Source organism: Bubalus kerabau, chromosome 9 (genome assembly GCF_029407905.1).
Source record: "Bubalus kerabau isolate K-KA32 ecotype Philippines breed swamp buffalo chromosome 9, PCC_UOA_SB_1v2, whole genome shotgun sequence".
In the NCBI taxonomy this organism is placed as follows: Eukaryota; Metazoa; Chordata; class Mammalia; order Artiodactyla; family Bovidae; genus Bubalus; species Bubalus kerabau.
In genome coordinates, this window is record NC_073632.1 from 104,453,189 (window position 1) to 104,715,476 (window position 262,288).

At 49.1% G+C, this 262,288-nt stretch overlaps 3 protein-coding genes across 3 annotated transcripts; 2 read left to right on the forward strand and 1 right to left on the reverse strand.

The window, feature by feature from the left end:
- Positions 1 to 576: 576 nt before the first annotated feature.
- On the forward strand, positions 577 to 103,153 carry IGF2R (insulin like growth factor 2 receptor). Its single transcript, XM_055536142.1, has 48 exons — positions 577 to 943; positions 19,253 to 19,392; positions 28,835 to 28,953; positions 30,491 to 30,589; positions 36,403 to 36,535; positions 36,981 to 37,110; positions 38,929 to 39,034; positions 42,467 to 42,629; positions 42,780 to 42,954; positions 43,817 to 43,920; positions 49,627 to 49,791; positions 52,246 to 52,386; positions 53,952 to 54,095; positions 55,176 to 55,313; positions 56,126 to 56,270; positions 56,744 to 56,921; positions 57,580 to 57,695; positions 58,126 to 58,294; positions 59,816 to 59,995; positions 63,038 to 63,139; positions 64,409 to 64,510; positions 67,101 to 67,296; positions 70,207 to 70,377; positions 71,141 to 71,284; positions 71,367 to 71,542; positions 71,795 to 71,882; positions 72,360 to 72,575; positions 73,338 to 73,468; positions 73,718 to 73,815; positions 77,039 to 77,175; positions 78,233 to 78,423; positions 80,056 to 80,182; positions 80,851 to 80,970; positions 81,248 to 81,504; positions 81,769 to 81,987; positions 84,568 to 84,717; positions 87,152 to 87,313; positions 88,443 to 88,650; positions 88,929 to 89,075; positions 90,268 to 90,502; positions 91,399 to 91,535; positions 93,691 to 93,805; positions 94,969 to 95,115; positions 95,507 to 95,694; positions 98,859 to 99,045; positions 99,511 to 99,663; positions 100,617 to 100,686; positions 101,345 to 103,153. The coding sequence occupies exons 1-48, from the start codon at positions 777 to 779 to the stop codon at positions 101,750 to 101,752; spliced, it is 7,494 nt and encodes a 2,497-aa protein (XP_055392117.1). The 5' UTR covers positions 577 to 776; the 3' UTR covers positions 101,753 to 103,153.
- Positions 103,154 to 111,873: 8,720 nt separating this feature from the next.
- Positions 111,874 to 148,705, forward strand: LOC129619492 (solute carrier family 22 member 1). The gene is made up of 11 exons (XM_055534712.1): positions 111,874 to 112,269; positions 118,822 to 118,925; positions 121,635 to 121,789; positions 124,772 to 124,940; positions 125,429 to 125,543; positions 125,791 to 125,897; positions 130,057 to 130,271; positions 134,722 to 134,830; positions 144,206 to 144,318; positions 146,064 to 146,163; positions 148,597 to 148,705. Exons 1-11 carry the CDS (start codon positions 111,874 to 111,876, stop codon positions 148,703 to 148,705), a joined length of 1,692 nt encoding a protein of 563 aa, XP_055390687.1.
- Positions 148,706 to 171,180: 22,475 nt separating this feature from the next.
- Positions 171,181 to 201,500, reverse strand: LOC129619493 (solute carrier family 22 member 2). Its single transcript, XM_055534713.1, has 11 exons — positions 201,105 to 201,500; positions 198,981 to 199,084; positions 193,686 to 193,840; positions 191,253 to 191,421; positions 188,960 to 189,074; positions 187,314 to 187,420; positions 185,077 to 185,291; positions 184,154 to 184,262; positions 183,109 to 183,221; positions 179,183 to 179,282; positions 171,181 to 171,247 (listed from the first exon to the last, which is right to left on the reverse strand). Exons 1-11 carry the CDS (start codon positions 201,498 to 201,500, stop codon positions 171,181 to 171,183), a joined length of 1,650 nt encoding a protein of 549 aa, XP_055390688.1.
- Between the last annotated feature and the right edge of the window lie 60,788 nt (positions 201,501 to 262,288).

A 262,288-nucleotide genomic window follows, 5' to 3' on the forward strand; every position in this document is an offset into this window, starting at 1 on the left:
CGCTCAAGAGTCACCCTTTTACCTCCTTTATGTTTCAAGTTCCTATATCTGGGCTGCCTTCCTTATTGGAGGAAGCCCACGCTTGGGAAATCACATTGCCACAGAAGGTTTGTGAGAGACTCTGGTGGGTGTGTAACGGTGGGAACACCGCGGTGCAGGGCTCAGCGATCGAACCCCCGGAGGGCAAGAAAAGTGGGTTCCCATTCATTAAGGGATCGAATGTATGGTAACAGGGCTGCGCGGCGGCCTTTACAGCACTTAGGTTCTAAACCTCATTTTCCCTCTCCCTGTCGGTCGAGGGTGGGAACATGGGAGTCCAGGTTGGGCAGCACCTCCATCTCCCGAGAGCGCCCCCGGGGGAGACACGGAGGCGGGGGTCCCGCGGGGTAGCGGGGGGCACCGCAGGCCTGGGTGGAGGGGGGGGGGTTCCCGCACCTGCGCGCGCGCGCGACGTGCCGCTTCCGGCCGCGCGCGGGGCCGCGCTCACGTGACCGGGCCTGGGCGGAGCCGGGCGGGCGGGGATCACCTGAACAAGCCTGTCACGTGAGCGGGGCGGGGCGGGGGCGGGACCGGGGCGGTCACGTGACAGGCCCCGGGGCCGCCGCCGAGCCCAGAAGAGCCGCGCGCCCCTCGAGCTCCCCCGGCTCGTCCCTGGCTTCTCGCGCTCCTGTCCGTCTCCGCCTGCCGCCCTGGCTGCACACCCGTGTCCCGGACGCCGCCCCTGGCCGCCGCGCGCCGCTCGCCCGGCTCCGGACGCGCAGCCCGGGCCCGGCGCGATGGAGGCGGCCGCCGGCCGGAGCTCGCACCTGGGGCCCGCGCCCGCCGGGCGCCCGCCGCGGTGCCCGCTCCTGCTGCAGCTGCAGCTCCTGCTGCTGCTGCTGCCGCCGGGCTGGGTTCCCGGGGCCGCGGGCACCCAGGGCGGCGAGTTCCCAGAGCTGTGCAGGTGGGTGGCTCGCCGGGGCACGGGCTTCGGTCGCGGTGCCCCAGCGCGCAGCGGGCGGGATGGGGGTGCAGGGGGCGCCCCCGGGGGAGGGCCCGGGGTCCCCGAGTCTTCTCCTTGTGTCTGCCTGTCCCCGATGGAAAGTTGCCGCCGTGCCGGCGAAGGATAAGAGACCCGGGGGTGATCGGTGCCCACGGGCAGGGGGTGGGGGGCGCTTGGCCCGTGCTGGCCCGGGGTCCGCCGTCTGGCCACTTGTGGCTGTCACCAAGTCCGGGGCGGGTTTGCGTGAGTGCGAGCGGCCGGGTGACACCCCGCGGGCGCCCTCACGCCCAGCGGTGCGCCTGCGAAAAAGTTGGGAGGACGCAGGAATCCCCGGCTTCGCTTTGTTCCCACTCCACGTTTCCCCCAAAGTTCTACCAGCGGGGCTTCAGATGCGCCCCTTAAGGTGGACAGACTCATCCGTAGGAACGGCCGTGGAGTTGGGGGGGGGGGTGGTTGGTTTCATTTGCTGATTGATTTCCTCAATGTGGGTTTTCCATTTTTAAAGTAGCTTTTTCTGCAGAAGTTGACTTTTTTTTTTTTAATCGGGAGAATGGAGGGTGGTCATCCAGTATTGGCTTTCGAGACTTCACCCTTCACTTCTGCGAGCTGAACTTCCTGTCTCGTTGTTCACATGATGTCATTGTCTCCGGGTGGATTATTCTAGTGGAGTCTTTTGCTTTGGGAACCATGATTGTATAATCGTTGGTCCCAGTGAGGACTGTTAAGTGTCCTGCCATGGCCGGGAGTCCCGGGGTTGGAGAACTGCCGATTCCATGTATTTTTCTAACCAACCTTCTCTGGACTGTTTAGGATGATGGAAAATACAGCTTTTAATTAATTTTTTAAAGCTTGGTGAAAAAGGGGTGAAAAGTTCTGAAAGAGTCGTGGACAAACAAGTCAGCAGTTATCCCTGGCGCTAGCAAGTCACCTCTCAGAATGAAGCCAAGTTTAGCCCACTTGGACCTGAATTTTGAGCTTACGGTGAGGTGTATGGGGTCTTCCTTTGCCTTAGAGATGGTCTTATTACCCCCGAATTGAGAACTTTCAGAAATTATTACTCTGAGGAGAGTGAGGCTGAATGCACAGTGGAAGCGGAAAGGCCCATATTCTTTGTCCTTTTTTGGAAAGGTATTGGGGGCCCGAGGGAGAGTTAACTGCACATTAGTTTGTAGGCCAGTTAACTACCCTAAGATACATAGTTACTCATAGAAGCCCCCTGTACAGTGAAAAGCTAGTCGCTGACCCAAGGTCAGGCTGTGACTGATCTTTAAAGGAGGACGTTTTTGGGGGTAGTGGCTGCTGTAACCATATGCATCCATGAGAAATTAGCTCAGCTTGGCCTAGTGGTGTTGGTCTTGGATGCTGGCAGATGGAATTGATTTCTTAATAAAGTTGCCCTCAAGGGCAGACCCCTACTCTGGAGCTGCTGCAGGAGACTCTTGCTTTTGCTTTAGGGTAGTCATCTCAGCGCCTGGACCGTGGTTCACAAACTCATCTCCAGATGGAACTTGGCCTCTTGGTCCAGTAGAAAATGGCCGTTGTATCTTGAAATGCCTCTCCTCACGGTCACACGTGGGCCTGACTTAGCAAGTGCTTGACAGTGTCCTGAGGGGACTTGCATTTTTTTAGCATGTGCCTTCTGTGGTCTTCAGACAGGTCCTTTCTGCCAGGCTTCTGAGGACTGCAGCCCCAGCTGGGTTGCAGCTGGGTGGGCTTCGGCATGTTTCTTTCCCGTTACTGCTCTGTGGTTTCACATTCAGACTTCTCTAGAGCCGCGTTTAACAGTCTCTACTTCAGACCCACTCCCTGAAATTTGAAATTTGTTTTGTTTGTTCCCGTTTCAAATGCATACCTTGGCTTAAATACTGAAAACATTTTTTCCCCCCTCTAGGAAAGGGGTTTAAAAAAAAAATCTGTTTTCTTGAATGAAGTCAGACTGCCTAAAAGTTCCTTCACTGTAGCACATATTTGAATGGGAATGTGGGCTGATCATGTCTTTAAGTCCACTTTGAAAAATTCTACCGAGTAGCCCCAAAGCAGGCTGTTTTCTGCGGCCTTTTCTTCCAGCTCTGGGCGTCTGTCCGTAAATAGCTGCCCAGGCCTCACCGTGAGTGTGAAGAGCAGACTTCTGCTCTTGGTGTTTGCGCTGCTTGTCAGTGGCAGCGGTCCCCACGGACACAGGGGCACATTCCAAACGTCTGCAAATTGGTTGCTGGTAACGAGGAACACGTTTTTCCATGGAAGACTCTCCCGGTTCCTGGTGGTTTGGTGCCTGGTGCAGTCCGCAGCTCCCCTCTCGCAGGTTTGGGGTGCCTAGACACCTTCCGGTGGCCGCGAGAACCCTGGCAGGCAGGTCTCACAGTCCCTGGAAAGGGGGGTTGATTCTGGGGCAGCGGCCTCTCCTCCCAAGTCTAGCTTTCTAGATCCTGGGAGGGTACCTTTCGCCTATGGCCCCTTAAGACCAACAGGAGGGAAGTTGGGGCCCGTTTCAGGGAGGCCTGCAGGGCACGCATGTGGCCCAGACCCCTCTTGGGGTGAGCGTGGTGGGCAGGGGTAGTCCCCAAGTGGCTCGTTAGCAGAAGGGATGAAGCAGCAGCTTTATCGTCTTTAGCCGGGTGCTGCAGAGCAGGGATGACGACGGCCAGTTGCCCAGAGTGTATCTGCTCTCCCGGCACTTTGAGCGCGTGTCCTTTGGAGAGCCTCAGTCGTGCATTCTTGAAGCTTCGTGAGGATGGATGCACCTGGCGAGTCCTGCGCTGTGGAAGAAGTCAGAGGTTTTAATCCCTTGGCTGTTTCTTGGAAGGTGGTGTGTGGTGGAAAGAAAGCATTGGAATCCAGAGGCCACCGTGGCCGCGGTGGGTCTGGCAGGCATGGCGGGGCTGGGGCATGGAGTGCTGAGCTGTGTGGGATGTGCAGAGGTTGGGGGGCAGGGTCTGTGGGGACAGGAGGTCAGGGGGCAGAGACCAGAGGCTGTGCGGAGTCACCCGAAGAGACCAGAAGGCCCTCCGCTTGTCCACAGCTTCACCCTCTTCTGTACGCGATACACTTTGTAAAAGGCCGTTCTACACGTGCGTGGTAATGAGTGACTTTCTACCCTTTATTTTGGTGTTAACGACATTCTTAATGAGTGAAGGCTTAACAGTTTATACGAGTTATAAAATAATGCTTTGGGCTGTCTTGATTTAAGTAGTTAAGTATCTTAAAGTGTATTTAGAACAAGCTTTCCCCCAATTGTTTCTGTATAAACGCTGCAACTTTTTTTTTTTTTATATTGAGGACAAGAGAGTAATGAAGCCAGCTGGGAGTTGAGGTTGGTTTAGTTGATGTCTCTAAGGAGACATTTTTTTCCCTGCGATTTTTCCGAAGGAACAGTGCTTATATGCCTAATTTGGGCCACATGTTGAACCTGGATCACATCCACTTGTGTGTATATGTTTCTTGCAACAATAAGTGTGTGTGTAGCCCAAGATTATTAACTGTGGGTAGACACATGCTTTAATTCTTTAAATTCTTTAATTCTTGTCAGGACCATCATCCTGACAAGAGTCCCAGGGAATGAACTCCTGATTGGGCTTCATATCTTTTATCAGTGTTTCACAGAGGGAGTTTTAAAAGATGGGGTTGAGTGAAATCATTTAGATGTCTCATCTTTATTTCGATCTTGGCATGTATAACTGTGCTGTGCTGGGAAAAGAGAATTCACAACGGTCGCAGAACTGGGACCGATGGAAGAAAGTAACTCATTACTTTGCAGATACTGTTCTTTTTCTCCTTTTTTTTCCCGCCCTTTTTTATTATCCCAGCCAGGAGCCCTTTTGGCAGTGACCCCACTGGTCATGGAGGTGGAGGTAGCTGAGATCGGATATACCTGTGAGTCCTTTGTATTTTCCGCATAGCTGACTCATGACCAGTGAGGGACAGAGGCCTGAATTCTTGTTAATGGTGTCTCCTCACCTTTAATCCTGGCAAGGTGACAAAGGACTCATTTATTCTCCAAGTGATCCATTGACATTTCTTAAGTAGGGGGAAAACTGGGAGGGGTTAGAGCTGGAGACACCACCCTCTGGACAGCACTGGATCCAGAGAACTGGTGGCCACCACTGCTCCCCTTTTGCTAATTTTATTTTATTAAACTTTTGAATTTCTTTTGTTAATTTTAAGTAATGTGTAATCTAAGTTTTGATTTTTTTTTTTTTGACCCAAGACTAATCTAGATGTTACTAGTTTTTTGGGCTGTTACAAACAAAGCTGTTGTAAATATTCATGTACAAGATGTTGTGTGGACACACGCTGTATTTTTGGATAGATACCTAGGAGTGAGATTGTTCAGTGGCTGGAGAGTGAGGGTTGATTTTATGGGAGCTGCAAACTGACTTCTGAAGGGATTGTCCATGTTGCATCTCCGTCGTCGGTGTGAGAGTTCCGGTGTTTCTACATCCTTGTCAGCACTTGATCTTGTCAGTCTTTTTAATTTTAGCCATCCTAGTGGGGTTGTAGTGGTATCTCAGTATGGTTTTAATTTTCACATCCCTGCTGACTCATGACATTGAACATCTTTTCTTGTATTATTTGAATGCCTCATGAGGTTGAACATCTTTCATGTGCTTATTAACCACTTGAGTATCTTTTGTTGTGATTCTCAAAAAAATCTCTTGCCCCTCATCCCTGAACACACTTTTTGGGGGTCATCTTTTTGTGTTTCAAGAGTTCTTTATGTTTTTGGAGTCAGGTCCTTCCTCAGGTCTGTACAGTGTGTATTTTCCCCACAGTCTTTGGATTGCTTTTTTTTTTTTTTCCATTAATATGTCCTTTGAAAAATAGGTATTTCTTAATTTTGATGAACTTCAGTTTACATTTTTTTTTTCTTTTCTTTTTAAATCAGGCTTTTTGTAGCCTATGAAATCTTTGTACGGAGGTTTCTTAGCCTTAACACATTTGACATGTGGCCTGAATAAATATTTGTTGTGGGGTCTGTCCTTTGCATTGTGGGATGTTAAGAGCACCCCATCTTCCCAGGTGGCTCAGTGGTAAAGAATCTGTCCGCCAATGCAGGAGATGTGGGTTCAATCCCTGGGTTAGGAAGATCCCCTGGAGAAGGAAATGGCAACCCACTTCAGTATTCTTTCCTGGAAAATTCCATGGACAGTGGAACCTGGTGGGCTACAGTCTGTGGGGCGACAAGGAGTCCGACACGACTGAGCACCCACATACACATTTCCTGATGTTTTATATAGGAAGCTGGCGACTGAGTTTTTAAGTGAGTTCAGGCTGCAGCTTTCTTTGCTGTATTATTCTTGGATGAGTTCAGTATCAAGAATGTTTTGCTTTGTGGGAAGAGCCAGTTAGTTTTTAGTATATTGTATGATATGAAATAGTTTTTGTATAGGATGGACAATTTCTGTTCCTTAAATTTTGGTAGAACTCAGTGGTAAAACTGTCTGGGCCTTGTGCCTTTGTGGAGATAGAATGTAGTGGAAGAGGAGTTTTGATTACTGTTTCAGTTTTGTCTATTTACTCAGATTCTATATTTTTTCTTGAGCAAGTTTTGATAATCTGTATTTTTCTAGGAAATTGTCATTTTAATTATGTATCCACATATAAATATGTAGCATTTACTCTTATGCTTTTGGAAATACCTTTTGACTCTGTAGGTAAATTTAAAAAATTCCTGATGTTAATTTATGTATTTTTCCCTTTAATTAGGTTTACTAAAGATTTTTCTAGTCTTTTTAGTCTTTTCAAAACAACTAGTATTTATTTTACCATCTTTGTCACCATTAATTTTTTATTTATGCTCTCTGTTGTTAACTTTAAAAAATTTCTTTAAAATTTTTTTCTAATTTTTCTTAAAAAAATTTTTTTTTCTTAAAGAAATTTCTTTTAGTGCAGTAGAGTTGATTTACAATATTATGTCAATTTCTGCTGCACAACAAGGTGCTTCAGTTATACCTGCATGTTCTTTTTCATCTTCTTTTCCATTTGGTTTATCACAGGATATTAACTATAAAAGTTTCCTGTGCTGTACACTAGGATTTTGTTGTTTATCCTCGTTTTTTTCCTAATTTAAATTGAAAGCTTAGATCTTTTAAATCAGCTTGAGTGACTAAACTATGAATTTAAAGCTGTGGGTTTCTTTGTCTGAGTACTATGCTACTTACGGGTTTTGATACATAGATTTTTCATCCTTCAGTTCTAAATATTTTCTTCTTGTACCCAAAAATGCTATTTGAACTTCTTGGATCCACCAGTTTTTAAAAATTTTTCATTCTCTAGGTAAATAGAATTTTCCCCTCATGTGGGCAGTAAAAATGTGAAATTGTGGCCTAGAACCTCGTTGAGTTGCGTGTTCTGTGTGTTTGGGAAAAAAAGTTTCTCTCTTTGGGTCAAAGTTTCCTATTGTGCTGTTTAGCCTCTCTTTATCATAGCGTCCTGCTCGGTTTGTCCTTTATACTTTGTATCTGACTACCACTATGGGCAGGGTTCCAGAAGAATGGCTTCTGTCCTCTTTCTCAGCCTAGCAGTTCTCCTGTTGTTTGTAAGCTCTTCAACTTTTTTCTGTTTCTTAGAAACATTCCAGCAGGGTCTAGAGTTGATGTATACTCACAGCTGCCTCTTCATGGTTGCCACAACTTCCCTCATCCCTTGGAAGACGTAAAGCGCTCCTCGGATTGCTCTATGAATTGCTCTTTCCTTGGGCCCAGTGTCTTTGTTGGCATTTGTCATCCCATTTTCATGGTGTGGGTGCCCTTGCGACGGCTGGTGCCTCTTGATTGTGCTCTTCGCATGGAGCCTCCGCTGGGACGCTTGTGGCCTCTTTTTGCGCAGCTGTGCAGGATGGAGCTGGGAGCAGTTGTTGAAGCTTGGCTGCAAGTTGCTGGGGGGAGGCCGGGGGATGGGCAGGGCGTTCCTCTGGCTGGTGTGTCCCTGTGGCTGGTCTTAGGTGCTTTTCCATTCTCCTAAACATCACTCCCAGCCCTGTTCCTGCTCGGAGACAGCTGCTGGGCCCTCGTTGATGGCCGCTGGCAGAGGACAGTGTGTTCTGCCTGTAGCTGGAGTCCGCAGAGCTGGATTTCTGAGTTGGCGGTGGCCAGTCACCTCTTTCCTCTACGTCTCAGTTTCTTCCTCAGGAGGGCTGGAAGTGGAGTTTTGGAAGTCACTGTCCTGCTTTCGAATGTGGACTCTTTCTCCTCTTTACTAGTTGGAAAGCCTCACGGGCCAGTTAACTGGCCTGCTGAGATTTTGATTTTCTTCTGTGTCAAATCAGGGTGCTAATCACGTTTTCAGGGTGGTGTGAGAACCAGAGTGTGTCCAAGTGCCTAGCTATCCTTTGTGGTCATAAATGGTGGTGGTGGCGGTGATTGCTTTCTTTCTGCAAGTTAGGGCTCTATGCGCCAGGTCAGTGATATTTTTAGCTGGTTCCTCTGCACCTCCCTGGTTCTCTTAGTGTCTAGGGGCTTTTTGCGTCAACACGAGGGTGTTTCTTCTTCATCCATCCTATACATTGGCACTCCATGGGAGAGTTCTTTTGAGAAAGAAGTGTTTCCATCATTTAAAGTTTTAAAACCACGGGGCTGTGTGATTCTCAGGGTCTAGTTTGCATCCAGGCTTCTGCGGTTCTGAGGCTCCATTCTTCAGGATTCCTCCAGCTCCCGAGTAGCAGAAAGCCCAGCTCGAGTTTGCTTACACAAGGAGGAGCTTGCTGATAGGAGGTGTGGGGTTGGGGCGGGTGCCAGGTACCATATGTCGGGTGGCCCCGGGCCCTTTCCTGCCTTTTTCTTGGCATTGTCCTCCTTCCTGTGGTGGCCGCATTAGTCCACCACCCCGGGGGAGTGGGGGAGTGCAGAGCCTCCTGATTTTGTTTTTTGGTAGAAGGTCCTGAAGCCCCCGAGGGCTTCTGCATGGGCGTCAGTGCTCTGGAGGGGCTCAGTCCCATCTCCCTGGAGGCGGGTGGGTCTTGGATTCCAGGGTGTCTGCTGTAGGTGGGGACTGGGCGCAAGAATGCAGGCCAGCGGGAAGCGTTGTGAGAGCCCTTCGCCAGCTTCATGGTGCCACATGACTTAAGAACCAGCTGCCACAGGCGGAGTTTTGAGGTGCCTGGAGTGGTGCGTCACGCCTATTTCTGTCCTCGTGGTAACCAGCGCGGGGGGCCGGCCTGTGTGCATCCTCCAAGGCTGGGGTGGGTGGAGGGGAAGATCCCAGCCCCTCTGGGTTCTGCAAGCATGAAGCTTGCCCTTCAGATGGGCCAGAGACCTTGGGTGGGATTTTTATGTTGTTGCTTTAAGATCCTTCCATGAATCTCTGGAGGGTGGCTTCCCCCTCCAGGGCGAGGGGGTGGGTACAATTTTGCACATGTCACTCTTCACTTTAGGGCTCAGAGATGTAAGAAATCTGAGGTCATGAAAGTTACCAATTCGAGTTTTGTTTTGGGGTAGAGGGAGTAGGGAAAGATGAAGGAACGTGGAGACAGTGAAGCCTGGCCTTTGCCAGAGGGTAGCCAGGGAGCTCTTTTAAATCAGAGCCTATGTGCTTTAAGGGGATGGGAGCCCACTCCAGCATTCCTGCGTACAGAATCCCATGGACAGAGGAGCCTGGCGGGCTACAATCCGTGGGGTCATGTGCAGTTCTTCCCACGTACGTGTGTGCAGGAATAAACACATGGTGTGCACGTGGAGAGCTCGTCCAGGAGACCGGCCACCGGATGTTGACTTGTAACATTAGTTTGTCGCCATCTGGGTGACTCGCTCTAGTCAAAAGCCAGTTAGACATCTTTAAAACACTTGTTTGGTACTGAAAGCCTCTCCCCAGCACCCCGGCCTGCAAACAGAAACCCCAAACCACGAGCATGGACGTGCTGAAGGGTGGCTTCTTAGAAATGACGAGGATGTGTCCCCGCTGAGTCACCCCCCGTGTCCTCCGAGGCCCCTCCGCCTGCCATCTGCCGGAGGAGTGTCACTCACCACAAACAAAGCAAGAAACCCGTGTGGCTCACTCTCCCCACTTTTGAGTGTCCATCCTTCGGCGGAGGCCGGGTGAGTTAGCTGCTTGGGTGAGTGAGCGAGCCTAGGGAGAGACGTATGGGGCGGGGCTGTTGTATGGAGGGTGCTGGGTCCGCAGGCCTGTCTGTGGTGGGGGCGGGGGGGGGCTTTTGCTTTTTTTTTAGGAAGCGAGGGGGGTCACCTGCACATCTGACTCGGGGAAGGGTGTGCTAGGCAGAGGGATCACATTATCAAGTGTTCCAGCCAGGATGCTGGCTGACACGGCTGGCAAGTGGCAGAGGGGCCGTCGTGCAGCAAGAGCAAGAAAGAGGGTGGGAGACGGGAATTTTCGGAGAGGGTTGGCTGGGGCCATGTCCCATAGGCCATCAAGAGTGACTCTAGAAGAGAGTGTGTAGGTGTGTTTAACTGAATCCCTTTGCCATGCAGCAGAAATGGGTACAATGTTGTAAATCAGCTCCATTTCAATAAAAAATATTAAAAAAAAAAAAGAAGAATGACTCTGGATTTTATTCTGAGGGACGCGGGATCCTGGGAGGATTTTGAGCCCAGGAGTGACCTCGGGGGGGGACGGCCTGCGGGGGATTTTTGCTGGACCAGGTAAGTGGTTATAACAGATTGGCCCAGGGTCGTGGTGCAGAGTGGTCTGATTCTGGGGACTTTGAAAGTGGAGCTGGTGGACTCTGCCTCGGGCTGGATGTGGGATGGGGTGGGGTGGGGGGAGAGGGACTGAGCTGAAAGGATGGAGGGGCTGTTCTCAGAGGGGGTGGGGGTGGGGAAGCAGGGGCCGCTTGGACAGCGTGGGTGGAGGCTGTGACAGGGTTGGGGGTCATTCCGAGGAAGTGCCCTGTGGGGCTGGGGGGCCGGTGGGGCCGCAGTCCTTTCAGGTGGTGTGAAGGTGGCACTGACGTGGCCCTGCGCTTCCTGTTCAGCAGCGGGTGGTAGGGTTTCTGAGTCGTGTGACCCCAGCATCTTCAAAGCAGAGACTGTTCTCCTGCGGCAGCCTCCCTTTGTGAAGAACTCACCCTGGGTAGTGGCCCCATCACCATCCGAACTAACCGGCTGAGCTGACTGCCCGGAAAGTAGGAAGGTGGGGGGCTCCCCTGGTGGCTCCGTGGTAAAGAATCCACCTCCCAAGGCAGGAGACATGGGTTTGAGCCCCGATCCAGGCTGATCCCACGTGCAGAGGAGGAGCTAAGCCCATGCCCCCATCACTACTGAGTCTGTGCTCTGGAGCCTGGGAGCTGCAACTCCTGAAGCATGAGCACCCTAAAACCTGTGCTCTGCAAGCAGAGAACTTTTGCAGCGCAGCAAAGAGGAAACCCTGCTTGCCGCAACTAGAGAAAAGTCTGCACAGCAATGAACCTGGCACAACCCCCCCCCCCCCCAAAAAAAAACAAAGTTAGGAAGGCAGACTTTTTCTCTTGTCCTAGCGGCTTTGGAAGCAGGGTACTGGGTCCATGAGAGTTTGGGGGACATTGGTGATGGTCTCTGAGGGGACTGAGCCTTAAAGTTTGATCTCTACGCCATGGGCCGAGTTGATGTAAAAGGCAGTTGAATTCTGACATCCATGTGATGATTAAGGAGGAGGTTCAGCCTGTAATTCAAGCCTTCATTTTGCATTTGAGGAACAAAGGAAGAAAGCACCCAGATTGTAAAAGGGGCCTCACGGAGCAGGGTTGAAACCCTGGCTTGCGTCCTGGGGCTGTAGAGTCACTGGGAGCAAAAACGCAGCAAGTGCAGCAGTGGGCGCACCGGCCGGCCCTTGGAGGAAGATCTCGGGTGTGGAGGGCCGTGGCCGCCAGGTTCCTGGAAGCAGAGCGTGTCTGTCCTTTTCCCCAAGTTTCCGATCCATCAGGCCTTTGTTCTGGTGGCAGCTGGTGGCTGCGTGGTGCGGGTTTGGGTGGGCCCGAGTGCCTGTCCTGTTCTGAGAGATCGCAGGAGGCAGCTGGCGTGCATGTGTCTGGGTGTGTGTTCTGAGCAGCCCCCCACTCTCTGTCTTGAGCTTCATCAGCTCCGTGGAGCTGGCCCCCAAACCAGGCTCCCACCTCAATCCTGGCAGTGTCGTTAGGTGACCGTCCTTTCAAAAGGACTTAACCAGGCCAACTCAGTTTTTAACCCGTCTTTGAGTCCTGCTGGTGATCCAGATGAGAGCTTAGGTGACAGTGCCTCAACAGCTCCACGTTTCCAGCCTTGTTTTCCTGGTGGTGGCTGTGGGGTGGACGACTCTTGGCGACTGGAAGGTGAGGCTCTGAGTGCTTAAGTGTGTCCCCCAAGGCTGGGTCAGGGGGTGGGATTCAGGCCCACGGGTGGTACCTCGTGGCTTGCCTTGGCTTCTCGGGACCTCTCCCAGACACTCAGGGTGCTGGTGTTAGAGCCGTGCCTGCCGACCCCCTGGCGCCTCCACTTTCATGCCGACCGGAGTCTCTCCTCCAGCCTGATCGCTCTCCAGACCACTGGCTTCCTGCTCCCAGACCCTGTGTCACTACAGGGAAAACCAGAAATTAATGTCTGGCATTTCCTTGCCTTTTTTTTTTTTGCTGGCCTCGTATCTTTATCCACAGCTTTGTGGGTTTGTTAGAATAGGAAGTGAAGTACTTCCTATATAAGTTTTGGCCACAATGCTCTATCAAACTCTTGTGTCCCCCCTGCGCCTGCAGATCAGGGTGTGTATTCCTTGTGCCAAATCAGATTCTTCTCTCGTCGTGTCAGAAGCAGAGAGTTATTGACAACAGGGGGTTACATTATGCTCTTGACATTTCTGCTGCAAATGTGCGTTTGGAAACCCTGCCTTCCTTTCCCCCTGCCACCCCTCCCTTCTCCCCGCCATCCTCCCCCTTTGCTATTTTAGGACACCGTTCCAGATTTTCGAGGGTCGGTGGTCTGGAGGGATGAGCTGAGAAACTCTCTGATAATGATAAGAGGCAGTGGTGAGCCAAATGTTCCCTGAGTGTTTTGTTAGAGCCCTTGGATGTAGGCCAGAAGCAGAGAAATCTTTTCTTTTTTTTTTTTTGCTGTTCAGGTTGGAAAGACTTTGCATTCCCCTCGTCCCCCAGATTTGGTATTGGCTGCTCACTCTAGATTTAAAATAACAGTCCTCTAGCCAGTGACCATGTTATGTGAATTTACTTGTATACCACCAACTTTTTCTTTTAAGGAAACCAAATTATAGATTCACACGTGCTTGTTAATTTTACTGCTGGTTCCATTGTACTTCTAATCTGCTTTATATACTGATGATTGTAGGCCAGTCATCAAATGTTTCATGGCCACATGACCATTATTACCATAACCCCAGGACTTGTGGCAGTGAGGGAACTAAGATCTCTAAAGAACATGGACGAATGAAGGTTCATGGAGCTGCTTTGTGTTAGAGGGGAAGGGACTCAGTTTTCTGAGATTTGTTTTTTTTTTTCCTTTAAGGTGTTGGGCATTCCAAACATTTTATAATTAAACTGTATGTACTTTGTTTTATCTATTTTTTAAAATTTTTACCTATTTTTGGCTCTGCTGGGTCTTGGTTGCTTTGAGCAGGTTTTTCTCCAGTTGCCATGAGCTGGGGCTGCTCATTGCGGGGGCTTCTCTTGTGGCGAAGCGTGGGCTCTAGAGGCAGGGGCTTCAGGAGTTGCAGCTCACGGGTGTAGTTGCTGCTCCTCAGCATGTGGAATCTTCCTGGACTAGGAATCGAACTCACGTCTCCTGCCTTGGCAGGCGAATTCTTATCCACAGCATTATCAGGGAAGTCCTAGACTTCAGTTTGGATGTTAGCTGTTTTAAGAATTAGAAAGAACCCCACATTGTATTTGCAGAGTGTTGCACTTCTGCAGGTATTCAGTGATGATGTGTACGAAAGCTTGAGCGGTGTCCTGTTAAGACACCAGTGTCAAATAGCTGAGAGGAGTCATCCAGTTGTGGCCGTCTGGCTTTTTCTTTTGCTTTCTCTCTTTTGCATGGACGTTGGCACCATGTTTGGTAGAGACGGCTCTCTGTTTCTCTTCGTGAACCTTTCTGATCTCCAGGCAGTTGGGATGGCCAGTTAGATCGGCTTCTTCCTTGCTGCCTCTGATTCACTCCCGTGCTGACCGGGTCGGGCTGTCAGTGTGGCATTTGCTGGAGGCAGTATTGGGAAGGTAGGAACGCCTTGCCGTCTCCGTTGGTTGATGGTCTGCTCGTTGTGTGCTTCCTTCTAATTGGTGATCTTCTAATTGGTTGCGTGCCAGCACTTTTCAGGATATTATGAAATGTAAACCAAATGAGATTAAAATGGAACCTCCCGGCCTCGGAACAGACGCAGACTGACTGCTGTCTGTCGTCCAAGGTGGTTTTGGCAGAGGCCGTGGGATCACGGTCAAGGGCAGATGGTCTCAAGCTTTCTTGAACTGAGGGACCATGGCCTGTGTCCTCAGTTTATCTGATGAGATGAATCGTCCACCCCCAGGGCCTATCTCAGCCACAGAATTCAGTTTGAGACCCAGGTTTGAGATTCCCTGGAGAAGGGAAAGGCTACCTTCTCTAGTATTCCTGCCTGGAGAAGCCCGTGGATAGAGGTTCCTGGCGGGCTACAGTCCATGGGGCTACAGTCCATGGGGTTTGCAAAGAGCTGGACACAACTGAGCAACTAACAGTGAGCTCAGAAAAGTGTTTTTTTTTGATCAGCATGATGTGGGGTGGCCTGGATCTTCACAGAAGTCTTCACCAACAGCTTCTCCCCAGGGGCCGCATTCAGGTGCATTCAGTCACTCTGGAAATCGGCACTTGGGGTCTGCCATTTCAGGGGCACCTATTGCGACAAGACTGAAGCTCCTACAGTCTCCTGGAATGCTTTTCTACCTTCACTGTTGTACTTAAAAGTAAATATCTTCTGAAAAGTTAAAAAAAAAAAAACTTGTACAGTGCCTGGGTGGCCTGCTGTACAAACGTCAGGACCCGGGGTCCACTGGCCGGTTTCCTTCCCAGCCTGCCAGCATATGTTGATTCTGTCCATGTATATGTCACTATGTCATTCTGGGACGGAGGACACTCCTGTCCTGAGTCATGGGGCAGTGGGGGATACCAGGCACATAAGATCTACCAGTGGGTGGTGGGAAATGCCAGGAGGGTTGGTGTCAGAGCTGAGGATAACAGCAGGGGCCAGCCCATGTGGTCCAGAGGGCATTGCGTGCAGACCTGTGTGTCTAATTGCCAGGTTTGCCTCGAAGTGAACTTGGGAGTTTTCAAGAGCGGGAGGGGGACATTGGCTGATGATGTTTCATACTCTGGAGAAAGAGGTAGCATGGCAAAGATTTTGCTTGCGTGTGCTACTTTTCAAAGCCAGGATTCTTGTCCAGGTGGTTTTGTGTCCAGAAGAGCACTGCTAACTGAGGTTAGGCTGTCTCCTCGCAGGATTGGAACTGATTCTAAGACCCCAAAGTGGGCGGGGCCTCTGGGTGCTGGTTCCCAAAGACCAGGCACTTCCTGGGGCTCTCCTGCTCCATCTCCTCGAGTCCTGTTCCTCACAGATGAGAGGGGGGACAGCTTAGAACCACGGTGTCTCATAGAAGTCTTGGCCTGATAGGAGAGTCAAGAGTTCTGTGAAGATGCCCACTGGGCTTTTACACCATCTGCATGCTAGTCCATGTTTGTAAAGCAAATATATTTCAAACATGCGTGTGTGTGTGTCTGAATAAAGACCATTTCCACCCAACTTGGAGATATTTTCTTCCATGGTTTGTTCCCTGCTAAAAGTTTAAAATTTTAATATTATAGCTCATTTTTCTCTTTGGTCTGACACGTTAGACTCATTTTTTCCTGTTAGTTTTTTTTTTTTCCCCTTCTTTATTTATGTAAGCCCCAAAAGCTTAGTGTATAGACTTTTCTGGGAATCTCAGCTGAATGGTCTCAGTTGCTTGGCTCTTAAATAAATCTTACTGTTGTGTTTCCTCATTTTGGCTGTACGTGTTCACCTCATGTAGAGAATTTTCTAGTGGAAAACTTTTGGACGAAATATTAATATTCCTCTAACATTTCATTAAATTTTATTTAGTCTATGTGCTTTTATTGTTTCTGAAGCCATTCTCTCATTCTCAAATACGATCAGAGTGCTTTAAAACTTCAGCATAAATTTAAAGAATGATTTCGGCCTCGGCCATTCTGGTAGTTTGCCTTTCAATCTTGGCAAGGAGGCTAGGATTATCTAGTGCCAAACGCGTAGTTCTCTCAAGTGCTAACGGATATTTATTTGACTTTCACATTTAGGGAAATCATCTTTAAAACGTGTTTATTAAGGATGATAATTTAATCTAACTGAGGGGCACAGCAGTTGACGCTGTAGGTTTTGGAATATGCTTTGTGAGTTTTCAGATTGATGATTTCAACTGAACAATCATTGCTAGCTCCTAACGACAAGGCATTGGGCGTGGTGTCTGTTTTAAAGCAGAGACGTGTCTGTTGGAATCGGACCCTCTCAAGCGCTGACTGAGGCCTCTTTACCCAAGAGCTGCAGTTTAGGTTTGTGAGTCGCTGCCTTGTGTTGGTGGTTCAGGCAAACCCTCGAAGACACCCGGCACTCGAGTACTTTCACAGCACCCTCCCCCCTTACTCCCATAACCACTTATCATTTTGATTAAGCTTGACAGAACGCAAATATGAAATACAAGTAGAGAAAAGAAATAACGATTGACTCGGGCAGCGTCTTTCTAGGAACTCTGATTGCCAGATCGTCAGGACAGCGCCCCCCCCATTTTCTCTCTCCTCTCTTTTCTGCTCCACTCACATATGCTGTTTACATCTGCCTTATTTAACTATCACCTCTGCAAAAATGGTAGTGGGTTTCTGTTTTAAGAAAAGCATAGTGTTTTCAGTCACCATGTGCATTTCTTTAGAGTTGATTGCTACCAGTTCACTCATTCTAAAATACCTTCACACACCTCTCATGTTGCGGAACGTTTTAATGATGCCAGTGCTTTAAATTTGGTGTCTGCTATCCTGGAAAAACTTAGGGGCCCTGAGTAAGAGATTCACAATTTGCCTTAATTTAACTATTTAATAGAAAAGTCTCCTAATACTCTGCACATAAAAACACTAGCTTAAAATTTTAAGGGAAGATCCGTAGTGTGGATCTTTGAGCAGCCTGTTTTTGCTTCAAGTTCAGAATCAAAACTGCTTTCTTTAATCTGTCTGACCCAGTGTTCCCATCTCCTGGATCTCATCTGCTGCTTGCTCTCTCCACCTCGCTCCAGCCACAGGGCCCTTCCTTCCCTTCCCTCCGTGTGCTGTTTATTCCTGCCATAGGACCTCGGAATGACTGGTCAGTCTGGTGGAAGATCCTTCGCACCACGTCTTCCTCTGGGTTGCGCATTTTGTCATTCAAGTCTTAGCCTGAGTTTGATCTCAGTTACTCTTCTGGATTCCAATCACATTTCTGTTACTTTGTTACTGTTTTGTGTTACAAGGTGGAATTCTCCTGTGTGTTCGCTTACCTGTTTATTTTCTGTCCTCCCCTGGAATATACACTCCAAGAGGGCAGGGTGTTTTTGGAATGATCACTGCTTGATCATTTCTGTACTCCGCACTAAGTACTTAAGACTTATTTGTGAAGTGAAAGAAGAAAGGTTATGAAGGTCAAAAGAAACAGGCCTGGATAGATGACTTGCTGGCGCCTGGTATTACTTAGGTCATTTTTTTGGGCCATGGAACTCTGGACTTGGGGAGGTAAAAGGTGTTACTGGTATGAAGGCTGAGTTTATAGTGGTAACTGCATCTGAGTCCAGTGTCATCCCAAGGCTGGCGCTTGCCAAAGCACTGCAGCCTGTTTTTCAGGTTTCTTGAAGTTCAGTGACTGTCAGAACTCCCAGTGGAGCATTCACAGTCCTGACTGAGTGCTGACATGTGCCCAGGTCCTTGGTTTCTTGGCAGATGGCGTTGATCGGTCCCCAGATCTGGGTTCAGGAGCACACTTGGCTCCTTGTCTGCCAGTAACTTTCCTGTTGGGGTTCCTCATTGCTGGACGGGGCTCTTGGGGAGACTGCCTGTCAGCAAGGAACGGTGTGTTGCCTGGGGTTTGTGCCGAGTCAGCGCTCTGACACCCAGTGGAAAGGGAGCCCGAAAAGTGGACTGGTCCTATGGGGGCTGTATTTTCCCATCAAGCTGGTGCTGCCCACGGTGAGCTCCTGACACATGTGGTTTCCAGGCTTAGCAACCTCAAGGTCTCACACTCGGTTCCTCCACAGTTCCAGGATAGGAATTCTGATTTATCTCCTGTCCTTTCGACAATACCGTTGCATTCATGTACCTTTTGCATTTTGTGAGGAACTTTTTATTTGCTCTCGTTTCCTATCTACCCTTGTTGAGGAAATTTTTACAAAATTGACACAGCATTCTCCCTGGGAAGAGTGGAGAATTGAGAATCCTTCTTACGAGAGAACTGGCAAACATTATCGTTGACCCTTGAACGACACCCCACCCTGGCCTCCCCACCCCTGCTGAAAATCCCCATCCAGCTTTACAGTTCACGCTCTGCATCCACAGTTTGCATCTGTGTGCTCAGCCAACCATGACTTGTGTCGTTTGGTATATGGCAGTACAGTACTTCATGAAAAAAATTGCTGTATAAGAGGACCCATGCAGTTCAAATCCATGTTGTTTAAGGGTCAGCTGTATTTTGTCCCAAGTATGCTGATCGGTTCATGGACAGTTACTCAGTATCTACTTTGCCAGAGGTTTGAACAGCAAGTTTCAATGCATATAAAATACTTCATGTAGTGAATCAATCAAAAGTTAATTTTGTCTGATTTTGGATCCGTTGTCTGATGGCACAGCTTCATCTTGTCACTTCGGGTCTGAACTATTAAAGGTAAAACCAGAACCAGAACTATCTCACATGCCGTAACTAGTTTTTGAATAAGATAAACAAAATTAAAAACAAACATTTGGCTTTGCAGCATTCCACGGTGATTGGAAAGGTCACTGCCTTAAAACTCAACATAATTCTTGAGCAATTACCTAAATATCTGAGTTGGTATTCTTAAATTAATGGTAGAATTTTAAGTATTTTAATGCTTAGGGAGTCTTGAGGCTGCTTCAGAGCGGATTGAACCAGATCGAGGTGGTATTTAGTGGTTTCTGCCCTGGCTTCTATTCAACTTAACATAGTTTGACTTTAGTATTTTTGGCTAATGAAAGTGTATCTTCTAGGTTATGGAAGTCTTAAGCTTGAAAGTGGCTTGAATATGAAACTAGAGAGAAGTTTTAATTATTGGCAGATCAGTGACAGTGACAAATTGCTTTTCTTCCTTTCTAGTTATACGTGGGAAGCAGTGGATACCAAAAATAACATGCTTTATAAAATCAACATCTGTGGAAATATGGGTGTTGCCCAGTGTGGACCATCAAGTGCTGTCTGTATGCATGACTTGAAGACAGACAGCTTTCATTCTGTGGGTAAGTAAAACTGCCATTAGCTTCCTACACGTGCGGGATCCTGATTTTGCAAAAATGACTCTATGTATGTCAGCTGTCTCTTTAATTATATAAGCTGATGATCCATAATATGTAGTTTATGTTTTATAGGTGTTCCAAGTGGTAGCAATGTAAAGGTCTGCTCTGAGACAGCGTTAGGTTCCTCCCGTCCAGAGGATGCTGTGCAGTCAGTCGTTACGAAGATTGATGCGCCTTTGTGTTTATTGCTACAGAAGGATGTTTCCTATATGGCTCTGCCTTCTCCCGTTTTTTCTTAAACCCTGTCTTTCCTTTTCTCTCTCTTTCACCCCCATTTCCTCTGGCGCCCAACTCCCTTCCCGCTTGTATCTTTCTGCTTTCTGCTGTGGTGGTTTGAGTCTTAGGCAGTATTTATTCACGTGGGGTCATAGATGGTCCCTGGCTTTGGGCTCCCCCTAAAAATTAAATGGTCCTAAGGGCTTCCTCCCAGAGGAAGAAGCACAGACCTCTTTCCTAGGGCTCATTTCATTTGCCCAGCGGCCCTGGTGGTGGTTTTTTTTTTTTTTTTTTTTTTTTCCGGTTGAGATCCCTTTCCTTTGGGAGGATAATGGATCCACGTGGTTGATGGCCCTGCCACATTACATGGAGCGTGAAAGGGGCAGATGTGTAAAGAGACGTGGGGCGGATGTGAAAGCAGGAGGTGTCATCCTCGGGGGTGGTGGCATGGGTGTCCGTGGTGACCTGCGACCCGGACGTTTTCAGGGGTGAGGTCTGACGGTGTGGGTCGGGGCGAAGTGGACACGGCATATGACTGGTGATGATGGGGTGGTGCCAGGGAGAGGAGACTCGGTTTTGGAGTTGGGAGGGGTGGGTTCCTTTGGTAGCTCCATCTGTCATCTTGAACGCAAATTCCTAAGCACACTTGAAAGGGCTTTTTAGAAAGTAATGTTTAGAAAAAGAAGAGTGAGGTCTGGGAGGTCTGCTGGTCCAGCTCCAGTGTCTGCCTGGCTTCCCTCTCCCCCGACATGGAGACAGTCTAGACCGGGAACAGTGGTCAGAGGGATTTGGGGCCCAGGATAGAGATCTGAGAAAGCACCAGCTCGTTCTGAACTCCTGGGCCAAATTTTACTATTTTGTGATATACCTAAAAAATTTGTGGGACTTCCCTGGTGGTCCAGTGGTTAAGAGTCCTCACTCCCAATGCAGGGGTCCTGGGTTCAATCCCCTGGCCAGGAAACTAGAGCCTGCATGCCTCAGCAAAGAGGCAAGTTTGCATGCTACAATTAAGACCCAGGGCAGCCAAATTAAAAAAAAAAAGAGCGCAAATGAGATCATCAGTTTCTTAATTTGAACAGTTCAGGGAGAGAGGCCCCAAGTGGGCCTGTTGGCTGGTGTTACTTAGGTTTTCAGGAAGAGGAAAAGTAGTTTTCCTCTTGATTTTACTATAACACGGGCTATAGTATTTTTGGCTAGTGAAAGTGTGCTTCTGGCTTGTGGCAGTGGATGGGCACCAGACACACACAAGTCGCTAGCAGGAGGATTTGTGAAATTGGCACAAAGTTTGAGAATGACCAAGTTAGATAGGCTTTGAAAGCCCAGGCAGGAGAGTTGGTCTTTTCTGGGGCAGATAGTGGATCCGTTATAAATTCTTTGTGACGGTAATTGGGGGAGGTGATCTGATAAAATGTGTTTTTAGAAAGCTGGGCCTGGTGGACTAGGAGAGGTTGGTTGAAAGGGAGAGTTAAAAAAGATGAGTTGTTACCGGTTGACAATGATATAAAACAGCTGTTTCTAATCTCGTTTTCCTCCCAGACACACATGACATACTTCTCCCGGGGCCTCAGACCCCCCGGGGGAGAGAATGGCATGCTGGATGACGTGTGCTTTCAGCACTGGCCGTTACTGCCCTGTCCTTCAACTCAGGAAAGCACACGCGTGTGAGCGAGCGAGAGCGACGTTAACATGAGCACAGGTCGTCTTGAATCAGATCTCATTTTGCTCATCTGTGTTATACAGTCGAAATAACTAAATTTGTTCTTGAAAATTTAGTTTTATAGCTAATCACTAAACTTGGTGTGCACTTACATGCCAGGTGTTCTAAGTAAAAAGTATCTCATTTAATTCATTCATCAACTTCTGAAGTAGACGATCTCATTTCCCTCATTTTATAAGGGAGAAAGCTGAAACACTGCATGGATAAGCAGCTCGCCAGAGGTTGTGTGGTTGTGGATTTGAATGCTGACAGGCCAGCTGTGGAGCCTGTGGACTTGCTTGGCTTCTTGCTCTGCGATCACAGCGTCCCATCAGACAGTTATAGCGCTAATACGGGAACTATGGTGGGTAACCTGAACTCCTGGCTCTTAGAGGGCAGCTGGACACTAACACCAGTTTGCTAGAAAGGGAAGACAAACATGGATTTTGGAAAATAGCCGCAAAGACTGGAGCTCCCAACAGATCAGAGAGAAGAGCTAGTTTAGCAACAGATCCGAACACATGAGAACTGAATGTATAACCTGAAATTTGGATATAATTAAGCTATATATCTCCTAGGAAGCAATACTAGACATATCCTTTGTATTGTGTTACAGAGATTATGGATTAATTAAGATTAAAAGTAAAAAGACAATAGAACATTGGGGGGGGGAACCTAGTAAAATAGAAATATAATCTGAAGGAGGTAGGAATTTCTCTTAATAAATGATAAGAAAAACAATGTAGGAGCAAAATGGCACAGTCTCTAAGAACAGGCAATTCACAAAAGAAGAAATCCAGATGGTCAATTCAGCTTCATTAGTAAGCCAGGCATAAATGCAAATCAAAGCAATAATGAAATCTAGTTTTCCTTCAGTCACATTGGCAGAACTTTAAATGGTTGAATCATGGAATGCTGGCAGGCAGCCTAGAAACGGGCACATCCATATATTACTATAGGAAGATGATTGTCTCTAACCCTTGTGGGAAGATAATTGTTGATGTGAGTTTTATAGTGCCCATAGTTTTTGTACTTACAAACAAATATTAAAACCTCAACTTTGGTCTAAATAATATTACATTATTTTTGATTAAAAAAATCCTGTATTAGTTCTTCCTTAGGCCAGTGATACTGTTACATATATAAATCTAGCAGAGTTTAGCAGTCATTTTTATGGGGTCAGTGAACAACCATTTGTTTCCATTTACAACCTAGTTGAATCATCTTCATCACATTTTACAATGATTTATGCATTTTATACATTTGATTTCTGTTTAAAGTACATCAGATAATCTGATCTGACGATAAAAGTTTAAGGATTAACAATAATTCTTATAAATTTAATAGTTTAAATGTAGAAATATGATAAACTTGAAATTCTCTTAGCTGTTCTAATATTGCCACAGTTCTGAATCAGTTGCTTAGTTTATAACCTCTGAATTCGATGTAACATTAAACATCACAAGTATATAAAAGTACTGAATATGTTCACATTCCTCCTAACAGCTTTAATATTAATACCATGATTTTCATTTAATTAATCTTTCTGGAGGTTGAAAATTATGTATGCACTTCATGAAGGCTATTATAGCCCCTTTCACCAAGGTAACAGACCCACTGTTAAGTGAGGTTACTCACCACCCAAGCCTGGGATTCTGACTGGCTTCTTATAGGTGATCTGGGGGTAGGACAGAGTGTGAAATTCAGTTGCAGTTGCTGGTCACGTGACTTCATTTACTCCAAGCAGACTGACTCCTAACTTAAGGTTCTACTTAATGATTCCTGTGTGCATTCACAGAAATCTACAGCAGCAATCCAGGTTGATCACTCGATTTACTTTCATGTCTCTTAACATGTGAAAATACCATTTCTTCTTGTGCCTTGTATCTTTCATTTTCAAAAATGATATAATTCTGTTAGATATATAAGATGATACCTGGTTGCCTTCTAGGTGTAACTCATATTTTTATCTCATTTAGAGTCTCCTGATAGTCTAGAATTATCTGTTACATTTAAAAACTTAGATTCCTGTAACGGCTGTTGTACATAGACTTTTGTACAAAAAAAATTCCCCGTAGCATTGAAAATTGTGGCAAATATGCTGAAACAGCCTAACCATGGGATAGTTCAGTACATTGTAGTATATTCTGATTTACTTGGTTAAATCATAACATATATATATAAATTTTTTTTTAAAAACAGCTAACACTTAATACTCATTTATTGATTTGTAACAAATATTTGAATGAATCAGTCACCAAAACAGACAAAAACCCCTTTTCTCACGGACCTTACATTCTAGTGGAGAAGGAGGCACACAAGAAAGAAAGACAGTGGCTAAGTGGGATATTAAGACGTGATGAATGCTGTAGAAAAGACAGGGGAAAGGCGGGAGCGCCAGGGGGCCTTGGGAGTGTGTGTTCAGGAATATTCAGCAGGGTGGGTGTTGCTGAGAAAGTGACATTTGAGCAAAGACTTGAAACTGAAAGCAGCGAATCACATGGCTCCGGGGTTTGGGGGCGGCCAGTGCGGGGGGCGGGGGTCAAGGCGAGAGGGAGGGAGGGTCTGAACGGGCAGGAGCCAGAGTAGAAATCTCTTTTTGGAGTGTTCATAGAAAGAGGAGCGGAAAGGTGAGGCAGGAGGCGGAGGCGAGAGCTGGGCAGGGGGTTCTCTTTTTGGTGAAGAACACGCGAAACAGTACACGTCGAAAGACACGATACAACAGAGCGGGGTGTGTTCCGCGAGGGGGCGGCCTGGCCGGAGCACGTCGGAGAGGGCTAGCGGCCCGGCTGGCAGGCCCTGAGCAAGGTGCTGAGAAGGCCCGGCGCCCGCAGGCTGGGCCCCGTGGCCGCCGGCGGAGGCGCGGTCGCCAGGCGGGGCAGCCTCAGCGAGGTCGGGTTGCGAGCTCGGCCGGGCTCGGCCGCGGGCGCCGAGGGCGGCAGGCGAGGCCCGGCCGGCCTGGCACGCGGCCTGGTCGGGCGGACTCTGGTGAGCGCGGCCGAGCGCGCAGGGTCTGCAGGACCCGGCGCGGCCTGGCCGGCGGCGCGTGGCCGGGGCTGGCAGGCGCGGGCGAGCGCTGCCGGACGGGCGCCCTGGCGCGCAGGGTCGAGAGGACCCGGCGCGGCCCGGGCTGCAGAGCGTGGCTGGGTCTGACGGGCTCGGGCGAGCGTGGCCTGGCGGGAGCCCTGGCGTGCAGGGTCGGGAGGACCTCGCGGGGCCTGGCCGGTAGCGTGTGGCCGGGTCTGGCGGGTCCGGGTGAGCGTGGCCTGGTCTGGCGGGCCCGGGCGAGCGCGGCCTGGAGGGCCCGGCCTGGAGAGCGCTGTCTGGAGGGCCCAGCGCGTGGTCTGGCGGACCCGGCGCGGTCTGGCGGCCCCGGCCTGGAGACCGCGATCGGGTGGACCCGCCACTGCCTGGCGGGCTCGGCAAGTGCGGTTTGGTCTGGCGGGCCCAGGCGAGCGCGGCTCGGTCTGGGGGGCTCGGCCTGGAGGCTGCGGTCGGACAGGTCTGGCAGGCCCTGGACGCGCGACCTGGTCTGGAGGACCCGGCCTGGAGAGCGCGGCCTGGAGGACCCGGCGCGGTCTAGTCTGGTGGGGTCTCGCCAGTGCTGTCTGGTCTGGTGGGCCCGGGTGAGCTCGGCCTGGTCTGGCGGACCCGGCCTGGAGAGCGCCGTCTGGAGGACCCTGCGCGGCCTGGCGGGCCCTGGAGAGCGCGGCCTGGTGGGCCCGGGGCGCAGGGTCTGAAGGACCCGGCGCGGCCTGGCCTGGAGAGCTCGGCCTGGTCTGGCGGACCCGGCCTGGAGAGCGCCGTCTGGTGGGCCTGGCGCGCGTGGCCTCGTGTGGAGGACCCGGCCTGGAGACCGTGGTCTGGAGGACCTGGAGCGCACGGTCTGGCGCGGTCCGGAGGACCCGGCGCGATCTGGTGGGCCTGGTGAGTGCGAGCTGGTCTGGCGGGCCCAGCGCGTGCGGCCTGGTCTGGTGGACCCGGCCTGGAGAGCGTGGTCTGGAGGACCCGGCGCGCGCGGTCTGGCGGGCCTGGCGCGGTCCGGCTGGCCGAGCGCGCGGTCTGGAGGACCCAGCGCGGTCTGGCGGACCCGGCCTGGAGAGCGCGGTCTGGAGGACCCGGCGCGGCCTGGCGGGCCTGGGCGGACGCGGCCTGGTCTGGCGGGCCCTGCCGGGAGACCGCGGTCTGGCCGGCACGGCGCGCGCAGCCCGGTCTGGAGGACCCGGCCTGGAGAGCGCGGCCTGGAGGACCCGGCGCGGTCTGGTCTGCTGGGGCCCCGCCAGTGTGGTCTGGTCTGGCGCGCCCGGCCTGGAGAGCGTGGTCTGGCGGGCCCGGCGCGCGGTCTGGAGGACCCGGCGCGATCTGGCGGGCCCGGCGAGCGCGGCCCAGCCCATTTGGCGCCGTCCTCGGGAGCTGGCCGTGGGCCTGGCGTGCTGGCCACCGCCCCGCAGTCCTCGCCCGGCCTTCGTCCGGGGAGGACGGCCAGGCTGGCCGGGGTGCCGCGGGAGTCTGCCGCGGGGGCGCTGCCGCGGTGCACCGCGGCCTCTTGCCGAGTGCCGGGGTGGGCAGTCGGTCCTGGCCAGTAGGCGGAGGAGCGGGCTGCAGGCAGGCTGGACGGGCGGGCGGGCGCGGTGCCGATGGGGCCTGACGCTGAGGGACGCCGCTGTCCCCAGCGCCGCGGCCGCGGAGCTCGGCCGGTCTGTCTCGGCTCAAGGCCAGGGCCTGTCTGGTCTGCGCGCAGGGCGAGCCCAGCAGTTATGAGGCGCCCCCGGGAGCTCTGGGCATAGGGCCGGATGGGGCCGCCGCGTTGGGGGGGACAGAGGCGCGGGGGGAGGGTCTTTAAGGTTGGGGGGCTCCCCCCGCCCCCTGCCACGGCCCTGAAGCGCCCCCTTCTGGCGGCTGTGCGCACCGCCTCCCACTGGCCGAGCCCGCCCACCCCCCTCCCCCGCCACCTCCTGCGCCCCGAGTCTCCTGGAGCGCGGCGCTGCTGGGGCGCGGGAGGCCCCGCCCCGTCACCAGCTTCCCTGGCCACGCCCACAGTGGGTGGAGCCGCGGGGCGCTGTCCGTGGTCCCGGAGCCTCCTCCGCAGGCCTCTGAGGCTGTTGGGTCGCGAGAGAAAAAAAAATTTTTTTCAGAGCGACCTCCTGGAGTTTTAGGCGCGGAAGAACGATCCTGGCAAACCTTTGCCGCGGTTTAGACAGGCAAGGCAGAGAACCGCTGTACTGTTAAGTCTGGTTCTTTGGGGCCTGAAAGCCATTATTATCTCCTCTCCATTGGCGTCTTAAGATTTTTACCCCTTCCCCTCTTTTTCTGTTTTTTGTTTGTTTTTTTCTTCTCCCCCTGCTTAAAGATCTCCGGTGTAGGTATCAAAGTAGACCAGTTGTAATCCTGAGGTCATGACACTCACTCATCATTAGTCTGTGAGCTAATCTTTTTTTTCCGTTGTGTTTTTTAAATTAGTTGTTTTGGATAATGCAATGAAACCCTTCTTTCACAAAATCTAGGACCTTGAGAATAACCACTCTCTCTCCATGCTCCTGTCTCTCTTCACTGGAGGTAATCATTTGCCCACATCCTGTATACCAACATTTCCTTTTTTTCTCTCTTACTCTAGTCAGAGTCTGTCTGGCTGTATATGGTGTTTTTAACTTAATAAAAAGTGTATATCATGCAATGTGTAGTTTTGGAGGAGCTTAAGTGGTAACAGCATATTGCTAAAAAAACAGCTGTATTGTTGTCTTTCCCTGATTTATTCCTCTGACACCTATGTTGTAGTATTGTGTAGGTCTAGCAGGGTTAATTTATCCACGCTTCTTTTGATGGGCATTTGAGTTGTTTCCAGGTTTTCACTAGTGTGAAGAACACGAGATATTCTTTTACATGTTTCTTGTTATATATATATATCTTTATTTGTGGCTTTTGTTTCTGTATTTACCTAAGAGTTGACTAGCTAAGGCATAGGGTATGTGAATGTTCAGTGGTAGGACTCAGTGCCATGCCAACTTATGTACTGGTTAAACCAGTTCATACTTCCACCTGCAACACAGGAGAGCTCTGGGCTGTCTCTTCTTCAACATTTGGTACTTAATTTTTGTCCATATAATGGCTGGGTTTGGTATGCCATGTGGTCTTGATCACCAGTGATGTTGAACATCTCTTTGTATTTATGAAGATGTTTTTCTTCTGTCTGATCATGTCTTGCCCATTTCATATTAAGTTATCTATTGCATGTGATAAATTCTTTCCCTCTAGAAGCTTTAGAATTTTCTCTTTGCCTTTGATATCGAAATCGCCATACTATGACTTGGTGTGGGTTTTCCCCTTTTTCCTCTCAGCGTTTTCTCTCAGAGGTCATTCGTTTCCTTTTCTTTCCTAAAATTATAAAAAATGATTTTGTTTTTGTGTATGAGTATATATATTCTTGATGCTAGTTCTTTGCCAGCTCAATGTATTGGCTAGTTTATAATTTGTTTCTGTTTTCCTCAAGGTACTTTTTGATGAATGTAAACTTTTAAACTTAATAAAAAGTCAAGTTTAAAATTTTTTTGGTAGTTAGTTAATGCTTTTGAGTGTTCAATATTTTGCTGCATTAGAATTTAAAAGATAACTATGTATATATTTTATTAAGAGAATTTGGTTTCTCATGTTTACATCTTTTAATCCATTTAGAGTTCATTTTTGTATACAATGGTAAGTGGGGATTCAGTTATCTTTTTGCCAGTGCAGATTGCTATTTTGTTTCCAGTTTTATCTACTGAACAGTCTCTTTGCTCACTGACTTGATACCTTGTATATCAAAGTTTGACTCAAGAACCCTGATGTCTGTGCTCTCTGTTCTGGTGTCTTGATGTCTGTTCCAGTCTGTCTGTTCTTGTGCCAACTATCATCCCTGATACTATATAGATTTTTTTTATTATAATAATATCTCAGGCAAACTGAGAAGTGATCACCCCGATTTGTGGACTGTTCTAAAAATTTTTGTTTTTACAGTGTGTATGTATGAAGTTATAGAAGGATTTCATCAGCCACACTATATATTCTGATTTATGTTTTTGAAGATCAGACTGGTGCAAGATGGGTGGGAAAGGGAGGATGGTGAGGGACAAGACAGGAGTTGGAGGCAAGGGGTCCCATTAAGAGGCTGTAGCCAGAACACGGGTGCCAGTGGTTGCAGTCGTTGTAGAGATGGAGAGACGTGGATGGATTTGAGAAGAAGGTAGAAGTGCTGGAACTTGCCCATGTTGACAGATGAGAGAAAGATAGGACTTCGTGTCATTTTGTTTGGGGCTTGAACAGCAGGAGGTGGGGCGAGGATGGCATTCCTGAGACAGAGGATTCTTGGGACAGGGCACTTTGTAAGCTTATAAACTTTTCAGATGAACTACAGTGCCATTTTTAGTTTGCTCGTACTTGGAAATAGCTTTTGGTTAGGAATGTCTTCTAGCTTGTTCATGCTCTTTTCTCTCCGAATAGGTGACTCTCTTTTGAAAACCGCAAGCAGATCTCTTCTGGAATTTAACACAACAGTGGACTGTAAGCAGCAGAATCACAAAATTCAGAGTAGCATCACCTTCTTATGTGGGAAAACCTTGGTGAGTCCATGCGGAGTCACTTCATAATCTTTCTTTTAAAAACATTTGTCCCTGGGGCGTTCTTGCTGTACTGGTATTCTAAGACAAGTAAGTGAGTAAAATTAAAAACTCAAGCAAACAGATAAACAGAAACCCCAACCAAATGACCACCATCATTAAAAACCAATAAGTAAGCAAATCCTAAGCCTATAGTTACAATGTTTAAGTGAAACTTGACCCACATCCTGTGTACAAGGACAATGTAAAGATTAGTGTGTTTAAACTCAAAGCTCTGTTTAATGTTTATGTTGCAGGCATAATTTTTTTTTTCTTTCTGCATTTTCTTTTGATAGTTTTCAGGGCAGCGTGTTTGCTTCTTAAAGTGTTTTTTTTTTTTTCTCATTTACATTAAATTGGACAAACTGACATCTATCAAGAAGAAACCTTGGCCAGTGGGTAATGGGGTGCCCAACTTTCGGGGTATTACTAGTGTTGAAATGGAACATAATTGTTTAAAGCATGACGTTTGTCCTCACTCTCTGCGTATTGTATGTGATATTTTAGTTTCAGTCTTTACTGTTCAGAAAGGGACTCTCAGCAAATGATAGCTAGCTTTTAGGAAAAACGATGTGTGTACATGTTCTACGAGTGTTCTGTAATCAGAGTAAGAATCCAAGTGTTTAGAAAAATCGGAGAGAGGGAAGCTCACGTGGCTACCAGATTGCTTTAAAATATCATATTTAGAATTTGGTGCTCTGACTGTTGCATTTTTAAGCCCATCCTGTCTTGTGTGAAGAACTTGAAAAATAACTCAGTATTGTTAATTTTGGACCAGATTGTTGCACTCTTGTCCATGTTGAAACTTTGGGAAATAATCTGTTTGCAGTGGTATGAAATCTGGAGGTCTGAGTTACAGAGTAAGCTGTCGTTTGAATTTTAACTAACTTTTCTTGAGGAGTTCTGTGTTCATGCTAAAGAACCAGAATTTGCAGAGCTCCTTAGGCTTGCTCAGTGGAGTGTAGGGGTAAGTTCCCGCTGGGTCTTATCAACCAGCCACACCGTGGTCATCGCTGGTCCCCGTCTGTTAGAAGGGGCCCCCCTCCAGTGTGGGGGCGTTTAAGGAAGGCCGGTGTATGAGCTCGGTCAGGTCCAGATGGGCCTCCTCCGTCGGCTTCCAGGAAGCATGAGGTCACATTTTCTGGCTTTGGTTTTGCTGGCATTTGGTTCAGAGAACATTTGGAGTTTGAGAGTGGAAGGTCTGCAAGGATTACTTCCCATGAGCTTACTGTACTTGCATAGCTGGGGCAGTAGAACAGTTTTGGATCAGTTAGAGCCAAATTCCATCATGATTTTATGAAGCTTTTGTCTCAGAAGTTTTGAGTTTGGGAACTTCTCACTCGGCTGACCTTGTTAACTAAAACAGTTGTGTGTTAACTACCCCCCCGCCCACTGCTGCTAGTTTAAAATTTTTTGTTAGCCTTCATGGTTTCTAACTTTAGAAAAGGAGCACTTTATAATACGCAGTATGCTAACTTATTTTTACTTCTTTTAAAAATAGGGAACTCCCGAGTTTGTAACTGCAACAGATTGTGTGCATTACTTCGAGTGGAGGACTACTGCAGCCTGCAAGAAGGATATATTTAAAGCGAATAAAGAGGTAACAAGGGCCCTTCAGGGTTACATGCTTGTGAACTACATTCTGGGACCTTTAGTGTTTGAAGTGCAGACACATACCTTTTGAGGTAGAAGTCTCTTTTTGGTTTTCAAACTCCGTTTGAGCAGAGACCATATGATTTGGGCTTCCCTGATAGCTCAGATCTGCCTGCAATGCAGGAGATCTGGGTTCGATCCCTGGGTTGGGAAGAACTCCTAGAGAAGGAAACAGCAACCCACTGTAGTTATTCTTGCCTGAAGAATCCCATGGACAGAGGAGCCTGGCAGGCTACAGTCCTTGGGGTCACAAAGAGTCAGATGTAACTGAGCAGCTGACACACACACGCACATGCACACCGCATGATTTCCTTGATAATTTGTCCTGGATGGTTCTTACTTTTAGCACAGGGTGTTTTAACATACAGGATGGACTGGAAATGGAATGGCTCACTCGCGTAGAGCAAGTGATTTCCTGGTGTCTGATGCCATGCATCTCAAGAACTAAGTCTCGAGTTGACTTTGGGGTTTAGATCACCACATTGCCTGCAGAGACCATCTCCTTGGCCTGGGAGTGGCTTCTGAATGCATCTTGGATCCAGGTCAGGTGTGCCTGGCCCTTACATTCGTTGCCAGCTCACCTCAGAGGCCAGATGACTGTCACTACTTCCCTTGTTTCTCTGGTATCTGGCTCGTGTTCCTGGTGATCGATGAAGCACCATCCTCTCTAACCTATAGCCTCTGACTTTTCCCTGGCAGTGGAGGGGGCAGAGGGCCCTTTCCTCTGCAGTTGTAGCATCCTGGGATTTCAAGGTGGCTTTCCTGTGTTCACCCAGGCAATAGTCTTCCTGGGTTGAACATTCTCTTTTTTCTCTATTCGCTTTCTGTTCTGTAGAGTTGAGTTCAGAGACCCTCTTAGGAGCTAGGAACTGGGAGTGATCAGTTATGGGAGTAATCTGTCATTTATCTGATGGCCTAATACGTTGTCATTTAAGAAGGGCAAAAAGAGACGTTTGTATCTTTTTTTTTAAAAAGCCATGTTAAGTTACAAATACTGAGCTGTCACCGATTCTTCAGATGTGGCCATCTCTAAAAGAAAAGATAGTCGGAGTGCCTCCTGTGTATAAGGAACGTTCAATGGGAAGGAAGTTCAAACTGTGGAAGCAAAGAAGATCTAATGAAATAACACTAGTAGGAGATGGTGTCAGATTTAAACTTTGCATTTAACAACTTAGGTTAGACTCTGCCAATATTGCGTTAGCGGCAGGTAAAGCATACTTGAACCAGTGAGAAGTGCCTTCTGCTTTCCCAGGAGACCCCAGGCCCCATGGAGGTTCTCTTGGTCTCTGACTCTCCAAGCAATAGTTATTACCCCCGTTTTTCCTGTTCTAACCGAGTCTCTCTTTTACCTTGCTTTGCTGAACTGACAGTTGTCTCCCACCACCTAAAGAATAATTACTTCCCCAAAGAAAGAAATGGTGACTTGTTTTTGGTTTTCTTTGTGTTTGTAGGTCAAGAAGTCACAAACTGCATCCTGTGTTTGTGCAGCCTCAGACCTAAGATTGTTTTTTTACATTTTTATAGGATTGTTAAAAAAAAGCCGAGAATACACAGCAGAGACCTACGTCACTCATAAAGCCTAACATGTTTACAGAACGAGGGTGCTGACCCTGGACCTGAGTCGTTTTGGGGGGAGGAAATGGGGAGATTAGAGCCTATGTTTTTCTCAAAAGTTATGTTTAACTTCTCAGAAGCTGATCGAAAGATGCAGGGGGAATGTTGATTTGCTCCCAGTGACCTTTTCTTTGGGCCTGGTTGGCGGCAGGGCTTTTTATCTGTTGAGTTTTCCTCTCTGGAGGGGCTCAGCGTCAGGAATGTCATTACATTGTGAAAACGCTGTTGCGTTCAGGGAGCCCATAGACTGAAGGTGTGAAGGACATCTACTCTGCCTTAGGTATAGACGAGTAGAAAGAACACAAGACCCTGATGCTTTCCTAGCAGCTCAGTTGGTAAAGAGTCTACCTGCAACGTGGGAGACCCAGGTTTGATCCCAGGGTAGGGAAGATCCTCTGGAGAAGGGAATGGCTACCCACTCCAGTATCCTTGCCTGGAGAATCCCATGGGCAGAGGAGCCTGGGGGGTTCAGTTCACGCAGTCCATGGAATTGCAGAGAGTCAGATACGACCGAGCGACTGACACACACGAGAGCCTGATGGCTGCCGCAGGAGTGTTGCTCTCACCCCCTGCAAGTCGTAGGAAAGCATATTCCCTTTTTTTTGTCTTCAGTAGGATTTGATTTCATCATATAGACTATAATATAACTTCAAAAATTACATTAAATGTAGAAACACTCATCATTCCTCTTTAAAAAAAACAAAAACCTAGACTTGATTTAGTGGCCACGTGGTCTTGATCTCCACCCGTTCTTAGTGTCTCCTCATTGCTTCTGTTGTTTTGGCTTCATCAGATTTAGAATGGAGTGATGGGCAGAGAGCATGGGCCGGGGGTGGGCTCCAGAAAGTGCCGTCTAAACCCACCTGTGTCATGCTTTGCTCAGTGGATCCCGGTGGAGTCCTCTTAGATGGTAATTTCTTTACAAGATTGTGGACACACACCCCCTACCATTCCACCCCTAGGGAACACAGAAAACGCAGTCCTGGCAAGCATGTGGTCCTAGCGGAGTTGCATAAATATGGTTAATGTACAGATGTACACCGTTAACAAGGGTGACTCAGTGTGCTGTGTGTGGAGCTGGCAGAGACCCCCTTTGCCGGCCGCCGCATTCCCGGGGCTGATGAATGTCTCCATTGCTCGGCTCAGTGGAGCAGGAAGTGGGAGGACTCTCCCCAGGAGCCTTGCTTGTTTTTCCGACGCTCGCTCCAATTCTGGGGGGCGCAGCGTCGGGCGTGTCTCCTGTTCCTTCCTGGAGTTGAGACACGGCCAGCAGTTGCTTGTGGCCTTGAGCTGGGGGGGTCTACAGGCCTGGCTCATGGGGATCCATCTAGCCTTGGGGTGACACAGAGCTAGTTTGAGGCAGGTGGCCCCTCTCCCCGCCTGCCGGGTGCTGTCCTGCTTACTCTCTTAATCTCGTAACTGGAAAGTTGCTTCTTGTCTCCTGTCTCACCAGTCATCCCAATTCCATCCCCCTCCTCTGAGTTAACACATTTCTGTTGACTATATTACTCTGCTAGGGACTGGCAAGCTTTGAATTTGCAGGATCAAGGACGTGGGTTACTTCCACTGGAGCTTCGTCACGGTCTGCAGTCATCCCGCTCTTGCACTTCGATGGCCTTTCGGCAGGACGTGGTGCCAGGCGTGGCTTCTGGCCTCCTGCCCTCAACCCGCTCTGTGCCTGTGCCCGCCCTCCTTGGCTGGCATCGGGCTGTATGGTCAGTGTCGCAGGCAGCGGGAAGCTTTGCGCCAAGGGTCTGGTTGACATGAGTTTGGGTCCCCCTCCCCCACCCCCGCCGAGGGGGTGCGAGTCCTTGGGTTTAATCCAGTAGCTCTCTCTGAAGTCTCTGCAAACAGAACAGGGGAAGAGGGTTAGTGGGTCAGAGCATTCCTGCAGGGTTGATAGCATCTTTCCGAGAAACATTTAAAAGCTAAACATTAACATGAAGCAGTTAACCTTTGTAAATGAACCTGCCTGTGAATAGCTTTAGTTTTCCAAACGAACAGTTTAAGGAAAATTACCCAGTGGAAATGATGAAACAGACTATCGATCCTTTGAAATGATTTGCAGAGAACATGAGATTTTAGAATATTTCTTGGCTAAGGCAATTAAAGTGATGTGGTGTATTACTTTGCAGCTGAGATTTGGGGGCTGTTTTACATAAACTTGGTGACCAGGCATTTACTTAGGGGCACACCTGTGGGTTTGGCCGCTTTGCCTTCAGAGTTTGGTGGAGCTTGGAAAGCACAGGGTCTTGCCCGCTGTAATGGGTTTCATGTGTAACCTTCCCCCGGACCCCTTTTTCCTCCCCGCCACCAGTTTTATTGAGGTGTAATTCACAAATAAAATTGCACATATTTGAAGTGTACAATGCAGGGGTTTGGTTTAGTTCTTGATTTTTTAAAAACAGAGGCCATTCTTTTATAGAGATGAGAGAGTACGTGTGAGTTAGAATCCAGTAGGGCTTCCCTGGTGACTCAGATGGTAAAGAATCTACCTGCCAATGCAGAAGACCTGGGTTCAATCCCTGGGTCAGGATTATCCCTTAGAGAAGGGCATGGCAACCCACTCCAGTATTCTTTTCCTGGAGAACCCTGTGGACAGAGGAGCCTGGTGAGATACAGTCCCTGGGGTGGCAGAGTCAGAGGTGACTGAACGTCTAACACACACTCACAAGCGTGGGCCAGATGCCCAGAGGAGGAACTTCAGGCTCCAAGCCATGTCCTGAGCCTTGATTGGGGCCACAGCAGTGACAAAGCCCCCCTGTCCTCAGGAGCTCACTTGCACGTTAGCAGGTGGAGGTGTCTGGTGACAGACACCAGTGCAATGAAGAAAAAGGGTAGAGGAGGCGCAGAGAGAGCTGGAGATGTTGAAAAGGCCACGCCAAGCAGGTGACGCTTCCCCCGGGGCCTGAGCAAGGTGAGAGGGGATACCAGGGACTATTCCAGGCAGAGGCAGCGTCACTTCCCTGGGCTGAAGTGCCCCTCGAGGCCAGTGTGACTGTGTGGAGTGGTCCCCAGGGTCGGAGACAATGGAGAAGCTGGGATCGCACCCTCATGGTGATGGGAAGCAGCTGCTGGTGGATTTTGAGCAGGAGTGGTGTAACTCAAGGGAATTTTACATTAAAAAAAAAAAGTTTTTTCTTTTTAAACTCTTTTATATTGAAGAATAGCTGACTAAGGGACTCAGCCATATATATATACCTGTACCCATTCTCCCCCAAACTCCCCTCCCCTGGTGGATTTTGAGCAGGAGTGATGTGACTCGAGGGAATTTTGTTTTATTTAAAAAAAAAATTTTTTTTTTTAGTTTCTCCTTTTTAAACTTTTTATTTTATATTGAGGAATAGCTGATCAACATCACTGTGATGGTTTCAGTGAATAGCGAAGGGACTCAGGCATATATACACAGGTACCCATTCTCCCCCAAACTCCCCTCCCATCCAGGCAGCCACAGGACGTTGAGCCGAGTTCCCCGTGCTGTACAGCAGGTCCTTGTTGTTGGTCCACTTTAAATTCAGCAGGGTGTAAGTGTCGATCTCAAACTCCCTCACCCTCCCTCCCTCCGTCCTTCCCGGCAACCGTAAGTTCATTGTCTTAAGTCTGTGAGTCTGTTTTGTAAGTCACCTGAGCTGCATCGTGTCTTTTTAGATTCTGCACATCAGGCATGTCATACAATATTTCTCCTCTGTCTGACTTAACTTCACTCGGTATGTGACAATCTCTTGTGACTTGGTGGAACTGTTAAAGGGTTGATCTGGTGGTTGTAGAGATGTTGGCTCAGAGTCGGGTACATGGAAGCTGGAACCTAGAGGCCCCCTTAAAAGAGATCATTGCAGGCAGGAGAGGACTTGCTGCCAGGGTGATGTGAGGTGGTTGCTAAGGGAGGGTAGGGACAGGGAGCCGTGAGTGAGGACCCTGGTGGGAACGGACCGTGTGGCAGGGAGGGAAGGAGCAGGCAGGAGATGCTCACGGGAGCAGCCAGAGCCCTGCAGGCCTTGATTATGCCGTCCTCGGGGGCCTCATTGGAGACCCTGAGGCATGGAGCCCGGTGTCATGTGGCGGAGGTCACAGGCTTCGCCTCACCCCTGCTCCCCCCGCACCCCAAGGCATGTGTGGAAGCCCCTCCTTCTCCCTTCTCTCTCCCAGGTGCCCTGTTACGCTTTCGACAGAGAGCTCAAGAAGCACGATTTAAACCCACTGATCAAGACCAGTGGTGCTTACTTGGTGGACGACTCTGACCCAGACACATCTCTGTTCATCAATGTCTGCAGGGACATAGGTCTGCGTCTGAGGGCGTCGGGTGTGGGAGTGGGGGAAAGATTTTTTCGGAGGCTTCAGTGCCTTTGCCCTGGCACCGTAGGGTTCCCGTGGCTCCGGGAGGAAGGGGTACATCCCTTAGCCACCAGCCACGTCCCGTGTCCCTGCTTCCCAGCCGCTCCTGCGGACCAGGGGCAGCGCCAGCATTCCAGTGTTGCATCCTCGCTTCCCAGCTGCCCGGCCGGGCAGAGAGCTCATCCCGTTGTCCACTTTCAGAGTGGGCCTTGGCTTGCCCACAGTCTTGGGATGGGATCCTACTTGTCCTTGTTTCCAAATTTCGATTACCTTATATTGGAGACTTTAATAAAATTTGACAGTTTTTACAAGAGCCCCTGGACCCAAGGTTTGAGTGTGATTGCTGCGCCCAGCGCGTGGTCTGATGCAGTGTCACATGTTACCTCTTCCAGAAGTGCTCCGGGCCTCGAGTCCGCAAGTGCGCGTGTGTCCCACCGGCGCGGCCGCCTGCCTGGTGAGAGGGGACCGCGCGTTCGACGTGGGCCGGCCCCAGGAGGGGCTGAAGCTCGTGAACAATGACAGGTCAGTCTGCTGCTGGCAGGGGCAGTCCTCAGCAAGAGCCTGGCTTTTTCAGGGAAGCTGCAAGAATACCCCTTTTCAGCAGGGCTTGAGAAAGGCCTTGCCAAGTGACTACGGCTTCACACGTGCTTGTAAACTTCCTGGTCGTTGCTTGAGTCGCACATTCTTGGTGACTTTCTAATCATTTCTTTCTTAGAGCAGGAACACGTTTATCGCGATGCAGCCCGCATCCATCCATATGGTTTCCATTTTATGAGCTTGCCACTACCTTATGGTGTGTTTGAGTGTCTTCCCTGCTTCATCACCCCTGACATTGGTTTTATGTCCATAGTTTTATCTCTTCTTTAAAAAAAAACAGTCCTGGAGGGCAAGCGGCAGGAGGGCCACTTTGCCGTTGTTCTTCTGGGTACAGTTTGTTTCCCGACTGGGGTCCGGTGGGCCCCCTAGCCCGCCGTGGGCCCCCTAGCTTCCGGCAGGGGTGGTTCATTTTCTCTTAAGGAGCCCTGCTGTTGACAGACGCTCTCCTCCTGACTTGTGTTTGCCCCTGGCTCGGCAGAGAGCTTGGTCTCTCCGGTGGGTCCCACGTGACCACGTCCTGAACTTGGAGCGAGGATTTTTATCCACTCTCTGTTCCCGGGGCCCTTTGGTAGATGTCTCGTTGCACCTGCTCCCGTCTGGAACTCGTGGTGTGTCAGCGTGTGCAATTATAGACTGCACTCTGTCCCCAGAAAACACTGGCACGTGACCTAAATTGAAGCATGCTAGGAGATTCCCACGTGTGCTTGCGTGTTCGCCTGCCAGGGCCGCCCAAGCAAAGGGCTGCAGGATGCCCAGGCAGCTCCTCTAGCTCCCTCTCAGCTCTGGAGGCCGAGATGTCTGCGGGGGGCATGGTGAGGGGCTCCTCCTGAGACCCTTGGTCTCAGCTTGTGGACGGCTGCCTCCTCCCCATGTCCCTTCATGGTCTTCCGCCTGTGTGTCTGTGTCCTGAGCCCCTGTCCTTATAAGGACAGCTTTCCTGTCTCAGGGGCCCACTCCAGCGACCTCATCTTCATCCTCTCCTCCAAGGCCCCCCGTGTCCAAATACAGTCACGTTGGGGGTGCTGGGCATCGGGGCTTCCGCTTGTGAAATTTGCGGGGGCAGAGTTCAGCCTCTCGCCCTGTCTTCAAGTGATAAACGGGCTCTTCTTCCTGCTGGCAGGAGCTGGAGAGGACTCTGGAGAGCATGGGCATGGAGCGAAAGCCCGAGGTCACCTTCAGAGACCAGGAAGGTCGTCTGTTTTTGGTGCCTCCGTGGCCACAGCCTATAGCAAGGCCAGCACCCCACGGGCATTTCCACGGTCTGTCTGCCTGCCAGTGGGAGGCCATGTGGCCAGTGCTCTGGGCGGTCATCAGGTTTAAAAAAGAAAGTCCTCGGTTTGCACTGAAAAGTTGTCATTTAGAGAGGAAGTGGTCGTGCAGCCTCGTGGGCTGAAACGCACTTGGCCAGCTGGGCTGTGTTTGTTTTGTTTTGTTAGATGGTTTATGATTTTGTTCCTTGTCCTCCCGACAGCTTTTCTAAGAACTTAAGTTTACATGGTGATTATTTGACTTTTTTTTTGGTTTTGTTTGTTTTTTGAGAAAGTACAGCAGTCATTGAAGTTCACTTAAATTTTATGTCCCCCAAATGAAAATAAACGCGACTGAGTCTGTCCTGTGGTTTCTTTTATGTCTGTGACCTGCATCTGTTCTCCTCTCGCCTGAATGAGGGTGCTGAGGGCAGAATGAGGGCTGTGATGTCTGCGTTGCTCACCCCCACTCTCTCCCCGACGTGTGCATCTCCAGGCTCGTCCTGAGTTACGTGAAGGAAGGGGCCGGCCAGCCAGACTTCTGCGATGGCCACAGCCCGGCAGTGACCATCACGTTCGTGTGCCCGTCGGAGCGCAGAGAGGTGAGTGGCTTGACCTGAGCTCTGCACCCCAGTGGCATTCAGCAGTCCCGCATCTGGGGGTCCTCGTGCAGAAGATGAGCCACCGTGGACGTGGAAGCCGAGCAGGCCCGGGCTGGACCCGGCTGTGTGCTGAACGTGCCTGGCTGGCTGTGTGCTCTTTCGCAACCAGCCCGAGGGGCCTCCATCTACACCCACAGGATTGTGTTTTCGTTCAAGGGTCGCGCGGGATGACATCCAGTGGTTCAGGGACAGATTTTTTTTTAAAAAGAACTTCACAGTGAGGCGGATGTCAGTAAATATTTGGAAAAAAAAAAAAAAATGTACATATGACCCTGAACCTGTGGATTTCACGTGTCTGTTGACTGCTTCGGGTGAGGCAAGGTAAAAACGGCTAAGTGGTTTTTAGGAGCATAGTAAGAAGCGAGTTGTGCAGATGGCGTGTAGGCCTGGCAGACAGCGCTCTGGGGTTCCGGGGGTGGATACCGGTGTAGGGGAAACGAGGGCCCGAAGGGAGATTCCTGCAGCCTCAAGAGAAGCGCGTTGGCCCCCTCACCTGCCTCCTGCCCCCTGCCCATGGGCAGATTGATGTCTCGCTGTTTACTCAAATTCCAGTGCCCGCTGTAAACTCCTTGAGGGTAGGGCCTTTCATCTGCTGTGTCCTTGGGCCCCGGGCCAGCGCAGTCCCTCAGGTCCTCTGCTGCTTAAGTGTCTTTGCAGATGGCAGTGCTGCTGAAGGGAGGCGTCCCCAGGGAGGAAGGGTAGGGCTTTCCTCCAATTTATTTCTGCCTGTCCTCCCCGCAGAATGAAGTAGGAGGAACGGAATTCTTTTGCCAAAGAATGTCCTCCCCCAAACAAACGTGGAATTTGCTCTGCTTTCTGGCTGGCAGCTGGCCGTTTTGTGTGTGTGTGTGTGTGTGTGTGTGTGTTGCGGGTGGGGTGGTAGTGGAGAATGAGACTACAGTGTGGGTCCAGCCAGACTTCCGGGGCTTCGTGGTGTCGACTCAGCCAAGACCCGGCGGGCCAGTAACCGACACTGGTCCTGAATGTGATCGTGAGGAGTGTCGTTTATACTCTTTTTTTGCATGTATTTGTGTATTTCTTCTTTCCATCCTACAAGTGGGAATCAGAATCAGGGAGATGTTCTAAGGCGGCCATGGTCTCGGTGTTTCCCCCTCTCATCGGTGCCGCGTCCAGCGAGCCTCAGTCCACACTCTCACGAGGGAGACGGTGGGGAGTGCCCCTCCACGCGAGGCGGTCGAGGCCCGTGTGTCCTCCGTGGAGCTTACGAGATTCTGTGTCCAGCCTGACTGTCGCCTGGACAGAGCTTGGGTGACTTAGGCCCGGGGCCCTTAATACTTAGAAGGTTTATTGAAGCATTTTCACCGGCTCATTAAATGCTTTTAGGAGCTGGAACTTTAGTAAAACGTTCACCTTGTCACATAAATCTCTTTTAGAAAGCTTTACTTGAATTTACATACTGTAAAAATTTGCCCAGCCTAAGTGCAGTTTAATGGTTATTAGTGCACTAACCGAATTGCACAATTATCGCCTCAGAACTTTTCCATCACCCAGGGAAGCCTCGTGCCCAGCCACCATCACCCCTTGCTCACCCAGCCTTGGCCGCCGCCGCGAGCCCCCCCCCCCCCCACCCCAGCCCCTTGGCCTCTGCCTTTCCCGACCTCCCACGTACATGGAGTCACACCCCACACGGCCTTGGGCATCCGGCTGCTCTTGCTCAGCTCTCGATCCACATCTCTGTTTGTTTGTCAGGCTGCCCTCAGCCAAGGGGTTAGTTAGGGCATCGATTTCCTGAGTAAGCGGTCGGGGCTGGACTTGGACCTCTGCAGCTTGCTGGCCACGTGATGGTGAAACTGGCACTGGGCCTCATGCCTGGCACGCAGCAGGTGTTCAGTAAGCGTTGGCAGCGTGACATGCCCAGAGGCAGCACGGCTGCCCCTGATGCCGGGGCCGGGGAGAGGACCGCTTCCCCAGGGACGTCAGAAGGGTGGCACCGCGCCTTGTTCACAGTGACTTACTGCTCAGCACCTTCCCAGAGGATGGGTTTGTAGTGGGGGGTGACAGCCTGGCCCCACCCAGGAGCAAAACTGATCTGAGTACAAGTGAAGCCTGCCCAAGACCCTGTGGACATTCCTAGGAAGGGGCTAGGGACCATCTCCCCTGTGGACATTCATGAGAGGGGCTAGGGATCATCTCTCCCATAGACATTCATAAGAGAGGGCTGGGGACCATCTCTCCCGTGGACATTCATAAGAGGGGGCTAGGGACCATCTCCCCTGTGGACATTCATAAGAGGGGGCTAGGGACCATCTCCTCCATGGACATTCATAAGATGGGGCTAGGGACCATCTCTCCCGTGGACATTCATAAGAGGGGGCTAGGGACCATCTCCCCTGTGGACATTCATGAGAGGGGGCTAGGAACCATCTCTCCCATGGACATTCATAAGATGGGGCTAGGGACCATCTCTCCCATGGACATTCATAAGAGGAGGGGCTAGGGACCATCTCCTCCATGGACATTCATAAGATAGGGCTAGGGACCATCTCTCCCGTGGACATTCATAAAAGGAGGGGCTAGGGACCATCTCCTCCATGGACATTCATAAGATAGGGCTAGGGACCATCTCTCCCGTGGACATTCATAAGAGAGGGCTAGGGACCATCTCTCCCGTGGACATTCATAAGAGGGGGCTAGGGACCATCTCCCCTGTGGACATTCCTTGGAGGGGTCTAAGGACTGTCTACCCCGTGGACATTCCTTGGAGGGGTCTAGGGACCGTCTTCCCTATGGACATTCCTAGGAGGGTCTAGGGACCGTCTTCCCTATGGACATTCCTAGGAGGGGCTAGGGACCATCTACCCCATGGACATTCCTAGGAGGGTCTAGGGACCGTCTACCCCATGGACATTCCTAGGAGGGTCTAGGGACCGTCTTTCCTATGGACATTCCTAGGAGGGGCTAGGGACCGTCTACCCCATGGACGTTCCTGGGAGAGGCTAGGGCCTGTCTCCCCAGGTGCGCACAGATGCAGTGATTTCCACCCCCCTGGTTGGGGGCGGGGGGGTCCATCTGGCATCTGTGACAGAAAGGAGTGAACAGACCACAGGCCCTTCACACATTGTGACTGCTCGCCAGGGGCGTGGTGGGGCAGGGGAGACCGCATTCAGGGCGGGCTCCCAGGCTGAAGTTTGCATGTGACTCTGAAAGGGACCAGAAGAGCTTCGAGGAAGCAGAATTGTCACGAGTCAAATCATCACAATCCGTTAAGGGCCATGGCGGTACTAGAAAGAGAACAATGTTAAAACCCAGCAGCACACCCTTGAGCTTTTCCGGAAGCAGAGAAACTCTGTCTGCATTTGAGCCGTGTGAATAAAACGAATCTTTCTCCCTTTTTCTCCGGGTTTGCGGCAGGGCACCATTCCCAAGCTCACAGCTAAATCCAACTGCCGCTTTGAGATCGAGTGGGTCACCGAGTACGCCTGCCACAGGGATTACCTGGAAAGCCGGAGCTGCTCCCTGAGCAGCACGCAGCATGACGTGGCCGTCGACCTCCAGCCGCTGAGCCGGGTGGAAGGTGAGTGGGGGGCCCTGGGGGCCGGGAGGGGGCCCAGGCCGAGCACCCCCTGCCCCGGGGCGGGCGCTGCAGGTCAGACGGGAGGACGCTGTGGCTCTCCAGGCCTGTGCGCTTCGCGAAGCCCCTTCTCGTGTGTCCCCCTTTCCTTAGCCTCAGACTCCTTGTTCTACACCTCGGAGGCGGACGAGTATACATATTATTTGAGCATCTGCGGAGGAAGCCAAGCGCCTATCTGTAATAAGAAAGATGCTGCGGTGTGCCAAGTGAAAAAGGCAGATTCCACTCAAGTCAAAGTGGCCGGGAGACCCCAGAACCTGACCCTCCGGTGTGTACGGCCCCCGCGTGACTCTCAAGGGTGTCCTGCATGTCCCTGTGAAGCCTAACACGCTCCCCTGCCAGCTGCCTGCTTCCATTTTCCACAGGGAAGTCACCTAAGCGCAGGGAAGTCAGCTAAGCTGGCCTTTTTTTTCCTGCTTGAGTCAGGCAAGTGCCGTTTGTCGCTGACCCAGGTGGAAGTTTTTCCTGGCTATACAGCACAAGTGCTTCTGTTAGTACGGTTTGTTTTATAATCTGTTGTCTGTAGGGAACTGTACGTAGCAAGGTTACTTGATAAGTTGATATGGCTTTTGTGTTTTACAACTTACGTTTCTTAGAAGTTTTGGTTTTTCTCGGGCGGTTTGAGAAATCTGAAACACCACTGGCATCACATCCAAGAGTTGAACAAGCAGGAGAATGCTTCAGGACAGTTCTCCTGACCCCTGAAATCAGGAGTTAGCTTCACAAAAGCTTTTATCAAAGCGTTAGTTCTCTGGAATTGTCATCTGGGGTCCCTCTGTCAGACTTCCTGTGGCAGTTGCTGGTCGAGCAGTGTCTTCTTGGGCATAAATTATTTTGTACAGAACCCCAAAAGGAGAGCAGAAGAGTCCCCATGTTCCCAGTAGAAGCTTTCACGCTTTCATCCAGCCAGTTATCACTCTGAAGTGAGAGGGTGACAAGCGCATCCATTTGGAGCTCTTTTCCTCTGGACGGTCCTGCCCCAGACGGCGGGAGCGTGTCCCCAGCTAAACGTTTGCGTCTGTGCTGGTCTGTGGGTGGTATGCAAAAGTTTTAATGTAGAAATGCTTAGACATTCAAGTTTCTTTCTTGGTTCTACCAAACGTGTGTGCGTGTATGTTACAAAAACCTAGGTACTCGGATGGAGACCTCACCTTGATCTATTTCGGGGGTGAAGAGTGCAGCTCCGGCTTCCAGCGCATGAGTGTCATCAACTTCGAGTGCAATCAGACAGCAGGTGAGTGCGCTTGGAGACCGTGGCGGCTCTGTGTCGGTGGGCCAGGTTCGTGGAAGCAGAGGGCTGGGGGGATGGTCAGGCCTTCTCCTGCAGACGGGGCCCCACAAGGCCCCCTCTGTGGTAGTGGGCAGGAGGACCCCCCCACCCACCCCGCCAACGGTGGACACACATCCTGTTTCCATTTTCTGTTTGTTCTGGGAGTGGGCCCGGCACTCGTCTCGCCGGGAAAGCCTTTCTGTCCCGCGTTCAGCTCTCGCTGGGGTGTGGACGGAGTCTGAAGGCTGGGCTGCTCACCACCTTCTGGGGGTTTGTCACCCAACAGCTCTGCTTTCAGGAAACGAGTTTCTAGGTGAACATTTCTGCAGTTGGTTGCCCTGCTATAGAAGTTGGATTCTGGGGATTGTAAGAGGCCACAGGGCATCTTTAAGTGGAGTGGAGGGCTTCCCTGGGGGCTCAGATAGTAAAGAATCAGCCTGCGATGCAGGAGACCTGGGTTTGATTCCCTAGGTTGGGAAGATCCCTTGTAGGAGGGAATGACAACCCACTCCGGTATTCTTGCCTGGAGAATCCCATGGACAGAGGAGCCTGCTGGGCTACAGTCCATGGGGTCCACGACTGAGCAACTGACACCCTGAGACTTTCTAAGCGACTGAGAAGCTTCCCCGAGGCCACCGTGGCACTGCCGTTTCTGTTCCCGCTCCAGCGATCCTCCATGCAGTTGGGGTCTGTTGAGAGGTGATGGGGTTCTCACCCTCATCAGAGCGCTATCCCCTCCGAGGCCCCCCAAACAGTGACCCCCCCCGCTTCTCTGCATGCTGGCCGGGCCTCAGCCCAGAGCTGCAGCCTGGGAACCACCCGAGTCCGGCCCTATCCGCATAACCGGCCAGCTCGCCCCATCCCTCCACCCTGAGGGGCCCCTGGTTCCTCCCTCTGTTTGTTTTGTACGTTCCCATGGAAGAGCTTTAACCTTCTGGTCCCGGGGCAGGTTCCTACATGATTTACCAGGGGTCTGGGAGAGGCAGCCGTGCGTGATGGGAGCCGAGCTTTACAGGCAGGTGTCTGAAGGTGAACGCGGGCAGGAGAGGGGGTGACTTGCCCCCGGGGTGCAAGCAGAGACTCACCTGGCAAGAAGCAGGTGGGAGGGCGTCAGGGCGCCCCTCGGTTCCCACTGCCCTCCGCCTCCATCCCCGTGGTTCACGGCCCCGCTTGTGGTCCGTCAGCCCCCCACGCCCCCCACGCGCGTCCTGGTCTTCACGTTGGAGTCCTATTCTCAGTTGATTCATCGAACACGTTTTATGGATTCCTGTCTGCGAGGCCTGGGGACGCCTTGATGGCTGAGAGCTCTCTGGGTGTGTGCAGAGCAGAGGCAGGGGAGAAGGGTGCTGGGCACCACAGTTCAGGGTGGTGCGGGCGGGGTCAGGGCGTCCGGCAAGGTCTGTCGCTGGGGGCCTGTGTCAGGAGGAAGGCCCCCAGGTCAGTGGGCTGGTGTCTGGGTCTCCCCTGAGGACTAGGAGGTGCTGTGTGGGTGAGGCCTTCCGGACAGTGCAGGGGTGAGCCAGGCTCCAAAGACGGGGGCCACGAGGCTGACACTCGTAGCAGGAGGAGAAGCTCATGCAGAGGTGGGCATCAGGGTCGCCACGAGCAGGTCAGAGCTGAAGGCTCCACCCCTGGCTAAAGAGAGTGTGGGGAGCACTGTGGGGATCTCATGTCCTGCGGAGGGTCTGGACTCTGTCCGGAAACCAGTGTGCAGGGGCTGGGTGGTGGTGGTGGTGGTGGTGGGGGGAGGTGGGACACACATCTGGCTTGGGTGCGGCCTCTGGATCTGTCTCCCTCCTGCTGGAAGGCCCCGCGGCCCTCCCCGGATTCTCCATCCCTCTGCCGTCATCCCCAGCTCCTCTGGGCCCTCAGGAGGCCCTCTGCGAAGTCCACCCTTTCCTTTCTGCCTGGACTCCCCGGGAAAGGCAGCCTCCTCCTCGCCCCAGTCCCCCGCCCAGACCCTCGGGCGGCCTGCCCCCACCCCGGCCGGGTGGGCGGCTCTGCTGCGGGCGCCCTGTGTGGGCCAGGGCCCCCTCCGCCCGGTCGCTGCCGCCTCCGGCCGCGCTCCGTCTGCGCTTTTTATTAATGACTTGGCCGAGGTGGTCGGGAATGCGCTGATCTCATCTGGGCACGTTGGGAGGATCGAATGATCACCCCCGAAGACCGCAGGAGGATGTTGAGGAGGGCCTCTGGTCAGGGACTCCCAGGAAAGACCCGGGAGTCGTGCCAGAAAGCTAGAGAGCCCAAGTGGGCTGGAGACTGGAAAAACGATTAGAGGTCATTTTTTTTCCCCCCTTTTTGTTAGGAAAGTTTTCGAATCTTTAAGTAGAAGGAACGTTAAGATGAAAACTTACATGCCTACCCCTCAGGCTAAATAGTCATTAATGTTTACCGAATTTGTTCCGCGTGTATACGCTCCATCACATCAGCGATGGATCGTAACGCTGCACCCCGACTCTGGGAGAGGGCATTCCTGCACGTAACCTTGGTGCCAAAGAGCTGCCAAGGTGAACGGCGATGCTCTAATCCTGAAGACACCTGTCTTCTAGGTTCATGCGACTGGTGACACAGAGACCCGACCTGGAGACTTTTAGATGTTTCTGTGGGAGACTCTGAGCCTCTTTCAGGCTGGAGTTGGATATGAAATATTTAAGGCTCCTTCCAGCTCTGTAATTTGGAGCTAACTATATGTAGTATATTGCTGCTGCTGCTGCTAAGTTGCTTCAGTTGTGTCCAACTCCATGCGACCCCATAGACGGCAGCCCACCAGGCTCCCCCGATTCTCCAAGCAAGAACACTGGAGTGGGTTGCCATTTCCTTCTCCAATGCATGAAACTGTGTGTAGTCTAAAATTATTTCATTGTTGCTTTATTTGAGTTTAAGTTTAGAGAACTTAGAGAAGAGAAGCCTTTAGTGGAGTCTGTGTTTATTGGATAAACGTAATAATGTATTTTTTGCATGTTTGAATGGGTGTTAATTGGCCACAGAGTCTTGTGAAGGGTGGTTTATAGTTCAACTTGGATTTCCAGGAATTATTTAGGCTTATGAGTTTAGGGTTTCCTGCTTTCCAAGACACAGAGGTGCATAAGTTTCTTTCTTTCATCCACGATGTATTTTCTTTCCCATTTGTTTCAATAACTTAACATCTCGTTTGATGTAATAGATCTTATTATTGGTGATCCTGCCAAATAAGGACATTAGACTATTTTGCGGGGAGGAATTACGTTAGCCTGGGCTAGTAAAACACCGTCCACAAATCCAGGTGACAGGTCATCACATCCAGGACTTCGTTTCTCTAGTCTCCATGCAGGTCTTGGGGGGCCTCCGCCCTGTGCGGTCGCTTGGAGACAAATACATTTCCCCCCTTGTATTGCTGCTGTCTGTGGACGTGGCCTCAGGACTCCACGTAGGATGGGAACTGCCGTTTTTTTTTTTTTTTTAATTTAATGGGCCAGAACTAAGAGACGGGACCCAACTTCAAAGGCAGGGAGGCAGGAAATGTTGTTGAGCTGTGTGCCCTGAGGGAAGGTTGAACCGGTCTGGTGAGTGGGACGGGGCAGAGGGGGGATGGGGCAGCCCCCCCATCCCCCCACGGAGGGAAGTGTCCGCTTTGCCTCCCGCTGGTCGTGGAGGCCACATACCCTGAGGCCACGTAAAGGGTGTGCTGGGAATGAACCTGTGCAGGTGGGACACCCGGGAAGCTTTCGGAATTGCGTGGAGAGCAATGATGGAGAGATTACAGAAAGTCACCGGTGATCCCACTGGTGGGTGGAAACCCATAGGAAAATAGCAGTCCTGGAGGCAAGGCCATTGTGTATTTAAAAAGCCACCTGGTCTGAATGAACGAGTCATTTATTTTAATTTTTTAAATTATCCGACTTGTTTGTAATAGCTGTATAAGGATTATAAGAATGAACCTAGTTTTATGTGTTTGAATCTAAAACCAACCAAACAAAGGCAATGTAGCTTGGTTGTGAGGAGTCTTAGTTTTCTATTCTCCAAAAGTTCTCCGAGGAGTTAAATAAGAATGCAGGTCAGAGGCAGGCAGGCCAGTGGTTATTTAAATTTTACTTAAAATGGACTCTCCCTGTGGATCATTAGGGCGTTTCAGATGCAAACCTAGCTCCTAAGGGAGGATGACCCTAGAAGCATTCACTGTACTATTGGTATTTAATCGTCTGTGAAGTTACCTGGTGAAAGAAAAACACTCCGGATGCCTCAGGTTTTCAGGAAACACAAATCTTTTCTGATTCGTGAAATACTGATCCAGCGGGGAGTAGTGCAAACCTTGTGGGTGGATTGGGGGTCGGGGGCGTTGAAGGGAGCTGGAGGAGCTTCACTGCTCCAGCATGGGGGGCACCGTTGTCCCAGCTGGAGAGGGTGGGCTCTGTGTTGTTGGTAAGGAGGCTGGGAACACCAGTTCTTAGGGAGAACAGCTTAGGGTACTAAAAAAAAAAAATTCTGAAAAACAGAAGAAAGAAAAAGCCCACAGAAGCGCAGGGAGGTACTACCGCTTTGTGGCTCTGAGTCTGGCTCTGGGGCCAGACCGTCTGGGTTTGATTTCTGGCTTTCTAGCTCTGGAGCCATAGGCAGACTACTCAGCCCTCCTAAATCTCCAGAACGGGGCTAAAACTGTCCCCATGCCGCAGGGGGTGAAGGATGAAATCCTCGAAAGGATGCGAAGCCCTTAACGCAGAGCACGTTGTTTGCCATCCAGCCCCGCGGAGAGCGCTGGGCTTAGCGCCCTGCCCACCTGGCTTGAGGTCCGTGTGCAACGAGCCGCTGTTGCCGGTGTTACAACTGCGATGTTTATATTATTAAAGGTTTAATAGAAGTTGTAATTGAAGCAGCGTTCACCCTTGGTGCAAAATATTATCTCCCTTTTCGTTAGAACATTGTTCTCTTCAGGGCACTGAACCTTAAGAAAGGCAAGTCGTGCAGGAGGTCCAGAGGAGGATTATTAAACCATCAAGGGTGGAAAACCGGCTGCCGTGCCAGTGGCGCGCTAGCTCGGAAAGGCAAGGGGATAGAATTTCTTGTTGGGGAAAAGTCAACAGGCTTTGCAGAATCCCAGGCTACGTGGACAGGGAAACTGGCTTGCAGGGAGGGCTGATGGATTGGAGGACAATGTTAGAGGCCCACGTGTGCGCCAGGATCTGGGACGCTGGCCCCTCTGGGAGTGAGGTTACTAGACCTGAGCGCCCTTCAGCTGTGGGTGGGGGGAGGCCCAGACCTCATCAGACCTTATCTCTCTTCTTTGCTCATTTCAGGGACGAGTCCCTGGGGACTTGTCCTGCTCACAAGCACATCGTTAAGACTCTGATGGTCCTGGAACCGGAGTTACTCCCTGGTCTGACTTAAAAGGGTGTTTATGAGCCTCTGGGAAGCTGACCGCAGGCCATGAGCTGCCTAGCACTGCCCAGGGGCTCACACCCATTGAAAACACCCTGCTGTCCTGTTGAGGGCATCCTCCCAAGATGAAAGGGGCACAGGGCTGACCGCAGGGGTTCTGCCTGAGATGCTCTGGCCTGGGAGCCCTCTGATCTCTGGGGCTGGAGCCCTGAGCTTGTTGGCCTGCACGGCTGCCCCAGGGGTCCCGTCCTGTGTGCCGCCGGGCGGTCCTGGCATCTCTCACGTCGTGGGCACTCTCTCCCTTTCTACCTGACGCAGGTAACAATGGCAGAGGGGCTCCTGTATTCACCGGGGAGGTGGACTGCACCTACTTCTTCACGTGGGACACGAAGTATGCCTGCGTGCACGAGAAGGAGGCCCTGCTGTGCGGCGTCTCCGACGGGAAACAGCGCTTCGACCTGTCGGCGCTGGCCCGGCACTCAGGTAGGCGGCCAGAGGTGCACGAGAACCTTCCCTCTCGCCTCCTTCCCCACCAGCATGGTTGGAAATGCTGTTACCGTTCTCTTTGTCAACTGATCGTATCCCAGCCCTTCCTCCCTTCTCACGGAGCAACATGAATTATCAGAGATGACACAGACTCAGGAGGTGAGATATCTGAATTTGAGGTCAGTGTTACTGTTCCCAGTTGGAGTGCCTTGGGCTCCTCTTATCATAGTTCAGTGAAAAAACGACCAAGTGCCTTCCATGTGCCAGGCCCTGTATTTTGTGATTAGAAACTTTTTTTTTTTAACTGTTGTTGCTGAGAAGGTAGATCTTAAAAATTCTCACCACACACATAGAAATTTGTAGTTCCTTGTGATGAATGTTTATCTACACTACAGAGGTGTTCATTTCACAGTGTGTATATATGTATCGAGTTGTGTTGTATACCTGTAGCCAGCATGTGCCTTCCCAGGTGGTGCTAGTGGTAAGGAATCCACCTGCCCATGCAGGAGACCTAAGAGACGTGGGTTCAATCCCTGGGTCGGGAAGGTCCCCCTGGAGAAGGGCATGACAACCCATCCCAGTATTCTTGCCTGGAGAATCCCCGTGGACAGAGGAGCCTGGCGGGCTGCAGTCCATGGGGGTGGCAAAGAGTCAGACACGACTGAGAGACTCAGCACAGCACAGCACAGGGCCGACGAGCTGCCTCTGTCACGTGGAATAGCACACACGACAGGCAGAGGGGCCTGAAGTCGCATAATCACCCGCTGCTATGGGAACGATGACTCATGTTTCTGAGCCCCCGCTGCTGAGGGCCGCTTCACGTTGGAAAGAGGATCCCTCCGTTGTGGGTGCCAGTCTGGGAACATGAGCCCCATCGCAGGTGCCCTCAGGTAGTGGGTTGCCCGGGGAGTTAACATCCCAGTGCTCTTGTGGTTTGGCACCTCTGAGCCACGGGCCTGGGGCCCTGGTTCCCTTCTGTGGGCTGGTGGAGAGGCTGGCCTTCTGTCTGCTCAGTGGGTAGGGCTCTCCACTCTGCTCAGACCGGGGTGCGAGGCCTCTGCTGCCACGTCCAGCTGTGTTGACTCGAGCAGCTTGCCCTCCTCCTCCTCCCCCGGTTTTTCCTTGCTGTAAACTGAGTGCTCCTTTCCAATCCCTCTCTTCACTTTGCTTTTTTTTTTTTTTTTTGGTAACGATCCCTCTGTCCAAGGCCCAGCCTAAGGTCTGTGAAGGATGCAGAGATGCATTCAAGATCAGCTGACTTTGGCCCCCCTCTCTGGTTCCATGAATAATCAGTCCTGAATATTCTTTGGAAGGACTGACGTTGAAACTGAAACTCCAATCCTTTGGCCACCTGATGCAAAGAACTGACTCATTGGAAAAGACCCTGATGCTGGGAAAGATAGACGGCAGGAGGGGAAGGGGACGACAGAGGATGAGATGGTTGGATGGCATCACTGACTCGATGGACATGAGTGTGAATAGGCTCTGGGAGTTGGTGATGGACAGGGAGGCCTGGCGTGCTGCAGTCCACGGGGTCGCAGAGTCGGACACGACTGAGCGACTGAACTGAACTGGTTCTGTGGGAGCAGGGTTTTTTTGTGTAGCGTTTGCACCTAGGTAATTAAGATGCTGTGAAGTGAGAGCTAAAATCCTTCCCTGATAGTTAGACGTCCTTCTGCGTGAAGGCCCCTCAGCGCTCCCACCGCAGCGTTCAGAACCTTTTGTCCTTGTTTAGCAAGTGGTGCTTCCAGGCTGCTGACGGCCCTGTGTAGTGAGTGGGTTGTGCTCCCGCTGATGAAGGGTTTTCGCTGTAAACCCCGGACTCCACTCTCCGTGTGTACGTCCGCCTTCCCTTCCGGTCCTCAGTGATGTCCGCGGGGGCCGTTTGGGGACGGTCTGCTTTTGACTTGCTCTCTGCTCTCAGCCCCTGCTGCTTCTACCTCTGTGGATGTTTTCTGTTCAAACACGACTGGGTCGTGAACGGTTTTGAGTTCAGGGACCACCCGTGTCTTGTTTATCTTCTGGGGGCCCCGAGTGCTAAGTCCCGGGCCGGGTCTGCCTTATCTGTGGTCTGGAGGCAGATGCGTCACCCGTGGCCCGCGCCTGCCAGGTCCCAGGGCTGGCGCCTGGCTCTGCTTTTCAGTTTTTTGATTTCAAACTCTGAGGCTTGGGAGAACTTTTGCTGTTTAATCCTCAGGCTGCCCCGGTAAGCCGCCTCTTCTGAGGAGCTGTTTGGGGCTGGTTTGTTACTGTCACGTTCAAAACAAGCCTGAGATTCCCGCCGCGTGTCTGTGCCTTCAGCCGGCTCAGGTCCAGAGATGTGAGAGCCTGTTGTTTAGTGACCACAGTCCTTTACCTTCCGCTTCATCACAGTCTATGGTGTGACTCACACAGAAAAGCAATCACTGCCTAGGGCTAGAAAAAGCTTTTTTTTTTTTTTTTCGGTTACAGAACTGGAACAAAATTGGGAAGCTATGGATGGCAGTCAGAGGGAAGCAGAAAAGAAGCATTTCTTCATTAACATCTGCCACAGGGTCCTGCAGACGGGCCAGGCACGGGGCTGCCCCGAAGACGCGGCCGTGTGTGCCGTTGGTGAGTGGTACCCTGCGGTGAGCCGTGCCTATGCGTGCAGGCGGAGCTGGGCTGCATCCAGGCTGGAGGGAATGAAGATGAGCTTCCTGTGGTTCATCACAGCCTCCTCTCTCTGGGTTCAGCGCATAAAGGATGGGCGGGAAAGGAGAGTTTAATGACTCAGATGTAGGGAACTGGGGCACTCGGGCGTCTTGAAGCAGACGGAAGCCTTCTGATGTGGGCTCCCTAGAGACAGGAAGAAGCATGTGGGAAAATCCTTGGTTATCGTTTCACCTTGTAACCCGAGGAAGAGAACTGCCAGTGCTTGTATAAAAAAACTGATTTTGATTTGTTAACGACCGTACTGCCTGGAATTGTTCAAGAATTATGGCTTCCGGGGAAGGGGACTCTCAGAATCTTGTATGAGAGAAGTGGACGGACCCTTTGAGTTCCTTTGGCTTTTAACTGTGTTGGCCTCAACTTCTCAATTGGATATTAAGTGTTTAAACATGTTACTTAAGTGTCACCTGGAAAGTGACAGGCAGAATAATTGGAATCTGTTTTGCAAGCATTAGATAAGCGATTGTGAATTGTTAACTTTTTAATTAATTTTTATTGGAGTACAGATGCTTTTTAGTTCCTTGCTGGCTTAGATGGTAAAGAATCTGCCTGCAATTCAGGAGACGTGGGTTCAATCTCTGGGTTGGGAAGATCCCCTGGAGAAGGGAAAGGCTACCCACTCGAGTATTCTGGCCTGGAGAATCCCATGGAAGAGGAACCTGGTGGGCTACAGTTCACGGGGTCACAAAGAGGCAGACACGACTGAACGACTCACACGCACAGTTGCTTTACAGTGTTGTTAGTTTGCTGAACAGCAAAGGCAATCAGCAATACGTATACATGTATCCCCTCTTTTTTGGATTTCCTTCCCATTTAGGTCACCACAGAGCAGCGAGTAGAGTTATAAGGGATTGTGAATTTAAATTTAAAATCCAGGTTGGATTTTAGGAATTATCCCAGGCTTCAGAATTGGTGGTGTGTCTTTTTAAGCAGGCGTGTCCCTGCCTTTATTTAAGGACTTGAGACAGAGTTTCATTGCTTTATCGTAAAAGTCATTGAACCGAGAATTGAGTGGTCACCTGCTTGGCCCCCTGAACAGATTTAGTTTCTACTTTGGTCACGGGACAAATGCTACCCCCTCGGTTTCAAATGACCTTGTGCCTCAGGGCAGCTGAGGCCCCCCTAGATGGGGGAACGTTGTTATTTTCTGGGATCTCGTGACAGGCATTTCTGCCTCTGTCTGCCTCCCCTGCCCTTGAAGGATGCTGTGAGTCACTCTCGCATTTTCCTCCTCCTCTGCCTGAAGGTGCCCGCGGGGTCCTCAGTGAGGCTGCCCCTGCTCGGTCAGATGTGTCACTCGCGTCTGTAGAGACCCACTGACAGTCCTGAGCAGGCTTGGCAGGCTGGGAGAGGGGCCAACGCACACCTGTGGGCCTCGGCTCCCTCTCGGTACCTCTTCGTCTGCGTTGTTAACCCCTTTTGATCATGTCTTATGTTTTGTTCCCCCTTTGCTTTCTCTTTTCTAGATAAGAATGGAAGTAAAAATCTGGGCAGATTTATTTCTTCTCCCACCAGAGAGAAAGGAAATATTCAGCTCTCTTACTCAGATGGTGATGAGTGCGGTGCTGGCCAGAAGATACTAACAAATGTAACACTCATGTGCAAACCAGGTACAAATGAAAGACAAAACCAGAAAGCGCGGGGTCTCCCGGGCTCCTGCCAGGGGCACCCGTGCATTCTCTGTTTCCCGTGTTTTTCCCCGGCCACCGCTGCGACAACGCGGTAGAGCACTGAAGTCCAGGAGCGTCACGGTGGCCCCGCTGGATTCTATCGCCCCCGCCCCAAACCAGCCCAGAGATGGAGAAACCATATGGTGTCCGAGGGGGTCATGTTGCAATTTTCCAGATGAGTTATGCTCTCGGCACGGCTTCCTCTTCCTTAGGCCTGGTGCCGGCCGATCGTGGGGCCCCCTGACTTCCTCCAGAGGGGGAACATCGCGAGCGGCTCAAAACATCGTCCGTGACCTTAGCGGGCACACAATAAATACTCCTCTTGATGTGCCTTTATTTATAGGTTCACATTGTTTTCCAGGGGTCAGGATCTATATATATATATATCTGCACATTTTTTATGTTTCTCAAAACATGGCATTCTGTGAATGCTCTTCTGTGTCTCACAGTCATTATTTATCATCTGTCGGGACTTCCTTGTTGCTGCTGGCTTGGTTTTACTATTTTTACTCATTTTTCTCTATTGTTGGATTAATAACATGTTTCCAGCATTAATTGTGCTGTGACATGTCCCCGCTGCCTCCTGTTGGAAGATTTCCTTTGGATAAATTCCCGGCTGTGAGTTAAGTTCAAGGACCGGGACAGTATTTTTTTTTTTAATTTTTTTTTTTTTTTAAGATTGTAAAATATACATAACATAAAGTTTACCATTATAAAGGAATTGTAAAATACACATAATCTGAAATTCACCCCTTTAACCGCAGTTCAGTGGCGTTAAAGCACTTTACGTTCACATTGTACGTTAAGTACGTTTACACCACCGTCCATCTGCAAAACTTTCTCGTTCTCCCAAGCTGAAGCTGTGTCCCCATTAAACACTAGTCCACCCCCACCCTTGTCCTGACTCTGTCGGTGTGACCACTCTAGCGACCTAAGATCAGTATTTATAGAGCTGGTTTGAGAACCATGGAAATTTCTCGAGACTGGATCAGTGACCAGTCTGTGTATACCCATCAACAGGTGATTTAGAAAGTGCCCCGGTGCTGACAACCTCCAGGGCTGACGGCTGCTTCTACGAGTTTGAGTGGCGCACGGCTGCGGCCTGTGTGCTCTCCAGGACCGAGGGGGACAACTGCACGGTCTTTGACTCCCAGGCAGGTGTGTGTCCGAGCGCCCTCTGGGGCAGCCTCTCCTGCAGCCGCTTCAGCTGGCTTTTGTTCGTTTTTTGGCTGCGCTGGATCTTCATTGCTACTTAGGCTCTTCTCTGGTTTCGGGCACCAGGGGCTACTCTCGAGTTGTGGTGTGGGGGCTTCTCATTGCCGTGGCTTCTCGTTGTGGAGCGTGGGCTTCGGTAGTTGTGGAGCACGGGCTTAGCTGTTATGCAGCAGCTGGGATCTTCCCAGATCAGGGATCAAACCCATGTCTCCTGCGTTAGCAGGCAGATCCTTAACCACTGAGCCATCAGAGAAAGCCTGTTTATTTTCTAACATTTTCTCTTTGAGTGTTTCAGGGTTGATAACCTGCTTCAGAATTTATAGTAATACTGTTTGACCAGAACTCTGAAAATCTGGTGTTTGAGGCTTACTTGAGATAATTAAAAAACCTCTCTGATTGTCATAGTTGAAGTGGGTTTGCTAATCATGAAACCCAAGGAACACAGGAAATAAATCATGTCTGGAAAGACGTTCCGAGTGCCTTTCTGGCCGTGAAACCCACTGTAGCCTTTTCAAGGTCGTTGTATTGTGGTTGTGGTCCCGCTTCCCACACACTGGTGGTTCATTCGGCCAGGAATTGTGGGCTCTGACTCGGGCGTTGGGTGAACACGGCAGGAAGGGATGAGTGAGGTGGTGGTGGTGGAGGAGGCCCGTCCCCGGGGCAAGGTCGGTGGCGTCTCCACGCTGTCGGGCCGGCCCAGCCTCTCCTGCACCCCATGGTCCGACCTGCCTGGGGTGCTTTCGGCTCTTCTTCAGGGTTTTCTTTCGACTTGACGCCTCTCACGAAGAAGGACGCCTACAAGGTCGAGACGGACAAGTATGAGTTCCACATCAACGTGTGCGGCCCAGTGTCTGTGGGCACCTGCCCGCCGGACTCAGGGGCCTGTCAGGTGTCCAGAAGGCAAGTGACCACTCTGCGATCCGGGTGTTCCCTTGGGTGTCCCGTGCGCGCGGACGTCCTCCTCCAGGACAGGTCTGCCGCCTGCCGACGTCCTTCCCCGACGAGCCTTTAAACCCCGGGAGGGCCTGGACTAAGGGCATATGGTTTCCAGAGGAGGGGCAGGACAGGAAGTGGGTGCGTGGGGTTGGGGAGGGGGGGGCCCTCGCTTCTGTGCAGTCAGCACTTCTCGGCTGCCTGGGGGGATCTATGCCCACACTTCTCCAAGTTCAGTGCAGCGTTAGCTCAGATGAAGGGAGCTGGGCCTTGAAGCCGTGGCGCTGACGGTGGATCCGGGTCTGGCGTGGGGGCGGGGTCGCCTTCCCACACCCACTGTGTGGAGATCCTCCCGCCCAGGTCCTGGCAACCCCCACGCTCCTCGTGTTGCCCAGCGCTGGTCCCGCTATCTTTTCTGAGAAACACTTGGCTTGTTTTAGTGATAGGAAGTCTTGGAACTTGGGACGCAGCAATGCTAAGCTTTCGTATTACGACGGGATGATCCAGCTGACCTACAGGGACGGCACACCCTACAATAACGAGAAGCGCACGCCAAGAGCCACGCTCATCACCTTCCTCTGTGACCGAGACGCTGGAGTGGGTTTCCCCGAATATCAGGTGGGAGCCATGGGTGCTCATGTGCGTCTGTGCGGCAACAGGGGCCAAGGAGGGGGAGAGAGGTTGTCAGTCTCGTAAAGGCGGGGGAAGAGAAGAAAGCGGGTGAAGGCGGGGCTCGTGACTTTTCTGGAGCGAGGGAAGCGAGGGAGGTTCTGCTGTAGGTGATACAGGAGCTGGGGCGGTCCCCGGGGAGAAGCTGTCACGTTGTCTGGCTTCCCGGGACTTATCCAGGAGCCTGTCATGGGCCCTTTATTTAGAAGCAGAGCCATTATTAGTCTGGTTTACTGGGCACATCCTCAGCTCCTTTGATGTTAATTAATCCTTTTAGATTTGCCAGGGGACACGGGCAGTGTGTATTTTCTGACCAACAGTGGGCCGTACCACCCTCAGTCACAGCCCTCCACACTGCTGGTTTGGGGTAGATACCACACAGAAGCATCAACAGCCCTGCCTTGTTCCCACGTAACAAGCTAGAGTTCCATCTTAACTCATTGCTGGGCAATCTTCCTTTTAATAGAACGAGAGGGGATGGACAAAGGAGATGAACTTGCCTCCGATTCTTACTGAGGAAAAAATGTCCCACCTTTTTCTAAATGCTGGCTTTGGGTAATGAGTCCCCTTCTCTGCCGTCCCTCCCATGTGTGTGTCCCGAGATTAGGAGGAAGATAACTCTACATACAACTTCCGGTGGTACACCAGTTACGCCTGCCCGGAGGAGCCGCTGGAGTGCGTCGTGACTGACCCCGTCACACTGGACCAGTACGACCTCTCCAGGTGAGGCAGGCCCGCCTGCCCTTGGCCTGGCCCCGTCCAGTTAGGGCCGAGGTCACTTAGGCCCTGCCGGTGGACATGCCCCTGAGACGGTGAGAGAGCGTGCAGGATCAGGGTGGGGAGCTCCAAGCTGCATGAATTCTAATGATCTGGGAGCCTGCGCAGGATCAGCCAGTGTTTGCCCAGCACAAACCTCCGTCTTCAGCTGCATCCTTCAGAGTGATGCCTGTCACTGCAGAGGTGTGGGGGTGGCCCCGGGTGTGCAGAGAGGTCTGTGTCTCGTGAGGCTAGAGAGGAGGCGCGGTGGGCCAGCCTCTGGGGGTTTGATAGGCAGTGTACCTTCCCTTCTTACTTCTCTAACCACTTAGAAATGAATCATCGGGCCGAAAGCTGTCGGCTGGAAAAAGCGTGCGTTTCCCCCTTGACCTTTCAGGCTAGCGAAATCCGAGGGCGGTCCTGGGGGAAACTGGTACTCTCTGGACAGCGGCGGGGCGCGCAACACGTGGCGGAAGTACTACATCAACGTGTGTCGCCCCCTGAACCCGGTGCCGGGCTGTGACCGCTACGCGTCGGCCTGTCAGATGAAGTACCAGGGCGAGCAGGTGAGGCGGCCCTCCCCGCCCTCCCAAGCCCGGGGCTTGGCAGTAGAGGGTGGGGGGGTCTGAGTGGGTCCGGCTCGCGCCGAGAAGCCCCTTGAGACAGATAAGGGGGTCTCGCTGCGAACTCACCTGCCCCACCCTCCCAGAGATGCAATCATACTTGAGTCGTTGCTCAGATTTAAAATGAAAAAAAAAAAAAAAACCCTGGGTGTGGGGAACCGCCTCTGCTCGCGGTTCTCAGCAGACAAAGTGACTCTGAACAGCAGACATTTATCAAGGAGAGTTTAAGCTTCCAAAAGCTCTTGCTTCTGGACTGATTAGAGGGGACGCCTGCTTGGCAGATCCAAGCGCCAGCTCTTCTTGCCCGGGTGCAGGCTGCACTCTGTCATTCGATGGAACGCAGTCACCACCAGAACCTCGGTAACGCTCCCCTGGGTGCCTTCTTGTACACAGCGCATCTTAAAATAAAGACGTCTGTGTGCTTCTTTAAAAATAGCATGTCGAGGATGTACTTTTCCTGGGGTCCGTTACACGGCAGCTCAGAGGTGTTTTCAGGGAAGCTGACGGGCGCACCCTGCTGGTTGAGTGGAGCGTGGTGGTGTGTTGGCGTGCACTTTGGCACGTGTGTACTCTGGGTTGGAGCAACGGCCTCCAAGGACAGTCCGCTCTCATTATTCATGGATTCTGTATTTGCAAGCTGTCTCCTCGCTACCATTCATTCGTGACCCCAAATCAGTGCCCGGGTGTTCTCACGGTCTGTCGTGGACATGTGCAGAGAGGCCTGGCATGGCTCTGCATTTTTGTCTCGGTTCTGCTACCCAGACGTCCAAACAACGGAGGCGAGAGGGGGCGGGCAGTGCGGTGGCCGGACACTCCTGGCTCCTGGCCACACGTGGACCGGGCTTGGTCCTTCCTCGAATGCCTGGGAGAGGAGTGGCCTTGGATGGGTTGCTTAACATGTCTGAACTGCGTTTTCACTTTTGTGAAATAAAAAGGACCTACCAGGGTTTTGAGGCGTCAGGATCGAAGGCTGTGGGAGATAAATGTCCGTAGAGATAAACGTCCCCCCTCCCTCGGTGTGCGGGGAGCGGATCGGTTCTAGGGTCCTGGCTGGTCCCCAGAACCCGAGGATGCGCCAGTCCGTGATGCGCAGTGTCGCGGTGTCTGCACGCGCCCTGGTGCACATCCAGCCCGTGGTTTCACAGCGTTTGACACCGTGTCAGTGCTGTGCTCGTAGACGTGGGTGGCTAATGTAAGTTTTGCTTTTTGGAGCTTTCTGGGATTTCTTTCCCCTGAGTGTTTTCCATCTGAAGTCGGTTGAACCTGCAGATGCAGAACCTGTGGGTTTCAAGGGCGGACTGTTTCCCCTCTGCAGAGGAGTGGTGGTTCGAATTCGCTAATCCAGCATCTGTGGCAAGTGTGTAGGACACACCTGCCGTGCATAACCAAACACCCACTGTGTCAGTAGCGAAGAACACAGTTGGTCTCTCCAGAGGGAAAGCTGACAGCCACATGTGTTCGCAGGGCTCCTACTCTGAGACCGTCTCCATCAGCAACCTGGGGGTGGCGAAGACGGGCCCCGTGGTGGAGGACAGCGGCAGCCTGCTCCTGGAGTATGTCAACGGCTCTGCCTGCACCACCAGCGACCAGAGGCGCACCACCTACACCACCAGGATCCACCTTGTCTGCTCCATCGGCAGCCTGGTGAGGGGGGCGGGGCAGCGCCGTGACCTCGCTTGATCGGGCTCCTCTATCTCTGCATGGGACGCGGGTTCTGCCTGCTTCTACTTCAGGTCCGCATGTGCTGCGGACTCGGGGAGGCCAGGGCCACGGCAGTGGTGCTTCTGCACCTGTCCTCCTGCAGTTTACTCCCAAGCCCTACGTGCTGGCTTGGGATGCGCACTGCAAGGTGTTCCCTTACCGTGAGCTTTCTCTCTTAGCCACACAGATGCCATCCTGCATGTGAGTTTCTGTGAGTTCTGGAGGGCCCCACAGTTCTGTGATCTGAGGGCCACACCCTATAGCAGAAGAGGTCTTAGAGATGGCTTGGTCCAAACACCATGGTTCACAGATGAGATGGAGGCCAGGCCCCGTGGGTGGACACCGACAGAATAATAACGAGCGGTCTGTTGGGAAAGCAGGAATGAAATCTCCAGGTTGGGAAATGGAGGAGGTGACAGAGACTGCAGGCGGGCCCGAGCTCCTTACCCAGGGCTGAGCAGAAGAGAAAACGCAACGTGAGAATGCTTTGGGGTCATTATATACAGTCTGCACTTTTCTCTTTTTTTAACTTTTTATTTTGTATTGTGGTTTAGCCGATTCACAGTGTTGTTGATGGTTTCAAGTGGACAGCAGAACGATTCAGCCATATAGGTCTGAGTGTCCACTCTCCTCTGAACTCCCCTCCCACCCAACATGGCCACTTACGGTTGAGCAGAGTCCCCTGTGCCACGCAGCGGGTCCTTGTTGGTTATCCATCTTAAATATAGGAGTGTGTGCGTGTCCCTTCAAACTCCCTAACTGTCCCTTCCCCCGATCCTTCCCGCCTGGGAAGCCTAAGTTCATTCTCTTAAGTCTGTGAGTCCATTTCTCTTTTGTAAATAACTTCATTTACTGTGTCATTTCGTTTTAGAGTCCGCATGTAAGGAGTGTCTCACAATATTTTTCTTTCTCTGTCTCACTTAACTTCACTCATTCCCTGCAGGTTTTTAAAAAGCAATGTGGTAGAAGATGTATCAGTATAACATAAGATTCACCATCTTAGCCATTTCTAGGTGTAGAGTTTAGTGGCATTAATGCTGTTACAGTGCTATGGACCCATCACTGGGTCCATTTCCACCATGTCCATTGTTATTCTAAACCTAATTGCTTTTTTTTTAACCTGGAGTTTTACATTTACAATTGCATCATGTGCTTTTTGAGAAGTCACCGAGCCCTTCGATGGACGTGCAGTGGGGATGATAGAGGTGCTTCGAAAGGGTTAGTCGCAGCGTCCTCCACTTTGGTGGACATGTTACTGGCCCAGTGAGTCCATTCCACCTAGCAGGCGGACTGCTCGGTCACTTCCATCCTAGTCATCTTACAGACGTCAAGTTCTCTCTGTCCTTTGCCAGCACACGATTTTTTTCCCAGGAGATCATGTCTTAAGAGCTTAAGAAAGTTGCCCTGATAAGGGGAGGAGAAGGCTGGCGGGCTGAGCTCGGCTTGTACAAGCAAAGCTTCGCATAGCTGAGCCATAAACACACACTGATAAGCCTGAGCTGGGCTTCCCGAGTTCTGCTCTCAGCACCAGGAAGGAATGCTGGCTGAGCAGCTGGGACCTCGCTGGCCGCCTCCGGGGCCCCTCCAAACCCCACCCTGGACCCCTCTCCCCCCTCTGCTGGGCCTCGTCCCCCTCCACTCCCCTCTCTGGAATGTCTTTGTGGTGGAGATACTGGACAGTTCTAGGAAGCCCTCTCAGACCCTTACTTTTTCAGCTTCCCTGTGTCATCCTATTTGGACGGTGTTTTTCAGTTTTCACAGCGATTTCACGTTGTTACTGTATCCATCAGCACCGGTCCACGGCCTGGTGCATTTCGTGGGCCCAGGCAACACGGAGCGAACAGAGAGCCACGTCTCCGGGGGTGCTGTGCTGCAGTCCCCCCGGGCTCTTCACAGCCACGTGGTAGGGCCGCAGGGACAGGCGTGTTTGCAGTTCACCGTGGGTGATGCCGCGGCGGAGAGGGTGGGGAGGCCTGGGGACCAGCGGCTGTGTCCCCTTCCCCCACACGTCTGGGCGGGTGGCTCAGCTCCTCCGTGACTCCCCTCCCTCCACCATGTCCTCACCTGTCAGGGAGCGTGGCGGAGATCCCCCCGCTGAGGCTGATCACACCCTGGGTGTCTGGCCAGCTGTGGAGACTGTGCCCGTGTGGGACCTGGTGCGGCTCATGTTCGAGCACACCTCACCCCGTCAGCCAGCCTTGCCTGGGTCCGCAGTGGTGTGGCCGTGCTCGTGTGCACCTGGCCCGTGGGCCCAGCTGTTCTGCGTCTGGGTGTAGTTGAGTTCAGTTCAGTCGCTCAGTTGTGTCCGACTCTTTGCGACCCCATGAACTGCAGCACGCCAGGCCTCTCTGTCCATCACCAACTCCCAGAGTTCACGCAAACTCATGTCCATTGAGTCAGTGATGCCATCTGACCATCTCATCCTCTGTTGTCCCCTTCTCCTCCTGCCTTCAATCTTTCCCAGCATCAGGGTCTTTTCAAATGAGTCAGCTCTTCGCATCAGGTGGCCAAAGTATTGGAGTTTCAGCTTCAACATCAGTCCTTCCAATTAACATTCAGGACTGATTTCCTTTAGGATGGACTGGTTGGATCTCCTTGCTGTCCAAGGGACTCTCAAGAGTCTTCTCCAACACCTTCAAAAGCATCAATTCTTCGACGCTCAGCTTTCTTTATAGTCCAACTCTGGGTGTAGAATGGTGTTCAAAAGCACAGTCTCAGACTCTGACCCAGATTTGGATCCCAGTTCTACCATTTACTCTTGGTGTGACCCCCCCCAGGTAGATTAACTGGCATCCACATGTAAGAGAGAACAGTCTCCTTAGTAGGAAGGATGACATCCTCATCAGATGAGGCAGGTTAACTCCTCACCTGCTCCGCCGTATGTTAATCCACCGACTTGAACTCTTATTATCCCACTAGTGTTCTGGTGGTTAGAGCGCGTTTCATGGCCTTGAGTTGACTTGTATCCCGGATTTGTCCTTTCAGCATACCCATCCCATATTTTCTCTCAACTGGGAGTGTGTGGTCAGCTTCCTGTGGAACACGGCGGCAGCCTGTCCTATCCGAGTCACCACCGACACAGACCAGGTATGGGTGGGGTCCTGGGCCCCACGACCGCCCTGCCCTGGCCCCGCTCTTCCGGCCCCGCCCCCTCCCTCCGGCCCCGCCCTGCGTCCCGGCCCCATCCCTCTCTCCAGCCTCTTAATCCCTGCCTGGACAGCAGGCGTTTGGAAGGGGTCCTGTGTTCCCCGCCCTCTGCCCTGGCTCACCTCCCGTCCTGGGATGAGAACCAGGACTTCCCTTCTGCTCCCCGGTTTCCCAGACCCCGCCCTCCTGCTCCCTCCCGCTGTCCCTCCGGCCTCACGGGGGGCCCTGGGGCGCTCTGCCACTGTGGGGACAGAGGCTTAATTTCACATCACGGCCACACCCAGGATGTGTCGGTGCCCTCTCGGCCGTAGGCCAGGGCCCGGGTGGCTAACGTGGCGCTCAAGGTTTTTGCGCTCTGACCCCAGCCACGCCCCTGCCTCTGCCCTGCTTGCTGTCTTCACCTCCCTTTTCAAGTCTCCTCCGAGTGGCAGAGATCCCCCAGAGGAGTGTACCCGGAGCATGCAGGTGGGAGCCCACGGGCCCCTGCCCACCGGCAGGGCTTTCTGAAGCCGCTGTGCTGGTCTTTGCGTAGGGTGGGCGGGGTGGAAAGAAGACACAGGGAGGGGGCTCACTGCGCCTCCTAGAATTGAGGAGAGACAGGGAGTTATTTGTGGATTTCTCATGGACCTGTCTCTGATTTGGGTCCTCCTGATAGCTCAGTTGGTAAAGAATCCGCTTGCAATGCAAGAGAGCCCTGGTTCGATTTCTGGGTTGGGAAGATCCCCTGGAGAAGGCATAGCATATTCCAGGGCTTCTCTGGTGGCTCAGATGGTAAAGAATCCGCCTGCAATGTGGGAGACCTGGGTTGGATCCCTGGGTCAGAAAGATCCCCTGGAGAAGGGAAAGGCTACACACTCCAGTATTCTGGCCTGGAGAATTCCATGGACTGTATAGTCCATGGGGTGGCAAAGAATTGGACACAACTGAGCGGCTTTCACTTCACTTACGGTTCCTCACTTTTCCTATGGGCTCAGCCGTGGTCTTGTTCCGGTGAATACAGCAGTCTCAGGGTTTCAGGGGAGGGCGGCACCGCTGAGCTGCCGTCCCACCTGGGGCGCCTCAGATGCGGCACTAAAAGGGGCCATGAGCTCGCCCGGGGCCGCTTCTCCGATGGGGTCAGTGCCAGGCAGGCATGGGCGATGCTCTGTCCCTGCCATGTCCTCCGGTACTGGGTTTGATTGTGCCTCTTCGCCCCTTTCATTCCCGCAGGCCTGCTCCATCAGGGACCCCAACAGCGGGTACGTGTTTGATCTGAACCCACTGAATGATTCCCGAGGACACGTGGTCTTGGGCATCGGGAAGACGTTTCTGGTAAGACTTGGCGGGGTGCACTCTGATTTGCCTTGGAAGGACGGGAGGAGGCGCAGAGCTCACCCTCATCCCATGACAGGGGAGGCAGGTGTCCTTAGGAGCCGCCCAGGGCACGCATGGCAGCCCTTGCCCAGGAGGAGGCAAGGAGTCCAAGTGTAAGGGGAGATGAGGTGAAACCCTTGCCCCTCCTGCTCTGCAGATGGGAACTAGGAACAGAAGATGGGCTGCTCCTGGTCCTGGCCCTGCATCTGGCGTGGTGGTCCCAGGCCAGCAGCATGCACATGGCCTGCGAACTTGTGGCCAGGGCAGCGTCTCAGGGGTGGGGCCCAGCAGGCTGGTTCTCATGCCCACTGGGGTTTCGAGTCCTTGGTCAAAAGGAAATGTTGATCATGTTTGCCTGTAAAAGGGAGATGAGCTGATGGCGTGCTCCAAAATCTTCAGACAGCCCCTCCTTTGTGGGCGGCCCTGGCAGTGTGTCTGGAATAGCGAAGAGGAGAAACTCCACTTAGTGTGTTCCGTTATAAACTAAGCACTGTTGGACAGAGAGAGGTTTTTAAAAATCTGTATTTTGGTTTAACTTTTCCTAGCAGAACCCACGTTGGAAGAAGAGAGTAACCTTTGAAGCGGGGATCTCATCCCAAAGGAAGCTGGGATGAGAATGTCATAAAACCAATACAGGGGGGGCATTGTAGGCACAGCGCATGTGGGAGGGCATGCAGGTTCCTCTGGAGCCTCGAGACCCCCGATGGGGCTTGTCACCGACACATGCGGGCTTGTCAGCCTGCAGCACAGTCCCTCCCTTTCCCACCCCCTCTCAGAAGTTGCTGCCCTAGAGTTTGGCTCGTAACAGGTTGTAATAGGTGACTGCAGTGTATTTGGCTGCCTGTGTGAGTGCGAGAGGCAGACAGGAACTTCAAGATCGAGCCCCTTAGGGGATTTGTCAGAAGAGGTAAGTCCCCTGGAGGACTTGCCCGAGGAGGTGAGCCCGGAAGAACATGCCAGAAAGGATGACGACCTCTGTAGGGGCCATGCTGGAAGAGGTGATCCCATGGAGAACCAGCCAGAAAGGCTCTTCTGTGCAGTGGCTGGGGGGCAGGAGGAGGTGACGGGTGCAGGGTCGCAGACAACAGGGACAGGCTCTGGATGACGGTAGTGGTGGGGTGACCAGGCTCCCGGGAGCCAGGGCGCTGGGCTTTGTGCTGCCAGCAGGGCCTCGGACAGCACCGCCCACCAGCCGACTACTTGGCGTTGCATCTTGGCACCTGGCCCTGCAGGGTGGGCCGCCACGTGTCCTCCTGCTGGCTGTGTGCTTCTGTGGCCGCGTGGCCCACGTGGCTGCAGGCCATCGGCCTGGGTGTGTTCTCCTGTGGCTGTTTCTTAGATAGGAAACTGATCTTAAGGAAAGACTCTTTGTGTACGGAGATCTTAACTTTGTGTACATTGTCCATAAACACTGACCGGTGATAGAGAAATCTGTCCGTGTCTCACACCCAAGAGCAAGTTACGCTTCATTCTGTCAACTGCTGGATTTAAGTGGAACGGTGTCAGTAGCTTCGAGAGACACAGGGCCAACACAGTACTGTAAAGCCATTATTCTCCAATTAAAAGTAAAAAAGAAATGCAGGGGTATCTACTTTTTCCAAATTTGGATGCATCTAATTACGTTTAGATTTGATTAACAATTCAGGTTTGGGGAGAAAAATCAAATTTTAATTAATTTTTTGACAATAATGAATCATTTCTAAAATGCCTACTAGTATATAACTGAATAATAGTCTTTATCTAGTGTAAATGGATAAATCATTACATAAAAGGGGACCGGATAAAAGGTTAAATAACGTGCAGTTTTCTGTGTCATATCTTATGAATATAAACTTAGAGCAAGAATTTTCAGGAACATTGTTAGATTAGTATTAAGCAGGTTAGGAATGTGTGGGAATCGATCATGTTGGCAAATCTTACCTGTACTTTTTCTAAATGAAACGAGTTGTGTGTATTATATAATACACACATGTGTATTCACATATACCTATAAAACACACATATGTGTATTCACATATATCACATTCATATGTGACTTCATAAAGCCATAGGGGAAAAAAAAAAAAAGCCATAGAAAGGTTTTTCCAGAATTTCAGAATATTTAAAACAGTTTTTCAGAACATAAAACAGGTTTTTACACAACAAAAACCTTTTATTTAAATAAAAACAACAGGGGTATCCCATTATATTTACTTTTTAATGTGACTTCAGCCATATGTGCTTTTCCTATTACAATAAAAAATACTGCAACATTCTGGCTATATGTATTGGCATATATTGTTGCATGCAGACTGTCTCATACATTTAAAGATACAGGGCTGTCTAAATAAACCATTAGAGGCAGTTTATGGGCATTGCTGTTTGGGCTTTGATTTTTGCCTTATATACTAGCTTTAGGATTTAATTGCCCAGACGTGGCAGGTTGGTCATTTGCGTGATATTGAAGAGTAGCAGCTGTTTGGCAGGGCAGGGTTTGTGTTGCGGGGTTGTGTCTGCGGCGGGTCACGCAGCCTGAGCTGGTGTGCGTTTCTCGCCCTCTGGCCTGCAGTTCAACGTGTGCGGTGAGATGCCCGCCTGTGGCACCCTGGATGGGAAACCAGCTTCCGGCTGCGAGGCAGAAGCCCAGATGGATGACGTGAAGACCCTGAAGCCGGGCAGGCTGGTGGGCCTGGAGAAGAGCCTGCAGCTGTCCACTGAGGGTTTTATAACCCTGAACTACACGGGGCTTCCTTCCCACCCCAACGGTGAGCTCAGATCCCTGTTGGTTTAACGACTCACCAGCGTCCTGGTGGTTTTGTGACCGTCGACCTTTCCAAGAGTAACGTGCGCGTCCGTAGACGCTCTGGGTCTAGCTGCCCTCTGGCCTCACGTGCATCGTGTGTGCCTGGCCTCCAGGGTGTTCTCCCAGCCCCTGAGTGCATTCTGCAGCCGGAGGGTCCCAGGCTGCTGGGTTCTGTTCACACTCGCAACCCCCAGCATCTTCTCCCAGCACCTCCAGCGGCTGCTCTGATAGGAAAGTGTTCACTCGGCCTCTTGTCCCCTGTTTTTCAGATATTGAAGTGATGGGTGAAGATAATAACAGTTTGGCCATCTTTATTGGGTTCTCATTTCTGTTCCTTCCTGCAGCTGTGACTGTAAGCAGAAAGTTGCCGCTTTGGCGTCGTCAGGTGTGACGCTGAGTGTGAGAGCCCTGGGGGACGGTGGTGGTGGACTAGCAGCTGCCATGCACGCATGCTGGCCGCTGCCTGCCGGTCCCACGTGGAGGTGCTGTGTGTGCTGAACTGCTTGGTTCTCCACCAACCCCAGGCCCCTCATTCTTGGCTTATGCGCTTCTTAACCACCTCCTGGCATCCCAGGTGATGAAGGCCCAGAAGGCCTCACGCCCTGGACAGAGAGCCAGTAGTGGGAGCCAGGTCTCTTGCTTCTAATCCTGGTTCTGCCGATGGACATTTATTCAGTGTTGCGGATCAGAGGCCCCCAGAGGTGCGCCCCCCCCCCCCCCCACACACACACACAGTCCAGGGCCACGCAGCTGGTGATGAGCACAGCTGAGGTCGGAACCCATGTGGTCTGACTTCTGGATCTGCACACTTCTCACCGCACTGAGGTGGGCTCAGGAAGGGGCATTCGTGTGATGTCTGGTGCCCAAAATAACAGGCTGTCTGAGTCCATGTCAGAGGGAGCCAGGATCCGGAAGGGAGTGGGGATGGCTCTGCCAGTCTGCGGTCATCAGCTCGTGCTATGCACCCTGCCTCAAGCTGACAGATCCATTAACACACCGGGAAGAGGACTGTAGGGTGTTGAAAGGCTGATTTCAGGATTCCTGGGAAGGGGGCTAAAAATCGGGGGTCTTCTTAACTTTGAGGACAGAAGACCTGGGTCTGGGGGCTGCTGTCGGGTCTGTGAAGGGTTGGCCTAGAAAGGGAATTGCTCTCATTATGCCTCATTTGTTGGGGAGGATTCGGACACAGACAGATGATTTTAGTCTGTTCGTAGAGCCCAGGGGGACGGGAATCCTTTGCTTTACAGATGTAAACTTCTTCACCTCTGGGTCCAAAGAGTCAGCTGCTCACTCACCTCAATATCCAAAAAGAAATGTGCTTCACTCTTGTTTTTTATTGATATTTTATTAAAAAAAATTTTTTTGGCCACCCTGTGTGGTACGTGGGGTTAGTTCCCCAATCAGGGATTGAATGCACGCCCCCTATGGTGGAAGCTCAGAATCTTAACCACTGGACCTTCAGAGAAGTCCCTTCTGTCTTGTTTATAATTCTCTTTGTTTCCAGTTCCAGAGTACTGTTTAAAAATGGAATAGATTAGGCATCTATGTATCCTTTTTTTTGTGTCCTAATTTGGAAAATGACCCCACTGTTTAATAATGAACTAGATTAGACATTTATGTGTATGTGTGTGTATATATACATATATATTTTTTACCCTAATTTGGAAAATGACCCTCTGTTTCTTGCGGGGTTATCAGTGTGGTCGTGTGGCTGACAGCCGCTGACATTTCTCTGCTGGGTTGGGATCCAGGCGCCAGCAGCCCCCCGGGGGTGCAGCGCACGTCTGACCTTAGAGCTGTGTTGCTCCAAGCTTGTCCCTCCCTCTCCCTCAGCTTCAGTGTCCTCCCGTGAAAACCAGGCATCTCTGGGGACCACTGCGGGACTCAGTAACATGGTAATGACTCCGGGGTTCTTCCCTCTGTGGAGCCTCTGCCCACATGGTCCCCTCCCCTCAGGAGCCTCCGTGTTGGCTGTGCCACCCCCGCTTCCTCCCTGCCCGCCTCCCCAGTAGTCTGTGCTCGGCTCCACAAGTCGAGTGATGTTTGAAGTGTTGGGTTGTATCACTCCTGGCTTAGACCACCCCCTCCTGGCTCAGGGTTCCCCGTGTGCCCAGAGCAGCAGCCAGGCCTGTCCAGTGGCCACGGGAGCCCTGCTGCTCCTTGCTCGGGCCCCTCTGACCTCCTGCTCCTCTACCAGGCAGACCCACCCTCCCCATCTGAGCCCTCGTCCTTGGTGTTTCCTGCTGCTCACTGCAGTCTCCGTTCTAGACAGCCAGGCGGTTCTTTTCTTCCCTTCTTCAGGGTTGGGGTCAGATGGCACCTTCCAGTGAGCCCAGCCATCGTGCCTTGTCTGCCCCACCCCTCCCCCCATCAAACCCTGGGGTTTCTCAGCCCCATCCTGCGGTGTCTTCCTGCATTTCCATCTGTCCTGCCGAGGCTGCATGAAGTCTGCTCACTGTCGGGGCGCTGAGCAGCCTTGAGGGTCAGCTCCCAGGAGAGCGAGTTTTTTTCTGTTTCTCTCACTCCTGTGTGTAGTATGAATGTAGTAAACATTGTTGAATAAACCCTTGAAGGAGAGTGATGGTTTTCTAGTGTTTGGGTGGATAAATGGATGTAGTACTCTCATCCTTCTTGGAATAGAAGAATGCCAAGACACCGTGCTCATGGTGTGAACCTTCCTTATGAGGGTCACTGTCCCAATGAGTGTGACCTCTTCTTAGCTTAGGTCCCTGGAACAGATTGGGTGCTGAGACACTGTCTTAGCAGATGAGCCTGGAGGCTCATGTCTGGGCACGCTGTCCCAGTGACCCACGTGTGTCTGGCAACGCTGTGGTCACTGCTATTTCTCAACAGTCTGGCCTTCTGTTCCCAGGGAGGGCTGATGCCTTCATCATCCGCTTCGTCTGCAATGACGACGTTTACCCAGGGACGCCCAAGTTCCTGCACCAGGACATCGACTCTAGCCTGGGGATCCGGGACACTTTCTTCGAGTTTGAAACCGCGCTGGCCTGTGTACCTTCTCCGGTAGATTGCCAAGTCACAGGTGAGACCGGTCGGAAGTGTGTGTGCGTGCCTGTGAGCATATGTGTGTGTATATGTGCATGTGTGCATGTGTTTTATTTTCAGGCAGCATGACATTTGTGTTACATGTTTCCCTTGAATGATGCTTAGAGTTGTAAAACTTCTCTTGAAGTGAATCTGGGTTCATGGTTTTGAGCTATCGTTTGGAATCAGAAGCTACTTACGAACAAAGAAGAAAACTAGGGGGGAAAAATCAAGTGCACTGTTGGAGCTCCTTACTGGAGGGAGAAGAGGATAAGAGGATAAAGCTCTGAAAGGGGTCCCCGATTCTGAGCTGGGTCCTCACTCTTTGTGGTGGCCCCCACCTCCTCAGCCGTGGTGCCCTGTTGTAACGGCTGGTTTTTTTGTTTGGTTGTTTGTTTCTGTGTTTGAATTAAAAGAAATTTTTAAAATTAGGAATCACTAAAGTTTTAATTAATTTTTTTTTACTTTTAAAAAAAAATTTGTCTGTGCCACATAGCGTGTGGGATCTTAGTTCCCTGCCCAGGGATCGAACTCTGCATTGGGAGCTCCAAGTCTCAACCACGGGCCCGCTGGGGAAGTCCCGTCATGGCAGTTTTGAGCATCAGGGCTGGTGCATGTTTCTGCAGGAGGTGCCTGTCGGCTTCCTGTGGGTCTGCTCATTTCTGTTACAAGTGTTAAGTTCCTGCGTCTTTAAGGGGTTGAAAGGTGGTGTCCAGAGCAACCAGGAGGGCAGGGCTCTGCAGCGCTCCCGTGTGTTTCAGACCCTGCCGGGAACGAGTATGATCTGAGTGGCCTGAGCAAAGCCAGGAAGCCGTGGACCGCGGTTGACACGTTCGATGAGGGGAAGAAGAGGACCTTCTACCTGAGCGTGTGCACGCCTCTCCCGTACATTCCCGGCTGCCACGGTGCGTGCCCTGCCCCGGACTCGAGTTCACCTGGCCTTCCTCCCCTCCTGCCACCTTCAACGCTGTCTCCTGGCCCTTGTAGGCACCGCTGTGGGGTCCTGCCTGGTGACAGAAGACAAGAAGTTGAACCTGGGCGTCGTGCAGATCAGTCCTCAGGTGGGCGCCAACGGGTCCTTGAGCCTCGTCTACGTCAACGGCGACAAGTGCAAGAACCAGCGTTTCTCCACCAGGATAAACCTCGAGTGTGCCCACACAACGGTGCGTGTCCATGCAACCTCCTTTCTGCCTCCCCCAGACTCCAGGCCTTGCCTCTGATGTTGAACTTGCCGGAGTGTTCGGGGGTTTTAGGCTGTTGATGGGATTGGACCAGAATGTCCTGGTCTGGTGTGTTTCCTGAAGGCTGTCCATGTACTTCTCTCATGGAGGCGAAGAGTCGGGTGTCCGTCCTGCTACCGTCTGACTCCCTTCTTAAGTGGATGAGCATGTGCTGAGCGCTAGTTTCCGTTGCAGGGCTCCCCGACCTTTCAGCTCCAGAACGACTGTGAGTATGTGTTTCTCTGGAGAACCGTGGAAGCCTGTCCCGTCGTGCGTGCGGAAGGTAAGACCTGGCCCCACCCACCTAAGTTGTGAAAGTGTGATGTGGGGCGTGCTCTGATAGCATCTTAGATGTGAAGACTTGGGCATGATTGCGAGACGCCTATGTATTTATTAGTGGATGGATAGCTTCTTGTCCTTGAATTTTCCATTCCACTCCATTGTTCCCTTCACCAGGGACATTTTCCTCCCCTGCTGGGTCGATGGGCTGTTGGCGTCTCACATTTGAGAGCGTGAACGTGAGGTTTGGTTTTAAGTGGATCTTCATTCCTCTGGTGACCTAAGCTTTTCTAGAAGACTGTGGGCAGTTTGTCTTAGGCATATAAGCCAGAAGGAGAGACGGTGGAAATGGTATTTAAGGCCTGTTTTAAGACAGTACTTAGCTGATTAAAGGTTGCAGAAGTTTTGCCTGAAGGGGTGTGTGTGTGTGTGTGTGTGTGTGTGTGTGTGTGATTGCCCTTCCCCTCTCATGTTCTTGAAGGAGACTACTGCCAGGTGAGAGACCCAAGGCACGGCAACCTGTATAACCTGATACCTCTTGGTCTGAACGACACCGTCGTGCGGGCCGGCGAATACACCTATTACTTCCGCGTCTGCGGAGAGCTGACATCCGGCGTCTGCCCAACCAGTGACAAGTCCAAGGTCATCTCATCATGCCAGGAAAAGCGGGGACCCCAGGGATTTCAAAAAGTGGCAGGTACTGTGGTTTTCTTCCTTCTCGTCTTGGAATTCCATATTTAAGTATGGAATTCCACATTTAAGATGATAGATTATATCTTGTGTTTTAAGATCTAAAGACGGTATCTTTCTTGAAAAAGAAGTACATCTGCTGTATCCTGGTAAAACAGTGTGTTAGCGATGTTTCTGGTTTCACTTGTTTTTTGTGAAACCACCCAGGACACACGCTGACGTGTGTCATTAAGAGCTTATTTCATCCTTACTTAGCAACACTAGTTAGTTCTCAGTTCATATTTCTTCTTTTTTATCCCAACTTTGGGACCCACTGGACTACTGGTAGGTGCTCTGAGTGGTACTTTGTAGAACAGAGACGAAGGGCACGTGTCTGGTACCAGGCTGGGCTGTGAAATTGGTAGGGCAGACTGTCGGTCCTCACGCTCTCTCAGCAGCTGGGCAGGTGGTGATGCACTTATGAATTTTTTACAAATCGTGAAGTAGCTGGCAGAGTGAGTCCGTGGGCCTCCCTGAGGAGCCGGCATCCTCTGAGCTCATCAGGTCGAGGAGTGTCTGCGTGGCATCTCTCTGTTGGTCTGTGGCCTGCGTGTCTGTTGGTCCAAAGGTCATGGCCTGGGGTGAGAGGAGGCCTGGTTCAAGGAGCTGGCGGGCCCGGCGTGCTCGGTCTTGTCGGGGTTTGTTCAGGGCGTGCGATGGGCCGCGTCTGTGCTGACCGGCCGTGGGCTTCCTGAGCCCATCCTCACATCCCTGGCTGCTTCTTCGGCAGGTCTGTTTAATCAGAAGCTGACCTACGAGAACGGGGTGCTGAAGATGAACTACACCGGGGGCGACACCTGCCACAAGGTGTACCAGCGCTCCACCACCATCTTTTTCTACTGTGACCGCAGCACACAGGCGGTGAGTGCACTCAGGGCGGGGACTTCGCCCTGGCTTTGCTGCCTTGTCTTTCATAAAACGAGCCTGCTCTTACCGTCTCATGCAACCTCCTGGCTAAACCTAGTTCAAGTGTGTGATTTACAGACCCGGTGTTCAAAACCTCGATCAGTTTTGTCTCGAGCTTAACGAGCAAGTCCGTCACTTCCGATGTGCGTCCTAAGCGCTGGCCACCCAGGGTTTCCCATTTCACGTCTCGTCTCCCCTTTGCAGCCCGTGTTTCTCCAGGAGACGTCCGATTGCTCCTACTTGTTTGAGTGGCGCACGCAGTATGCCTGCCCGCCCTACGACCTGACCGAGTGTTCGTTCAAGTAAGTCGATGGGGCGTTGACTCTCGGGGGGCAGTCAGGTTTACACGGTAATACTTTGCTTCAACAGTGGCCAGCGGGGACAGGGAACTAGATTAGGTGAGTACTCTAGCCTTTAGTTCTGCATATTAAACTCTTGGATCGCTCTTGGCTTAGGTACATTGCTTCTTGGGTTTTAGGTCCTCTGTTTTGTATTCTTTTGTTTTGTTGGAGTGTATCCTCCTGTACTGTGGAGAGGTTGGGTAGCAGAGAACCCATGCATTGTCGGAAAATGCCACTGACTTGCTCTCAGATCTGATTAGCTGGGACTAGGATTATGACAGAGTCAAATTAGGTTTCCTTCAGTTTTGAAGGCCTTGTCCCATTTCCAACAAGAACCATGCACATTTGGTGAAAAAGTTTGTTGCTCATCTTCTGTGAGTTTTTACTCCATTCTGGAATATTTTCTGAACTTTAAAAAAACTATCCTTTGGAAAGTTTTATTTTAAATTTCACACAAGTCCTTCTAATTATCTTTGAGGATACGAATTCTAATTTTTGTTTTCTTTTAAAAAAATCTCATCATGCTTTCCCTGAGTTATAATCCATTTTCTTTTAGCGGTTGCCTTACACATGTAATTTTGATTTAACAGGAAGCTAAAGTTGACCCATAGCTCTACCAACCCCTCCAACCATGAAATAATGGAGAATGTTTTACACCAAACACACTCTCCCAAACTCCACAGGATTGTGATCTAGTGTTTTAGTTCTGACTTATTTTTTTCCTTCTCACATAAGTTGTAAGTTGTGGTTTTAGAAAATACTCATTGGTTGTTTGACTATATAAATTTCTTCCTTTGCAAAGGAAAAGAAATATCTCTGTTTCTTTGGCTTACTCTTCCTTTTTGCATTGCACCCTTTCCTTTTGACCTAATTTTCATTCTCTAAGTACTCTGTTTGTATAATGCTACACAGCGCGCTTGTTTGCAGATTGCTTGCCTCTGGTCTCTGTTGGGGTAAGGAGTTTGTGCCAGGATGTCCCACTTGGGACTGGGAAGGAGCTAGTGTGTCTTCCGACGCTGGCTTCTCAGGCTGTTGGAGCTGGTCCTGGGGTCCAAGCCACACCGTAACAGTGCCTGGCGGTCCTGTACCAGTAGGGAGTGTGTGGCGTTAATCTTGGCCTTCATGTGAAAGGGCTCAGTTTTATCACCACTCACTTGGCACAGAAGCCCAGGTGAATGCTTCTGTGTGTGTGCACCAGCCCTCGGGAGGTGAGCCATCTCGGGTTGCTGTTAGAGAGTCTGGCCTTTCAGTCCTAGCTTCATTATCAGGTAGATAACCTGCCTTTTCTGTACATGTTCTCTTGGGTTTGTTCTGTGGTCTCAGTCTGTTTTGCTTACGCATGGCTTTGTTATTTATGTTGCTTGGAAGGTGGTACTTCCTAAAACTGAAGATGTATGCCTGTTACTCAGTTAGGAATATTTTCAGTGACTGTATTTTTGAAGGTTGCCTTTTGTTCTGGGCCTTTTATTAATCATATCTTAAACTTTGCTTGTTGTATGCACCGTATATTTTAAGTGTCTTTTTTATCTGTTTCTGTACTGCATTCTGTTTCCTTAGATCTATTTCCTGTTAACTGGTTCTCTCATCAGCTGATTCGATTTGCTCTTCCACCTGCTCGTTGTCTTTTTAATTTTCATGACTGAGTTCTGTTTGGTAGTCTTTCTCATTTCTTCCTCCATTTCATCATTTCTTCTCTCCACTCCACCCCCCTTTTATTATAGTTGCAATTTCTTCTTTTAGGTCTTTAACCATTTACAGTAAATCTCTATCCGTTATATGGAGTTCTCGAGGATCAGCTTCTGCAAATGTCTGTGTCTCCCACAGATGCCGGTATTAATGCCAGCCCCATCCCTTCACTCTCATCCCATCATTAAGTACCTAGAGTTCTGTCTTCCAGAAACAGTACCAACCCCCTCCGCCCCCGGTTTAGACCGTCCCCGTCTCCCCCTGCATGGGTGCAGCGGCCCCTCAGTGATCCCCTGGCCACGGTGGACTGGCCCTGCACAGGGGTTAGAAGTCTTATTAGACGAGATCAGGTGTGTGTTCAGGGTGGTATGGCCGTAGACCAGAGTGGTCCTGGGAGGTTGTAAGTCAGCCCAGGCTGATCTCGTCACGGCCCCGCGATGCAATGAAGCCCCCATGTCGTTTGGAGCTACCAGCTGAAGTTGTCTGGTGGGCTGGAACACCCCCTGCCCCGCTGCCAGCCTCAGCTCCCATTGTGCCATGGCTCCTGTCTGCTCTGCTCCGTCCACATGGGGCCCCGTGTTTTCCTGTGGACACCCTGGCGTTCTGTGCCCCAGGCCCCTGGTTCCCACTGCTCCCTCTGCCCGGTTCCCTGTGGGGCAGGCTCTTCTGCATCATCCTGAGCTTATTCAGAGATGGCCTTCTCAGAAAGGCCTTCTCTGGCCACTGTCTAAAAATCTCACTTCCTCTTTCCCCTCCCAAACTTCATATTCCTTTCCTGCCTTATTTTTTCTCTGTACTCTGATCACCATCTGTTCTACTGTACATTAAAAAAAAAAAATAACCCGTGGCCTCTCCAGACTTCATAGGATGGGCAATTTTTATCTGTTTCCATCAACACAACACCACCCGCCTTTGGCATGTAGTTTTTGAACGATTGGCTAATTCTGGTCTCCTCGGGTGAAGTGATGTCTCTGGCCATCCTGTGTCTCCACCTGACTTGGACCCCCTGGGCAGACTGTTTGTCTTTCTCAACCTTGACTCTGCACCCGGCAGAGGGCTGGCTCTCGGTACCTGTCTCTGTCTGGGGTTCGTGCAGAAAGTAAACTTTCTCCAAGGAGGTCAACGCCAGCCCAATTTACTTCGGGAACTGCTGGGGGCCTCGGGCTTGTACAGCAGGTGGCCTGACCGGGATGCCCTGGATGTTGCGTGTCTCAGCCGTCTGTGTACCCGTCTCCTAACTGCCCTGAGCAGGGCACGCACTTACACTTTGCTTTTTTCTGTTGTTGTTGAGTACATAATTTCGTTGCACCAAGGCTTGGCATTTCTTGAGCTCAGGCTGTGTTGTTACTGATTCCGCCTGGAGCTGGAGACCCCAGGGGTCAAGTCCAGCCTCTGGTAGGGTCTGGTGCCCTGGGGTGTCAGCCTTTCCAGCCGGGGTGCTCAAGACCAGATCAGAATCCAGCTGCACCTCACCATGGCGCTTTTTCTTTCCCTGCAGAAACGAGGCTGGGGAAACCTACGATCTCTCGTCTCTGTCGAGGTACAGCGACAACTGGGAGGCTGTCACGGGCACAGGGTCCACCGAGCACTATCTCATCAATGTGTGCAAGTCCCTGTCCCCGCAGGCTGGCTCAGGTGAGCGGGGGGCGTGGGGGCTCGTGGCTCGCGTAGGGAGTTTGTTGGGGGAGAGAGGGAGTCAGGACGGATTTTTCGAAGTCATGTCACTCTCTGACATGGGAGTCGGGACACATTAGCCCGGAAGTGGAAGGAGGACTTGCGGGTCTTGGTGACCAGGCCCTGGTGTGGTCCAGGGTAAGTCAGTGCTGAAGGCGTGCTGGGAGTGTGAGGACCTGTTTGAAGTGTCAAGAGACGGAGGTAGCGGGAGGTAATCACGGTGGTGGGTGGTTCTCAGCCAGGGCAGGAGATTGGAAGGCGGCGAATGGCCATGTGGCCACACACCCTCTGTATTTGCTGACAGTAAAGTGGGTGGGGGTCCTGGTACGATGCACCCAAACCCTTGGTGCCAGTGATGAGGCGAGAGCTGGTTGGACCCAGGGGCCAGGAGCAGCAACCTGGAGAGACCCTGATGCCCCCCTCGGCCTGCTGGGATCCTGAAGACGGAGCTTGTTCTGTCTCCCTGGCAGGTCTTTGCAGCCCCACTCACATCTTGAGTCATTTTTCTCTGCTGCATGCTGTGTGGCCGTGGCCCACTTCCCTTTGCTTTGTGTGCTGGCCAGCCTGGTGACCCCACACTCTCAGTCCATGAAGTGGGGCCTGTCGGTTCTTTCCCCGGGCAGGTGACTCGGACATTTCCAAGACTGGGGAGTTGGCGCAGTTCTTGGTGACTTCTGAAATAAAGATAGCACGTGAACACAGGCCATTCACAACATCCTCTGGGCTCAGTCTGGGTGTTCTCAGCTTCATCCCGTTTGGGGGTCAGAAAAACTGAGGCTGTCCTGTCCTGAATTCTCCTGACTCTCCACATCTACCCCTCCAGTCCATCTGCAGTAAACTGTTTCATGCCATGAGAGCTCGTGGCGTCATCAGCATCTGACTTAAATGATGGGAATCACTGGTATTTTGGAGTGATTGTTAGAGTCAAAGTGTCGCGTGCCAGACGTTAGGTGCCTTGTGAGTCCTAGTCTGGAAAGCGGCCGATGGTCGCTCTTAATCGTCTCTGTTTGTGCTGCAGATCCGTGCCCTCCGGAGGCGGCCGTGTGTCTTCTGGGCGGCCCCAAGCCCGTGAACCTGGGCAGGGTGCGGGACAGTCCTCAGTGGAGCCAGGGCTTGACCCTCCTGAAGTACGTTGACGGTGACTTGTGTCCAGACCAGATTCGGAAGAAGTCAACCACCATCCGCTTCACGTGCAGCGAGAGCCATGTGGTGAGTGACCTGGCTGTGTCCACCCTGGCGTGGGTCCTGAGTCAGCAGGACTGACATCTCACTTCCTTCGGGTGCGTGGTGAAGCCCTCAGGGTGACCTGGCCTAACAGGGGGCGCAGGCAGTGCGGCCTTGGGCCTGTGGTCCTGGGTGCCCACCCTGGCAATTCAACTTCCAGAGTTAGGGGCTCCCCTGGTGGCTTGGTGGTCGAGTATCTGCCTGCAATGTGGGAGCTGCAGGTTCAGTCCCAGGACTGGGAAGATCCCCTGGAGAAGGGAATGGCTACCCACTCCAGTATTCTCGCTTGGGGAATCCCGTGGACAGAGGAGCCTGGCGGGCTACAGTCTGAGGGGTTGCAAAGAGTCCGACATGACTGTGTGATTCATCGTTGTCAAAGTCTGACTCAGCCCCCTGGAGGCTGGAGAGAGAACTGCCGTTTGCCAGCCTGCCCTTCATCTTCGGGGTTAAAAACGGCAGGTCGGCAGACCTGGTTCCAAGCCAGCTCTCCCGCTTCCTGACCGTGCAGCCCAGTCCCTTCATCCCTCTCAGCTGGTCACCCGTTACCAACACGAGCTCCGGCGAGGTTAGAGAGGAGAGACCGGAGGCTCCGGGCCCCGTTGCTGGCTTAGTGGTTGGTGGAGAGCCGGAGTCTTGTCTCCTCTCTGGGCAGTCCCTTCCCCAGAGGGTTGGTCTGTGTAGTGTGGAGGTGGATGCAGAATTAATTGTCTTCCTGGACTGGTTTTTTTTTACCATGGGGACAACTCCATCTGGGACATGAAGGTGCTTTTGTGGGAGACGGTTGTGGCTACGGGCCGTGAGGACAGGCTGAGCTAGCCCACTCAGTGCCACCGTCCAGCTGTGTGTGGCGGTGGGGGAGCCCCAGGGAGAGCTGCCTGGGGGCCTGAGGCCTGCCCACCTGGACAGGGTGGATGCTGAGGTTCTCCTCTGGAGACTGTGCGGAGGCTGAGCCTGGACCCCCAAGCTGCTGGGGTGCAGACACTCTGGGCCCCCATAGACTCCCTGTGTGACTGAGCGGAGAGGCGCATGGCTGAGCAGGACAGTTGAGGGGCCCCTGGGGGCTCTGCATGCGGGTGCCCGGGTCTGGATTATCTGGGGAGAAGGGTCCTGCTGCCCCAGGCTGGCCCGAGCCACGTGGACGAGGCACGTCCGAAAGGCGGGGAGTCTCCTCGCCTGGGCAGTGCCGGCGTCGGTCAGTTCACAGCTGTTGCTAGTCCTCCTGGCGGCGCTTCCCCTTTTGTCCCCGTAACAAACTTCAGTTCCGGTTTTTAGAACATGACCGCGGGTTTCCTCATTCATGACTCATGGTGGCCCTCTGCTCATCCTTCGCCTGCCCCGTCCCCCGCACCCTGTCTCACCGCTTGGCTGCAGGGACACGCCCCTGGCCCCCGCGTGGATTCAGGCTTCGTCTCGTCCCGTGTGTGTCAGGGCCCTCGGGGTGTCTCGGGAGCAGACACTGACCCCTTGCTTTTTCTGAACCTGCCCCTGTCCCACGAAGACCCCTGGACGGATGAGTCACAGGCGGCGCAGGGGAGCTCCTGTTGATGGGGGTCAGCGCTGTTCCCACGTCCGCCCTGCGGCCTGTTGGCAGCCGTCTTTGTCTTTGCTCGTTTCTAGAACTCCAGGCCCATGTTCATCAGCGCGGTGGAGGACTGCGAATACACCTTCTCCTGGCCCACGGCCGCCGCCTGCCCGGTGAAGAGCAACGTGCACGACGACTGCCAGGTCACCAACCCCGCCACGGGTGAGTGAGGGGCCCCACTGGCCTCCCCCACCCCACCCCTGCCGTGAGGGACCCCGCCCCGCCCCACCCCTGCAGTGAGGGACCCGCCCCCCACCCCCCCAGCATGATGAGAGGCCCTGGGTGAGGTTGAGAAGCAGGCAGTGTCCTGTCTGGAGGGTGCACGTTGGCCTTTTGTGCCAGCTCTGTGGGCTGCTGTTGACTCGGGAGTCTCCTTCAGTGGAGGAGACGGCCAGTCCCCCTGAGACCTGTGCTCCCACTGCCCCTGTTTCTGGGGCTGTCGGTTCCTGGCTCTTCGCTTGTGGAGCTGGAGTTGATCTCCTGTTCCCTTTCAGGGTTAATCTGGGTGGGGTTGGTGGGACGCCCAGGGAACTGCCGAGTCTCAGCCCTGGGGACCTGAGAGGCCGCAGGGTGCTTCTCTGGCAGCGGGAAGTGCTGTCGGGGCCCCCCCAACTTTCCCCCACCCCGAATCACAGGGGCTGCTGAGGCCCAGCCCCAGGAGGACGCCCCACCTCCCCCCAGTACTCTCTAGCGGGTCAGGAAGGTTCTCAGGGACGAGCCGGTGAAAGGGGCAGATTCATCATGAGGAGTCCGGGGCCTCATGGCCCGTGGGATCCGTGTCTGAGAAGGCGGATGAGGGGTCACTGTGTCCCTCTGCCCACCCCGTGCAGGACACCTGTTTGACCTGAGCTCTCTGAGCGGCCGGGCCGGCTTCACCGCGGCCTACAGCGAGAAGGGGCTAGTCTACCTCAGCGTGTGCGGGGACAACGAGAACTGCGCCGCCGGCGTGGGTGAGTGCGGCCTGCCCTCCACGCCCCCCTCCAGTGAAGAGATCAGACGCCTTCATTGGCAGCAACCCTCTTGGGTCGGGGCGGGGGCTGTGAGGGGGTGATTTGTAACCATGGGGTGAAGTGTTAGACGTGTAGTATTTGCTGAAATCGGGTAGCACCGCCAGGAGTGCCAGCTGTGGCTTGCAGCGTCTGGGTCTGCAGGAAGTGCGTCATCAGGAAGCAAATGCTTTGGGTCCCTGACTGTGTGTCCTTCCCACCGGCTCTGTGCTGGGCACAGGGGCCTGCTTCGGGCAGACCAGGATCAGCGTGGGCAAGGCGAGCAAGAGGCTGACCTACGTGGACCAGGTCTTGCAACTGGTGTACGAGGGCGGCTCCCCTTGCCCCTCCAAGACCGGCCTGAGCTACAAGAGCGTCATCAGCTTCGTGTGCAGGCCTGAGGTCGGGCCCACCAACAGGCCCATGCTGATCTCCCTGGACAAGCGCACATGCACGCTTTTCTTCTCCTGGCACACGCCCCTGGCTTGCGAGCAGACGGTGAGTCCGGGGCGACCCAGCCCGCCCAGCCTAGGGGCCTCCCAGGGCACCCCCACTCGCTTCTCATCCACTCCCGTGGCCCCGATAACGCTTGGTTCAGAGTGCCCGGCGCTAAATAAAGCAAAGCACGTGGTGGGGGGTGGTGGTTGATCCACCTTTAGCGCATTTCTCATTCAGCCTAAATCCTTGCGGTGACCGCTGGTCAGTGGTCAGGAGCTCAGTTGCTGTAGATGCCAACGTAGAGGTGTGTTTCCTATCTGATAGACCGAGTGCTCCGTGAAGAACGGCAGCTCCCTCATCGACCTGTCCCCACTCATCCACCGCACCGGGGGTTACGAAGCATACGATGAGAGTGAAGACGACCGCTCCGACACCAGCCCCGACTTCTACATCAACATCTGCCAGCCGCTCAACCCCATGCACGGGGTGGCCTGCCCCGCCGGCACCGCCGTGTGCAAGGTTCCCGTGGACGGCCCCCCGATAGTGAGTGTGGGGCCCGAGGGCAGAGGTCGCCCCGCAGGGGTTTCAGCGGCCCCCCCAGCGTGTCGTGTGTCTTGCTGTCAGTGGAGAGTCTTCAGGCAGAACGAACGGGGAATTGAGCTGGGACTCTCTGATTCTGGGTCTGCCAGGGGAAGAGGAACGTGAGGATTTGTGCATTGAGCTGTCTCTTGTTGCGATAGAAGTTACAGGAGAAAATGTGAACACGTGAGGAGATACAGCATTTTTGTATCAGGTCAGAAGTCCCCAAGGATGTTAATGGAGCTCGGTGTCTGCTAAAGTGCGGGTCTCGTGTCATTAAAAGCTTGTGAAATACAAGCATGTTCTTTGGTAAATGAGTTTATTATTAAGGGCATAAGCCAGTTGGCTAACAACTAAGCATTCTGCCTTGAAAGCTTCGGTGTACGCCAGCATTTCCCAGTGTAGGTTTGGGCCTCTCCAAACATTGCCTTCACGAGTTCACGTTTTGCCCGGTGCTCAGCGTGTGTTATTTGAAGTGAAATGCACCCCCGAGCAGGCTGTTCCTCACATGCTTTAACTGTGAGTCCGGTCCCGAGGGACCGAGATGTCCTTGTAACGGGAGGACGTTGCCGGTGGTGCGGGTGGGGAGAGACGTGGGCAGCGGCTGGGGACTTTGGCCGTGATGTGAGCTTGACCAGAGCGTGGCTGTGTGACGAGCGCGGGGTCTGGACAGTTGGTGTTGACAGAAGGCTTGCAGTCAGCCTTCCCGGCAGTGGCCGGGAGCTGTCTTCTTCCGCGTGGCTACCTTCTTCCAGGTTTAAAAATAATAGAGGAAGTTCTCTAACCAGAGAGGGTGGTGTGTCATCGTGGCCCCAGCGTGGTGAACAGAGCACGTTGTGTGGCTTCATTCACACACTCACTCGCACACTCATCTCTCAGACACCACACACATACTCGTCTCAAACACACACACACTCATCTCAAACACACCACACGTACACACGCATCTCACACACACACACACATCTATCACACACCACACACACTCATCTCACACTGCACACTCATCTTTCACACACCACACACTGCACACTCATCTCACACACAGCACATACACACACTCATCTCAAACACACACTCTCATCTCAAACACACCACATGTACACACTCATCTCACATACACTCATCTCACACACACCACACACACCACGCACTCATCTCACACACCGCATACACACACTTATCTCCTACACACCACACGTACACACTCATCTCACACACACATATCACACACCACACACACACTCATCTCTCACACTGCACACTCATCTTTCACACACCACACACACTCATCTCACACACTGCACACTCATCTCTCATACACCACATACACATACTCATCTCAAACACACTCTCATCGCAAACACACCACACGTACACACTCATCTCACACACACACAGACTCATGTCTCACACACTACACACACACACACACTCATCTCACACACACTACACACTCATCTTTCACACACCACACACACACACCACACACACACTCATCTCACACACATCACACACTCTTTTCACAGTCATCTCTCACACACCACATACACACACTTATCTCCCACACACTACACACACACTCATCTCTCACATACCACACACACACACTCATCTGACATACACACTCATCTCTCACACACTTACCACATACACATCTCTCACACACACACACTATACTCATCTCACACACGCTTATCACACACACACATTCGTCTCACATATGCACTCATGTCACACGCACACTCATCTCTCACACACATACTCACACACACATATACATACACACCATTCCTGGCCAATCACATTTCTTTCATTTATACGTCTATTTGCTCAAAAACACTGGCTGAGCGGCCGGTGCGTGCCAGGGCCGAGCGAAGCCGCAGAAGGTGGGAGGGGTGTGAGTGTGTGCTGTGTGCCCCCCGAGGACACGCCTCGGCGCCGCTGAGGGGACGGGGCAGCCGTGTGGGTTCCTGCCTCCAGCCGGCAGGTCAAGGGCTTGAGCAGCTTTCCGGGTGTGACCTGAGACTCCTGTTGCCTAGAATCTTTGAAAGTGGACCCTGAGTAGATGCCTTGGTGATAAATTTGTCCCTTAGTCAAGCGTTAGTCACTCAGTGGTGTCCGACTCTGCAACCCCATGGACTATAGCCCGCCAGGCTCCTCTGTCCGTGGGATTCTCGAGGCAAGAACAGTAGAGTGGGCTGCCATGCCCTCCAGGGGATCTTCCCCACCCAGGGATGGAACCTGGGTCTCCTGCACTGCAGTGGGGTTCTTTACCGTCTGAGCCCCCAGGGAAGCCCCACCCTGAGCAGATGCACAGCCGCTGTTGCTCATGTAGCCGATGCCCACTGGCAAAGTGAGGTTTCTTTTTTGTGCCTCGCTGTCAGGACTTTTCACATGAGCCACTGGTAACACAGTTTCTTTAGGTGCTACTTGTCCTCAAAACTGAGGATGTGCAATTTTTGTAACTTCTCCGTCAGCCCTTACTCCTCTAATCTGGGGAACGATTACCTTCCCGAAACGTCGTCTGCTTTCTCTGTTCAGGATATTGGCCGAGTGGCAGGACCTCCGATCCTCAATCCCATAGCCAACGAAGTCTACTTGAACTTTGAAAGCAGCACTCCTTGCTTGGCGGACCGGCACTTCAACTACACCTCACTGATCACGTTCCACTGTAAGCGGGGCGTGAGCATGGTAAGTGGGTGCCGGTGTACGAGGCGCCGGTGTGCAGGCCGGCCAGCCAGAGCCGGAGGCCCTCGGAGCCTGCCTTGGACGAAGGCTGCCCGTGTCCACAGCGCCTGCCTCGTGCCCTCTGCTGTCAGTGGTGTGTGGAATCACCGCAGGCCCTAAGTTTAGCAATAAGTGGGCCCTCCCGGAGTCACCAGGGCAGATTTGGCACAAGGAGGTTTGTTGTGATAAATGCTCGAGCAAAGAAGTAGCCTTCACCTTTGCCTGGAAGTGAAAGAAAGTGTTAGTCATCCAGTCGTGTCTGACTCTGCGACCCCACGAACTGTAGCCCGCCAGGCTCCTGTGTCCGTGGGATTCTTCAGACAAGAATACTGGAGTGGGTTGCCGTTCTTTTCTCCAGGGGATCTTCTTGACCCAGGGATTGAACCCGAGTTTCCTGCATTGCAGGCAGATTCTTTACTGTCTGAGCTCCCTGCCTACCATCACACTAAAATGTCAACTTTGGTTTTCTCTTTTTAAATTTTAACATTACTGATTTTATTCTTGTTGGGAAGTCAGACATTTTGGCAGCTGTAATCATTCAGGATGTAATTCATATTTCACAAATTAGCAAATGAAAGAAGACCTTTGGGATAGAAGTATCAGTAGCTATGATAGTGTACCGTCTACTTTTAAGAAGGCCATTGATTTTCCTTTTATGTGCAGTTAAAAAACAGCTTCCTTTAAAAAAGAGCGCTGTTTTGTTGTAAGGAGTTTTGTGTAAGTTTTCTCTCGTCCTCCCTCTGGGAACAGGAGATAAACCAGTGGTTTGCGGCCCCCGTTTTGTGATGATCTGGGAGGGCTGCCTGACGTCGCGTGGCCCTGCAGAAGCAGGGTCCCCACTGCTGCTCCTCCGGAGAGCTCTGTGCTGGCGGCCTGGGTCTCAGCCCCCTGTGCTGCCTGTTTATTTTGTATTAGAGTATAGTCGTTTAAGGAATGAGGATGAGATGGTTGGGTGGCATCACAGACTCAATGAGCATGAATTTGGGCCAACTCCGGGAGACAGTGAGGGACAGGGAGGGCTGACACACTGCGATCCATCGAGTCACAAAGAGTCGGCCACGACTTAGTGACCGAACAGCTCAACGGCATAGCCACAAACAGTGTTGTGATAGTTTCGGGTGAACAGCGAAGGGACTCAGCCAGACACATACATGCATCCATTCTCCTCCCAAGCTCCTTTCCCATCCAGGCTGCCACTTAACATTGAGCAGAGTTTTCTGTGCTATATAGCAGGTCTTTTTTTGGTTATCCATTTTAAATATAGCATTGCATACGTGTCTGTCGGAAACTCCCTTCCCCCATACTTGTGCTTCTGAAATTCCTAAACTCTGGAAACCTTACAAGTCCTTTGATGGGAATGGGCGACGTGGGTGAGTGGAGGTGGCAGGAAGTGGCTCACGGCCGCCTTCCCAGGAAGGGCTGCCATCCTGGGTGTCTGCGTGGAAGCCTCACAGCTCCCGGACCGACATGCCGCCTCCGTTCACACGTTGCCGGGCGGGAGGGGAGTCCCGAATGACCGAGGTGTGGGCAGCCATGATCCGCTAGCCCCTCTTGTCTCTGCACGTGCGTCCGCGTGTCTGGGGTGGGGGTCTGGACGCATGTCCACAGGTGCCCCCCAGACTCGCGCTAGGTCTCAGAGCGGTGGAGTGCTGAGAGCGATGAGTGTTCGGCGGGGCTCAGAAGCAGGGCATCTCACGCTGCATGTATAGTCCAGTTCAGAGAGGCATTTAATGAACTCTCCTTCCCCTGCATTTTTTTATCTTCAGTGGAAATACTTCCTCCGTGTACATTAATAGAAAAACGCATTCTCAGCAACAATTAATGAAATTCTTCATCTGTTTTTATGGCTGCCCCTGAAGAGGGAGGGGGGGCAGTGAGGACGTTGATGGATATTTATTTAGATACTTGGCCTGTGGAATGTCCGGCTGGATCGTGTCTCGCCCTCAGTATAAACATCCCCTCAGTCTCCAGAGACGTGGGTGGGGACAGCCCCTCAAATGTACAGGAAACACTTGCTCCCTCCGGTGCCGCCGGAGACTCTTCGGTGTCTCAGGCTTTCCTGTCGCAAAGTTTAAAGACCCACCCCCACCCTTCTCTCTGAGCTGGTGGTCTGGAGTGTTGGCATGCTAAGTGCAGGGACACGGGCCTGGGGGCGGAGGGGAGTTGGGTGCAGGCAAGCCTGCCTGGTGGGGCTGCTGCTTGCTTGCCCCTGGCGAGGATGGTGGCTCCCTGCTCTTGGAGAGAGCCCACCGTGGGTCACCCGGGACCCCTGCTGGTCTGGGAGCATCTCTAAGCCCACAGCGCCTGGGGCAGGGTCCCCAGCCCTGCGGGGGGAGCGGGGAGGTTACTGTACTTGTTAATCCACGTGGATTTCACACCTGGCCCCCCTCCCAAACAGGGAACACCAAAACTGCTGAGGACCAGTGTCTGTGACTTCGTGTTCGAGTGGGAGACTCCTCTGGTCTGTCCTGACGAAGTGAGGACGGAGGGCTGCTCCCTCACGGACGAGCAGCTGTACTACAGCTTCAACCTGTCCAGCCTCTCCAAGAGCACTTTCAAGGTAACGCCGTGCCCCGGAGCCCGTGACCTCGGGGCCCCTGCCGCCTGGTGTTGCTCTCAGGCTCCTCTGTGTGTTATAATGTGGCCTCCGTGAGCGCTGGAGAACCTGTGGTCCTTCATGCACTGTGGGGGTCTGGGGGACAGATGGGGGTGGTCCTCACTCTGTCCCCGGTGCGGGCTCGGCCTGCCAGGGGCGCTGGATGGTGTGCCAGCCGGTCACGGCTCGTACCCTAGCTGTGCCCCACGGTTCAGAGTGAGTCTTTCTCGTGGGCTTGGCGAGGATTCATTCATTCAGTGAGGAGGGTCGCAGATGGAGAGCAGGAGGCCGCTCAGGGCCGTGTGAATGACCACATGCCTGAGGGGGCGGGACCGGCAGAGCCCATGTGGCTCTGCCTCTGCCTGCCGCCCAGAGACCACCCCTCAGCCCCGACCTGGGACACATTTGGGTGTCAGGGGCTGGTCTCTCCCCAGCCTGAATGTCGGGAGGCTGTGCTTCAGGGGCTGGGGCCCACATTCCTGTGACATAGATGTTACAGAGTCACACGGCTGTGGACCAAGCCATCCCTGAGATGTAGATCTTACTGAGTCACACGGCTGTGGACCAAGCCCACAAGATCCCAGCGCCTCCTGGCGTGTGGCAGCCGGGGAGCGGTGAGCTCTGAGTCGTACGCCCAGGTGCCAGCCCTCTGGCTCCCAGAACAAGAGACCTTGCCTGGGTGCAGGCCCCCAGGACGGGTGTGCAGCAGCTTAGAGCCTGCAGAGGTGGGGCGGCCAGGGAGAAGAACCGTGTTCAATTAGGTCGTGGCTGCTCTGTGCTCAGTCCCGAGTCTTCAGCACTCCGGGGTTACTGGCAGGAGACATGGCTTAGGGTAGGGGGCAGGCAGCCGGAGGCCCGTTGGGAGCGTGGTCTGCAGTTCTGCACCAGGAGGCACGGCCTTGGTGAGGAGGGACGTGCCCGGGAGTGGCCAGGGCATCGCACTCTGCAGGGGGGGACAAGGAAGGTGAGCTCTCAGGCACGTGCATGGCCCGAGGACAGAGCTCCACCTTCCTGCTCGTGCCCCCCGCCACCCCCAGCACTGGCCTTGCCCCCCCTGGAGACCCAGTCACAGCTCCGGGCGGTGTCTCCGCAGGTGACCCGAGGCCCGCACACCTACAGCGTGGGTGTGTGCACTGCGGCCGCAGGCCTGGACGAAGGAGGCTGCAAGGACGGCGCTGTCTGCCTGCTGTCCAGGAGCAAGGGGGCGTCTTTTGGGCGGCTGGCGTCCATGAAGCTGGACTACAGGCATCAGGACGAAGCCGTCATTCTGAGTTACGCCAACGGAGACACTTGCCCTCCGGGTAAGTCTTTACGGGCAGGCGGAGTGTCTGTTCCCAGTAGACAAGGAATTAGACACGGCAGCAGGAGGGAACTCAGGAATGACGCTCCAGATGCCGTGAGCCCCAGCGCACGGAACGGCCCATCCTACCAGCCCTGGGTGTGAGTGCTCAGGCCCACGAACCGTCAGTCAGTTTAGGGGGACTTCCCTCGGGGAATCCTCGTTCGAGGTGACTGCCCCTGGCCGGGCGCAGCTGACGCGGTGTGGATAATTGGGGTCCCTGCGATTTCGCCTTCCCAGAAACTGAGGACGGTGACCCGTGTGTGTTCCCCTTCGTGTTCAATGGGAAGAGCTACGAGGAGTGTGTCGTGGAGAGCAGGGCCAGGCTCTGGTGCGCGACCACAGCCAACTATGACAGAGACCACGAGTGGGGCTTCTGCAGGCACTGTAAGTGGACACGCCGGGGCCCCCGCTGGCCGGCGCGGTAGCCCTGCACCCGCTGGCGGCCTGGCTTCATGCTCAGATCTTCCTGTACTGTCCACGTTAGTGGCAGCGCTTCTGTGGCATATGGTGTTTCCTCGTCGGGGCTATTTTCCATAAAGAAAAGTCATCCTTAATTGCTCTGTGGGGTGACACATAGGTGTGGGGCAGTCAGCTCTCCCCCCCGCCAGCTCCAAGGGCTCGTGTCCGCATGCCAGTTATTTCAGCACCAGTGGCTCACGTCCACACTCGTTAGAATTGCTGCTGTCCCAGGTCTGCAGGGTGGTGAGGGGTCATCAGGTCTGCAGGGCTTTGTCTGCAACCGTCGGCTCTACAGTGGGGTGTGCGGGGCGGGGGTGGGGTGTGGGGGGTCTCCTTGCTGCCGTGGAGAGAATGGACCCACGAGAGTCCTAGTAACACGCGGGGCACAGACAGATGCGAGTTCTCAAGGAAAGTGACGGGACAACTGCTCGACAAGTTGTTTAGTTCTTGTAAGTGGCCGTGGAACAGAATGATACATGTTAAGGAATTAGGGCTTCCCTGTTGGCTCAGACAGGAAAGAAGCTGCCTGCAATGTAGGAGACCTGGGTTCAATCCCTGGCTCGGAAAGAGCCCCTGGAGAAGGGAGCAGCAACCCACTCCAGTATTCTTGCCTGGAGAATCCCATGGACAGAGGAGCCTGGCGGGTTACAGTCCGTGGGGTCACAAAGAGCTGGACACAGCTGAGCAACTAACATGCACACACACACACACACACACACACACACACACACACAAGGAATTAGAAACATTAAGTCTACAAGGCACTACTGTGGCCTTCTTTGGAGGCTTATTACGAAAGCATCTTTTTCCTGGTAGGTTAGATGACATGTTTTTAGCTTATCACAGGATTCTTATTATGATTATCATTCATACTTCAATCAAGAAATACCTGCTTGAAAGGAATTGTACTGTTGCTGTGGGGTGGTTAAGTGCGGAAGGGGAACTTGGTCCTAATTTGAGGGTGGAAACGGGAATGAAGCACAACAGGAAGTGGGGGGCGGCCGGGCAGGAAGTGGGGGGCGGCCGGGGATGGACAGCAGCCCTCAGTGCCAGTGCCACAGAGGCGGGCACCCCAGCCGGGCGGGGGGCCTGACGCTCGCCTCGCGTGCCGCCCCAGCCACCAGCCACCGGACGTCTGCCATCATCTTCAAGTGCGACGAGGATGCCGATGTGGGGCGGCCCCAGGTCTTCAGCGAGGTGCGCGGGTGTGAGGTGACCTTTGAGTGGAAGACGAAGGTGGTCTGCCCCCCGAAGAAGATGGAGTGCAAGTTCGTCCAGAAGCACCGGACCTACGACCTGCGGCTGCTCTCATCCCTCACCGGCTCCTGGTCCTTTGTCCACAACGGAGCCTCGTGAGTACCTCCCCCTACCAGCCCTCCGGCCGCGTCCGTCGCAGGCCCGGCGTCCCGACGGGGCGAGTGTGCGGTGCTTCAAGCTCTGATTCTGAAGGTGGGATGGCCTCAGGCCTCTGCTCGGGCAGGCCTGGTGCATTCCGGGGTGGTTTGGAAGCACAGGCAGCTAAAGCCAGCCTTGAGATCCCAAAGCAGCTGGTGAGCAGCTGCGGGCCTGATGGAATCAGGCGCGGTTTGCTTCTTGTCTGGGACGCTGTCCGTGTTGGGCTTCCCTGGTGGCTCAGTTGGTAAAGAATCTGCCTGCAGTGTGGGTGACCCAGGCTCCATCCCTGGGTCAGGAAGATCCCCTGGAGAAGGAGATGGCAAGTCCACTCCAGTATCCTTGCCTGGAGAATCCCAAGGATGGAGGAGCCTGGCGGGCTACAGTCCATGGGGTCGCAACAGTCGGACACGACTTTGACTAAACCACCCATCTGTGTTGGGTTGATGGGGGTGTTAACTTGCCCCACTTTGCTGCCCCTAGTACCTTGGCCGTGCTGGCCCGACCACTCCATGCTTAGAGCAGTGGGGAGCATGGACCCGGAAGCCTCGGGAACCTGAAGACGGGGGACGCCTTGCCAGGGTTTCAGCCACTGCCTATCCTGACTCTAAGCCGCCTGAGTCTGTTAGCCGCCTGACTCTCGGGACTCGCCCCGTGTGCCCGGTGGGCACGCGCGCATTTTCAGTGTCCACCCACTCTCTGGCCTTTGTTTACTCAGAGACCTGGGTCAGGGCCGTGTCCAGAGGTGCTGGGAGATGCTCGGACGGTAGCCTCTTCTGAAAGGGTGGGAAGAGCTGCCCCCAAGCGTGTCGGGACAGACGCCGACCTTGCCCGCCTCCTGCATGTTGTTCTGCAGGTACTACATCAACCTGTGTCAGAAAATATACAAGGGACCCCAGGACTGCTCTGAGAGAGCCAGCGTGTGCAAAAAGAGCGCCTCTGGCGAGGTGCAGGTCCTCGGGCTCGTTCACACACAGAAGCTGGATGTTGTAGGTAAGGCCCTGTGGTCACATGTGTCGCGTCTGAGTTGGGAAGGTGAGGGTGTCGTCCTGGGACTGGAGGGTCAGCGCTGGCTTCCGTCGGAACCTGCAGGAGTGTTATTCTCAGTAACCGTGTTTCAGGCAGCCTGGCGCCTCCTGAAGCGTTAGATAAACACCGTTGAGACGGCAGGTCCCGGTCTATGTCTAGAGGGCTGGGTGGTCTTGGGATGTCCAGGGTGCCTCTGCGTCGCTGCTCCAGCTGTGGACCGAGTGCCTGAGTCTCCCCGTACACGTGCACGGGTTTATTCGGGAGAAGCCAGACGACAAACACGAAAACCTGGTCAGGACCATCCAGATACATCCTCGTAGATGTGGTAATAATTTGACATCGGAAAATGAAGCTCTTTGTTAATAGTTCTGATGGAAAATTTCTCTTGCAGTTGGTTGTTGAGTGAAAGACTCTTCATGCGAAGGGAGAAAGTTGGGCTTTCTTCGTTTAGGGACAGTCAGGGCTGGTGGAAGGGACAAGAAGGAAAACCGTCACTGTGCCTATTCAGCTGCGGGGAGGGGCTGGGGTTCCCCAAGCTGTCCTGATGAAAGCACAGGGAGACTTCGTCCACTCGAGCTGTTGAAATGGAGAAAGGAAATTCTGGAGGACAACTGTCACCCTGGAGAGTAACCCCCGACTCTGCAGGTTGGAGGTGGGGGTGAAGTCACCCCCCGCCCAGGCCCCAGCAGAAGTGTCCAGACCTCCCAGCCCATGACCTTGGAGACCTCGGTTGTTGCTGCCGTGAAGGTCACCGGGAGCTGAGGGTGGTTCTCTTCCTGTGCCTCGTCATCGTGTGGACGTCTGACCCGGGTCTTCCCACAGCCGAGGGCAAAGACTAGGAGGTTGAAGCCTCCTGAAAAGCATCTCTGACACGCCAGGTGGGATCTTGCCTCTCTGGCCCCAACAGGATAACCATCTAAGGCCCGTCACCCTGACCCCATGTTCACTTAGGGTACATCACCTTATGGGGTGAAGAGTTGGACTCTTATCACAGGAACCAACAGTCCTCAAGAACTGTGCTTCATACATGTGTGTGCACACGTGTAACCTTCAGCGGTTCTGCAGGTCAACGTCTTAGTCCACTTCTCAGGTTGAGTGCCTGAGGCCTGGAAGGTCAAGAGTGCTGCCCATCTCGTCTGTGGGGCGGGGAAGCACTTCAGCAAGACCTCCACCTCTTGTTTCCATGTTCTAGGAGTTTAAGCATTTCTCTTCGAAGCTGTGAAACTTCCAGAATTTTCCAGAGAAGCCCAATTATTTATAACAAATTCACCCAGAGTAGCTTTGACCACGACTGGGGCCGGGAGCCTGGGTCTCACCCCTCAGCTCCCCTTGAGTGGCCCCTGTGCCTCGGCCGTGCCTGGAGGACCCCTGGCAGCTGGTACTGCCCATTCTGGGCCCACTGCCTCTAAGGATGTGGGTTGGGTGTGAGTGCCAGGCCCGAGGACCGCCGAGAGCCGGGCCTGAGCCCGCTGTGTCCCGGCCCCTGGAGCCATCATCCGTCCGCTGAGTGCGGCTGGGCTCGGGCATCCCCAGGGCAGCTCTCAGAACCTCTGGCCCCTGGGAGCCAGGCCGCCGAAAGCGAGTCCCTGCTTCCCTTGGCCCCTGCGTACTAGGGCTCTGCTGGTTCCTCAACCATACCCTCTTCAGAAGCAGGAAGAGCCCCATGTGGAGCCAGGAGACCGAGCAGACCAGAGCGGTTCTGTGTGGGCCGTCTCTCTGTGGGGTGGAGGTCTCGCCCCTGCGCTCTTGGTCCCAGGTGGCTCGTGGGGCACGTGGGGGAAGCGCCGGGCTGGCACAGAGGTTGCAGGGAGCTGGGGACCTCAGGCTGCCGCCGTGACCTGCAGTCCAGCCCTGCATGCATGCCGTGCGGGGGGCTCCTTGCTCAGCCCTGAGCCGCACACCCTGGGGTCTCCCTATCATGCAGGAGAGTGCTCACAGGTAGGGGCTGAGTTGTGACCCCCGGTCTCCTCTGGCCATGCAGGTAGTGACGTGGGCTGGGTGTGAGTCACCAGGCTGGGCAGTGCTGACCGCCAGGGAGATGAGTCTCCAGAGCCACTTCTGACCTTGAGGCTCCTAGGATGCCCTAGAGATAACGTCAGTTCAATGGTCTGTGTTTCAGATGACAGAGTCATGGTAACTTACTCTAAAGGCCACTACTGTGGGGACAATAAGACAGCGTCTGCTGTCATCGAGCTGACCTGTGCCAAGACAGTGGGGCGGCCTTCGTTCACGAGGTGAGGGTGCGGGGTACCCCACCCCAGGGGGTAGCTGGGCGCTGGGCGGGCTGGGCCCCCCCGTCAGAGCTCCTCCCTGCGGTTTCTGCTTGGCGGCTTAGTGTGTGTGCCTCAGAGAGGATACTGAGGTCGTCACAGTAGCGATGGGGGGGACCGGCCCCTGAGACCCCTAGCCTGGTGGGGCCAGGGCAACTCTGCAAGGGAGGAGTCCTGGATGGAGGCTGGAACCCATGCACGAGACTGATAAAGCAGTTGCATAAAGTGGGATTTCACCGGGCTCCGTCTTCAAGGTCGTGGTGTAACTAAGGCTTCACTGATCCGTGCGGCCCATGGCCAGCTGTTCCGGCGGCTGGTCTGGGACTCCCGGCAGGTGGGGCGGCACCACCTGGAATGCCCTTTTATTTTGCTGGCAATTTCCGCCTCTGGTGCTGGGAGGGCGTTTGGCCAGCAGAGGGCGCATGTGAGCTGTGCTTGTTGAACAGGCCCGATTTCCTTATAGAAGCGGGGCTTGGGAAAGGGGAGACTCAGGAACTGTCAAAGGGTCGAAATCTATGCTTGTAAAGCAGGCTTTCAAAAATATGGGAGCAGATCTTCCCAGCTGTTAGATGTTGCCCAGTGTCTAAATGTAAAAAAATTACATGTTGAAGTACTTGCCTGCTTTTTTTTTCACATGGTGGTTGAGCTGGATGGTGTTGGGGAAGGGAGATGAAGTCGCCCCCCCCAGCCTGGAGTGGCCCCCCCAGCCTGGAGCGGCTGGTCCCTGGCTGGGGGCGGGAAGGGCTGGGTGGTGGGGGGCTCCTGGGGCGGAAGGGCAGCTGGGCGGTGGGGGGCTCCCGGGGCCCTGGCAGGCGGGCGGTGGGGGGCTCCCGGGGCGGAAGGGCAGCTGGGCGGTGGGGGGCTCCCGGGGCCCTGGCAGGCGGGCGGTGGGGGGCTCCCGGGGCAGAAGGGCAGCTGGGCGGTGGGGGGCTCCCGGGGCCCTGGCAGGCGGGTGGTGGGGGGCTCCCGGGGCCCTGGCAGCTGGGCGGTGGGGGGCTCCCGGGGCCCTGGCAGGCGGGCGGTGGGGGGCTCCCGGGGCGGAAGGGCAGCTGGGCGGTGGGGGGCTCCCGGGGCCCTGGCAGGCGGGCGGAAGGGTGGCCGTGACCGCGGTCCGTGTGCCCGTGCAGGTTCGACGTCGACAGCTGCACCTACCACTTCAGCTGGGACTCACGCGCGGCCTGTGCCGTGAAGCCTCAGGAGGTGCAGATGGTGAATGGGACCATCACCAACCCCGCCAACGGCCGGAGCTTCAGCCTTGGGGATATTTACTTCAAGTAAGTGGGGCCGTTTTGTGGGAGCGCCGCCCCGTAATCCTCCCGTCTCTGCCCGGCTGAAGGCTGCAAGATGAAGAGGTCCGTGTGTTTGCGTGTTTTAGTTACCGTTTCCAGTTACCATCGTCACGTCTGGCTCAAACAGAGGGCAGGCATTGCTTAGCTGTCCGAGTCGAACCCCAAAGATGGTGAGGTCTCTTGAGTGTGAAAATACTGTCGCTCCTCCTCTTACCATTTGTGATAAGCCCAGGGGTCGGAGCTGGAACCTTCTGCACCGATTTTTGATGAGGAACCTTCTGGCTTTACTAGTTTCTTTTCTTTAAGTTTCTTAGTAGCGTCACTAGGTGGGTCCCGGGATCCAGGGCTGTCCCCGAGCCCTTTTCTTTCTCCTCAGACGATTCAGTGCCTCTGGGGACATGAGGACCAACGGGGACAAGTACATCTACGAGATCCAGCTGTCGTCCATCACGGGCTCCAGCAACCCCGCCTGCTCTGGGGCCAGCATCTGTCAGAGGAAGGCCAATGACCAGCACTTCAGTCGCAAAGTCGGAACCTCCAACCAAACCAGATACTACGTTCAAGGTAATTCTCTCCACCCGCGTGCCACATTTCGCTTCCTCGGAGGCACATTAACCTTTTCATGAGCACACACTCCCTTCGGTTAAAACATCAGATTGGTTTTAACCTGAAAGCCCCAGGTCCAATCCTGTGTCTTGTGGACTGAGCAGCACATGTCAGGGTCCCAGCGGTTCACTGTCGGGAAGACTTACATCCTAAACAGATGTGCAAAGCCTGGTCTAAACCAGAGGTGGTGAGGTGGGCGTGGAGGACCACAGCCAGAATTACTTTTGGTTGGTTTGGTTTTCATCACAATGCTTCTTTATTTTGAAACTTCAGATGTTACTAGGGGAAGGTAAGAGATTTTGTATTTGTCAAAAGGCTGAAAAGAGAGCGACCTGGCCCAAGTGTTGGCAGTCGGTGTGGAGGAAGGCCTTCTGCTACATGGATGCAACTTTGTCCTGTGTTTCTTTCTTTACTTCCTTTTTGTTGAGATAAAATTGACATAGAGCCGTAACTCAGATGGTTAAGAATCTGCCTGTAATGCAGGAGACCTGGGTTCGCTCCCTGGGTTGGGAAGATCCCCTGGAGAAGGAAATGGCAACTTACTCCAGTATTCTTGCCTAGAGAATTCCATGGACAGAGGAGCCTGGGGGGCTGTAGTCCATGGGGTCTCACAAGAGTCGGACACGACTGAACGACTAACACTGTATAAGTTTAAGGTGTACAGAATAATGATCTGAGTTATATACATCATGAAATGATTATCACAGTAAACTTAGTGACTGTCCATCATGTCCTGTAGATACAAAATTAAAGAAGTAGAAAAAAAATTATTTTTTCTTGTAGTGAGAACTCTTAGGATTTATTCTTTTGACATACAGCAGGGTTCGTTATATTTAGCACGTGGCGTGTGGCATCTGAGTATTACACCCCTGGTAACCACAAATCTTATCTCTTTTTCTGTGAGTTTGTTGGTTTGTTTCTGAAACATAATTGACCTGCCATGCTGTGTTAGTTCCAGTTGCACGACATAGCGTTTTCAACATTTCTGTACATTTCAAAAACCATCGCCATGCTCGGTCTGGTTGTCATCTGTCACCATGCAAAGAAGTGACATAGTTATTGGCTGTGTTCCCACACTTTGCACTTCACATGTAGGCTTCTTTCTTGTGCCATTGACGTTTGTACCTCCTCACCCCCTCACCCATGTCTTTCCTAATTCCTTCTTGACCTGGAAAGAATATTTCCAGGAGGCAGCTCTTGTGTTTTTGTTTTCAACAACTAGTCTTCCTCTGTAAACCATTTCATGCTTTGATTTTTGAACTAGGTAAATGAACTTGCTTTTTTTAAAACAGTTAAATGTGTTTACAAAACCAGCTGACTTTTGACCTCCCCGAGAGGAGGTGGGGTGGGTAGCTGCTCCCTGAGTAGGTGGAGTCTCGGAGAAGTTTCCGTGCGCAGGTGGTAGGTAAATAAGGCAGTCCCTGTGCTTGGCAGTGCCCACTGGAGCTGGGCAGAGTCCTGCCAGGTCAGCCTGGCTCGCGTCCACACCTCCCCATCAAGAGCACCTGCAGGCACCCTGCCACTTCTCCTCGGGCCTTCCTGCTGGCACACCTCGGCCTGCCCACCCCCACCCACTTCCCCACTGCCACACCCAGCTCGGGGCTCCCTTCTCTCACCCAGGGGCACTGCCGCTGGTGGGTCTGCAGCAGTGGTCCAGCTCCACGCCGCAGCCCTGGTCAGGGGCCCAGTTACCAGGCTGAGAACCTTATGTCTGTAAGGCCTATGTCTAGTCTAGTTGGCCTCCTGCAGTCCCCAGGCTTAGAGAGCGTGTGTGTGTGTGTGTGTGTGTGTGTGCGCGCGCATTTATTTATTCTTGGTTAGTTAAATCCCTTTCTTACCTTTTCACTCCATTCACTCACCACTAGTAGGAAATAGGTTTGGTTTTAAGACCTTCGTCTACGTACCAGGAAGAAGTGCAGTTTAACCCCACCCTGCCACACATCTGCGTTCATTCCAGAGAGTGAGGGCGGGAGGCCTCCAGGCCCATTTCTGGCTGAGGTTCCGTGTTGCCACCTTGGCTCCTCACCAACCTCATGGGTTTGAGTTCACAGTCCAGGCTGTGGGGCAGCCCTCTCGGGTCACGGCTCAGCCGGGTACGTACAAGTGAGGACCCCGGGGACCCCCTGAGCCCAGCCCACATGGCTGGCCTCGGGGCTGGCCTCCACTCACTCCACCGCACACACCGCACACCCTGGCCCTCTAGCGGGGGCAACTGCGCACTGGCCGCCAAGCTGTCCTCACGAGGCCGGGTCCACACAGGGACCCCTCTCGTCTCACACCAGCTGCACATTCGGGGGGCGCTCCTTGGGTGTGATAGCTCATTAGAAAGATACCACGAAAAGCTGTCTTAGTCATGCTTACAGGTTACTACAGTGAAAGGGTGTAAATTAAAACCAGCCAGTGGGAGAAGCACCGCAGGGTGAAGTCCAGGAGGGAGCCAGATGCTTGTGGCGTCTTCTCCCTGTGGAGTCAGGAGGTGTCAGCGGACAAATGTGTGACAGTGTGAACGTGTGACAACACGCACGGAAGCTCAGGAGCCGACCAGGGAGGCCCACGTGCGCCTCCGTGTCCAGGGTTTATTGATACTTCATTGTGTATGCTTGACTGATTAGTCAGTTTTTTAGTTGGTTTGCTGACTGGTTGGTTGGTTTGTTGACTGGCTGGTTGGTTAGTTGGTTGGTTGTTCAGTTAGTGGGTTGGTTGGCTGGTTGCCTAGTTACTGGTTGGTTGATTAGTGGTTGGTTGACTGGTTGGTTAGTGGGCTGGTTGGTTGGCTGATTTGCTGGTTGATTGGTTGCCTACATGGTCCACCCCGGTGTCCAGGCGGACTGAGACATGTGGGCAGCCCCCACTCCACATCATGTTGTTTGCTGAGGACAAAGGCCAGACCTGTCTTAGGGTAAGGTTCAAGTCTCTCCCGCTTCCTGACTTAGGGCAGGGGCTCCATATTGTGTGTGAGCAGTCTGTGAAGAGCTCCTCCAGGACATGAGACGAAGGACCCTTTCGTCTGATTCTAAGTCTCTGCAGACCTTTCGCAGATGATGGAGAGGTAAACTCAGCCCGCTGTTGAAGCACCCGTGTTCATGCTGCTGTGCCTGTGTGTGCGTCTGCCTTTTTGACAGATGGCGACCTGGATGTGGTGTTCACCTCGTCCTCCAAGTGTGGAAAAGACAAGACAAAGTCTGTGTCCTCCACCATCTTCTTCCACTGTGACCCCCTGGTGAAGGACGGGATCCCCGAGTTCAGCCATGAGACCGCCGACTGCCAGTACCTCTTCTCCTGGCACACCTCTGCCGTGTGCCCGCTGGGGTAAGTGGGGTGCTGGCCCACAGTGTCCCCCAGCCCCAGAGTGCCAAGGCTGGCTCCAGAGATGAGTTGTTGCGAGGGAGAAGTTGTTACTTGGGTTGTGACCCCGTGTCTTCCCAGAGCAGAGAGTCGTGGTCCTGGAAGACCAGGGCAGCTGGTGTGTCTCCCTGAGTCTCTGCTCCAGAAGCACCTCTGTGCCCTCGGGGCCACGCAGCAGGGTCAGCAAGGCTGCAGGGGGGCAAGGCATGTTCTCCAAAGCAGCTCTCCTCATCCCCTTAGTGATGGAAGCTCGTGTGGCGGAGGCAGTGTCTTTTGGCCTTTCCCAACCCTCCACCTCAGTCTCGGCATCAGAGGGGTTTTCCCACGGGGGTTCTCCCGGCTGGTGGCTCGTGTCTTCCTGGGTGTGGGTGTGTAGTCAGGGCCCGGGCCTTCTCGGGCAGGGGGCTGAGCTCTGTGGTCTCCCTGTAGGGCGGGCTTCGACGAGGAGATCGCGGGGGATGACGCCCAGGAGCACAAAGGGCTCTCAGAGCGCAGCCAGGCGGTCGGGGCAGTGCTCAGCCTGCTGCTGGTGGCGCTCACCGCCTGCCTGCTCACCCTGCTGCTGTACAAGAAGGAGCGCCGGTAAGGAGAGGGGCGGGTCCGGGCGGGGGGCCAGGCCAGAGGCCCAGAGTCAAGCCCTGGCTTCCTCTTCTTGAGCAGCAGCAGCTAGAGCTCTTAAGACTCTGGACACTGTGTTGTGTAGAGCTTCCTGTGATGACTGTCCGTGCGTCTGAGCTGTCAGGTCATGTGGCCAGATGCCCCGTGGGCCTCAGCCCGAGCCCAGCCTGTTCCCAGGACATGGCTCGCTGCACGTGTCCCCACATGAGCTGACCGCCTTCTGATCGACTGACCCCTTCCCTTAAGAGGAGAGCATTTATGAGGTGCCGGCTGTGACCTCACCCCCATCCGTAGTCTCCCTTTTAGGGGTGAAAGGTCTTGTCACTCACGGGCAGGCCAGCGTGACTGTCTAGCAGGTTTCACGTCACCCGTGAACGAGGCCCAGGGCTCTGCATGTGGTCAGCCGTGTCCCAAGGGCAGGGATGGGCCGGCTCTGGGGCTTCCTGTCTCCCCCCTCACCTGCCCACCGATCCAGAGGCAAATGAGAGGGTCAGGAAGTGCTGACCACCACCACCCCGGCCCCAGAGGCCATCAGCCAGATGCTGGAGTGGAGCAGGAGGTCTGGGTGTGAGCTGGCCCTGGGTTTGCCACTCAGCCCCGTAATCTCAGCACAGCCCTGGGGTGGCGAGGAGGTGTGGGCTTGTTCCATCCGCGTGCGGAAGAGCACGTGCAGAGATGCGGGGTAACTCACTCTGGTCTCTGTTAGCACCGCAAAGACGGCGTGTCTTTGCATACAGGGTTTGAATCGGCTTCTCCTGATTGCATAGCCTTCCTTCCTCTGACTTGGCTCCCAGCCCTGCTGTTGTGGGTTGAGGGAGCGTGTGCTTGGGTGGGCACAGCCTTCTGTCGGGGGGCACAGTGTGGGGGGTCCAGGGCGGGGTGGCTCCAGGCTGGAGTAACTGGAACCCCCTTTGCAGGGAGATGGTAATGAGCAGGCTTACCAACTGCTGCCGCCGGAGCGCGAACGTGTCGTACAAGTACTCAAAGGTAAGGCCTGCCGAGGCTTCCGGCGGCTCCCCGCCCCGTCCCCGACCCCCCCAGACACACACACACACACAGTCCACATGTCGTGATGTCGGCCAGTGGCCGCAAGGAAACAGTCATCGCAGGCCGTTCGAAACCACCAAAGGGGAAACTGCCTCTCGTAGCTCTCAACCTGAACACATGCTTTGTCCTTTCTTCTTCAAGGTTTTCTAATTGTGATGGCGGCTGATTTCTTACAGCATTTAATATTCAGATCGTTTCTACTTTTTTGGCTCTTCTACAGAAAGCATGACAATGAAACTTGTGCCTCTGGCATTTGGATGATTTCCTTTGGTTGAGTTTCTAGCAGTTGAGCCCAGGTGGCGTAAATGCACTCCTGGCTCTTGATTGTCCTGCCAGCTGCTTTCTAGAAGGTCTCCCTCAACTGCACGCATCCACGTGGTGTCGTCCACCGGGCTCCTCTCCCCTTCGGCACGTCTCTCTACCCCTTAGGGCTTGTGGAGCAGAGGGCCCGTCCCTGAGACCCTGACCCTGTCTGCCTTGGTCGGATCTCAGCAGGAGCTGGCGCTTGCCAGCCTTCCCCTTCCTCTCCCTCCTGGGGTTTCGGGGGTGGTCAGATGAGGTCTCAGGTGGGCCCATGGTCCCTGCCGTGTCCCGGCAGGTGAACAAGGAGGAGGAGGCGGACGAGAACGAGACCGAGTGGCTGATGGAGGAGATCCAGCCGCCAGCACCGCGGCCCGGGAAGGAGGGCCAGGAGAACGGGCACGTGGCCGCCAAGTCGGTGAGAGCCGCCGACGCGCTGAGCGCCCTGCACGGTGACGAGCAGGACAGCGAGGACGAGGTCCTGACGCTGCCCGAGGTGAAGGTGCGCCCGCCAGGCCGGGCTCCTGGCGCCGAAGGTGGCCCCCCGCTGCGGCCACTGCCTCGGAAGGCGCCGCCCCAGCTGCGGGCCGACGACCGGGTGGGGCTGGTGCGCGGGGAGCCGGCGCGCCGGGGGCGGCCCCGGGCGGCGGCCACGCCCATCAGCACCTTCCACGACGACAGCGACGAGGACCTCCTGCACGTCTAGGCTCGCCCGCACCGGCTCCGACCAAATCCGACGGGACTCTGTGATGCTTCTGTCCTTGGCCTTTAACGAAAACTGTCCAAAAAAGGGAAGAGTGTTGGTGGTGGGGGAGGAGGGGGGCGCCCCTCTCCGTGGGCGCGGGGAGGAGGCGCGGCCGCTGATGGCGGCGCCCGCCCCGGGTTTGTCCCCAGCCCTCACCTTGAGCGTGGCCGCCGTGCGCTTCCTAAAGGCGCCGGGGCTAGACGCGTCTTGGGACTGAGGGCTGCGTTTGAGGAAGACCCTTGCTGCTTTAGGCCCTGTAGGGTATTTGATCATTATATTTTAGCATTTAATTCTCTCCTCCTATTTATTGACTTTTGACAATTACTCAGGTTTGCGAAAAAAGAAAAAAAAAAAAAAACCACCAACAGTTTTTTCCTGCCGGCAGGGGGTAACCTTTCCTGTCCATCCTTTAAGCAGGGGGAGGCTGTGGGCGCGCTCGGACGCTTTGAACTGGTCCACCATGTATCCTCTCAGTTAGACTCCACCACTCTGTCTCTTCTCTCTTTTGCTTCTGTGGCGTCAGGGCACACGGGTGTGTGCGTGCGCACACGCGTGGGTCCGCAGTTGCCTGGGCTGTGGAAGGGGCCGCCCGCTCTCTGCCTCTCGAGTCAGTAACAGCTGCAGCCTTTTTTTTTTTTGCATGATGTCTTCGATCCCAGGTGCACAGAGCACACTTATCAGTATTTCTCTCGCCAGCTGGTGAAGTCAAACAACCCACCCAAAGATTGATGTGTGTGTGTGTGTGTGTGTGTGTGCGCGTGCGTGCGCGCGCGTGTGCCTCTGTGCGCACATGTGTGTCTGAGAGAATGGGAGTTGAGATGTCAGACTTTTTTCCAGACTTGGGGTGTAGGTAGGTCTCACCTCTTCAGGTTCTCATGATACCACCTTTACTGTGCTTATTTTTTTAAGAAAAAAAAAAAGTGTGTATCGACCATTCGACCTATAAGAAGCCTTAATTTGCACAGTGCGTGACTCACGGAAGTTGCATGAAAGCCAGTGGGCCAGGCTCTCGCCCCCAGCCTTGCACTTGGATTCCCGCCCCGGCACAGCCGAGACCGGCTGCCCGGTCCGCAGGACGGGAGGGGGGACCGCGTCCTTCCCCGGCTGTTGGCGCCTTTCTCTGAAGTGTTTAACGAATGACTTTTCTGGCATTTATAGAGCTGTATATAGACTCAGTGGTATTCATATTCTGGAAAGCCAACCAACCCACAGGGTTCCTGGGTTTGTACTCTCGTTTGGCTAGCTTATTTGATTTCAACATGAGTGTATTTTTAAAAATTGATTTCTTTCCTCATTTTTTTTCCAATCAAATTTACTGTAATATAAAGTATTCAACGATTTGAATAAAAGATAAATTATTAACTGGGTGGTCCTGCTTTCTACCCTTGAGTGAAAAGCCCCTGAGTTTGCTGCCGTGTCCGATGCCCTCTCTGCGTCTCCTGTCCCATTCCAGAGACAGTTGTGTCCAGGTGTCGGCCGACCCTTCACAAGTGTCCCTGAGCCTCCCCGAGTGTAGATGCTTACTCGAGGCCCACGGGGGGCTCTGTCAGCTTCACCCACACCTGGTTCTTCCTCCTTCTAAGGAAGCAGACCTTGGGATATTTATTTATTTTTTTACCAAAACAGCCGCCATGAGTGCAGATCCCACAATCCTGGTATACAGCCTAGGCTTACATGGAGCAGGGAGCGGGGCTTCTCTTGCATGAATCTGGTTTCCACCTGAAATGACCGACTAGAGCTTCCTGGATGTTACTATGAAGACAGACCGAGCAGGGAGCATGATGTCTGACTATAGACTTATCGGAGTCAGCGTCCTTCCTTTCTGCTCATGTTCTGATTATTTCCAACTGGACAGACTGTTTTCCTCTTGAGGACTTAAAAGCATCTCTCTCGAGACAGACACTCTGGGGTCTTATATAAAGGTTTACGTTGTGAGCCCACAGTTGCTGGTTCTCAGATGCTGTGTCCAGGAAACTTGTCCAAGCCACTCCCTTTTCACTAAGACACAGGAGTCCTCTCTGCCTGGAGGGGCACTCGCGGGCCCTGTGGGTGAACTTGACCCTTCATCAGCACCTCGGGCTGTCTTCCCTGGTGGCCACCTGTGCCGGCCGCAGGGCGACGGGGATGTGACCATGCATGTGAGGTGTTTGCTCACGCTCTTTTCTCGAGCACCTTGGTAATCTCTTCCCCTGAGCCCCTGCAAATCAACTAACAGTCTGTGCCAGCTGTGGTTGTAGGAGTTTAGGAAAACGCTCCCCGACAGCAAGTAAGAATTACAACCTTTCACGAGTCTAATTTAGTTTCCTTTTAACCAAGATTTTAAGCCCCACCTTTGTTGAGACTGTGTATTGAATGGCGGGGGGCTGGGATAAGTGGAAGGTCAGGACAGTGCAGGCAAACCCTGTGCACAGTAAAATCCACGCGAGAGTGGAGACCCAGCTCCCACCAAGAGCTTTCTAGATGCAGCTGCCTGCTCTCCACCAACCTGTGACACGCTGGCCACGACCACCTTCAGGGAGGTCGACAGCCACCCCATGGGGCCATCTAGAAGGAATTCTTCCATCCCTTTACACCAGATCAAGAAGTGGGCATGGAGGACATGGAGGTCTTACCTTTCTTCCAGGGGTCAGGTCACCAGCAGGTGGTGTGCCTTGGGGTGGGGGCCAGGTTAGATTGATTAGAAACCCCTTCACCAGCTTTGGAGAATCCCCATGACCCAGCGGGACATGACTTCTTCTTCAGATGAACTTGGCCGACGGAGAGTTGGCAGCTCAAGGGTGGCTGAGAGTGTTGTGCCTCCCAGGAGGGTGGGTCACTGTACGAATCCCGGGCAGGGTGGTCCTGCAGCTCCTTTCCAGGCTGCACGGACTCCAAGGCAAGAAGCTGAGTGTTTGGGGACAGAGTGGCCAGAGGTGCTGGGGAGGTAAGGCTGGAGCATTGTCGTGGAGCTTGAAGAGCCCCATGACAGTCGCTGTCGTTCCCATCCTGGGAAGTGAACTGTTCTCCCTAAAGATGCAGGGGAAGGCCAAAGTCAGCCTGTGAGTTATTACTCATATTTCATTGCTTCCTCCTGGTAGTGAGCTGTGGGCTTCCATGACAGCTCAGTTGGTAAAGAATCTACCTGCAATGCAGAAGACCCCGGTTTGATTCCCGGGTCAGGAACATCCCCTGGAGAAGGGAAAGGCTACCCATTCCAGTATTCTTGGGCTTCCCTGGTGGCTCAGTTGGTAAAGAATATGCCTGCAATGTGGGAGACCTGGGTTTGATCCCTGGGTTGGGAAGATTCCCTGGAGAAGGGAAAGGCTACCCACTCCAGTATTCTGGCCTGGAGAATTCCGTGGACTGTTTAGTTCATGGGATCGCGAACAGTCGGACACGACTGAACGACTTTCACTCCATTTCTTTACTTGTTATGCTGTTTTGGGCAATTGGTGAATCAATAAAGTTTACTTATACTGCTATTTTGATACAGTTAGAGGAAAACAGAATTGAACAAATGGTCCTGTCACCCCTGGACGGGGAGAGCATGTCAGGGGTCACCTGGCGGCGGCTTTGGGCACCCCCCTGGGGGAAGCATCCCGAGAGCAGGCCTCACTCCCCCAGAGCAGTGCTGAGTCACGGGGGCAGGCGCCGTGAGGGGCAGGTCCCAGGCAGACCCTGTGACCCTTGGCTTCAGATGAAAGAAATGAAATTGATGAAACGTACCAGGCAAAGAACTTTATTCCCTGAATCACGTGAAAGTGAGCTGCTTCCATGATGCCTTGGGATGTCACCACCCCTGCCGCCCCCCAAAACAACACACATGGACCCTCGAGCTGTGGTGCCTCAGGTCTGCTGGTTGTCATGGCAACACTTTACACTAAGAGGACCCCCCACTCAGAATCCTGCCCCATTCAGTTGCCCTGTCTTGAGTTTCCCTCCATCGGGGAAGCTGGTCTTTGACTTTCGTGACCCTGACTTGAGGTCGCCCTCCTCACCCATGATCACCCTCTGCCACCCCTGATGGGTGCCCTCCCCTCAGGGCCGGTCTTGCCCAGCCCACTGCCATCCCGCTCTGCCCACCTTGTGGCTTCCAGGGGAGGGCCTCAGGATGAAAGAAGGCACCCCTTTTGCTGCCGCGTGTCTCACACAGCGCACTCCCCGCAGGGCCCCACACGGAACACTTGTTCTGCGTGGTTTTTGACAGAGGTTCTGTAAACACTGGAGAGGACTTAGCTTTAAGAAAGTTTGGAAAAGGCTAAATTTGAAGGGAAATGGCCTTTCTTGGTACGAAGCAGAAGGTCTTTCGAAGGCGAGATGGCTGAGTGCACGTGAAGTCAGTGTAGGGAGCGTGGCCGGCGAGGCTCCTAGAAGAGGAGCGGCACACGGTGGTCCCTGGGACCTGGGGGTGTGCGGACCGCCCGGCGGGGATGCTGTCACGGTGGGCGGGGCTCTGCGTTCCCCGGAAGGGCCCATGGAGCAGGGTCGTGGTGGACTCTGTGAGGGCACACAGATGGTTAACAGGGACCATGGCCAAGTGGGCCCCGTCTGCCTCTCACCTGCCCTCCCCAGAGGAAGGCTTTGCTCCCTGCCCCCACTATTTGTGTCCCCCCAACACCACTCTCCCTGGGGTCAAAGTCCCCAAGAAACCGACCCTCAGCCCTGATGCTGAAGCGCAGTTGATCCTTGAGCAGCACAGGTTTGAACTGCACGTATCTACCTAGACGCAGTTTTTTTTTCAGTAAATAACATGGTACTGAAAAAATGGTTGACAAAAATAAGGATATCACACGACACAGGACAATGAGATGAAACTAAAAATTTCCGTGTCCCTAAATGAAACTCTCTGGGAAGCCAGAAAGCATGTGCCTTCATTTAGGTCTCATCCAGGGCGGTGTTAGCGCTTGGACTGAAGGGAACCCTCTGCAGAGACTAGAAGGCCTAGAAGGGCCTCTCTACCCAGGCGCCTACCACCGGGGCCTCTGAGGAAAAGCTCACCCACCCCCCCAGGCTTTCCTAATCCTCTCGGCTGCACCCTGGGCAGGAGGGAGGGTGAGTGTTGGCCCATTTTACAGACGTGAACGTTAAGGCTTAGCAGATGTGTGGTGTACTGATGGAGGTGGGATCTGAATGACTCCGAAGCCCCTCCCCATCCGTGTGCTGTCCGCATGCTCTGTGGATGTCTCCTGTTCCCTTGGTCAAGGGAAGGCCGTCCTTTCAGAGGCTCGGGCCAAACGCCCGGCACCTCTGTACCCCTCACTGGCTCTCACACCCGACATCTAGCCTATCAGCATATCCTCCCACCTCCACCTGCAATCAGACCCTGAATGCATTTCTCTCCAGCCCTGCTGGTGCCATCTGGTCCAGCGCCCTGGGCCCAGCTGGGCAGTGGCAGCTTCCCCGTGCTTGGCTCAAACGGCCTCGGGGTTGCCCTCGCCCCTGGGTGAAGCCCCGGTCCCGCGGGGCCCTGTGTCCAGGCCCGAGGCCCCTCTGGCCTCAGTCCTGCTCCCTTGGCTTGGCTCTACGGCTGCCCCACAGGCCTCCTCTCTCAGCCTGCCCAGCCCCTGCTTTTCTTCTCTCTGGAACGTTCGTCCTCCAGTTCCCACCCCCCAGAGCTCACTCTCCTGCCTCCCTCGAGGCTCAGCATCTCAGAGGCCACCCCTGACCACTGATTCTTAAGGCTGCAGCCCCCTTTCCTGCTCGAGATATCCATAGCACTCCCTACCTGCGAAGACACCGTCTCCGTACTTCCCTCATTGAGCTCAGATCTCTACCCTTAGATGCTGGTTCCTCTGTTAACGGCTCTGTTCTCCCTGCCAAGAGCAGGGCCTGGCAGACTGCAGGCACTCTACTTTGCAGGGAGTGAGTGTGTGGGTGGGTTCCTTAGTGGGACAGGGTGTTGGGTAGCTGAGGGCCAAGCCAGGATCTCTTGGACAAGGTTTCAGAACAGTGTCTGGAGGCTAGTCCTGTAATGTTCTCGCCTCATCCGGAAAAGAGCTGAAGACCCAGGTGATGCCCGTGTCCTCCCTGGCCTCTGCCAATGTTGCTGGGCCAGCCCCCATCCCCCAGGGACCCCCAGCCCCAGGGGTGGCATCTGTGGGCACTGGGCCCTGGAGCTTTGGGGGCAGGGCGGGTAAGTCAGGATGTAGTGATGCTTCTGTGTCCAGGTCCCAGGACAGACGGGGACAAAGAGGACTGTCACGGCAGGTGAGGCAGACACAGACCACTGGGAGGACCATCCCAGTCCCTGGAAGAAATGGAGGTAGAAGACTCCTGCCAGGAAACACTGGCAGAATGTCAGGGCCTTGTACAGTGAGCGCCATGGGCAAACCCTGGCATCCGTACTAAAGCACAGCTTAATAAACCATCCTCAACCATCAAAAAAAAAAAAAAAAAAAAAAAACTGATCGAGGCCTGGGAGGAGGAAGCACTCTGCCCAGCAGCGTTCAGTGTCAGGACTTTGGGGCAGGAAATGCAGACCCAGCAGAGCCGGCCTGACTTCAGGAAGGAGCTTGAGGTGCAGGGAACGCACTTTGCCCCTAAGACAGGCTTTGCCCCCGAGGGCCTTGCGGAAGCCTTACCACAGGCTCCCATGCTGTTCCCATGCCTCTGGTGGCTTCCATGCTCCCCACTGGAGTTAATGCCTGTCCCCGATGGCATCATGGAGCCATGCTGCCTTGGAAGAAGATGTCAGGGTCACCGGGGGACCCCTCCGGACAGCACACAGAGGGAAACAGCAACCCTGGGGCCAGGCCTGGGACAGCCACGGCCCCCCAACCACCATGTCCCCAGCTCAGCCTGGTGGGAGGGGCTCCCCGTGACAGAAGGAGCTTCAGGGCCACAGGGTGGGAGGCAGGCCGCCCCGTCTTCCCAAAGCCCTCCTGGAAAATCAGCCGTCTTGTTGAAATCAGTCCACTGGGAGGTCATCTGGACCTAGGGAATCCCTGGTGGCCGGGCTTTCATTCTGCATCTCTGGGCTTGCCCCGAACGCCTGTTCCTTTTCTGTTTTCCCAGAGAGGGAGCCTGGCCTCTGTCCTTAACTTCAGGAGGTCCCAAGGCCTGGGGTGAACTGTCCTGGAGCAAAGGACATGTCTTGCACAAAATCTGTGTTTTGGGCTGCTGGGCGAGTTGAGCTGCAGCACAAGAGTCCTGGAAACACAGTTGCTGGTCACTAGCCCTGTGGCTTTCAGTGAATTGATTTCTTAAGAACTGGCCAAGAGCCAGTGGCATGACAGCGGACAAGGGCCTCGGTTTCTTGTCTCTAACATGCCTCTAACCTCAAAGTTTCTCACGGGATCACGTAGTGAATATCGTGCTCAGAGAGGAGTCTGGCCCGTCACCCCTGATGCCAGGGAGGACGGTGGCCTTTTCCAGGCGGCACTTACCCGCCAGCCTGGGTCGCTTCTGCAGTCTGGACCCCAGGATGACCGGCCACCCCCATGTGCACCTGGCCGAGGGGCTTGGAGACAGGGTCGGGGGGAACCATGCAGAGCCGTGCACAGGTCTGCCTGCTCTGGGGTCCGAGGGGGAAAGGAGCTCTCAGGACACTGAGAGCAGGGGGGCAGCTCTGCCCAGACCTGGGTGGCGGCCGTCTCCTCGGGGAAGAGTGCATGGTGGGTCCGGTCCGGCCTGGGGAGTGGGTGCAGGGAGGGCCCTGCTTGCTTCCTCCCCGCAATGAGCTGAGAGCAGGGCCTTAGCACCCGGCCGCTTCCCAAGCCGAGGACGCAAGGCAGGGGAGCCCTGTGCGTTCAGGGCCGCTTGTGGTGGAGAAAAGCAGTGACTTCCTCATGTGTAGGAAAACCCCGTTTTCCTTTCTCCCGTGAGTCCTCCTCACTCCTCTCCCAGGACACTTCACTTCAGGTCACCGAATGTGGGGCTTTTGCCCACACCAGACACTTGCCTGCAATGCCAGCCAGGTGTCGCACAATTTAACCCACTTCTGACCCCCTCAGCCTGGAGAGAGCCTCAGACCCCCCCGGTTAAGGGCTCAGTCCCACGAGACCGCCACTCCTCGGATGCCAGTCACTATTAGGGCCCCAGGTGACCCACATTTCTGCCCGACTTGGCTATGGATCAGAGTCCTCTGACCTCTTCCCTCTTTGGAGTCAACTAATTTGTTAGCAAGTGTTACCTGCTCAGTTGTTTGCAATTCTCTGCAACCCCATGGACTATAGCCCACCAAGACTCCTCTGTCCATGGAATTCTCCAGGTAAGACTACTGGAGTGGGTTGCTGTTTCCTTCTCCAGGGGATCTTCCTGACCCAAGGATCGACCCCGGGTCTCCCGCACTGCAGGTGGATTCTTTACCAGCTGAGCCATGGGGGAAGCCTCTGATTCGCTAAAGCGGCTCACAGAAGTTCGGGAACTGTTGGCTTGTCCACCAGATTATTAGAGAACACGGTGCAGCGTTGGAGGAGCCGGGAGACACACAGGGCGGGGGTGGGGGTGGGTCCCAGTGCGGGAGCTACCGTCCCCACGGGCCTGGGGTGTGACCTGGGGTGTGGATATGATTGCTCTGAAGCCCGGGTAGTGGGGCTCTTACGCAGGCTTCACCCCATCGGCATGACCCATGACCGACCATGTCAGCCCTTTTTGCTCAAGAGAATGGGGAGATGGGGCTGAAAGTTCCAAGTTTCTAATGACAGCTTGGTCTTACCTGCAGGCAGGCACCCACCCAGAGTCTCTTTGCGATCCCATGGACTGTAGCCCGCCAGGTTCCTCTGTCCATGGGATTCTCCAGGCAAGAACACTGGAGTGGGTTGCCATTTCCTTCTCCAGGGAAATCTTCCTCACCCAGGCGCTGAGCCTGCGTCTCCTGCGTGCCCTGCACTGGCAGGCAGGTTCTTTACCACTCGTGCCGCCTGGGAAGCCCCTAGCGCACAATCATAGCTCGGCCTTACCCATGACCAGGAGCCACCCACAAGCCCACCCAGAGTCACCTCATTGAACACAAGACACTCCTAGGAAGTGTCAAGGGTTTCAGGGGCCCTCTGCCAAGAACAGGGAGGGGTGATGAAGACACAGTTCTATTATCTCACTCAGGCAGGAAGGGCAGCGCCTGGCCTGGGTGAGCTGATGCCTTGGGGAGGTTTGCCCCCCTCCCTGCCCTCTCCCCTCCCACAGCACCCCAGTCGGTGCTCAGCTCAAGTAGGGAAGTAGTTTGCAGAGCTGCAGCCTCCTCCTGTCTCACCAGAGCAGCTGGTGCACCGCTGGGCTTGGGGCCAGCTCCCCATGTCCACAGAACAGAGAGATGAGGGTCCCGGGAACGAGAGGGCACCCGGCACCCGTTCATCTGTTATCTGTCCCTCTTGCGTGCATGGAGGGGGGACCCAGCCTTAATGTTCTGTGTTCTCCCAGGCTGAAGTGGGGGAGGGGGAGGTGTTCTCTGCCTGCGGCCCTTTGATCTTTTCTACCAGCATCTCTGCCCAGGAAACCCATCAGGATCTGTGCCCAGAGGGCCCCTGTGGCCCACTTTCCTGGGGATTCAGGGTGGGTGCATCATGGTCCAGCAGCCAGGAACCTGCCTGTGAACATAGTGATGCCAGAAGAAGTCCTTTGTGGGTCCCGAAGAAGGCAGTCGTTCTACCCTGGGACAAGGATGTAGGGAAGTGAGTCAGTCTGGGGAGCTTGGCTCTCCCATCGCCCGTGGCCAGACCCTCCATGCACACTGCTTGAGACACCCCATCGTGAGAAGCAGGTCCGATAGCCTGGCAGCCAGTGTACTGTTCTTGTTTATCTGGATGATAAAAAAGCTTTCAAGTAGAGGATCAGAGCCTGAAAGAGACTGCTGGGAGGGTCACGGCCACCTTTGCTCTCTCCCTTGGCTCTGGGAACCCCAGTACCACAGAATCAGGTCCTCAGCCCAGGTGACTTCCCCCAGCCCAGCAGTCTGACCAATCATCATCCTCCTATCCCTGCCTGAAACCTGCCCTGTGGGTGAAAGATTGTTTCCAGCTGGTTGGCTTCCAAGGGTAGAGGCCAAGATGCTTAGACAGCATTTCGACTTCAGACCAGCCCATTGCAGAGAAACCCACATAAGACCCTGACCCCGGGCCCTGCGGCTGCTGTGGTCTGCTCAGAGCGATGCACGTGGAGGCTCAGTCATGCTCACCGTAGATGATGTACTGGAGCAGGTTGGGGAGTTCGGCTGGTTCCAGAAGCAAACCTTCCTGATCCTGTGCCTGCTCTCGGCCGCCTTCGCCCCCATCTACGTGGGCATCGTCTTCCTGGCCTTCACCCCGGACCACCGCTGCCGGAGCCCAGGGGTGGCGGAGCTGAGCCGGCGATGCGGCTGGAGCCTGGCGGAGGAGCTCAACTACACGGTGCCGGGCCCGGGGCCCGAGGGCCAGTGCCTCCGCTACGAGGTGGACTGGAACCAGAGCACCCTCGGCTGCCTGGACCCACTGGCCAGCCTGGCCGCCAACGGCAGCCCCCTGCCCCTGGGCCCCTGCGAGCAGGGCTGGGTGTACGACACGCCCGGCTCCTCCATCGTGACCGAGGTAAGAGCAGGCCTTCGCTGAGGGGATAACGATGTGGGTTTCAGGGCAGAGAGGAAACATGATGAATCCTACAGGCTTCGATCCCACATCAGCAAAGAGGGAGCGGGGCCGTGTTCTCTGAACTCTGGCGTATCAGACTCCGTACCGGGCACTGCCGTTCCTCCCTTGTTCAATCCTCCGCACACTCTGGGTGTTAGAGGAGGGAACTGGGGCTCAGAGACACCATCGCCTGCCAGGCTGAGCTGGGCTGCTTGGGTGGGGGGCCCCTGGGGAGACTGGCTTCCTCACCCTTCTGCCCCAGTGGCTTCTCCACGGGCCTGCAGAATCCACCTGGGGGCCAGTGGCGCCACCATCAGAGATGCGAGGCCCCCTCCTTCCATTCACAAGCCGTGGACATGTGACAGCTCAACGCTGGTCTCTGGGGCGGTGTGGAAGCTGCCCTGGAGCCTGACTGAGTCTCAGCCATGCCCCGAGTTGGCTGAGTGTCGCTGTGTAGGTTACTCAGCCTCTCTGAGCCTCGGTTCTCTCATCAGTAAACCGTGATGACAATGACCTGCTTCCCAGGGGTCGGCCGAGGACCGTGAAGATGCTGATCAGACAAGCCAGAGAGTGGCTGGGTCAGCACCCCTGGGTGTCCAGCACCCAGCTGCCCTGGGTGTCCCCTCCATGGCCCACAGGAGAGCAGGATGGCGGCAGAGCACTTGCCTGGATAGGTTAGTGGGTTATCTGAGCATTTGCTTTGAGAATATCTCACTGAGAAGCCAGCAGATTTCTTTCCTTCATGGACCCTTTGGAAAGTGCTATTCTGTGACAAGCGTGAGTACTTGGAAACTGACCTCAAGGTCGCTTGGCGAAGTCACAGGAGAAGTTTAGACACATTAGTCGATCAGTCGTGTTCGACTCTTTGCAACCCCATGGACTGTAGCCTGCGAGGCTCCTCTGTCCATGGGATTCTCCAGGCCAGAATACTGGAGTGGGTTGCCATTTCCTTCTCCAGGGGATCTTCCCGACCCAGGGATTGAACCTGAGTCTCCTGCGTTGCAGGCAGATTCTTTACCATCTGAGCCACCAGGGAAGCCCTTTGGTGAAGCCACAGACCAGAACTATGCAGAGTCTGTTTGTTAGCAAACTGCTCACCTGAAGCAAGGTAGCTGAGTGGCCTGAGCAGCGCACGTCTAGCTGGAGAAAAGCACCGTGTCCGTCCCTCCCGCCCCATGGCCCACTGTCTTGGGGGGCGGGGAGCAGGTGTGGGTGCCCTTGCTCAGACGTCCGGTCTCTGAAGTGTCCTCCAACCACAGACGTCCAGGTAGAGGACCGTCTCCCAGGGATGCTGAACTGGCCGCTCTTCTAGCTGGAAATCTAGAAACAGACCCAGACGGGGATGTATTGTTCTCTGTGGCTGAGGCATACTCTGCTTGGAAAGGATCAGTTAGATGCAAGAATTCATCCATTCACCCCTCCATCTGTTCCCTCAGTAACCGCGTTCTGAGCTTTTCCTTTGTTCTGGCACTGGGTATGATGCCAGGAGGGACACGGAAGAAGCCCGTGAAGTTCAAGGAGTTTGCAGTCTCCAGGGAGCCAGGGAGGGGTGGTGACCGTGAGAATAAGATCAGTGTCCCAGACAGGGAGGGGGACCTTACTATTCAGCTGGCTGCTGGGGCCTTCCAGCAGGAGGTGGCAGACTTTCTACACTGGAGTGTAGTTGATTTAGTGTTGTGTTAGTTTCAGGCAAGGGGATTCAGCTATGCCATCCCAGGCTAAATCGCTTCAGTCGTGTCCGACTCTTTGCAACCCCATGGACTGCAGCCCACTAGGCTCCTCTCTGTCTGTGGGATTATCCAGGCAAGAACACTGGAGTGGGTTACCGTGCCACCTCCTTGACTCAGTTATATACACATAGATATCTATTTTTTTTTCAGCTTCTTTTCCCTTCTAGGTTATTACAAAATATCAGGTATAATTCCCTATGCTACACAGTAGGTCCTTAGGACGGACTATTTGAATGGGACCCAGGGTGGTATTTTGAGCTGCGTTGGGGAGTGTGAACCAAAGCGCAGGGGAGAGGGGGCAGGGACCACGTTCAGGGAGCCATGACTTGGTGAAGTGACTGGAATCCAGTAGAGGAGTCATGGACAGAATGGTGGTGACTCAGCTTCGGGCCAGAGGGCTGAGATCTTACATCAGGTCACCAGATAAAATGCCGGACGCCCACTAAATTTGAATTTCAGGTAAACAACAAATATTTAAGTAGGATAATTAGGTCCCAGGTATTGCATAACATTTGATACTGACAGCTGAGGCTGGGAATTCAGATACTGCTGAGGACATGATTGCACTAAAAAAAAAAGTGTTGCTTATCTGAAATTCCAGTTCGGAGGGGCACCCCATATTTTTTTTGCTCTAAAACTGGCAACCTTACCTTTGTGCCAAGTGGCAGTTCAGGCAGAGGAAGAAGACAGTCCTCGCTGGACCTTGGGAATGGTCCAGGTGCTGGTGGGGAGTGGAGGTGACGCTCCCCAGAGGTGGGGAGAGCTTGAAGAGGCCAACATGGGCCCTGGCAGGACTGTCAGCCAACGCGGCTGTCACAGGATCAAAAAGGATTGATTTAAGAGACGCAGACCTGGCAGGGGCTGGGGAGGAGGAGGGGCCCGATTTGCCAGAGGGTCCTGGCCGGGGAGGCAGGCAGCTGAGACCTGAGCAGTGAGGCTGGAACACAGGGAAGTAGCAGCTCATTCGTGTGGGGAGCCTGGCCTGGGCGGGGGCCCTGGGGAGGGGACACAGTCCCGACTGGCGGACAGTGGTAACCGGGAGCGGTCTTCCAGGTCCTCGGGGACCCGAGCACTCTGGGAAGGACTGGGGGAGACAGGGGAGGGGTTGTGGGCTAGGGTTCAGCTGGGGGCACACTAGTGTATTGGGGGTGGGATCCAGCTGGAAGTGATGGAGGCGATGAGACACGGGGCCTCAGGAGCGGAGGACCGCTTCTCCTGGACGGAACGTGCCTCCTCTGACTCACCCTTCCCACTGCTTCACAACAACTTTTGCCTCCTCCCCTCAGCCTAAGCTGAAGCTTATTTGGGGAAGAATCCTCCCTAGTTATTCATTTCTGCAGAAATAATCTTTAACATGGCCTTGCCTTGGACGTTGGAATTGGCTGAAGGGAAGGCGATGAGCTGACCTCTTTGAACACCCAGCTCCCCGTCCCTCCCCACCCTGAGGGCAGAGGTCAGGGTCCATTTGGGGTAGGAAGGTTTCCCAACTCACCTGATCCCCGGGATCACCTGGATTCTGACCCATGATCTGCGGAGACAGAACCCATGGGAACCTGGATTCTAACAAGGACGCTGGGTGACTGTGTGCCCGTGAGCTTGGCCAGCCTGCTGCTCTACAGGCCATGTCCACCACATAGCCTGGCCCCAGAGAAATCCCCAGTGAAGTCCCAGCAGGGAGAGGGACCGGGCCTAGGAGACCCCACCCCATCCCGTGTGCCCCCTGTACAAACTCCAGGCTTTCCGTCTTCCTAGAGTCACAGAGGGTCCCTGGGGACAGTGGCTGGGTCTGGGATCGCAGAGGGCAGGCAGGTGCCTACAGACAGAGCCCCTTGGCGTAGCTGGGGGCAGAGTTCTTAAGGGAGGTGGCATCAGTAGGGAAGGCCAGACCCCCCTTTCTCCAGTTCCATGAGCTCCCTGGCTTCTGCACGCCCCCAGAGCAGGATGGCATACAGGACATTTCAGGGAGGGTGTCAGAGATATCGTACAAAGATGCGGATTGCAAAGAGTAGAACAAACACCCCAAAACCATTGCCCTGTGGCTTTGGGGGCATCTAGTATGCACAGAACATCGTCCTGGGTGATGTAGGTGGGGGCTCCAGGGAGGCCGCTGGAGAGGCTGACCTGGGCCAGCGAGATAACAGCTCCCAGGAGCGGCCTCCCCTGAGTTCCACTGACAGGGCCCAGGGCCGCAGAGAAGCCGAACAGCGGCAGGAGAAACTCCCCAGGGCGGTGTGCTTCCAGCTGAATTTTCAAGGGAATAAACACCGGGAGTGAGAGTTGGACCATAAAGAAAGCTGAGCACCGAAGAATTGATGCTTTTGAACTGTGGTGTTGGAGAAGACTCTTGAGAGTTCCTTGGACTGCAAGGAGATCCAGTCAGTCCATCCTAAAGGAGATCAGTCCTGAATATTCATTGGAAGGACTGATGTTGAAGCTGAAACTCCAATACTTTGGCCACCTGATGCGAAGAAAAGATTGAAAAGACCCTGATGCTGGGAAAGATTGAAAGTGGGAGGAGAAGGGGATGACAGAGGATGAGATGGTTGGATGGCATCACCGACTCAATGGACATGAGTTTGAGCAAACTCCGAAAGCTGGTGATGAACAGGGAAGCCTGTTCTGCAGTCCATGGAGTCACAAAGAGTAGGACACGACTGGGCAACTGAACTGAACTGAAACATCTGGATCAGCCAAGAATGGGGGAGATGCTGATTGCTTCCAAGAGCTGAGCTCTTCACAGGAGCAGACGAGGATCTGGGCATAAGGCAGGTGGTAGCATGAGCTGATTGTTAGTTTCTGAAAGTCAAACGGTAGCAGGGAGTTTTACCTTTTTGTTTATTTTTTAAAGTGCTCATGATTGACCACTGGGGCCAGGACAAGGGCATGGCTCATACATGCAACTCTAAGTTTTTACAGGAGATGGGTAGCAGAGCCTCCTAGGTAATAAAACACACCTAGACAGCATATTCAAAAGCAGATACATCACTTTGCTAAAAAAGGTTTGTCTACTCAAAGCTATGATTTTTCCAGTAGTCATGTACAGATATGAGAGTTGGACTATAAAGAAGGCTGAGCTCCGAAAAACTGATGTTTTTGATCTATGGTATTGAAGAAGACTCTTGAGAGTCCTGTGGACTGCAAGGAGATCCAACCTGTCCATCCTAAAGGACATCAACCCTGAAAAATCATTGGAAGCACTCATGCTGAAGCTGAAACTCCAATACTTTGGTCACCTGATGAGAAGAGCCGACTCATTGGAAAAGACCCTGATGCTGGGAGAGACTGAAGGCAGGAGGAGAATGGGGTGACAGAGGATGAGATGGTTGGATGGCATCACTGACTTGATGGCATCACTGACTCGATGGATATAAATTTGAGCAAATCCCAGGAGATAGTAAAGGACAGGAAAGACTGGCATGGTGCAGTCCCTAGAGTCACAGAGTCAGACATGACTGAGCGACTGAACAACAAAAACTAAAGCCTCATTTAAAAAGTTAAATGGTTCATTATTTACTAAACCATGGGCACATAGTTTCTCCCTGCAGCGCCCACAGTGGCTTCATGATGGTAACAGGAGCAGCTCCACACATACCTTCCAGACAGGAGACTGAGGCACCCCCCCTACTTTCTGCCCCTCTGCACTCCAAGTGGGGATGCTTCTGCACTCGGGCCTCCCAGAGCACCCAGGCATGTTGGCATCACCATGCATGTGCCAAACACGGAGGGGCAATCCCTGAACCTCACTCCCAATAACGCCCAGGCAGATCGGCTCGTGTCTTTGCCTCTGTCTTTTGTTCCTCCCAGGCACATGGGACCCTCCGCATCTGCCGCCTCTGGGTTCCCCCATCCCCCGCATGCAGGGCTGTTCCCCAAAAGCCCCCACCAGCTGGCCTCTGCTTCTTTGCTCAGAAATTCTCATGTTGATACTCACAGTTCCATCAGTCATGACAAATTTACACAATTATTGGGTAGAATTTATGGAATAAAACATGTGATTCAGTTCAGTTCAGTCACTCAGTCATGTCCAGCTCTTTGCGACCCCATGGACTGCAGCACACCAGGCCTCCCTGTCCATAGCAACTCCTGGAGCTTGCTCAAACTCACGTGCATCGAGTCGGTGATGCCATCCAACCATCTCATCCTCTGTTGTCCCTTCTCCTCCTGCCCTCAATCTTTCCCAGCATCAGGGTCTTTTCCAATGACTCAGTTCTTCACATCAGGTGGCCTAAGTATTGGAGTTTCAGCTTCAGCATCAGTCCTTCCCAGGAATATCGAGGATTGATTTCCTTTAGGATGGACTGGTTGAATCTCCTTGCAGTCCAAGGGACTCTCAAGAGTCTCCTCCAACACCACAGTTCAAAGCATCAATTCTTTGGTGCTCAGCTTTCTTAATTAAGGGTTTTTACCAATTCTGGGAAACACGTCATATGTATTTTACATCATTTTCATTTTTGGATAATTACTTTGCTGTATTTCCTTTAGAAACCTTACCGTTTGGCCACCCTGTCCTTTGACAACTATCAGGGGTACCTGACAACAGACTCTTTAATTAGTATATATTGAGGGGAAACCCAAGATAAAGATATTAGGCATGTAATGACGCTGCCTGAGATTCCCCAGAAACCTTGCATTTGTCTTATGAAAATGTGGTGAAAGGAAAGGATGTGAGGGGCCCCGGGATCCCACATTTTTGTGTCGTGCGTTGACATTTTCTGCAGGGAAAACGGTAGGCATAGTTTAACTTACAAACAGTCTTGTGTGTTTTGGCCCCTCCGACCCACAGTTTAACCTGGTGTGTGATGACTCTTGGAAGGTGGATCTCTTTCAGTCCTGTGTGAACTTGGGCTTCTTTCTGGGCTCTCTGGGAGTCGGCTACATCGCAGACAGGTATGTAAAGGTGGATCCGACCAGGCACAGCGTCAACACAATGGGGAGAAGGGACTCGAGTGGCCAGTGATGGGAGAAGTTGCCAGAGGGAATCTTTGCAGAAGTTGAGACCCGACATGGTAGGGAGTGCGGGACGATGTGGGGCAAGACAACGGAAGGAAGGTGGGGATTTAGGGGGGATTTCAGAGGCAGGCAGGTTGTATAGCTGGATGCAGGGCTCAGAGGAAGAGGGCACAAAGCCAAGGATTATGCTTCTGGAAGATGGGTGGAGGGGGCAGTGCCATTTTTTGAGACAGAGAGGGTTAAGAATACCCTTCTCTGCAGCTTTTAGGAGATGTGTTTCAGAGCAGCCTGTGAGACAGAGGAGAGTTGCCAAGTAGAGTGTTGGGTACATAAGGTTCGGGCTGGAGTTAAATATTTGGGATTTGCCACCAGTAATTGGTATTTAAAGCGATAAACCAGGTTTGAGATAAGCTAGAAGAGGGTATGCAGAGAGAAGTTCAACATGTAGAAGTTGGTGAGCAAGGACAGGGTCAGTGGAAGGCTGAAGATGAGAGATGAGGAAGTGGATTTGTGTGTGTGGACGGCTCTTTTTCCCCCCGCAGTATTTCCCTAAAGTGTGTTAATCATCATTGCATGTGGGAAGAAGGTAGAGTGAATGGTTCCCTCACTAATATTTTTAGTATTTATCCATTTATGTATCTATTTTCAGGAGTAGATAACTGTCATTTAGAAGCTATATATGTTGTGTTTCTTAAGTCTTGTGTATGAGGGAGGTCACATGGTGTTTGTTTTTCTCTGACTGCTTTCACTTAGCGCTTTACCCTCCGTGTCCATCTGTACTGTCACAAATACGTTCTTTTTTATGGCTGAGCACTATTGCATTGTATATATATATATATATATATATATATAATATTGTGGTGTTCCCTGGTGGCTCAGAGGATAAAGCATCTGCCTGCCATGCGGGAGACCCTGGTTTATATATATATATATACACATCTTTATTCATTCAACTATTGATGGACACTTAGGTTGCTTCCATATCAGTTCAGTTCAGTTCAGTTCAGTCACTCAGTCGTGCCCAACTCTTTGCGACCCCATGGACCGCAGCACGCCAGGCCTCCCTGCTGCTGCTGCTGCTAAGTCACTTCAATCATGTCCGACTCTGTGCGACCCCACAGATGGCAGCCCACCAGGCTCCCCCGTCCCTGGAATTCTCCAGGCAAGAACACTGGAGTGGGTTGCCATTTCCTTCTCCTATGCACGAAAGTGAAAAGTGAAAGTGAAGTCGCTCAGTTGTGTCCGACTCTTTGCGACTCCATGGACTGCAGCCCACCAGGCTCCTCCGTCCAGGGGATTTTCCAGGCAAAAGTACTGGAGTGGGGTGCCATTGGCTTCTCCACAGGCCTCCCTGCCCATCACCAACTCCCAGAGTCCACTCAAACTCATGTCCATTGAGTCGGTGATGCCATCCAACCATCTCATCCTCTGTCATTCCCTTCTTCTCCCACCTTCAATCTTTCCCAGCATCAGGGTCTTTTCAAATGAGTCAGTTCTTCACATCAGGTGGCCAAAGTATTGGAGCTTCAGCTTCAGGATCAGTCCTTCCATATATTGCTTATATTGGAATATATTCCATATATTGCTTTCATATATTGGCAATTTAGCTAATACTGCAATAAATATAGGGGTGCAGATGTCTTTTTTAATTAGTGTTTTTGTTTCCTTTGGAGAAATATTCAGACTTGAAATTGCTGGACTGTATGGTGGTTCTGTTTTTAATTTTTTGAAGAATCTTTGTCTTGTTTCTTCTGTTTTCCATAATGGCTGCCTCAGTTTATGCTCCCATCCACAGTGTCCTAAGCTCCCTTTTTTTTCACATCCTTGGCAACACTTACTGTTTATTGTCTTTCTGATAGTGGCCATTCTGATAAGTGTGAGGTGATATCTCATTGTAGTTTTTTAAATGTTTTTTAAGAATTATTTTTAATTGGAGGATAATTGCTTTAGAACACCGTGTTGGCTTCTGCCATGCGCCAGTGTGAATGAACCACAAGCATACACATGTCCCCTCCCCCTGAACCTCCCCTCCAACCCCACCTCACCCCGCCCCTCTAGGATCTCACAGAGCGCCCGCTGAGCTCCCTGTGTTTACAGCGACTTCCTGTGTGGCTCTGATTTGCATTTCCCCGATGACTAGGGATGTTGAGCATCTCTTCATGTGTCTGTTGGCCCTCTGTACTCATGAAAATAGAAAGGAAAAACACTTTCCAATAGTTATGCTATTAGAATTGAATATTTCCCCAGAAAAACCTTATGAGCGTTGATAAGGTTAATTATGTGGATGGGGGGCGGGGATCTGATTTCTGGTGCACCCTGTTAAGTCTGTGAATAGTAATGCAATCTGCTAAATACAAAGATAACGAGAGGGGATGAGTCGGAACTGGGTGGGTCACTGAGGGAGACCCCTGGTCCTTGACTGAGAGTGGTCAGGATTCCTCTTCAGAGTGACTTCATTAAACCTGCAAGAGTTGCCGGTCGCTGTCACAGAGGGGGGGACCAGGTCAGGCTTGGAGAAGGGGCCACGATGTGTGATGGACCACACGATGCTGCAGAGAAACTGTCTTGTCTCCCAGTAGAGAGCCTGCTGTCCCTTCGTCCCTGTGAACACTCAACACTCACCTCGATGTCTGCTTGCCTCCAAAGGTTTGGCCGCAAAGTGTGCCTCTTGGCCACCACCCTCACCTGCGCCATCTTGGGCGTCCTGACGGCCGTGGCTCCAGACTACACGTCCCTGCTGATCTTCCGCCTGCTGCAGGGGCTGGTCAGCAAGGGCAGCTGGACGGCTGGCTACACCCTGAGTAAGCATCTGCTGGTCCAAGGTTTCCAGGCACTTTGAGAAGCCCGGGAGGTCAGACAGTGGGGTAGAATGGGACGAAGCCGAATGTGGAGGCGGGTTTTTTTGGAGGAAGCCTAGAGAAAGTGTGGCCTCGCTAGCTGTACTTGTGTCTGTGTGATTGGAACCGCATATGCTGTCAGAATGGCCTCTCTCTGTCTCTCTTTGTTTGAGAGATACTTATATGGATCCTTGTTTCCATATCAACTAATCTGGGAAAAGGAGATCACATGTGATGTGTTTACAGTGATGGGAGTTGTATAGGAAGGGGAGACAGGTGGGAGAGTGTTTTAACATTTTAAATATGAACGAACCAGCCTCTTCCGAAAGAAATACAACAAACTCCACTGATTTGAAGGACACTCAAGAGTTAGGCTGCAGTCCATGGGGTCTCGAAGAGTCGGACACGACTGAGCAACTCCACTTTCACTTTTCACTTTCATGCCTTGGAGAAGGAAATGGCAACCCACTCCAGTGTTCTTGCCTGGAATCCCAGGGACGGTGGAGCCTGGTGGACTGCCATCTATGGGATCACAGAGTCGGACACGACTGAAGTGACTTAGCAGCAGCAGCAGCAAGAGTTAGGGGAGAAGATATAAGAGGAAATAAAAGAAGCTCTTATACTTTGGCCAATTCATTGGAAAAGACCCTGATGCTGGGAAAGACAGAAGACAGCAGGAGATGGTTAGACAGCATCACCCATGCAATGGACATGAACCTGGGCACACTCTGGGAGATGGTGAGGGACAGGGAAGCCTGGCATGCTGCTGTCCATGAGTCTCAAAGAGTCGGACATGGCGACTGAACAAGCAAATCAAAAAAGAAGAGAGAGACACGATGACGAAAAAACTGAAGTGTAAAACAATGTAATTCTATATACTATTTTTTCTTTCAAGTTTTCTATGAAGAGTAAGAATAGAAAATGAAAAATACTTCTGTAGAAGAAAGCATAATAGCTGTCTGTGTATCTCTCAGCCCATGCATGGCTGGATGGGTACATCAGACAGCAGTGAGGATGGTCCAGGTTTTTGCCAGGTCTTGCCATCTTTGAAAACGATGTCTTATGGCTTGACATTCTAGGAAATAGTTCACTAGGGCCAAAAAAAACACCATGTTCCTCCCCCAAGAAACCATGAACACACTAGTTAAGTTTAGTGAGTTCAGCACATATTAACTGCAACAGCCCAGCCATCTAGCGGCTGAACGTGCAGTATTTGGAACCTGGTGACAAGGATTAATTTAAGGTCAAATCTACACCCAAGTCTGACCAGCTGTGTGGTCCTGGGCACATTCCATAATCTCTCTCTGCCTCAGGATCCTCCACATGGGGACTGAAGTGCCGTGAGGTCGATGAAGGGCTCCAGGGGGAGTCCAGAGCCATGCCTGCCCCTTCTCCTCCCTGCGGTGTGGCTGTTGCCCTGTGGCAGGCACAGGGGCAGGGCTGGAGATGCCGAGATAGATAAGGCCTCCCATCCTACTCTCAAGACACCAGTCAGTCCTGAAGGAAATCAACCCTGAATAGTCATTGGAAGGCCTGTTGCTGAAGCAAAAGCTCCTGTACTTTGGCCACCTGATGCAAAGAGCTGATTCACTGGAAAAGACCCTGATGCTGGGAAAGATGGAGTGCTGGAGGAGAAGGGGGTGAAAGAGGATGGGATGGTTGGATGGCATCACTGACTCAGTGGACATGAGTTTGAGCAAACTCTGGGAGAGAGTGGAGGACAGACGAGCCTGGTGGGCTATAGTCCATGGGCTACCAACCAACCAGTGAAGTTGCTCAGTCATGTCCGACTCTTTGCGACCCCATGGGCTACAGGCCAGTGCAAAGAGTCAGAAACAGCTTAGCAACTGAACAACAACCTCCGTCAAGGAGCTCCCAGGCTAGAGAGAAAGGAAGACAGACCCGGAATGCTACCTGTCTGTGACGGAGTGTGTGCTACCCTGGCTTGCATCCTTCCCACGGCTCCCTGCCTTGCTTGGAGGTCCCATAGTCCCTGGTCCTGCACCAGGGGCTCCCCTTCAGTCTGCGTGACCAACTCCTCCTCTTTTCCCAGCCCAGGACGTCTTCCTCCCCCACCCCCAAGCCTGCTCCTCCTGTGCCCCTCTCCCCAGCCCCCCATCTGCTTTCCTCTTGGAATACCTCCAGCACCACAGCCCTCTCGCTCCTCTGCTGCTCCTGCCAGGCCCCACCACCACCACCACCGCTCCGCTCCACACTGGTCCACCCCCGGAGCACCCACAGGCAGCAGCGTGGTGGAGGGTCCTTTAGCAGACGTAACATCGGCTCATCCCTGTGCTGCGGCGCCTCTGTGCCTCCCACACTTGAAGCCAGCGCTCTCCTCAAGCCTACGAGAGCCCCCCAGGAGGGCGCACGGCCCCCATGACCCGACCTCACCCAGCGGTCACCTGGGCTGCTGTCCCTCTGCCTGGAACTTGCTTTCCCATTCCAGGTTCAGTTAACTACTTCTCCTCATGATGGCTCAAATTTCCTCCACGAGCTCTGCTCCACTGCTCTCTGAAAATCTGTGACCCCCGGAGACTCCCCCACCCTCCTGGCTATTTATGCTTTCTTCCCACATGGCCCACATCATGTCAAGACCTGGGTGTGATGAACATGGTGTGTATGTCTCGTCTACCACCTCTCACGAGGCTGTGAGGTTAGGAGGGCAGGACTGTGCCCACAGAGCTGGAGATGCGTCTGAACACCTGTGACAGGGCCAGGTCCCTGGGGCGCACTCAAAGATGTTGATGGTGTTAACTAACGAGCGCTCCCTGGGGGCTCGTGGGAAATCCTCCAGCTAATTCTGGGGCCGATGGGAGGAAGGTTCTGGGCAGGAGAGCCCTGTAGGTGGAATACGGCAATGTGCAAAGGCTGGGGGAGCTGCAGATAGTAAATGGGGGGTTTTAAAGCGGATGGGAGCCCGTGGGTGACGTTTCTCCATTTCAGTCACGGAGTTCGTGGGCCTGGGCTACAGACGGACAGTGGCGATCCTCTACCAGATGGCCTTCACCGTGGGGCTGGTGCTGCTCTCTGGACTGGCCTACATCCTCCCGCACTGGCGCTGGCTGCAGCTGGCTGTCTCCCTGCCCATCTTCCTGCTCCTCTTCTGCTACTGGTACTGTGTCCCCGTGGGGACCCGTCTTCCCAACAGCCAGGGCAGCCCTACCCGCAGGCCCGGGGCTTCCAGCCACCCATGCCATCTGGGGTGCTCCGTCACAGGGTAGCTCTCATTTCTGGGGGGAGCCACTCTCAGCCACCCTTTAAAGAAACTTACAGAGTTTCTTTAAATTCACATCACCCAGAGAGGGGCCTGAGATGCTAAAAGTCGGACAAAAGTTCACCTAGCCACAAAGTAGGCATTTGCTCTTTGATGAGCCAGTGAAGGAGTAGATGAAGGGATGGAACCATCTCTGGGGAGTGTGCCCATCAGACAGGAACATTGGCAGATGAAGGGATGAGGAAGCTGTGGTACATATACACGAGCAATATTTCTCAGCTATAAAAAAGAATGCATTCAAGTCAGCTCCAGCGAGCTTCTCTTTTGATCTTAACCTCAGACGGGCACTGGGAGAGACGCCAAGTGGGGATGATCTGCGTCTGCAGGTTTGTGCCCGAGTCCCCCCGATGGCTGTTATCCCAAAAGAGAAACACTGAGGCGATAAAGATCATGGACCACATTGCCCAAAAGAACGGGAAGCTGCCTCCTGCCGACCTGAAGGTGACCCACTCACAAGGGCTTTCTCCCCTCACTGAATGCTGGGTCGGCTTTGTGACTTGGCGCTTGCCTATGGGACTTGCCTGGGGAAGCGGGAAGGTGCTGGAGCTCTTCGGGGTGACGAGTATGATGGCCGGCCTCGGGGTGGGGGCTGGTGGGGGGCGGGGAGTGGGGCGGGGGAAGGGCTCTGATGGCGATTCCTGATCACGGTGGCAGCCTGGATGCGGCTGACGCCCTGACTCTCTCCTAGACGCTGTCTCTCGAGGAGGACGTCACTGAGAAGCTGAGCCCCTCGTTCGCAGACCTGTTCCGCACACCCAACCTGAGGAAGTACACCTTCATCCTGATGTACCTGTGGTAAGGGGTCTTTCCGAGGCCCTGTGCGCTTCCCTGCATGTCCGGGTACACGTCAGAGACAGTGGGTCAACTTATGGGGGGGAAAAAGAGAGGCATTAAAAGGCATTTCCAGATGGCTTTCCGCTCAAAGAGCTCTTAAAAAGACACCTGTATTTCTCCTTTGAGGACTGCCCAGTAGAGGAAAGGCCTCGTTTTAGTAAGAAGAAATCTCCACATAGAAAAGTTAGCAGTGAGCCGGAGGGAGGTGACAGGGTTGCCAGAAACCCCCTGTGTCAGGAGCCAAGTGCTGACTTAGGCCCGGCAGATAGATGAGATTTCAGGGATTCCCCAGGACATCAGTACTTCCCTGGTGGCTCAGACAGTAAAGCATCTGCCTACAATGTGGGAGACACGGGTTTGATCCCTGGGTTGGGAGATCCCCTGGAGAAGGAAATGGCTACCCACTCCAGTACTCTTGTCTGGAAAATCCCATGGATGGAGGAGCCTGGTAGGCTACAGTCCATGGGGTCACAAAGAGTCGGACACGACTGAGCGACTTCATTTTCCGGGCTGTCAAGGAGGAAGAAGCCTTCCTCACGTCTGAGGACTCGACAGAGCCTGCAGAAAGCACATGTGTGCTTTTTTCACACCAATTAGGAAACGCCTGTCCACGCTCAGCATGCCTTGCACACCCTGGGGCAGCGTCACCCTCCAGGTGGCTTCCTCGAGATGGGGTCTTCTCCCTATTCCCTTGGGGGGCTGGCTCAGCTCCCCACCTCAGCACTTGCTCCTCCACACCCTGGTGGCCCTTCAGTTACCCCTGGAAACCCCTGGGCCGAGTGGCTGGGTTCCCCTTCCACTGGGGTCACTCTGCCGCCCTGCCCTTCTTTGCCCTTCCGTGAAATAAGGGTTCCAACTACGAGGGCAGCGCCTGGCACGTAGCAGCCGCTCTGTAAATATTTGCAGAAGTTTGAATGAGTAACTAGTGTTCCACAGAGTGCATCCCGAGTTCTCTAGATGCCGGGTTCTCTCCTGGTCCCTAGGCCCCGCATCTGTGGGCTGGCACCGGGAGCCCTGTGCCCGCCATGTGAGGGGCCCAGGAACCCCTGCAAGCCTGCCGGGTGCCTGGCGCATTTCTCTTGATTCTCAGCATCTGAGAATCTGTTGATTCTCAGCAACCCTCTTGGGTTGGAGGCCTGGGACCCTGCAGACAGAAAGGCTTGCTCCCTTCCTGTATCAGTCCGGGTCCCATCTCCACCCCAAGCAATCCTGTCGAGGCGGTGATCCTGTCTCCTCAGCTCTCTCACACCCCTCCGCGCAAGCTTTCCGCAAATCCCACTCTGTCTTGAAAATCTATCCCGAATCTGCCATTTCTCATCGCCTGTGCTCTCAGGTGTGAGGGTTGCAATCTCCCGTCCATCTTGTTGCGGTAGCCTCCTCGCTGGCGGTCTGCTCCCACTCCTGTCTCCCCCTCCCCAGGGCACAGGTCACGGATCGCATCACCTCCTTGTCCACATCCTCATAGCCTCCCTAATCCACTGAGAAGAAACCTAGCTTCCTTCCGCGGCCTGCAAGGCTTCATGCCATCTGGCCCTGGACACCTTTTCTTACTGTACACGCCCCCCGCCCCCGTCCACTCCATTCATTACAGCGACTCGGGGCGGGGGGCCCATCACTTCCTGGCTGCGTGACCTTCAGGAAGCTTCGTGATCTCTGTGACTCAGTTTCCTCATCAGCCAATGGAGGCAATGATAGGATCTACTCATGGGCATGTTGGAAGAATTAATGTGATAATGCGTGTGAAAGGCTTAGAACTTAGGAAACGCCCAACAACGACAGACTGCTATCCACTCCAGTATTCCTTCCTGGGAAATCCCATGGACAGAGGAGCCTGGTGGGCTACAGTCCATGGGGTCGCAAAGAGTCAGACCCTTGGCGAAAAAACCGTCACCTCTACCCGCAGCAGCGCACACATGCAGTTTGTGGGTTCTGCCAGAAGATGGCAGCATTGCACATTGTTGACTGTTTCCAGTTTGGCTGGTCAGTGGCTAAGCCTGTCCAACTCTTTGGGGCCCCATGTGACCCCATGGACGGCAGCAAGCCAGGCTTCCCTGTTCTTCACCATCTCCCAGAGTTTGTTGTGATTTGGGGTTTTTGTTTATTTGTTTGTACAGGAAAATCAGGGTTCTACATTCCTTTCTCTTGGGCTAGTCGCTTAATGGGTAGAAGATGACCGTTCCCATTTAACCATTTAAGCCGGCATAGAGAAGCCCCCCTCGCCCCGCCAGGCTCATCTAAACTCACCGAGTTGCATTCAGTGTATTCTTATTCTCTTGACACTTTGGATCAAACAGGAATAATTTAGGACTAGAAACAAAAGCATACCAGACTCCCCTGGGTGCAGCTTTATAAAACCAGGGAGGGAGTGAGTGAAGTGAGTGAAAGTTATTCAGTCGTGTCTGACTCTTTGCAACCCTATGAACTACAGCCTACCAGGCTCCTCTGTCCATGAGATCTTCCAGGAAAGAATACTGCAGTGGGTTGCCAGTAATCCCCTTCTTCAGGGGATTTTCCCGACACAGGGATCGAACTGGGGACTCCTGCATTGCAGGCAGATTCCTAACCATCTGAGCCACGAGAGCTGGACCTTATAAAACCGGGGGCGGGGGGGTATAGTAATGAGAAACGTCCCCTGTGATCTCAGTTTTGGAACTGACGGGCAATTTGCATTTCTATAAGAAAGTAATTTCTTATCCACCAAAATCTCTTCTCACAGTCAGTACTTCATATCTGCAGGTTCTGCGTCTGGGGATTCAATCAACTGCAGATAAAAAATATTCAAAAAAATTCCAGACAGTCCCCCAAAGCAAAACTTGAATCTGCTGCATGCTGGCAAATACTGACACAATGTTTATATTACGTTAGATGTTATAAGTAATCTAGCGATGGTGTCAGTCTTACGGGGGTTTGCACATCTTACACCGATTCACACGATTTACACGAGGGACTCGTGCATCCTCGGGTTCTGGTACCCTGGGGGGTCCTGGAACCAGTCCCTCATGGTAGTGAGGAACGACTGTACCAACAGAGTCATTCAATGTTCCAAAATTGTGCAGTTTGCCCAAAAGTGACCCATGGGACTCTACGTTTTTCCCTGAGTCAGAGTGACCGAGCTGTGTGCCATGTTCTGTAACATGGGTGTTCTTTCCTCAGATATGGGTGAATGGGTCGTGTGCCATGGGACATGGGGTGAAAGAGAGGAAGGGAATGCTGCTGGTTCCAAGATGGTGTGATGTGCGCAGGGGGCCCCCACTGTGGAGCTGGGAAGACTTGACCGACTCCTCCCCGCCGTGGTGCTCTGGATCCTGACCCTGGGAAAGACAACCATGACAGCAATAAAATCTGCTCTTCACTGAGTCCCCAACTACACAGAGCCCTTCTGGTCCATGGCCTCAGTGAATTCTCAGGACAGAGTCACAGCTGAAGGAACTGAGGCACAGAGAGTCTGGTTAACTTACTGAAGACCACACGGCTCAGCCAGCAGTCTGAACCCTGAAACTGCCCACTCCCCACTGCTGTCTCCTGCCCTCCTTTCCCTTGGAGGCTTGGGGCATCCGATGAGATAGGGCCCCTGTGGTGTTCAAAGCAGGGCTGCCCGCAGGGGCACAGTATGGAGTAAACGATGGTCGCTACATCGTTTGCCATCTCTCAGGAAACACAGGTCTGTCCTGTAAGTCACAGGCGCACAAAAATTGTGGAAGGAGCTTCTCAACCAGGAGGGCCCCTCCTGGATTTTGATGCCCCCCTGGTCCCCACTGCCTCTTCTCATATTATGACTTCCCTGGTGGCTCAGATGGTAAATTGTCTGCCTACAATGCGGGAGACCCGGGTTCCATCCCCTGGGTTGGGAAGATCCCCCTGGAGAAGGAAATGGCAACCCACTCCAGTATTCTTGCCTGGAGAATCCCACAGACGGAGGAGCCTGGTGGGCTACATACAGTCCGTGGGGTCGCAAGGAGTTGGATGTGACTGAGCGACCTCACTTACTTTCTTACTTCTCATATTGGTCTAGAACATTATACATCCAGCGATGGATGCTTCCTTCCAGCTTGCAGGAGCCTTTATCCTCCCGGCCAGTCTCTGGGATCTCACCTTTGACCTGCCTCTCCTGCCCACCCAGGTTCACCAGCTCCGTGGTCTACCAGGGCCTCATCATGCACGTGGGCGCTACCGGCGGGAACCTCTACCTGGACTTCCTCTACTCCGCTCTGGTCGAGTTCCCCGCGGGCTTCATCATCCTCCTCACCATCGACCGCTTCGGCCGCCGCTACCCGCTGGCCACATCCAACTTGGCGGCCGGGCTGGCCTGCTTCCTCATGATCTTTATCCCTCATGGTGAGTGGTCCACGCCCATCATGTTCTGGGTCGTTGAACTGTGGGAAGAGTTGGAACAGGAACAAAGTCAAGGTGTTTACCTGAATCTAGAATCACTTTTCAAAAAATTTTAAGTAGAGGTACAGCATACCAAAAATGAGCCCTTTTTAAGTGTTCAAGCCGATGAATATTTTACCTGTATGTATGCCTGGGCACCGTGACCTACGCCAAGATAAAGAACATGTCCAGCACCTTGGAAGGTCCCTCACCCTCCTTGACCACCAACGCTCACCACCCTTGCCCGGGTCACCATAGCTCTGGTCTCTGCCATCGCAGATTAATGTTGGCTGTTCTTAAACTTCATACATAGGTGCATACTGCACCTATGCTCGGAGAAGGCAACGGCACCCCACTCCAGTACTCTTGCCTGGAAAATCGCATGGACAGAGGAGCCTGGTGGGCTGCAGTCCATGGGGTCGCTAAGAGTTGGACATGACTGAGTGACTTCACTTTCACTTTTCACTTTCATGCACTGGAGAAGGAAATGGCAACCCACTCCAGTGTTCTTGCCTGGAGAATCCCAGGGACGGGGCAGCCTGGTGGGCTGCCGTCTATGGGGTCGCACAGAGTTGGACACGACTGAGGTGACTCAGCAGCAGCGGCAGCACCTATGCTTTGTACCACTTTCATTCACTTATCGTGGCGTCTGCAAGGGTCACCCACATTGTCCCCCGGGGGTGTCACTTGTACTTTTTCACTTGGGCAGCCTCGCATTGTAGGAATCCCTCACCTTATATCCAGGCCTCTGTTGACTTCAGGCCTCCTAAGGTCACCCTGGACCACCGTACAAAGAATTAAAGTCCCATCCCTCTTCCTCCTTCTCTTTTCCCTCTAGAACATAAGCTCCAAGAAGCGGAAACATTCTCTGCTTTGCTCACGGCTGAGCTCCTGGGGCAGAGACGCCACTCTAAGTACATAGAGGAGCTTCCCAGGTGGTGCTACTGGTAAAGAGCCTGACTGTCAGTGCAAGAGACGTAAGAGATGCAGGTTCAGTCCCTGGGTTGGGAAGATCTAAAGTCATCCAGTGTCTGCCTATTTGGATTAAGGCTGCAGCGAACATTCCAACACATCTTTTCGTGGACACTCACTTCCCTTGCGGGGTCAGGGGGCGGGACACAGGTTAGTTTTAGTAGATACAGCCAGATAGCTTTTCAGTTCACGCTCCCACGGTGATGCATCAGCTTTCCAGTGGTTCCACAGACTCACCAGCACTTGGCATCATTAGTCTTTTCAACACCAGCCATCTTGGTGCCTGTTTGCTTGAGTCCATAATTCTTAGCAATCCAAGATAAGCCAAAGCAGAATCATTTGGGCAGTTTTAATTTGAGTACATACATTGCCTTTCTCATTTGTTGCTTTTAGAAATGTTAAAAAAAATAGAGCAGATTTGCTGTTTTCTCAGTTTTTATTGCTTGTGCTCTGCAGTTGCTGGTTTAATGAGTCATTTTGGCAGGCTTTGGGGGCAGGATATTATGAGAAAGAGCCCATGAAATCCCTGTTCTCAAGAATTAGACTTTACAGAGCAGGCTGGAAATTTTAAGAGGTAGCAAAAGGTAGCTCAGGTTTTTTTTCTCCCTCCTTTCATGAGTGAGTGAGTGAAGTTGTTCAGTCGTGTCTGACTCTTTTCAACCCCATGGACTGTAGCCCATCAGCTCCTCCATCCATGGAATTTTCCAGGCAAGAATGCTGGAGTGGGTAGCCCTTTCCTTCTCCAGGGGATCTTCCCAACCCAGGGACTTAACCGGGTCTCCCACAATGCAGGCAGGCACTACACTGTCTGGGCCACTGGGGACAAAGAAGACAGGAAAAGGGGCTGAGGATCTGAAATCGATTTCCCCTGTTTCCCCCTATCTCCCTGTTTCTAGAATCCTGGTAAAGCTGAATGAATGAGTAGAGGTTTTTGTTGTTGCTGTTTTTTAAGTAACAGCGCGAAGTACTGAGAGGGAACCTGGGATCTGAGACCATTTGATTATCACCAGGAAGAAGCTTGGGTACTGCATCCTCTGTCCCACATCCTCCCAGGACCCTCTCCTGGCTCCCACTCTCGCCACTTGCCTTTACTGGTCCTCATCACATTCGATGACGAGCCTTCGTCTCCTGCTCCAGAAACTATTTCAAGTACCTTCCATGTACTTGCGTGAGTGCATGCTAAGTTGCTTTAGTTGTGTCTGACTCTTTGTGACCCTCTGGAGCAAAGACGCTTTGGAGCCCACCAGGCTCCTCTCTCCATGGGATTCTCCAGGCAAGAATACTGGAGTGGGTTGCCGTGCCCTCCTCTAGGGAATCTTCCCAACCCAGGGGTTGAACCTGCATCTCTTATGTCTCTTGCATTGGCAGTTGGGCTCTTTACCAGTAGCACCACCTGGGAAGCTCCTCTGTGTACTTGACAGAGTGGCGTCTCTACCCCAGGATCTCAGCTACAAGCAAAGCAGAGAATGATTCCACTTCTTGGAGCTTAAGTTCTAGAGGGAAAAGAGAAGGACGAAGAGGGATGGGGCATTAATTCTTCATATGGTGGTCCAGGGTGACCTTAGGAGACCTAAGTGAAGAGGGGATGAGCCATTTAAACAGCCGGGCAAGGAGGTTTCCAGGAAAGGGAACAGCAAGAGCAAGGACCCTGAGGATGGGGAGAGCTGGGCGCTGGAGGAGCCGCCGGACCCTCGTGAGCAGGAGACAGGGAGAGATGCCAGCGTGGGTTTTATCCCAAGCATGGCAGGAAGCCACGCGGCAGGACTGCAGTCGTAAGTGGTCCCTCCAACTGCTGGGGAGACTGACCTGGGCCCAGAGGAGGCAGGGCGGTTCTCTGAGGGCAAGGATGCCGTGCATGTCCAGTAGAGCATCTTGCCAAATCCATCAAAGCTGTGGAATTTGTGACCAATGCCCTCCTCCTGGTGTTCGAGTGAACTCCCTTGTCTTGTATCTCATAGGAGCCTTAACTAAAGGCTCTGCTTGGGCTCTCCTCCAGGCAGAGGGCAGCCGAGACCTAAAGAGGCTGCACTGGCTGTGGGCAAACTCGGCCCCAAGGTCACTGGGTCTGCTCTCCCCAGAGCCTCCCGCTGGCGAGGGGACGGAAGCCTGTCTTCCTTGAGTAGCCGGCTCATGGGGATGAGGGTGAGATGACATGCTGTCTGTGACCCTGGAGGCTCTGTTAGTGAGCCGGCCTGACTCAGGAGCCACTTGTGGTTTGGGGTCTGGGTGAACACCTAACATCCAGGTGAAGCAGATGATGGTGCCTAATGGTTTGATGGCTACCCAGGAAGGAGAAGGCTTCTGGACCTGCTGCTAACTAAGATGCAGAGCCATCTGCTAGAAGGAGATGAGGGTTTGCATCCCTCATCCTCTCAGACCAGTGAAAGATGCTTGGGTTAAAAAATGTGTTCCTCTGAGGACTTCCCTGGTGGTCCAGGGGTTAAGAATCCAGCTGCCACTGCAGGGGACACTGCAGATCCCTGCTCTGGCAAGATTCCATATGCCGCGGGGCCATTAAGCCCAGGTGTCAGACTACTGAGCCCAAGTCATAGAGCCCACAAGCTGTAACTCCTGAAGCCCTCAATATCAGACCTAGAGAGTGGCCCCTGCTCGTACAACTCGAGAAAGCCCTTGCACAGCAGCGAAAGCTCGGTGCCATCAAAAATAAATAAATAAAACATTAAAAAAATGTGTTGGGAAATGAGTGCTGAGGATGAGAAATCTGGTCCACCAGCTCTAGGACTTCTGCCTGGGGGAACCACATTGTTGAGGATCTACTATGTTTCAGGAGCTGTGTCAGCAAGAACACTATTACAAGATAATAAAAAGCCAGGACTGGTGGAGTGGTCATGATGCACAGTTGACATGTGTTATCTCTAAATCTCACCACCACCTTTAAGTTGGCTAAGATTATTCCCATTTCATAGCTGAGGAGACTGAGGCAGGCAGAAGTAAGCCATTTGTCTCCTCACTCTGCTGACAGGAGGCACAGCTGAGATTCAAAAAAGCACATTCTTTCCTCTGTACAGTGAAGTCTTCCCTCAAGTGTCATTAAGTCCCCAAATCTCTCAGGACTCAGTTTAGTTGGTGTTAGTAGTGGTCACTGAGTCATGTCTGACTCTTTGGGACCCTATGGACTGTAGCCCGCCAGGCTCCTCTGTCCATGGGATTCTCCAGGCAAGAACACTGGGGTGGGTTGCCATTTCCTCCTCCAGGGCATCTTCCCAACCCAGGGATCAAACCCAGGTGTCCTGCACTACAAGCAGATTCTTTACCATCTGAACCACCAGGCTCAGTTTACTGATCCAAATCTGGAGGGGTCGGATAAGACAGCTTTTCGGGCCCTCCAGCTCTTAAGTCCAAGCTCTCAGTCACGGCGTCTCCTGGCACATCTGTGGGTACAGCCCTCTAGCACTCACCCTCTCTGTCTGTCTCCTCCCAGATCTGCCCTGGTTGAATATCATGGTAGCTTGTGTCGGCCGAATGGGGATCACCATCGTGTTCCAGATGGTGTGCCTGGTCAATGCCGAGCTGTTCCCGACCTTCATCCGGTGAGTGTGTCCGGGGGAAGGGGTGGCTAGCTGCTGACCTGGCTGTGGGCCAGCGGGTTCACTGAGGACCACTCCTGAAGATGCCCCCCAGGGTGGATGGGTTGGCATTGAGATGGGGGTTGGGCATCAAAGACAGAGCCCTCGCCTGATGCGGTAGAGAAGGTGAGATGGACAGGCTGAAGGGGACTCAGGGTCGCGTCGTGCCCCTTACGGAGGGCCAATGCAGGAGAACAGACATCTGGTTAAGGGCAGTTCCTATTTGCACTGTGACATACACAGCGTTGCCACGTGCGGCGTGCAGGTCATCCCATGAAATCGTTGTTACCCGCCTTTCACATGTGAGCAGGCCGAGGTTTGCAAAGGGAAGGCGAGCTTCCCAGGGTCACTCAGCTAGAAAGCAGCAGGGTCCAGGTAAGAACACGCTGCTTTGCCCCTCTTATTTTTTTTTCAATTGAAGTACGGTTGATTTACAATGGTGTGTGTGAATTTCTGCTGCACAGCCAAGAGATTCAGTTACACGTATCCATATGAATACATTCTTTCTCGTGTTCTTTTCCACTGTGGCTTGTCACAGGGTAGTGAGTGCCATCCGCTTTGTTCTACAGTAGGACCTGGCTGTTTGTCCATCCTGTTTACACTCGTTTGCATCTGCTAGGCCCAATCTCCCACTCCATCCCTCCCCTCCCCCTCCATCCCTCCCCTCCCCCTCCCTCTTGGCAACCAAGAACACACTTTTTTCTGCCCTTGGAGCTGGTATTTCCCTACAATGACACAATACTTTGTAAGCATAGCAATGGGCCCGGATCATTCATTGTTTCAAGTCAGGTTTATTGAGGTAGAGTTTTCTTAGAGCAAGATTCACCCTCAAAGCCACAGTTTGATGAGTTTTGATTCATTCATTTCACCAGCATCAAGGTGACACAGACACGTCTCCATCCTATGCAAATGCGTCCTCCTGTCTCTCTGTGATCCGCGTTCTCCCCTCCCACTCCCAGCACTGGGCAACCCCCGATCTGGTTTCTCTCCCTATGGCTTTGCCGTCTCTTGAATGCTACATACATAAAGTGACCTGGAGTGCAGGCTTTTCTGTTTGGCTTCTTTCGCTTGACATCAGGGGACCCATCCACACCGTGGCTTGTAATGCTCCATTCCTTCTTACTGCTGAGTGTGGTTTCCATGCGTGGAGGATGGACCACGGTGTGTTTCTCTGTTTCTCCGTTCATGGAGGTTTGGGCTTTTCCCAGTGATTACAACACAGGTGCCGATAAGTATTCACTTATGGGTTTATGGGCTTCCTTGTGACTCAGCTGGTAAAGACTCTGCCTGCAATGCAGGAGACCCCGGTTCTATTCCTGGGTCGGGAAGATGCACTGGAGAAAGGATAGGCTACCCACTCCAGTGTTCTTGGGTTTTTAGTGGCTCAGCTGGTAAAGAATCCACCTGCAATGCGGGAGACCTGGGTTTGATTCCTGGGTTGGGAAGATCCCCTGGAGAAGGGAAAGGCTGCCTACTCCAGTATTCTGGCCTGGAGAATTCCATAGACTGCATATAGTCCATGGGGCTGCAAAGAGTCAGACACGACTGAGCAACTTTTGCTTCACTATGGGTCTTTGTGTGGATACACGTCTCCATTTCTCTTAGGTAAAAACTTAGGGATGGGTCATATAGTAGTTGTGTGTTTAAATTCATGAGAAACTATCAAAACGTTTTCCAAACTGGCCACACCATTTTCTATCCCACCAGCTATGTGAGACACAGGTGATTGCTCTGCATCCTCCCCGTCCTTGGTGTTGGTATCTTTAAAAAAATGTTCGAGCCATTCTTGGAAGTGGTGGTATTATCGTGACTTCGATTTACGTTGTCCTAACTACTGATAATGTTGATCACCTTTGCATGTCCTTATTACCATCTGTATCTTAGAAGGCTTAGTCTAAATGAAGAGTATTTTTATTGCAAAGGATTAACCCCCTTAAAGTTTAAATTCTGACCTTTGTTAGAGTTTGGCGCATTTCTGCAAACTCTTTTTTTCCCCCACTTTATAAATTCTTTCTTCTCCACATATCATCAGACCAATGATGTCTAAGAACTACTCCAGCTCCCCATCCTTCTCTTACACCTGGGCAGTCCTCAGAACCCCTTCGTGAGCCAGAAGACACAGGTGACTCTGATTCATTCTTTCCTGCACATCCCTCATTAAAAGGCCCTGTCTCATCTGGAAAAGATTGTTCGGAATGGGTACAGAGAGATAAAGGCAAATGAAGGAGAAAAATCTACAATTGGCAGTTCTGAGCCCAGAGTCTAAAACAGCTGGGCCAAACAATTCCATTGTCATGGCCACTGGACCCAGGGGACTGACTCAGAGTGTAAACTGCCAGAGGTCCTGAGTGCCTGGTCCAAGGTGGAGGAAGGCCAAGTGGCCCATCCTCAAGGGGCATAGCATCCATTTGATGAGGATTCTCAAGAACCAGGAAGGAAAGACAGAGGTTCAGAAATAACTTTAAACTTGATCCATAGACATCACATGCCAAAGTAAGACAGTCATGAAAGTTTGGGTCTTTTCAATCAATTGAATCAAATCTAAATTGGAAAAAAAGGATCATTTCTGTTCCTTTATTACTTTATAATCGCTTCAGGTTGACACAGTTTCTATTTAGACCATTTTGACCCTGCTTCTTACCCACAGGAGGCTTTAGAGTTGAACAGCATCCTCCTTCTAACTGTCTGCAACATATACTGTCAAGACCCACGTGTCACTTGTGGTAAAGAACCCGCCTGCCAGTGTAGGAGACACAAGAGACGTGGGTTTGATTCCTGGGTTGGGAAGACCCCCTGGAGGAGGGAATGGCAACCCGCTCCAGTATTCTTGCCTGGAGAATCCCATGGACAGAGGAGCTTGGTGGGCTACAGTTCTTAGGGTCGCACAGAGTCAGACACGACTGAGGCGACATGGCATGCACGCAGGCACGCTCGCTCTGCCTTGTATTGAAAATCATCCACCCATTTTTACCTCTTCTCTATATTATGCACTCCTTGAACACAGAGACTACATAGCGTTCTTGTCTGCACCTCCTGAAACTGCTCTGTAGCTATACTAACCAGGCACCTGGAGCTTGCAGAATGAATGACTGAAGTGTCCCAGAGACCTGAATTTTCTTAATTTTATTTTTTAAGATATTTATAGTTTTAAATTATTTTTGGCTGCACTGGGTCTTCACTGTTGCACGTAGGCTTTCTCTAGTTGCGGCGAGTGGGGCTACTCTCCAGTTGCAACACACGGGCTTTTCATTGCTGTGGCTTCTCTTGTTGCAGAGTGTGGACTCTAGAGCACAGACTCAGTAGTTGAGGCACACGGGCTTAGCTACTCTGTGGCCTGGGGGATCTTCCTGGGCCTGGGATGAAACCGTGTCCCCTGCATTGCAAGGTGGATTTTGAACCACTGGACCACCAGGGAAGCCCTATGAGTTTTAAAGATGGAAACCAGTTTCTCACTTCTTTTAGCTTCTGTGTGCTTGTAAAATCTTTCTCTTTTTTAAGACTTATTCTCTTAAAATTATTTTTAAAATGGTGATATTTTTTCCTCCTCTTGGAAACCACACTAAAGCTATTAGAAGAATGAGAAGAATATATGAGGGCATGTCTTTATTATTTACTACTACTGCGTGAAAATCTACATTTTTATCAATGAAAATTTCAACAAAAATAATTTAATAGCAACAAAAAAGAAGGAGATGCAGAAAAGAAAAAAAAAAACACAGCAAATGCCATCTTTGAAAGTAGGATGACCTTGAAAGAATGTGTAGGAAGAAGGGCTGCCTAGTACAGTGAATATAAGAGGGTCTAGAAGACTCCAGGGAGGTCCACTGGGGCAGCAAATTTGAGACAAGGCCAGAGGTTTTCCAAGGTAGGAAGGGAGCTTGAAGGATATAACCCACAATCCCTTGTTGGAGGAATAAGATGGGTGCAGGGGCTGGAGGTATGTGTTTCCTTCTTTGGATGCTGTGTGGCTCAAGGGGAGGAAGGGCGGGCAAGCTGCGGGAGAACACTCAGGAACCTTGAGGGAGCACTGTGCTGCGGGGCAGGATGGAGGGAAGAGGCCCTGCAGGGCGAGCGGTTCCGCACTGTCTATGTCCGTTGTTCGGTCACTCAGTCGTATCCGACTCTTTGTGACCCCATGAACTGCAGCACACCAAGCTTCCCTGTCCTTCCCTATCTCTCATGTCCATTGAGTCAGTGATGCTATCTAACCATCTCATCCTCTGCTGCCCGCTTCTCCTTTTGCCTTCAGTCTTTCCCAGCATCAAAGTCTTTTCCAATGAGTTGGTTCTTCTTATCAGGTGGCCAAAATATTGGAGCTTCAGCTTCAGCATCAGTCCTTCCAATGAATATTCAGGACTGATTTCCTTTAGGATGGACTGGTTTGATCTCCTTGCAGTCCAAGGGACTCTCAAGAATCTTCTCTAGCACCACAATTTGAAAGCATCAATTCTTTGGCACTCAGACTTCATTATGGGCCAACTCACACATCCGTACATGACTATTGGAAAAACCATAGCTTCGACTAGATGGACCTTTATGGCAAAGTGACGCCTCTGCTTTTTCATATGCTGTCTAGGTTTGTCATAATATTCCTTCCAAGGAGCAAGCGTCTTTTAATGTCATGAGTAGGGATAACAGAGTCAAAGCATCTAATCATAGACAGGCCTGTCCAGAAAGAGAATTTCTAATAGCTAAAAACATGCCCTGGTTCCTCTCCACAAATCCTTCTAAACTAGCTGCTAGAGGAAGAAATAATAGTGTTGAATGCTGAATCACAAATAAAAAAGTAACTTTCCCAGGAGCTATACAGATATATCATGAGATAAAAAGGAGAAAGGAAGAGGAAAAGCAAGTGGCAAATGAAGAAAATGCATAGGGAAAATATTATCAGAAAGCAAATGAAAAGTATAGCCAAGTGTACTATGACTAGGTGCAAAACAGTAATGAATTAGCCCTCTCTGTAAAAGAGGAGTGTACAGCAGAGAAGGTAAGTTCTTGGGAGAATGTGTGATAAGACGAGATGGAGTCAGCTCAGCCTAGAACAATAAAAAGAAATATTAAAATATTTCACAAATGAAAACCACTTTGAAAGCAGTACAAGGGAGAATTGATAAAGTAAAGAAAAGGTAAGATAGAACTAAGAATTGCAAAATAAGATTGAAATAAGCAAAGAGTTTAAAAGGCTTAGAGATTATACTTATAATGTCCCAAAGAAGATCATTGAAATAATGAAACCAAAGAACTTAAATAAATAAAAAAAGAACTTAAAAGAACTTCCGGAAATAAAAGAATGCTTGGATCTATGATTTGAAGGGGCATACAATGAGAGCTACAGGAAAACTTGATTCTGAGCAATATTAGCAAATATTCCAGTTAAGTTAATGTGCTTCAGAGATAAAGAAAGACTTATGAGGTACCGAGGCTGAATGTGTAAGTCACATGTATCAGGAGAAAATCAAACTGATACCATTTGATGAAGACGGTGAAACTTGCTGCAATGATCCCAAGGAGAGGAAATGTACTCAAAGAATTTTATCCAAAATCTCATTCCCAAATAAAAACAACATCCAATTATTTTGTTCCTTAAAAATATGGTTACTATAAACTTTTTCCAAAAAAGCTATTAGAGAAAAAATTCTCAGTAAACACAGTAAGTGGAGTAATGCTTCAAAATTATTGATGGTGATCACTGAATCTGAGATTAAAACCCTCAGTTTCTGTTTTGATTACAGAATATAAATTGACAATACAGAGATGCTATAACTAAAAATGGACTGTAGCTTTCCAGGCTCCTCTGTCCATGGGATTCTCCAGGCAAAGATGCTGGAGTCATTTCCTTTCCCAGGGGATATTCCTGACCCAGGGATAGAGCCCAGGTCTCCTGCATGGCAGGCAAATTCTTTACCATCTGAGCCACCAGGGAAGCCCAATAATTAAAAAAAGTTGGAAAGGGAAGAGAGAATGTTGGAGATGGTGTGATACACTGATTTTCTCAATACTTTCTCCAGGAAAAAAAGTATCACTAAAAGCTAATAAATTAAGTAGTTTTTAGGCATATTTTAAGAGATGAAGGCAAACAGTAAAAACAATGATATTATTAAGTACAGCCAATGCATGCAGGGATGATTTGAGGAGAAAGTAAAAATACACTAATTTTAAAGTTTTTCATAATAGTTAACCAATACTATTTAAAGAAATAGAGTATTAAGTATATTCTCAAACCTTCCAAATTATCAGAAAAAATACACATAACCAACACAAATTGAGAAATAAAAGACACAGAAAACAATAAAAAACATGGCATGTGTTGAAATATTTATAAAATATTAATAAACAGTTAATGACAGAATTAAGAACAAACATTTCTGATATTTAAATAAATATAAAGAGACTTAACTCCTTTATTGAAAAACAAAAGTAAAAAGGCTCTAATTTCATTATAAAGCAAAATCCAACAATTTGCTGCATAGTTGCAGTATAACTCTTCCTCAGAAATGTTGAGAAGCAAGAAATGCACAAAAGCAGGGGGTTCCCCAATGGCTCAGTGGTAAGGAATCCACTTGCAATGCAGGAGACTCAGGAGACATGAGTTTGATCCCTGGGTCAGGAAGATCCCCCGGAGGAGGAAATGGCAACCCGCTCCAGTGTTCTTGCCTGGAGAATCCCATGGATGGAGGAGCCTGGCGGGCTGCAGTCCTTGGGGCCGCAAAGAGTCAGACATGACTGAGCGCACAGCACACGCCTACTGGCTAAATGGAAACAGAAATGTAGTAAGAACCACGATTCTATTAGACAAAGTTGAATTTATGCAAAAATGTATTAAGACAAAGAAGACTCTAAATCGTAGTTAAGAGAGAATCCACAATGGTTTCACAGGATAGTTTTACAAAATATTTAATTAATAGAAAATGTCAGTGATCCACAGTTCTAGAGTATAGGAAAAGGATGAAGGTTTTTAAAAAATTGTTTATAAAGCTCTCATGATGTTGGTGTCAAATAGCAACAAAAATAAAGGAAACAAAAACTACAAATATTATTTATGAATGATAAATTCAAATCTTAAACAATGTATTATCAAGCAGAAGAGTGGAGCACATTAAAATAATAATACATCATATCTAAGATGAGTTATTCCAGGAATACAAAGATAGCTTAATATTAAAAAATCATAGTATAGTTCATGCTAATAAATTAAAAGAGAAAATTGTACTCTTCTCTCCATAGATAAAAGAGGCATTCAATAAAAGTCAGCACCTATTTTTGCTTTTTAAATCTCTCAATAAACATGGATAGATAATTTTTCATATAGTTTTCTCAGTATGTTTTCCAGCTAAAAAGAAAGATATTATTGAAAGCTGGTGAATCAAGTAAATTACAAAGCATATTTAATGATTATAATGGCAAACACTAAATAAATAACTAAACTGAGGTCATAGAGAGAGACTTTGGGAAGGGAAAAAAAATGTTCTAATGTTATAATTACTCATTTTAGGGAGTAAGAAATTGTGCAAATGGATGTAATAGAAGAAGCTTAAAAGGATAAAACTTTTCTTGATTTATCATTCCTGATTTAACCATGTCTTCGACCCAAAGCTCAAGATTATTTACAGGAATACCCTGAAGTGGTTATATTCATATAAGACAGAATGATCGAAAACTATTGTCAGGGATAAAGAGATCATTTCAAGTAGATGGTTTCCTCCCTAGCTTTCTTTGTCCTTCATTTCTTAATCTCCTCTCTTTATCCTTCCCCGTCCCTCTATGTGAAAGCAAAAACTCTATTCAGACCAACCAGTTCTCCAAATCTCCAGACCATTGTTATAATCCAATTCTGACATTCAGTTCAGTTCAGTCATTCAGTCCTGTCCAACTCTTTGTGACCCCATGGACTGCAGCATGCCAGGCTTCCCTGTTCATCACCAACTCTCAGAGCTTGCTCAAACTCGATGGTATCATCAAGTTGGTGATCCAACCATCCAACCATCTCATCCTCTGTTGTTCCCGTCTCCTTCTGCCTTCAATCTTTCCCAGCATCAGGGTCTTTTCCAGTGAGTCAGTTCTTCGCATCAGGTGGCCAAAGCATTGGAGTTTCAGCTTCAACATCAGTCCTTCCAGTAAATATTCAGGACTGATTTCCTTTAGGATTGACTGATTTGATCTCCCTGCAGTCCGAGGGACTCTCAAGAGTCTCCTCCAACACCACAGTTCAAAAGCATCAATTCTTCGGCGCTCAGCTTTCTTTATGGTCCAACTCTCACATCCATACATGACTACTGGAAAAACCATAGCTTTGACTAGACGGGCCTTTGTTGACAAAGTGATGTCTCTGCTTTTTAATATGCTATCTAGGTTGGTCATAGCTTTTCTTCCAATGAGCAAGCGTCTTAATTTCATGGCTGTAGTCACCATCTGCAGTGATTTTAGAGCCCAAGAAAATAAAGTCTGTCACTGTTTCCACTGTTTCCCCATCTATTTGCCATGAAGTGATGGGACTGGATGCCATGATCTTAGTTTTCTGAATGTTGAGTTTTAAGCCAACTTTTTCACTCTCCTCCTTCACTTTCATCAAGAGACTCTTTAGTTCTTCTTTGCTTTCTGCCATAAGGGTGGTGTCATCTGCATATCTGAGGTTATGGGTATTTCTCCCGGCCATCTTGATTCCAGTTTGTGCTTCATCCAGCCTGGCATTTCCCAAATTAGCAACCTCCCTCCTGGAGTTCATTCATTTGCTATAAGGCCCATAGAACTCAGGGAAGCACTTACACTTTTTCATTTGTTATAAAGGTTATAAACAGGCAACCAGAGGAAGAGATTCGCAGGCAAGGCTAGCAGAGTCCCAGCACAGGCACTTCTGTCCCCCTGGAGCTGGGACGTGCCTTTCTCTTAGTACGTTATGTGGGCACGGTTGATGAAATCATCAGTGATTTTTTTTTTTTTTGAAGAATATGTATTTATTTATTTTTGGCTCTGCTGGGTCTCCGTGGCTGTGCTCGGGCTTTCTCCAGTTGCTGTGAGCAGGGGCTACTCTTCCTTCAGGACCACGGGCTTCAGGATTGCTGCAAACAGATTCAGTGGTTGTGGCGCACGAGCTGGGTTGCTCCACGGCATGTGGAATCTTCCCGGACCAGGGATCGAACCCATGTCCCCTGCATTGGCAGGTGGATTTCTATCCACTGTGCCACCAGGGAAGTCCAGTGCGCAGAAATTAATCCCATCTCCAGCCCCTCTCCCCTCCCTGGAGGTTGGGGAATGGGCGATGTAATTGCTGTAGCGTAAGTTTACCATTTGGAAAACTGATTCACAGAAATGTCATCTTTTTTGGTCTCTGTATTTTACCAGGAACCTTGGCATGATGGTGTGTTCCTCCCTGTGTGATTTGGGCGGGGTTCTCACCCCGTTCCTGGTCTTCAGGCTGATGGAGGTTTGGCAAGGCTCGCCGCTCATTTTGTTTGGTAAGACTTCATGACACGTTTATTACTTCTTATTCACAGCCCAGTGTGAATAGTCGATAACTACTGGATGAGTGAATGGTACCCCCCAGTGAGTGTACAGAAGGGAAGGATGGTGCCTGCCCTTTCATTGTCTCCCGGCTCCTCTGTCTTGCTTCACGGGAAAGATAAGATGCCGTTCTCATAACATGGGCCAGAGGTTTATGTCCTGTGGCTCTGGAGTCCAATAATTCCTTCTACAGAATAGAACAGGAGAGCATTTTTGACGTAGCCTCCTGGTTTCCTATGAATTTGACTCCCAACTTTGGTGAACTTAACATGTGATCGCTAGAGGTTTGAAGATGCTAGGTTGTCACTCCTCTTCTGCTTCCAGATCTTAACAATCGACAACAGACACACAGGGACAGTGGGAATCCAAGTTTAGTACCTGGTTTGTTACTGATTATGTTAGATTAGAGGAGGAGGAGGGAACTCATCCACTTCTCCCCACACCTGCCACTCAGCGGAGGGCAAAACCACTGCGCACGTGTGGAGAGCTGCCATGTCTGGGCCAGGTGAGCCCATCAGGGTAGGGTGGGGTGGGAGTGGATGCGTAGCGAGAGAGGCCCACACTGCCCACATCCGCATCAGCTGGGCTCCACGTCATATGTGTGTAGTAGCTGTAATATACACTGTATAGTTTATGAATGGGCGTCCCAGGCAGTGCAGCGGTGAAGAATCTGCCTGCCAGTGCAGGAGATGCAGGTTCAATCCCTGGATTGGGAAGATCCTTTGGCGGAGGAAATGGAAACCCACTCCAGTATTCTTGCCTGGAAAATCCCATGGATAAAGGAGCCTGGAAGCCTGCAGTCCATAGGGCCACAAAGAGCCAGACATAACTGAGTGACTGAGCATGTATGCATAGTTTATATTATACAATTATATATCATATTACATTATATTATATATATAAATATAATAAGGGCTTCCCAGGTGGTGCTAATGGTAAGGAACCTGCCTGCCAATGCAGGAGACATAAGAGATGTGGGTTTGATCCCTGGGTTGGGAAGATCCCCTGGAGGAGGGTGTGGCAATCAATTCCAGTATTCTTATCTGGAGAATCCCATGGACAGAGGAGCCTGGTGGGCTATAGTTCATGGAGTCTCAAAGCGTCGGACAAGACTGAAGTGACTTATCATGCATGCACGCGTGTATATAATAGTTGCTACATTTGTACTTTATATACATAGTTACTAGTCAAAATTGAGTTTCCTATTGTTCCCAAGGTACCTGAATCGATAAATCCCCCTAATATTTAAACATCAGTTGCTCTAGAACTGTATTTTTAGGTAGATGTACAATGAGGCTTTCTGGGTAGCTCAGCTGGTAAAGAATCTGCCTGCAATGCAGGAGAGCTGGGTTGGATCCCTGGGTTGGAGGAGGGCATGGTAAGTAACTACTCCAGTATTCTTGCCTGGAGAATTCCATGGACAGAGGAGCCTGGTGGGCTACAGTCCAAGGGATCACAAAGAGTCAGACACGACTGAGCAACTAAGCACAGCACAGGTGTACAAGGAGGGAAGTGTTTCCTTTCTTACTCTGCCATTTCCCCCGTTATCGTATCACTTTTAATTTTCTAGACAACGCTGACTTTTTGAAGTGGCCCTCACACATGTGTTGCCTACGCATCTCTTTAGCTAGCTGTCATCATCTGTAAAAGGTGTTGGCCATGCTCTAACGGCTCCATGTTGAATCTGTCTCGTTTGAAGCGGCCTTGGGGCTGGTTGCCGGGGGAATGACGCTGCTTCTTCCGGAGACCAAGGGGGTCACTTTGCCAGAGACCATCGAGGATGCCGAGAACCTGCAGAGGTGAGCGCCGGCCACTGGGGGGCCCAGAGCCCCATGTTAGACTTGCCCTCCCGGTTATGAACACTCTCCATTTCCTGTCTCCTGGGAGAGCTTTACAGGTCTTGTTCGGCCTGTTATCACCCCCAGAGCTGCTACAGAGAGAAACACAACGCAGTGACTGTTGGCTAAAAAGGAAAGCAGGGAGAGCCAGAGTGTATGTTTTTGGTTGGCAGTCACCTGCTCTAAACCGCGAGATGCAAGGTTTTGTTTGTGATGCTGAGCATGCAGAGCACCACGGCCCCTAGCTCACTCCAGAGTTGCTGGGAGCTATTTTTAAATCAATCTTCTGTCTTTTTTGTGACCGTTGGTTCAAATTCCTTAGTGACTTTCTTCACAAAGAAGAATGACTTAAAACTTTCACTCCTGTAACAGGGACAAGGGCTTCAGTGGAGTCTCAGGTCCTACTCTTAAAGGCACCAAACAGGAAAGGGAGAAAAAGTGTCTGATGATGTAGTCATTACAGGCTTGGCTCTCTGGATTCTATGTAAGGACCCACGTGTCCCTGGGAAGTAGAGCAAAGAGACTCTGGGGACTCATTAAGGCTTAGGTTCAGTCCAGGGGCAGCCACCTTTGGCCATGTGACCTTGGGAATATCATTGAACCCTCTAACCTTCATTTCCTTGCCTGAAAAATAGCCACAATAATACTTAGTTGAGAAGTGTGCTGTGAAAATTCAATGAGGTTAAGTAGGTGACGACGACTTATCCACTGCCCGGCACATAGTAGGTGTCCAACACACCTTGGATTCTTGCCATTCTTCATGCATATTGTGTGATTTCCTTGGTGGTTCTCAAATTTACTCTGCAGAGAAGTCACAAATGGAGCTTGCTAAAATGCAGATTCCTAGGCCCTTTAGGTTTTGGACTTCATAAGTGAATGGGGGAACCTGATCTTTTCATGACGATCAATACCCATCAGTGCGCCTCACTTTGAGAAATTCTTCATCTCTCAGTACTGATAAGGGACACACACTGTATGTGAACTGGAAGCACATTTGTCATCTGTGTAGCAGACACACACAGCTACACGTTTGTCCTTGCTGACAATATCTTCCTCTGGCCCCAAGGAGTAGACACATATAGCTAAGGCTGACTACCTGATTTTGAAAAGTTTCGTTATAATTTGTTAATAGGCACTTGGTCATCTTTTACGATGTTGCGTTTGTCCCTTCACTCCATCATCAGAGCCATTCCTGCCCAGCCAGGGGAGGCCAGGGCTTCTGCTTGGAGCTCCATGCCGCCATGGACACCCTCTGTTCTCGATAATGCCCTTCACTATGTATAATCACCACTTATTTCATTATCTGTCTTCTCTGCTATACGAATTTCATAAATAGAGAGATCATTTCAACTGATACCTTCTTGGGACTTCCCAGGTGGTCCAGTGGCTAAGACACCACGCTCCCAAAACAGGGGGCCCGGGTTCAATCTATGGTCAGAGAACTAGATTCCACATGCTGCAACTAAAAGATCCCACGTGCTGCAACCAAGATTCCTTGTAGCCAAATCAATTGATTTATTTAAAAAATGACACTTTCTTCCCTACTTTCCAGGAAACAAGGTCAGGAAATGGGAGTGATGGGAGCGCTGGCTAATAGATGTCACACTGAGTCAACTTCACTGAGTTTCAGGTGCCCATCCTCACAAAACCCTGTGAGGCAGCTGTTGTCGTTAGCTACAGATAAAGGAAATCGTGATAGATACCCCCGAGCCCCAGCTTCAAGAGGGAATGCTGACTCTCAGGGGATGCTGTGAGACAGAGACACAACAGATGCTCTGTGGAAGGGCCAGCAAACCCTTTCTGTAAAGGACCAAGGAGTAAATACTTCCGGCTTTGGGGACATGCAGTCTTTGTCCCCAGGTTCTGTCCTTTCAGAATGAAAGCGGTCACAGTTCATAAATGAATGGGTGTGGCTGGGTTCCAGCACAACTTTATGTATGGAAGTTGACATTGAGATTTCATTTTCAAATTTTCAAATGTCAAGAAATAATATTTAACATTTAAATAATATTTAACATTTGACTTTCAAGAACTATTTAAAAATGTAAGAAACCGTAGCAAAACAGGCAGAGAACCAGAAACTGGCCACCCGAGGTCTCTGCTGAGCCTGTTCTTCTTCATCACCTGCTATGCACGTTCTCACCTTCAGAGACTTATTCCCAGGTGAAACTTTGCAACAGATTCTTAAAAAGCCATTATTGATTTTAACTTAAAAACTGAAAAGAGATATTTATTTCTTTGGCTGTGTCGGGTTTTAGCTGTGGCAGGCAGGATCTAGTTCCCTGACCAGGGATCAAACCTGGGGCCGCCTGCTTTGGGAGTGTGGAATCTTAGCCACCAGACCACCAGGGAAGCCCCTATTGTAACTTAAATTTTTCTTTTTGGTCGCTGCAGGAAAGCAAAACCCAAAGAAAACAAGATTTACCTTCAGGTTCAAACATCAGAACTCAACACACAGGCAGCCAAGAGGGATGCTTCGCAGGGGACAGCGCAGCAGAAGTGAAGACTGAGTTCTCACCCTTTCAGAAGCCCTGAACGCTTCCTCCCACCTGCCTGCCCTCAAATCAATATCAGGTCTAGAGAATGCTAACTGTGCTTTGCTCTATTTTGTTTTCTTGAAGTCTCTCAAAGCTCTGGCTATCTTTTATCTACTTATCTTCTCTAGTGAGAGCTATTGGTGGTTAGCAAGTACTTACTTATCCAAAGTATTTTGAAAGCCCAGTAGCATTTAAATACTGTTAGACCAGAGGCCTCGGTCATTGGCTTCCTAGAATAAGTATTGTTTTATTCACCCTCTGAAAGAAAATGTCTTTGTAGGCATCGTGTTGGCAAAAGTATTTTAGCCTGTAGGCTCCTTGGAGGACTACTGGTTTATGAATATGGTGACTCTTCCAGCCAACTCTACCCCAAGCATGCTTATACACGTGTGACGGCACAAAACAGGCTCCTTATTCCAAGACCAGAAGGTCCATAAGAATTTTGGGGGAAAGAGTTTCGGCGACCCGCATTTTAGGAAGGCTTCATTCTATTTCACGCTTGCTTTTAGTTCTTATTGGTGATTCTAGAAGGTGACCTCATATGCTAACAATGGAATATCACAGTGAACATATAAAAAAGGAGTTCAGCTTACTTTTTATAATTTTTTAAAGAAATGTTTTGACTTCACTGCATGGCATGTGGAATCTTAATTCCCTGACCACAGATTGAACCCATGTCCCCTGCATTGGAAGTGTGGAGTTAACCCACTGGACCACTGGGGAAGTCCCAAGTTCAATTTACTCTGAGTTAGTAGTAACTGACGGAGAAGGCAATGGCACCCCACTCCAGTACTCTTGCCTGAAAATCCATGGATGGAGGAGCCTGGTAGGCTGTAGTCCATGGGGTCGCTAAGAGTCGGACATGACTGAGTGACTTCACTTTCACTTTTTACTTTCATGCATTGGAGAAGGAAATGGCAAGCCACTCCAGTATTCTTGCCTGGAGAATCCCAGGGATGGGGAAGCCTGGTGGGCTGCCGTCTATGGGGTTGCACAGAGTCGGACACGACTGAAGCGACTTAGCAGCAGCGGTAGTAACTGGTTCAAGTTCTAGTTCAAGAAGTGATTTCAGTTCTTAGAGAAAACAGAAACTTTGTTTATTTTAAAAGTTCTTTATTCGTGAGACAAACCACAAATGAGGACCCTTCAGAACACACTGTGGGAGAAAAGATTCGAATGCAAATTGGAGGCGTGATCGAAGACATGTGGTATTGCCTTATAAACACTCCTGGCCAGGTTGGCTAAGCCAAGGGACGGCCTCGCAGACTCGCGATATTGGGATTTCGTTCTGGGCAGCACTGATCTTCCTTTGAGAGTGAACATGAGCTAATTGGAAACCTGAAACTCTGCCATTGGTAAAACAACAAAAACAAAAAAACAACTAGATTCGAATTTTTTAAATTGTAAATAAATAAATAACTAAAATAAAACCACATGTGGGGCACATGGAGGGGACCTAGCGCTCCACTTCAGCTTCTCCCAAGCAAAGCCCCGATTCTGAGTCTTCTCTTTCTGACTGTCACACTCATACTCTTTACTGGTAGCAAATATGTTAATTGCAGGCTTTGAATCAGTTTTTCAAATGTGTATTAAAAAATACCCTCTCTAATTTTTCTTAGAATCTTGGGCAAAGCTTCTGAAGAAGGCTTTAGATGGAGAGGTTGCTGTTTTTTCAGTCTCTAAGTTGCGTCTGACTCCCTGCAACCTCATGGACTGCAGCACACCAGGCTTCCCTGGCCTTCACTATCTCCCGGAACTTGCTCAAACTCATGTCCATCGAGTCGATGATGCCATCCAACCCTCTCATCCTCTGTCACCCGCTTCTCCTCCCGCCTTCAATCTTTCCCAGTATCATTGTCTTTTCCAAGGAGTCAGCTCTTTGCATCAGGTGGCCAAAGTATTGGAGCTGGGTTATTGTTAAAAACAACAGTAAAACCTCTGATTTTCTTTCTGCTTAGAAGACATGTCTGGAGAAAGTAGACACGTGGTTCTGGGAGAGAAGCAGGTCACCCTTGAACATTACAAGTGTTTGGATCAGAGTGAAGCCTGTCTGAACTGTGAAGGAGTGCTTCTCTGGCATCCTGGGAGCAGCTTCTCCAGGGCACAGGAGGAAAGCCGTGTGTCAGGAGGGGACATTGGGCCCCCGACTCCTCGATGTAGCTACAACAGAGCCAGAGTCATTCCTTCAGGGGTCGGGGGGTGGGGGTGGGGCACAGAAGGCACGAGAACACTTAGAGTGCCTGGGAGGTGTGACTCAGGCCTCAGGAAGCAGGCAGCTCCTGGAAAGAGCGTGGCAGCCAAGCATCCCCAGGCCTCCCCGGAAGAAGTCTTGTTCCTTCAGCATGCATCTACGGAGCACCTGCTGTATGCATGCCTCTGTCATCTTGGCCCCTTAGAGAACGGGAAGGAAGCTATAGATGTGCTGGGACCAATGCCCACATGAGGACTCACAGTAGAAATGAAGTCTTTGTGAGGTCATTTCAGTCATCCTGTTGGACGTGGAGGAGCAGCACAGCCAACCTCAAAGGAAGTGGAGGGATGGGAGGGTCTCGACATCAGCTCCCCAGCCTGCCCCAGTTTCCTGCAGTGTCTAGAGCCCCACGTTTAGAGATTTCTCCCTGCAGGTCTTGAAAGCTAACCACTGATGAGACAGAGGAAGCAATGGGGGCGGGGCTGCCTGCCTGGTCGGACCCAATGGGCACAGGTGGGCGGGGCCAGTGTCTACAGAGGCCGGGTGATTGCAGGACAGGAAGCGTGCTCCCTGGGACACAGCGTGGCCCTAAAGTGGCAACGTTATGTCACAGAAGGGGACCCAACCCTGGAATGAGCCGAATTTGACTCCCATGCCTCCTCCACCATCTGCTGATTTTATGGCCTCGTCCCAGCTCCAGTCCACCTGGTCCCCACATCTGCATGGCCCAGGGAACCTTTGAGCTCCAGCTGGAGAAACCACTGAGCCATCTGACACTGCAGTCCCTGCGCTGGTTGCTAAGGGAAACGTGTCCTATTTCCACCCCCCATGTCTCCTCTCTGCGGGTGAAGGTCCAAAATCTGATATTTCGAGACATTGGTAGACTTCCCTGGGGGTGCGTTAGTCTAATGCAGTGGTTTAAATTTGCCTGTAACTGAAATCTCCCAAACATCTGAAGCTTAAACAAGATAAGAGTTCTTGCTCACATTGAAGAAATTCGAGGCTGTCTGTCTGGCGCTAGTTGATGGCTTGGGGACTGGTTCCGGTGCCACCATCTCCTTGCTCTCCTGGACAGGGCTCCCCAGGACCCAGGTGGCTGCTGGGCCACACCCATTGTACCTACACCCTCTGCTGGGGGTGGAGCCAGGCCCCACTGCAGGGGACAGGGCACAGCGGGGAGGACACTTCCTGGAAGAATGAGGACTTCAGATAAAAACTAAGTCTGAGAAACCCAAGACTGCATTTCTCACACATTTGAATTTCGTGGCCTGAGAACTCGTGAAGTGATGCCATAGACATTGGTCTGCAAGTTAATTTTCTTCCATTACAGCCACATGGGTCTGATTCTTTGTCATGACTGTACAGTGATGCATTGAGCAAGAGAATTTATTCAACCACTACAGTTCCTAGAATTTGGTCGCCTTCACTGGAAATCAGATGACAGTGTTTTTGTTGTTGTTGTTGACTCTCCTTCCCCATCCTGTTTTGCCACATTCTCTCTGCATGGCCTGACTATCCTTGGAGTGGCCAGGCTTTCCCTCCTGGACAGTCCACAATCTAGTCCTGCCCTATCAAGCATTTTGTGAGCTAAACACATTTTTCTTGCTGATCCAAATTCTGTTTGTCTCATCTTACCAATTCACTTTGTTCTCTCTCTCTTTCTCACACATTTCACATGGCATATTATGTTACATATGAAAATCACCCCAAACATACAAGACTGCATGTAAAATTTCTTAGCAGGTACATTTTCCAAAATTCCCCAAGCGAGGATTCAACAGTATGTGAACTGAGAACTTCCAGATGTTCAAGCTGGATTTAGAAATGGCAGAGGAACCAGAGATCAAATTGCCAACATTTGCTGGATCATAGAAAAAGCAAGAGAATTCCATAAAAACATCTACTTCTGCTTTACTGACTACGCCAAGGCCTTTGACTATGCAGATCATAACAAACTGGAAAATTCTTAAAGAGATGGGAATACCAAACCATCTTACCTGCCTCCTAAAAAATCTGTATGCAGGTCAAGAAGTAACAGTTAGAACCGGCCATGGAACAACAGACTGGTTCCAATCTGGGAAAGGAGTACATCAAGGCTGTATATTGTCACCTTGGTTATTTAATTTATATGCAGAATACATCATGCAACATGCTGGACTGGATGAAGCACAAGCTGGAATGAAGATTTCAGGGAGAAATATCAGTAGCCTCAGATATGCAGAATATACCACCCTTATGGGAGAAAGCAAAGAAAAGAGCTTCTTGATGAAGGTGAAATAGGAGAGTGAAAAAGCAGGCTTAAAACTCAACATTCAGAAAACTAAGATTGTGGCATTTGGTCCCATCACTTCATGGCAGATAGATGGGGAAACAATGGAAATAGTGACAGACTTTATTTTCTTGGGCTCTAAAATCACTGCAGATGCTGACTGCAGTCATGAAATTAAAAGATGCTTGCTCCTTGGAAGAAAAGCTGTGACAAATCTAGACAGCATATTAAAAAGCAGAGACATCACTTTGCCAACAAAGGTCCGTCTAGTCAAAGCTGTGGTTCTTCCAGTAGTCATGAATGGGTGTGAGAGTTGGACCATAAAGAAAGCTCTCTGAATTAATGGTTTTCAACTGTGGGTTTGGAGAAGACTCTTGAGAGCCCCTTGGACTGCAAGGAGATCCAACCAGTCAATCCTAAAGGAAATCAGTCCTGAATATTCATTGGAAGGACTGATGATGAAGCTGAAATTCCAATACTTTGGCCACCTGATGTGAAGAACTAAGTCACTGGCAAAGACCCTGATGCTGGGAAAGATTGAAGGCAGGAGGAGAAGGGGATGACAGAGGATGAGATGATTGGATGGCATCACCAACTTGATGGAAATGAGTTTAAGTAAGCTCCAGGTGTGGGTGATGGACAGGGAGGCCTGGTGTGCTGCAGTCCATGGGGTTGCAAAGAGTCGGACACGACTGACCAACTGAACTGAACTGACATTTTCCAAACATCTCAGTTAAAATTTTTGCTCTGTCTTAGCTAAATAACTCCCCTCCCACTAGGTACTTCATTGTTGTTCTTATTTAATCCCTAAGTCTTGTCTGACTCTTTTGTGACCCTAAGGACTGTAGCCCACCAGGCTTCTCTGTCCATGAGATTCTCCAGGCAAGAATACTGAAGTGGGTTGCCATTTCCTCCTCCAGGGGATCTTCCTCACCCAGGGATTGAACCTGTGACTCCTGCATTGGTGGGCAGATTCTTTTCCACTGAGCCACCAGGGAAGCCCACTAGGAACTATACTTAGCTGTCAAATGCAAACAAATGTGTTCTGACCTTCTGCCCTTTGAGGGATGTGGAGGGAGGCTGCTGTCCCCTTGGGAAGTGACCTTGTAGATCCCAGGAACCACGTGGCCTTTTCTTTAGCAGATATACCTCCCTAGGTCCTTTGGGGAATGAAAGGTGAGTTGGGAAGGTGATAAGAAAACAAAGAGCTGGCTAACCTGTAACTTGTAAAACTGGAAGCTCAAATCTGCCTTCTAGGTTAAAAATGGAGGGACAAAGGGCGTCTTTAGAAGAAGGGAAGAAAGTTAGAACAAAGATGTGGAGTATAGGGCACATCTGAGCACGTGAGCCCCGCAGAGGTCAGGCAGTTCCCATGTCCCACCCACCACCTCCTTAACTTGCCAAGAGAGAAGCACAGACACAAAAGACGGCGGTGTGTCCTTCAGCTCATTCTCAGTTATGACAATGGCAGGGTGAGGTCTGTCGTATGCCTCCTCTCGTCCCAACCGCAACACGCTCCACCGTTTCCCCCCCAGCAGCCTGAGAACAGAAAGGATGACAGTTGCCAAGTGGCCCGGGAGGTTCACACCACCTGCTTTTCACCACCCTGACTGCTGATGTCACGTGGAGTCTCTCCTGGCTCCAGGCGGGTATCATGGGGTATTTCAAGAGCTAACGAACAGCTGAGATGAGAACTTGGTGATACATGGGCCTTTCTTTAAGTCTGATTCTAGTTTTGTTTCCACGTAATCCTGGAAGGAGGGTCTGGACTTTTAGAGGATCACACCTGGTCATTCAGTTAGCCTTGTTCAAAGAAACCCCAGTGTCCATCTGTTAAGGAAACCACTAACTGAAACTGCCCACCCTGGCCAGGCACCATAGTAAACCACTTACATGAGTTATCTTAAACAGGAGGTCCTGGTGAGGAAAGTGGAACTAACAAGCAACCACCAACGGGAAGAATTCGGGCAGGGTCCAAAGGAGACACCAGTCCAAATGTCCTACCAACCTCCCAGAATCCACCTCTCTGGAATCCATCTTGGTGCCACCAGGAAGGACCCTGAGTCAGAACGATTGGCTAGAGACAACCCGGAAACTAATCCTATCACCATAAAACCTGAGGCTGTGAGCCACATAGTGGAGCGGTCCTCCTGGCTTCCCTTGCCCTCCTGCTCTCTACTCAGGCGCCCCTTTCCAATAAAGTCTTTGTTTTATCGGCCTGTGAGAGCTCACTCTCAAGCCCTGGAAGGAGTCCTCCTTCTGGTAGCACGTCTATGCTTCAGGGACCCTCTCATTGTACTAAAATGTTCCTCCCCTTCCTGGGAGGATTTCAGGCCCTTCAGCCTCCATCTCTGTGACTTCTCCTCCAAGTGCTGATGTCCCCTCCAATTCCAGACACCGGTGCCCATGATCCACCCTTTGCAACTTACTGTCCAGCTCCAAACTCCTGACCTCTCTCTATCTGTTCAGAGAAAGTTTGGTTTTTATCTGCTTTGTTATCATAGTCCCAGACATTAATATTAGTGATAAAATCTAGAATTGCTCATCATTAAAAACCAATGCAATATTGTAAAGCAATTATCCTTCAATTAAAAATAAATTAAAAAAGAAAAAAACACCCCAAAGAATCACAAGGAAAAATCAGGGTAATTCATTGCACCAAAAATGAAATCTCTAAAAAAAAAATCCATATAACATTTGAAAGGCAAAAAAAAGTAAGTGTTCTTTAAACATTTGCTAATTGATCTGTGAACGGCAAGCTTTTGTGGCCTAATCTTGGTCTCAGTCCAAATTTGAACTTTTGACTAGTTGTCTTCAAAATATTTGTAATTTCACTCAGAGCTGAGGCTCCCTCTGAGGCCTCTCTGCTGCTGTCAAAACCCATCGGCCCATCTCACGTGTACTCAAGGCACCCAGATTTTGGTCTCCTATACAGTTTGTCTAAAAGAGATTAAGATCCCAGGAAGAGCTGCTGTGGCTAGACCTAGAGACAAGGAAAATCCAGACTTCAAAAGTGGGAGGAAATGTTTTTGCCAAACAACAAAGACTGTCAGAGATGATTAAGGTCGTGTTCAAAAGACAAAGATGTCTACAGTACGGAGGGCTCCTCACTGCCCAGCAGGGACAGTTTCGACATCATCAAATTATAGTAATTATAGTCTATTGAAACAAGCTGAGACTATAAAAAGAGTCACAAGTCCACGATAATAATTAAAAGGAACACACAGGAATTGCGCCAATGAAAAGCACACATCCATTCCTAATAAAGTTTATAAGGCATTCTGTTCATTGTTCAACACAAATAATATGAGTTTGCTACTCAAAGTTAGATTAACACCAAGGTTAACAACCATAAATAAGAAACAGATATAGAAGGAAAGAAAGCATGCTTAAAATATATAATGTCTATGATTTGATTGTTTTATTTCATTTTTTATTACATTGATTTGCGGATATTGAAGAATCCTTGCATCCCTGGGATAAAGCCCACTTGGTCATGGTGTATGATCTTTTTAATGTGTTGTTGGATTCTGATTGCTAGAATTTTGTTAAGGATTTTTGCATCTATGTTCATCAGTGATATTCACTTTTTAATATTAATTCTTCTGAACAATGATCATAGTGAAAGTTTGTGGCTGAGAGCCGTGAATGACAGCAGGATTCGTAGCCCCCAGAGGAGAGGAACTCCATCTGGAGCCAGAAATTAGGCTTAATCACTCGGAGCTTTTGGGTGCAGAGTTTTATTAAAGTATAAAAAGAGATAGATAAAGCTTCTGACATAGACATCAGAAGGGGACAGAAAGAGTGCCCCCTTTCATATCAGTTAGCAAGCTGCTAATCAGATAAAAGAAACACCTCAAGACTGAAAGGGTCACACCAGGCTCTCTCCCACAACGTGCGTTTTGAGATAGAATGGCACAAGGAGAGTCATCTCCAGCCATAAAACAATCACATGACTCTTGAAGAAAGGCAGATTTCCAAGCAAATACAGTTTCATTAACATTGTTTGAGAAAACATTTCCAAGAGTAAAACGTACTGGTTTGCTGAGACATGATCAGCGCAAGGTTTGGGAAATAGATTAGTTTTAAGCAGAACAGATTGAAGAAGAGCAGACTCCAAAGCAAATCAGTTCAGTTCAGTTCAGTTCAGTCACTCAGTTGTGTCTGACTTTTTGCGACCCCATGGACTGTAGCACACCAGGTCTCCCTGTCCATTATCCACACCTGGAGCTTACTCAAACTCATGTCCATCAAGTCAGTGATGCCATCCAACCAACTCATCCTCTGTCATCCCCTTCTCTTCCTGCCTTCAATCTTTCCCAGGATCTTTTCCAGTGAGTCAGTTTTTCGCATCAAATGGCCAGAGTATTGGAGCTTCAGCTTCATCATCAGTCCTTCCAATGAAAATTCAGGACTGATTTCCTTTAGATTGACTGGTTGGATCTCCTTGCAGTCCAAGGGGCTCTCAAGAGTCTTCTCCAACATCATAGTTCAAAAATATCAATTCTTCAGAGCTCAGCTTTCTTTATGGTCCAACACTCTCACCTATATATGACTACCGGAAAAACCATAGCTTTGACTAGACAGACATTTGTAGGCAAAGTAATGTCTCAGCTTTTTAATATGCTGTCTAGGTTGGTCATAGTTTTTCTTCCAAGGAGCAAATATCTTTTAATTTCATGGCTGCAGTCACCATCTGCAGTGATTTTAGAGCCCAAGAAAATTAAGTCTGTCACTGTTTCCATTGTTTCCCCATCTATTTGCCATGAAGTGATGAGACTGGATGACATGGTTTTAGTTTTTGAATGTTGATTTTTAAGCCAAATTTTTCAATCTCCTCTTTCACTTTCACCAAAAGGCTCTTTAGTTCTTTGCTTTCTGCCATAAGGATTGAGTCATTTTTCAGTTCGGTTCAGTCGCTCAGTCATGTCCAACTCTTTGCAACCTGACTGCAGCACGCCAGGCCTCCCTGTCCATCACCAACTCCCAGAGTTTACCCAAACTCATGTCCATTGAGTTAGTGATGTCATCCAGCCATCTCATCCTCTGTCGTCCCCTTCTCCTCGTACCCTCAATCTTTCCCAGCATCAGGGTTTTTTCAAATGAGTCAACTCTTCACATCAGGTGGCCAAAGTATTGGAGTTTCAGCTTCAACATCAGTCCTTCCAATGAACACCCAGGACTGATCTCCTTTAGAATGGACTGGTTGGATCTCCTTACAGTCCAAGGGACTCTCAAGAGTCTTCTCCAACACCACAGTTCAAAAGCATCAATTCTTCAGTGCTCAGCTTTCTTCACAGTCCAACTCTCACATCCATACATGACTACTGGAAAAACCATAGCCTTCACTAGATGGACTTTTGTTGGCAAAGTAATGTCTCTGTTTTTTAACATGCTGTCTAGGTTGGTCATAACTTTCCTTAAGCGTCTTGTAATTTCATGGCTGCAGTCACCATCTGCAGTGATTTTGGAGCCCAGAAAAATAAAGTCTGACACTGTTTCCATAGTTTCCCCATCTATTTGGCATGAAATGATGGGAACGGATGCTGTGATCTTAGTTTTCTGAATGTTGAGGTTTAAGCCAACTTTTTCACTCTCCTCTTTCACTTTCATCAAGAGGCTCTTATGTTCTTCTTAGCTTTCTGCCATAAGGGTGGTGTCATCTGCATATCTGAGGTTACTGATATTTCTCCCACAAGATTCCAGATTGTGCTTCTTCCAGCCCAACATGTCTCATGATGTACTCTGCATATAAGTTAAATAAGTAGGGTCACAATATACAGCCTTGATGTACTCCTTTTCCTATTTGGAACCAGTCTGTTGTTCCATGTTCAGTTCTAACTGTTGCTTCCTGACCCGCATACAGGTTTCTCAAGAGGCAGGTCAAGTGGTCTGGTATGCCCATCTCTTTCAGAATTTTCTACAGTTTATTGTGATCGACACAGTCAAAGGTGTTGGCATAGTCAATAAAGCAGAAATAGATGTTTTTCTGGAACTCTCTTGCTTTTTCCATGATCCAGCGAATGTTGGCAATTTGATCGCTGGTTCCTCTACCTTTTCTAAAACCAGCTTGAACATCTGGAATTCATGGTTCATGTATTGCTGAAGCCTGGCTTGGAGAATTTTGAGCATTACTTTACTAGCGTGTGAGATGAGTGCAATTGTGTGGTAGTTTGAGCGTTCTTTGGCATTGCCTTTCTTTGGGATTGGAATGAAAACTGACCTTTTCCAATCCTGTGGCCACTGCTGAGTTTTCAAAATTTGCTGGCATATTGAGTGCAGCACTTTCACAGCATCATCTTTCAGGATTTGAAATAGCTCAATTGGAATTCTATCACCTCCATTAGCTTTGTTCGTAGTGATGATCCCTAAGACCCACTTGACTTTGCAGTCCAGGATGTCTGGCTCTAGGTGAGTGATCACATCATCATGGTTATCTGGGTCATTAAGATCTTTTTTGTATAGTTCTTCTAGGTATCCTTGCCACCTCTTCTTAATGTCTTCTGCTTCTGTTAGGTCCATAATGTTTCTGTCCTTTGTTGTGCTCATCTTTGCATGAAATGTTCCCTTGGTATCTCTAATTTTCTTGAAGAGATCTCTAGTCTTTCCCAGTCTATTGTTTTCCTCTATTTCTTTGCACTGATCACTTCCAAAACAAATACATAGTTTCATTAACATGGCTTAAGAAAAACATTTCCATAAGAAAACTGCACTGGTTAGCTCAAGGTTTGAGAAAAATTAAGTTCAGGTGGAACCAGGTGTCATCATGGCAATGCAGGAATAAGAGAAAAGAAGAAAGAAATGCCTGCCACTTGCAGTTCATTTCCTCGTGCCTCTTGGGGACCCCTAGCCTTCCTGACTGTTAACCCTCTCAATAGTGTGTCTTTCTCTTATTCTTTTTAAAAATTCATTTTATTTTATTTATTTCTGGCTCTGCTGGGTCTTCGTTGCTGCTCTTGGGCTTTCTCTAGTCACAGTGCATGGCTTCTATTTCGGTGGTTTCTCATGTTGCGGAGCTTGGGCTCTAGGTGTGAGGGCTTCAGTAGCTATGAGACTCAGGCTTAGTTGCTACTCAGCATGTGAAATCTTCCCAGATCAGGGATCAAACTCATGTCCCCTCTTAAGGTGAACTCTTAACCACTGGATCACCAGAAAAGTCCAGTTTGGTCATTTTAAATTGAAACCTGTTGGTCATCCAGAAGTAAACTCATCTGAAAGTGAAAGTGTTAGTCGCTCAGTTGTGTCTGACACTTTATGACCCCATGGACTGTGGCCAGCCAGGCTCCTCCATCCATGGACACTGGGCAAGAGTACTGGAATGGGTACCCATTCCCTTTTCTAGGAGATCTTTCCAACTCAGGGATTAAACCCAGGGCTCCTGCAGTGCAGGCAGAATCTTTACTGTCTGAGCCACCAGGAAGCCCCGAAAATCAGGGCAGGTGACCCCCAAACCCTTCCTTTCCCAGTGAATACACCCCTTCATTTGTAGCCCCTCGGAACCAGCTTGCTAAAGAAACCCGGGGCAGCAGCTCCTCCCCTGCTCACCGCTCTCCCTCTCAGAGCATATTCTTGCTGAAATAAACTCTCACGTAACTTTCTTAAACTCCCTGCTTCCTTTTTGAGTTCTTTCATGATGAAGAAAGAACCTTACCATTCACCAGAAGCAGCTTCGGACTTCCCCTGAGTCCCAGACAGCAGAGGAGTGCTTTGTTCAGGATGGAATGGGGGTGGGGTTGGGGGGGGTCCTGGGAGTGTGGAAAGAGGAAGTGGGGAGGGGAGCCCTCCCTTCACGGCAGAGGTGTGGTGACTCCCAGAGTTACTGGGTCAAGACAGAGACCTCCATTTCAATCGCACCTAAGGTACCTCTCGAGTAGGGAGGCAGCCCATTTTGTTTTTCTCTTTGGTAAAAAAGAATTCTATATGTGAAAAATTTCCCCCACCCACCCAAAACCCCTAAAAGGCCAGAGGCCAACTCCAAGACACAAACTGAAGATTCTATGCCAAAGTGTTATTATTCCTAATATACAAAAGGCTCTTACCTGTTAATAAGGAAAAGCAGACGATTTCAGAGAGAAAATGGGCAAAGGGCAAAAATAGTCATGTCACAGCAAAAAGAAAATTGCCAAGAAATTTGAAAACACGTTCAGCCTCACCGCTCAAAGAAGCATGGGTGAAACAGCCTTGCGGTGTGATCTTTGGCGGATCCACTCGGCAAGACTGTGCGGCGGTGGTGCGTATGTGTTCGGGTGTGAGAGGGTGAGCGAGTGAGTGAGAGAGAAGCTGTTGGGGGGATGACGGCATGAAAAAGCAGGCTCTCCTCTGGTGTGTCGGCGCAATTAATTTCTAACACCTTCTGGAGGACAATTTGATACTTGCAGCAGAAGTCTGTACATGTGTGTCGCATAGCTAGTAAACAGAGCAATCCATCTTGATGCCGGGTCAGCCCTGACCCCCTCTGCCTCTTGCCTCAGCAGTTGCAGACACAAAGTGGCAGCAGGAAAGACAAGTCAAACCTGTCTCTCAAGGCCTTCCTCACTTCTCTCTGACTCTGTCTTCCCTCTTCGTCTTCTGCTGTCTATTCACCTTTGCCTAGTTTGATCTATTGGAGAACCCTGTTTAATCGGTTTCATGGGACTTCCTTTCATTCCAGACATTTGCTCTTAACGAATCCTCCCTTCTCTGGATGCTTTAGAAAGAATGGCTCACTAGATGAACTTGGCCAAGTTCTCTGGAGCCAACACTTGGAAGAAGGGAGAGGGAATCTCTTCTTTAGAATTCCCCCTTTGTCCTCCCGTTAACTTCATTACCACGCCCACCACACTTAGCAGTCTCTTGCCTTTGGAAGAGAGAAAACCGTGATTTTAAGATGTGTTTGAGCTGAGGCAGTGATGCATCAGTGTCTGACCCTGGGCGGTCACTTCTAACAGACAGCCAGGCATGGCTACGGAGGAGTCCCCGGACAGCATCAGGGGCTGCTCTCCTTTGAAGACCCAGGAATAGACGTTTTCCTGGCCTCCCAACTCAGCATGTCTCTGAGAAGAAAACAACCCATGGCTGTGGGAAAACATTGCTGTGCCGTTTGTGTGATAAGGGGCTTAAACAGAGCCTGAGAGAGGGGGTGGAGCTTTGGGACTTTCTCCCAGTTGAAGGTCCCACCAGGAGATAGGAAGCCTGGGGCAGGGATGCGGGGATGTATGGAACAGCCTCTCAGATCAGAATCGGCCAACGTGCTAGATATCTGTGACGGCTGAGGCTCAGAGTCTAAATGGTCATTCGGGATAGGGAATCAGAAAAAGAACCGCAGGATAAACCCAAAGTAAGAAAAGTGAAGATGAAGATAAAAGCAAAAAGTAATAAAAATATAAAACAAAGATGAAAATAGAGACTGAAATTAACTGTATTTCAGTAACATTTACAAAATATATTAAAAATAAGTTGATAGCATTAAAATAAGACCACAGGCCCCAAAAGGATTCACTTGTACTACATCAGGCCACCGAATCAGGGCTTAATACCTAACTTAACTGAAGCTCAGACTCCCCCAGAAATACAGCCTTAACCTGTCGGTCAGATACTTTCTGGTCAGCACCTTCTCCATCCCCCAAAGGAAGGTGAGGTGGTGCCTGGAAGACCCCTTTTCCCCCGAAGAAAGATGATCTGAATCTGAAACAATTTTGTTTCCATGTTTATGACTTCCTTGTCCTGCCTTTGGGGCTTCCTAGATGGCTCAGTGGTAAAGAATCCACCTGCCAATGCAGGAGACCTGGGTTCCATCCCTGGGTTGGGAAGATCCCCTGGAGAAGGAAATGGCAACCCACTCCAGTGTTGTTGCCTGGAGAATCTCATGGACATAGGAGCCTGGCGGGCTACAGTCCATGAGCTTGCAAAAGAGCTGTACACGACTTAGCCAATGAGCATACATGCACTCTCTCACATCCTTCCTGTCTTTAGAAAATTTCCCTTTCTGTCACCCTTTGAGGCTTCCTTCCACACAATGCGTGGGATGCTGCCCGATGCCTGAATTGTTCAGTAAAGTCAGTTAGATCTTTAAAATGTACTCAGTGGAATTTTTGTTTTTTTACAGGATGCATACACACATTTGTATGTGTGTGTGGTCTGTGTGTGTGTTGTACACTCAAAACAAGGAAATCGGAGAGACAAAGTCTGGACTGGTTGTTACCTTTGGTGTGATGGAGGCTAGACCAGGAATGAATTCAGAAAGGAAATCTTTAACAGTGACCCATCTATCACACGTATTTTTATAGGCACCATATCCTGCCTAACACATGTTTTTTTTTTTAATACATGCATTGCAGAAAATTGAGGAAATGCCAAAGTTATGAAGAATAAAATGTAAAACTACCCTTCCTCTCAGTCTTAATGTTATTTCTCTTTGAACCATTTTGGATGAAAGTGTTCCTAAAATGTCTTTTTTCTTTCTTTCTGAAACAGTACTTGAGAATACTTGAATCTGTTTTTGTGATTTCTGGTTGCCTTGTGGACAAAAATTCCTGTGTGATGCTCTAGACACCGATGGCCTCAGGACCTCTGAACCTGGTCCTGGAATTGTCCCCAGGCTGTCGAGCTTGTGAAGTTAGTGTCTACTGTGTTTGTTATGGGATAAATGTCATTGCTATGCTCTTCTTAAATGCCCCTTTAGCCTCTGGCTCCACAGCTAATGGTCATCCTTTTTCTTTTCTCCCTTAATCTCTCTCATCTGTCCGCTTCTCGTGGCTCCGTGCCTCCTGCTGCCCATCCCATCTCTCCCTGCCCAGCTCTCTGCCCACAAGGTCAAGGTTGGGCAGCCCTGGCCACTCTGCCTGCCTCTCCACCTCCTGCACACACTGAACCTCAGCCTCTTGGGGTATTGTCTCCAAACTCCAAATTGTCCTCCAGGTATTCTCCTTTGTCTGTGAACTCCTAGAACTGTACTAAGTGTTGGCTCCCCAGGGAGAGCTGTCCCCACTCAAGAAGCAAGACCAGCTTGACTTTGGGGATCTGGCACTTCCCTCTTGGTCCCCAGCCTGGCTCCACATCGCGCTGTCATCTCTAGGGTATTCCCCCACCTGCCTGCGGTGTCAAAGCCCACACCCATCTTGTTCATCTTGTCCTGGTGAACAGCACTCCCGAGTAGAGGAGACCCTCGCACTTCGTACCATGGTTAGTAGTCTGAGGTTGTTTCTCCAGTGATGAGGGACACCCCAGACAGGGTCCTGGTTACAGTTCCAGTTTGTTGTGTTTGAGCTGGGCCCCTGCAGGGTTGAGAGCTCTGAGGGCTCAGGCACTGGGTGGCCTCTACTGCCTCTGTGGTTTCTGACCTTAGTATTTCTGCCTGACGGGAAAATCCTCACCGAACATCTGTTCTGGGGGTAAAATATCTGTAACATTCCACAAGATTTCCTGGGGATGACAGATGGCTTAGAAAATGTGCAAGAAAGATATGAATATGGACCTCTACAGAGTTCTTCCTTTTTTCAAAATCTGAAGATGATTAACTTTTTTGTCATTGGCAGTAAAATCGCAGTGAGATATGCTGGTTACCGGAACCCTCATGCTAAGCAGCTTCAGTTGCGTCTGACTATGCGACCCTATGGACTGTAGCCCGCCAGGCTCCTCTGTCCATGGGACTCTCCAGGTGAGAACACTGGAGTGGTTTGCTATGTCCTCCTCCAGGGGATCTTCCCGATGCAGGGTTCAGACCTGCGTCTCTTGTGTCTCCTGCATTGGCAGGCGGGTTCTTTATTACTAGTGCCACCTGGGAGGCCCACAGGAACCCTCAGCATGTCTAAATAGAGATGTCTGAAGCCGGGAAGAGTGTTCTGGGATAGAGTCTCTGACCTGGGAATCCAAGCCAGCACTAGTTGTTCTGAGTCATTGTTTTTAGGAGTTTCTGGGCATCTAAGCACTGAAGTGATTGAACTCTGGGATGCAGACTGCTAGTTCCCACAACCCAGCAGAACTGCTTCCCAGAATTAACACCCTCTGCCCCACAGGTCGCTCCCCAGCTGAGCCCTAAGATTCTGGGGCATGGAATGGATCTTTTTTGATGAGGGGCCACAGGGGAAATTGGCTTGCTTGCTTAGTTGCTCAGTTGTATCCAACTCTTTTGTTGGCTACAACCCCATGGATTGTAGCCCTCTAGGCTGCTCTGTCCATGGAATTTTTCAGGCAAGACTACTGGAGCGGGTTTCTTCCTCCAGGGGATCTTCCTGATCCGGGGATGGACCCTGTGTCTCCTGGATTGCAGGCAGATTCTTTACCTGCTGGGCCATTCGTGTCAAAGGGCCCTGGTGTGGCCAGGGAGGGTGGGCGTGGGGAGGAGGATAGGCAGGGACAAGGGAACCTGGAACACAGACGGCTCAATTTTGCCAGGCCCAGTCATGATTGAGGTGGTGTCCTTGGGTGCCTTATGCTTGAGGGCAAGCACTCCTGAGACAAGATGCGCTGGGCTCTCAGCAGGGAAATGCAGATTGAGGGCACATGGAAATCACACAGACCCCCAAATTACAGCAGCCAGAGAGTGACGGACGTGGTCCCCTCTCACTCCACATCTTCCTGCCTTAGAGGAATCGTTGCTGGAGACATCTGAAAGTGAACCTGAGCCCGAGACCCGCTTGCCTGATGGTGTAAGCATAGTCAGACTGTTTTGGGAGAGAAGTCTTTGCCAAGTCAGTTTTGATTTCAGAACTTTCATGGGGGTCACCCAAGTTCACAGCTTCAGAGTTCTGGTTAACCGAGGATACTGTGCTAAGACCTGCCAAACGGGGAAAAGGGAAGACAGCTTTACTCTTGGGGTTTGATCAGGGTCCTGGTGTTTTAGACGTATTGTCCTATTTGTCAAGCTTGCATGAGAGAAACAAGGGGAGTTCTATGTTTTGTTTACCATAGCGGCATTGGGCTTAGAAGGAGCTCTTGAGACCAGCCTCCAGTGAACTGGTTTGCAGAGCGCCCCCCACCCCCATGAATGTGAATCCTGTGTCCTGATGAAGCAGGATGCCTGAGTGTGTCTGTGAGGGTGTTTCAGGATGAGATCGGCATTGGAAGCGAAGCGGTGGACTCAGCAAAAGTGGATGCCCCCTGCCGCCAACAACCTGGGTGGGCATCGTCCAATCCATGGACTGAGCAGAACAAGAAGGAGAGGAGGGAGTGTTGTTCCTGCCTGCCATCCTCCCTTCCTGCTGCTATGAGCGGGGCATCTGTCTTCTGCCCTGGGACCGGGAGTTACCGCATCATGTGCCCCTGGTCTTTACAGCTGGTTTCCCTGGGTCTCTGGCTTGTAGACAGTAGATCATGGGACTTCTTACAATCAATGTAAGCCAAAGTTTCCTTTCACATATGTGTATATGTACATCGTGCATTGGTTCTGTTTTTTCTGGGGAACCCCGATGGGCACACCTTCTCTCTGTGAAACTGTAACAGATCAGAACCCCGTGGGACCTTCCTGGGGCAGACCCCTCCCCCATATCCTCTGCTGTAGCTCCTCCCTGAAGCACCCAGATCATGGTATTTCATGCTTATTTCCTGAGTTTTTCGGATGCTACCACCAAAGGGAAGAAATTAACTGCTTGATGATGCTGAGCACTGTAACCCCCAGACCTACTGGAGCCTAAGGATTGCTCAGGTTTACCGCTGTGACACGGCCATGTCGTCTTCCCATCAGCCAGTCAGAAATGATGCAGGAACTGATCACAAACCCTGCCATCCTTCCCACCCCCATCTTTAAAAATGCTTTGCTGAACTCCTTCAAGGAGTTGATGGGTTTTGGGGGCACGAGACACACATTCTCCTGGCATGAATCTGGGGGTTGCAATAAACCTTTCTCGGCTCCAAACTCTGACATTTAGGTTTGCTTGGCTTTGCTGTGTGTCGGGCACACAGACTTGCAGTGGGTAGCAAACCAGCTGGCGAGCCCTCAGCTCGGCTAGGTGGCCACGTTCTAATGTGATACCCATCTGTGTCTCTTAGTTGAGTTACAGGAGGACCAGGGATCAGTTAGATTTGCTCCTAAATCTGTTTTTTCTCTTTGAACTCTATATTGTGATTACCTAATTTGATGACATCATGTAATCTGATGAAATAGAAAGGTAAAAATGCATTTTTAATACACAATTAAAGTAAGTTAAATCAGCAGTTCCCTACGTTGGGCACCAGTGACTGGTTTCATGGAAGACAGTATTGCCACTGGCCTGGGTGGGATGATAGTTTTGGTTTTGCCTGCCTAATCCTCACCTCCTGCTGTGCATCCCAGTTTCTAACAGGCCACAGTCTGTAGCCTGGGGGTTGGGGACCCCTGAATTAAATGCTTTCTCAATATTCAATAGAGTGAGTCACTAAAAATGTCATGTAAATGTGGACAAGTCAAATATTAAAGAAAAAAAGTATGGTAAAAATCTGGAATTTTGAATCCAGGTTGTTTCAAAGTGTTTTGAGTTTTGGTTCTACTTTAAAGAGACTCAAATTGCAAATGATCAACAATGCATCAGGAACGTGGCTTACGCCAGAAAAAGCCGAAGAACTCCTAACAGGAGACATATTCTTAGAGAAAAGACGTTCCTCTTTCACTGAAGAAATAAAAATACATTCTTTTTGTTTTAGGTTAAATGAAAATAATAGTCTTTGATGAGTGGGACTTTTTAGATAATGGGGCTTTTACTGAGCACATCTTACAAAGTAGATAGAGTGGTCCCTGACTCTTCCCCTCCCAAGTCGCCCCTCCCAGTTTACGTGGCCACCCCAATCTGCACGGCCCACCTAGTTCTTTTCCTCAAGAGTGCTGGGGCTTTCGGGAATCACCGCACCCAGAACACGCCCCGAGGCTGCTGGGCAGCCCAGCCCACCTCAGGGCACAGGGAGGAAGCCACAAGGGGCCGTGTGCACAAGTGTGCTGGGGTAATTGAGTGCTTCTTCTTTCCAAACTGCCACCTTCTTGCCTGACTTCTCACCTGTTTGCCTACACAACGGGTGCTGCGTTCCAGGCACACAGAAGGAACGCAGACTTTATAATGTTAACAGTATTGCCTTCTCTGTGCTTTTATTGTTTTTTTAAGTTCCATCATTTCTTTCAGTTTACAGAGGTGGGATTCTACCCAGGGGTCAGCAAGCTTTTTCCATAAAGGGCTGCTGTGCTGTGCTTAATCAGTCATGTCTGACTCTTTGCAACCCCATGAACTGTAGCCCACCAGGTTCCTCTGTCCAGGGGGATTCTCCAGGCAAGAATACTGGAGTGGGTTGCCATGCCCTCCTCCAGGGGATCTTCCCAACCCAGGGATCGAACCCAGGTCTCCCGCATTGCAGACGGATTCTTTACCACCTGAGCCACCAGGAAAGCCCATGAATACTGATGTGGGCAGCCTATCCCTTCTCCAGGGGATCTTCCGGACCCAGGAATTGAACTGGGGTCTCCTACATTGCAGGTGGATTCTTTACCAGCTGAGCTATCAGGTAAACCCCATAAAGGGCTACATAGCGAATATTTTAAGGTTTGTACATCAGAGAATCTTTGCAGCAGCCACTTACTCTGCTGCAGTGGCTGCAAAGTTGCCTTAGACAAAATAGAAGTCAATGCATGTGGCTGTGTGTCAATAAAACTTTATTTAAAAACAGGCAGCATGCTGGATTTGGTTTATGGACTGAAACTTGTGTCAACAGCAAGAGTTCTTAACTGAGTGAGGGATTGGTAAAAGCCTGTGAAAGTATATGCAAATTTTGGATATGCAGTTTTCTGGACAGAGGAACATAGCTTCCTTTGGAGGTCAAAGACATTTTGACCATTAACTTTAAGAAACATTGTTACAGAGAAGTGGCCTCTTCTGGGTCCCCATAGCATTTCATTTTGAAAATATTGTTTTTAATCTTTTATTTTGAAATAACTAGATTCATGGGAATTTACAAAGGCAATCCAGAGAGATTCTGGGTCCCCTTCACCTGGTGTTCCCCAATGGTTCCATCTCACATAATTATAGAAAATATCAAAACCGGGAAACTGACATTGGTGCTTTATGTGAGTATAGACCCATGTCACTTTATCACATGAGTAGATTTATGTATTTATGTAACCACTACCGTAATTACTGATCTGTTTTCCATCTCAGGAGTTTTTCCTTTCATGAGTGACCTTCAGAGACTGGCCTTTATCACTCAGCCTAGCACCCTTGAGATCCATTCAAGTTGTGTGTGTCTTGTTGATTTGTTCCTTTTTCTTGCTGAGGAGTGTTCCTTGGTACGAGGGACATTTTGATTATTTCCAGATTTTGTTTAATTAGAGACGAAAACTGCCATGAGCAATTGTGTATGGCATTTCGTGTGGATGCATGTTTTCCTTTCTCTGGGATAAATACCCAGGAGGGCAATTGCTGAGTGATATTGTAAGTACATGTTTAGTTTTTAAAGAAACCATCAAACTATTTCCCAGTTAATCATTTATTTTTAAAAACAGCATGAGCATGCCGCAGATCGACACGTGAAAAAATAAAAATGCAAGACTTGCAGAAAAAGCAAAACCTTTCTAATCGTTCCTGTGCCCTGCCAATCCCATTCCTCTCCCCCTAGATCATTAGTTAGATGCGCATCCTATTATTTCCACATCCTTATTCCAAAACTCACCTTAGCGCTCCACCATGAAGGTCTTTATATGGAGTAGCTATATGTCATTTTCACTCTTTTTCCACTGATGAGTTGATATACCATAGCTTATTTAAGCATTCCTCACATACAAGGACTTTGGTTATTTCCAATTTTTGCTCTCATCAACAAATGATGCGGTGAATACCTCCGAGATGAATCTGTATACACTTTAGTGTTTCTCAAAAATAGATACTGAGTGGTGAAATTGTTGGGTCCAGATGTGCACATTTCTAATATGTGCACGGACACTGCCAAACTGCTTTCTAAAGACTAAACCAATCAACTCATGCATGCCAGCAATGCGTGAACGTTCTTTCATATCCTCATCCATACTTGATATTTTCAATTTTCTAAATTAATTTTATTAATTAATCTGAAGAGTAAAAAATATTTCATTATTATTTCCCAGCAGTGAGGATACATACCTTTATATATATATGTAAAACCTAACCATATTTTAAAGCTATTTCTATAAATAACTTTGTATTCTTGAACCATTTTTTTCCTATGGTCTGTGTAAAGGATTATCATTTCTTTATTGACTTTTAGTAGCTTTTTATTTATTTTGGGTATTCGCCCTTTAATATTTTATATGTGGCAAATATTTCCCCAAATCTGTCACTCATTCATTAAATTTACTTTTGGGGTGTGTTAAACAGCTAGCCTCATTTAATTTAGCCTTGTCTTGTGTTGTCACATCAATCAGTCAGTCATGCACTTTATGTCTCTTGGATTATGCTTTTGCCTAAGAAGTCCTCCTTATTTCAAATTATGGAAATATACTCATAATTTTTCTCATGTTGTTGTTCTGCTAACTGTTGGAGCTGATGCTAGAGGTTCCAGCCAGCACATTAAATCTAGAATCTTGGGTCAGAGCACTCAGATCAGTAAATCTTACCTGACTCATTATTATGTTTCATCCTCCTGGGCCTTGTATCTTTACGATTCATTCCTAAACTTGTAGCCAGATTTCTGCTGACTTAAATGATAAAATCCTGACATTTTTTTTATGTGTAAGCTATTTCTTTCGTAGACAGACTTTTTGCTTCTCCCTTGAGATATTCTAGAACCTACTCTGGAAATATCTGGTCCAGAGGAGTACTGGCATCCCCTCTGAAGGTACCTATGTAAGATGAGGTCATTGGAAGTGTTTAAGCAAGTGAAGATTTGCTTGAACCTCTAAGACCTCGTCCTAGAGGCAGATTTGCATACAGCAGTACAACAGATTCCATTTGGTTATAGATCAAGGTTAATAGTGTCCAAACAGAAGGTTGACAAGTATAGGCTTTGTGGTGAGAGCAGAAATGTTCGATTCTTGCCTTGTTATTGTCAAAGCAAACTAGAGCAGCTCTCTCTTCTTAATTTAGTGGAGGGTCTAGTTTCTTGACTTCAATGTAAATCATCTTTTCTTTGTTTTTTCCTGACCTGCAATAATAAAACAAAAAAGGAGAGAGGAGAAAGAGATTATGAGGAACTGAAAATCAAGATAAAGTGGATAATAGAAAAATGGAGCAACAAATGAGTATAAGCTTTGTCCAGGATCAGTCTTGCCAAGTGTTCCTTGTGGTGATGCTCAAAAAGAAAATGGAAAGAGCATCGTGAGCAGCTATTGTGGATGAAGTCACTCCTAAAATGCTCTCCCAGGAGTGGGACTGGCCCACATTCTTTATTCAAGGTGTCTCACTCCTCTCTGTAATAGAGAACACGCTAAACATCTGAAATTAATTTTCTATCCCTTAGATGAATGCAAAATATAGACACTGTTATCATCTCTTCTGCAAATAGGACTTGAGAAACCATTTTTACCAAAGATTATTGACTTTTCAGTAAAAGTAAGAAGCAAATAAAAATTAATTTAAAAATTTTTTCAAATTGCAACTTTTCTTAGTCATCTTGTCTTTATGAATATGAGGATCTTGCTGATATTCATGTAAAAATGCTGCTTTCTTCACTTTGCTGTTCCCAGCCACACCCTCTTGGCATGTTTGTGTTTATAATACTGAAATCCAGGTTGGGGCTGCTCCTGGGTCCCCCAATTCCTCATAGAATGCCCCCCACTTGGAGGGGCTTAGTCTTGCCTCAGTCTCTGGATCCATCTGAGAAACAGAGAGGAGCAGAAGCTTGCCGTAATCCAGGTGGTTCTGGAGTCCTCTCAGACTCCAGATGCAGGGGCCCAAGCTCAACAACCAAGCTCCAAGGGCCTCCTTGTCAACAGTGGCAACAACAAAAACGATAGTTGCAGCAGCAACAGCAGCAAGTACAGCAACAGCAGCAGCAACAACAGCAGCAGCAGCAGCAGTAACAACAGGAACAACAGCAGCAACAACAGCAATAGCAGCAACAAAAGCATCAGCAACAGCAGTAACAGCAACAGGAGCAACAACAACAGCAGCAACACCACCACCAGCAGCAACAGCAACAGCAGCAGCAGCAGCAACAGCAGCAGCAGCAGCAACAGCAGCAGCAGCAGCAACAGCAACAGCAATAGCAGTAACAACAACAACAGCAACAGCAGCAGAATAGCAGTAACAACAGAAGCAACAACAGCAACAGCAATAGCAACAGCAGCAATGGTAACAACAGCAGCAGTAAGCGCAGCAGAAAGAGTAAGAGCAACAACAACAATAGCAGCAAAAGCAGCAACAACATTAGCAGTAGCAACAGCAGCAGGAACAGCCAGGTTGCTGACAACTGAAGGCAGCCCTGCACAGGGCACCTTGCATGCCTCATCCCTCTCGTGAGCTCAGCCCTCCAGGGTGAGGTGTGTCCATGAACCCTGGCTTTGGGGCTGCCAGGATTAAAACCTTGGCTTTGTTACTTACTGACTTTGGGCAAATCTCCCTTTTTTATTCTGTCTTCAAATGGGGTTAATGATACTACCTACTGCCTATGGTTGTTGCGAGGATTAAATGAGGTGATACAGGAGAAGGGCTTGCAGAGCACTAGACGAAAGCTCTCAGGACATGTAAGCTATTGCGGCTCAATTTTACAGGAAAGGAAACAGGCTGAAGGGGTGAAATAGGTGTATGTTAGTAAGTCAGAAGGCTCTGTGTACCTAGGATGGACTCAGGGACTGAATAACTTGAGTGGTGGTGGGGCTCCTGTCCTCCCTGGTCTTGCCCGTGCTCACTCAGTGCCTGGGACACTCTGTCCACACCTAGCGAGAAGCGTGCCTGACCCCAGGTGCCAGCTACGGCTGCCCCCTCTCCTGGGCGCCTCTGCCTCCTGCCAGCTGGCCCCTCCTCATCTTTCTCTGAATGGGAGCCTCCACCCGACTCGGCTTCAGTCTCCATCTTCTCACATGCTCCTCCTGTCACACCCTGAACCCTACTCATCTCTCTTCTGTCTTTTAAAGGTGAACTGGGTTACACAGTACAGAGGACAGAAAAGTGCAAATCTTCATAGATGTATTTGCAGATGGCATAGTTAGCAAGAATGTAAAATAACAATAGGAATAATAATCTCTTTAGCCCACTTTGAACCAGTCTGATAAAAATGGAAAATTCTTTCAAGTATAGGCATATTGGTGTATCACTGAGCTGCACTTCCCTGTCTCAAAACCATTCAGCATATATTTAAAAATTTGATTTCCAATAAACCATCTGGGTACATATTTTATTGTTTTGTAAAACAGCTGTGAAAACTTCTATGAATAGTCTTGGTGGTTATTGAACATTTACTAACAGCCAGGCACTTTACATGCATTATCCGCCCACCAGGCTCCTCTGTCCATGTGATTTCCCAGGCAAGAATGCTGGAGTGGGTTGCCATTTCCTTCTCCAGGGGATCTTCCCTACCCAGGGATCAAACCCACATCTCCTGTGTTGCAGGTAGAATTTTTTTACCTGCTGAGCCATCAGGGAAGTCCCATTTAATCATTACAAAAAATTCAATGAATAGGAACTCTTGTTCCATTGACAGATGAAAAATTGAGCCCTAGTGGAGTGAAGATAACATGATAGGAAATATGAGGACCCATAGCCCAGCAGGACCCTATGAAGCCTTTCCAGAATAGACACCCACCCATGACCTCCACTTGCCTTTGTCTGTATAAAAACTTTAGTCAAAGAATACATTCAATCAGAGAAGTGAGAAAATGCAGAAAAAAAAAAAACAGCCAACCAAGACAAAATAATACTCTAACCGTTAAATAAAGTCAAGGACCTTTAGTTCCTCTTCAAGGAATATAGATAATATTCCAAGCCATGTCCTTTGAGCTGTTTTGCAGATACTGAAACCCCACCAGATGGAAGAAACTACCTATGCAGCCCAAAAACTCTAGACCCCATACTGGTTGGAACCAGAAAGTTGATGATGCTGACTTCCAAGTACCTCACCACCAACCAGTCAGAAGAATGTCCATGAGATGGTCACACACTCCATAACCCCCTTCCCTCACCTTGTTTTATAAACTTTTCCTTGAAAATCTTCAGGAAGGTTGGGTCTTTTAAGCACTAGCTGCCTGGACTCTTTGCTTGGCACCTGCAAAAAAAGCTATTCTTTTCAAATTTACCCCAAAACTCTGAGATTGAATTCAGAGTCAGTGCACAGAGGCTGGGTTCTGGCATCAGACCAGGCCTGTTCCTCGCCATCACATGTTGCTGCCTTGCCGACACTGGAACTGGCAGGGGAAAACCTAGGGCCACCCCACATAGGGGTGCTGTGGAAGGAGCTCTGCATTTATTCCACAAATATTTGGCGAGCGCCTGCTCTTTGTGTTCAGGGACTATGCTTAGCTCTAGGGACACGACCATAAATGATGTAGAATTTCGGTCCTCCAGGAGCAGCAGCACTCATGTGCACGGGAAGATGCACTGGACAAGGTCTGTGGGGGTTGGTTGATCAAGATCAAGGCTCTCAAACTCAAAGGTCCACACTCACCAGACAGAAAACAGAAGTGTCCTAGGCACCAAGCGTGGGAAGGCAGGCCTGTGGCTGGCTCCCCAGGCATGCCCTTCAAAGAACAGACCTGTCACCACTCAGCTCCTCCAAGCTGTCAACAGGAGGAAACTGCCTGCTCAGTGTTACCCAATTCTCTGATTAAAAAAAAAAAAACCAGATTCTGGAAATCCAGTTTATGTGGAATTTCCCACTTAAAAAAATTATGTGGGCCAGGCAAAGCTCTTGAGACTCCGGTGTCCCATAAACTGCTAGGGTATGACCTCTGGCTGAATTCAAAGCCTCTTCCAAGTTCTAGGAAAAGCCTCAGACCACTGTGACTCTTCTGCTGTGACCTTTGCCCAAGTACTGAATATGTGAAATGTGAAGGGTTTGTAGCATGGGTACAATTCAGCTCAATTCATGGCATCAATGGGCTGAAAATGGACTACGGATAAAACAAACGGTTATAGCTAAGCGTGTCATATAAACAGATTCATGGGGGAGTGTGTCATATATGTTTCTCTGTATGTAGATTTTTTAAAAATTGTTTTATCTATTTATTTTTGATTGCACTGGGTCTTTGTTGCTGTGCTTGGGCTTTCTCTACTTGCGGCCAGCAATGGCAGCTCTCTAGTTGCGGTACATGGGGCTTCTCACTGAGGTGGCTTCTCTTGTGGCGCACAGGCTCTAGGCCCATGGGCTTCAGTAGGTGCTCCATGCAGGCTTCGGTGGTTGCAGTTTCCTGGCTCTCGGGCCTGGGGGCTTCCGTAGTTGTGGGACACGGGCTCCGTAGTTGTGGCTCATTGGCCCTAGAGTGTGCATCTTCAGTAGCTACGGCCCACAGGCTTAGTTGCTCTGTGGCGAGTGGAATCCTCCTGGACCAGGGATCGAACTTGTGTCCCTTGTGGCAGGCGGATTCTTATCCACTGTACCAACTGAAAGGGAAGTCTCTATTTTTGATTTTTTAAGGTTACTTTTAAAATAGAATTGTATGTGTTCAGAGAGTGCAAAAAGCATGCACTGAAGAGTCTCCCTTCCACTTACATCCCATAGCCATCTAATTCCATAGATGATCAATGTTATGCATGTTCTTCCAAAGATAAATTGTATATATAATTTATATATATGTTTAATATATATTTAAGTTTCCTATACATGTATTTGCTCTTTGTGCACAAATGATTATATACCTTTTTATGTTTTGCTTTTTTTCCCCATTAATAATACATCTGGGAGAATTTCCATATCAGTATATATATATATCAAGGTGCTTCATTCTTTTTATTTTTTTTTTATTTATTTATTTTTTTGCTTCATTCTTTTTAATGACCATGGAGTATTTTACTGAATGACATACCATAATTCACCTAACTGTCTCCCGATCGATTGACATTTATGTTGTTCTCACTCTTTTGATGCATAAAAATTGCTTTAATGAATAATCCTATACAAACACCATTTTACACACATAAATTTCTATAAGTATGGAATTGCTGTATACAAAAGTACACACATATACAATTTTGATATTATGTCATACTGCCCATTAGAAATGTTTTAAGGACACTGCCTGTCTCCCCACATCTTTTACCAACACAGTAAGTACAGTTGATCCTTGAATAACACAAGTTTGAACTGCATGTGTCCACTTACATGTGGATTTTTTTCTATAAAAACGTTGAAAAATTTTTGGCAATTTGTGACAATTTGAAAAACTCTCAGATGAAACATGTAGCCTAGAAATTTTGCAAAAACTAAGAAAAAGTTAAGTACATCATGAATGCATAAAGTATATGCAGGCATTAGTCTGGGCTTCCCTGGTGGCTCCGTAGTAAAGAATTCCCCTGCAGGGCAGGGGATGGAGGAGATGCTGGTTCGATCCCTAGGTCGGGAAGATGCCCTGGAGGAGGGCATGGCAACCCACTCCAGTATTCCTGCCTGGAGAATCACATGGACAGAGGAGTCTGGAGAGATACAGTCTATAGGGTTGCAAGGAGTCAGACATGACTGAGGCGACTGAGCATGCATGCACGCACAGACTTTAGTCTCTCCCTACATAGGCATCAGGTGAGTGATATTTAATGCAAAATTAATAATGTATTCATTTTCTTATTGTTTTATAATTTTGCTTTCAAAGAATTACATTATCTTACATTATGCCTCTCTTGATCGTACTGGGGAACCTGCCTACCATCACAGGTAAGTGGTTTTTTTAAAAAAATGTAACAAATGTTTCCAATGCTGTATCATGAATATGACTGTAATACTGTATGGCACAGAAATGTCATATCAGTGCGTTCATTCGTGTATAGGCTAGGCTGCTGTGAGCAGTGGAGGGCCATAGCATCAGTCAGTTACAGTTGGCAGCCATAAACCAACCACACAGACATTTTCAGAGTCAGTGCCTGAATCAATGATGGTGGCCGAGATTCAGTCGCTAAGTCGTGTCTGACTCGCAACCCTGCCCGGCTCCTCTGTCGATAGGAATTCCCCGGCAAGAATACTGGAGGAAATACTGCCGTTTCCTCCTCCAGGGGATCTTCCCCACCCAGGGATCACACCTGTGTCTCCTGCATTGGCAGGTGGATTTTTTTTTTTTTTTTAACCACTGAGCCACCTGGGAAGCCCATGAATCACTATATCTGTAAATAAATATGGATTTCTTTTTTATATTATCTTTTCATTTTTGATGTCACTTGTTATTAATACACGTAAAATCTACCGTGTTTCCTTTTTAATTTTATTTATTTAGTTTTGGCTGTGCTGGGTCTTCACTGCTGCATGGGCTTTGCTCTAGTTTTGGTGAGCAGGGACTACTCTTCATTGCGGCATGCAGGCTTCTCATTGCGGTGACTTCTCTCATTGGGGAGCACGGGCTCTAGGGCGTGCAGGCTTCAGTATTTGTGGCACGTGGGCTCAGAAGTTGTGGTCCCCAGGCTCTAGAGCACAGGCTCAATAGTTGTGGTGCATGGGCTTAGTGGCCTGTGGCCTGTGGGATCTTCCCGGATCAGGGATTGAAGCCATGTTTCCTGCATTGGCAGGCCAATTCTTTACCACTGAGCCATCAGAGAAGTCCTACAGTGGTTTGTATCATATAGGAAAATGTTCATGTAGGTGCTGATAGATGATTTGTCTTATAAACAGATGATGTAAATTTATAAATTTACAGTATTGATAAACAAGGTGTGTGAGTGCTAAGCTGCTTCAGTCGTATCTGACTCTGTGTGACCCTATGGACTGTAGCCTGCCAGGCTCCTCTGTCCATGGGATTCTCCAGGCAAGCATATCGGAGTGGGTTGCTATGCCCTCCTCCAGGGGATCTTCCAGACCCGGGGATCGAACCTGCACCTCTCATGTCTCCTGCATTGGCAGGCAGGTTCTTTACCACTAGTGCCACCTAAGAAGCCTGAAAAACACGGTATAGTACTGTAAATGTATTTTATTTTCCTTATGATTTTCTTAATAACATTTTCTTTTCTATAGATTACTGTAGGAACACACTATATGATACATACAACATATGAAATATATCTGAACTGCCCTATGTGATTCATAAGCTTCTGATTATTAGCAGTTGGGGCTTCCCTTATAGCTCAGTTGGTAAAGAATCTGCCTGCAGTGCAGGAAACCTGGGTTTGATCCCTGGGTCGGGAAGATCCTCTGGAGAAGGAAATGGCAACCCACTCCAGTATTCTTGCCTGGAAAATCTCATGGACAGAAGAGCCTGGTGGGCTGCAGTCCATGGGGTTGCAAAGAGTCGGGCACGACTGGGTGACTAACACTTACTTACTTACTTACCTATTAGCGGTTAAGTTTTGGGGGAATTGAAAGTAAGTGGATTTTGATTGCATAGGAGGTTGACACCCCTCACTCCTGTGCTGTTGGAGGGTCCACTGGATATTTTCAAGCAGTTTGATCTTTGACAATCCCAGGGTATAATAGTGCAGGGTAACTTTGCAATTCTCTTACTATGAAGGAGATTGGGCATATTAATATATTTTAGAGCTGTTTTTTCCTTCTTTTCACTAAATTATGTATTCAAGCCCTTTGTCCATTTTTTCCTACTGAGTGATTTTTCTTATGAATTTGTTAGTACTCTTTATACATTGGGAAAATTAGCCCTTTATGGAGGAGTAGACATTTTCTCTAAGTTTGCTTATCTTTTTTAGCTTATGGAAGTTTTTCAACACAGTTTTAAATTTTTATTTAAAGGTGAACTTTTTTTTCCTAATGGGTCCTGGATATTTTTGGTCAAATTTTAAGTCTTCCTCACTGTGAAAGGGTAAAGGGCTTCTCCTATAATATCTTCATTCTCTTTCACTGTTTCTTTGTTGGTACATTTTAATCTTTGCTTTCATTTGAATTGATCTCAGTGTATGGTGGGAGGGACAGATTCACCGTCATCTTTCTTTCCAGCCGGCTACAGCGTTTTCCCCAAACATGTATGGAATAGTTCATGAAGAAATCGCAACTCCCTACCTCTGCATGTTCTCAGCTTCTTCAATGGTCTCAGGCAAAGTCTTCCCTTTGGTTTCTGGGAGCAACAGCACCAGTCCTCCAGCAATCAGGCCAACCACAGCTGAAAGCCAAACAGACAAAGATCACATTCAGGGTTGATGCATGCTGCTTCTGTAATTAGAGCTCCCCTTGTTTCTTAAAAAAATTTTTTGATGATTTCCTATACTTACAGATTCCTTTGCCATCTCAGACTGCCCTGTTCCCCATCATAAATATTTAGCCCGTTCCAAACTCCGCTGAATTACAATTCCTTATAGGGAAATGAAATACTTCACATTTTGAGTCAAAGTTATTCTAGGCTAGAGAACATTGCCATGATATTAAGATACTTTAGAGTTAGAAAATAACTCTGAAAAAAAACAATGCTAAGAAAAGAAAGAATATAGCCCTGCCAATATAAAGCACTTAGTAATGAAAATGAGTTAGAAACTTGGATTGTTACCAGCAAATAAAAGTAATGAATCACATATTACTTCATAACAGCATTAAATGGTATAGCCAGGCTTTTTATTTTATTTCTATTTATTGTTGCTTTTTATTTTTTATTTTACTGAAGTATAGTTGATCTACAACATTGGGTTGATTTCAGGCATACAGCAAAGTGATTCACATATATATATTCTTTTTAATATATATAGCTTTTTAAATGTATACATTTATATATAGTCTTTTTATGTATATATATAGTATCTTTATATATATATGCATGTATTTTTTATGTATATCTATATATAGACTTTAAATGTATATAGATGTATGTATGTGTGTATAGATATAAAAAGACAATATATATCTATACATATATATACTTAAATATACATAAAAAGAATATATATACACACACAAATACATATATATACATAAAATATATATATACATGTACACACACACACACACACACACACACACACACGTGCTGTGCTGTGCTTAGTCATTCAGTTGTGTCCAACTCTTTGTGATCCCATAGACTATAGCTCACCAGGCTCTTCTGTCCACCGGATTCTCCAGGCAAGAATCCTGGAGTGGGTGGCCATGCCCTCCTCCAGGGGATCTTCCCAAACCAGGGATTGAACCCAGGTCTTCCTCATTGCAGGCAGATTCTTTACCATCTGAGCCACCAGGGAAGCCCATGAATACTGGCCTGGGTAGCCTATCCCTTCTCCAGGGGTTCTTCCCAACCCAGGAATCGAACCAGGGTACATCTTTATATATTTTCTGTCATAGAATGCAAGAAGTAGGATGTGGGTTTTTTTACTATTTGGGGGTTTCAAAAAAATGCCTGCTGGACTCCATTTTCTGCACCCTTAAAACTGAAATAGAAATACAGGCCTCCAGTGCACAGTGGTTCAGGGCACCGGCTGTAGCTCTGGGCACCAGGGTTGCTGACACCCCAAGTGCTGACTCCCCGAGCACTGGTCTTAGAGCTCCGAGAAGTTCTATGATCTCCCGATACTCCAGGCACCTCTGCAGAATGTGGGATGATGTCTCCACCTCAAATGCTTGTTATGGGGCTGAAATGAGTTCATATTTGTTAGGTGCTTAGAAAAGTGCCTGGCCCATGGCATGAACTTTTCCAATGTATTCGTGTGTTGGTTTTCAAGCTTCTAGATGACCATTTCTGGATATTACTAGAGCACAATTTGCACACTATTATCATGCATTGGAGAGGGAAATGGCAAACCACTCCAGTGTTCTTGCCTGGAGAATCCCAGGGACGAGGGAGCCTGGTGGGCTGCCGTCTCTGGGATCGCACAGAGTCAGACACGACTGAAGCGACTTAGCAGCAGCAGCAGCATTGTGTGAAAAGAGAAAGAAAAAGTGTAAAACTGCTCGTTTTGCTTCCTCCTAGCTTTTAAAAGCTGGTGAGAGAAGGAAACTACCAGCAATATAAAATCAGTAATTGTCTTCTTCCCAGGTGGTTCTAGTGATAAAGAACCTGCCTGCCAATGCAGGAGACGCAAGAGACGCGGGTTCGATCCCTGGGTCAGGAAGATGTCCTGGAGAAAGGAATGGCTACCCATTCCAGTATTCTCACCTGGAGAATCCTCTGGACAGAGCAGCCTGGGGGGCTATATATAGTTCATGGGGTGACAACGAGATGGACACGGCTGAGCCACTAACACTTTGCTTACTTCAAATTTGAAATGCAATTAAAATCCTTTATCTTTTTGATGGACAGGCAGGGCCCAAAAGAGGGTCTAGGTCTGGGGAGTTCCTCTGGGTCTGGACTTTGCATATTTTGTTGTTGTTGTTGTTGTTAAATGGTACTAAGAGAAACAAAATAGATACTAAGGAGTATCTATTTTCTACCCAGAAATATCCCTCAGACCCACAGACCACTCACTGCCAACCTAGGGGAGTGGCTGAGGTTGGAGTGTAAGGAAGAAACCAGAACGTGCTCCCAAGAAGGAAAGGGGGTACTGGGGTCAGGCCCCTTGGCCAGTGCTGGGGGAGGAAGGAGTCTGGGCCCGGGGCTCCCAGCCACTCTGCCTACCTCAGGATAGAGACCTCATGTTCTATCAACTTGGCCATCTTGTTGTTATTAAGTTGGAACATGGAAACATTCGTCAGGTCTCTTTCGGGGGTGAGTTCTCTCAAAGCTTTGGAGTTTTTGCTGATAGATCTACAGCAGTGGAAACTTCTGCCCTCAAAAGTCCCTCGAGCAGAAGGAACGAGCAGAGACACGTGGGTGTGACAACACGCAGGATTGGGGGAAAGAGACACGTGGGTGTGACAACACGCAGGATTGGGGGAAAGCCATTTGCTGTTCCCCTGCTGTCGTCTGAGACGGTCTTTCCCTTCCTCCCCCAGACTGGGTCTTGTATGCCCGTGGGGAAAGCGTTCCATTTCTGTCAAATTAAAACAAAGACTCAGAAGGAGTCTTAAAGAAGACAGGAGTGGGTGCATGGAGACCCCAGGGCTGACACATTGAGAAGGTGAAGTTACATGTGTGGATCTGGAGCTGTGTCTGCTGGGATGCCCAGGAGGGCACCTGTCCCTCTGTCTGCCACTGGGGGAAGAGGCAGTGGATACTGGGTGAATGGAACCTCCCAGGATCCCAGCCCCTCTCAGTCTGCAGACTTAGGGTTCAGGATGTGGTGATGATTAGGTTAATCCCTCCCATTCTCTCCTGTGGCTGGTCGGGAGGGGTGGACTCAGCACCCATACCTCCTTCAGGTTCAGCGGGCAGGACTGTGCCCCTGCTGCTTCTGTCTAATCGCTGAGGAACCTGAGGACAGGGCGCCAGCACCCCCACAGGTGTTCCTGTCATGCTAACCCGTTTTCTTTCTTTTTTAAAAAATGTACTTATTTGGCTGCACTGGGCCTTCATTGCAGCATGCAGGATCTTACAGTTGCAGCATGTGGGATCTAGTTCCCTGATCAGGGATCGAACCTGGGCTCCCTGTATTCTGAGCGCGGAGTCTTAACCACTGGACGGCCAGGGAAGTCTGCATTGTCTCAGTCTTGGTCTTTGTTCCCCCTGGGTGTTGAAATTGCCCTTGGCAAAATTTTAACTGCTTCTTCTGAAGTAAGGAAGTAAAAAGAGTTTGGATTTTCCAATGTCTGGGCCTAGAGGAGATAGAAAGAATGAGTTCCTGGACAAAGAGGCAGGTATCAGTGAGGGGAGAGGGTCTTCTTCAAGGAAACCCCCACCTCACTCGCCCTGGACTTTGCATCTCTACGGGCGTGAGTCCTCGTGGGTTCCCAGACTTGAGTGTTAGCGGCTGCTAATGCTGTTAGTAACACTAGAGTTACCACACTAATAGTAGTACCAATTACTAGTCACATTTGGTAGTGACTTGCAAGGAGAGCACTAGTTTGGAGGTAGAAACAGGGAGACCCCTAAAAGACAGGTTTTCCTTCGGACATCGCTGAGGATTTCTTACCGAAAACCACCAGGGGGAGCTCGTGCCAGATGTCGGTGAGCCTGTAGACCAGGAAGGGGGTGAGGATGCCCCCGATGTCACACATGGAGGAGCAGACGAGGACCCCGAGGTTCCTGAAACGCGGGACACCCGTGTTTCCTTCTGCTTATCACAGGACCGTAGTTATCTCCCACGCCCGTCTTAAATACCTCCCCCAATCATCAAAACGGGTGCGAGCTGAAAGTCTTCACGGTACTGTCGATGCACGGAAACGATACATAATTCCATTCGTGTTCTGCTGTACTTGTTTTATACTAACTTTCTCGAAGATGTCTAACTGGGGGCGGGGCCAATTTTGGATTCGTACTTTCATCCCCGTCTGCCCTCGCTCTGCTCTGCCATCCTGCATGGGCTGTTCTCCCACCTGTGGCCATTCGGTCATCCCTCTCCGTGCAATGGCTCCTGTTCTCCCCACGTGGTTCCTGAGTTTCACCCCAGCCCGGGAGTGTGAGGTGTGACCTGCCTACTGCCTTGAAATGGTTCCATCCTCTTGAAAAGGAAGGTGCCTTCCCTAGAGATACCAAGTGCGGGAAGTCAGAAAGAGAAAGACAAATACCGTATGATGTCACCTACATGTGGAATCTAAAATATGACACAAATGAACTTATCTCAAAACAGAAACAGTCTCACAGACGCAGATAATAGACTCGTGGTTGCCAAGGAGCATGGAAGGCGTGAGAGGCTTGGATTGGGGGTTCAGGGTTAGCAGAGGCACTATTCTATGCAGGATGGATCAACCACAAGATCCTACTGCATAGCACAGGGAACTAGACTCGATATCCTGTGATAAATCATAATGGAGAAGAATACGTAAAAGAATGTACATATGTATAACTGAATCATTTTGCTGTACAGTAGAAATTGACATGCCACTGTAAATCAACTGTACATCAATAAAATAAATTTCTTAAAAAAGGTGAGTTGTCCTCTGTTGGCACCTGTGGTCATTCTCACCAGTAAACAAGTGTCCCAGCCGCACTCCCCACGCTGAGGGGAACGTACACACCTGATGAACGTGGGGTACAGTTCCGCGTTGACCAGGCAGACCATCTCATAGGCCATTGTGATCCCCATCCGACCCAGGCAAGCAGCCGTAACTCTTAGCCAGTGTAGATCTGAGGGGAAAACACACGGCTGACACGTGCTGCTCAGGCTCCCGGGTCGCCCAACGGGGCTCGGCGGCAGAGGGGAGGGGCAAGGAGACAGTGCATCCCCTGGAACAGGACCGTTGGTGCTTCTGCAGACTCAGGACAGTTCTGCAAAATCCCCCGCGTCTGCTTGTGTTAGCCTCATGGTTCTAACACACTCCTCACTTTAGACCTCAGTCGTTAATGACACCAGAATGACACCCGCTTCCAAAGTTCCACCTACTTTCATCTACAGAAGTGACCCAGAAGAAATAGCCTGCTCTCAGTGCTGGCCCAGCTGGATGGCCCAAGGTGTGGGTCCTCCTAGCTTCTCTTGTTGTATTACATCAGAGAACCAACTCTTTGCAACCCCATGGACTGTAGCCTATCAGGCTCCTCCGTCCGTAGGATTTTCCAGACAGGAGTACTGGAGTGGGTTGCCATGTCCTTCTCCAGGGGAGCTTTCCGACCCAGGGATTGAACCCAGGTCTCCTGCATCACAGGCAGACGCTTTACCCTCTGAGCTACCAGGGAAGCCCAACTCAGAGAACCAGTGGATGTGATTATACCACATCAGGCCATCATGGGGTGCCATGGCTCTTAGGCAGAGTTGCCATATGCATTCACTCAGAAAAGTCCCAGATATTTCATTCATTCTTTCCAAATAGACTTCCACACTGAAAAACATGGTCTTCCTATCAAAGGGCTGTGCTTCCCGCACCGTCCCCCTGCCCCAAATCCCTGCCCCTGGCCCCTTCTCAGGGCCTTGGCAGACAAGACCCCAGCTTGGCCGGGCACTTACCCTCAGGGATAAAAACTGAGACTAGACAGGCTGCCCCCGCCACCATATTTGATACGGCCCATGGATAACGGCGACCTATGCGGTCAATGGTGAGGATGATGAGGAAGGCAGCAGGGAACTCGACCAGGGCAGAGTAGAAGAAGTCCAGGTAGATGTTGCTCCCCGCAAGGCCCATGTGCATGATGAGGCCCTGGTAGAGAACAGAGCTCGTGAACCTGAGCAAAGAGGAGAGCTCAGATCAAGACAAGCACTGTGAGCAAGTCACCGAAAGCTTGACTGTAGGACACCTTTCTTTGTCATCTTATTATTGCTTTCCCTCCATTCCACTGCTTTTATACCATCTGACCCATTACAGTGACTGGCTGTAACCTCAGAGTCTGGAAAGGGAAAGAATTAGGCTAACATTCCCTGGCAAAATTGAAAGGCGAGAAGCAATGTCTTACTGGAAGGATTTATTTAGTAGAACTGTTTCAGGTTATTAGTGGTTGTTAATCTTTTCTCTTTCTGGTCTTCTAATGACTACTTAATCCAAACATTAGGAACACAGGAGACCAAGTGGAAACCAAATTCCCAAATGGATACAGCCCCACTTTTGATGATTTATCTTTTGACATGATACAGACAACATTTTAAAAATTAATGAATTTTTAAAATTGAAGAATAGTTGATTTACGGTGTTGTGCCAGTCTCTGCTGTACAGCAAAGTGGCTGGTTATATACATATATGCTTTCTTTTTTAATATTCTTTTCCATTATGGTTGATCACAGGATACTGAATCTAGTTCCCTGCGCTATATGGTAGGTCCCTGTTGTTTATCCATTCACGGACAAGACTTAGATGATGTTTCTGGTTTTGTTGACCGAAAGCGTTCAATGTCTGCAATGGAAAATATGTGGATAATGAGGCCAGGTTTCCCCGATGCATTTTGCATGCAATATTGTGAAGGCTGCTAAATTAACTCCTGGTAAGCTTTGCTTTTGTCAGTGACTGTGGATAGTCTTTTATTGTTTAGCTGTCCCATGTGGCATGCAGGACACTCAGGATCTTAGTTCCTCGACCAGGGATCGATCCCATGCTCCCTGCAGAGGGAGTGTGGACCACCAGGGACGTCGCCTTCTGTCAGTGACTGTGAAGCATCATTTGGCTGCTCTGTGTCATCCCAGTGATGTCACTGAGTGAAGGGAAAGCGTGCTGCGTGGTGCAGAGGCTGGTGCGGAACCCACGGCCCAGGGCTCTGGAGCAGCCTGCAGGCAGTGAGGATGCTCAGACTTGCTACTGGATGTGGAGTCAGTGGTTATACCTGTCTAGTCTTGTTTGAGAGTTTATTTATTTACATTTTCTCTGGGTGGAAAAGAAAAGGCCTTGCAGTAGAGATCTACACTCATATCAATTAACCTATGTAACAAGGACCTACTGTATAGCACCAGGGACTCTATCAATATTTAGTAACAAGCTGTAAGGGCTTCCCTGGTGACTCAGATGGTAAAGAATCTGATCTATCTGCCAATGCAGGAGACCCAGTTTCAATCCCTGAGTCAGGAAGATCCCCTGGAGAAGGGAATGGCGGCCCACTTCAGTATTCTTGCCTGGAGAATTCTCATGGACTCCTCTCCTTCTCATGGACTCCTCTCCTTCTCATGGACTCCTGCCAGAGGAGCCTGGCAGGCTGCAGTCCACGGGATCACAAAGAGTCAGACACAACTGAGTGGCTAACACTTCTACTTCTACTACTTCTATAAGGGAAGAGAATTTGAATCATATATAAATATATATATATATATATATATATGTATATATATATATGAATCGCTGTGCTGTATACCTGAAACTAACATACTGTAAATCAATCATACTTCAATTTAAAAAAATCTACACCAATTGTCTCAGTTTGACATTAGAATCACTTGGAAGATTTTAAAACTACTGGTTCCTGGTTCCTAGCCTTGACAATTAAATCCATGTCTTTGTGGGAGAAGAGTCTGGCCTTGGTATTTTATAAACTCCCAGGTGATTCTTAAGGTAAAGCCCAGGTTGAGAATGTAGTGGTCTATGTGTTGGGTCTGTAAGCTGATTTCAACATCTGCCTGACAAAAATATAAATGAGCCCACTTGCAATCCACCACTGATGCTGACTGGACCTAGGCTACGTTTAGAAGGTCCTCTTGGTCCCTCCTCTATGTGGATGATGGAGATGAAAAGAATTTGGAGAGATTTTAAAGTGGAAAATAATCCTTACCAGTTGTACATCAAGATCAAGGTGTGTTTCCTTATCTGAGGGGTTCTGACCAAGTCAAGAAATGAAGGATTCAGCTTCTCACCAACTTCCTCATCAGGTCTGAGGCTCTGGGAATAGAAACAATAGCAACGGTTTTGTATATTCCATGAGGGCATCCCAGGGTCACCCAGGGGACATAATACCTTAGACTTGCTAGATGCTTTAAAGTGCCCAGCGCTAGCTAAGCCCTTCACATACATTAACTCGTTTAATCAATATAACCACCCTACAAGTTAGATTTTATGGTTTTCACTACATCTCACAGAAGAGGAACTGGGATACAGAGCAGCGGGGTAACTCATGCATATATATTATGGGATGTTGCTGGCAAAATGTGGTGGGGTAAAACTGAGGTCCTCCAGGGACCCTGAGGGCTGAGCACATTGACACACCCTCTCTGCACACCGGGACCCGAGTACGGCCCAATAGGAGACTGCTCGGGCACCCTGGCACTCAGACCAGCATTGGCATCACCTGGGGCTTGTTAGAATGAAAGGTCTTTGGGGACTTCTCTGGTGGTTCAGTGGCTAAGACTTCAGTGCAGGGGGCCTGGGTTCGGTCCCTGGTCAGGGAACCAGGTCCCGCATGCCAAATCGCATATGCTGCAATGAAGATCGAAGATCCCGCATGTCTCAACTAAGACCTGGTGCAGCCAAACAAATAAATAAAATAAAATATTAAAATAATAAAGAGCGAAAAATCTCTGGCCCCAGCCCAGCCAGAGGGAAATGCATGTTCACAGGTTCCCCCGGTGAATTGAGAAGCCCACTTTAGAAGGACACAGTCGATGCTGGACCGGACAAGTTGGTGTTGGAAGAAGCCTCCAGGGAACCAGGAATGACTGGACTTAGCGTCCTCACGTGAACTCTGACCATGGCGGGAGACAGTGACCCACGTGGGCTTTATTCCCTGGCCAGTTTCCAAGAGGATCTGAATTCTAAGAATCAGTGCTATGCCAGCTGTTTATGCAGAAAAAAAAAATAGGTACTCTAACCACCCAGAAAGGAAGTGAAGAAAAAAGGCCTCTGAGGCCCTCACTGTGAATGTCAGGTCAATCTCAGATTTGTACAGGTCACCCATCTTAGAGCCTCATCAGAAATTACTTGCTATTATGTCAATATAAATTCCTAGTAAGCTTGATTTTCTCTTTACCAGGCCCTGTCAGGTGAAAAGTTTTAAATTAAAGGTGATGAGGCCTACTAAAGGTGAAATGCTAAGTGACAGAAAATGGACACTTTGATTTGTTCTATTCAAGAAGGCAGGGGGGCGTTTAAAATATTTTGGGATACTTTTTATCTAAAATTTAAAAAATTCTAAGGAATTATTTGTGTTTGAAGATTCTTCCCTCTGTACTGGGGCTGAGGGCCAACACAGTCAAGAGATGAACAAGATAGAAGCTCCTCGTCTGACTTTCAAATGACTTTGGGTTTCCTTTGATGTTTTCCATCTGTGTAAAATATTCTGCTGGGAACCACAAATCTTAGTACAACAGAAGTACCCTGCTGTGCCTGGGAGTTGGGCCGCTTCTGCGGCTCCCCACGGAGACAATGCATGCTTTTCCCTCCTCTTCGCAGTTCCCTGCTTTGCCACTTCAGCCGCTGGCTCACCTGGAGAGATCCGGGCAAGGGTTTTCCATTTTTCTTTGCAATATGCTTAATGATCTTCATGGCTTTATCATTTTTGTTCTGGGAGATCAGCCATCGAGGAGACTCAGGTACACACCTGGGGCACAGAAAAATGTTATCAATGCTGTTAAGTAGAGGGGAAAATCCTACTTGGCCCTCCACCTGCTCAGTGGTCACAAGCCAATTTCTGGGAGGGGCCTTACATAGAGAGGTTTGGTTGTATCTACAGAGGAAGTAAAATTGTGTGGAGACTGCGCAGTAAAGGAAACCATCAACAAAATAGACAGCTGAACGGGAGAGAATACTTGCTAGCTGTATATTGAATAAGGGGTTGATATCCAAAATATATAAAGAGCTCATTCGACCTGATAGCAAAAATCCAAACAATTTGATTTAAAAATGAGCAGAGTGGGACTTCCCTGATGGCCCCAGTGGTTAAGAATCCTCCTGCCAATGCAGGGGACAAGGGTTCGATCCCTGGTCTGGGAAGATTCCACATGCCTTGGAGCAACTAAGCCCGTGCACCACAACGACTGAGGCTGCACTCTAGAGCCCGTGCTCTATAACGAGAGAAGTCACCACCACAAAGAGAAGCCCGAGTGCGACCGCTAGAGAGTAGCTGCCACTCATTCCAACTAGAGAAAGCCCACTCATGGCCTCAAAGATGCAGCACGGCCAAATCATTTTTTAGTTTTAAAAATAAACAAAAATGAACAGAGCATTGGAATGGACATTTTTCCAAAGAAGATATACAGATAGCCACTGAGGACATGAAAAGATGCTCAACATCACTAATCACCAGGGAAAAGCAAATCAAAACCACAATTGAGATATCACCTCAACCTGTCAGAGTGGCTGTTATCAAAAAGACAAGAAATAGCAAGTACTGGTGAGGATATGGAGAAAAGGGAATCCTGGTGAACTATTGGTGGGGATATACATTGGTGCAGCCACCATGGAGAACGGTATAGAGATTCCTTAAAAAAATATTAGAAATAGAACTACTGTATTATCCAGAAATCCCACTTCTGAATATTTATCTGAAGAAAACAAAACAGCCCAAACACCTGTTTTCTACTCTTCATCTTGAGTGATCTTTTGAACAAGCAGTTCTATTGTGGGGCTTGTGGAATTGTAAGAAAACTAAATGGGACTCAATTGAGTAAAAGTGGCAAGAAGTGCTTCAGAGATGGTCAGAACTTGGATGATAGCTGGCCCTTTCCTGTCATGCTAAAGCATTAGGTCTTTATTCTGAAGAGAATAAGACTGATGAAAAATATTTAAGCCGAAGAGGAATGAGCTAGACCTGGATTTTTTCAATGCAATGTGAAGCATGGACTAGAGGATGGGGAAGCTGATGCCAAAGAGACCAGTTATGAATCTGTCCAGAAAGCCAGGCAATAAATCATGAGTTCCTAATGAGAAAAAATGAGTTTTTTTTAATGAGTTCCTAACAGGAAAAAAAAGGGGGTGGATTCAGAGATAGAAAGCAGGTAGAAAGGATAGAGGGAAGGAGCTAAGAATCACCCTCAGAATGTTACTGGCTTTTGGAGGAGAAACAGGCTTCCTAGAAAGGGTTTAGATGTTAAATCCTTGGACAAGGCACCTATGGGAAGAACAGGTAGCTATGTCCAGGAACTAAATAAGTGGGTTTTTGCAAAGGAGATTTGGTTGATAATCCAGCACCCTTCTTATTTTATCTCAGGTAATCTCACATTAGGAGTTTTTGAGAGCTTCTGCTATTTCCATGTTTCCCTTGGGCAGGAATGACTGACATTTCACTTGCTCTGGTAACTCGGATTGATTGGTATGGTCTGACTGGGGTGCCACATTGGCCTAATCTGGGATAAAAACTGCTGTGATTGATTGGGGATGTCTGCTCCAGACCTGGCAGGCCAGTGTTGACAACAGCGTCACCCTTCACCTTCTCCATCTCGAAGTTTCTTCTGAGGAGAGGCAGAATAAGAACGGTAATATTGTCAGTCTCTTCAAAGGGCATTACGGCCACTAGAAGCTAATTTTAAAAACCACATAAATAATGTGAAAATGTGAGATCCAAGTCATAAAGCTCTTTGTTCAAAGTGAAAGAACATTTGAATTCCAGAGGGGGAGACAGGTGGAAACTTGTCATTTTCAGCCCTGAAGCTGGGTTTCCCATGAAACAGAAGAGTGAAGGCCATCTTAGGCTGGATGGATGGTGTGCATTGGGGAAGACAGCCTTTTTAGCTAAATGTAGTATTTCAGTTTCTTTCCTTTTTGTTCCACGTGGACTTACCAGTAATACAGCAAGAAGCAGAAGTTGGGCAGAGTCACGGTGAACTGAAGCCACCTCCAGTGTGGAAGCGCATAGGCCACCCCAGCAAGCACGAGGAGTCCAATCGTGAAGGCCACTTGGTAGAAAATCCCCACCGTCCTCCGGTGTCTCAGCCCGACAAATTCTGTAACTGTGGCGAGAACCCAAAGGGTCAGCACCAGTCAGTACGACAGGAAGCTGGTGATCCAACGATAGGACAACTAGAATGCCAACCTTGAAAACGTGGTCCAAGCTCCAGAATTTTCTATACAGCTCTTAGAAAACATTTAAATGTCCTTTGGGACCTATTCTGTTATGATTATTGCTATTGTGTTAATATAAAATCTCATAATCCCACATTACATGGAGTAAGCATTGAATTTAGAGCATAGATGATTTTCACATAAATGAATAGCTCAGTATAATAGCTCATGTCCTCTTACATGAGTTAAACATTTTCTTGGCCATCCTGTTAATGTGTGCAAATGGCTTGAAAACCTAAGGGGTGGGTTTTCAAGTTGACCAAAGTCAGCTAGTACTGACTGGCAAGAACTAAATTTTAAATTTTTAGGAATTTTGCAAGCTGATTTTTAACCCATTGGTATCTTAAAATCAGTCATGGTGTGAGTATTCACAACTTAGAAATTGGAAAACACTATGAATCAGGTTTTTTATTCTCCAAGAGCTGGTTTAAAGGCATAACACTGCACGTGGTATAATTATTGCCTTATCCTATGCCATATACCATGACAGATGTATGAAGTCCATGGTACATGGATTTAGGAAATAGTCATTTTTATATCACAGACATTCTAAAATTGACATGCCAGATATTCCATGAACCACAGAGTTTTGCTTTAAATGTTTGGTTATCATGTTAAAGATTTCAGCTATTTATAAACCAAATAGAAATGTTCTCTGAAATTATTTCTATGAAGTACTGTGAACTATCCAAAAGTACTTACAAAGAGAGATGAAATTGTGTACATACTTAATAAATGGAAACATCTGTCTTTCAAAGTGGTTGGGGTCATGGATGAGGTCTTGGGGTAGCAAGTAGAAAAGTAGAAAAAGGGCACATGGCAAGAGCACCATAAGGACAATGGAGGGACTGGAGGAGAAATTACTGAGAAGAGGCCAAAATCTACATTCAAATGCTACGTATTTCGATGTCATGTCTTCAGACACCAAGTTTCTCATCAAATAACCGCATGCATTCATCTCTTTGTTGTCCTCACATAGATCAGGGGACTATCATGACAGGGACATAAAAGTGTTAAAGGCGCCATTTCCTCCTCATCTCATAGGATCACCCAGATTTATTGGCCCCTCTCCTGGGCCAGTTTTTAAGCACAGATATTCTAGTTCTCTTGCGTGAAATGAGAGATTTATTATTATTATTTAAATTTCAGAGTCCGTTTCCCTTTGTGTGGATGCTACCTGAATGTGCCCAAAAGAAAAGCAATGATGAAGTGAATTTCCAAGATCTAAGTGTGGTGGTAAGTCTTCTTAATATCACTTTAAAGATGCCCCGCTGTTATAATGCAAATATTCTCCTATGATCCATGGAGCTTAAGCATAGCTCTGGCTCCTAATGAGTAGGATGTAAATGATATTCCTGGTCCCACAAGTGGCTTGCTGAGGGCCCGAGATTGACCACAGTACTTGCATCCTCTGTTTCCTTGCATATACTTTGAGGATAACTGTAGTTTGCTAGAGTGGATGTACTCAAACTAATAAAGTCTCTTATAAATCTAGCATGTTTCCCATTGAATATTCTCTCTGTAGAGCGTGGTACTAAAGTTCATGGGGTTCACACCAGTCAATCCTAAAGGAAATCAACTCTGAATATCCATCAGAAGGACCAAAGCAGAAGTTCTACTTCTTTGGCCACCTGATTTGAAGAGCCAACTTGATGGAAAAGACCCTGATGCTGGGGAAGATTGAGGACAAGAGGAGAAGGGGATGACGGAGGATGAGATGGTTGGATGGCATCACCAACTCAATGGACATGAGTTTGAGCAAGCTCTGGGAGATAGTAAAGGACAGGGAAGCCTGGTGTGCTGGAGCCCATGGGGTCGCAAAGAGTCAGACGTGACTTAGTGACAGAACAACAATCAGAAGAGCCTGGTAGGCTCGATTTTCTCTTTATGGAACACCCTAGGGTACAGAAAACAAAAATTCCTAAAGCATTATATAAGAATTTGGATGGCATTCCTGTTGCATTGTTTTCTTTCTAGGAGGAATGTAGAATGAGTCTAGTGAAAAGATTTTAGAAATTCTTTTGATACAGAAAGAAAAATCTTTCAACATTGTCTTGAAGCTGAGTCCACTTTTCTGTGTAGCTTCCCCCACCAGACTGATTATTTTGCCAGCCAACCTTTGTTCCACAGCTAGAATCACAAGTGTTCTTACTCAGGATGTAGCCTATTAACCAGCCTGCTTTGCTGACCAGTCCTTGGATCAAGCGAAAAATTAGCATCCATGTGTAGTTTGGGGAGATGGCCATGAGCACTCCAGATGAAGCATTTATGAGGATTGTAATCAAGAGGCAGAGCTTACGGCCAAACCTGTGAAGAGAAAACGAAGAGAGGGAATGGCATCAGATTAGATTCACGAAGGTTGTAGAAAATTCACACAAGCTATGGAACTCTAACCAAAGTGGGGGTCAACTCTGAAGGATGGAAATTTAAGAGGTACAGACTGACTCCCTCCAAGAGAATCCCTGACTTTGGGTCTGTTCCGTTGGCACAATATGTAAACAGCAAGACCCTTTCTGGGCTGCAGAAACTCTCAGCCCCACACTGTGGAGGGTACTCAGGGAGGGGAGATTGTTCGAGCCCCCCGGTCCTGAATGCCCCAAGGGCCTATCTAAGCCTTCCATCATCACATGAGCTGGGCCTCTCCATGAACAGACTCAACTGCCCACCCAGAAGCTTTTGCTTTAGAAAAAACAAAACTCAGTGTTCAGTGAATTTCTGTATCCATTTTCAACACTGCCTTTGGACTTCGTGGTATTTGTGTGTCTCCATGGAAATGGTTGTTTATGCCCTCACCTCATGTGTTCCCGTCCCTTAGGCCTTTGTCATGGAGTCCCCTAGCAGGAGAGCTCCTGTACATTTTATTATGGAACTTAGGTTTCATTGCTTTAAGGACCTGGGAGTGTCTCAGTACAGAGTAGAGGAAAACGTGGAACCTGGGCTTAACCTTGTCTTTTACAGAAACAGAACAGGACCGTATGCTTCCTGCCCCCACCCCACACCACCATGCCCTCTGCCTGCCTCCTGTCTGCAGAAAACTTTAGTCAAAGAATGAGTTCAATCAGAGAAGTGAGAAATGCGGAAACAAAGGACAGCAGCCAAAGGAGACTAAATAATAATGTCATCATTAAGCACAGTCAAGACCTTTAGCTCTTTCTCAAGGGCTATAGATAATATTCTGAGCCTTATCCTGTGAGCTGTCTTATGGGTATTATTAATGCTTTAAATCTGAAACTTAAAGATCAAGCAGTCCCACTGGGAATTGATGTAAATTGCCAAACTTCTTAAAACTCTGTGTTGACTACATCATTTTTGAATTCTCAGTCAACTGTTCCCCACTGTAAACGTATACCCCCTTAGCCTTTTATCCATAGCCTTCCAAAGTCACAACTCAACACAACGTTTTAGCCTTTCTTTCCACGTTCTCCTACCCAGCCCCCTTCACTTATCCTCAAAGAATTTATAAGCACGTGTTCAAAGGAGATTTCTTCAACTTCCAAAGTTGACTCGGGTGACCACAAAGCACCCCAATCGTGCTCCCCTAGGTGACAAAATCCCATGGCTGATGAGAGGGGGCATTCACCATTTGACACTCAGAGCGTGGGAACCTTCAGAAACTCGAATCTACTAATGCAGTTCACTAGGGGACAATTTCAAAGACGGACACAAGATGATTAAAACAGTAAGGCAGGGCTGGAAGAAATTCTGGAGGTTCGGGAGACTGGTTTGAGACATCCCCACCTTCCTGCCCTCCTACAACAGAACCACTTAAGTGGTTAAATGAAAGAAAGAGAGAAAATCAAAGGGAGTGGGTGGACTCCTGTACCGCTGGCTTCGTAAATCCTTTAGCTACTTGCCACTCCGACTGTGGCCTGGGGATATGAGTATCGCCAGCGGGTGGTTTGAAAGGCAGATCCTCAGGCCCACTCCAGACCCACTGGATCAGAATCGTAATTCTAACAACCCCCCCAGGTGGTTGACATGCACGTTAGCATTTGGGAAGTGTGCTTTCATTTCACTGAGCCTCAGTGTCCTCCTGTGCAAACTGTGGGCAATAACTCTCCTCTTCAAGGCCGTTAGGATCCTACTGAGATATAGCACACCATGACGTACCATGACTGGCACATAGGAGGTAGGGGCAGCTTGTTTTGGAAGATTCTGCAAAGTTGGGTGAGCTTGACTGCAACCCACTGGGACTCTGATTCTGTTTGGATCTGGTTCCATTTTGAAATTTGAACGGCGTAGTGGTGACTCTTGAGAACTGACTGATAGACTTTCAGAAAATTTGTGAGCTGAGTGTTAAATGCACCATTATGAAAAATGAAAGTATACACTTACTCTAAAGTAAATTGCGTTAAAAGCTAGTGTAATAAATATGCAAACCATCTCTTTCTAATTATTTTACTACGTTTGAGTATTTATCTATGCTCATGAGGTCTTTTACATCTTGTTGTTATATTTGTATGGTGGAAATGCCATAGGACGGTGCATATTTCTCCAACTCTGTGTTCCATGACCTCACTTTGGTAGCTTGAAATGGACCACCATGGGAGCATCGATAGCATGGAGATCAGCAAACTCTACAAGTCAGGCCTTTCTCCTTTAGAGAGTCAGTTGTTAAACATTCATAAGCCTGATGGGACTTCTCTGATAATCTAGTGGTTAAGACTCTGCCTTCCATCCAAGCAAGAGGCATGGGTTTGATCCCTGGTCAGGGGACTAAGATCCCATCGTCAAAAATAAAAAAATAAAATAAAACATTTACAAGCCTGACATTAAATGACTGATCATTGGAGTAAAAACCCTGGAGTCGCTGATCGATTACTTTTTTATGTCAGGTGATTCTCACAATCATTCTTTAGGCGGTTTGGATGATGAAACAAATGGGACACCTTACAAAAGACTCATTTCCAAAGTCTCTAGCATATTTCCTCCCTCCCTCCCACCGGAGGGTTGCAAAGCTGACCCTCAGAAGTCTGGCTTGGTGTTCCTGGCTTTCTTCTAAAAGACACTGCAGCTCTTAAAAGACTCCTCACCCCTTCAGCTGTCAGGTCATATTTTTAAAATTCCTTATCGCAATCTATTTTGTTTAATCTGTAGCATCAAATGGGTTCCCATGAGATTCTTGTCCAATTGTATAAAACCTGAGAGTTGTGCAGAAACAGATGTTGAGTGTGCAAAAATAAAGCGTTCTCATTGGACCCCTCTGGCGATCACCTCATTCCATACCCTTATCTGCACACAGCAGAGGAGAAAGGGGAAATAACCAACCAGACTTCAGACAGTTTAAGAAAAAGAAATAAAGGGATGTGCACAGCTTTCGGGGGGGAAGAATGATGACTCATTAGCTTTACACTGGAGATTTCAACAAAAGGAACAAAATGATGAGGTCATTTGAGAAGGTGGATAATTGCCTGGGGATTGTAAGTCAGGAATGCACTGTCAGGAGAGGATTATAACCCGTTTCCTACTCTCTGAGTGGGACGGGAATAATTAACTCATTTATTTAACCAACTGTGAAGCTCAGTCACCTGTTTGTTCACTTCTGTGCTGGCGAGTTGAGTGTTAGAGTCTGCTCTCTCCAGTGCAGGCGGGAGTGGAGAGGGAGCCAGGGGCCAAGGACCCAAAGAGCCACACGCTGGAGCAGGGTGGACTCTGGACTGCCCTCGTTAGGGTGCTTCTTCCTTCTTAAAGGGTCATCTCCAAACCACCGCCCTCAGTTCAGTGGCAATATTAATGAAAGCAAATGCCCTCCGCTTGCAACCAGCCTCTTCGCCACACAGAGTCCCAAGAAGAGCCTCTGGAAGAAGGTGCACAGGCAGTTTCAGAAGAGGCATGAGGCCCGCGGCTGCCTCAGACCTAGCGCCCTCTCTGGCACTCCCCTCCTGCCTGTGGCCACAGGGAGTCCTGGCCGTGAACGTTCAGATGCCCCTGAGGTGTGACTGACTCAGCCAGCCTGATTCATCTTTAACACATTTGCCAGCTTTAATCCAGACAGACTACGCAGTATCATCAGACAAAATGTTCCACCTACGTTTCATATTAAACTGACAGGTGTGGGTTTATCTGTACCAAAGATAGAGTTGGAGAAGGCAGCAGGCATATTTACCATTTATTTCAGAATTAAACATGTGTAGTTTATAATAAATTATGAGACTATATAGTCATTGCTCAGTTATGCAGCACTCTCTCACTAGCGGACTAACAATTTAAGAGGATGATACTGTTTAAAATGTTGCTCACACTGCCTGGTGTACAAAACACACCCAGTAAACAGTTGACATTATAGCTCTGATGGCCAAATTAGCTAAGGTGCTCACCAAGTACAGAGCCAATTTTTCGTTCCTCTCCCTTTGTTAGTCGCTCAGTTGCGTCCAACTCTTTGTGACCCCATAGACTGTAGCCCACCAGGCTCCTCTGTCCATGGGATTCTCCAGGCAAGAATACTGGAGTGGGTTGACATGCCCTTCTCTAGGGGATCTTCCTGACCCAGGGATCGAACCTGGGTCTTCTACATTGCAGGTAGATTCTCTACTGCCTGAGCCACAAGGGAAGCCCTCCTTTTCCTTTCTCTTTAGGGGACTCCTAATAATGTCTAATTGATCATTGATCAATTAGATCAATGAGTAAAGATGCACATTATGAGCAACTTTCAGCACAGTGAATGTGGGATTACAAAACGATGGATAAATAAGAGACCCAGGAAGAGCTGGATTGGTACGAGCCGCTGAAACCAAGCTCCTGAAGATTCAGACCCAAGTGAGAGGACCACCAGCCATGCGTCCCACCTGGAGAAGTCTCCCTTCATTTATCTCTTGGGACGTGACATTATGGAATCGAATATTTACCTCTGTCAGTGTGGAGACCCTGCTTCCCTTTCAGTGTTATATTGTACCTTCCACACATATATTGGCTTAACCAAAAGGTTCATTCAAAGTTTTCTGTAAGATCATAAGGGAAAACACAAAGGAACTTTCTGGCCAACTCAACAATTACATCTGACTCTGGGGCCCCGATTCAGGAATCCTGCACCCCCTTGGGCTCAGGTAAGAACAATAGTGAGATTCTACCCGGCTCTGGGACTTGAGAGGGAAGAGGGAAGAGGCCCCGAAGGTGGATGACCAGGGGGATGGCAGGAAGCCAAAGGAAGAATCGGGATTATGAAAGGGATCCAGTCATCGTTCATCTGTCATCTCTCCCGTCTCACCCTCAGCTTCTGGACAGCCCACAAGGAAACACTGCTACCCGATGATGAAACATCCTTCAATGAGCCCCAAGAATGAGAAAATACAGACAGCGGTCATGCTATCGGAGCAGCAGGAGAACTCTAAGACTGTCGTGACCATCCAGGGAAGCGTGGCTGGTGTGCTGTGGGGCAGGAGGGCATTCAAGCGGGGGCGGGTGCTCTCCTCCGACGGTTTCAATTCCGCCACTTCTGTGGCACACCTACCTGTCTGCTATGTAGCCGATACTCATAGAACCGATAAAAAATCCTACATTCACCGCCGACTGAAACAGGTCCAGCATCCAGGAGTCGGCACACACTAGGTTAAACTGCGAGGGGCCGCAGGGGTCCCGAGTTGGGAGAGAAAGAAAACAAGTCCTGTTAGATGTGACTCAGGGGACTCCTTGTATTGCACTGAGTAGCCGGATGACAATAACCCAACTCTTTCCTTGCTTGTGTTAATTTTCTTTACACAACCTGAAGATTTGACCCGCAGCCTGTTTAGCTTTCTACCTGGTGGTATGTCATCAGGCTAAACTCGATTTTGGCTAAATCAGCTGAAATTAGGTAATTACTTGTGCACAAACCGTTCCTGTTTCTAATTTTAATGCACAGAGGCAATAGGTGTGTGGACACATTACAAGTGCTGCCTCAAGGAAGCCGGGCAGTTTGGTGTCTCTTTAGCGTAGGGGAATTAGCATCTTGCTCAGGCCTGTGGCCTTTGCTCTCATTTGGAACAAGAGGCAGCGTTGTAGGAGTCGCCAGTGCCAGCCCGGAGTTTGGGAGATCCGGTTTCTAGGGCTTAAAACTAACTTTCTCTCTCTGTATGTGTGTTGCGTGCTCAGTGGCTCAGTCATGTCCAGCTCTTTGCAATCTTGTGGACTGTAGCCCACCAGGCTCTTCTGTCCGTGGGATTTCCCAGGCAAGAATACTGGAGTGGGTTGCCATTCCCTCCTCCAAGGGATCTTCCTTACCTAGGGATTGAACCCATATCCCCTGTGTCTCCTTCATTGGGAGGCAGCGTCTTTACCACTGAGCCATCTGGGAAGGCCTTCTCACTGTCTGGGGCAAAATTTTTCTCTGCCCTGGACCTCAGTTTCCTCATCTCTGTATGACTGAGTGAGATGAGCCAAGTTGTAAGGCCTCTTAAAAATTGTACGGTGTTAAATCTTCAATCCTTCACGTTTCATATAACTGTCAGACCACTTTAGATCCTTAGAAAAGGCTCTTCTACCTAAATGTCTGTTCAGACAGAGTATCTTCACATCGTCCAAGTGGTCCTTTTAAGTTAAGCCTAGCACCTGGCTTTCTTTGTAGAATAATCTTGTCCCCTTATTTTGCTTTGCCTCCAATAAAATCATGTGTCACTATTGTATATAAAATAGATAACTAACAGGAACCTACTACAGAGCACAGGGAACTCTATTCAATATTAAGCAATAGTCTATGTGGGAAAAAAATCTAAAGAGTGAAAGTATATATATGTATAAGTGATTTACTTTGCTGCACACTAACACAATATTATAAATTGGCTCTACTCCAATAAAAATTTTTTAAACAGCAAGCCTCCATTTTTTTCCTTTTTATGGAAAAGAGGCCTCACAATCAGATGTATGTCAACTGTGTGTGTGTGTTAGTGCTCAGTTGTGTCCGACTTTTTGCAACTCCATGGACTGTAGCCTGCCAGTCTCCTCTGTCCATGGAATTCTCTAAGCGAGAATACTGGACTGGGTTGCCATTTCCTTCTCCAGGGGATCTTCCTAACCCAGGGCTCAAACCCAGGTCTCCTGCACTGCAGGCAGATTCTTTACCCTCTGAGCCACCAGGAAGGGCAAGTGTAGGAATGTCAAGTGTGGTTTTTAATAAACTATAGTACCGTAGCAAAAGCTCCAACCCCAAATGGTTTGACATATATACTTTGAGCAAACTAAAGAGAAGAAAGTTAACCATTGAGAGAAAAGTACATTGTATCACAGTAAGGCACCAATCAGGTGAGTTCTATGAGCTGTCGCATGTCTGTCCATTCATATGATCGCAGATGGAGGGTACAGCTTCCAGAAATTCAGCCTGAGGCTTGGAAATTTCCCCTTTCCTGGCATTATTTCCAGGAATTCTGATATGTTTTTGTTTATTTCTTATACTGAGACTTGCATACACTAGAATAATTATTGCCATAATTTGAAGTTTCAAGTAACTCACACTCTAGACAAGCAAGAGGCGGCATGTTTCGGTTGGAAACTAGGATTTTATGAGATCCTTTGACTCCACCTCTGGGCTTCCCCGGGTTCTTCCTTAAGGAAAGCTGCGCTGTTTGTTTTCTCCATCTCTTTAAGTCCCAGGGTCACCTACCTCGGTCACGATGGAGGAGCCGGTCGTGTCGTACACCCAGCCCTGCTCGCAGGGGCCCAGGGGCAGGGGGCTGCCGTTGGTAGCCAGGCTGGCCAGCGGGTCCAGGCAGCCGAGGGTGCTCTGGTTCCAGTCCACCTCGTAGCGGAGGCACTGGCCCTCGGGCCCCGGGCCCGGCACCGTGTAGTTGAGCTCCTCCGCCAGGCTCCAGCCGCATCGCAGGCTCAGCTCCGCCACCCCCGGGCTCCGGCAGCGGTGGTCCGGGGTGAAGCCCAGGAAGACGATGCCCACGTAGATGGGGGTGAAGGCGGCCGAGATCAGGCAGAGGAGGAAGAACGTTTGTTTCTGGAAAAAGTTGAATTCCCCGATGTGCTCTAGGATGTCGTCCACCGTCGGCATGATTCCGGGCAGAGAGATCCCGAGGTTCTTTCCTGTGCTGCTCGGTCGTCGCTGAGCGAGGCTGCAGCCAGCTCAGCAAAACCCCGACCAAAAGTCAAAGGGTGAGTGTACTTTAGAAAGGGGACAAGCCTCTGCTCCAGACCTCTGCTGGTGGAACCAGCTCCCAGCCAGGCGCTTCCCTGGCCCCTGAACCCTGCTGCTCCCCGGAAGAATCACCGGGGGAGACCCTGTGTTTACTGTCGCATCCCTCCCGTGTGTGTGTAGCTCCCTCACCCGGCCCCACAATCCTTCCTATGTCCCCCACGGGGAGAAATCCGAGAGCTTTCACGTATCACAGCCCTGTTAATCTTTCTCTTAGTAAACCGAGCATCCAGGAAATTAATAGATTCATATCTCACCCACACAGCCGACCTTTTCACTAAGGTGTTGTAGGGAAACGAACTGGATTTTGGCCGTGCTCCCCGGGTGTGGTGTGAGTCACAGTCTCCCGCCAGAGTTCTTGTCTGGATCTGGGGGGTTCGAGAACTCAATCGCTGGACTCCCGCTACCAACCGCAGCCCGTGACTCGGCACCTGCTGGGGTTGCCTTGTGTTGATTTTTCCAGATTTCCCCATCCTGCTCCTTCAAGAAGGACAATTTTACATTCCTGCCTTTGAACCCTGCAACTGCCTGACCCGGTTGTGAGGAAAGAATAACATGTCCTCTCCACACGTAGGTCAAGTGGAGACGCAGGCAGGTGTGGTCTTGTTCTGCTGCCTTTTTGTCTTATTTGTTATTTCTGCCTGTGATTGGTGTGGAGGGTACTCTTTAGGATGGCGCTGGCTGCATCCAAGGGCAAGGGAAGCGGGCAGACATCTTTCCCGGGTGAGGATGGAAGGATCCTCACTGAGGTGGGCAGCTGCCACTTTAGGAAGGTGGCTTCTTGATATATCTACCTATTAGAACACCAGAAATCTAATCTTGTTTACTTTCTTCTTCTTTTTCTGTTAGGGTCTGTTTTCCTGTGGCTAGAACAGCATGGGTCTAAAAGTAGTGACTCATAGAAGTCCTTCTCCCCAAAGCAGCTGCAAACATCTTATTTCTTTTAACAAAGCAAGAACCTGGGTGCCTGTGGGGTCCCTGTCTACCTCCTCTGGGTCCTGTTAGGCTCCTGGAGGGGCTCTGCTTGATGGTGACCGGCTGGGGGTGGGGCTCCTGCCATCACTGACTGCCATTTGAGTGAGTGGATTCAGACTCTAGAACCAAGAACTGGTGCAGTGTTTCTGGCACAAAGCTCATCCATGCAGTTCTACCCACTGACTATTTGATGTGCTCAGTCACTCAATCTTGTCCGACTCTTTTGCGACCCCATGGACTGTAGCCTGCCAGCCTCCTCTGTCCATGGACTTTTCCAGGCAAGAGTACTGGAGTGGGGTGCCATTTCCTCCTCCAGGGGATTTTCCTGACCCAGGGATGGAACCCATGTCTTCTGCATTGGCGGGTGGATTCTTTATCACTGAGCCACCAGGGAAGCCCATTCAAAGGAGAAAAGAGACCAGAAGAAGTGAGACTTGAATTGAGTTGCTGGCTGTACCCGAAGTGGCCAAGGCCAAGACTGGACCATGGTGAGCAAGGGTCTCAGCTTCTGAGGGAATAAATTGTCATGACCTAAAAGCATCAGCCCTGTGAGGCCACGACTCATCTTGCATCCGCCTTGAATAATAGATGATGGGAAGGATTTCCAGGGAGATGAGGCCTCAACCAGTTGCCTGAATCTGGAGACGAGTTCTAGTTCCTTGCTCAGGAGATCTCCAAAGGCAAAGGGATTTTTCAAATAAAGATGAGAAAACCATGAATAACATAAACAGCAGAAAAATAATACCAACCAGCAAAAAGATAAGGTGATATTGAGCAAGAAAAACATGGCTTGAACTTCCATTTCCAGGAAAATGCAGTAGATGGACTTTTTCTTCCTACTGAGCACAACAAAAGCCCTTGGAGAATTTGTGTAAAACAATCACCAGGAGTTGCTGTACACTGGAGAGAAGGCAGACCCAGAGGGCACCTCTGGGCCCAGAAAGTGACATAGGCCCAGACCGGTGCTGGAGAAGCAACAAGCCAGAAACACCAGTGGTCCCAAGCCAGCACCATGCGAAGCCCCAACACAGGCCTGCTCTCTCTAGAGTCCTGGGAGTAAGTTGGAGCTTTATCATGACCACAGTGGACATCTCCTTCTTTTCTTTTAAGTGTCTTATATATAATCAGTCTTCTGCTAGCCCCAAATCACATTGTCTCTTAAATAGCCCCAGAACTCTGTAAGATGAAGTACCGCTTTAAGAGTTGCTGTCTGCAGTTCTGCAGTGTGATCTTGTCCTCTGAACAAGGATGCTGAGCACCCTGGACGTGGTTGCCCGGCTGAGAACAGCTAGCAGGGACCAGTGGTCACCTCGTCTCACCGCTGTTAAACTTGTGGATCTCTCAACAGGATCTTCAATGCACAGCCAGCGGACCTTGGAGGCTGCCACCTTCACTGCCCGACACTTGCTATTGATGGGCAGATCCATCTTTGCTATGCCTGTCCATATGCTCTTTACCTGCTAACCTGGTTCTCGCCTCTAGAACCATCAGAACAAGACTCCACTTCCCTGAGGGGACCCCTCCATCCTACAGTCGAGGTTTGTGCATTGCCGAAAGTGACTCAGGGAGACCGGAGAGGCCTATGGTTCCTCCCAGGAGTCCAACAGGGCCAGCTGGGGCTTTGGTATAACTCCTCCACGTCCAGCCTCTTCTCTCACCCCAGGTGCCGATGGCGGAAACCAGAGGAGGACTGTCAGGTGGCAGAGAGCGTGATGGGGAGGAAGGGAGGAAAGAAGGACACTCAGTCTGCTGAGCCTGTGCTCTGCTCCAGGCAGCCTCTGAGGAGCCGAGTCTTTCCTATAATAAGGAGATCATTTCCACAGGGTGGACGTGAGTGCCCCTGATTTAACAAAGAAGACACTGAGGGTCAGAGCAGTTTACAGACTTCCTAAATGTCAGCCAGTCAATTAAGGATGAATCAGACCCAAGGCAAGGATGTCCCCACATCTCCCCTGCCTTCTGTCATTTGCTGGAAGTGACATAAAGTGAAGTGAAGTGAAAGTCACTCAGTCGTGTCTGACTCTTTGCAACCCCATGGACTATACAGCCATGGAATTCTCCAGGCCAGAATACTGAAGTGGGTAGCCTTTCCCTTCTCCAGGGGATCTTCCCATACCAGGGATCGAACCCAGGTCTCCCACATTGAAGGCGGATTCTTTACCAGCTAAGCCTCAAGGGAAGCCCAGTGACATGAGAATGGGTGAATTCAAAAGTGACCAAGATCCTAAAACTCAACTCCACTCCCAGAGAGCCAGAGGTGGTCCTGACTGCCTCTTACAAACCCCTGCACCCTGGATTTGACTGTTTGACACAGTCCACTTCAAGAGACCAGATCACGCCATGAGCCAGAGGGCACCAAGTGAGAGGCCAGAAGAATGTTCCTTGCCTCAGAGAAAAGATGTTGAAACTCGCTGTGAATTACTTACAGTACATGGGCAGATAAGGAGAAGGCAAGACCTCAGATCACTTACAGCTTGGCCATGTGACACTTTTCCACTGAAGGACAGGCACAGGAGCAAAGCCCACAGCATGGCCACCATAAAACCCATCCTCTAGAGTGACAGACGGACCCTACAGCAAAGTCACACGGGCCCTGAGCAGGAGAGACACAATGCGGGAGGGAACAGGATGATGGGGTAACTCTCCGCTTGCTGCCTGAGTCTCTTGGGCCCCCACCACTTCCTTTCTGGGGGTGCCTACATACCCAGGTGTGGGGCACGAGGCTAATACGATCCCATGCTGAAGGATCACTTAATCTGTATAATTGGATGATTCATTGTATTGAGTCAGAAGTATTTCTTGATCTTTTATCAGGTTCTTTTGAAATGTAGATAAACACTGTCCCCAGATGCTGTGTTCTGACAGCACTCAGGAAGGCCAGGGGTGCCCAGGCTGACTTTTGAGCTCTCCCCACCAGAGCACCAGTGGGCACCTAGAAGTGTGAGTCCTACCCAGGGACAAGCCAGAGTGTAGGCAGTAGACCCCTGGTAGAGAGAAAAAGGGTGATGTGGCCTCCGGCCAGTGGTGCCCCCTAGGTAAGTTGGAACCCACCCGAGACCAGGAAGATTGGCAGCAGGTCATCTTGGGATGATGAGGGCTGTGTGTTCTCCAGGCAGGTCACAGGGGTAATGATGGCACCAGACCAGGCAGGACCGGAATGGGAGTCCACACTTCCAGACCGTGCCCATCCTTGCCCTCGAGCACCCGTATCTCTGGGCTGGTTCCTAACTTGCAGGCTGGTGACTATGCCTGAGCCAGAGAGCTCATGAGCAGGATCACTCGGGACCCCCCAGTGCCGTGGCCTTGGCCATCAGCCTCACCCACAAGATGTGCTCACCCCTCCCTTCCGCCTTCCCCCTCCCCACCATCCCCTCTCCATCCTGAACGCGCCTTGTCCTTCTTCATTGCCTGGCTGCCCACCTGCAGACATGGGCCAAAGCGGTAGGAGACCAACCCTGACCCAGGGGGCTTCCCTGGTGGCTCAGCCGATACAGAATCCACCTGCAATTCAGGAGCCCCGGGTTCGATCCCTGGGTCTGGAAGATCCCCTGGAGAAGGGAACAGCCACCCATTCCCGTATTCTTGCCTGGAGAATCCCATGGACAGAGGGCCCTGGCGGGCTACAGTCCATGAGGTCGCAAAGAGTCGGACATGACTGAGCAACTAACACTTTCCCTTTCAGGCCCTCTGGAAAGAAGGACCTGAGCAGACATCGGAATAGCACCGTCTGATACGTCAGTTCCTCAGAAATGTTTGTCCTGCCCGGTTCCCTACATGTACAGGTAAGCCCACCATGCGTTTAGGCCTTAACAATTGCTGGAAAGATCTTTCTCATCCAGCATCAGGAGTCATCTTCCAGAACCTTCCACATGCTTTGACATTGTTCTTTCCTTTGGGGTCAGATAGGTTAGGTTAAAACTTTCTTCTGCAGAACTTCCCGTATTGGAAGAAGGCTTTCTTTGACCTCAGATTATTCTCTTTTCCAGAGTAAACATCCCCAATCCCTGGTAGCAGGAGATCTATTCTCCTCACTACCGGGAATGGCCCTAATGTGAGCTCTGATTTCTCTCTCCCTTTAACTTGCGGAGTCCAGGGCCTGGCACACCACTCTGAGTGGGGTCCCTCGGGTGCTGGAGAGCTGGGTACTGCCTGCTCAAGCAGGGGCGAGCTGACCCCACCAGGTGGACAACTCCTCCGTCAACCCTCCTGCCAAGGGAGGGCTGATGGGTCCTCTCCTTGGGCTTCCTGTGTTGAGGAAATCTCTGACTTTGTTTATCTTTATTGGGTCTGTTTCCCCCACAAAATGATGCTCTGTGCTTATTCCCTTCAACTCCAGGAAGGTGGGCTCAGACTGGCCATCAGATCAGGATGCCTTCTTAGGAAGGGCAGGAACGAGGAGATGACTGAGGTTTCGGGGGTCCCTCTGCCTACGGCGCCTTCTCTTCCTCTTAGTTCAGCTTCCACACCTAGGATCGGGTTGGGGGTGCAGCTCTGGGGGCTACACAAAGCCTGGACCTTGAGTGTTAAACTGCAAGACTCCTGCCTGACAGCAAACCGCAAGGCAGCTGGCTGACTTCTCGGGCTTCCTTTAAAGAGCTGCAGGGAAACGTGATTTTCAAAACACCCGGACAGTTAATCTCACAGTCTTTCTCATGGACACCACTTGTTTTCAAAGCTGTATTATTTGTTATGTAAATAGTGCAGAGAATTCGGTTTTGGCCTTTGGCTTCTGTGTCAGGCTGAACCTGAGGCTCAGACAGGCCTGATAAGAGAGTGATCAGGCAGCTCAGCCTTCACTCAGTGTTGTTTGCCAAAACACACACCTTCCTAATGTCCAGATATGATCGAACTTTCGTGGGCACTTAACTAAACCCCTGGAGTGAGTCAGCTAAGAATGGACTGCTCTCTTCAAAGACAGCGTGAGTCTGGTCTGGCCAGAAGGGATACCCTTTAATGTTAACCTGGGTGCCCCTGGAGAATGAGAAGAGAGGAATCTTTAAGATTTTCATTTCCATTATTCTTGGCTTTTGCTTTTTTTTTTCTTAAGGGTTGGATTAGTAATCAATTTCCTCCTCACCCCACCAAGTTATTATTTCTTCCGACTGTTTATCCAGAGCACTGAGGACAAGGCTGCCTGTTAATCCTCTTCATCTGATTCTTAGGCAGGGATTTCTACACAGATGTGTGTGCCAGGCTCAGAGGGAATAAATCATGCGAATATCAATTAATCCCAAGCCAATTAAAAAAAAAAAGGTGTCAGGAACAGAGCTTGTAGTTCACAGCAAAGCTACACTTTGCCGCTGAAAATGTCATGCCCAAGATTCAAAGAGTTCTGGTTAAAGAGAAAGGGCCAGGACACCTTAACTTTTCTGGGACTTCAGCTCAGGGCCGGGGTGCAGCATTTAAAATGGAGGGGCGTCTCCTTGGGAGAAAGACCACTGATTCCAGATCTGGGGGAGTAAATTCAGATGAGGCACTGGAATATCCTGCCAGATCAGAAAATACAGAGTGCTGGTCATGCTGAAAGGGCAAAGAGGCCCCCAAAGTGCTCCCATATTGGCCTAAAACAGGACAATTTGGGCACCAAAAAGAATAACCGAAACAAAAAGAAAAATAACTGAAATGGGTTAAAATGCATGTATCTTAAAAAATCAATTACTTTATAATGATTTTTTGAATCTGGGCATTAATCTTCAACAGACACTAAATTTATTAGGTGCAATGGTGATAAGGAGTTTTACATTGGTTCGGGGGGCGGGGAGAGGGGAGCTCAGGCTGACACCACCTAGACGTCTCCATCTATAGGGAGCAGACTAAACCTTTAGGGAGCCTTTAACGTCATACTTTAAGGACTCAGTGATTTGCTAGTGGTAAATCCAAAGTCCTCTGTGCCATGCACAGAGAAAGACCCTCGTAATGCTTAGTGTGCTATTAATACAGCTGTATCATCATAGCGTGTTTTTGTTCAGTCGCTAAGTCTTGTCCGACTCTGTGTGACCCCGTGGACTGTAGGACCCCAGGCTCCTCTGTCCTTCACCATCTCCCAGAGTTTGCTCAAGTTCACGTCCATTGAGTCGGTGATGCTGTCTAACCACTTCATCCTCTTCTGCCCCCCTCTCCTTTTGCCTTCAATCTTTCCCTGCATCAGGGTCTTTTCCAACGAGTCACAGCAAAAATACATGTAAACTCTCCTGTCTTTCTCTCAGACTTCCACTTTAATACAGGTAGAGCCGAGCTGGGCTGTGTGAGGTGTGTGGTTCCTGGGTCAGCTACTAGCTTTTCATCTCTTTGTATTACCACTCATTTAATAAAGAGAAAAAATGTCTAGCATATGACCAATAGAATTAATTCCTCTAAAAATTTTTCACCTTGCTAGAAAGACAACTTCATTTGGAAGTTGAAGGAAAGGTCTGTCAACTTCTGGTTGAAACGAGAGATGATGGCAAGTGATCAAGACGCCTTGTTTATAGCTGAGATTTCCTTAAGATGGAGTCTCAGAATTGAGGTTTCTCTGATTCAGGAATAAAAATAACAAGCAGGTCATGGTTTTCATAGGACTAGAAGTAAGTTGGTGGACCTACAAGCCAAATTTATGTACCCAGGGCAAGCAAGAAAAGAACGCAGTGTGAAAAAAATTGTCTATAACCAAGAATTAAATTTAAAAATTCACATATTTTCTTCATATTAATTTTAGAGGGTGAAATAATTCAGTTTTAGAAGGAAAAATTTCATTTTTGTAAAAGCTAAAATAAGCAAGTGTGGAAATGAACAAAAATGATGCAATTGAGGACAAGTGTATGTGCGTGCTCAGTCGCTCAGTCCTGTCCAAATCTTTGCAGCCCCCTGGACTGTAGCCTGCCAGGCTTCGCAGTCTATGGGATTTCCCGGGCAAGAATGCTGGAGTGGGTTGCCATTTCCTCCTTCAGGGAATCTTGCCAACCCAGGGATCAAACCCACATCTCCTGCATCATCAGGCAGATTCTTTACCAGTGCACCCCCTGGGAAGCCCAGGTGAGGAGAAGCAAAGGCTCTCTATTCAGAGCTTGCTGTAGCAACGGAGTCAGCCACTACCACTTGCATTCCGGCAGAGACTCCAGGGTAGGCAGAGGAGTGCTGGGGGGCTTTTTAGTGGAGAAAGGCATGGCTCCAGGTGTGTCCTGACGGAGGCTGGGGGCGTGGGGAAGCTGGAGGCGGCTGACCGGAAGCAGAGCATCCCCGTGACTGGTTTTGGGTGCATATTTTGTTTTCTATAGAAGTGAAAGTCGCTCAGTTGTTTCCAACTCTGTACAACCCCATGGACTATAGTCCATGGAATTCTCCAGGCCAGAATACTGGAGTGGGTAGCTTTTCCCTTCTCCAAGGGATCGAACCCAGGTCTCCCTTATTGCAGGCAGATTCTTTATCAGCTGAGCCACAAGGGAAGTCCCTTGTTTTCTATGGTGGATCCTAAATTGGAAGCCAGGGCAAAAATTAGAGATGCTGTCACTTATTAATCAAGTCCTGGCCATTTTGGTTCAATTGTTGTTTAGTCTCTCATTCGTGTCCAACTCTTTGCGACCCCATGGACTGCAGCATGACAGACTTCCCTGTCCTTCACCATCTGCCAGAGTTTGCTCAAACTCATGTCCATTGAGTTGATGATGCCATCCAACCATCTCATCCTCTGTCACTCCCTTCTTCTGCCTTCAATCTTTACCAGCATCAGGGTCTTTTCAAGTGAGTCAACTCTTCACATCAGATGGCCAAAGTATTGGAGCTCCAGCTTCAGCATCAGTCCTTCTAATGAATATTCAGGGTTGATTTCCTTTAGAATTGACTTGTTTGATCTCCTTGCTGTCCAAGGAACTCTCAAGAGTCTTCCTCAGCTTCACAATTCGAAAATGTGAATTCTTTGGCCCTCAGGCTTCTTTATGGTCCAACTCTCACATCCATACATGACTACTGGAAAAACCATAGCTTTGAATATATGGACCTTTATTGGCAAAGCGATTGCTGAAGGCTATTGTTTGCCTTTCTGGACTGATGGCTGGAGAAGTTCTATCTTTATACCCAAACTGGTCATTACTGTTTGTAAGTTCCATCTCTCATAAGCTAGTGATCTGTCAGAAAAAGCTTTAACTACTCTCTGAAAAGAAACCAAACCAGATATGATTGGAGACATAGCAATGTGATGGGATGATAAGACATGGTATCATGTTTGGGGGTGTGGTCTCAAGAGCAGAAAGAATTTGCCTGTGGGAAACTCTCTTCTGGAATCTCCCAGACTGGGTCTCTGAGATAGCAGTAACAGTGACATCAGCAATCAGGCTTACCTGGCGGATCAGAGAGGAACAGTTCTGTCAATGTGAGGGGAGATGTCTGGTAGGAATTCTTCTAGAAAATTCTCTATTTTCCCATCAAATATATTTCTAGTCCATTCTCTTGACTCTCTCTCAAGTGGAATTCTCATAAAGAAGTTGGGGTTTTTCATTCCTTCCTCCATTTCTTTCAACTTCTGCCTATTTTCTGTCTCTCTCTTTCTCTGTGTTGAGGCTTATGTTATATTCCCATATGCATTGGTCCTCTGCTGACTTCCCTGATGGCTCAGACGGTAAAAGCGTCTGCCCACAATACGGGAGACTGTTAGGTCCCCGGGTCGGGAAGATGCCCTGGAGAAGGAAATGGCAACCCACTCCAGTACTCTTGCCTGGAAAATCCCATGGACAGAGAAGCCTGGTAGGCTACAGACCATGGGATCGCAAAGAGTCAGACACAACTGAGTGACTTCACTTTCACTTTTCACTTACCCTGCAGTTTAATTTGTCTATGTGCTGTGCTGTGCTGAGTCACTCAGTCATGTCTGACTCTTTGTGAGCCCATGGACTATAGCCTGCCAGGCTTTTCTGTCCATAGGGATTCTCCAGGCAAGAATACTGGAGTGGGTTGCTATGCCCTCCTCCAGGGGATCTTCCCAACCCAGAGATCGAACTCAGATTGCCCACATTGGAGGTGGATTCTTTATCATCTGAGTCACCAGGAAAGCCCAGATAATATGTTAAATATCTCCAAATGAGACAATCCAACAACACAGAAAAAAAGTTGAGGAAATGAAAATGGCCATCTCAATGATGGGATCAAGTGAAGATTCTCCTAAAATCAAACTGTTCTGAAGCATCTAGTATGTGCACAGTAGTAAGAAATATAAGCAATTCAAGGATTAATTCAAGGATCATACAGTAACTGAGAAATCTGGAGATGTGTTTAGCCTCAGAGACCAAGTGGCCTAGTAACAAGAGTGTTAAAATGTGGATGACTTCAGGAATAGACTCTAGGTCTCAGACTAGATAGCTGGTTTATTCCCCCTTCTTGCAAGATTCTTCTTGCTTCTGCCACACAAGTTACACAAATGTGAGGAGGAATCCTTTCCTCTATTAATCTTATTCTTTCTCTTGTATTCTGTATTTATAATAGATACCATCATTCTTTTAATCAAGTTAGAAACTCTGAGGTCATGGGAGATGACTCCTTCCTACTTCAGTCATTCAAACAAGCAATTTTTTTTTATAGATTCTAATATACACATTTTTCCTCTATTTTAACCTCTGGTATCAGGGTGTATCTTATAATCAATGGCATCTAGCAAGTGACAGCGATTTGTCTATAGTATTTTACTTTAATGGCTAAATTTCTATTTGGTGCTTTTTCAATCTCCTTGTTTGTTTATTTTTTCCTCAGAGTAATTTTGTATTCTTACACCACACATTCAAATACTTCCTTGCCATACTTCAAACTTTTAAAACCTACTCATTTAAAAATATCTCTTAAATGGATATATGTATATATGCGTATATATGTATAACTAATTCACTTTGCTATAAACCTGAAATTAACACAACATTGTAAAGCAACTATACTTCAATTAAAAAAAAAAGGTTAAAAGTAAATAAACAAAAATATCTTTTGGATTTCTTTTTTGTGTATGTGTTTCTGGAAGTCAGTTTTCCAACCCTTATCTTGATTTGAAGAACTCAGTGTCAGCTGCTCATCACCTACAGGGCTTGAATCCATGACTTCTGTGCTTTTTTAGTGTTAGACTGCAGTGCCAAGGCCCTCTCTTTGCACTCATGTCGAAACTCAAGAACCTCCTCTCTGATTTCGAGTTTCTTCTATGACTCTAGCCTCTAGGGAGATCCTTTTCTTGCTTTGGAGCTTGGCTCTCCATCCAACAACGGTTCTCTCCAGCATTTTCCCATGTGAAGAGCGTGGCAGACGAGATCTGTAAGTCTGCCATACTGACCAGCATCAACTAATATTTATGATGTGCCTACTGTATACCTTTGCATACTGTTGAAAAGTAAAATAATGCTCAAAATTCTCCAAGCCAGGCTTCAGCAATACGAGAACTGTGAACTTCCAGATGTTCAAGCTGAATTTAGAAAAGGCAGAGGAACCAGAGATCAAATTGCCAACATCTGCTGGATCATTGAAAAAGCAAGAGAGTTCCAGAAAAACATCTATTTCTGCTTTATTGACTATGCCAAAGCCTTTGTGTGGATCACAATAAACTGTGGAAAATTCCTCAAGAGATGGGAATACCAGACCACCTGACCTGCCTCTTGAGAAACCTATATGCAGGTCAGGAAGCAACAGTTAGAACTGGACATGGAACAACAGACTGGTTCCAAATAGGAAAAGGAGTACGTCAAGGCTGTATATTGTCACCCTGCTTATTTAACTGATATGCAGAGTACATCATGAGAAATGCTGGGCTGGAAGAAGCACAAGCTGGAATCAAGATTGCCAGGAGAAATATCAATAACCTCAGATATGCAGATGACACCACCCTTATGGCAGAAAGTGAAGAGGAACTAAAAAGCCTCTTGATGAAAGTGAAAGTGGAGAGTGAAAAAATTGGCTTAAAGCTCAACATTCAGAAAACGAAGATCATGGCATCCAGTCCCATCATTGCATGGGAAATAGATGGGGAAACAGTGGAAACAGTGTCAGACTTTATTTTGGGGGGCTCCAAAATCACTGCAGATGGTGATTGCAGCCATGAAATTAAAAGATGCTTACTCCTTGGAAGGCAAATTATGACCAACCTAGATAACATATTCAAAGGCAGAGACATTACTTTGCCAACAAAGGTCTGTCTAGTCAAGGCTATGGTTTTTCTAGTGGTCATGTATGCAGTGAGAGTTGGACTGTGAAGAAGGCTGAGCGCTGAAGAATTGATGGTTTTGAACTGTGGTGTTGGAGAAGACTCTTGAGAGTCCCTTGGACTGCAAGGAGATCCAACCAGTCCATTCTGAAGGAGATCAGCCCTGGGATTTCTTTGGAAGGAATGATGCTGAAGCTGAAACTCCAGGACTCTGGCCACCTCATGCGAAGAGTTGACTCATTGGAAAGACTCTGATGCTGGGAGGGATTGGGGGCAGGAGGAGAAGGGGATGACAGAGGATGAGATGGCTGGATGGCATCACCAACTCAATGGATATGTTTGAGTGAACTCCGGGAGTTGGTGATGGACAGGGAGGCCTGGCATGCTGTGATTCATGGGGTCGCAAAGAGTCGAACACGACTGAGAGACTGGACTGAACTGTATACCTACATGACTAGGTGCTGAGGATGAGATAAGAACAAGACTCAGACCTTTACTTCAGGGAACTTGGAGTCCAGAAGGCCAGACAGACAAATGAAACATTTATATTAAAATACAAGAAGTTCAACACTGCATAGGATTCTATACAAGCACCAAGTGGGGGCATCTGACTCTGGCTTTAAGGGGAGGGTGAGAGTCACCAAAGAAAATGCATGTTATTCTAAAGAAAGACTCTATTGGAAAAGATGGATGTGGTAGAGCACTTTCTAGGGAAAAGGCTTTTGGCTTTGTTTTATTTTAAAAAGCTGCTCATGGGCCCAGCAATCACAATCACACATGGAAGCCCGCGCCTCACTAGTTCCCACAGTCTACGACTTTCACAAGCTTCATTTTTCTTTCAACACCAAAGACATTGTTTGATGAATCATTTATTCAGCAAACATCATCCAAACAGCTACTAAGGCAGTTTCTCAAAAGATTAATTTTACTACTGGGATGTAGATTATACCCCAGAAGACTTGGAATCACTGGCAACTGCCATCATATATATGTGTTAGGAGGCTGTTTCCAATTATTTAGGCGGCTTTATTCTATTTTTTTTTAATTAAAAAACTCTATTAATCCACATATTGTTTGTAATATATGAAAATTATTGCTTATATTGAAGATAAATAATCTGGGGCAATTTGAAAATAAGGGATCTGAAATGGGAAAAAAAAAAAGTGAACTGTCTATAGACCCATACGATGCTTGAGCTGTGTATTGTTGTTTAGTCACTAAGTTGTGTCTGAGGACCCCATAGACTGTAGCCCACCAGGCTCCTCTGTCCACAGGATTCTCCAGGCAAGAATACTGGAGTGGGTTGCCATGCCCTCCTCTAGGGGTCTTCTTGACCCAGGGATCTAATCCGAGTCTCCTGCAATTGCAGATGGCGAATGGTGGATTCTATACCACTGAGTCACCAGGGAAGCCCTGACCTATATATTACCTTGTTGGAAATCTAGTCTGATCTAGCTGAAACCAGGTTTCTCACTTAGCAGCATCCCTGGTCTCTACTCACTAGATGCCACTAACACAACCCCCACTCCAAGTCATGACCAAATGACCCAGATGTTGCTAAATGTCCTGGATGAGAACTCATGGTCCACATCCTTTCTCTCAGAGATGAGAAGTGGAGGCCCAGAGAATGAACCATGTCACCCAACACAGGTAATTAGAGGCCATTCCTGCAAGAGCATCCCTGGTCTCCTGCCACCTCTTCTCAGGCACTTTTCCCAGAAACTGCAATACAGCCTCCAGGCTAGTATTAAACTGCTCAGTCTGATTTGCAACAGAGGCCCGGGCTCAGACCCTCAACATAATGTAGCTTCTACTGACAAACTCGGGCTTGGCAAGCTTGTACTCTTCGAGTTGTCTCCAACATAATACTTCAGAACCAGGACTTTTGTGAAATTTCAAAGTTCCTTCCAAGCTCACATTTTCTTTTTTTTTTTGAGAAAGTATCGGTTTCTCTCTCCATCTCCTTCGGTTGTGAAAAAAATAAATGCCTTGAGCCAGGCCCAGAGGATTGTGCCCTTGGTTCTTTTCCACGGTGCCGGTCATTGGGTGACGGAACATTTGCCAAATGGTGAATAAATCCGTCCACAGCTTTTGTTCATCTGATAACTGGGGGTGATATATGCAAAGTTAAAGCTCACTCCATGAAAACATCTGGTTTTATCTGGGATCTTTCCTTCTGGTCAGTATATTCTAACACCTGGAGAAAAAAACCCGATAACTCACACTTTGAAACCCTGCGGTCCTGTTCTTGGCCTTTTATTCACTATGTAAGAAACGCTGGAGGGTGAGAGAAACCAGGCTGCAGAGTGCCCTTCCCTGGGGGCTGTACCACCGTGACCCGGCCCTTCCTGGTTAGTGAGATGCTCCCTTGCTCACAGGTTGCTCGGGGTCACTGGACATCTAGTGACACAAGCCTGACTTAGATTCTGACCCTGCAGAGCTGTTGTCTTTGAAGTCTAGCAGCCTGCGGTTGGAAAAGACCACCCGAGCCAGCGAACAGCCAGTGACATGCAAGCCCATCTCCAATTCATGTCAGTGTGCCGGTGACAAAATTCACTGCTGGCCATCTGAGGGGGCAAATCCTTGCCGACAGCCGGTGCCAGCGGCCACAGCAGGTGCTGCTTTGTGCTCGCTGTTGAAATGCCCGCAGCTCTGAGAGATGGCTCAGGAATGCTGCTGACGCCACCCAAGCGCTCGGCACCCCTACCTACTTACGCTACCACCCTGCCAGTCAGGGCCGGCAGCTATGTTTCCGTACTGGGACCAGATGACGTCATGGTACCAGATGACGAATTTTAACCTGGCTTTGTGCAGAACCTAGAAATATCCAGTCAAATTGGAAACTGGGGGTAGGAAAAAAAATCAGGTCAGTTCTTCAGGGTCAGGATGTCTAGAGGCCCGGCAGACCACTGATCTCTTTCCCCTGAATTACCATTAATACATCTTCTGCATTGTGAACTCACCCATGCTGTGATTAAGTCCAGATGGGCAAGGACTCTTTCCTGGTCCCTATTCAAACAGCACAGCATCGGATATGGCAGTGCAACAGAGCACTGACCCAGGCGGGTCTGAAGATCTGGAGTCCATTTATCCTCTGACAGTTTCATAAGTTGGGGTAAGTAGCTCATGGGCTTCCTTGATGGTTCAGTGGTGAAGAATCCGCCTGCCAATGCAGGAGACCCGGGTTCCATCCCAGGATCAGGAAGATCCCATGGAGAAGGAAATGGCAACCCACTCCAGTATTCCTGCCTGGGAAATCCCATGGACAGAGGAGCCTGGCGGGCTACAGTCCCTGGGGTCGCAAAGAGTTGGACAGGACTTAGTGACTAAACAACAATAGCAACGAGTAGCTTGGGGGCTGGGGGAGGGGCAGGTGGACAGCAAAGCTCATCATCTCTTACTCATTCTTGACTGGCACAGTTTGCTCCCGTACCTCTTTTCCTTCCACACCTTACAGAGAGCCCCCTCCAGCTCTGCCTACATGGCGATCAGTAGCTCTGTAGCCCTTGACCAAGCTCTCTGCTGCTTAGACAGCTTCTCCCTCGAAGACTGCTTGCTCACCCCAATGCTGCCTCTCTTAGCTACTCTTGTCAGGACCAGAGATGGTCCAACCTATTTTTCCCTATAGCTCTGCTTATCAGTTTTACATGGGCACCAGAAGCCATGAATGAATTAACATGAAATTATACAAACACAGATCTTATCCAAGTATATTCCCTGGAAAGCAATGTTTTTGCCCAAACTGGATCCATTTTAGCTGCAGCTAAGGCCAGACTCTCCCTGTTATTAATCAGAAAAAAGATGCTTGTTTTCAAATTTTTTCTCTAGCAATTTTTTTCCTTAGATTTCTTTGTTGTTGCTTAGTCACTAAGTTGTGTCTGACTTTCTGTGACCCCATGGACTGCCCCATGCCAGGGTTCCCAGTCCTTCACTATCTCCCTGAGTTTGCTCTATCTCATGTCCATTGAGTTGGTGATGCCATCCAACCATCTCATCTTCTGTCCTTCCTTTCTCCTCTTGCCCTCCATCTTTCCCAGCATCAGGGTCTTTTCCAATGAGTTGCATCAGGTGGCCAAAGTATTGGAGCTTCAGCATCTGTCTTTCCAATGAATATTCAGGGTTGATTTCCCTCAGGATTGACTGGTTTAATCTCTTTGCTGTCCAAGGGACTCTCAAGAGTCTTCTCCACAGTTCGAAAGCATCAGTTCTTCAGTGCTCAGCCTTCTTTATGGTACAACTCTCACATCCGTATATGACTACTGGAAAACCTATAGCTTTGACGATACAGATCTTTGTTGGCTAAGTGACGTCTCTGGTTTTTAATATGCTGTCTAGGTTTGTCATGGCTTTTCTTCCAAGGAGCAAGCATCTTTTAATTTCATGGGGGCATTTAACATCTGATTTTGGAGCCCAAGAAAATGAAATCTGTCACCGTTTCCACTGTTTCCCCATCTATTTGACATGAAGTGATGGGACTGGATGCCATGATCTTAGTTTTTCAATATTGAGTTTTAAGCCAGCTTTTTCACTCTCCTCTTTCACCCTCATCAAGAGGCTCTTTAGCTCCTCTTCACTTTCTGCCATTAATGTGGTATCATCTGCATATCTGAGATTGTTGATATTTCTCCAGACAATCTTGATTCTAGTTTGTGCTTCACCCAGCCTGGCATTTCCAATGATGTACTCTACACATGAATTAAATAAGCAGGGTGACAAAGTACTGCCTTGACGTCCTCCTTTCCTAATTTTGAACCAGTCCATTGTTCCATGTCCAGTTCTAACTGTTGCTTCTTGACCTGGATACAGTTTTCTCAGGAGACAGGTAAGGTGGTCTGGTATTCCCATCTCTTTAAGAATTTTCAAGTTTGTTGTGATCCATACACTCGTGTAGTGAATGAAGCAGAATTAGATTTTTTTTTTTAATTCTCTTGCTTTTTCTATGATCCAGTGAATGTTGGCAATTTGATCTCTAGTTCCTCTGCTTTTTCAAAATCCAGCTTGTACATCTGGAAGTTGTAGGTTCACGTATTGTTGAAGCCTAGTGACTTTGCTTTCATGCATTGGAGAAGGAAATGGCAACCCACTCCAGGGTTCTTGCCTGGAGAATCCCAGGGACGGGGGAGCCTGGTGGGCTGCCGTCTATGGGGTCGCATAGAGTCAGACACGACTGAAGTGACTTAGCAGCAGCAGCAGCAGTGACTTTGAGCATTACTTTGCTAGCATGTGAAATGAGCGCAATTATGCAGTAGTTTGAACATTCTTTGGAATTGGGATGAAAATTGACCTTTTCTAGTCCTGTGGCCACTGCTGAGTTTTCCAAATTTGCTGGCATGTTGAGTGCAGCACTTTCACAGCATCATCTTTTAGGATTAGAAATAGCTCAGCTGAAATTCAATCACCTCCACTAGCTTTGTTTGTAGTGATGCTTCCTAAGGCCCACTTAACTTCACATTCCAGGACATCTGGCTCTAGGTGAGTGATCACACCATCATGGTTATCCAGGTTTAAGACCTTTTTTTGTACAGTTCTGTGTATTGTTGCCACCTCTTCTCAGTGTCTTCTGCTCCTGTTAGGTCCATACCATTTCTGTCCTTTATCGAGCCCATCTTTGCATGAAATGTTCCCTTGGTATCTCTAATTTTCTTGAAGAGATCTCTAGTCTTTCCCATTCTATTCTTTTCCTCTATTTCTTTGCACTGTTTACTTAAGAAGCTTTTCTTATCTTTCCTTGCTATTCTCTGGAACTCTGCATTCGGTTGGGTATGCCTTTCTCCTTTGCCTTTCCCCTCTTCTTTTCTCAATTATTTGTAAGGCCTCCTCAGACAACCACTTTGCCTCCTTGCATTTCTTTTTCTTCGGGATGGTTTTAACCACCTCGTCCTGTACAATGTCACGAACCTCTATCCGTAGTTCTTCAGGCACTCTATCTACCAGATCTAGTCCCTTGAATTTATTCATTACCTCCACTGTATAATCGTAAGGGATTTGCTTTAGGTCATATCTGGGTGGCCTAATGGTTTTCTCTACTTTCTTCAATCTGAGCCTGAATTTTGCAATTAGAAGCTGATGATCTGAATCACAGTCAGCTCCTGGTCTTGTTTTGCTGACTATATAAAGCTTCTTTATATTTGTCTGCAAAGAATATAATCAATCTGATTTCAGTGTTGACCATCTGGTGATGTCCATGTGTAGGGTCATCTACTGTACTGTTGGAAGAGCATGTTTGCTATGACCGGTGCATTCTCTTGGCAAAACTCTGTTAGCCTTTGCCCTGCTTCATTCTGTACTACAAGGCCAAACTTGCCTGTTACTTCAGGTATCTCTTGAGTTCCTACTTTTATATTCCAGTCCCCTATGATGAAAAGGACATCTTTTTTGGTGTTAATTCTAGGAGGTCTTGTAGGTCTTCATAGACCGTTCAACTTTTCTTTGGCGTTAGTGGTTGGGGCATAGCTTTGGATTATGGTGATGTTAAATGATTTGCCTTGGAAACGAACAGAGATCATTCTGTTGTTTTTGAGACTGCACCCAAGTATTGCATTTCAGACTCTTTTGTTGACTATGAGGGCTACTCCATTCCTTCTAAGGGTTCTTGGCCACAGTAGTAGATATAATGGTCATCTGAATTAAATTTGCCTGTTCCTGTCCATTTTAGTTCACTGATTCCTAAAATGTCGATGTTCACTCTTGCCATCTCCAGTTTGATCACATCCAATTTGCCTTGATTCATGGACCTAACATTCCAGGTTCCTAGCAAAACCTAACATTCCAGGTTCCTAGCAATATTGTCCTTTACAGCATCGGACTTTACCTTCACTACCAGTCACATCCGCACTGGGTGCCATTTCTGCTTTGGCTCCGCCTCTTCATTCTTTCTGGAGCTATTTCTCTGCCCTTCCCCAGCGGCACATTGGAGACCTCACTGACGTGAGGGGTTCATCTTTCGGTGTCATATCTTTTTGCCTTTTCGTACATGGGTTTCTCAAGGAAAGAATACTGAAGTATTTGCCATTCCTTCCTCCTGTGGACCATGTTTCGTCAGGCCCTGACTAGCAGGGACATGCCCTTCAGCCACTCAGTGTAGCTGGCTGACATGCCTGGTGCCCTGGCTGTCCCACGGCTGCTCCTCACTGAGTGTGTAAACTTTCACCGGCCGTTGGATGTTGGTCAACCTGCACACTGGGGGGCTGAGGCAGAGGCCCTGCTGGAGTCTCCAGGAAGGGGGTCTGGGGAAGGCTGGAGCCGATGTTGGAGGCCGCCCAGGAGCAGAGGGCACCCTGCTATTGTCCACAGATTTGTTTGTCTGCTGCCAATTTTTAAGGAGACAATTAATCAAGTAGCAAATGAAGTCGTTTTATTTTTAAACTCAAAATATCTCCATTAACTGCCTTTTTAAAACAGGTTCAGAGTTTCAACTTTTTGAAAGGAATTTTGAAGCAAGTTTGCAAGTTAAGGGGCTTCCCTGGTGGCTCAGACAGTAAAGAATCCGCCTGCAATGCAGGAGACCAGGGTTTGATCCCTGGGTTGGGAAGATCCCCTGGAGAAGGGAATAGCAACCCACTGCAGTATTCTTGCCTGGAAAATCCCATGGACAGAGGAGCCTGGGGGGCTACAGTGCATGGGGTTGCAAAGAATCGGACACAACTGAGCGACTAAGCACATGCAAGTTAAGACCTCTGAACTGTGGGTTAATGCAAGTCCATTTTTCCTGTTGTTCAGGCCCCAAACTTAATGTCAGTCCTGACCCCTATTTGTCTTGCACACACAGGTAACCCATCAGCTCTTGCTTGCAAAATATGCAGAGGTGGACTCTTGTCAGCACCTCCCCTGCCGCAGTCCTGGCCTAAGCCACGGTGCGGTCTCGGGGTGGGTGGCAAGGCACCTCTGCTCAATCTCCCTACTTGCCCAGGACCTTTGCGATCTGCTGTTTCTAATCTGGCAAACAAGGGGCTCCCATTCCTCCTCCATGGATCTCTTTCTCTTTTTTCAATTATTGTTTAAGCATTTATTTATTTTTAATCAAAAGATAGGGCCTTCCCAGGTGGCACAAAAGGTAAAGATTCTTCCTGCCAATGCAGGAGATACAAGAGACACGGGTTCAGTTCCTGGGTCAGGAAGATTCCCTGGAGGAGGAAATGGCAACCTGCTCCAGTATTTTTACTTGGAAAATTCCATGGACAGAAGAGCCTGGTGGGCTACAGTTCACGGGGCCGCAGAGTCAGACACGACGGCGCTACTGAGCAGACGCGATTGGAGGATAACTGCTTTACAATACTGTTGCTTTCCGCAATAGTCAACTCAAATCAGCATGGTGCTCTTTCTTGCTCTGGGATAAGTGCCTCAGGGTCTCCCCTGTCCTTGCCCACAGTTTCACGTACCTCCTGCTCTCTGGCGCCTCCTGCAGAACCTTGCCTTGGCTGAAAAACCAACCGAAGGGTTCAATGTAATCTTTTATTGGCGGGGTGGAGGGAATACTCTGCCCATGATTTGGCGACTGAACAACAGCTCTTGTTTTAAAAGCCTTCTTCCTCGTATTCATTTTATTTATTTATTTTGATCTTTTGGCCACACTGCACAGCATGTGGGATCTTAGTTCCTAGACCAGGGACTGAACCCACATCTCCTGCATTGGAAGGCGGATTCTTAGCCACTGGACCACCAGGGGAAGTCCCCAGATCTGAGGTTATTGATTTGAGACCTTATGTCCTTTTAAATACAGGCCTTTTAGTGCTATAAATTTCCCCAGAAGTACAGCTTTAGTGTCGCCCCACGAATTTGGACTATTGTGCTTTCATTTTCATTCAGTTCAAAATAATCTTTACTCTTCCTTTCAGTTTCTTTTTCATTGATTCATGGATTATTTAGAAATGTGTTATTTAGTTTCTAAACATTTTGGGGATTTTCCAATGCTCTTTCTGTTATTGATTTCTAATTTAATTTCATTGTGGTCAGAGAACTACTTTGTGTGATTTGCTTTTAGCTTTACCAAGATATACTTCATGGTATAGAATGTAACTCTCTTTGTATACACTTGACAGGAATGTGTAGTCTGCTATTTTTGGGTAGAGTGGGTAGAGTGTTCAATAAATGACAACTAGGTCAGAAGGTTGCTATTGCTGTTTGTAATGAAAGGATATAGGTCTTAAATGATGTAATTTAGTTGCTACTCGTTTGATCAGTTATTGAGAAAGTGGTATTTAATCTCATTTACTGTAGGCTTTTTAAATTTCTTGTTTCACATATATCATTTTTGCTTTTTTTTTTTTTTGGAAGTTTTGTTGTTAGATATATAAACTTTTAGCATTGTCCTCTTGATAAGTTAGCTCTTTATCTTATTGAAATAACCCTTTCACTTCTGGTGGTATATATATGCTCTATAACTTACTTTGATATTAATATCTACTTCAGAGTTGTTTATTTTTTAACCAGGGTTAGCAAATAACCCATTTTTTCCTTTTAACTTATTTGATTATTTATATAAAAATGTGTTTCTAATAAGCAGCATTTAATTGGATTTTGCTTTGTTTATTCCCTCTACCAAGCTGAAACTTTTAACTCTTTTAGCTGAGCATTTCATGAACAGAGGAGCCTGGTGGGCTACAGTCCATGGGGTTGCAAAGAGTTGGACACGACTAAGCAACTACCACTTTCATTTTTTAGATAATTTACATTTAATGTGATACTTTATATGACTATATTTATCTAGCATCTTGCTGTTTATCCCATTGACCTTTTGTTCCATTTTTCCTCTGTTCACCCTTCTTTTCCATTAGTTGTTATTATTCCACCTAGTCCCTTTTATTGACTTATTAGCTAAGACTTTTTGTTTTGCTATTTAGTGCGAAATCTGTTATTATCCTTATTGTTGTTCCTCTCTATATATGTCTTTTTTTCCTCAGCTGCCTTTCTGATTTTTTTCTTTGTCAGTGGCTTGTGAAATTTAATGAGCAAGTGTGACTGAACTGAACTGAATTTGGTGTGATCTTTTTGAGCTCAGAGTTAGATAAACATTTTGGATATATGGGTTTAGGTTGTTGCTGTCATTCAGCTGCTAAGTCATGTCTGTCTCTTTGCAACCCCATGGACAGCAGCACGCCAGGCTTCCCTGTCCTTCACCATCTCCCGGAGTTGGCTCAAGCTCATGTCCATTGAGTCAGCGATGCTATCTAACCGTTTCATCCTCTGCACCCCCATCAGTTTGTATTCTTCACCAAATTTGGAAAAAGTTCATTGTTTATTTCTTTTTTATAAAATTTTTTAAAATTTATTTTTGGCTGTGCTGAGTCTTCGTTGCTGCACGAGCTTTTCTCTAGTTGCAGCTGGCAGGGGGCACTCTCTGCGTGGCGTGGGCTTGTCACTATGGTGGCTTTTCTTGTTGAAGACCACAGGCTCTGGGGCGCGTGGGATCCAGTGGTTGTGGCACAAGAGCTTAGCTGCTCTGAAGCATGTGGGATCTTCCCAGACCAGGGATCGAACCTGTGTCCCCTGCATTGGCAGGTGGATTCTTCACCACTGAGCCACCAGGCAAGCCCCCATTATTTCTTTAAATAGTTTTTCTGATGTATCTCTCTATGTTTTTCTTCAGGGACTCTAAATACAAATATATTAGGTCATTTGAAGTTGTCCAAAAGTTTGCTGATGATTTTGTCATCTTTTTAAGTTCTTTTTTTTTTTTTTTTGATATTTTATTTTGGATAGTTTTTATTGCTCTACTTTCAAAGTCACTATCTTTTATTCTGCAATGTCTTATTTGTTGTTAATCACATCCAATATATTTTTATCTATAGTTCAGTTCAGTCCAGTCACTCAGTTGTATCCAACTCTTTGCGACCCCTTGGACTGCAGCACTCCAGGCTTCCCGATCCATCACCAACTCCCTGAGCTTACTCGAACTCGTGTCCATCGAGTCGGTGATGCCATCCAACCATCTCATCCTCTGTCATCCCCTTCTCCTCCTGCCTTTAGTCTTTCCCAGGATCAGGGTCTTTTCAAATGAGTCAGTTCTTCCCATCAGGTGGCCAAAGTATTGGAGTTTCAGCTTCAGCATCAGTCCTTCCAATGAACACTCAGGACTGATATCCTTTAGGAGTGATTGGTTGGATCTCCTTGCAGTCAGGGACTCTCAAGAGTCTTCTCCAACATCACAGTTCAAAAGCATCAATTCTTCGGTGCTCAGCTTTCTTTATAGAAACTATCTGTAGTTAAAAATACATTTTTATCTGCAGTTACAAATTTTTATCTGAAATTTGTAGTTTCATCTCTAGATGTCTGATTTGGACATCTAGGACACAGTTATACAGTTATGATACTTCTTGAACGTCTAGAATACAGTTGTACAGTTATAACTGTTTTATGTCCTTATTTGCTAATTTTAACATTTAATTGGTTCTGTGTTGGTTTTGATTGGTTGATTTTTCTCCTCACAATTATTTTCTTGTTTCTTTCTATGCTTGGTGAATTTTACTTTGGTGCTGAATATTTTTCTACTTCTAAATATTCTTGAGCTTTTTTGGGGGATGCAGTTAAATTACTCGGAAAAAGTTTGATTGTTTTGGGTCTTGCTTTTAAGAATTTAGTTGAAACAGAGCAGCATTTAGTCTCAGGTGAATTATTCCACATTATGATCAAAACGTGACTTTGAGTGCCCTACCCGATGACCCACACACTGTGATGCGTTCCTGCCTTGCTGTGGGGACAGGCACTTTCCCTGGCCCTGTGTGCATAGCTCACCCTCTCAGGCAGGTCTTTACCCAGCCTCTCAGGTTCCTCGCATGCATCTGCCTAGCAGCTGATGTTGTTTCGTCTCTAAGTTGTGTTCAATTCTTTGGGACCCCACGGACAGCAGCACACCAGGCTCCTTTGTCCATGGGATTTCCCAGGCAAGAATCCTAAAGCAGGTTGCCATTTCCTTCTCCAGGGGATCTTCCTGACCCAGGGATCGAACCCTCCTCTCCTGCTTGGCAGGCGGATTCTATACCACTGAGCCATCAGGGAAGCCCGTGCCTAGCAGTACTCTGCTGAATTCTTGAGGAAGCCCCTCCATAGATCTAAGGAATTCTCTCTCCTTGCAACTTTCCTCCCTGGTCTTTAATTCTGCAAACTCTAGGCACCCCATTCGCCCACACTCTCAGCTCTGTTAATTCAATAGAGCTCTGTTGACTATGGAGGTCCACTGGATACTACCTGGATTCACAGTCTTCGAACCATAGCCTGGAAACTCTCTCGTGGAAGTAAGCTGGGGTCCTTGCAGAGCTCACTTTGTCTACTCCCAAGCCCTTAGGAGTACTGTTCTCCACTACCTGATGTCCAGTACCTTGAAAACATCTGTTTAATATGTTTCATTGGGTTTTTACAATTGTTTCAGGCAGGAGAGTAAGTCTGATTTCTGTTACTCCATCTTGATCAGAAGCAGAGGTTGCAAATTAACTAGATTTGTTTCCTCCTAACAAGCATGTATGCATGTGGCTATGATTTTATTAGTATATTGCACACATCTAATAAATATTTGCTGTAAGTGAAATTGATCCTAGTTTTATATTGGAGCTGAACAGATGAATAATCAATGGCTTTTGTTTGCTAGGCAAGCCCTATCTGCCAGGTACTGACGAAGTTAGAGAATCCTGGCCTCACTTGTCTTCCTACCACTAATGTGCATTCAAGGACTTCTTCCAGATCAGGGACTCATATCCCTCCCCACTGAAGCTCTTTGCTCCCATCAAGTATCCACTGGAAATTTGGGGATGTTCACTCCTTCAAATTCCAGTTTTTGCCTTTCTGAGGATTTTATGAACAGATTTCTCTTAATGGGGCTGTCACTTTTCCGGCTTTAAAATTGAAATCCGAAGTAAAGCCCTTCTAAGAATATACTTCCCACGATGAGTTTCCTAAGCATGGAAATATTTAGATATTTTCCATAGATGTTCAGAAAGTAAATGGTGGAATTTCCACACGAGGTGCTCCCATGTCTCTGATGGATGGATGGGAGTCTTCAAAGCAGTAATAAGAACAGGACAACCCACACCAACACAGAAATAGCCTGTTCTCTCTTGGAATGGAGAGCCAAGGTTAAGCCAGTACATTTTAGGAAGCTGGACATTTGTGCCAACAATTCTTTCCCAGCTTATTTTTGGACTTTTTATTTTAAAGATTTTAACCTTACAAAGGTGTTCAAAATTTACATTTTTTTTCTTTTACTTCTTCCATTACTTTTATACCTTTACTTGCATCATGAGAGGCCATAAAGTTTTAACATGCTATTTTATGGGGTTATTTTCCCTGTATAATTATTTAATTCCTATGAAATTTATTAGGGATGTGAGATAAGAAGCCAAACATTTTTTCCAAAATGTCAAAAAATTCTGCCAGTGCTATTACTTTAAAAAATAGCCATCACCGTTTATTTGTGATGCCACTTGTGTAAAATATATAGTTTTTATGGGTGCTAAGACTTATTGATGGATTCTTAGTTCTCTTGTGCTTATTTTTCTGTTTATACTTCTATAATGCTACTCTGAATCATAGACAGGATCTTCTGTAGATAAGACCTACACTATTCCTGTTCACTGAATGTTCTTTTTTTATTCAATCCATGTTCCAGATAAGCTTTATGCCAACTTTTTCAAGTTCAGAAAAACCATTAACAATTTCTTTGAGATCAAATAGAACATCTCAATTCTTTGGGAGAAGAACTGCTGTTTTGATAATACTTCAATCTCCTTAATCTTACCCATCAGAAATATTTTTTCTGTCAATATACACAACTCAATTATGTCACTTGGTAAATATGTAAATATTTAGTAAGATAGACATATATTCCCTGTGTATTTTAAATAGGATTTCCCTCATTTCCTTTTGTTATTATTGCTATTGTGGGTGGGAACACTGGACTTTATAACCGATTTTTGCTGGTTGATAGAAAAGATATTGATGTCTCTACATTTTCCATTGGTCTCCTTTAAATATATCCTGTAGTTTTCAGTGGTTTTGCATTTTTTTGAATCAATGGGTCACTTGAAACTCTTAATATTCTCTTGATTATAATTCTGTTTAATGAATACCAGGAAGCTCTGTGAAATGCTGAGTTGGAGAGGAGAGAATACTAACCCTAGACTTCTAGAATATCCTCATTATGTGATGTGTTTTGTTACAAAATTCTAGAAATCCTTAGAGATGAGTAAATCTTTAGGTATAACCAATCTAATTCTTTCACTTACAGAGAATAAAGCAGTGTCTGCTCTGTCGCTGTTGTGATGTTAGATACTGGCAGAGAGGGGAAAGAAACATTAGTGACCGTATTATAAGGAGCCATCATCAGTTTCGGTATTCTGGTAACGTGACACTTCATTACCTGTAATTTTCCTCATAAAGGCTATCAGCATTGCCCCCTTTTGTATAAAATGGCACATTTTGTATCAGAGCAGAGGCAGAAAAGAAGGTTCCACCTGCTCCCCCAGGGTGTTTTTCAAAGCTGGTTTCTAGGCACACAGCAAGCGGTGGGGAGAGCCCTTGTACTGGCCACACCGCAGGAGGTCTGAATGGACAATGCAAACAAACCGTGAGCCTCCAAGAGGCAACCTGCTGCTCTGGAGTCACGTGTGTGTAGGGGGATGCAGTGGGTGCCTGGAACTCAGAGCAGCTCCGTGGAGATGGACCCTGGTGGGAACTTGTATGCTTAAAGCCACCAAAAAATGCCTTAAAGAACTCTGCAAGCACATCCCATTTATTTGCCTTGGAAGATGGGCCCTTATCCAAATCTCCTGGAGGAGCCAGCTTTGCAAAGTGGCTGAAGCAAACCCTGAGATCAGAGACAGATAATACAGACCTTTCTCATCATTTGCCACCAGCCTGGAATAATCCTGCCCCTCTTCCTGCCATCTTTGCTCTTGCCATGGCTTAAAAGCCCCCTGAGAGCAATTCCTGGGTGGGGAAGAAATGAGCCTGACACCAAGGTCAAGTGCAGACACATTCCCAAGACGGCTGAGGACAACCCATTTTTTGCAGCATCATCTCCAAAGCTCACATAAAAGGGCATGGCGACTATACCTTCACCTTCATAGAAAACACTCATGAACTTATCAATAAATGCAGAGTGAGTTAGTTGTGTGTCCAAGACTTTGAGTTACAAGGTTGCAGAAGGTCTCAGCTTCAGGGTGGGGGGCGTTCATCATCTAAGTGTGGACAGCAGGTTGGGAGAGACTCACTTCAATGACAGCCTTTGCTATTTTCACTCACAAGCATCAAGCCCTGTGCTGCATATGAAGTAAGTAGAGTAGTTTGAGACAAGTATATTAGAATGCGTATAGCAACCTTTGTATATATCATGAAGTTGTAAAGAGGCAAAAAATAATGGGATATTTCAAAACACCAAGAATGGGATATTCTAGAACACCTGGAATCTCTGTTCTTACCACTCATATGATTTTGAACACTCATGACATGTAAAAACCAGATGCATGCATGCCACAAGGCCCTGATGGGTTATATAAGTACAATGACCCAGGAAGACTTCCTGGAAGAAGTGGCTGTTGGGATAGCCGAAAAGGGACAGAGACAGTAGGAACCCTGAGACATAGACTCTTACCAAGAGACTTTCCGTCTCCTTTTTGGGTAACAGAGCAAGCCCTCGGCCCTTCGAGGTGGAGTTGGTGTCCTGGTAATGGATTTCATACATAGGCATCAAACATACAGATGCCCTGTAAAGTTACACAGATGTATGGTCTCCTGTGCCATCACTGGCTTTGACTGTGGAACGAGGGAGGAGGGAATAGTTTCCAATAAGAAAAATGAACTCCAAGTGTGATTTTTTAGTCACAATCAATATTCAGCCCTTCTACCTACAAGTTTTAAAATTTTAGTAATTTGTCTCATGGATGATCAGAAACCTTGGACTCAAGGGATCAAGGTTAAGGATCAACTCCTCATTTAGGTCCGTTGGAATGGATTATTCTATAGCTACAGTTTGTAACCTCTAATTTTTTTTAATGAATAGGTCAATATTTCATACTAAGAGGGAGGGGTATGCAAAGTGTGATCTTATATTTGCACAGCAATCATGTATTCAGTGCCCTGCCTTCTGTGTGCTCACCTCTCACTAGACCGTAGATACCCTGAGGGCAAGGCCGGTGTCTAATTTGTAGCTCAGTCCCCAGTGCTGCTCTGGGAAGAGGACAGGTCTCAGTCAAAGTCTGAATGACTGAGTGAGCAAATCCCCAGCATGAGAAGGACATTGAAGAAATTCACGGCTCCCGCCCTGTCCCCTGGGAGCTGGTGAAGACAGTGCCCTGCTGGCTACTGTAACTTTGCACACTTGAATCGGCGCTGATGGGCTGGTGGGACAGGACTCCCTGCCCCTGCTTTCTGGAGTGTGCTGGAGAGAGAGAATCACACTTGGCAGGGAGATGGCACTCAGCTCAGGGGCAGAGCTCTGGAGCGAGCCTCTCCCTGAGGGAGACTGAGTCGTGGACTCCACCTGGTGGTGTCTGCAGAGACCTCACCTACCTGATCAAAGCCAGGAGAAGCCAGCGCCCATGGCTGGCCACTCAGGTTTGGATCTCATGAGGAGGAAGACTCACAAAGAGAGGCTGGGGGCTGGGTGACTCCTGGGAGCATCTGTGGGCTCCAGAACTCCCAGGGGAGGTGGGCTCTGCTCCCCTGATCCCACCCCAGAGAGTGGCATCCCTAGGGAGACAGCCGTCTTACTCCCTGAAACATGGTAATAAAGCGTTCTGGGAAAATGCAGTCCGCATGCCCCTGAATGGTCCAGCTGTGACTAGCCAGCTGTGGGGTTGGCTCTTGGACCTCTGTTTTCCCAGTGGGTGATCTGACGGAATGTGCAGAGGGAACTTTTGAGGGAGATATCTTACCCTGGTCTCCCACCTCCCAGCTAACCTCGCATCTCTGCTATGCCCATGCTGCCTTGTAGCTTCCGTGTACACGGGGCTCTACCACTTAAGGGGCACACTCGTGTGTGAACTGGAACCTAACTGGCCATCCAGTGAGGACAGATGAGGAGTGCCCTTGTCCATGGGAAGGCAGGCAGTGGGAAGGCAGACAGGAGAGTTCACCCCGGGAGTGACCAGTGGAGTGGGACCAGCCCAAGGCAGTGTGCGCTGCACCCCCAACAGAGGCTAAACTCTCAGAATCCATCATCCCTGCTGTTCTTGTAACCTCAGTGTTTGATTTGAGGACCGATGTACGCATGTAACTGGGGCTTCCCAGGTGGTGCCAGTGGTAAAGAACTTGCCTGCCAATGCAGGACACATGAGACATGAGTTTGATCCCTGGGTCGGGAAGATCCCCTGGAGAAGGAAATGGCAGCCCACTCCAGTATTCTTGCCTGGGAAATCCCATGGACAGAGGAGCCTTGGGGGCTACAGTCCTTGGGGGTGGCAAAGAGTCAGACACGACTTAGTGACTAAATAACAATGACAGCATGTAACTGGTACAGCTTGCTCCATCTGGCAGACCATGCAGGGCCACTTCATGGTTTGGCAGCTTATTTAGAGCGATTAGAAAAAGAAGAGATCTGAAGGTTTATGCGAGGCATTTCTAGAGCAAGCAAAACACTTCCCACATCTCTGTGGGCCTGACCACACAGGAATTGAGAAGCCGCAGCAGCAAACGTGCAACGGGTGTTCCAAAGAAAACACACACTCTTTTTTTTCTAAATCAGGCATTGGAGCTGGTATGTCTTTCCTTTTTTGAGGTCGTGTTGGACTGTCCATTCAATATGGGTATCTGGGACTTTCTTTTACGGGAGAAGACAATTCCAAATGCACAGACTGAATTAGCTGAAGCCAAACAGCATAGGGGAAAGAAAATTAAGCTGGGGAGAGGGGAACGAAGTGTCTTGACAAGGCCACAGAGAGCATATGAGATAAACCAAAGGGACAAACGTAGACACTTCCTGAGAAGTGGCGCTGTCACGAGAAGCCAGTTTGATCTCTGATCATTTGACCCCTAGTGGAAGAGGACTGTATATAATGTTTCATCAACATCCTGTTATCAGAGAGGATTACCCGAACCCACGTCATTTCCCCAAACTGGGTTAACCTAAAATGAAGCAACAGCATTGCTCCTGCTTTGGGAGTTAAGAGAACTCAGGAAACACAATTCTATAAAAATATTTTCTTAAAGAGCAAAAGTCACCAAAAGTCCTTCAACAAGAAGTGCAGAACAAGTCACAGCGGATGGTTGCTACAACTGGGACGACACGGGATGATCAGTTAAGGCTTTTACATTTACATCCACAGACATATACGCACACGTATACATACACATACATATGTGTACACACGTATATTCACACTGATACAGGCTGGATCATGTCCCTCCCCGTTCCTAACCCTTAGTCCCTCAGAATGTGACTGTGTTTAGAGATGGAGCCCGTAGAGAAGGAATTAAGCTAAAATGAGGCTGTTTGCAGGGTCCCTAATCCAGTGTGACCAGAGAAGAGGAAATTTGGACAAAGAGGCTCCAGGGATACGCACGTGTGTGCACTGAAGGAAGACCATCAAGGGAGGGCCCAGGGAGAAGTTCAGTTCAGTGCAGTTCGGCCGCTCAGTCGTGTCCAACTCTTTGCAACCCCATGGGCTGCAGCATGCCAGGCCTCCCTGTCCTTCACCAACTCCCAGAGCTTGCTCAAACTCATGTCCATCGAGTCAGTGATGCCATCCAACCATCTTATTCTCTGTCACCCCCTTCTCCTCCTGCCTTCAATCTTCCCCAGCATCAGGGTCTTTTCCAATGAGTCAGCTAGCTCTTCACATCAGGTGGCCCAAGTATTGGAGCTTCAGCTTCAGCATCAGTCCTTCCATTGAATATTCAGGACTGATTTCTTTTAGGATGGACTGGTTTCACCTCTTTCTAGTCCAAGGGACTCTCAAGGGTCTTCTCCAACACCACAGTTCTGTCAGAGTGAAACCACCCCTGCCCATGCCTTGATTTTGGCCTTCTAAATTGGACCCCCAGAAGTGAAGGGCTCATCACTAGGGGGGCACAGCTCCCAGTTAATAGAGTTAGACATTATTTAAACATATGAAAAGTGAATGTGTTAGTCACTCAGTTATATCCAACTCTTTGGACCGCATGGACTATAGCCCGCCAGGCTCCTTTGTGCATGGAATTCTCCAGGCAAGAGGACCGGAGTGTGTAGCCATTTCCTTCTGCAGGAGATTTTCCCAACCCAGGGATCGAACCCAGGTCTCCAGCATCGCAGGCATAGTCTGTATCAACTGAAGCACCAGAGAAGTCCATATAGATATATACATATATCTGTCTATGTACTCACACATGCACACACATATATATTTATATACACCTGTGTAGGTGGTGTGGTGGTAAAGAATCCACCTACCAATGCAGAGATGCAAGAGACACTTCCTTGGGTCAGGAAGATCCCTTGGAGTAGGAAATGGCAACCCACTCCAGTATTCTTGCCTGGAAAATTCCATGGAGAGAGGAGCCTTGTGGGTTACAGGCATGGGGTTGCAAAGAATGGAATACAACTTAGTGACTGAACACACACACACACACACACACATATTCACACACATGTACACATGCATCTATGCATCACACATCTGAATTATACTTCTTAGGTTTACTGACAACCGTGAATTCACACCCACACCTCTGCTTCCATTTAACGCCACAGGGTTTTACTCAGGTTTGAATCATCCTTATCAGAACCTCCCATCTCTGACAAGGAGCCGCCTGGGCTGATCCCAGGGCAGAGTTCCCTTCAGTCCTCCGGGACTTCTCACCTCACCCTTTGGGGCTCTGAGCCCCAGGCCAGGGCCCCTCGATGGATCTTCCTTTCCACAGGGCCTCCAGCACCCCTTGTTGGGCAGCCCCCGTAAGTGACCACCCTCCTCACTCCCCCAGGCCCTGTGCCTCCCCTAGGCCTCCTCCTATGCCTCACCATCCACGCTCTGCTTGGAACCTGACTTGGCCAGCAAGGCCGCCTCCTCACCCTGACCAGTCCCAGCAGCCTGGGTATGGCTGCCTGCCCTGCGCATGAAGTTTTCTGGAAAGGAAGAGAAGGGGTGAGGGAAGGGAGGATCACCTCTGCTACCCTCATGGGCAGGACCCCCGGCAAATCACTCCACGTCTCTTCGTGGAGGTGGGCATTCTGCCTTGCACCGAGCATGTGTTGTATCAGCCCACGGGCCCCTCGCTGGCATCTGTTTGTTTCAATTTTTTTTAATTTACCTTTATTTATTTATTTTTGATTCTTTTTTGTTGTTGTTGAAGGATAATTGCTTTCCAGAATTTTGTTGTTTTCTGTCAAACCTCAACATGAATCAGCCGTAGGTATACATATATCCCCTCCCTTTTGAACCCTCCTCCCATCTCCCACCCCATTCCACCCCTCTAGGTTGATACAGAGCCCCTGTATGAGTTTCCTGAGCCATACAGCAAATACCTTTATTTATTTTTAATTGGAGTCACTGTTTGAATTTCTTGAGCCATAGAGCAAAAACCTTTATTTATTTTTAATTTTAATAATTTAATTTTTAATTTAATTTATTTTTAATACAATGTTATGTTGATGTCTGCTGTACAATGTGAATCAGCCATCAGATCAGATCAGATCAGTAGCTCAGTCGTGTCTGACTCTTTTCGACCCCATGAATCGCAGCATGCCAGGCCTCTCTGTCCATCACCAAACCCAGGAGTTCACTCAGACTCACATCCATTGAGTCAGTGATGACATCCAGCCATCTCATCCTCTGTCATCCCCTTCTCCTCTTGCCCCCAATCCCTCCCAGCATCAGAGTCTTTTCCAATGAGTCAACTCTTTGCATGAGGTGGCCAAAATACTGGAGTTTCAGCTTTAGCATCATTCCTTCCAAAGAAATCTCAGGGCTGATCTCTTTCAGAATGGACTGGTTTGATCTCCTTGCAGTCCAAGGGACTCTCACGAGTCTTCTCCAACACCACAGTTCAAAAGCATCAATTCTTTGGCACTCAGCTTTCTTCACAGTCCAACTCTCACATTCATACATGACCACAGGAAAAACCATAGCCTTGACTAGACGAACCTTTGTTGGCAAAGTAATGTCTCTGCTTTTGAATATGCTATCTAGGTTGGTCATAACTTGCCTTCCAAGGAGTGAGCATCTTTTAATTTCATGGCTGCAGTCACCATCTGCAGTGATTTGGGAGCCCAGAAAAATAAAGTCTGACACTGTTTCTACTGTTTCCCATTTATTTTCCATGAAGTGGTGGGACCAGATGCCATGATCTTCATTTTCTGAATGTTGAGCTTTAAGCCAACTTTTTCACTCTCTTCCTTCACTTTCATCAAGAGGCTTTTTAGTTCCTCTTCACTTTCTGCCATAAGGGTGGTGTCATCTGCATATCTGAGGTTATTGATATTTCTCCTGGCAATCTTGATTCCAGTTAGTGTTTCTTCCAGTCCAGCGTTTCTCATGATGTACTCTGCATAGAAGTTAAATAAACAGGGTGACAATATACAGCCTTGATGTACTCCTTTTCCTATTTGGAACCAGTTTGTTGTTCCATGTCCAGTTCTAACTGTTGCTTCCTGACCTGCATACAAATTTCTCAAGAGGCAGATCAGGTGGTCTGGTATTCCCGTCTCTTTCAGAATTTTCCACAGTTTATTGTGGTCCACACAGTTAAAGGCTTTGGCATAGTCAATAAAGCAGAAATAGATGTTTTTCTGGAACTCTCTTGCTTTTTCCATGATCCAGCGAATGTTGGCAATCTGATCTCTGGTTCCTCTGCCTTTTCTAAAACCAGCTTGAACATCAGGAAGTTCAAGCTTCACATATTGCTGAAGCCTGGCTTGGAGAATTTTGAACATTACTTTACTAGCGTGTGAGATGAGTGCAATTGTGCGGTAGTTTGAACATTCTTTGGCATTGCCTTTCTTTGGGATTGGAATGAAAACTGACCTTTTCCAGCCCTGTGGCCACTGCTGAGTTTTCCAAATTTGCTGGCATATTGAGTGCAGCACTTTCACAGCATCATCTTTCAGGATTTGGAATCAGCCATATGTGTGCATATATTCCTTCCCTTTGGAGCCCCCTCACCTCTCCCCACCATCCCACCCCTCTGCACTGTCACAGGGCACCAGGCTGGCCCCCTTTGCTGGACAGCAGCTCCCCACGAGCTATCTGTTTCACACATGGCCATGTGTATATGTCAGTGGCACTCTCTCAACTCGTCCCACCCTCTCTGTTCCCCGATATGTCACAAGTCTGTTCTCCACATCTGTGTCTCTATTCCTGCCCTACAAATAGATTCAGTTCAGTTCAGTTCAGTCGCTCAGTCGTGTCCGACTCTTTTCGACCCCATGAGTCGCAGCACGCCAGGCCTCCCTGTTCATCACCAACTCCCGGAGTTCACTGAAACTCACGTCCATTGAGTCAGTGATGACATGCAGCCATCTCATCCTCTGTCATCCCCTTCTCCTCCTGCCCCCAACCCCTCCCAGCATCAGAGTTTTTTCCAATGAGTCAACTCTTTGCATGAGGTGGCCAAAGTATTGGAGTTTCAGCTTTAGCATCATTCCTTCCAAAGAAATCCCAGGGCTGATCTCTTTCAGAATGGACGGGTTGTATCTCCTTGCAGTCCAAGGGACTCTCATGAGTCTTCTCCAACACCACAGTTCAAAAGCATCAATTCTTCAGCGCTCAGCCTTCTTCACAGTCCAACTCTCACATCCATACATGACCACAGGAAAAACCATAGCCTTGACTAGACGGACCTTTGTTAGCAAAGTAATGTCTCTGCTTTTGAATATGTTATCTAGGTTGGTCATAACTTTCCTTCCAAGGAGTAAGCATCTTTTAATTTCATGGCTGCAGTCACCATCTGCAGTGATTTTGGAGCCCAGGAAAATAAAGTCTGACACTGTTTCCACTGTTTCCCCATCTATTTCCCATGCAGTGATGGGACTGAATGCCATGATCTTCGTTTTCTGAATGTTGAGCTTTAAGCCACATTTTTCACTCTCCACTTTCACCTTCATCAAGAGGCTTTTGAGTTCCTCTTCACTTTCTGCCATGAGGGTGGTGTCATCTGCATATCTGAGGTTATTGATATTTCTCCCAGCAATCTTGATTCCAGCTTGTGTTTCTTCCAGTCCAGCGTTTCTCATGATGTACTCTGCATATCCGTTAAATAAGCAGGGTGACATTAGTCCATACCATTTTTCTAGATTCCATATATATGCATCTAGATTCCATATATATGTGTTAATATACAGTATTTTTCTCTTTGTGACTTACTTCACTCCATGTTACAGGTTCTAGGTTCATCCACCTCAGTTCAATTGACTCAAATTCTTTCCTCTTTATGGCTAAGTAATATTCCACTGTGTATTTGTACTATATCTTCTTTACCCACTCATCTGTCGATGGCCACGTAGGTTGCTTTCATGTTCTGGCAGTTGTAAACAGTGCTGCAGTGAACATCAGGATTCACGTGTCTTTTCAAATTATGGTTTTCTCAGGGCATATGCTCAGTCGCTCAGTTGTGTCCAACTCTTTGTGAACGCATAAACTGTAGCCGGCCAGGCTCCTCTGTCCATGGGATTTTCCAGGCGAGAATACTGGAGTGGGTTGCCGTTTCCTTCTTTGATATTTTGCTGTCACAAACAAAGCTGCAGTAAACATTCTTGCATATACACTGGGTTTTACTTTTATTTCTATGGGACAGATTCCCAAGGGTGGGATTACTGGGTCAAAGGTAAAGGTTTTAATTATATCTGACATTTTATTTTTTTGTATTTGAAAAACAAATTTTATTAAGCAGTTTTACACAATCAGCCATTCATGGTCTGCAGTTAAAACATTGTGTATATTCACTGCTACTCAATTACAAAATCTTCAGACAGCAGTGAAAAACATATCAAATAACTCAAGGAAAAAACGTACTATGGTTCCTTAAAGAATAAAATATTAGGTGATGTCACTGAGATAGGAAATGAGGGATTTTTAAAAAAAATACACATTTACTGTACTTCATTTAGGTGGGCTTTTCCCCTTGTTTGCTTACAGCAGAAGTTTAAGTGCCCAGAAACTAAAGTAATAATGTACTATGTACCATTTTAGCTTAAAATATGTTGCATTTATCACTTGACACATACTATTCTTTAAACATTTTAATACATAAACCATTGAATTTATTAAATTGATTAATAATTTTAAATGTCTTAAATAAAAATAATCTATTAAATAATTTTAAATTTATTAATAATTTTAATTATATATAATTATATATATTAAGTAATTAAATTTTAATTATTTAATTGTGGCTGAGAGGCTGAGTGTCTGTTTCTTCACATGGTACCTGACATCCTTGGTAGCCCTTGAGGCCCGGTGGGTTCAGCTGAGCCTGCCTGCAGTCGCATAAGCGGGGAGACAGTGTCATGTTCTCCAGTAGCCGTGCCAGCCAAGAAACTCCCTTTCAATCCTGTGGGTCCCCATCAAGGGTCGAGTGAACCCCCATCCCCCCAGCTGCCAGACTGCCCATACCCTTCCCTCCTCACCCAGCTCCATGTTCTGCAGACTTGAAAGCTGACTCTCTGCTGGACACTGGGGTGCAGCCTGGCTCTGCTGGCTGCGCACTGGGGAGGTTGACCAGAAAGCCAGTCCTTGTCACCCCCTGCACTGAGGGCCCTGGTAACATGGGACAGGCAGCTCAGACACAGAGAAGGTCAAGGAGGGCGGTGAGGGCTTCCCAGGAGAGTGACCCTAGTCTCAGAGATCAGACAGGGGCCAGCCGGGCAGAGGAGAGCCAGGGTGGGTCCCACAAAGGAAACAGGTGACCAGGAGAGTACCCAGAGTACACCCTCTCCACTGGGGATCCGGGGCCCCCACCTCCTCCTGTAGCTCATCCTGCCAGCCCAGTTCCTCCCAGCTCCCCCAAACGCAGCAGACTCTGCCCTGCTTGTGCTCTCTCTCCTGCGGAAAAGCCACCTTTCAAAGAGCAGCTTCTGCCTGTGGTGTGAAGCCTTCCCCAGCTGCTACAGCCACACTTATCTCCTGCCCTTGGAACAACCAGCCAGGTGCTTGGAACAACCAGTCCAGAATCTGGACTTGTGACTGGGGGAAAAGGGGTCATGTTTGTCAAGTCCCTGCAGCTCTTAGTGCCAGAAACCTATCACACGTCTCAGCATCTGATCTCAGGCTGGGAAGAGGGCTTGGGGTTTCCTGCTGTTCCTACCAGATGGCGGCTCCCTAGGGGTCAGACCACACTGTTCATGGATGGAGCCCAGCTGCTGGGTGCAGAGGAGGAGTGGCTTTGTTCCATTGTTTTTGGACATCACAAGGGCCTCATCTCCTGGAACTCCTTCACACCATCCTGGGGCTCTTCAGGGAATGTGAGTGCTCAAGCAAAATCCTCCTCCTAATTTTGGTATCTGCAAAGTCATCCAATCAAGTTTTCCCATCACGTGGGTGGGGTGAGCAATATTGCACTCTCGGGAAGAGGGGAGGAGGCTTCCTTTGTGTTTTCTCTTCCTGTCAAGGCACAAGGTGACTACATGTTGGCCAGCTGAGTAGCCCCCGTGTCTTGTGGGCTCATAAGGATTTAGCTGGGCTCCCCAGGTGGCTCAGTGCATAAAGAATCTGACTGCAATGGAGGAGACCCAGGCACAGGCGAGTTCGATCCCCAGGTTGGGAAGATTCTCTGGAGGAGGGCATGGCAACCCACTCCAGTATTCTTGCCTGGAGAATGCCATGGATAGAGCAGCCTGGTGAGCTACAGTCCATAAGGTTGGGAAGAGTTGGACACATCTGAAGCAACTGAGCACTCACTCAAGGATTTAACTCAAAAGTTTGACTCAGCAAGTCCTCAAGTGGGGGTGGAGCACCTGATGAACACAGCTGGTGGAAACGCACAGAGTCTGGACTTGTGACTCTGGGAAAAGGGGTCATGAGCAATGTCCTGGCTGGGTTCCTACCTTCCCTGTGCTGTGGGGATGGTAGCTGAGTTCCCAGAATCCGACCAGCTGCTGACCACACCCTTCCAACAATAGATAAGGACAGCTGAGACCCACTCACCCTGCTGAGACAGATTCTCTCAGGCATATTTGACATCATTCCTTTGAAAGAGTTACTAAATTCAGCATTAAAGCTGATATCTACTGGGAAAAAAAAAAAGTTTGACAACCACCACAAAAAAAAAAAAGGTAATCTCTAAAAGCCATTTTTTAGGGGATCATTATTTTACAGTCTAAATAAAGTTGCACTTTACCTTAAATTGAACTAACTAATAAAATCCATGTTTGGTGGGGAAGTCAGAGTGTATTAAAGAATAAGATGTTTACAGTGAGAATTATGTGCACTGTGGTTCAAAGTAACTGTGCTCAAATGGATTAATGTAGTTTCTGAAGTTGCTAGTTGTCAAAGTTCTATTCTGTCCATAAGGCAGGCCATTAGCAGCTGTAACATTGGGAGAATGGTGATTTCAAGGTCCCAGCCAAGAATCTGCCTTAGAAATGGCTGGCTCAGAGAGAGTTGATTAATTCTGGGTGGAATGATTTCTAAGAAATTCCTATACTTGGTAGCCAGTCTCTAAGAGAACTCTTATCTGAGTGCTAAGCATCTCCTGGCTAGATTCTGAAGTCAGCAAGTAAGGATTAAGTTGGTATTAAAGCCAGTGGAGGTTCTCCCAGGAATGTGTGATGGGACAGTGGTATGGCCAATGTCAACAACCCTGGTAGGAAGAGGCAGGAGGCTGTTCTTCCTGGAACCAGTTTTGTGACCTTGAGCAAGTCACTTACCTCCAAGACTTCTCCAAGTCCTGTTTTTGTTTAGTCACTAAGTAGTGTCTGACTCTTTGTGACCCCAGGGACTGCAGCACACCAGGCCTTCCATCCTTCCCAATCTCCTGGAGTTTGCTCAAACTCGTGTCCATTAAGTCAGTGGTGCCACACAACCATCTCATCTTTTGTTGTCCCCTTCTCCTCCTGCCTTCAATCTTTCCCAGCATCAGGGTCTTTTCCAATGAGTGAGCTCTTTGCATCAGGTGACCAAAGAAAGTATTGGAGCTTCAGTTTCAGCATCAATTCTTCCAATCAATATTCAGGACTGATTTCCTTTAGGATTGACTGGTTTGAACTCCTTGCAGTCCAAGGGACTCTCAAGAGTCTTCTCTGGCACCACAGTTGGAAAGTACCAATTCTTTCAAGGCACTCAGCCTTCTTTATGGTCCAACTCTCACATCCATAGCTTTGACTAGATGGACCTTTGTGAGCTAAGTGATGTCTCTGCTTTTTAACACACTATCTGGTTTTGTCATAACTTTTCTTCCAAGGAACATTCCAGTCCTAAATGCTCTGATGTATTAACCTTGGGAAGGTAGTTATGAGTATTAGGTAGGAGAGGTTTTTCTGATGAGAAAAATAAAAACACACATTCAACAGTCTAGACTTTCTAACATGCATTTGAATTATTTCTCTGCATTCATGCTATCAGACTGTAATCACTTAGATTACGGTGACTGGAACAGAGTGGAACGATTCAGGAAAGGTTTGTGAAATAGGCAAGTTCCTGATTTTAGAGGGAAGGGAGGAGCCTGACCTGAAATGGGAAGGGTTTTCCAGGCATTAGCTCACCTGGTGCCTTGGAGGAGCAGTGAGTGGGAGGAAGAGTGGGCGCTGGGGTTTGGGGAACAAGAGAAAGACTGAGAAGCTAAGGCCATGGTAAAAATGCTTCTCTTACTAAAATAGATACACACAGACATTTTGAAAATAAGAATGGTGGACTTGAGCAAGAAATCTGCTGGTCTGTCAGTTCCAGTTGATTGTACATCACGAAACAGGAAAATAAAATTCAGAACTACGAAGACTGGCATAGTGTAGCCAGCAAGATACTTAAAAGCAAAAAAAAAAAAAAAAAAAAAACACACAAAACAAAACAAAACCAAAAACAAAACCGAACCAAAGAAACAAGAATAAAATAATCTTCTATTAGTCTGACTCGTAAAAGGAAGAGGTAGCTACCAAAAATTGTTGGAATCATCTCAGGATTTAGACATAGAACAAAGGTAGCTTTTAAAAAGTTGAATGGCATTTTTCTCACATCCCTTCCCCATTTTGACACAAATCAGCAAAAGCTGTCATGGACCAGCACAGTGATTTAACTGACCCACTTATAGACAGAGAAGCTGAACTCAAGGACTAATCACAGCATATGTTAGTTTCCATGAGTTCTTCAGTTAACAGATCACTTTAGCAAGATCTCTGAAAATAAAAAAGATGTGTGTGTAAGCAGAGATGGTAGGGGATCTGTGGAGAAAGAGAACCAAGCATGGCTTTCTTGACATAAGAAAAGCCATTTTTGACCCAAGCCATTTTGGGGTCTAAGCATGGTGATAATGCTTGTCCTTGAACAGGTCTCAGTGATTAGTGATCTTCAGGGAACAAAAGAATGTAGAAAAATACAATTGTCATCAAGCAGGAGAAATAACAATAGCAAAGATAATAGATCGGTTGTAAAGTTTCCCAGTTCTATTTCAATAATGAAGAGTAACCTAAGTGCTCAGCCACCAGGTCTACTGGAACCTTGTGGATGACGATGCTGACCTTTTCTGATGCTCATGACTTCCATTAACTGAAGCCTTGTCAACCGCCTAAGATAATTTATGCATATGCACATACCCTTAGCTTAAAACTTTCCCAATTTTGCTGTTCAGAGAGACACTGCTTTGGGAAAGATCTTGGTGTTCTCCTTACTTGCTACAGGTAATGAATCCTTCCTTCTGTTCTTTAGCTTGGTTGTGTCTTGGCTTTGATGCTGAAAGCTTGACTTCTGTGCACAAGTGCAGGGCCTAATCAAATCTCAGAGACAGAGTTTTGGGTAGTTTTGGGTGAAGTAGAAAAGAAGAGCCTTATAGGTTTGCCAGGCAATGGGGGACACAGAGGGATCCTGCTCTTTAAAAATGATGTGTCCCAACCCAGGAGGATTTGATGAGGAGCTTTATAGCAATGGTTCAAGGGTGGGATTGCTGAAAAGATTAGTGTGTGTGCAGGGCTGTGTGTATGTGCTCAGTTGCTCATACAGACTTAGCTGACTCTTTGCGGACTTTCTTATGTCTGACTCCTTGCAACCGCTGGGCTGTCACCCACCAGGCTCCTTTGCCCATGGGGATGCTCCAGGTCAGAATATTGGAGAGAGTTGCATGCACTCCTCCAGGGGATCTTCCCAACCCAGGAATGGAACCCAGGTCTCCCGCACTGCAGGTGGGTTCTTTACCATCTGAGTCACCAGGGAAGCCCATGAATATTGGAGTGGGTAGCCCATCCCTTCTCCAGAGGATCTTCCTGACCCAGGAATCAAACCTGGGTCTTCTGCACTGCATGCAGATTCTTTACTAGCTGAGCTACCTCTAATCTGGTCCCAGGTAACTTTGATGAGCTTCTCTGGTTCCTTGAATGCTGCCTCAAGTGGTCTTTCTCATGTATGAAGAATGCTGACATCTTGAAGAACTTAAAGACACTGTTACGTGTGTCCATTGAGGTGGAACTAAGACGCTGCCCCAAGGCTGCACTCTCATTTCCTTTACGGGAAAGAATATGACCAGGACTCGTGGAATGGGGTCAACAGGGTCAATGATTTGTTTGAGATGAACTCACCATCATAATGATGTTCAAGTCTGCAATTCTGTGGCTTTTAGTGTATTCAAAATGTGCAACCATCACCCACTGTCCAGTTCCAGAATATTGCCATCGTCCTCTAAAGAAACCGTGTACCTCCCAATTCCCTCATCCTGCCATGCCCTGGAAGCCACTAATTTACTTTCTGCCTCTACAAATGTGCCTCTTCTGAACATTTCATATATTTGGAATCTTACAAAATGTGGCTTTTTGTATCTGGCTTCTGTCACTTAGCATAAAGTTTTACAGGTCACCCATGTGTCAGGGCACTAAGACTTACACCTATGTTTCTTCTGAGAAGTTTATAGCCTAGCTCTCAAGTTTAGGTCTTTGATTCATTTTGAGTTAAATTTTGTATACGATATGAAATAGGGATCCAAAGTTATGCTTTTGTATGTGACGATTCAGTTGTTCCAGCATCATTTGTTGAAAGGCTATTCTTTTCCCCACTGAATGGTCTTGGCATCCTTGACAAAAATCCATTATCCATAGATGATCGCTTCATTGTCCCAGTTGCTATCACCCACATCTGCACTCCAGACAGCAAGAAGAAGAAAAGAAGGAAGAAAGGCACATCAACTCTCTTTCAAGGAGACTTCCTGAGGTCCTACCCAATCAACTAGCATCTCCTTGGACAGAACTGGGTCCATGGCTTTGCATTTCTACAGAGGAGACTGGGGGATGTGGTCATTATTCCAGTTGTTAGAACTCACTGCAAATTTTAATTTTTCATTCATATGCTGCATTTATTAGGAGCCATTGATAGATTCATATAAATTTATAACTCTTCAATAAACATAAAAGAAAGATTAATTAAATATAAAACATGCATGTAATAGAGATGATCAACCTCACTAAAATAAATTCTTTCAAGACTCTAATAAGTGTTAGTTGCTCAGTTGTGTCTAACTCTTTGTGACCCTGTGGACTGTAGCTCACCAGACTCCTCTGTCCATGGAATTCTCCAGGCAAGAGTACTGAAGTGGAGTGCTGTTCCCTTCTCCAGGGGATCTTCCTGATCCAGGGATTGAACCCAGGTCTCCTGCATTGCAGGTAGATTCTTTACTGTCTGAGCCATCAGGGAAGCAAAGTGTTCAAAACTTTGGTTAGATTAATGAAGAAAAATAGAGTTGGTGAAAAGGGGGACAGAATGACAGACGCTGGTGTGGAATTTCCTCCTACCTTGGAGATGCAGTCTCTCTGCTTCCTGTTAAACTGCCCCATTAAACTTCTAACATTGGCCATACGTGTGCCCTCCCCTCTACCCACAGCCCCCTTTGCCTGGATCTTCATTATCGCATCTAAGCTGTTTGCCTTGCCCCGACCTACCCAGCCCTCCTCCATCCCGCCTCCACTGTGCTCTTCACGTGCTGTTGGCCTGCAAGAGAAGTCTTCCACCATGACCCTGGCATCCCAAGACCTTCTTGCTCTGGAACCGATTATTTCTTTTCACCTCTGTTTTCTCTATGTCCATTAAAATACTCTCCATTCTCCAAATTCATCCCGGAGATTTCCAGCCTCCACAATTTTGCTGATGCTTCTCCCTCCAATTTTCTTCTCAGAGAACCCAAATGTCACCCAGCAAAACCGCACTATTTCTATCAAGTCTTCAACTTGAAAATTAGATTTCTTTCACTTGATACTTACAGTAATTTTGTGTATGTTTTATTTTGATATAATCTCAGATGTACAGAAAAGTTGTAAGAATAACAAAAAAGTCTGTGTACCATTTCTCAGATTTACCAATTATTTATATTTTGCTCTATTTTCTCTCCCTCCCCACACACACTATTTATGAACCATTTGAAAAGAAGTTGGAGACATGCTGCTTCCTGTCCCTTAAATACTTCTGCATGTATTTCCTATGAACAAGGACATTTTCTTATACATGACCATGGTGCAATTATCAAAGTCAGAACGTTCAACACTGATGCTATACTACTATCTAACCCGAAGTCTTTATTCCAGCATCACCAATCGTTGCGATGATGTCCTTCATAGCTATTTTTCCAGTCCAGGATCATGCCCTGACCTTAGTTATTGCATTTCTGGTCTCCTTTACTCTAGATTAGTTCTTTTGTTTATCTTCCTTCTAGGGCTGTGACCAAATGTGTCACACAGAACTTAACAATTTCACTTTCATACAATGGTTATTTGTACACTTTCCTTACTTCCTCTTCCAACCTTTGTGCTCCTTGGCGGGGTTATCAACATGTGACACAACTTTTAAGCTTGCCTGGCACTTACCAAAGTACCCAACACTCAGTAGATTTATTATGAACAGAATGACCGCTGTTCCTGTGCTTGGAGGATTTAATTTGTAGGAAGACTTCCTAGCTCTACAAGGTCTCCCTCGATTAATGAGGCACATGGAAATCAAAGATTGGTCCCCCAATAGAGAAGGTGGTAGGCTAAGGCGGAAAAAGAAGATTTTCCTAATATCCCCAGGAAATCAAGCACAAAGATCTCCCAACTCTGAGTCCTTCTGTGCTGTAGATTCCAACCTCTCTAGTCCTCTTAGGAACTGTCAATCCACCTTCCTTCTTTTCTAGGTTTAGTTTATGTTCAGTCTTTTCCTTGAACTGTATCTTTTCTCTTAACATTAAACACGTTTGAGTGTTTCATCTTAAAATAAAGCTCTCTGCCCTTCAGGCTTACTTCTTTCTACCTCTCCATCAATAGCTATGATGACATCCATGTCACCCACTCTGATGGACAGTTTCCAGACCTTGTCTTCTGTGACCTTTCAGCACTTCCGAACACTCTTGAGCACTTTTTTCTTCTGAAAACACTGTCTTATTTTGGATTCTCAGACACTGCACTCCTGGGTTTCATCCTTCGTTTACCGGTTTCTTTTGAGGCTCTTTCCTCTCCATCCAGACATTACACGTGGGAGTTCCTCAATTCGAGGCGCTTTCTCTTTGCACTTTGCACTTAACACTTTCTTCTTTATAATCTCATCATTGTTTGTGACCTCAATTAGCATCTTTAAGTAAATGCCTCAAACTTCCCCAGCCTGACCTTTGACTTAGAGCTCCAGACCACCTTGACTGCCTATTTTACATCTCCAGTAAGATGTCTTAAAGGTACCTCAACACAGCATGTCTATATCAGCCAGCTACAGCTGCTAAAACAAACTGCCACAGACTGCGTGGTTTGAACAAATTTATTTTCTCATACTTGGACCATAAAGAAGGCTGAGTGCCAAAGAATTAATGCTTTTGAACTGTGGTGTTGGGAAAGACTTTTGAGAGTTCCTTGGACTGCAAGGAGATCAAACCAGTCAATCCTAAAGGAAACCAACCCTGAATATTCAGTGGATGGACTGATGCTGAAGCTGAAACTTCCAATACTTTGGCCACCTGATGTGAAGAGCTGACTCATTGGCAAAGACCCTGATGCTGGGAAAGCTTGAAGGCAGGAGGAGAGGGGGATGCCAGAGGATGAGATGGTTGGATGGCATCACTGATTCAATGGACATGAGTTTGAGCAAACTCTGGGAGATGGTGAAGGATAGGGAAGCCTGGTGTGCTGCAGTCCATGGGGTCACAAAGAGTCAGACACAACTGAGCGACTAAACAACAACAAGACATCTGAGATCAAGGTGTTGGCAGGAATGGTTTCTTTTGAGACCTCTCTCCTTGGTATGTAGACGGGTGCCTCCTTTCTGTGTTCTCACATGGTCCTTCCTCTGTGTATGTCTGTGTCCTAATCTCCTCCTCTTATAAGGACACTAGTTATGCTGGATTAGGGTCTACTTGTATGATCTCATTTTAACTTATTTACCTCTTTAAAGGACCCATCTCCAAATGCAATCACAATCTGAGGTGCTGAAAGTTAGGGCTTCACCATATGAATTAGGAGACACAGTCTACCCCACAATGTCTAACCCCAAGTTTATTGTCTTTCCCTAAAAATTTCCCATCTCAGTTAATAGCATCACCTTACACCTAGTTCCACAAACCAGAAGCCCAGGAACCATCTTTATGCCTTCCTCTCTTTCCCTAACTCACTTACCAGCACCAGCTAACTGTTTATTGTAGTATCCCTGGGGTCATCTATTTTGTCCATATCCATCTCTGAGACTCTCCAGCTAGAACACCTGTCTCACCAGGACTCCTGAAATAACCTCCTAATCATTTTTCCTTCTTCCATGATTGGCCCTCTCCAGTCCATGCAGTAATAGTAGCTGCTGTGATCTTTTCCAAATGAAAACTGGATCTTCTTACTCCCCCAGTTAAAAGCATTGGATGGTTCCCCATTGTCTTTAAGGCAAAAGCCAAAATCCTGAACCTGGCTCCAAAGCCTGGGGTGGTCCCTACAGTCCCACTGCCTCTACAATCTCATCCTGAACCATGAAAGCTCCCCTTCTGCTCCAGAGTCCAGCCTCACCGACTCCTTCCAACTCCTATGAGCCTGTGTGTCCCTGTGGGAGACTCATCATTCAGCTTGCCTTCCCAGGAAGCACCCTTGTTCCCCCCGCCCAACTGCTCATCCTGTCCTGACCTCTCAGTTCTCAGGGCATTTCCTTCTGAGTTCTTTCCTGCCCTGTCTACTTAGGCAGGATTTCATTATTATACCAGTGAAGAGATGAGTTTGCCTTCCTCTCTCTAGTCTTTCCGGAGCCTGGTACCTTGTACATTTTAAAACAAGAGAAGGGTGGGACTTTCCTGGTGGTTCAGTGGCTAAGACCCCCCTCTCCCAGTGCAGGGGGCCCAGTTTTGATACCTGGACAGGAAATTGGATTCCACATGATGCAACTAAGAGTTCACGTGCCTCAACCAAAGATCCCACAAGCCGCAATGAAGACTGAAGTTTCCATGTGCTGCAGTGAAGACCCAGTGCAGCCAAATAAGTACTTTTTTTTTTTTTTTAAGAGAGGGGCCTTTTTGAAATTCCAAGTCAGAAAGGAGATGGACAATGTTTGCACCTGGTAAAGTAGAGGAGATGTGCTGATGGCAAGCTGATCTCCACAGCTCGGGGATCCGACTGGTTTGCAGATGCTTTAGTCAGTAAAGAATCCGCCTGCAATGCAGGAGATGCAGGTTTGATCCCTGGGTCGGGAAGATCCCTTGAAGAAGGAAATGGCAACCTGCTGAAGTATTCCTGCCCGGGAAATCCCATGAAGAGAGCAGCCTGGTGGCTACAGCCCATGGAGTCACAACAGTCAGACACGACTGAGCCACTAAACCACCAGCACTCCTGGAGATGGAGCCGTGGTGAGGGGTGTTTCCTCCTCCGTCTCAGCCTCAAGGGTCTGCACCTCACACACCTTTCCAGCAGCAGAGCCGAGTGGAGAGAGAACAAGTGTCCACCCACACAGGAGGCCACACAAAAAGAGAGGAGGCCTTGGGGACCAGGAAAGAATGAAGTGATGTAAAGATCCAAGGCAGCTGGGGAAAGAAGGCGGAAGAGGGAAGGTCCTCACAGATCCAGAATTAAGACATCTCTCGATTCACGGGTTGTCTGTGCGCTCAGGGAAAGTTCAGAGAATGGTGTGTTGTGTAGAGAAAGCAGTCCCAAATTTCCATAATTGCCTCTGAGCCAACATGACAGGCCCTGTTACACTCTGCAAACATGGCTCGGCCCCAGGCAGCTGCACACTTTGACCTTCCTGCAGAGGATGACAGGGATTAAAGAGTGCAGCCAACCGGGAGCATGCTTTTATTGCTGACTCCGCCACCTTCCTTCCCAGTTATGGGTCACATACATCCTCTTGCTGTCCTGCCCACTTGACCACAGATAACTGAACCAGGTATGGATACCTGACTAATGACTCACAGATTCTCTTTTCTGTGAATTCAAAATTAGAACTTGGAGATATCAAACTTTCTTTGATTTCTCGGTTCACTAGGCCTTAGAGATTAGGCAGACACATTTGCTCCGCAGATCAAGAAGCAAACAAAGCAGGTCTGTGAAAAGTGACATACAATGATTTGCAGTAACTCTGCATCTTCGAGGAAGAAAGACTGAACGAATAGATGCTCTGATGGCTGGTAGCTTATGTCCAGTTCCAGGCTTTACAGTGCTCAGTTCCAATCTTGCATTTGGCCCCAGTATTTTACCTGCCCTATATCTCCATCTCCATGAGCTGTTCCTCTTTTTTCTGATAAAATCTCCTTTCAGCTCCAGCTAATTTCAGTGAGTTTCTGTTTGTATAAACAAAATAATCTATTACATAGAACCAATAATCTCTGAGTTGGTTTCCATTACTTAGCACCAATAATAATCTGAGATTTGTAGCCAACAGTTTTATGATGTGTTGTTGTTGTTCAGTCGCTCAGTTATGTCTGACTCTTTGCAACCCCATGGACTGCAGCACGCCAGGCTTTCCTGTCCTTCATCATCTCCCAGCGCTTGCTCAAACTCAAGTCTGTTGAGTCCGTGATGCCATCTTTCAAAGCATCGGGATCTTTTCTAACGAGTCAGCTCTTTGCATCAGGTGGCCAAAGTGTTGGAGCTTCAGCTTTAGTATTCTTCAGTATCCTTCCAGTGAATATTCAGGACTGATTTCCTTTAGGATTGACTGGTTTGCTCTCCTTTCAGTCCAAGGGTTCTCAAGAGTCTTCTCCAACACTACAGTTCAATAGCATCAATTCTTCAGCATTCAGCCTTCCTTGTGGTCCAATTCTCACAACCATACACGACTACTGGAAAAAGCATAGCTTTGACTATATGGATCTTTGTTGGCAAAGTAATGTCTCTGCTTTTTAATATGCTGTATAGGTTGGTCATAACTTTTCTTCCAAGGAGCAAGTGTCTTTTAATTTCATGGCTTCAGTCACCATCTGCAGTGATTTTGGAGCCCAGGAAAATAAAATCTGTCACTGCTTCTGTTGTTTCCCCAACTATTTGCCATGAAGTGATGGGACTGGATGCCATGATCTTAGTTTTTTGAATGTTGAGTTTTAAGCCAGCTTTTTCACTCTCCTCTTTCACTTTCACCAAGAGGCTCTCTAGTTCCTCTTCACTTTCTCCCATAAGGGTGGTGTCATCTGCATATCTGAGGTTATTGATATTTCTCCCAGCAAACTTGATTCCTACTTGTGTTTCATCCAGGTGTTTCACTCTGCATATAAGTTAAATAAGCAAAGTGATAACATACAGCATTGACATACTGCTTTCCCAATTTGGAACTAGTCCCTTGTTCCATGTCTGGTTCTAACTGTTGCTTCTTGACCTGCATACAAGTTTCTTAAGAGGTAGGTAAAGTATTCCCATCTCTTGAAGAATTTCCCACAGTTTCTTGTGATCCACACAGTCAAAGGCTTTAGCATAGTCAATGAAGCAGAAGTAGATATTTTTTGGAATTCTCTTGCTTGTTGGCAATTTGATCTGTAATTCCTCTGCCTTTTCCAAATAGAAAAAAGGTTTAAATTTAATTAATTTAATTTAATTTAAATTTCATTTTAATTCCTTGTAACCCATCAAAACCAACAAACAAAACAATGAACCCAGGTGGTGTGATTAACACAGAGCTGTAAGGTTGCTGTGCCAGAAATCCAGGAAGTCTTCAGGTTCAGTGTTGCTATGGTAAGGATGCCATAAGAAGCTTTCTATCCCCTGGATGTTTGGTCTGACACTAATCTAGATAAGGATTTTGAAAGGACTTTGCAGGTGCAATGAAGTTTAGAAATCACTTGACTTTTAGATAAAATTATTCTGCATTACCATTTGAGCCGAGTATAATCACATGAGTCCTTTAGAAGCAGCAGAAGAAGGCAGAAGGGGAAGAAAGAGACATTCCAAGCAGAAGAAGGAGTCAAGACACAATTTCTAGCTTTGAAGATGGAAGGGCCCCAAGCCCAGAAATGTGGGCAGCCTCAGGAAGCTGAGAATGACTCTCAGCTGACAGTCAGCGAGGAAACAGGAACCTCAGTCCTACAACCCCAGGGGACTGAATTTGGCCAACAACCCAGATGAGCCCAGAAGTGAATTCTCCAGATAAGATTCCAGGCCAGCCAACTCCTTGACATTCACCTATGACAGAGAAGTCAATTGAATCACACTGTGCCCAGATTCAGAGAAGGCAATGGCACCCCACTCCACTACTCTTGCCTGGAAAATCCCATAGACGGAGGAGCCTGATAGGCTGCAGTCCATGGGGTCGCTAGGAGTCGGACACAACTGAGCGACTTCACTTTCACTTTTCACTTTCATGCATTGGAGAAGGAAATGGCAACCCACTCCAGTGTTCTTGCCTGGAGAATCCCAGCGACGGGGGAGCCTGGTGGGCTGCCATCTGTGGGTCGCACAGAGTCAGACACGAATGAAGCGACTTAGCAGCAGCAGCAGTGGCCAGATTTGTGGCCCACAGACACTGTGACCTAATAGGTGGGTCTTTAGTCATTCTGTTTTTGGTATATATTACTGCAGCAATAGAAAACTAATATGACTGTTGTCTGGGGTACATCTGTACCACCTCGGGAATCCAATCCACTCCAAGGCCTGAGGCTGCCCTTTCTACCATTTGGTTCATGTCTATTGATTTTATAGGCAACAAAGAGAAAAAGAAAAGGAAAAACAGAATTTTGGTCAAGCATTCCAGTCTCTCCTTGGGAACTCTTTATGTATGTATAGACTGTATATGCACATTAATGAGGTTTTTAATTTTTTAATTTATTTTTATTATTTTTTTTGGTCCAGAGAATTTTTTTTTTAATTGGAGGCTAATAACTTTACAATATTGTAGTGGTTTTCACCATACATTGACATGAATCAGCCATGGGTGTACATGTGTTCCCCATCCTGAACCCCCTCCCACCTCCTTCCCCATCCCATCCCTCAGGGTCATCCCAGTCCACCAGCCCTGAGCACCCTGTCTCATGCATCGAACCTGGACTGGCGATCTGTTTCACATATGAAATTTTATTTATTTGACTGTGCTGAGCCTGAGTTGCAGCTTGAGGAAACTTCTATCTTTGTTGTGACATGGGAGATTTTTCAGTTGTGGCACATGGGATCTAGTCTCCTGACCAGGGAAGGAACCAAGGCCCCCTACATTGGAAGCACAGTATCTTCCCACTGGACCACCAGGGAAGTCTTTAATGAGGTTTTAAAAAATCACAATAAATGATAAAGCAAATGATATCCTTAACTGAAGGTCAAGATCATCCTGCTTCATCACATGGGCCTAGGAATCCCCAATTGTGGAATTTATAATTAACCCTCTTCCCGTGCAGGTTGGTAAAACAAAAACAATCTTTTTCAGGGTATTTTGGGAATTATATTCCCAATGAGAAATGAGAAATGCAGGCCCACATGGAACCGGAAAGGCTATCAGGAGAAAACAACCCACCAATCTTCCTGGAACTGGAAAGGGAGAAAGAGGAAACGATCTCAGGCTTAACATTTTTAAAAACAGGGAGAAGGGCTCTGGGGAGCCATTTGGGTCCTTGACTCGGGATCCCAGGTGTGGTTGGGAGGCAGGGCACAGAGCTCCCAATCCTCAATCGGGCAGGAGGGCCCAGCAGAGCCCAGAAGGGGTTTCTACTTGTGGAGTTTATGGGGCCGCTGCGGATAGATTGTGAGAAAGTGTTTTAGTGACTCCTAAAGGGACAGGAGGTCAGTTGGTAATGAATCTGCCTACAATGCAGGAGACCAGGTTCGATTCCCGGGTTGGGAAGATCCCCTGGAGAAGGAAATGGCTACCCACTCCAGTATTCTTGCCTGGAGAATCTCATGGACAGAGGAGCCTGGTGGGCTACAGTCCACGGGTTCGCAAGAGTTGATCATGACTTAGCGAACAAACCACCACCAAAGGGGCAGGAAGAAGTGACCAACACCAGGGTTATGGATGGAGCACTGAGATTTGGAGCCCCACGAAGACAGGGGCAGAGCAAACGCTAAAGAACCCCCACTTGGAAAAACTCAGAAACTCTGAGCAGAAACCTTGCGGTCCAGAGCACCCACAGTGCCTTGGAGGCCAGCCTCACCTTCTCTCCACCCTAGAGCCCGGGACCAGCCATCTTCTCCTAGAGCAGAGTGGGCAGCAGGAGGGTGAACGGAGGCCTCTGCTCACGGGGGTGCCAGCAGAGGTGATGGGGAAACGCCCACTGAGCCAGAGCAGGCTCGGTTCCGAGGGTGAGGGTGAGCCTCGGGTTGGGGAAGCCTCTGGGTTGGGTGAGGCAGCATCGGGGGCCTGACTTAGCAGGTAGGCTACACGGCCTGAGAGCCCTCAGTTTAGCTGGAAATGCCAAATGATGTCATTTGCTTCCAAACGTTGGTAAGGCCTTCAGTCTGCACCCTCACGCCAAAAACCGTGTGTGGGCTCATTTAAGAGACTCTGTCAAGATGGAAGACAACAATTTTCATTTAAAAAAAAGCAACATCAGAAACAGAATATATCTCAAAGGACTTCCCTGGTGGCTCAGTGGTAAAGAATCCTCCTGCCAATGCAGGAGACGCAGGTTTGATCCCTGATCCCACATACCACAGAGCAACTGAGCCCACACGCCACAACTACTAAGCCTGTGCTCTAGAACCTGGGAGCTGCGTCTACTGAGCCTGCGGCCCCAGAGCCTGTGCTCTACTATGAGAGAAGCCACCACAGAGCACCGCAGCTGGGAAGCCCCAGAGCCTGTGCTCTAAACTCTACTATGAGAGAAGCCACCAGAGAGCACCGTGGCTGGAAAGTAGTCCCTGCTCACCACAGCTGGAGAAAAGCCTTCACAGCAACAAAGAGCCAGCACAATCAAAAGTAAATAAAAATTTGAAGAAAAAAAAAATGGATCTTAATGAAACCCATGTCAAGGTGGACTGTCGGAGTTTCTTCTAATCAGGCCTCCCTCTGGCCCCTGCAAATCCTTCAAGAATCTCCCCCAGGTCCAAGAAAGCAGAATTCCATGAGGCCATTCTCCATGCCCATAGCCTCCTCCCAAGCCTCAACCTCAAAAAAATTTCTAAACACAGAAAATCAAGAACAATGGCTCAGCTGAGCCCTGGTTTGGGCAAGAAAACCTGAGTTTGCCACAAGAAGGTAAAGTTCCCTGGGCTATTTTTAGAGAATGAAGGAGAGGGAAGGATGCTTCCTTCATTTTTATATCGAAACTTGTTTTTCTAGGTACAGTGTAGTGGGTTGAATCATTATCCTATGGCCAAAAGATATGTCCTAAGCCCTGGAAGTTGTGAATGTGATTGTATTCAGAAGAAAGGCCTTTACAGATGTAATTAAGGAAAGAATCTTGAGATGTGATCATCCTGGTTTATCTGGATGGTCCCTAAATCTGATGGATGACAAGTGTCCTTACAAGAGACACGTGGAAGACAGAGACGGAGCAGAGGAGACAGAGTGAGAGGTCAGAGTGATGCTGCCACAAGCCAAGGGATGCCCAAGGGTGGAAGACAGAAGACGGAAGAGATAAGGAACAAATTCTCCCTTAGAGCCTCAGGAGAGAGCGCAGCCCTGCCCACAACCAGATTTTGGACTTCTGGGCTCCAGAACCACCAGAGAATAAATTCCTATTGTTTTGGACCACTCAATTTGTGGTAATTTGTCACAGTAGCTGGGCTTCCCAGGTGGCACTAGTAGTAAAGAACATGCTGGTCAATGCAGGAGACATAAGAGATGCAGGTTCCATCAGCTTCCATCCCTGGGTCAGGAAGAATCGCCTGGAGGAGGGCATGGCAACCACTCCAGTGTTCTTGCCTAGAGAATCCTGTGAACAGAGGAGCCTGGTGGGGCTACAGTCAGAGGTTTGCAGAGTCAGACATGACTGAAGCGACTTAGCACACATGCACATCACTATAGCTGCAGGAAATGGATACACATGGTTACAGGAACTGGGTCTGTACAGTTTAGCCAACACTCTCCAGTCCTTTGCCAACTACCAATTGGCCCTTGCCATCTTTTACGAGGATTAAATCATGTGCTGCTGCACCTGCTGGCTTCCAATACCTTCCTGAAAGGAGTTCAGGGTGGAGAGCAGAAATCAGGCACTCCATGCTCTGGGAAAACTGGCAGGACAGGTCTTCAGGTAGATATTTTCGGGAGTCAATTTCATGAGCCTGATCCTTGTATCTCTTTACATCTGGAAAAGCGTGAAAATCCTTGATGGTGATGACTGCTCCTTGTGACTAGCAGAAATCTTCTGCAAAAAGTATGTGCTTGATTGCATGTAGTCTCCCTTCACCAAAATCACACTTATACTGACCACCCACAGCCCTTGCTTCTTTGGAACTGTCTCTCAGAGCTTTTCGAAATACTGTCTCCCAGGCTATAGTCCTCATTTTGCCTAAAATAAAATTTGACTCACAAGGTTCATGTTGTGCATTTTTTTTTAAGTCGGCATCTTCCTTTTATGTCACTTTCAGTTCTGGTCAGAAGGCAGCTAAGAACTTTCTGATGTTTTACTCATGACTGTGCCTCAAAAAGAATCAGTACAAAAGTTGAACATTGAAATAACAATAACTGAAGGTATGTGGTATAATGTGGGCATTCTCACTATTTTGAATGCTAACAGCCAACACTAGGAAGACTTGATTAACAACGAACTTTGAGGGGGGACACCAGGTTTCCCAGGAATTTATTAAATGACTTAGGAAAGATCCTTTTCAATGTCAGCGTCTTGGAGGTCTTATCAACTTTGACAAAGGGAAGTAAAAAGGGTGGAAAGTGAAGGATGAAGCTTGCCAGGATTCTTATATGCTTGAGTCAGGAGATACTTTCTAAGGTTTTAGAATAAGAAATGAAGGATTAATAGCTTCATTTTTAAAAAGAAGAACTAAAATTTGTTCTATCATCATAAAATATGTAGAGGATTATGGGAAGCTATTTGGCCACCTGATGTGAAGAGCCGACTCATTGGGAAAGACCCTGATGCTGGGGAAGATTGATGGCAAGAGGAGAAGGTGACGATAGAGGATGAGATGGTTGGATGGCATCACCAACTCAATGGACATGAGTTTGAGCAAACTCTGGAAGATGGTGTAGGACCAGGAAGCCTGGTGTATTGCTGTCCATGGAGTCACAAGAGCCTGACATGACTTAGCAACTGAGCAACAACAACAAAAAGGGAGAGGCATGCTTATTTTTGTAGAAGAGTCAACAGATCCTATCAAGAATTGCTAAATGAGCAGTGGAGGGATTTCCTTGGTGGGTCGGCGGTTGAGATTCCACGCTTTCACTGTCACGGCCCAGGTTCAACCTCTGCTCCTTAGGGTATCAACTGAGATACCCTAAGGTGCGCAGCATGGCCAAAAAGACAAAAGGCAGTTGAAAAAAAAAAAAAAAGAAAGAAAGGAATGGAAGTAATATCCCGTAAGACTGAAAATGGAAATCATTAAACAACAGTCAGCTCTGGGAAGTCCTGAGGATGAAAATCATTAAAAATCTACCAGCTCTGGGAAGTGGCCCCAGGGACATGGGAGGTTCATAGGGAGATTGCTGTTTGCCCACATTCCCTTCTGTATCGGTTTTTTTTCATGTGCATATATTATTTTAATTAATTTTTAAAAAATTAAGTAATTTATTTTAATTGGAGGCTAATTGCTTTACAGGATTGCAGTGGTTTTGTCATACATTGACATGAATCAGCCATGGGTGCACATGACCTCCCATCCTGAACTCCCCTCCCACCTCCCTCCCCATCCCATCCCTCAGGGTCATCCAACAGGGAAGTGTATTTTGAGGTAGAAGTTGGGGCCAGTGAAGAGGGATGACAGAGAGGGTAGGACAGCCAGGCGAGTCCCTTTGGCCCTTTCTCCAGCCCAGGGTGTCAGGTGCCCGAGAAAGCACCACTTATCATGAGCTCCAGAGTTCTCGGAAGGTTACAGTGTCAGACACCCTGGTTTTATATACTTAGACGCAAGGGTCCTCAATTCATAAAGTCACCTTTGGGAGCACCAGGGTGCCTCTGTGACATGCCTGGGCTGGGGTCACAAATCTGTGGAGACAGGGAAGAGCAGGATAATTAAAAGATGGGAGAAAGCAGCTCTGAACTCATGCGAGATGCCTCTTCTCCGGGAACCGCTCTGCTGGTGATGTATCACTGCCCTGATGTCACGTGGAAGGTACCATGAGCTTTAATATCTGTGGCAAGTAGCAGCGCATGTCACCAGCACTCACAGAAAATTCTGGGTCATCTTGAAGCTGGGTGGGGGTACTTTTACACTTATTTAGCAAAGGGTCAGAGTAAAAGAGTTGGTTCCATCCAGTTTTCTCTTCCTCTCTCCCACCTCCATTTAGAATTCATTTTCAAAGGTGGATTTTGGAGATACTTTTAATTATTTCAGGACTTGGAGGCTGTGCTTATCACAGAAATCAGTGAGCCTTTTCACAAGGTACTGGAGAAGCCTGTGCTCAGATACTCAAGGGGGTAGTCCATCATCCAACACTTCTGGGGTGGAAATTCCACTTTTCATGTCCTGGACTATATTGATTCAAGATTCCTGGCAGCATCGCTAGTAATAGACTAATCAGGAAGGCTGTTTCCATGACAAGCGTGTGAGCGAGGACCCAGGGGCGCCATGGATTCCGCTTTTGCTCTGTGCCTCCTCCTCACCCCCAGTGCGGACCTGCTGTCTCCTCCACATCCCTTGCATCCATCAGGCCCTTCCGTCCCCACTGTCCCTCCTTATGGAGCTGCTCCCTTTCTTTCCCGTGTGAAAGGGGAGAGAAAACACCTCCCAAACAGCCACCTTGCCTCTAGTCTCCTATCTTTGAAGCATCTTTCCTCCATTACGCAACCACGCCTTCAGAGGAATTCTTTTAATTCTGTAGAAGTCTTGCAGCTTTTGCACTGTGCCATGTGGCTTGTCTTGACCTCCGTACACTCATCCTCCTCACTCTAGAATGCCCTTTGTTTCTGTCTGACTCTCAGACAGAACTTGTGTCTCCAGTGTTTCAGCCTGACACCTCTACATGTTTTCATAGTCTCTCCCTAGACAGTAAGCTCCTTAAAGGCGGGGACAGTGTTTTATTAATCTCTGCACTTCTGGGACCTGGTACCATTGCAGGGACTGAATGAATGAATGCATGCTTGCGTGACAATGAAGCAGGCAGGGCTCAATGCTACTTCGTGGAACTGCTTCTTCATTACACTTTTTTGGTTCAGTCCTCCAACTCATAACAAAACACCAAATCACATTATCCATGTCCAGGTCACCCCACTCCTCTCATTTACCCACTGGATACTGTCGCAGACTCATACTGTGCTTTGCTGAGTTGCCTATTTCCCAGAATAGAGCACCAAGAAATGCCGTATTTCAAGATGTTCTGGCACAAAAGGATTTCAAGGTCACAGTGAGTTCTGGACACAGTGCAAACCATTCTCCTTTGGGGGATATACCATGCAGCTTAAGGACTTTGAGAAGTTTAACAGAAAAACATTTAATTTGGTTGTCAAGGCTTCCCAAACTTATTTGAACCCTTTCTCTCCTCAAGTGACACTTGGAAGCTTTACCATTTCTTAAAGCTGACCTGTGCAGCCTTTTGATTTACCCACAGTGAGGTTATTTTAGTGATGAACGACCCTGGAATCCTACCTGGTTTCTAGGCAGTGACTTTTGGGAGACTTCCCTGGTGACCCAGACAGTAAAGAAGCCACCTGCAATGAGGGGGACCTGGGTTTGATCCCTGGGTTGGGAAGATTCCCTGGAGGAGGGCATGGCAACCCACTTCAGTATTGTTGCCTGGAGAACCCCATGGACAGAGGAGCCCACAAAGGTGCGCTACAGCATGTGAGGTCACAAACAGTCACATATGACTGAGCAACGAAGCACGTAAAGTGACTTTTGGGGCCATCTCTTGCAGACGAAGTGACTTTTTTTGCCACAAACAAGCAAAGTGTAGTTTTTACAACATCTGTTTTCCAAATAAGCAAGTATTTTGAGTTGATGACATGTTTTAGAAATTGATGATTTTCCCTTAATTAAGAAAATCTCTGACTATCTGAAAGATTCCATCTATCTTATGAGATTCTGTGGGTTTTTTTTTTAAGAAATATTTTTGTTCTTCCTAACCAGAATATAGACATACAAAAGTTAGTATTTTGATTTCTTAATTTAAATGTAAGTGAGTTAGAGTCGGGTCTTGCTTCCTTTCAGGCTTCACTCCAGGCTCCTTAAGGGAAAAAGCAATACTAATTTCCAATCTGGATGGTGAGCTCCCAACCTGAAGATTTTATAATTGTCACAGAAACTTAGGGTGTATCTCTACTTACATCCTAAAGTCCAAACTTCTTGTTTAAAAGTGAAAAGATACTTCATCATGAAAAGAAACCTATCTGCCTAGTTGACTTCTGTACCTGGGCTTGTACAGAGTGAAATGATATTTCTTTCTCCAATAGCACTTTGGCAAGTTTAAGGGACTGCAGTGTAAGTACAGAGCACCAGCCTGCAGTTCATCCACGTGACATCTGAAACTGTTTCTACTACTCACGTTCAGTAGAGTTGCTTTTCCCGAAAGGATAATAGTCATCTCAAATCCTATTGCAGAGCTGGTATTTACAAGCTCAATTTCACATTTTTTTCCAAGCCAAATTCCCTAAGTATCTGGATTCATTAGTACTCTGAAAAGGGACTTGCCATCTGAAAACTGAAAACTAGTGCCTAGAAATGATGATTCTCGGGTATTTGCATCATTTCATGTCCGGGTGAGGGTTATGCTAATAGCTTTGGACATCACATCTGCAAAACATTGTTGGATGTCCCTAATGAAGATTTCACAGTCCTAAGATAGCCGAGTGGAAAGAACTGGTTTGTCTCTCACTGTATCTGGTAAATAAAATGGAAGAAGTGTTTGCCAACAACACGACCTGAGGATCTTTTAGATCGTGTCTATATAATACCCGCAAGGGCAAGAAGACGTGAGCTACCCCTTGCCCTGCCAAGTTTCCTTTCTAGGCTTGTGGTGTTGGCATCACCAGCTCATGACAAGCACGTCAGAAGCACATCAGGAAACATCACTGGAGCAATAATTAGCAACTGCGTCAGGCGCCTGGGCCCATTTTGATAAGGTGAGCTCATGGCTTTCTTGCTCTTGGATGAGCAGGAAAGAACAGTTTCTGGAAGCCTCAGAGCACCTAAATAATTTTTCCACTTGTATGTGGGGGAAGGTATCTTTAAACCGAAGCATTAAGAAAAAAGAGGCTCAGAAGATATGAATATTCAACACTGATCACCAGATGAGTCACTGAGCTTCCCTAAAATGACTCAGAGAGCCGAAGGATATTGTAGACGACTTAGAAAAATTACGCTGAGAAACACACATGAGAGAAATACACGGTGCAGTCCTGGTTGGCAATAAGAAGGCTAAGAAGATGATAATAACTTGTATGACATAACGGGAAAAGAGTATCTCCTGCTAAGTGGGGTGTTATTGAGCGCAAAGTGAATTGACACAAGCATCAGTACTTAGGAGTTAAGAGAAACAAGGAGAGTTTGGGAAAGAGGCAGGAGCAGGGATGGAATGCCACTTAGAAGGAACTCCGAAAATAGTGAACACTGATCCGGGCTTCCCTGGTGGCTCAGCAGTAAAGAATCCGCCTGTCAGTGCAGGAGACATGGGTTTGATCCCTGGCTCAGGAAGGTCTCCTGGAGGAGGAAATGGCAACCCACTCCAGTATTCTTGCCTGGAGAATCCCATGGACAGAGGAGCCTGGCCGGCTAGAGTCCACGGGGTTGCAAAGAATTGGACACGACTTGGTAACTAAACCACCACCACCAACATCGATGGAATTCTTCTTTTCGTCCAATGTGAAGCTAGGCAATCAACTTACAGTGTCTCATTTATTTTCCCATACAGTCCTGTGGGTTTAATACTGCTATTTATCCTCATTTTCCTAATGAGGACACTGAGACTCAGCAGGGGTAAGTGATGTGTCTAAGCCACACAGCAAATCAGTGACAGAGGTGGAAATACAGAGCAGCTGGAAGGCCACTTACCACCTTGCTCCAAAGCTAGCTCTGTTGTCATAGAAGACATGCAGATAGATAGGAATCTGAATATAAATGTACACATAGGTATTAGATGTGGTAGAAGCAGGAGGTAGTTGTATGAGACAGCATGTCAGTGTGAGAAGATGGTTAAGTATGAAAGTAGGAACTGGCGTGGATTCGAAGGGGTCGACGAAGATAACTGGAAAGAGGAGCGTAACTTGGGAGGGGGTAAGAGACAGGGGGATGGGTCATGGGAGATCCCAGAGGGTGGGTCGGGGTTAGCATGTGCCAGGCAGGCTGGCTGGTCTGGAGCTGAGATTTGGGTGAGGATCGACTGGCCAAATACTGACCACCGTACTTTGCCTCTGTGCTTTGGACACAGAGAAAAATTATTTAGAGACAAATGCCCAGGCATGTCTTCTGGTGTGACTATAGCCCAAGAGCCCTGTGGGAAAGAGCTTGAACCCCGACTGTATTTAGGGGTCAGACACACACAGACCCGAAGGTGCGGAGCAATGGAATCTTGAGGACTGAGGGTGAAGGCAAGCTGCGTCCAGCCCGCTTGCCCCTCCACTCAGCTGACACAGGCCCCTGGGAGGGTGACTTGCTCTTCACCACCATCAGCAAGCCTCCCCGTGTACACAGCACCATTCTCATCAAACAGTTTCCAACAAGATGCTCCTCTAGGGCATGCCCACCACTTCTTCCGTTCTCTGCCCAGAGAAACCACGATCCGTTCTGGTTCTGGACCACTGAGAAGACTTGCGAGTGAGATTTTTGGGCCATATCCTCTTTTCTCTGTGGGCTGATTGAGAACTTAGCCATTGCATAAGATGTGGTTCCACAGTGCAAGTAAGACCTGCCCGCCCCCCGCCCCCGCCCTGGCCCCCAACCATCATCCTAGAGATTCCTGGAAGGTATAAGGAGAAAGGCTGACAACTGGCCAAACGGCACGTGAGCACCCCTAATAGGCAGTCCTGCACACCCCCAGAAAGGCTCGGGTGGGAGAAGCCTGCAAGG

Excerpts from the sequence above, each read along its gene's own strand:
- IGF2R (XM_055536142.1), top strand. The coding sequence starts at position 777 with ATGGAGGCGGCCGCCGGCCGGAGCTCGCACCTGGGGCCCGCGCCCGCC. Across the intron at positions 78,424-80,055 it reads CGTGCAGCGAGAGCCATGTG|AACTCCAGGCCCATGTTCAT; the intron begins GTGAGTGACCTG and ends GCTCGTTTCTAG. Across the intron at positions 81,505-81,768 it reads CCCTGGCTTGCGAGCAGACG|ACCGAGTGCTCCGTGAAGAA; the intron begins GTGAGTCCGGGG and ends CCTATCTGATAG.
- LOC129619492 (XM_055534712.1), top strand. The coding sequence starts at position 111,874 with ATGCTCACCGTAGATGATGTACTGGAGCAGGTTGGGGAGTTCGGCTGG. Across the intron at positions 125,544-125,790 it reads TGCCTCCTGCCGACCTGAAG|ACGCTGTCTCTCGAGGAGGA; the intron begins GTGACCCACTCA and ends ACTCTCTCCTAG. Across the intron at positions 144,319-146,063 it reads CTCGCCGCTCATTTTGTTTG|CGGCCTTGGGGCTGGTTGCC; the intron begins GTAAGACTTCAT and ends TCTCGTTTGAAG.
- LOC129619493 (XM_055534713.1), bottom strand. The coding sequence starts at position 201,500 with ATGCCGACGGTGGACGACATCCTAGAGCACATCGGGGAATTCAACTTT. Across the intron at positions 191,422-193,685 it reads GTTAATAGGCTACATCCTGA|TTACAGAATTTGTCGGGCTG; the intron begins GTAAGAACACTT and ends TTCTCGCCACAG. Across the intron at positions 171,248-179,182 it reads GAAGCTGAGAACATGCAGAG|GTCAGGAAAAAACAAAGAAA; the intron begins GTAGGGAGTTGC and ends TTATTATTGCAG.